General features: G+C 44.5%; 3 protein-coding genes across 5 annotated transcripts; 1 reads left to right on the top strand and 2 right to left on the bottom strand.

Annotated features, from left to right (window-relative positions):
• Window positions 1-79,063: 79,063 nt before the first annotated feature.
• CCNG2 (cyclin G2) lies at window positions 79,064-88,171 on the bottom strand. The gene is made up of 8 exons (XM_084625808.1): window positions 87,868-88,171; window positions 85,949-86,086; window positions 84,239-84,376; window positions 83,017-83,267; window positions 82,775-82,853; window positions 82,592-82,690; window positions 81,322-81,527; window positions 79,064-80,079 (listed from the first exon to the last, which is right to left on the bottom strand). Exons 2-8 carry the CDS (start codon window positions 86,084-86,086, stop codon window positions 79,974-79,976), a joined length of 1,017 nt encoding a protein of 338 aa, XP_084481934.1. The 5' UTR covers window positions 87,868-88,171; the 3' UTR covers window positions 79,064-79,973.
• Window positions 88,172-120,755: 32,584 nt separating this feature from the next.
• CCNI (cyclin I) lies at window positions 120,756-172,121 on the top strand. Of its 2 annotated transcripts, XM_084626215.1 has the most exons (7): window positions 120,757-121,073; window positions 142,177-142,333; window positions 160,996-161,130; window positions 166,783-166,857; window positions 167,031-167,171; window positions 168,596-168,826; window positions 170,412-172,121. In XM_084626215.1, the coding sequence occupies exons 2-7, from the start codon at window positions 142,220-142,222 to the stop codon at window positions 170,871-170,873; spliced, it is 1,158 nt and encodes a 385-aa protein (XP_084482341.1). In that variant the 5' UTR covers window positions 120,757-121,073; window positions 142,177-142,219; the 3' UTR covers window positions 170,874-172,121. The 2 variants fall into 2 exon arrangements, with proteins under 2 accessions (XP_084482342.1, XP_084482341.1); XM_084626216.1 differs by lacking the exon at window positions 160,996-161,130 and having other exon boundaries at window positions 120,756-121,073.
• Window positions 172,122-182,360: 10,239 nt separating this feature from the next.
• On the bottom strand, window positions 182,361-261,238 carry SEPTIN11 (septin 11). Of its 2 annotated transcripts, none has more exons than XM_084626214.1 (10): window positions 261,073-261,238; window positions 217,926-218,040; window positions 210,944-211,139; window positions 206,920-207,106; window positions 204,623-204,784; window positions 201,440-201,536; window positions 199,554-199,722; window positions 194,018-194,150; window positions 191,890-192,077; window positions 182,361-183,401 (listed from the first exon to the last, which is right to left on the bottom strand). In XM_084626214.1, exons 1-10 carry the CDS (start codon window positions 261,097-261,099, stop codon window positions 183,386-183,388), a joined length of 1,290 nt encoding a protein of 429 aa, XP_084482340.1. In that variant the 5' UTR covers window positions 261,100-261,238; the 3' UTR covers window positions 182,361-183,385. The 2 variants fall into 2 exon arrangements, with proteins under 2 accessions (XP_084482340.1, XP_084482339.1); XM_084626213.1 differs by lacking the exon at window positions 182,361-183,401 and adding an exon at window positions 183,805-188,034.
• Between the last annotated feature and the right edge of the window lie 7,034 nt (window positions 261,239-268,272).

Raw genomic sequence — 268,272 nt, 5'->3', positions numbered from 1 at the left:
GCCAGCGGTGTCCAGTTTTGAATGGGTCCTGCTGAATCCCTCGGTGTTTCCCTTGAACCTTTAAAATTTGCAATATGACTAAATCAGGGATGATCTCTCTACTGCAGGAGCACACATAATTAAATTCTTGTCTCTGCCACGTGGGTGAGTTTCTCGTGTTTGCCCATCTTTAATAGCAGTCAGATGTAGACCCTTAACCCGCTATTGGAAGAACCTGAAATAGTCTGTTTTATTTTACGTCCTTCTTGCTTGTCTAATATCCCAGAAAATCAGCTTTAACTGTGCAAATGTTGAGAGCTGTCTTTCATTCCCTACAATTTGGGGTAAAGGGGGGGAAGCTTTAATACTGATTTCAACCTGTATATCATGCTGTCACTACTACATTGTTTCATGCTACATGCCTATCGGGAGCTAATGGCAAAGCGGTCTCACTGAACAGCAAAGCAGAGCTGTGCGAGTGATATATAACAATAGAAAGCAAAACTGGATTTTAACCAATCCTTACAACACTGTTGATCAACTATCACAGAGCTCTCAGTTGGCCAAGTTTGGAAACTAGCAGATTCTTGTCATCCTCACACAGATGGACTTCCCTCTACTACCATTTGGAGGTCTGTCTACACGAGATCTACAGGATTGGATTACAGTTAGCATATTTCACAGCTGGGTAACCCCAAACCAGTGTTCTGAATGGTCATCATCTCCCTCATCAGACTGGGAACACCCACACTGGAATCAGTGGCTCATGTGTTTTGGAGTAAAGAAGAGGTTGCAGGTCTGGAAGTGACACAACACTTCATGGTGCACAGCAGATGTATAGATTCCCAAATGCATAAGTGAGTGTTTGGTTTCTTGGCTGTGATGAAAGTGAATAACCAAAGAAATATCCACAAGATGGAGCAGATTAGTCTGACTCATGAAAAGACTGGGTCAGCATTGATCAGATTATGACGATGTTGCATTAGTAGCCTTAAAATGAACCCAAACTTTAGATAATGAAGAATTTATATTATTGTCTAAAATGAATAGGGACATGGGTTTCCCAAAAATATTTAATTAAATATTGAAATACAATATTTGTTAGCATTTCGATAGGTCTTTTAAAAATGTGATCTTAGCTCAGAGGACTTAAATTCAAACCCACTGTACATTTCATTAGCGAAAGTTGTCCTTTCCCAACTGTGTGTCACTGCTCACCACTTTCACTCAGCATCAGGGAAATATTTAAGTGTCCACCATTTAACTGAGATCTACACAGACATAAGTCTGAGAAGATGAACGCAGACTCAAGGCAGCCCCAGCTAAATGGTCAGCTATTGATGGACTCAAATGGAGACAAAAATCAGAACAAAACACAAACACTTGCTCAGAGAATTTTCAGACTAATAGTCTTATTAAAATGTTTGATGACTGTTAATGGCTGGTGTGGTTGGACCACGTGAGGAGGCCTCCGATTCCTGCAAGTTATCACATCACTGTACTAAAATCACTGCACTTAATTGGTTAATTTCTATGTGATTCACTACATTCTGCTGAATGGATTCAGAACCGTGCACTTGTGTCATAGGCCCCATCATGCTAACAAATTTGCCGCAGAAGGATCTGGGTTCAGACTACAAGCCCGCCTTGCTGTTCTGAATGGTGCTTCTGCAGAATCATCATGGTACTGCCCAAAGTCCGCAGATGAAGCGTGGGGCCTCATCGTACGGTCCCTGCCCTGAACAATTTAAATTTAAAGATGAGATGCAATAAGTGAGTAGACAGGGACAGGAAGGAAAAAGGGGGGTTACACTGATGAGATGACTGTAGAATGATGTGCAGAACAGAGTGGTTTCAAGTCATGTAAATGGGTTTGGTTTTTTTTTAAATTAATTTACCATTTAAATAAACCACAAAGCACTGTCATCTCCCACAATTCCCACCCCTCTCTTGCCAGAGAACGTGAGTGCTCAGCCATTGGTTTTGCATGCTAAAAGTTGGGACCTCAGACAATCTTCAAGCTTAACAGTTTTACCCCACTGTACATGACAGCACAAAATAGAATCTGATGAGGATTTACCTGAACAATTTCCCAGTTCCTTCAGAATTTAATAGTGAACGAGAGCCTCACGGTCGGTGCTTATATAGCACCCTATAGAATTTAACAATTATATCCCTGCCACGGGCTGCGGCAAAAGAACCTCTCACAAGGCTCTCGTGCACTATGAAATTCCATAGGGTTTCGGAGTAATTTGTATAGAACCACATAGGGCTCATTCTTAAATTGTCAGCCTTTTTTATATAAAGCAACTGTGACGTAGGGTTGAAGTAGAGGACATGGGTGTGCGTGTGAAGCTGCCCCCAATTTGGGAGGGAATTGAATTTGGTCTCCTCACCCCCCTGCGTTGGTTCCCCCAAAGCCTGTGTGCAGGGAGGGATGGGAGTTAGCCTATTCATCCTCTGAGCAGTCTCAGTATTTGGATTCACGCAGGGTTCAGAGCCTTCTCTTCTCTTCTTCTTCTTCTCAAGATTCTTCTCTTCAATGAGGGCCTAACTCTGTCTGCCTTTAATGAGCATAGTCAGTGAACATTAAACCCCCAGCGACTAGTCAAACCTTGAGCAATGGCCGAGGGGAGGCTACATTTGGAAAAGCCCCACCAGCAGTCAGCTTTCTTGGTTTAAAAATAGGGAGTAAGTGTGGTAAACTGAAACAGTACTTGCTCATTTCTCCCCCATTCTTATTTATATAAACACAGTATGTTGGCTTAAGAAAATCGCAACAAAGCCATCTGCTTCCTTTGTGTTGTGATAAGACTTTCTTTGGAATGTCCCCCCTGGCTGCAAAACTGCTATCTCTAAAAACCATGACCCTTGTGTGTGCATCAAAATTTCTCTTCCTCGATTTGCACTGCAAGCAGAAAAAGTCTGACATCAGCGTAACAGAAAGCTGTATCCTCACCATGTCACTTAAGGCTCTTAACATCTTCTTAGAATCTGAACTTAAAAGGAGTATTTAATATTGGTAAGTGTTAGAACAGTTTAGCTGCAGGAGATACAGTGGTGTTTTCAATGACGAGCCTGTTGTGTGTGATCAGGAGGAGATAGTTAGCATGTAAAGTGTTCAAAGCACTGTCCAGAGTTTAACTAAGCCTCACAACACTGCTGTGAAGGAGAGGAGTCTAAGTATTCCACCCATTTTACAGAGAGGTAAACAGACTGAAGTGGCTTGCCCAATGCCATACAGCAAGTCAGTGACAAAGACCAGTTTGGCTCACAGGTGTGGGAGACAGAAGGTCCCGTGCTTTTTCCTCCACAGTCCTTTTACCTGGAGAAGTAGCACACCGGTCTCGTAAGACCAAAATTAGAAATAGATATGTTCTTTCCTTGGAAGGATTTAAAGTTAGTGAATAATCCACCTCTTAAAAATTGATTCCCTGAGAGAAGAGTTTGGAACATTTAAAAAAATGAGCAAGCAACTGTGCCCCCCACTGGAAGGCTCAATAAATAAGTTACTGTGAGCATTGAATTGGGCGCAAGATACCAACCCTCGTATTTGCTTGCTCTAGGATAGATTGAAGAGATACAGCGTATCAGCATATGAGAAAACACTAGACACAGGGTTTCCTTGTGTTTAAGCACATACCCTGGAATTCAACACTTCTATCCTTTAGACCTTTGCTATGAAGGACTTCGAATGACTGTTAAAAGTGATTGCTAGATATTGGTCTTTATGCATCTTTTCACCCATGTGTCTGTTGCTCTGATGGGCCCAAAATATTAGCTTTCCTCTCCAGTATCATTCTTGGGCCAGCCATGCTTCTGTCTGGCCTCTTCCCTCCTTTCCATCCTAGCTTCGCTGTAGGTTGGATATTAGGAAAAACTTTTTCACTAGGAGGGTGGTGAAACACTGGAATGCGTTACCTAGGGAGGTGGTGGAATCTCCTTCCTTAGATATTTTTAAGGTCAGGCTTGACAAAGCCCTGGCTGGGATGATTTAGTTGGGGATTGGTCCTGCTTTGAGCAGGGGGTTGGACTAGATGGCCTCCTGAGGTCCCTTCCAACCCTGATATTCTATGATTTTACCTTTCATGGATAGTTTAACCTTTCACCCTGTATTAGGGAACCACAGCAGGTAGTGCTCACTAAAGTTAATTCCCCTCGGTGACCCGGTGGTACATAGGGCAGCCCTCACTGGAAATGCCAAGGTCAGGGCAAGCTGCAAGGGAGAGCAGATACTCCCAAGACTGGTGAGTAATACTGAAATTAAACTCCCGAACCAGGTCACAAACTGTGCTTCTGATCCCCCAACCTCGTTATCAAGAAGCAAAAAGAAATCACACCGCCTCCTTTATTGCATTCCAGCTCTCTGGCTCTCAATCCGCACCTAGGTCCAGTGCAGGGAGAAGTTATTTTAAACACTGCTCACATATACAAAGTGTTCTTCTGACCCCAAAGGGTCAGCCATGTTACTGGGACAGCATAGATTTGGATCTTACCCAAAATACCACACTGCCAGCCAATCCTTTAGTATCTAAAATTAAAGGTTTATTATAAAGAAGAATAAAAAGAAAAAGAACAAGAGAGTTGTTAAATGAAAAAGCAATCAAATACATACAGAGACCTCAATGTCCATATATCAGGTTCTTAGCAGTTTAGATGAGTTTGCTGGTTTGAAAGTCCCTTTGGAACTCATCCACAGCTTGGATGGGTCATTCAGTCCTTTGTTCAGAGCTTCAGTTTGTAGCAAAGTTTGGAAATACAGATATATCCTACATATCTATGAATCATCATAGAAAGGTGATATAAACAAGATCATATTTAGCAAATTATAAATTTTCCACTGATACCTTACACTGTATATCTGGAAAGAGTGATTGCGCTTTTATAATATTGGGATCAACAATGTCATAAAATGTCTCCCATACGCCATACAGTGTCACACCTTCCGACGAAATTCAGACAGAGACAGAGAGTGTGTGAGATCAGCATAACCAGAACATTTTGAGGTAAGGCTGAAACTGGTTTAATCCTCTGTCCCCCTTCCTTCTGCCCAGACAGACAGACAGACAGCAGTTTTGAGGTGTACAGGGGAAGGAAGAGGAATCAGTCATGGCTCCAATTTCAGCCCAGGGTCTGGAATACAGATTGTGGAGCTGTTTTGTGTTCTGCCAGTGGTTCAGAGGAAACTCCCAGGCCTTCCAACCTCTGCATAGTTCCTCACACAGCCGCTTTAGTGGTCTCTGCGCGGGCAGGGAGCTGAGCTGATGGTGCACACTCAATTTCCTTGCTGACATGAATGCGGTGGACAAGAACTTTGTACTTCAGTTTCAGTGGCAAGCGAACTGGAGTTTGATGATGACTGCAATAAGAAAGGCCCCTGCTACAAATGTCATCTTGTTTTCAAACAGTCGCCACCACACGCCCCATACACACAGAGTGGAACATGTCTACATGTATCATTTACCGAGGTACCATTTGCTCTTTAAACCACACTGAACCCTCTGCGCCACAGCTGGAAAAGTTTGTGTTCTCAGGGTTTGTTTGGTTTTTTAATTTGTTTGAGTTATGTTTGCTCTAAAAAAAATTTAAAAAAAAATTCAGCCTCCTGCTCATAAATGTAAAGCAACATAGGTATGGCAGCATGGGATTTTCAAAAGTACCTAGAGGAGTTAGGTGCCCAACTTCTATGAGGCTTGCATTCCTCAGTTGCCTTTGAGCATCCTTCCCCCAGCTGCTGGTGGATTTCACATGCCTTCTGGTGATGTTAATTTAGATTTGTGTCTGCATTTCTTGAAAGCTATCAGGCGTGAGGCTAGGGTGACCAGATAGCAAATGTGAAAAATTGGGACAAGGGCGGGGGGGTGGGTAATAGGCGCCAATATAAGAAAAAGCCCTGAATATTGGGACAGTCCCTATAAAATCGGGACATCTGGTCACCCTTTGGGAGTCCCTGATAATTAAAACTCTTATCAGAGATCTCCTCTGCTAGGGAAGGAAGAAGGTGGCAAACCCATAATTCCACTAAGTTCTACATTGGCCACCCTCCCACCTAGTGCATCATGTTGCAGAAATAGAGGATATTTTGTCAAAATGAGGCAATGTTGCAGAAACATAATATCACAAACTCCTCACCACAGGAGGTTAATGGGTTTTGAACCAGGCACCTTCCTGAACTGAAACACAGGCCTCTACCACTTGAAGGAGTAACTGTTAGCTGGCAGCAGGAGTAGGAGGTTATCATAATGAAAGTCTGAATGGCACAGAGGGTAACACACACGGTTGTATTTTCAATCATTGGTGGGTTTCCTGTATACCAGCAAATACACACAGGAAAACTTGTTTTCACAGTTTGGCTACTTATCAGCTCTCCATTTCCTACAGACGCTACAGTACTGCCTCTCTCATGCCTAACTAACAGCTACCTGGCAGCCTCCCGTTGTCACCTTCAGATGCTAGATTCACTCTCCCTTCAGCTGCCTCATGGGATTATCTTGATCAGCTCGAGTTGGCCAAACAACGTGTAAGACATTTGCTGTCAGAGAGAGGGCTAAAGACTAAGGGATAGATTCACAGAGGCACTTCAGCCCCTAAATCATTTAGGCACCTGCACAAAAGACAGCCAGGAAACAGGGTGAGCAGGAGCAAGAGACAGACCCTGTCAGGGAGACAGCAGGCAGACTAGATAGAGAGAGAAGTGGTAGGTTGACTGGTCAGGGATAGGGAGCGGGTTAGTGGGGCAGAGTGGAGGTCAGAGACAGCTGAGATAGCCCAAACAGGTGGGGAAGGGGAACCACAGATAGTCAGGGCTGGGAGGTGGGGTAGCAGTGGGGGCTTGACCGCTGGGAAGGGAGAGGCTGGAGAACAGGCTACAGTAAATATGAATCAATGTCTTTGTGGTGCAGCAGCTCCTATTGTTGCAGGTGGAGGACCAGCAGTGGAAGGCTCCAGGGGGAGCCACATGCCCACCCCCATGCCTCAGTTTCCTGGGGACTCTCAGAGTGGATCTGCATGCTGCACCATTATGTAGGCAAGAAACAGAGAAAGCAAGAGGGCAAACTCCAGCTGATGGCCCACTATGGCTGAACCTCTGACACACCTGCATCCTCCTCCAGGGGATGCCAGGAGCAGGGGCCACCGTGGGGCAGTTTCCAAGGCAGCAGTATGTTCGGAAAGAGTCAGCTGCCGTAGGGGGCGACAGTTATTTCAACCAAGACTTCTTGAGCAAGTTTCATCCTATAGCCAGGTGTAGCAGGGTCCCCTTTGCTCCTGTCTCTGCTCTGCTCCAAAAACCACTTAGAGACCCTCAGTTTCAGCAGTCACCGGTACAGTTTATTTACAGGGTGCAATCCCACCACCTTCTCACCCCATGGAGCTTGGGGTTCTCAGCCTTGAGAACTCCTTAGTCTCTGCATCCAGAAGGGAAGAGCTACCCCCTCCTTCCCTTCTCTGGCTTCCCCCCTGCTTCCTTCCTCTGGGCCTGTATATAGCCCCAGGCTAATTGGGCTGGCAGCTGTTTCCCCTTTGCTAATCAGGTACAGGTGTCTCTAGCCAGCTCCAGTTTACCTTTTTGAATTGGAGTTAGTGTGACAGAGGGCTGACTCAGGAGTCTCTGCCCAGCACCCTGTCACACAGCCCTGTTCTTGGGCAGCCAATCGGGGGCCCAAGAACGAGCATCCTTTGCCAGCCCGCACTGGCTTCATTATCCATCTGGATAAGCAAAACCATTCCCTTCTGTGTGCACCTGTCGAGCAGACCCAGATCTGGACACCTCTTTGACAAAGGGTCCAGCAGAGCAGATGCTGGACAGCAGTAGCTCACTCCCAAAGAGCAGATCTCAGGGTGTAGTCTCTGCCTGTGTGGCTTTTGGGGTGAGGACATACCTGGTACAGGCAGGGTCTAACATCTACAGGTTCAACTAGGATGCCATCCACAACCCATGCTTCATCACTCAGGAGGACCTCTGTGCCAGAGCCCACAGGAGCCACACTATACCAGTGCAGTATGGATCAGTGCTGGCCACATTGACCACCAGCTCTTTCCAGAGGATCACCCCCCAGACCACTCAGCATCAGCCAGGCCACTGCCTCCAGGGTCTTAGACCAGTTCCTGGGGGGCCATCATAAAAAAGACAACAACATGGACTACATCCAGTTCCTTACCAACCCAGCCACCCAAAGGAGGAACGTGCTGGAGGTCTACTGTGCCTCACGCTGCCCATCGGTACTGGGAGAGGTTGATGGCACAGGCAGGGTACCCATTCATACACCAACAGGCACCAAACCTGTGATGAACATGATGGCAGTGCGACAGTTGGATAAAATTCATTATCCTTGTGGGCAGATTCCCAGGGTCCCAGTCCAGCCTCGGTAACTGCTTTGTCCAAGGGGAAGTCCCCTCTCCATCACTCATATCACCAATCCCACCTTATGGCCTGGCACATCCCCACTTCTCCCCATCCACAGCCCACCACCATCCATCACAGTGCAACCTTACCACAACAACTATAATATATAATGGAGCTGAATGAGCTTTTCTGCCACAGGTCCCAGCAAAAGACCTTCTGACCCCAGCCAGTAGGCGAGTGCTTAGAATGGTGTAGGTCCTAATGCTGTGTGGACACCTTGATTCATAACTGAATCTGAGCTTTAGAAAATGCTGCAAAAACTTTCCTAATAACGAGAGACACCCTAGCACTCCTTTTTGCCTCCATACCCCACCCTAAGCAAAAGCATAACCTTAGCCCCCCCACCCCAAAAGGGAGAAGAGCTAGGGACTTTGCTATTGTTAATTTGTTTTATGTGGAAGATGCTCAAATATTATGGTGATGGGTGTTGGTATAAGATTGCCAGCACTATGGTTTTTCCAGTACTGATGACATTTGCCCATATTCACAGATGCTCAGCGGTTAAGCCTCACTTTCAAATTGAGAGGTGGGAGCATGTAAGGAAGAGCTAGATTCTAAAATATTTTTTTGGAATTGTGTACCAAGAACCGAACCTCTAGACCAACCCTCTTTCTATTTCAAGAGGTGAGGGTCAACTCCCGTATGGTTACGGTTCTAAATCCTAGCCAGAGTAGGTCTAGTTTGCTAGTTTCAATTCAGATGTATCCAAAGTCTGGGACATTTAGGGCCAGATTTTCAATAGAACTCCACTCTCATTTAGATACTTAAGTGATGTGGTCAGATTTTCAAGAGAGCTCAGCATATTGGATGCTGAGCTCTGTTGAAAATGTAGCCCCAAGCTCTTGAAAAGTTGACCCAGAGACTAGAGAAGACAGCTAATAGATCGGGGTCCTAATAGATAAAGGCTGAGGAACAAGGGTGCATCAGTGTGTGAAGAACTTGCAGAGATAAATAAATAAAACAGGCTAAAGTGGCCTGTTTTTCACTTTTGTCAACACAAAGCACACAGAAAAAATTTACATCTCTATGATTAACACATGTTGTATCAATATACAACAGGATTCTGAAAAGGGAAAAGTGTGTGTGGGGTTTTCTGGGGAAGGAACAGGTTACCCAGCACAAGCTTTCAGTAACTAAACCTTGAATGTTTGACACTTCTTTAAGTATATTCTCAGATAAGAGCCTCACCACGCTAACCGCTTCCTGGATGCCAGTAAATCAGAAGCACGGTTCTGATCTATTCAATAGAAACAACCGTTGATGGGACAGATGAGTCCACAAGTTATTAATCTTGATAATATTTTGCATACCTTCAGCAGCCGCTAAATCTGCCATGAGAGGCAAGGTGTCAAAGTTTGCTATTGACGGTTGTGCGCCTCCTTCTACCCACTCACTGAATCTGTGGATGTGTCAACAGCTCAGACTTGGAGCTGGCCAAAAGTGGCATCTGAGTCAAGTAACTGACAGGATGGCTTGTTTCGGGGCTGAATTTTCCACTTGGCTAGACAAGAACTACTCAGCCCTGGCAGCCTACAGGCAAAGCCTGATTACACAATCGAGGCTGATTTCAACGGGGCTCCACAGGGAGGATATTGTGTGGCCTCTGAGCCAAGGGAAGGGAGGGTGGCAGAGTCCATGGTTCATGGCTTCTATTTCAACCCAAGGTGTGGAACTGGCCTGTGTCCTGCCAGTGGGTTGGGAGAAGAATGGGATAGGGTCTCACCCTTTCCAAACACAGACACTTTACTAGAACGGCATCCGCCTGATGGCGTGCATTGAAGGATCAGCACGTGACAGGTTCCGTAGGTTTCTGAGGCTAGACCTAAGCTGCATAATGCACAGTTTTCTGTGAATTTCAGGCACCTTCTTTGTTCGTTTCCCATGAAAGTTTTAGCAAACAAGTTTGCCAGCAAAAATGCTCCTCACAACAGGCAGCTTTAAATGCATCCTTCTCAGAAAGTGGATTTGGAAGTATCGTAACGATGAGGGCTCACGCCAGGAACCTGCTTGTAAGAGTTAATGCAAGTCAGTCCAGGGACAGTCACAACAGCTCAGATTTTGAATTCCAAGTTCATGAAGCAAACTGCTTGTGAAATGAGCTCCAGATCAAAAGTGATTTGCTCAAAAGCTTGTGAATATTTTCAGATAACTAGGAGAATAAAATCATCTGTTAATGTGAATCAGTGGAAGACCAGAAGTTTTCCTAACCAATTATTTATTCGGAATTATTTTCTCAGACTAGCCTCATGCTTCCTAGGAACTGAATCATAATGCCATAAGTCAAAGGGTTAAGATACTGCTAGTGGAGTGAACTGGATAATGGATCTGGAGTAAGGGTATCAGCCTGACCCAGAGCTATTGCTATTGAGGATTAACTGCGGGATCTCTATTATAGAACAACAAGACTACTAAACCCTCTGAAGAGTGGTAGCATTTTTGTGGACTTTTGTTATCAGGGTTCAGCTGTGGAGATAATAGTTAGATAGATAGTAGCTGTGGAGAGCATAGTTGTTTGGAGATCTAAGCACAATTGTGAAATAGACTCCCAGTCCAGCGTAGTGCAGAAATTTATGGTCTGTAAGCTCTCCCTTTTGCGTCTGTCTCTGCCTGTCCCTCCCGACAATGTGGGTGCCTGGGGTCACAGCCTGACCTTACAATGGCCTCGCTCTCAAACCAAACAGCGAGTTCCCCGCTGAATCCAAAAGACGCCCGCATTCGTTGACCTCAGCACCTCTTCGTTAGCAACGGTGCAACTTTTTTTCCAAAAAGAATTAGCAGCGTTCCAAGGCGCCGGGCCTGAAACGGAGAAAGGGGGATTTCACATGCGGATGACAACGTCCAGAGAAGCGATATAGTTCGTTCAGCCTAAGAATGACACTACCCATGGGTCATTGAACAAGTGGTAGACAAGCCACTGATTAAAAGTGACAAAACCTCACAGGCCCACGTGGAGCCCCTGTTGACGCTGATGCTCCTTGCAGGATTGACATTTAAGGGGTGTGAAGGGGGTTGGTCAGTAAATGCTTGCAGCATCAACAGTTTTAATGATGGGCTGCCCCTGCCTCATTACTCCCCATTGTACATGGCCACCAGGCATGGGGGCCGGGGGTTGAAGCAGCCTGCATGTCTGGCACCAGCCCGGTCACAGGTGCTGAATTAATGGGAACCAGGAGAGCAAAACATGGCTGAAGTCAGAGACTCTGGCCCAGAGTTTCATTAGCTCCTGTGTAGGCCTCAGCAAAGCAATGTAAGAATATCCCAGGCTTGCTGATTAGTTTAGTGGGAGAAAGGAGCAAATAGGCCAGTGAATAGCCAGGAGGCTGTGCAGCAATTGCAGACAAGTGAAGAAGAAAATGGCAAGCGAGCACTGTGAGGGGCAAGGGAAGAAAAGCAGCTTTTCCATAGAGGAGGCAGAGATCATCATAAGGCCTCGTCTACAGGCTGGGGGCTTCAGCAGCACAGATCCAGCACCGGAGCTGTGCCACTGTGGCACCATAGCGTAGATGCTTCCTACAGTGATAGAAGGAGGTTTCTCGTTGCAGTAGGTAATCCGCCTCCCCGAGCTAGGGCAATGGAAATATTCTTCCATCGACCTACACCGAGGGTTAGGTCAGCATGGCTACGGGGGCTCAGGGGTGGGAATCTTTTCACACCCCTGAATGCTCTAGCAATGTTGACCTAACTTTTAAGTGCAGATCAGACCTAAGGCAGATACGTGCCTTATACGCCTGAGCCCACGCCAAAGGATCGGCTAGGCAGCGTCGTCACGGAGCAGGGGTAGATGGCATTCACTCCCTAAATAGCCATCAGCAGTCAACGTCAGAGAGCAGGAGGAGAAGTGGCAACAACAACAACGCGTCTCTGCACACTCAAGCTCCACGGTAAGCCCAGCTTCACCGCCTAAAGCCCTCCTGCCCTGAGACCAAGCCCATGAGAAGCCTGCGTCGCTCCATGTAGGTATGCCGGCATGCACAGTAGAATTGCTCCCTGATCACAATGCTGGTTAAGGATTCAAATCAGTCTAGTACCACAAGGAGTTAAAATGTGTATGTCTTGCTGTAAGTTAACTTAAGTGATGCATTAGGTACAGGGCACTGAATTCAGAAGAAGCCACTGAGCCATTTCAAAACTGCAAAGCTTGTCCAACTTTGCAGCCTACAATGCATGCTGTACATGCAAGTGAATTTTAAGGAGGTTCAGTTCCCCCTTTCCCTGTTTTTCATACACTATTGTGTAGTTTGCCCTTTCCCTCTTACCCAGTGTTCCTTTGGCCATCACTGAAAATTACAGTATTTTTCTACTGCATTGTTTGCTAAGAGACGTGTTTTGACCTGTTAGCGAATTGTCATTGCTGTGGTTTGTGGTGCACCAGCTGCTTCATAGACAGGGACAAAGAGATACTCCTTTTGTATCCACATCAGATGGTAAGCCACACACACCTGGCTTTCAAACTCAGTCTGAGTCAAACTGGATGAGAATCATTCCCCTCTCACTTGGCAAATTCCACAAGGGCAGGTACAATAAGCGAAGAGGAAGTTAGTTAGCACTTTATTCACAGATGTTTCATGGCCATGAGGGTGCAGCTGATGTGTTTGGAAGAACTAGGGCTGATGTTCACAGGGAACCTCAGAGCTGCGTGAAAACAAGCTGCTGGATCAGTAGTGTAGGTACTTACATAGCTCCTGTCCCGACTGTATCAGAGCACCTCAAATTGTAACAGATTTCTCCTCCCCGTTACAAGCCCTATTTTACAGGTGTGGAACCAAGGCAGCAAGATTAAGAGCCAGATTGTTAAAGGTGCTTAGCAGCTGCCCTGCCAGCGCTGCACGGCCAAACTGCCTAAGCGGCTCGCTGCCTAGTGGAATTTCTAGGACTGAGGAGGCGTATACCCTCCCAGTTGCTGCATGGGGACTGTTTAAGCACCTATATATGGGGGTTTCAGAAAGCCAGCATAAGCACTGCGCCACCTTACTGGACATTTTCCCCAAGCAAGGCAGGCTTGAAAAGTAACGCAAGACTGGTCAGCCCCTACAGGCGGCTATCTGAAACAGTCACTGTACAGTCCATCACCGTCTGACTGCTACACCTTTACACTTCACTGGGACATCTCCCTCTCTAATCCAATGCTGCATCGGAGGAAGACAGACGTGTCCTCCCTTCCCTCTGGAGTCCTCCCACAACACCTAAAACCCCAGGCTACCGGTAGGACATGCCCCACTCCCCTGATCCCTGATGCAGCTTTAAAACAGGCGCCGGACAGATGGGATGGTTCGTCACATTCCCCACCATGCCATGACGTCTGTACATGTTGTCATTCCAGGAGTGCTGAGGAAGGAGTGAATGGAGGCCTCCATGCAAAGCAATCATACTAGTCCCAGCTCCTCTGTCCCTAGCTCAAAGACTTCCCAGACCTACAAAGGCAATCCCTGGGGGAAGTCAGTCTCTGTAACATCCCCAAGTGCAGAGAGGATAGTTTACACAGTCTAGCTAGGAGGCATCCTGGATCAGGGTCCCATACGTCTCCTTTTGGCTGGTACAGTCCCCATTTGAAGCTCTGTTCTGGATGTCATGACTTTTGGCAAAACGGGGCATTTGTCCCATTTGATGACTAGTATGCTATTCAGAATAGACTATTCTACTTGTAATAAAACCGTTATTATTCAGACCATCCAGGATATACTTTTTTAAAAAACTATTTGGCTCAATTAAGAGGAGACTTACCTCAACACCGTAACCTCTACCCTTCAGGCTAGCATTCACTCAGTTCATTAACTCATAGCTCAAATCTCCAGGGAAGTGATGAAAGATACAAGAATCATCACGTGATGCTTTCGGCTATTTTGGGGGGGCTTGTGCGTATTTGTGTAATTAGAAGAATCAATACTTTGTGGTCATTTATTGCTGTAAAAAGTCTCAAACATCTCTGTAATTTTGATGAAGACCTCCAAAAACAGTTCAAGTTTTTTTTTTTTGAAAGACACTTCAACATCAGACAACAGCAAAGTTGTATACGAGACATGTGGAGCATATTTCTCCATCGTCCCCATCCTCCGTAGAGCACGGGAGACCTGCCTTTGAGTGCACTGAAAAGTTGGAGTGGGCTCTGCAGAGGAAAATTTCTGCACGATGCTGGACTGGGAGTCTATTTCAGAATTGTGCTTAGATCTCCAAACAACTATGCTCTCTAATCTACTATCTCAATAGTTGAATCCTGATAACAAAAGTCACAAAAATGCTACCACTCTTCAAGGGTTGAGTAGACAGCCTCACTGCATGCCGCACCAGAATTCCCACCTTGAATATGTTGGATGAGACTCATCTCTTCAAGTAGTGGTCCAGTGCAAAGTCCATGGTCTCCAGTTGTCTTTCCAACTGGAGCCGTCAGAGAACACCCATCCGGTGGCGGAAGATTTTTCACGAGATGGTCAGTAATGCAGTACAATACATAGATCTAGCCAAGGCTGGGGAATTTGTGCTGCATCTGCCTGCTATTACAGTGCCCGTTGAACGTGTCTTTTTAATGATGAATGTGTGCCCTCCTGAAAAATTACGTTTGAATGTCTCCACCCTGCAGGCTGTCTTGTGTGTGCGTGAGTTAACTTTTCTCTGAACTGCACTGCATTCTACAACGAGTTGCTGGAAGATGAGCAAACCCTCAGAAAAATAGCATAGCCAGAGAAATCCAGCTGGTATCAAGCCGCTTCATGCTGTGGAGAACAGCAGCAAGACAAGGAACAATGCCAGTAACTACTGAATTGTAAGTAAAATATATGAAACTATAAAATAAATCAACATGTGTATAAAAATCTGTGAAGCTGCCCTATCTTTTCTGCATACTGTAAGTAAGCGGTGACCATCTCTTACTGGGTGTCCTGTTTTCAGTATAGGGAAATATGGTCACCCTATACTGGATGTATTCAAGTGTCTCGTGGAGCCAGTGGTTCTATCAGAATGGAAGGGGGCAGTATCCTATGATGAGAGAAGAAACAGGAGATTGTCACTGGTGACAGCCGTAGAAGATGAGATAATGGGAAAGGACAGGAGAATCGCCTGCCAATGGAAGATACTGAAAACAACAAGTTCCTAAAGTGAACCAGAAGAATCCCAGTGTCCTCACCCCACCCAGCTACCGATCCACTGGAACCTTCACACGCAGCCAGATCTGCAACAGCCAGCCATGGGGCTTGGACTGCCAGCCTCACTCATCCTCACTCCACAGTGCAGTTATGAGACAGAGCTGTACCCCAGCTCAGCTCTCCCAGTTCACTGGGTCACTGAGGGATGGACTGGCGTAACTCCCCTCCCACTGGATAAGGCATAGCAGTAGCTCCTCACCCCCCAACATCTGGACTCTTACATGTGTACAGATCAAAAAAGATAGGAAAAGCTATGGTTCCCCCAGGTTGTCTAAGTAAAGGCTGGGTAAAAAGTTCAGAGGAAACTCTTACATTTCATTTCTGTTTTCAAACCCCGAACTTACTGTAGTAGGAGTCCAGATTTAGAAATGAAACTTTCACTTCAAACAACCATCTGTCCTCCCACAGTGGGTATACTCCCTTGGGGGCACAGCGGTCTCTAAATTGTGGCAAAAGGGGGAGCAACTGCATCAGCGTGAGCCTGGAGGAGATCATAACCCACCATAGTTTGTCCAGGTATACACGTACTCGTCTAACAGGTAATTAAATGCCGTGTACAGTGGAGGTGAGTTGCTATGACAGACTTAACCGTAGTTTCCTGACTTTTGTGCATTTAAATTACTAACCTGAACTTTGTATAAGATTAGTTTACATTCAGCATTTTTAACGCATGTTACAAAGGGTCTAAAGGTATAAATACCCTTATTCCTCCGGAGCACCTTGGAAAAGTAGGACACGATTTGTATCCCAAGAACATGCCCATACAAAAGTTCAGCAGGGGTCATTAAAAAAAAAAAAGTCAAGAATTAGCAAAAGAGCTTTTCTCAGAACAATTGGGCTGCAGCTACTTAATCTCACCACACAGTTGTCCGCAAGTACACCCTAAAAAAAGCCAGTCTAAACATAACCGGCGCCTAAAAGTACCGTTATTTATTTGCATATTACATCAGTCTGATGTTATGTCAGCCGTCTGGGGTCAGCAGCCGCTGACACCAAGTACAAGCTGAGTAAACCTTTTACAGAGAAGCCCAGTTTATAATACAGTTGGGAATTGCCCACTAAATTGCTGATGCATTAGTTGTGGAAGAGTCGATCACTTAACATTTAAACCTTTTGGAAGTTAAATATTGCTGGTGCAATACACATTGAATAAACCAGCAGAACACACGATCTAAAGTCTCATATGTCACTGGTGTGAATGAGATGGCTTGAAGCCCAAATCAGATTTGGTTTTAAAAGCATAAACTGAAACAGGTGCAGATTTGTTTTTCTCCTTTGGCCTCAAGCTAGGTCTTAGTCTGCCCTTCACCAGAGTGTCTGAGCAGCTTCCATAAATATTAAGTATAAAAACCTCTTCTTACCTAAACTGGCATGAAGGCACTAGTTTCAAGTTATGGATAGCTGTCAAGGGGAGGATGTGCAAGTGTTGGAGAAGGCCATCATGGGACAGCAAAGTGAAAAATGTTGGTTTAGTCTTAACCAGTGCTGCTGTAGGACTGGTGAGACAGGTGCTGTAGTACCTGAGAATTTTGCATGGCACCTCAAAAGCAACGCTCAGATAAACCTTTTATCTGGAAACTGCCACTAAATTCTCTGTATCAAAGGAGTCAACCCAGCCAGAAGCAACCTTATATTGGTATGTTCACTTCCATGCCCCCCAGCTGCAATCCATTTCAATGATGACTCACTTTCCCCCCCAAGCCAAGTTTCTGATTCATCTAGAAAAACCACATTGCAGTGTATGTCCACACGCCCCTGCCATATCCCTTTTTCATAGGCTCAGTGACCTGCCAGATATCGGCCAAAACATCTCCAAGAAGTCACCCTCAGTCATATCCCAGAGACGATCAGAAATGGCCTGGATCTCACGGCAGCAGAGTCCCCACGGGCCTACACTCTAGCGTTGCCCAAGTGCTTGATCTCCCCTGACTTCGTTGACGTATGGAGGGGAACAGCCTCATAATACAGGAGCCCAGGCAGGGCTGCCCTGCTCGCGTGGGTCCTTTTAACCCTAGAAGACCTGGTACTCCAGAAACCACCTCACACCGCCTGCCCCCACCCCCCGCACCCAAAATGCTTCCCTCGCCCAAGACATAGGCCTGGCACGGCACGGAACCGACACCACTGCCCCAGACAGGGAGACGCAGAGTAGCCTCACATCCTTCACTAGTAGCAGCAGCCCAACAAAGAGGCCCAGGATATGTACTGTCCAATCCTCCCACTATCTCCCTGGCTAGCAAGCTGCCTCACCCTGGGTCCAGGAAAGCGGCTATCCACCAGGCAATAAGCTGGGGCTCAGGTGTGCCCCTGACCTCAGAGGTAGGCTTCTGTCTTCCCACGCAGGCCGCAGCTACGTAGGTGCCTACGGCCAAGTGTGACCCACAAACGCAAAGGGGCGGAGCTGGAATTAGGTGCCGATGTGGTAACCCTGCCCCGCGCGGGGATTGAGGGGCAGGTGTGCACAGGCCCATGTCTCTATGAGGTCACAGGGCAGCGGCATGTTTGAGCAATGGCTAAAAGCTGAAACCCGGGTCCCCCTGGGCCTGTGCCCCAGCACCGTCACGCCAAGTACTGGGCCCGGGCGTGAGAGAGCAGATGTAGGGGGTGGCGTGGGAAGCCCAGGGCCAACTTCACTGAGCCAGAGATCAAGGCCATTAACACTTTCATGTATGCTCATGCCTCAGAAATGAGCGTGGCAGCAAGGGACAGCCTATCGGGGGAGCTCAGGCCTGGGAGGGCTCAGGTGGGGAACGGGGGACATCAGAGATGTGGAGGCTGATGAGTGAGTACGCGCCACCCTCACATCGTTCCCAGTGATGGAGTCGAGGAACTGGATATCCTGAGGAAGTGTCACTGGCTGCACTGTGCGAGCAGCAGGGCAGCTGCAAGGGGCCACTGCAGTGCATGAACTGGACACGGGCACTTTACGTGCGAGCAATCGCTGTAGCCAGACAGCGCGTCCACTGGCACATGCCCCCTAGTCCAGGCATGGACCCCAGCCCCAACACAGCGTCCTGATTCCGTTTCCCATAACCCTCTGTGCGCACAAACCCCTGGCAAGGGGAGAGGCCAAGGAGAGCAGGTCGAGGAAGGCCTCAGTCTGCTGCATAGCCAACTGCCACCCCTGTGTGGGTCTTCAGGTTGCGCCCTGCTGGGTGCCGGGAACTAGCGAGGTTTCAAGGCTAGAGACCTTGAGCAGGTGCTGGAGTGCTGGGATGTACAGATCCCCAGAGCCTTGCACGGGCAGTGCTATCCAAGGTGGGGTGCAAGATGCCAACTCAGCAAAGAATTTGAAACTGTCCAGCCAGATTGTGGCAGTGACTCAGACGGCCAATGCACTTCTGCTGATGGTCAGCCAGAACCAGGAGGCTTGTGTTGTCCCCAAGGGGCAACCCACACCAGCGTAGTCTCAGGACCCTACACTTGGCTCTGCTGGAGACCAACACCCACCACTGGCTCCCTGCCCCTTCAACATCCGCCCACAGAGCTGGGCCAAGCTGATCATCTCCCCCCACAGAATGTTCTTCTGCTCCTCACATCCCCTTTGAAATACCTCTCCCCACCCAAGTCAGCCCATCTTCCCTCTCAACTCTGCACCAAGAAGGTGCCTCTTTGACAACCCCCTGCCCCCATGGACCTCCCCATCTCTGCCATCAACATTATCCCCATTCCCCAGCTCCAAACCCTGGGCCAGGCCCATCTTACTGCCCTGATGCCACCCTCTTGCCCTGCTGCTCTTCCAGAAGAGGCGGGGCTCCCTGGTCTCAGCACGCCTCCCCAAACCAGCCCTACATCACAGCAGAGTGCCCAGAAAATATGGAGGACAGCCACTACCTGGCTTGGGCTCTCCAGCCTCTCCACCAAGAACACCTGGAAGCAGTGACGGGTTTTCCCCTCGTGTCACCTTCCTCCTGATGACAGCTGCACTCCTCCTTGATAGCCTGCCCTCAGGGAATCAAGGACATCAAGAGGCAGAGGCTACCGAGGGAGCAGACAATGGTGGACTTGCAGAGGATTGTAAGAAGAGAGCAGGGGAGCGGGGAGGGAGAGGAAGCCTGGTGTCCCAGGTCCCTGAACTCTTGAGAGAGTGGCGAGAGCGATGGGCATAGGGGAATTGGACACACCATGGACTTCGCCAGCCACGCTGTGAGCATGAGCAGTAGGACAAATGCAAAGGGGCACTGCAATGCATGGGCTGGTCATGTTCACAGTATGGGTGACTGGTGGCACAGCCAGAGAGCCTCCACTCCCCATCCCAGGGGGGCAGGTGGAGGAAGGACTCTGTCTTCTGCATAGGCATATGTCACTCCCAGGTGCGTCTGGAGGCTGTGCACAGAGGGATGTCTGGTGGAGGGCCACACCACTGACAGGAAGCATGTGCAGAGGCTATTGGCTTTTAGAATCCATGCAGCACATCCCCACGTGACCCCTTCCCCCGGATACGGACTCCATTCCCCCAAACCACTGACACCCTCCTTTCACCGTACCTGCATTGACCACCGCCAACCTCAGCTGGATCCCCCTCTTTACCTACAGGAATCCCGTCTGCACACGAGTGTGAAGGATTGTCCTGGTCTTGCAGCCAGAGTTCCAGGCATCATCTTTAGCCATTTCCCTTGCAAGCCCACCATCCACAAGCTTCCTCTATCCTCCCCCTTGCCCCATCTGCTACCCTCCTCTAAACCAGTAAGTAGTCAGTCACCAGCAGGGGATCCTTGAAATGGGCCCCCCACCTCCCAACCCAGCATAACTTCAAGGCCGGCTGGCCTGTCCCCCAAGCTCCAAGTGGCCCTGGGAAACTATTCAGATGTGGGCGGCTCTGCTTTCACTAAGTCTCCCCAGGCTGGCCCTGCACCACTCTGGGGTGCCAGTCCAGCCACCCTGAGAAAATGCGGCAGGAGGCAACGTTAAGCTGTAGTGGGTTGGTGGATGAGATTTGTTTTGGAAGAATTGCTGTTTCGATGGCCACCATCTGTGTTCTAAAGTGGTTTCATTTTGAGTGCAAGTAAAAGTGATATGTGCAGAGATAATAGGTTGTTGTGGGTGTAGCGTCAGCGATGTCTGTTTTCGGTATAGCCACCCCTGGGTTTGACTTACCATTGGTTAAGTCAAAACGCTATATAGGTAGCTTCAGAAGAGAGACTTGCCATTCACTTTCAGGTGTGATATAACCTTTCCCCAACCACAACATATGCAGGTATAGTGTGTCTTCACTTTCCGTGTGTGTCACTGACTCCTTTGTGTACAATTGTCACGTCTTTCCAGAGGAACCTATGTTGATTTTGATAGACTGACCTTTGTCTCTGCTGTTTCCACCAATTTTATATTTCCAGATGATGTGCTTGCAATTACAGTGTCAGTAGCGTGACATTTCCAGTCTGATCAAATACTTTTTCATCGAATATTTGAAGTGCTTGTAAAAAACTCTTAGATTACAAGATCCGGGCCTCCAAATGATACAATATTGTCTGCTGTAAAATAAGCTGGGAATTCTGTGCTAGAGACCCCAGATGTGTTTGAATAACTCTGACCCCTTACTCTTAAGCTACCTGGGAACAAAACAGTGCCAGCCACCAGGCAAATTCACAGGGTAGTATTTAAAGCCAGCAAAAAACTGATCGCCCTTGACTGATAATACTGTAAGAAGGGGAAAACCAGCAACTCCACAGAAAAGGAACCATGCTGTTGCAATGCAAATGTCTCTGAGGGGGATCCGGCAATCTCAGCTCATTTGGAAACTCCCTTCAAAACACAGTTTTCACTGTCCCAGGCAGCACTGATTGGCATGTTACCAGATTTGCCCATTACTTTGGGGTACGCTCATTTATTAGGGTCACTCTTCTGGGGGGAGGATGTTCTGTAATTCTATCAATGTCCTGCTTGTGTTCTCATACGGAGCTCTACTTCTCCCTGCTGCAAGTTCCCTCCCAATGGAGCATCCTGCAGGACCTAGGTTCCTCCAGCCCCAGAATCAGATGAACACACACATTCATTCACAGGGTGCATCTGAGCAGACCGAGTAAATCAGCACTCACAAGCTGACCCCTTATATGTCCCTGGACTCAGCAGGCTGGGTCAAGCAGCACTTCCAAGCTGCCACCCTCCTACGCCCCAGGTTCAGCACATCCCTATCCCCACTTTCATGTTACAATTGTTCCGTTAATAACCCACTTGCTGAGCAAACTCCACAGGATTTTTGGGCGCTACAGGGATCGTTAGCTTAGGTAAGAGGAGCGTTGCTGCAGAGCAAATGGGGAAGCCAAAAACACGATGACTTGTGGTGGCGGGGAGAGCAACCAGCTTAATCATAAAAGTTATTTATTGCCAGGTAATAACCATAGGGGAGCCAAACTAACAAAACAGTCACAATATTAAAATCTAGCTTAAATTTGATTACAAAAGTCAGGTTTAGAAAATGAGATCTGATCACACAAGTCAGCGTTAGAAAGCTATACCTAGAGTAGAGAGAGAGAGAGAGAGAGAGAGAGGTTGACCTCTTGCAGGCCATTTTGCCTGATATTTACCACTGCTGATATGCTCAGGTTAGAGCTACAGGCCCAGGAGTTCACATGATACCTTGCACCCTTTCCCCAGTACTAGTGTAGAACAGAATGGTTTGTTAGATCAGGGGCTTCACTTAGGTGAAGGATTTGTAGATCTTCAATCTCACCTCCCAAAGAAAGGAGGCAGGAGAAGTCATTTTCATAGATGCAGAATATGATTTGGGGTGGGTATGTCATAGGGTGAGCTGGTATTTGAAGGGGTTCCAGGCCCAGCTTGGCTGCATCCCTGGTTTCACGCCAGACAAGAGGTCATGTTAACATCTGAGCAACCTGGATTGGCACATGGCCATTTCAACAGTGGCCTGCTGTAGGGGATGTGGGCTTTGTGGAGTCCTTCCAGGAGGACTTCTTCCTGGCCTGGGGAGGACAGACTTACCCTTTCCTCTCCGTGTGGAGATGGTGGGAAGTGGGGAAGAGGTCATAGCAGGAACTCCACAACACACCCCTAGGGCCAGTCAGTAGAGGAAGGCTGTGATGGACCAGCTGAAGCAGGAGGTGATGGAGCTGGAGGGGCACCCGGCAACCATCCCTGAAATTCCATCCTTCCATGTAAAGGAGCTGAAGAAGTGGGGTGCGCTCAGGGCCCTTGATGAGCACTAGGCCTGGGGCACTTTGTCCAACAGCACAGCTAGCTTCCACTTCCTATGCTCTGAAGCAGAGAGACAACACCTGCCTCCTGATGGAGGACAGCACTCTTCCTGTAGAGCCAGGAATGGCGTTCTCTCTCTGGATCCAACCAATGCTGCTGCTTGCAGAGTCCTGGGGCATAAACTCCTGACAGTCAGGGCAGGTGACTGGGGCTACCTGGAACGTCCTCTCACTCTGGCTGCATTCTCAGCAGACAGTGCAGACCTCCACCTGATGGCCACTGTTAAACTCTCAGGCATAGACAGGCTGATTGTGGAAACCTACAGTGCATTCTGGGACATATTGGGCTCAGACTCTGTCATTGTCTGGGCACAGTGCCTGAGGAGCAGGGGGTTCCCTTTCATGCAGGTAGGTGATGCTCACCTTGCAATCCTGCCCATTCTCTGGCACTGGTTCAACACCTTAGGTCTCCCCCACAGCCTGGCTAGTACCTAGAGAAAGCTTTTTTTCCCTGGCTAAAGCAGCACTGGGTCCCAATGTCCTGACCCTCCATCTGGGAGAGGGCAGACAGGGCCCAGCCTGTCTGTGCCAACAAGTCACACATTGCACCATCAGGCCCGGCAGGGATTTCTTTTACTGCTTGTAGTCTGGCATGGAGATTCCTAGTACATATCTTCCTCCATGGGCTTCAGTGTGACCAGCAGTTCTTCTACATCCATCTGAAAGATACCCCAGAGATCCCTCTGAGTGGCCAGCCTTCTACCAGGATCACTTCAGGACCTGGAGGTTGGTCTCCACATCCACACCCATTGGGACCACCCAAGGTGAGAACTATTCCCGATAAATCCTGCTGCACAATGTGCATCTTTGTGTCCGGCGGGGTGGAGTGACCCTCAGTGCACTGCAAGTTGGCCCTGGCTGGTGTTGCCCAAGCCTGAGACATCCTGATCTGTGGCTGATGGGCCTAGACGGATCCCACGGAGCTTGTTCAGTAGATGGAGCTACCCACCCTTCCTGTCCACCGCTGTGCCCTGTCTCCTACTGCTCTCTTGTCTTGAGCAAGCCCTCTGAGAAGGTGCTCCCTGTTTGCCCACATCTCCTGGCCTTCTGGAGCTTCATGTCAGACCCTTCGTGATGGGGCAAACCCCCATCACCTCCTAGCAAAGGCAAAAACCCCAAATAGAGAGATGTTTCACAGGTAGAGGGTGATTGAGTGACTGCCTCCCAGCCAGAATGGGGTGGAGCTAGACACCTGGGCCTGGCTGAGGAAGAAACAGGACAGGATATTCCTGGGGAGACACCTGCAAGGTGAGGGAAGAGAGATCCTTGTTGGAGGGGGCTCAGGCAGAGATTGCTAAAGGAAGCGAAGAGCCAGCAAGCCCACCTGGGAGTTGGGAAGAACTTGCTGCAACTAATGGCCAGGAGCTGTTGCAGAACCTTGAGTTAAAGGGACACATTTGTATTGAAGCTAGCTGCCAGAGGAACTGTTGCAAAACCCTGAGTTAAAGGGGCAAACCTGTAGCCTTGGGAAGCCAGGATTTACAAGGACACAACGTTAAATAAATGAGACCCCCGGGGAGGGGTGGGGGAGGGGAAGAATAACATTCGAGAGATTTTTGCTGGTGTGTAGCCTTCTCCAGGGAAACTGAGGCTGAGGCCATGCAAAGCCAACCCAGTCTGCAGGGGAAGCCTGAGAGGCAGCAGCACCTCCCTGACACCCTGTTTCAGGAGCCTCCTCAGCTTTGTTCCTTCTGGGCCATTTCCCGCTGTCCGCCTCCAAACCGGGCCCAGGGAACAGCTATATATGCTTGCTCTCCACAGTAACATCTACTACTTCGCTGTGTCCCTGGATACATCCAAGTTCAAAAGTGACAGATCAGCGGCAGGGCACCACTAGGAGGAAGCAGCTTGCTTAGCACGAGACAAATTTTGGCTGAAGTAGGTGTTATTAATGATTATGTTACTCAATGGGGGGAGAACAACAGAAAATGTGGAAATGGCCGAAGCGTTTTACCAAAAAGCTTAGCAGCAATTGGATGTTTAACCTAGTGAATGCCAGTGAAAGTGAGGTAGGATCAGAGGCTAAAATAGGGAAAGAACAAGCCAAAAATTACTTAGACAAGTTAGATGTCCTTAAGTCGGGCAGGGCCTGTTGAAATACATCCTAGAATACTCAAGGAGCTGACTAAGGAGATATCTGAGCTATTACCAATGATCTTCAAAAAGTCATGGAAGATGGAAGAGATTCCAGAGGACTGGAAGAGAGCAAATATAGTGCAAATCTATAACAAGGGGAATAAGGACAACCCAGGGAATTACAGCTTAACTTCAGTCCCCGGGGAAGATAATGGAGTAAATAATCAAGCAATCAATTTGCAAATACCTAGGGGATAAGTAACAGTCAGCATGGATTTGTCAAGAACAAATCATGTCAAACCAGCTTAATAGCTTTCTTTGACAGGGTAACACATCTTGTGGATAGGAGGAAAGTGGTAGATGTGGTATATCTGACTTTAGTCAGGCTTTGGATACTGTCTCACATGACCTCATAAACTAGGGAAATACAACCTAGGTGGAGCTACTATAGGGTGGGTGCATAACTGGTTGGAAAACCGTTCCCAGAGAGGAATTAACTGCCACCAGCACCTATGTATACCCATGTAATATCACTCTTTTACAGCAAGCATGAGCTACTTTTCCACCCCTCGTGACCCCTATAGTAGATCTCTAGAGTGCTTCCAGAAGTAGCTATAGTAGTTCTGAGAACACCTTAAAGTGGAGTCAGATGCCTTCATCAGGGAGGACATTATATAGCCCTGAAGGTCTGTACATCACTGTGATGGGTGTTTATCCCACACAGGACAGGAAGGGGTTAAGGTGGCCAAGTAGGCCTATTAACTCTACAGCCTGCACCGGGAGGAAGAGCCAGGAAGCAGAGATCGATTGTAAACAGGCTCAGCTGGGAAGGAAGAGGCAGGGGCTACAAAGCCTGGCAGCAGGCAGGGGCTGGGCTGCTGCGAAAGGGCAGTCACTCTCTGGGAAGAGGGAGGAGTGTTTGGAGGCTGAAGAGACCTTAGGCTGTAGTCACTCCCTGGGAGGAGGGTTTGGAGCTAGTACTCGCAGCGTAAGAGGGAAACCAGGAGTTGTAGGAAGCAGCCCAGGGAAGGAGCAATGAGAGTAAAGCCCACAACTGCCGGGTTGAGGGCCCCTGGACTGGAACCCGGAGTAAAGGGCAGGCCTGCCTTCCCCTACCCACCACTGAAGGAGGGACACCTGTGGCAGTGAATGGGAAGACCCATGCTGAAGGAAGTTTGGTATACCCTGGAAAGGGGGGACGCCGAGTGACCTTGCTGGAGGGCTGAGTCATGACGAGGACGCTGCAATTCCTGGAGTGAGAGGTGCTGCAGAGCAGCAAAAGAGATGGACTGATGGTCTGCAACCATGGGAGGGAGTATTGACCTGATGAGCTAAATATGTAGAAGGTTTTTTTTGTTGTTGGGTTTTTTGGTTTGTTTTTTTGGAAGAGGACACTTATACCTCTCAGGCTGGACTCTAGAGTCCCTGTCCCTGCAGGGACAGATATGGGCCCTGCTGAGACAAATGCTTAAGAACCAGCAGAGACTGGGACGTCAGGTGTATCCACAAAACTCTTTGGCACAGCTGGCTGAACAGCAACCTTACTTATTTAAGCTCCTGTGGGAGAAAGTTAATAGAGGCCACAGGGAGTGAGATTGGAAAACTGGGACCAGGGCCAGGACGAACAGGCAGGGTCTATATAAGCCAGGATGCTGGCAACACAGAGAGGGGCTGCAGTCACTTCCTCAGAGGAGGGTTTGGAGCTGGTACACCCAGAGAAAAGTGGTGGGGGGGGAGACCAGAAATTGTAGGAAGCCGTCCAGGGAAGAAGCAGTGAGGGCTGGGAGAGGAAAGCCCAGAACTGCTGGGTTGAGGGTCCCTGGACTGGAACCCAGAGTAGTGGGCAGGCCCGGGATCCCCTGCTGACCCCTGGAGAAGCGGCACCATAAGGGCAGTGCTGGAGATGTCTGTCTGAGACTGTGCGGAAGGACTTTGGGGCTGGAGGGCCAAGTCACGAAGAGGTTTCTGGAACGAGGGGGGCCCCAGGGCAAGATGATAGGAGGGACACTGCTGGAGGAGGGTGCAACACCTAGACAGCTAATCCCAGGATGGCCAGGAGGAGGTGCCACCTGCAGTGAGAATGTTGTCCTGCAAACCAATCAGAAATACAGCCTTGGCTTAGAGATTCTCCTCTGCAGCTCTCCCCAAAGCAGCTGGGGTCATAAAAGTCTTGAGGACTTAAAGGCTATAGCAGGAAGCCTATTGTCCAATGTCAGACCCAGCTGACTGAGGCCACCTTGAGTTTGTAACACTGCAAGTAGCCATTGGTGTGGTTTTATATTTTCTGAATGTTTGTTTTTGTTCTAACACACACACACACCAGTTCAGTCCAAGGCATTGATGAAGCTCTTTTCTGGTGTGTAGTTTAGGGTAAGATTTCTTCTACGTATAATGGAATGTGGCTCCTAAGTTTCAGAGGTGGGGTCTGTATTATGTTTACCTTACTTTAGAATTAAAGGCTTAAATTCAACCTTTTATTCACAAATATACAAGCTGGCCCCTGGAACGACAGACATGGGTCCAATGAGAGTTTATACAAAATCCGACCTTGCTCAGGCTGAATTCTGGTTTAGAGCATTTACTACGAGTGCTTGGGTTCCTTGCAAACCCCATATAATGATACGGCCACTCCTGCTCAGACGAGTTGCCCAGGGAAGGAAAATAAAAGCCATTTCCAGAGACTCACAGGAGCTACTTGAAAAGATTTTGCTCCTGGCTCCAAGAAGTTTTTTCTTTCATAGCCAGCCAATGACCCAGAAATCTGAACACACACAAGCAACATCTGACAGGGCTGGCTGACGACTGCCTAGTGGATGATCCATGCTCATGAATCTTTAACTCTGTAGTTAAATTGAAGATTGAATTCAAATTGAAGATTTTCATGATTATCTAGAGAGCAGCGCGTGATGGCATTTGAATCTGCTGAGCAACATAAACCCCAATGGTAGGTTCATTTTGTGTGCACTTCACTTAAAGCTATTTTAAAAGCACTTTTCAGCTGCGGGCAAGAGAATTTCTTCCCTCTTCCCAGGAGCCTGTTTCTGAACAGACTACCATTTGTTTCCTGCCTGGAAGTTTAAGTAATAGGTGCCTATTTATAAGCCTAAAGTAAAACATGCTAACTCAATACAGCAAGAAAAAGTGTCCAAAATGGAAAACCATACATCTATACAGTAGGCCCTTTCCATGGGACAACATTTAATTAAAGTTGCCTCAGAACAAGCTGGCATCTTCTATGCCAAGTAGTTCAGATTAGATGCCAATAGGGACAGAAAGACCATGCATTTCTGAGGCAGAAATATCTGTAGTCGTGTTTCATCTGTAGATCTGGAAGCACTTTATAAAAGGAGGGCAAGTATTAACATCCCCACTTTACAGAGGGGGAAAATGGAGGCCTCTGGCTATGATGCAATTTGTCCAAGATCACAAGTCAACAATTGAGTTATTTGCACAGTATATTCTACTCCAATTTAGAGGTTTCCCTTTGACTTTGAAGGGAGACTGATGCACAATGAAATCACTCATTGCTGGAGGACCACATCAATGTGCCAAGCGTGGAAAAGTCTCCATTCGGATCTGGATAAGTTAGTATTTTCAACTGAGAAAGGGGGCATCAGAAGTAAGACCTCTTCCGTACCAGGGAGAGTCCTAACAAGATGTGTGATGTCAGTGGATGAATGGAGTATAATGGATCTGTGTTCTATACACTACCATCAAGGCAGTCATGCTGAGCAGCATCTGGAACAGAAGCCAGATTGGGTCAAAATTACAATTATACTATGGTCAGATCTACGCTATAGTCTTTTGCTGTTGGGTCAGTTTGGGGATGGGATGATTTCCCCCCCTCCCATTCCTATATCAGCAAAACCCTAGTGTAGATGCAGTTATACCAGCAAAAAAGTGCTTCCCCCCGTATAGTTTATTTCATTCAAGGAACGAGATATACCAGCAAAAGCATAACTAGTCTTTTCTAGCTTAAATTGCAAAGATGTGACCAGAACTTTGTTTAAACTTGTTAAAAAATGACTTGATGTTTGACCCAAAGAAAACCAAAGTTTAATTCAAACTCAGATTTCCCAAAAATCAAAGTGACATGAGTTTCTAGTTTGGGGTGAAAATTTACTCTAGCCTGCCTTTATGAAATTAGATTTTTCCGTGGGTAGAGAGTCTGTCTTGTTTCTCTAAGTAGATGTCAGTTTTTTTAGGCCCCAAAGGCTATGAAATAGGTGCAAAGTTTTTGTACGTGCTTTGACTACATGTCTACCAAATTTAGAACTATAAAGAATATTCTTTACAGAATGTTCTGGTTGTTACAAGCCGGCAATATGAAATGTATGGCACAATATATTAAAGGTACAAGTAGCTAAGCTGCATAACTTTGGAATATGAAGAGCAACTGCTTAGAAAGAAGGAATTCTCATTCACCAACATTACAAGAATTTTGTAAACAAATGAAACTTGTCCTTGGACAAGGAAAGAAATCATGGACATTTGACACTAGCGCCATCTACTGGATAACAAGAGTACATAAACTGGAGGTGCAGAAAAAAGCCTTTGCAAGCATCCAATAGGAAGGTAGTCCCCTCCAGCAAACCTTGAAAGGGTATTAGGTGGCAGGGAAGAATCTCAGTTTGCTGAGCCCACCAAGTGCAGCTGGACCCTCCATGAAGCTTTGGATCAGCGAATGCTGACACCCTTTCCCCTCACCCAAGAGTTACCAGGCATAAGAAGTGGGGAGTTCATTTCAGAGATTGTATTTCTCCATTTCACTAAGTATCTGAAACTCACCTGGCTAGACCTTTGCGCTCTCCCGTGAGATTCCAAGGAACTGTATTTTGGGGTTCTATCAACTAGTGTCAAAGTACAAGTTTCTTCTTTGTAAGTCTAAGTAGGTTTGCAAAAGCAAAACCTTTAAATACTTATGCAATTGCTTTTGATGTTTTAAACTAGCCCTTCCTAAACGAAGTTCTAGAAAATGACAGGAATATACTGTCCACACAGTACATGAGGACAGAGTGCAATTTTTTATTCCTTTGAGTTATTTATGTGCTTAGCGTATTCGAAGAAAGTGATAACTGGTGATTACAAAAAGAGATGCATTTTGATTGATATGGTGTATGTCTCCCCACAGATCTACTTAAGTCTTTTGCAGACTGCTGGTTGCGTTTTATCTGCCTGACATGGGTTCATTTACATTTTTATAGACTTTTCAACAGTTAACTCTCCTTTCCTATCTCACTTTTTATGGTAAGTGGTATCGTTCTGCTACTTTAAACAAAAATTGGATGTAAGCTATTTTTAAAATCTGTAACATTTAATGGATTATGTACAAAAAGTAGAATAGTGCACCACTGGAACTAGCCTGAAGTATGATTTATGATAGCTATTGGGGGTTGGGGAGCGAGCTGAAAGATGCAATTTGTCCCATTCTTCAAGAAGGCCTGCTAGATTTCTGCATTTTCAGAGCGTTCCTCTTCTGTGTATGACCTCTCGTATTTTTTTCCATCCAGCTTGTTTTTTTTGTTTTGTTTTTTAACTCGAGAGAACACATCCTTGATGCACCCTGGGAGCGTTTCGGATCCTCTCAACTCTTCACTCTGTCGCACTGCGATGCAAGAGGGCAATGCCAGATGTGGAGAACCATCACCGTGTTGGAAAAAGCTTTTGCTCAGGCTAACAGCAGATACGCTGGGCCCAAGTGCAGACTGAAGTTTGGCCACAGACTAAGGAACAAGTCCTGATAAAGATCTTAGTGAGGTGGAGGGGAATGGTAGACTACAGTCTGGTCTATGCTATATGGTTAAGTCGCCGTAAGCTACTTTGCATCGATCTACCTATGGAAGTCTCTTCACTTAAATTTGGCTCCCACCAACATAAGTGCCTCTTTAGTAACTCCATCTCCCCCAGTGGCATAGAGCCACAGTCACTAATTAAGTTTACGCTGACACTGCATCAACGCTGCGTTGCTTATGTTGACTGTTACTGGCCTCCAGGAGCCGTCCCACACTGACAATACAATTGAGAGATGTGCTCCTGGCGAGGATGCACACTGCCGATACAAGAAGACAAGTGTGTGCGCACACATGCAATTTAACAACACTGGTGGCTATAGGCAGATGTAGAATCATAGAATATCAGGGTTGGAAGGGACCCCAGAAGGTCATCTAGTCCAACTCCCTGCTCGAAGCAGGACCAATTCCCAGTTAAATCATCCCAGCCAGGGCTTTGTCAAGCCTGACCTTAAAAACCTCTAAGGAAGGAGATTCCACCACCTCCCTAGGTAACGCATTCCAGTGTTTCACCACCCTCTTAGTGAAAAAGTTTTTCCTAATATCCAATCTAAACCTCCCCCACTGCAACTTGAGACCATTACTCCTCGTTCTGTCATCTGCTACCATTGAGAACAGTTTAGAGCCATCCTCTTTGGAACCCCCTTTCAGGTAGTTGAAAGCAGCTATCAAATCCCCCCTCATTCTTCTCTTCTGCAGGCTAAACAATCCCCGCTCCCTCAGCCTCTCCTCATAAGTCATGTGTTCTAGACCCCTAATCATTTTTGTTGCCCTTCGCTGGACTCTCTCCAATTTATCCACATCCTTCTTGTAGTGTGGGGCCCAAAACTGGACACAGTACTCCAGATGAGGCCTCACCAATGTCGAATAGAGGGGAACGATCACGTCCCTCGATCTGCTCGCTATGCCCCTACTTATACATCCCAAAATGCCATTGGCCTTCTTGGCAACAAGGGCACACTGCTGACTCATATCCAGCTTCTCGTCTACTGTCACCCCTAGGTCCTTTTCCGCGGAACTGCTGCCTAGCCATTCGGTCCCTAGTCTGTAGCGGTGCATTGGATTCTTCCGTCCTAAGTGCAGGACCCTGCACTTATCCTTATTGAACCTCATCAGATAAGTTAGGTTGAGATAATTTTGTCTTGAAGACATGGCCTAAAAAGGTAAAAAGTTTAAGTGTAACCCCACCACTGTGACCTGAGTCACTAACCTCATCCCTGAGACCACCAACCCTCTGCACCTCTTAATTACAGGATAGTTTAGTCTCTCCCTACTGCGTCAGGAGACTAACTCCCTCTTATAGTGGCCTACATGCCACCAGAGAACAGATTCAGCTGTCTGGAAAAAGCTGTTTCTCCATGTCCCTACAAGCAGCAGATGAAGGCTATCATTGATTATTATCCTTGAGTATTGGTGTTTATAATGACACTGTTCATGGAGACTGTCAGGGGCCACTTTTACTCAATCCCACATCAATCTCCCGAAGGAGCTAGATTGCGGTTCCTGTGTCTATGCCCTGGAGAAAGAGGGGTCCCAAAAAGCATATCACCTGTCTCCTGGTGGAGAACAGCACCCATCTCTTGGATCTGATTGAGATGTGGGAAGAGGCTTGGGTCTTCTATGCCAGCCTCTTCTCCCCAGACCTGACTGATGCTGATGTCTGCAGGGTCCTGTGGGATGAACTGCCTATGGTCAGTGTGGGTGAGGAGACCAGTTAGAGCACCTGCTCCATGGGAGCAACAAACCTCCAGGTACCAATGGGCTGACTGAGTTCTACCGTGCATTCAGGGATGTCCTCAACCTCGCCACCATCTGAGCCAAGTCCTTGGGGAGTGGGGTGCTTCTCCTGTCATGCAGGCAGGCTGGGGCTGGCCATGCAGCCCAAAAAGGAGACTTCCATGACATAAGGAACTGGCACCTAGTATCGTTCCTCAGCAGCCTGTAACGTTGTAAGCAAAGGCCATCTCACTGCAGCTGAAGTCCATGCTGGGGGACAGGATCGACACTGACCAGATGCCGGACCATCTTTGGTCCGGTCTCCAAGACTGTCTCCACCTAGCATGTAGGGATGGTCTGTGCACCCTCCTGTCCCTCAGTCAGGAGAAGGCATTTGAGAGGGTAGATCAGTCTTCGGGGGAGGGTGCTGGTGCTCAGTAATGTAGTCCTGTCTATGCTCTGGCACCAGCTCAACACCCTGGCTGGGGATCATGGCCCGGCTCCAGAAGGTAGCTCTGGAGTTCTTCTGGCCAGGACTGTACTGGGTCTCTGCAGGGTCCTGAGTCTTCCCCTGGAGGAGGGAGGATAGGGCCTGGTCTGCCACCGCAGCCAGGTCCATGTCTTGCACCTCCAGGCCCTGCAGAGACTCCTTTATGGTGCAGGTAGTCCGGCTTGGAGCACATTGGTGCATGCCTTCCTCGGCCACCTCCGAAGGCTCTGATACGACTGGCAGCTCCTTCTCCATCCAAGGTGCCTTCCGCAAGACCTCTCCGAGTTGCCGGTCTTCTACCAGGGCCTCCTCCAGACCTGCAAGCTGTTCTCAGCCACCAGGTTTGTTGTGGCCACCGAGGGGGCGGACCTCCTTGCGGAGCTGCTGCTCCACAACCCCTGCCTTTGTGAGCAGGTGGCAGAGTCCCCCTCGGTGCTCTGGAGGCTGGTCCTGGCAGAAACCACCAGAATTGGAGACCTGCTGGACTACAATAGGGGAGACGTGGTGGATCCCCAAGCGCTTGGTTGGCACATGGGGCTCTCCACTCTTCTGACCCCCCTGTGCGTACTCCAGGACAAGGAGGCAGCCTTGTTGCCCACCTCTCGGGTTTTCCTTGAGAGGGTGCTGTCTGCTCACCGCAGGCCCTCCCGACCCTTTCAGTGAGCTCCTGTCCTGTGAGCCCTCCTGGCTCCCTCCCTTCCACAATCCAAGCTGGCTGCGTGCCCTGCAGCTGGTTCGCTTCTGAACTGTGCCAAGGAAGCTGTACACACTCGTGCTCCACACGTTTCACATCCTCACCCTCATGTCCTACCCTGATATCAAATGGGGGGACTATGTCCTGCCTGTGGAAGGTGAGGAGCCCTGGTAGGCAGCCTCTATTCAACCCTGGTCCCATAGCCCACTGGGGATATCTATTGGCAGCTCCTCCATAGAGCTGTGAGCATGGGCATGTACCTGGTGCGGTTCCCCCCCAGTGCTGACGCCTGCCCCTTTTGCAGTGTGAGGGAGAACCTGGCGCATGCTTATCTCGAAGGTGCCAGGTTGCAGCCCCTATTCCAGCTCCTCCAGAACCTCCTGTTGTGCACTTTTCCCCACACCTGTTTATATTCACATACCCTGTCTGTGGCCCCATCAAGTTGCAAGACCTCCTTGCAACTGGCCCTGGCGAAAGTAGCCATCTACAACACCAGGAGGAGGATGCTGAATGAGGGAGTGCTCTGCGACTGTGGGGCCTATTTTCACTCCTCTCTGGTCTCATGCATCTGGGCAGAGTTCCTCTGGGCGGCATCTGCTGGCTCCCTAGACAGCTTTGAGGAGCAGTGGGCGCTGTCCGGGGTTCTTCTGCTCGGTGTCCCCCTCTGGATCCCTAGTTTTGAACCGGTGACCTTCACTCCTGACCCTATTATTCTTTAGTTTCTCCCATTTTCAGTTAGTCCCTGAGTCCAGTGGGAGAGGGGCCTTTAGACGTGGGTGGGCTTGCGCCTGCCCACCTCCCAGGATTTGCAATAAGGCCTTCCTGTCCCTCAATCAGGAGAATGCATTTGAGAGGGTGGATCCATCTTCAGAGGAAGGTGCTGATGCTCTGGAATGTAGTCCTGTCCATGCTCTGGCACCAGCTCAACACCCTGCACTCGCCCCCAGGAATCTTGGCCAGCCGCCAGAATAAGATCTTGGAGATTTTCTGGCCAGGGATGAATGAGGTGTCTGTGGGTGTCCTGAGCTGCCTCGTGAGAGAGGGCAGACAGGCCCTGGTCTGTAATCACAGCTAGGTCCACACATGCCACCTTCAGGCTCTGCAAAGACTGTTTGAGTGTGCTAGTCACATGGCATGGAGCATGCTGGCCCATGCTTTCCTCTTCCCCCTCTGATATGACCAGAGGCTCTTCTGTCTCCACCTGAGATGTCTTCCCGAGACCTCTGAGTTGCTGGTCTTCTACCAGGACCTCCTTGGGACCTGGCAGCTACTAGGTCTGCAGCAGTTAGTGAGGGGAAGATCTCCTAGCAGAACTCTGGCTACCCAACCCACACCTCTGTGTACAACTAGTGGAGTCCCCTCAGTGCACCAGCGGATGGTCCTGGCTGGTGCCACCAGAATTGGAGACCTCTAGGATTACAGCCAGAGAGACCAGGGGGACCCTGTGGAGCTTGGCTAGAGGATAGGGCTGCCCCACTCTATTCATCCTATTGCGCGCTTCAGGAGGGGTGAGGACGGCCTTGCCCCTTCCTTCTCTTGAGCAGGTCCCATGGGAGGGAGCTCCCTGCTCACTTCTGACCCCTAGCCCCCCTCCAGAACTAGTCCTCGCTCCCTTACCCTGTAAACCTCCCCAGCCACCTGACATGCCGCTGGAGTTGGCAGAGTGACATCCGCACTGACACCAGAGAACATCTGAACCTGCTCATGCTCCATACCATCCATTTCCTTGCCCTCGTGTCCTGCCCCTACTCCAAGTGGGGGGGATTCGCAGAAGGCAGGGAGCCCCGGTGGGCCAGCTCATATTCCACCTTGGTCCCATGGCCTGCTGGGGGGTATTAAGTGGCAGCTCCTCCATGGAGCCATGAGCATGGGTGTGTGTCTGGCATGGTTCACACCATCCCGACACCTGTCCCTTCTACAGCAAGAGGGAGACCCTGGTGCACGGTTTTTGTAGAGTACACCAGGCTGCAGCCCCTCCTCCAGAACCTCTTTCTGAGGGTCTGGCTGCCCTCTCCTCACACACATACACACACCCCATTCATGGCCCCACACAGTCATGAGACCGCCTCTTCCAGGCTCTGGCCGAGACAACCACCATCACACCAGGAGGAGGAAGCTGGACAGGGAGTAGGGGGGAAGGAAGGGGTGTTCTACAACCGTGTGGCCTATTTCCAATCCCTTGCCCATTTGTGCCTCTGAGCAGCATCCACTGACTCCTTAGCTGCCTTTGAGGTTTTGAGGAGCAGTGGGTGAGGTTTGGGGGTGGGGGGTGTCTGTGGTGGGTATTCCCTTCTGGTTCCCTGATTTAACCTTTGAACCTTATTCCCATTTCTTTGTTGTCCCAAGAATTCCCGTGTAGCCGGAGTTCAGTGGTTCCTCCCCCTTGGCTGAGGGACATGACCTTTCATGCTGCCCGCCTGTTCCAGTATCTGGACTAGGCACACTGGGAGAGGTCCCTTTTAGGCGATACAGAATGGGTAGTTTAAGTGGATGATCAGATATAGAAATTTTTATGTACAGTGCTGCTTGGATGTTCTGTACCAGGGTATACCATTGAGGAAAAAAAGGGGTATATGAAGTTTAATAGGAACTAGGTTCACCCGTGCCTCTAAGAATGTATAGTAGATAAAGGTACATACATGACAAAGTACTGTGAAGACAGCTTTGCATCTGAAGTGTCATGACATTGGAGGTAGCATAAATTCAGGTACAGCCACCCCTCAATACCCACTCCCTTAAATCCAGGTACCAGTCAGTTTAATGAATCCACATTACAGACAGACTGTTCACAAAGGGAGCCAAGACAAGAACCCTTCTATTCCAGTAGCACCAGCCTCTATCACTTGAGCAAAAGGAAAAACCTCTTGCTGGTAGCTCTAGAAGCAGGTGTTTGCTCCTGGTTCAGACAGCAGAGGGCATCCATCACATTCATATGAATAGGGCTAATTCATTTTGGCAGTTCAGTAAGGCGAAGAAAAGGCAATTCCTCTGCCCAGGAGTTAGATACTGAGTGACTGTATGCAATCTCTTCGATAGGTTTGCCCTTTATTTTCCAAAAATTATAATAAGTGATAGAGAGCAAGTGGTTTAATGAAGGTCTAAGGTTAAGTTTAAGCCACAGTGTTATTAGCTTAAGCACCTTTTTCTATCTTGCATAAGTGAGTGAACAGGACCATTTAAGCCTCCCACATATATAATTATAGTCATTCAAAACAGGTGATGCCTAGAACTTCTGTCAATACCCTTAAGCCCTAAATGTACAGGTTGGGAGAACCAGTGATGTATTGAAAGCCATCGTGACAGGACGTGAGTCACGCAGCTAATGTTTACATTAGCTTACACTGGGATCATTATGAAACTTGCCTCTCCCAAGGTGTTTTCCATACTGCAAGTTAAGAGACCTGCAGACGTGTCGGCAGAAGGTCATGGTGCTCAACTGGCACTGGAGTTTACCATCCAAAATGTTCCTTTATATCTGCTTAGCCATATATTTATCCAGATTTGTCTTTGCCAAGTGTACTTCAGTGGTACGATCCAAAGGGTAGTGATGATTGGCAAAAACAGATCACTCGACAGTGTCATGTTCAACAAAGAGCCTTACTTGCCTCTCCCCGCATGGCATAGTGCCTAAGCCCTGGTCAGTAAGATGTTTCAGCTAGAGCCAGTCTGAAGAGAAGAGGCTGGGGCAGAGAGTCTGATGGGCTGTCAGCTGTAGAACCAGCTTCTGCACATGGTCCAAAACGGTTCAGGATTGTTGAGCCTCAGGGCACGCTGCAAAGTTCATCATTCTGGTGAGTGGCAGAAGCATTTGGTACCCAATGGGGAGAATTGTTGGGGGAAAGTCTTGCCTCGTGAGAGTCGTGATGGTGTTTCCTACTGGTTTCCTAAAGGCCTGTTTTGGTGCAAATGCGGCGGCAGAACTGAGGACAAGGAGATACCTGGGAACATCTCCCTCACAAGGGGAGTTGGTCATCAAGAGTGTGCTTGAGGGCAAAACCATTCTTGATCATGTTAATCACTTCCTGGGGTTTCCTTCAACAAGCCAGTTCAGTAAGGAAGTAAGTAGAGACAGCCAGTGAACTGCCATTCTATTCAGCAACCTGAGCTGATGTAACTGTTGTGAGTAAACTGTTTTGTGGCTCTTTAGACAGGGGACAGGTTGAGATCTGAGGTGAAGATTATGTACAATTCATGGCTACACCTATTTGTATCATACCCATCTGGTGTGTCAGAGGATTGCAGTCTATTTCATAATAGAACCATTTCCATCTGTTTTACAAGAGATAGGAATTTGTCACACCCAGTTTCTTTCTGACCCTCTGTCTAACCAGTATGTTAAGATTATGGATTTTATTAGCCAGCTTTTAAACAGCAATCAAGGTGTTCCCAAAGCCAGCATACAGCCCCACTGTTGCTGTTAACGTCTAAGAGAAGAGGAGACACAACAATGGGAAGAAATGGGAGCCAGAAGTTAAGCTCTAGAGGGCATGTTTATATAGCCCAGATATTCCTGAGCAGTTGTTTCGGTGCTACTTGTAATTATCTGAATAATTGTTAGCATTTTACAGTCTATATGAAGGACAAAAGCCCATCCCAAGAACAATGTCCATGTAATAAAGCCTGCCCAATCTAGCAGGTTTGCTGTAAGAATGCATGGCAATTTGTAAGATAGATGTGGTTTCTCTCATTATTCTTGTCCTTCCCTCCCTCCCCAACTCTCGAGAGAAGCCATATTCAATAAGGAGGCATTTAACCATTGAGAAAGTTAGGGGTGAACACACAATGAACACCTGGTCCTATATAAATACTCTAGCCTATGGAAAAAACAGTAATTTCAGTCGTAAAATGCAGTCATGGTGGGTACATGCCAAGCAGCTGTTGAAGACAGCTCAGGTTATTAGACACATCCATCCTTTCCTGTATTCTAGTGGTAAAACCCAAGTCCATTTCAGACTTCAGAAGGAAGATGATAGCATGCTAGACTTGAACACTGAACCTGTCTACTTATCATTCTGAACAGGTGAAGGACAGAAATAGGTGTGCTTCACCCATACCCTCCTCCCAAGTCGTCCTCCATCTGTTCCTACTGGCTGCTGCTTCTCTCCCAGAAGCAACCATTTTCCCAGAGTCTCCCCTCCAGACAGGAGGACTAGATACTGATTGAGGGGGATCATTGACACCATCTGGAAGTACAGCTGTTTGGCTGGCTACAGCAGGGGTATCAGTAGAAAAGAAAATCTGAGGTTGGTTGCCTTAGAGACTTGGTCATGTTTCCTAGGATCTCCATCAGCCACATGGCTACCTCTTGCAGTAGGAGATAAGGTGATGAATGCCCCAACGCTAGCACTGGGGTCTCTACCGCCTAATTCTCTGCTCCACATACTCTCACTGCAATTCCAACCATGCACTATTGCCCCTGAGGTGTCTAGGCAGGACACCGGGCAGGGCAGGGCCTAGATTGCCATGACTACTGGCCTGCAAGTTATGTGGTGTTGGCAACCAGAATGCAGTATGATTTTAAAGTGGAACCAGTACACAGTTGAATTGTCAGCTGTAGCCAAGTCTCCGTTCAAGCTTAGGCACCAACAGCTACAAGCTTGTTGAATATGGAAAGTTTGGAAATACAGTATTTAACTGTACAACTAAGAACTCAGCAGGAGATGAGGGGAGGATTGAGGAAAGGTTAGCAGTTAGCAACTAAAGAAATTGGGCTGAAAGTGTAAGAGGTGCCTTTAACCTATAGATGACCAGAGTAGTCTTAAAGATAGCAAACTTCAGTGAATCCTACCTCCAAATGTCAAGTGGTCCAGCCATAATTAGTAATAATGCTTTAAACATACAGGGCTCAAAAGCAAACCCTTTATTAAAGCCTGGTGTGCAACCTGTGCTCCTTATACTGGCCCTGCAGTGTTCTGAATTCCATCCTATGGCATCTCCAGGCTTTGTGGCAGAGGAGCTGATGGTACCACAATGTGTCCTTCCGGACCAGCTCCATAGCTGCAGGTTCGTGTGCCATGCTAAAGTAGGTGAGGCACCTAGGAGATCTTCCACTAAGACAGCAGAGAGGCAAACCTCTGAGGCCTCACCCTCAGACAGGAGTCTGGCTCCAGAGCCTGCTCTATGTAGCTTAGCAGGGTGTCTGCTATTTGGGCCACTAATGCCCTAAAACACCAAATACGGCTAATGAATTGGCCTGCCCAAGTTGTGCTGTGTGGGCTAAAAGAAGTCCTAGCTATGATCCACCAGGTGCAGGTCAGCCAAGTATTCTGCTGCAGTGCAGATTTCTATGGTGGAGCCACTCAGATGGCTACTCAAAGCCAGCAACCAACGGCACTGGAACCGGGGGGGGCGGGCATGCAAAAAAGATACTGTTAGAGTATACGGGACAGGAGAAAAGACATTTTAATTTTGAGTGGTACAAAACCCAAGAGTGGCTGGTTTTCTGCAAAACTGGAAAGAGACCTTATTGTGAAGTTTGTGGTTTTGCAGTAGCAAAAGAGCTCGTTACATCCCCTATGTGTGGAGACGATGGATATGTGAAAGTCAATATAAGTAACTGGAAAAATTTGTCCTGCAAATCTGGATTTGCATGAAAACAAAAATTGCATTTTCCCAGGGAGTGTTTGCTAAAACGCGGTGCTTACTTGAAACGCAGTGCCTGTCAGTGTTTATCAAAAGACTGCTGATCAGGAAGAGAACAGCAATACCTTCTAGAAACCTGTGCTGTTTGCAATGTCTTGTAAGGCAGGGTATCACTCTTAGACAGCACACCGATGAAAAAAGTAACTTCCAAAAGTTAGTCAAGCTACTGTCGCATAATTACATAACCCTTATGATGAATGGGAAGTATGCATCATATGATATTATCAATGAACTGTTCAAGGAAATGTATAGTGTGTCTCAACAATCTTGTCTCACTGAATAAGGCTGCAGAAATTTACTTCACTACAGTTGACAAAACATGAAAAGTAGCTGGACATGTGCAGATATCTTTTTTCAGTGCGTTGGGTGTCGCAGGATTACCTTGTGCATGAAGACTTCATTGGAATGCACAACTGCCCCAAAACAGACTCAGAATCAATCTTCTTGACAATACAGGATATATTAAAATATGTTGCGGATTGAATATGGATTGCATGAGGGGAAAATTTACAATGGTGCATCAGTCCCTCCAGGGCCAGATGTTGGGCGTAGCTAAACTAATCAAAGACATTAATCCAAAGTCAGTTCCAGTTCACTGTATGAACCACAGTTTGACTCTTATTCTGCAGGAAGCTGGTAGCAAGTGTGCCATGATTTGAAGTGCTTTGAACTTGCTGTACGAACTTCATGACATTATTGATTCATCATCACCAGAAAAAGACTTGCCCTTTTTGAGAAGATCCAAGTGTCCTACTCCTCCCAATCTGATGGCTTTCATTCATTGAAGCCTCTCTGTCCCACGTGCTGGAGAGCAAGTCGTCAGGCAATTGAATCAGTATTGTATAATAACGAAGCTCTTTAGAGGAGCTAATTGCTGCTGGGGGTGACACAGAAGCAGCAAAGAAAGCACCTGGACGTCAAGTTCTGAGGTTGCGCTTTGATCCGTTTCTTGGTCTTAAAGCATCTTTCAAAATTTTCTCAGCAGCGGAAGTGGCGGCTCAGGTGCTTCAGACACTAGATATCACGTCCGAGACGCAATTCTGCTGTTGAAATGCTGCACGTTCATCTGACCAGTTCTTTGAGCGGATAGACATGCTCACCACTGTAATTAACTGGCCCACTTTGTTGCTTCTTATGAGCATCAAAAAAAATGCTCATAACCACTATCGATGGTCAGCCATGTAGCCAAATACCAAGAAAGATTGTGGATACATACTCTGGTGACATTGTGTTTGATAGACTTCATACAGCTTGTAATGCTGCCAGATCTCTTGAAAACTCACGATCAAATGACATGCATCAAGAACATGACAAAAATTGGCTGGCACCATAATGGAAATCTTGACAGAAAAATCCGAGATGTGCTGTTTTCACAAGTCAGTATCCTTTCAAGGATCTATCTTACATCCCCAATGTGTAATGCTACTTCTGAGTACAGCTGTGTTTAGTCATGGATGGTAGGTATGTTTTCATCCATGGGGAGACAAAGCGTCTAATCCACCTGCTCTTTGTCCACATTCATAAACATCTGATGGAGTCTATGGATCTCAAACATGTTTTACACAACTTTTGTTTTGCTGAAAGAACAGGAGGACTTGTGGCACCTTAGAGACTAACCAATTTATTTGAGCATAAGCTTTCGTGAGCTACAGCTCACTTCATCAGATGCATTTGTTTTGCCGGTGATAGATGCAGTCAGTATACTAGAAACATCTGAAAAAGGTAAAAAATAAAATTACATTAAGTTTACATTTTTTGCTTATCAGAAGGAATACAATATCTATCTGCTACAGGCTGTTGATGGTGTTTGTTAGATTTTCAAAAAATATATTTTTTTTTTATAAAACATTCCAAAAATCATTTTATGTTCGCTCTTATGGGGACACATTTACCTCCCTTCAAAGTTGTTCACTATTATTTTTTATTTTGCTGACACCTTTTTCCAAGGAGATTTACAATTTAGGGTTACCATTGTTAAACTATGCATTATATGTAAACAAGGATGATTCAATTGTAATGTTACAGAATTGCAAGTTACAGTTCAATGAAAGTAGTGCAGTATTTGTAGTGGAGTATACACTGTAAAATGATAAATGCAAGTGTATATGAAGTACAAAAATAAAATGCAGTCCTGATTCTAGAAAAGTTGTCTTTTCCCCGTTTGTTCATACTATAATTATACGTTAAAAATTATGTGGTTATTATGGTACTCTGGTTCTCTATGTTGTACTCTACAGGGTATTTAAGTAGCATTTTAATTCTGCCACCACTCCGGCCCTTCCAGATCTGCAAAGGTTCCAGTACCCTTGCTAGTGACTAAATGTTCTTAAGAGCAGTTGAGATTCTGGACACTTTTTTCCAGGAATTCAAGCTGAGCTCCTTACTGTAGAGCTGAAAGGATTGTGGCACTTTGCGCCTCGGACTACACAGTCGATATGCCAAAAGAGTTTTTTCTGAATAACCAGATCTTTTACTTTTTAAGATGCATCTGCCATCTTGGAAAAGAGCGTCTGGCACTTCTGCACTCCAATGGAGAGCCTACTATTGGAGGCAGGAGCTGATAGGCCAGCAACGTAAGTCTCAGTGTTCAAGCTTCATGTCCGGAGAATTATGATAATTTGTCTTCACTTGACCATTTATGCTTCTGGTAAGAAGAGGGTAGCCAAGTCCCATTTGAGGCTCCAAACCTACTACTGCAGGTATCAAGTGCTCTCTCCCATACGCAGCATTGCACAAGTGAATTATGAGGGTTTTCACCTTCCTCTGAAGCATCATGTATTGGCTACTGCCTGAAGCAGGACGTGGACCAAGACTGGCCTGGTAAATTGCAAAAGAAACAGGATTTCAGCTGGCTGGAAGATAGCCACAGCTGTAAAAGGTGTGTTGAAGCCTTATAAAAGAAAGAAAGTGGCATTTGGGCCTGTATGAATTTAGTTATGATTAACATGTGTTCCTCAGGATCACTTCGCTAGCTAGTTAAAGTGAATCCATTACATTCTGCTGAGTCTGTGGCCACCTGTTGTATTCTAAAGATAATAACCCCTTGGGATTCATTTGTATTTCCAGGGCGAATAAAGGAGGAGAGTTGTCTGCTAGAGTCAGTGACAAAACTAGCTGAGCCATTAGTCATTGTAACCCTCGTCTCTCACGCTACCCCATTCACACACGAAGAAGCCTTCGAAAGTAGTTTAGGTCTACACTATGGGTCTTTACAAGAAACATTACTGCTGACAATTATAGATCGCATTCTGAGGACTTACGTGAGGTAGACACATTTACTAGGAATTCATACGAGAGAGTTTGGGAAGTGAGCTGGGACCAGGTTTTTAAAGGTACTTTGTGCTATCCCACTAAGCGTCCCCCCCACCTAGCAGAGTTTTCAGAACTGTGGAAGTGATGTAAGTACTGATCTCCCCATTCACCTCATGGGGGCCTTGTAAGTCCCTACCTGTGGGATTTTTAGAAAGGGAAGATAAGCCTATCAAGGCAGGGACTGGCTGGTAGAGCTGATGTCATTAGCACACGGTGCGAAATTCCAAACAGATGCATTTATAAACCAGCCTCGCCAGATATACGCCCCCAGCACAAAGTGAACATTTGAGTCAGAGGGACAGGTCAGCCACCGGGCAGCAGCAGCCCGCACGCTGAAGGGCCAGGTTTTCAGACAGAGTTGGAAGCAATAAATGTTTGCATGTCAATGCATGCCCTGACCTTAGCTGGCACCCAGACAACAGCAACCTCAGTGAGAAGAATTAAGGGACAGGGTAAACACTGTGGGACTCCACAATCTGTGGGAGAGAACTAGAGTGAAGAAAGAGAGAGAGAAAGAGAAAAGGCAGCTGCTCCTGGAGCAGGCCACGGGGGCCCTCCATGAGATCATTAAAGAGAAAGGCTTAGTATACAAAAGACTTATGAGCAGACTAACAGCAATGCCAAATGAGTCTGAAGGGAGTGCGAGGTTTTCTGGTATATTTACCTAGTATTCAAGCTCACTGAATATTGATTAAACCCTGTGGAAAGCTGGGACGTCTCTTCCATTTACCACACTGTACCACCAACGGACCAATCTGTTCTAGGACTCAGGATGTGGGTCTTGCCCATCCTAAGTTCACCATTCAAGTACTCAATACGTTGGTTAGAATATGAGGACAGTTTCACTAGATAGTTGGGTTTGCTGTCTCCTACATTTACGCTGGTGAGGATTTGGTGCAGAAAGTTGGGGGGGGCTTTTTCAAATCCTGGCATTTCTAGACTAGTACAACGTGAATCGGAGTCAAGTTTGACCTACAGATGACAAACACTATTTCTAGGAAGCTGTAAAAGTCTTGTGACATACCCTTTCCCCCTCCATCTTGTACAAGATGACAAAGAAGCATCAGAAAGCCTTTCCAAATGTAGGCAAGAACAAGCATCTGTCAAAAACAAGGAGTCTGGTTGTTGGATCATATTAAAGAAGTTCTGTATTAAAATCACAAATGAGTTTGATTCCCCATAGTTTAAATTCCAGGGTATTAGTAATTAAGAGGTCTCTTGGTTTTTGGTACTGCTTCTCTCCCTCTGTGTGAAACTTGCAAGCTGCTAATTGTGTTAGTACATTCTAAGACAGAGTCTGTTCTCAAAGCAATTCTTTTTAACAACTACTCACAGAGAGAGACTCAAAGCAATACTCTGTAACAACAGAAACAGCACCCAGAGACTCCCCATCCTTTTGTTGTATTCATCTCGCCTTAACAATTGTGATTAAAATAGAGATAGAGGAGGTATGTGGATGGATGCTTGGTGCAGATAATAACTGAATGATCAGGGAGGTGCCAGCCTAAGAATCCAGTGTCCATCGGCTGAAGAAGGCGTCAAGTGGAAATAACGAGAGGACCCCCCCGGAGGGCAGACTGGAATCCACCCAACAGCCTCAAGAATGGGAGAACAAGATAACATTTGGCAGCATGGAGCCATCAGGAATGTGCCATCTGCTGATTGATTCAGCAACAGCATGATGAAGCAATTCCCATAGACTGGCATAGGAATAAATTCCTATAAAAATGGACTCTAGAAACTGAGAACTTTGGGGTCTGATTCTGCAAACCAACTTCCAGGAGCATCAGATGAGCATCTGACAAGCCCTGCTCCCTCCTCATGGCCAGTGGCTTGGCATGAGCAACTCTAAGGCTGGTAACTATGATAACAACCTTGCAGAACCTGTGTGTGTGTGTGTGTGTGAATAAATATGAAATTGAATGGAATGTTATAGCTATAAGTGCTTACTATGATTCTTTCCGTATTCACAATAAATGTGGTATTTTGCCTTTCCCCCTTTAATAAGATCCTGCTGGTTTTTATTTTATTGATATAACATGGTGGCACCTTTAAGACTAATTTATTTGGGCATAAAAGTTTTCGCGGGTAAAAAACCCACTTCTTCAGATGCTGTCAAAGTACCTAAACTCTTTCCCAGGCATTAAATGCTGGCATCAGTCTGTGTAGCCGTGCACAGGGCTTAAAACTCATTTTACGAACAAATGCTGTTAACTTCCCTAAATATCTAGGTGCCAGGTATTTTTTAACACTTCCAGAATCTCTTTAGATTCCCAGTGTATTCCAAGAGGTACTCATGCTACCAGTTCATGTGGAGACTATTCTCCCTGTGCCTTGTAAGAAAACCAAGCCACAGGTATACTGCGCACACAAATAGACAAGAGCATCAGCTATGTGGCACTCAATGGAATTGAGTCCGACCACAGAGAATGGGTACCAGATGGCAAAGCTAGCCAAATCTAGCATTTTCCCAAAGCCTAACAGACTGAAGTTACTTCAGTCAGAGAAACAAGGAGTCATCTCAGCTGCTGTGCAGAGGAGTTAATTTTACTTGAAAAAGCAGAATTTATGCCCAGCGCAAATTGGACTCAATATATTTGAAAGAGCAAGTTTCCATTCCAAAGCCCCCTTTCTAAAAATCGGGGGGGGGGGGGAAGGGGGAGGGGGAGGAGGAAAGAGGCAGAACAAGCCAGCCTAATGCCAGTATTAAGTAGTCAGTGGTTCTGTTAGTAACTTTTATCCTCTTAAAGGGTCTTCCTGTGGGTTTATCAGGTAGCACAAAGCCTGTGTTGGAAGTAAAAAAAAAAAGGGTGTTGAAAGGATACAATATTTTCTCTAGCCCATTTCAGCTTGGATAGGGCTACACAGTTTGTTGGACCAGTTGCAAGAACAGTGCCTGTACCATGACGCACTGGGTCAGGAAGGAAGAGGGATTGGGTTGGGCTACAGTTGTTGGCAGCCTTTATATGAGGAGATTTGATATTTGACTGATCAAGTTTATAGAGGACACCCCAAAAAGAGAGTTTGGGACTGTTTTGATATCAGTAAAGAAAAGAGAAGTGGTAGTGGATTTGCTTTGGCCTGCTTGCAGAAAAGCAGTGAAACTAAGAATGCCTGTGTGAAATATTAGAGACAAGATGGGTGAGGTAATATCTTTTATTGGACCAGCTTCTGTTGGGGAGAGAGAGAGAGAGAAACAAGCTTTTGGGTTTACACAGAGCTCTTCTTCAGGTCTGGGAAGCACTCAGTGTGTCACAGCTAACACCAGGTCACCTGTGGGGGATCACTTTTCACAAGTTACCTCACCCTCCTTGTCTCTAATATCCTGGGACCGACACGGCTACAACAACATGGCATACGACCATTTGTGAAGTATCTGCCTTCAGGCAGGTTTCCATGCTGCTCCGTCTGAACTGGAGTTCATAAAAAGCTGCAGGCATTTGTCCATTGTGGGGCATGTTTGGTAGGTACTTAGGCACAAGGATTTGACATCACAAGTCAAAGCGGAGTGCAGGTCTGAAATCTTGTGCAATAGCTGCCACCATGATGAACATAAAGCCTAAAAAAAAATAAGGGCTACATTTTTCGTAGTGTGGTGGTTGTACTGAGGGCATTCACCACCGCCAGCCTCCCTTGAAAGTGTATGAATGAGAGATGTGCCAAGTCATATCTTGCAATGATTAGTTAGGCAAGATCATCTTTTGGAGTGTAATTGTATCGCTGTTCCAAGTTTAGGACCTTGGTTGAGAGCCTTGTTCTCACAGGCATCACTTCGTAGCATGCAGTTTCAAAAAGGGTTCTGACTTCATTAAGCAATTGCTGGAGGAAGATGCAGGACACATTACTTCAGGATGAAGCTCCCAAGTGTTATGAAGACTGCAAAAATCCACTTAAAAATCTTACTCATGAAATTCAGCCACAAGTCAGTATTCTTAACATGCCAAAAAGTTCCTCACTTTCATCAAATCTAACCAGAATCACCTAGTTCCAGGCCGAGGCTGCAAAACTCTGTGGAGCTGGTTACATGGTTCTCTGGGAGACAGCCACGTTTTTAGCCTGCTTCCAGACTAAAAACAAGTTTGACCTACAGAAAGAACTGATATTTCTACCAAGAGGAAGAACCGACAAGCCAGGAATCCTGTACAGAAATACTATGGAAATAGCTTTTTTAGAATCTGGAAGATAAGCGCATAGGGTCTCCAACACACTATCAGTCTGCAAGGTTTCATACCAGCCTAAAGTCATTTGAGATTTGTACCATGGCACTCTTCTCTGCAAAGAGTTGCAAGAACAAAAAAAAATATATATATATATATATATATATATATATATATATATATATATATATATAGAGAGAGAGAGAGAGAGAGAGAGAGAGAGAGAGAGAGAGAGAGAGAGAGAGAGAGAGAGAGAGAGAGAGAGAGAGAGAGAGAGAGAGAGAGAGAGAGAGAGAGACACACACACACACTGCCCCTACTGTTGTGCAACTAGCGTCTACAGCCTATAAAACCCACCTTCAACATGTTTTATGAAGTAGAGCGTTTCTAGCAGACCTCATCTCTAGGAGCGCAGGGCATTGGCTGACAGGGACCCTGCTCAACAGTTCATGATGTTTAATACAAGGTCAATGGCTAATGTTATCATGACATTTCAGAGGGAAAATGCAAAAGGTTAGGTTTGCTCTGCACAGCCTGTATAGTAGGTCTTCCTTGTAATCCATGCACACAATTTAGATCCCCTGGAGCACTCTTGCTGCATGTTGGTAGACTAGGGAGTAAGGTTTCATGGCACAGGACTCTGGATCCCCTACATTTCTTTCCATTCTGGGCCCAAGGTGGAGTCTGAACGCCCACACAACACACTGTAAGGTCACCTTTTGGTTTATTTTCATTACAAAGGCAGGTATATTAGAATTGTGAAGTATTAGCTAGATATAAGAATTGAGGGGAAATTTCAACTGACCACCCTCTCACTGAATACATTTGAAGTACATAGACTGGAGAAAGCATAAATAATGTGCCAGGACAGGATTGTCTGATGGAGACCAGTTGGGTGATCTATTCTCTATCTGACATCTATTATACGTAGTCTCAAAATGCAGCTGGGCACCATGACTAGCAATCGGTGAAATCTAGTCCAACAACATCCATATTGTATTAGCTGTGAGCCAAAGCTTGTATGATGTATTCAGCATTTGTTTTTGATACCTGTAACAAGTGGCTAGATGGCATGAGACAGCTAGAAATTTGGGTTACTGTACTTTGTGTCACTGGGTATGTCTTCACTGCAATTAAAAACCCACAGCTGGCCTGTGCCAGCTGACTCAGGCTCATGGGGCTTGGGCTGTGGGGCGTTTCATTGCAGTGCAGACTTCCAGGCTTGTGCAGCACAAACTCTAGGACTCTCCCTCTTTGCAGGGTCCTGCTTGAGCTTGGAAGTCTGCACTGCAATGAAACCGCCCCGCAGCCCAAACCCCCCAAGCCTGAGTCAGCTGGCACAGGCCAGCCACAGGTGTTTAATGGCACCGTAGACGTACACCCAGCGAGGGCAAGGTTGGTTTAGAAGTTCCTGAAAATGACGTTTGTCGTTTGAGAACAGCTACTTATTGACAACCCTCAGGAAAAGAACAGACTCAGTCCAACACCCATGTGTAGTTCTGAACAGGTTTTCTCCTCTATGGGGGAAGGGCCTGGAGATAAAGGCAAGTGGGAAATCTACATGACAGGCACTGGAAAAGCAGAATCGCATATCTGACTTTCAGCATAATTTGTTAATATGAAAGGAAAAATCCTTTGATGCTACAAGTCTCCTACCCCTTCTTCATAAAGTCCATCCTGAAGCCCCACCCTCGGCCAGGGTGTCTAGTGAAAGGGTGTAGAAGAGGAGAAGTGTGGCAAATTTGGAAACAGGCTATACATAAACGTGTGAATAGGAAATCTGGTTCCTCTACCTCCTACCTCTCCCTACAGTCTCCAGGCTGAAAGGGCCTCGGAGCAGGGTTCATGCTGTGTTTGGCTAATGCCCATTACTGGAAGTTATTCGAGCAAGGACTCTCCCCCTCTAAGTTTAGAAAGAGAACACTGAATACTTTGACATGCTAATTGCAGAGATCCGCACTCAGGTTTCTAAACTTTTGTAGGGAAATCCAGCCAGCGTCACAGGGTTTTAACCACCATCTGTCCCTCAGTTCTAGTAATGAAGTTCTGACTCCACTCATGCAGCTCAGTTCCTTTCCTCACTTCCTCATTCTCCTTTCCCCAGTGAGACATGGCCAGCTCCGACACTTGGTGGAGAAAGAATACATACAAATACACACAGAGCTTTCCAAGGGTGAAGCCTGCATCTGCACAGCCACCTAGCTACGGCAGAACTTCCACCTCTATTTGAATTTATCTACAGAGAAGATTTTCCTGGTCTGGTTCTCACTTTGCAGGGACAGTCTGCGTTAAGTGATACAGATAATCAGTGTTTTTACGCAAGCGTATTGCTTCCTTTGGTGCAGAAGCTGGTACTCCAAGTTATTCAAGGTAATTCCATCTCAGCCGGCTACATGAAGTTATTGCAAGTCAGCAAGAGCTGAGAGATTGGTACAAACTGGAATGTTTCAGTTAAAGAAACTGATGAGGGGTCCTCGAGGCTCCTTGTAAGGTTGGCATGTCTGGAAGAAAGACACCAAGAATGGGAAGAAAAGTTTCTAGTTGAACTCATGAAAGTATTTTGATGGATTTTAATGGGTTAGGTTGCCCCCTTCTTTGCTGTTGCTCCCATCTAAACAGTGAAATGAGACACTGAACGGAGTGAGCTTTACCATCATGACTGCCACCCTGGGGGTCCCACCGGGACATTGTGTTGGCAAGATGTCTTTCAGGAGCAGGACTATGAAGGCAAAAGTAGCCATAGGGGAAATTGACACCACCTCCTCCACAGACTTCAGCTAAATCCTGACTATCCCCTGGAATGTGAGCCTTAGGCCCCAACTGTTACCGCTCCCTCGTGAGTCACTTTTCTCCCACTTTATTTCTCCTCTTTCCCAAGTCTGGCTCTGCTTTTGCCTCTAAGGGGCATCTGGCTTCACTGCCAAGACACCCTTTGCAACATTGCTGTGAGCCTGTGACCAGAGAAGCAGCTGAAAGCAACCCCTCCAGCCACCCAATGCTGGCACAAGTTTGCCAGGAATGTGCGCTGGGCCTGTTTCTCCAGCAGCGAAGCTGCAAGAGTCAGCTCCAAAGACAAAAAGAAAAGGAGTACTTGTGGCACCTTAGAGACTAACCAATTTATTTGAGCATGAGCTTTTGTGAGCTACAGCTCACTTCAGAAGCTGTTTCTTTCTTTCCTTATGTGCACACAGCTGGATTGGTCTGAAAGGATGACAGAGCGGACTTCTACAGCTCCAGACCATCTAAGCACCCCTTTTTTTCCCCTTTCCCCCACAAAGGCCAGGAATACCATCTAAAAATGTCTGACATTGAGTTCCCCTTTAAGAGACTATACAGTTGAGAAAGGGAATAAGTTAAAATGAAAGCTTTCATACATTCATATTTCAAATGCGTTCTCTGTTTTTCCTTCTTTCTGTATCATTAGTAAGAGGTTAACATGTTTTAATGGTGGTTGTTACTCCCCTTGTAAGCCAGCCATAATTTGACATGAAACCCCAAGCCACATTTAAATTTTTAATGTTATAACAATGAACAAGGATCTCATTAACATCTTGTCTCTTGTTGGGCCTGAGACTTAATTAATAAGCCCCTTGTAGCTTCCTATAGATGCTGCTTCTGGACCCCCAAGGAAGACCCTCCTTGAAGCGTTATCCAATTCTGTATACAGATAAATTAAATCCAACCTTTCTGATCATTGGTCATAGGCAACACTGACCACCACTGGTCTGATGCATCTATTAGAGTAGGTTGCAGCCTGTCTGATCCTAACACACAGCATTAAACATGCAACAGTTGCAATGGCAAATTGAGAGGTTGCATAGTAGGTAGGTGGAAATTTCCACATCCAACCCCAGATGGAGGCAGAGCTATGATGAACTAAGCTAATTCCCTATTCAAACCAGACACTACCCCTTACTGGAAGAGGTTCGTGCTTTCCATCTATAAAGCCACCCCTCTGGGCAGGCCAGTCTTTGCCAGCAAGATACTGGTGAGGAGAAATGTGTGTTTCCCCTATCCTAGGCACCACACTGATTTTGCAGCTTTCCCCCTTCAGATGCTTCAGAATTTTAGCTGCCAGTTTTACTTGATTAGCATGGAGCTTCATTGTGGGGAAGGGCCTGCACCTGGTCTCAAGAGCCAGTGAGCTGACAAGAGCTTTAACACAGCTGTGGCAAACAGGACCAATTATCTATATGCCTCAGCAATCTGGGTGATCGGCAACGGGTAGAGGAATGCTAAATTTAATTCAGGGGAGAAATCAACTCTAGAAGTTGCATCTATTTCCCCACTTCCCTCCAGGGTCCTCAGTATTAGCTTTTAAGTCTGAATTTTATAGCCCCTCTGTAAGTGCAGAAGTCTAAGCAGTCTGCATGAGAAACCTGTGGTTTTTGCTTTATAATCCTTTACACCGATCCATAATTCTGGACTGGGGGGTGGTCTGTGTCGATAAATACGGACAACTGTTTTGGTCTTTTAATACATTCCCCTTACATTTGAAGGGGAAGATAAACATCTAGTTTGTAGCCCTAAACCCTCTCTCAATGATGCAGGAGAACCTTGAAGAAACATCTCCTATCTACATCTAACACACAATTGATCTGTTTATCTTATATAAGTGCCAAAACCTGTTCCAACTCACTTTCTAAAGGGGATGCCCATGGGAGTGTTCTCCTAATGAGTATATGTAGGCAACAAAAAACCTTTTAAGTTAGGTGGCCCTTCCCCCAGCAGATAAAAATCATTTAATATTAAACTTGTGCTCTAGGTACTAAAAAAAAATTGGATCTCCTTTACCATCTTGTTTGCTGAAGAATTTAGATGCAGGACAAGTTATGACCAGCTCTCACTGTATTTCCAATCAGCCCCCTTTAAGGGTTGAAAATTAGAGGGGATTGTGCAACCAGCCAGAGAATATTTCAGTTTTTACATACAATAGTTAAATTACAGTCTTTAGGCTGCTTTCTACTATGTTGTAATAAGACGCCTGGTAGATTTGCCACATGCAAGAGAATAATCATAGTGCCTCAGTTGTTCTTTAAAGTACTGCTCAAGCAGAGTTGCTCTGTGCTGTAAAACAGGAATAAGGAGGAATAAAGTCAAGTAAGCTGGTTAACATAAGTCACATTCAGGAATCTAAGTGACTTTAGGATACAACTAGCTTAGTATGTTTGTTAGGTCTCAGGAAACTAACACACACTAGCTTTTAATTTAAAGTGTAATTTCAAAGCAAGTGTTTTTCTCCCTAGTCCAGGATCATGGTTAGGGAGCTTCGGGTTTTTTGGTAGTAGGAACAATGTTTATCCTTAACCAAAAGTTTTCATAAAGCTCTTGAGATTGCCAGGGGTTTATCTGTTAGATAAGGACTAAGGCCTTCTTTCCTTGTATTCATTTGCATGTTCTTCTCTCAGCCTATAAGTGTTTGTGGAAGCTCTAATTCCGCTAGAATCAGTGAAGTTAGTCTGTGTAGTGAGAGATGGCCATTAGAGACTGTTCCCCCTGCAGCCCCCACTTAAGAGATTGCTCTACTGAAGTTCTTCTGTTATTTCCCTACAGCCCCTTTTCTGATAAGTTTCCTCACATTAAAAAGTTCCCCCAAAATCTCCTGTCAACTGCACAGAGTTAAAGAGAAGCTAACAGCTTTCTTCCTTCCTCAAACCCATCTTAGCTTTCACCTAAGAGCATAAATCCTTTAAGGGGGACTGCTAGCTGCACTTTCCTTTTTATGCACTAAGGCCCACCTCCTTTGGAATCTAAACTAATGAGAATGCTTAGGGTCCCATCAGGCTCCCTCCTATTCGTTTTTGGTGACTGTCACTCAGTACATAACAGAAGGGTGGTCCTCTGAAAGCTGCACTCCCAGGCTTCTGCTGCTTAAAGGTGTCCTGTCCCCTTTTTAGTATGCCCTGCTCTGCTGACTGTGAAAGGAACACTGTCAATGTGGTAACCAAATGGTTGAAACAAACTGCGGTGAAACACTTCAGAAATGTGCTTGGTGTGTGACTTTGGTTCTAGTGCAAGGTCTGGGGTTGAGAGCGCTGGAAATGGCTGTTTATCTACAGAACAGGGCATGCTTCCCCCACATTGCCCCATTAGCGTGCCACAACTACAGGGCAGGCTGGCTAGATCACAGGTCAGGGTGCTGTGCTCCATGCATCACTCCCAGCAGACGCCCACGGAGACCACAACAGTCCTTCCTCCCCAGTGCAGGCCCAAGGCAAATGCCTCCCCTAAATCTAATCCTCCAGCACAGAATCCCTAAAGAACGATCCAGATTCTGATCTCAGTTACGCCCACATCCAGATTTCCAGATTTCACATGAGGTACTTGGGATCTATCCTGATGTAGCTGAGATCACGATCTGGCCCAATAACAACCCAGGGGGGGAATTTACAGCATGGGCAAGGAGACCTGTAGGCTCAGAGCAGGGTATGTGCATTGAATGGAAATAGTTAAAACCTTCAGTGCTGCAAAGGAGAGGGGGGCCGAGGTGGATCTAAGCCACCTGTTGCTCCCTCAGCAGGCTGGCAGAACAGTCACTGTGATCCATGCCTTTGTCACCTTGAGACTAGAAGACTGTAGCACACTCTACATGGGGCTACACATTAAATCCACATGGAAGCTAAAGCTAGAGCAGAATGCAACTATATGCTTAGCTAATTGAGTGCTCAATATGAACATATAGTAGTAATAATACACATCAAATACCTGGTTTCCATCATCAGCACCCCCACCCCCCCATAAACATTGTCCCAGCACCCCAGGGGAAGCGTTTAAGGTGTTGCTTTTGACATATAAAGCCTAGATGGCTCAGATCCTTCCTACCTGAGAGATCTGCAGAGGTGCTCGGGCTGGATCCGCCTCACCGGAAAAGGGGGTGCTGGTAAGATGTTCTCTGGGAGGACCCCACACCTTTGACTTGTGCTGTCCCCTCCCCCAGTTTGAAATAGCCCAGATCTGCATGCTGAAAGGCACATCTTGTTCCGAGGGTGGTGGAGGAAGTGAATGTTGTTGGGTTGGGAGGTGTTTAAAGACAAATGAGGGATTTGGCTTATTATTACACTGCTGCTTTTTCGGTGCTGCTATGTGACCTGGGGGGGTCTCTTCCTTTCTGTGATTTGTTGTGATTTTAAGTACGTGTCCGAACTAGCTAGAGGGTTTAGATAGCCAGGCGCCTCTTGTTAATGTTAGTTTATACAGCTAAGGAATGAATACGTATAAATACAGGCTGTGTGCTCCAGCCCTGCCCTGCCACGGCCCCCCGCTACCCAACAGAGAGGGGTGAGGAGAGTATGGCATAGAGCCTGCTATACTGGCTTTGTGCCAGCTGGGGATTCCCTGTCCCCGGGCGGCATAGATACCCTGGTGGTGAAGGTGATATAAGAACCAGGGGCATCAATTAATCACAATTAAATCAAGCAATTAACACTAAACAAATTAAAAAAATAGTCGTGGTTAATCGCACTGTTAAACAATAATAGAATACCACTTTAAATGTATTATAAACATTTTTGGATGCTTTTCTACCTTTTCAAATATATTTTGGTTTCAGTTACAACACAGAACACAAAGTGTACAGAGCTCACTTTGTATTATTATATTTCATTACAAATATTTGCACTGTAAAAAAAATAAACGAAAGAGATAGCATTTTTTAATTCATCTCATACAAGTACGGTAGTGCAATCTCTTTACAGTGAATGTGCAACTTACAAATGTAGAATTTTTTTTCCGCATAACTGCACTCAACAACACAACAAAGAGCCTACGAGTCCTCTCAGTCCTACTTCTTATTCGGTCAATCGCTAAGACAAGTTTGTTTATATTTACAGGAGATAATTCTGCCCACTTCTTATTTACAGCGTCACCAGAAAGTGAGACTGGGCATTCACATGGCACTGTGGTAGCCGGTGGTGCAAGGTGTTTATGTGCCAGATATGCTAAACATTTGTATGCCCCTTCGTGCTTCGACTTGTAGATTTTTTACAGTGCAAATATTTGTAATAAAAATAATATAAAGTGAGCACTATATACTTTTTATTCTGTGTTGTAATTGAAATCAATATATTTGAAAAGGTAGAAAAACATTCAGAAATATTTATAATATATTTAAATTGGTATTCTATTATTGTTTAACAGTGCGATTAAAACTGCAACTAATTGCAACTTTTTTTTTAATCTCGCAATTAATTGTAATTTATTTTAAACATTTGACAGCCCTAATAAGAACCCATTTTGAATAGCTACCCCTTTAGAGCAGTCTTTCCACCTGGAAAGCAGTCAGCACACAGGCTAAGAATGTAGTCAAAAGGGCCTAACCGTATTTCCACTTCAGACAATGGGAACCTTGCAAATGACTGAAACGGGAGCACGGTTGGATGAATATTTTTGTTGCAGTCAAGGGAATCTGAATTCTTCTTCCTTCAGGAATTACTGTCCTCTGTGTTTCATCTGTATACATCTCGGGAAATGACAGATGTAAAGTCTGCCAGCCTTACAAATCGTACTTACTTGGGACATGATAATTTCTAAAAATGTGTTGTCCCAGCATGACATACCTGGGCTTGCTGCACTTTGCCAAGTGGGCAGAAGGAGCTTCTTTGCAGCCAGCACTTTACATCCTGATGCTAAGGAACAATAATCTTTCATTGTTTTTTTTGTTTGTGTTTGTTTGTTTTAAATTCAAGTGGCTGGTGTCTCCAAGTACGACAACCTCAAGGTGACACTGGAAATCTTGCTGCAGGGCTAGGTTAATTCTTATGATAACTTCCTTCCAAAATAGACTGTCCTTAGAGCATTCCTATGAGTAATGGTGCCTTTGCTAGCACGACATTGCCAGAAGCCATCTCTTGGAAAAAAATCTGTGGAAAAAAATTGTTTGTGATCATGTAGTTAAAGACTGTATCGATTATGCATACACACAAGGGGCCGAATTAAGATTGCACGGGCAGCCTTCATACCGGCATTTCCTATGTGTTGAGTGTGTAACATTGCCACCTTAATAATGTTATGAGTGTCATTGTTTAATATAGAATTATTTTTAGATTGATTCAAAATCCCCGTTCCATAAATAACATGAATGGGCTGAAGAGTTGAGCACTGGTGATATTTTGGGGCAGAAAGTCTTGTTAGAAACATGTACATTGTCCTGGTATCAGAAATTCAAGATCTGATCCCTGAAGTTTCCTCTTGGCAAATTCTCTTTGCCAATGTCTGACAGCCAGTTTTTCTTACATAATCCCTTTGCCCAGGCAAGGCTCTATTATTAGGGTAAAAAAGTAAATTTCTTGCCCAAATTGTTGTCACTGGCTAGGGGAGATTATGGGGACCATTGGTTTTGGGGACTGTTGGATAAGGGTGGTAATGTGGCCGTTAGATATGGGAGGCGACTCCTGGGCGGATGGAGAGGTTTGTGTACAGTTTCCATTAACAAAGATGCTACTTACAATGTGGGCCACAGCAGATGATACAGTAAGACAGTTCTGAACAGCTACAGTGCCACTGGGGCGAGACTGGGGAGAAGGTACGAGGACAGCCGCACTCCAGCTGGGAGGACGATGCCCGTACGTGGCTATTGCCTCTGGTGTCTCTGAAAGTGGGGGGCAAAGATGGACCCAGGGTCTGCCGTCCCCACCAGCCATTGGAATTGGCCTGGCATGTAGGGGAGAAGGCGCTGCTAGGATAGCACAGCTTCTGCTCCCGCCTTTGCGTCCCGGAGGAATTCCAGCCAAGTCATCCGGAACGGTTCCCGCGGGCTCCCGCCACAGTGGGGCACCTCCGATCCGCCCCTCTACAGCAAGCCATGTCTGTATATCGCACTCACGCCCCAATGGTCTCAACTACCGTATTCCTGATCAAGGTGCTTGGTCGTTTTTCTGAAGCTGTAGCTATCCCTTGCTGCATCCAGCACAGCCCTGCTCCCGCAGCAGTCAATGGCAAATATCCCACTGATTCCCGTGGTGCAGGACTACACCCTGACTGAATTTCAGCTTGTTGCAATATCCTCTTGGCAATAGAATAGCAATGTCCTGTGTGGTTCGCACGTGCCCCCTGACATCCGCCGGCTACACACAATCAGTAGCAAGTGAGTCTGTGATTAGTTATTTTGTTCATTAACTTGACACTTCACATTATGTTCTTTTGCATTTTTGTCTATTAACAGATTCTGAAAATCCATACAATAGCTCCTCTCGGATGGTCCTCATATATACTCCTCCAGAACCATAACCCTCACTCTTCTGCCGGCCAATGTAGTATAGAATAATGACCATGTAAATGACATAAGACAAGCAAAGCAAATAGTGAAAATCTTTTAATGAGATGCTTTCTGATGGTTTGTTATCAGCTGAGTGGGCATTTGTTCCCCATCATTTTCAAAACTCTTTTGGGAGGTGAAAAAATGATTATTTCTTTCCAGTGTCCTTAGTGTTTTTGTCTTGTTTCATTTGGCAAGAATCACTTCCACTTTCTAAATTTTTTATAGAGCACAACCTCTATAAATTTATAATTTATAATTATATATTATATATATATATATATATAATTATATATAATTTATAATTCTTGTGAGTCTACTAGCATCACGAATGAAGTCAGCAGCACTGCTTTGGGCATTGGGTGTGTTCCTTAACCGGCAGCTGGTTCTGCAGCAGAAAAGCACAGAATATTGGAGGTGATCGCTGCTCCTTATTAATTTCACAAAATTAACAATCTATCCATGGTTTCAGAGCAGCAGCCGTGTTAGTCTGTATTTGCAAAAAGAAAAGGAGTACTTGTGGCACCTTAGAGACTAACCAATTTATTTGAGCATAAGCTTTCATGAGCTACAGCTCACTTCATCGGATGCATTCAGTGGAAAATACAGCCAATCTATCCCTGGTCACTGGGCAACTCAGGCCCCATTATGGAGAATCGTTTCCTGCTATCCCAGGTTGGTAGTAATCAGAAATAATTTCAGTTCTAAATGCTGTGAAAGAGTTGTTCCCCTCAGACTAATTCATAAGGGACAAATGTCTACCAGAGATATGGCCAGAACCACCTTAAATGACCTTAACTGGCCTCCTTGTTAGCAGTTCTGACTGAATAGACATAAAGACTGAACGAATCTCTCACTCCTCGAGGTCATTCAGCTCAGGGCATAGCACACTGACGGGGAAGTCTCCACCACCAGTGCCCATGCTGTATCTTTTCCCTGAAGGACTTCATTCTCTCGTGTCGTCTCTTCACATCTTTGAGCCCCACTGCATTCACTCATACAACAGACGTTAGTCGCATCGCTTCGTTCATGTCTCGAAGGCACTCAGATGTCACAGTGATGAGGGCAATATAAAGCCTGACCAGAATAGAAGAGAACTCAGAAAAACCCTTACGCCCATTCCTCGCTATACACCCCGTCCCACTGATTTCAATAGGGCTACTCCTAGAGTGAGATGCTATTCACTGCATGCTAAGCACAATTGGGCCCTTAAAAATAGGTTTAATTACAATTAATTAGCTCTCTTGGGAAATGGTAGAAGAAAGACAGAGCTTCTTTAAAAAAATAAAAAAACCAAAAAACCCCCAGATTTTGACATCACTGTTTTACACCAGTGTGAGTAAGTGGTCTTCAGTGGCTTTACTCCTGATTTACACTGATTTTAGTGAGATCAGAATCAGATTCAAGTATAGCGGATTAATAGTGGCATTATATTGTTAGATGTCCGTTTTAGGATGTCTGGTTTACAGGCATTTAAAAGAAACCCAGTTTAAATATACATTAGATTTCATTCAAAATGCTATGGCATCCTTTGTCTCCTTGGAAGTGGGACAAAGCAGGAACTCTGACCCATCAAAGCAAGCTCGTTAGCGCATGCTTGACTATAAGTGCAATAAGGAACAAAGGGAAAATCTTGCTAATGTTGTTGTCCCCAGTCCTTTCAAAGGCAAGAGGTTGTAAACTGGCTGGCTCTAAAACAAGATGTAATGTGAGTCTATTTCCATAAAGCTGTAAAAACGACATCAAGCAGTCAGGTAATAAGAACAGGAGTACTTGTGGCACCTTAGAGACTAACAAATGCCATCAAAGCCATAGGAATTCATTTTTTTCAGATATTTACAAATTTCCAATGGCTCTAAAGCTTTCCAACATCATTTATGTTAGCTGGGGACACTGATAAAAAGAAAACATATGAACACATTTATGGTATTTTACAACCAAGATTTTCATCTATATTGCCTTTCTGTTCATTATATATGGCTCTCTACACAAGGCTTTCCAGTAAATCCATAATGGAAGGCTGCTGATAAATAAGAACTTAGATAATGAGGACCAATAAAAGCAATAGATTTTAGGACAGATTTAAAATGGGACGGGGAAGAAATATTTATATCAGATTCAACAATAAGTACAAGATCCAAGCAGGAGACACTAACAGTCAAGGTGGAAGGGAAGAGAGATGAAAGTAAAGAATATTAACACTACAGTAGCACATTGTAGGGTTTGCAGAGGTAAAGAATGAGTGGCCCCCACAAAAAAGCCACAGTAGCTTTGCAAAGAAAGGAATAATGGGCAAGATCTTCAGCACTGTAAAGCCGTGTTGAATTGTGCATGTGATTTGCTGGATTGTGGCTTTGAAAACAAGATTGTAACACGATTAACACACACAAATTGAGCATGCCCAGTTGACATCTAAGGCCAGATACTCAGCTGGTGTGTATTAACATACCTCCACAGAAGTCAATGGCGTTAGGCTGATTTACACCACCTGAGAATCTGGCCTAAAATGGTTCCTTCCACTATCCACAGGAGCACTGGAGGGTCAGCCTGATTACATGGCAGGTTCCATGCTGTTGAATTTTGGATGAGTTGAAATCTGGCAACATTTTTCAATCCAGCTAGCAGGCTTTAGCAATAACTTATCCAAGATGTAAAGAATGATAGACCAGATTCTTTCTCATCAAGGGACGGTTACAAACAAGGGCATATTGTTTCAGAGATATTTATGGACCTCACATACCAATATCCTTCCAAATACCATGTAGTTTTGCTCTCCAAAATACAATTTGAGAGTCCTGCTATAGAAGTTCCTCAGTTGGGACCCAAAATGACCATCTGCTGAGCACTAGGCCTCTGAACCTCAGGCCCCTTTATGATGTCTTAGCTTGGGCACCCAAAAATGGAGGCAGCCAGACTCAGTAGTCGCTTCTGAAAATGTAGGCCACTAGAAATAAAGTTTAGAATACACATATTTATCGGTATTTTTCTAGGTTGTTCACTTAGATCTGTCCATTAAAATACTCTGGATACAAACTGTCACTTCTGGCTTAACACACACTATAGTGTTTTGCCTGACTTGAGCTGGAAACTGAAAGATGGCCCCAGTCTCAAAGTCCAGATCTGAATTTCAAACTCCCTAAAGTCCAGGGGCATTCAATCCTAGCTGTAGGTTTGGTCCCTTATAAAAATAGGGGTTGTTATAGAGATAGGGACTATTTGCAAAGTTTGGCTCCGGATTAGGTGCTTCATATCCAGGGTTTTCATTGTGGCCTATCTCCAATACACACAAGGCCTGGCTTTCCGAGATGGTAAGCATCTGTGACTCCCATGGCAGGAAATGGGAGCTGCAGGGGCTCAACAACACTGAAAATCAAGCCCACCGTACATAGATTGAAACGCTGTCAGCATCTAGCTTCCCGCTGGCTTCCATTGACATCCTTTGCTGAAGCATGATGTTCACATTTCCACTCTCAGCAAGAGAAGAAGAACACTGTCCCAATGCTGTGCTAGATCAAGACTTGGATACTGTCACAGGGCAAGCTGGGTCCTTAAGGGAGTTCAAACTCAGCTGTGCCAGGCTTTAGCCCCAATCCCGAGGTGAAGGGAGTGAGTCCAGGGGTGATGGGAGCATGGGACTCAGAACCAAGCCTGCTGGGGATATAAGGGCAGGGTGCATTCAGACAGGAAGGTTGCTGGGAAAAGGGTAGGTGGATACTTTCTAGAGCAGTCAAGTAGAAGGCCTGGGAAAGAGACCTGTCAGGAGCCTTTTGGGTGAGTAGGCCTAGCTAGCAGGACTACAGACGACTGTGAGCCTGGAGAGAGGAATATAAGGGAGGAGAAGCCATGATATAGCACTGGAAAAGGTTTTGAGCCAGGACGGAGGGTTGTATGGCCTCTCAAGACCATTATAAACTGCAAAGGACTAACTGAGCTTACGGAAGAGGGCTTGGGAGGCCTTGGGTGTTTTATGGTAACAAACCACACCCAGAAAAGCAGTACTGTGAAGACATGAGATCTGGTCACTTCCTTGTGAGTTAGAAGACAAACAGAGGAAAGCAGATGGGCCCAAAGACAGGTAGGGTAAGTCGCTGATACCACTAGGTTCTATATATTACTGCCTAGAGCTAAAAAATTATGACTCATGCTGCTACTAACTCATGCTGCTACGGGAGGAATGGTCGAGCACATGGAAGCTCTGGCTTTAGAAATCAACCTGCAGTTCAAACAGCTCGAGTCTCTTAGCAGCAGGAACGAATCTAAGATAACAAAGTTGTACTGAGTCCAAAGATGATGTGGGTTGATTACCTGCTGGATGCAACCAGAATGGCACCTGTACATGCAACACAACAATCTGTGGGACTCTTAGAAGCAATATACTCGCTATCGTTAAAAGTAAAGGATTATGCGCAAAAATACCATTACCATTGGCGTATAGGAGAACTCCTCCTGTGTTAGCTAATCAAGCCTACTTGATTATTTTTACCCACAAGCAATATTGTCTGTGAGTGGAAACCTTTCCTAACAGAGGGCGCATGGCTTAAAGGATCGTAGTAATGGGGAAACATCCTCTAACAGCTAGGTCACCAGTTTGAACCCAGCCCGTGTTAGTAGAGAGGGGAAGCTATTACCATCTGTCAGCCTAACTGGCTTATATAAACTGAACGAGCTGAATCAGTAGTTGAAGTAGAAGTATCTATGCTAGCCCTGCTGAGTGGAGTTAAGAACCCTTGTACGTTGTCCATACTAACACTGTTCTAAACCATTTCAATTGCCATGTCCTCTGGCCATCTATTGCTCCGCTCCTAGAAGCAGCATGTTCTGGGACACTTTGAAAGGCCACTGGTTAACTGTGGGACGACTAGTTGAATTGTTTCAGCCAGTCTGTACCCAGATTCTCATTAAAAATTATACTGAAACAATGTCCAAATGGTCTTTAGCCCTGCTGAAGCATCATCTGCTTCAAATGCTACTGTTCCCCCTGCAAACTGTTTGGAGCACTTCTCTGTGCAGATGTGAGGTGCTTTAGGATTGTAGGAGGGGGAACAAACTTGACTTAGCATGATACGCTTCCACAGTGTAGACCAGCCGTTAGATGTGCAGTCTCACCAGGTTCGAGGCACGCGGCGGCGGAGAAAGCGTGGAGAAATGCCTACCATAGCTGTTCTGTGGTTAAAAAAAGAGACTTTGATCTCTAGGCCTGGCACTCTTACACCTTTGACATGCGCTATATTTTACAGAGCTTTTTATTTGCCTTTTATATTATGCCAGGCACCTGAGGCATTAGCTGATGGCTAGATGCCAGATACACGTAATTATCATTATTACTATTTATTCACAAAGGAGTTATTTTCTTGTTGACGGCTGAAGAAACATTGCCCAGGGCACAGACTGATCACAGGACAGCCACAACGTGAAGCCACTGCTAATCAGGGATAAAAATTCCACCCAGCCTGAAGTTCCATGATTTACCAGGGAATGGTTAGAGCTAAAGAAACCAGCTACGTCAACGCTGAATCGTAGCTGACTTATGACTCGAACACTGAGGACTCAGCCTCCCGATACATTCAGCTGGACTTGTAATGGATGAATTCAATGGGGTTTTGAGAAAACAAATAGAATTCTATAGAAATTATTGTAAAAAAATCTATATTTAATGGAGAATGAGGGCTAGAGGGCATTTACACCAAGGCCCTTTTACATCACTCTGGCAGTTTAAAAGGACCTTAAAATAACTAAACATTACCAATGTGGTGTAAAGAGGACGGAGAATCAGGCCCTGAGCCTCTATGTGTAGCATTCTTTAAAGCACCCAGCGGAATACAGAATTCTATCCTTATGGACTGGCTTCTGTGATGAACTGGGGCTTTGTCTGTACAACTGGTTAATTCTGGTTGATATTGTGGAGTCGTATTAAAAAAATTGCTGTGTCATAAATGCCTACATGTATATGGATCCACCATTGCTGATGGGTCCTGTAGCATCAACGCACCAGGCAGATACAATGGGGTGATGCTTAGGACTCAGTGAAGCTATTCAGGGGAGAATACCTGGACAATGGGTGAGCTGCTTCCCCAGAAAACCAGTTTTAACTTAACTCCCTGAAGGGAGCAATGGAAAGTTACCCGAAGACAGAATGAAGGAAGCTGGGGGGTTGAAATAGCAAACCAAAGAAGAAACCTGGGGCAGGAGAAAGCAAAGTCACAGTAGCTGGGTAACAGAGTAACAGCCGTGTTAGTCTGTATTCGCAAAAAGAAAAGGAGTACTTGTGGCACCTTAGAGACTAACCAATTTATTTGAGCATAAGCTTTCGTGAGCTACAGCTCACTTCATCAGATGCATACTGTGGAAACTGCAGAAGACATTATATACACAGAGACCATGAAACAATACCTCCTCCCACCCCACTCGCCTGCTGGTAATAGCTTATCTAAAGTGATCACTCTCCTTACAATGTGTATGAAAATCAAGGTGGGCCATTTCCAGCACAAATCCAGGTTTTCTCACCCTCCGCCCCCCCCCACACAAACTCACTCTCCTGCTGGTAATAGCCCATCCAAAGTGACCACTCTCTTTACAATGTGCATGATAATCAAGGTGGGCCATTTCCAGCACAAATCCAGGTTTTCTCACCCCCCCCTTTCCTACTCCCCCCCCCCGCTTTTTCCAAAAAGCAGCTGGGTAAGGGGCTCTAGGAGGGAGAGATCACCGCAGTGCGTAACAGCTTGCATTGGGCAGGGGACAGTCTACCTGCCTTCCTGGATCCCGACGATCCCGAAGGATTTCCAAGGGAAAAATGAAATAGAAAGTGATGTGTGTAATCTTTGTTTCTGTATGATCTGTACTTCACATGATTAAGTATGAGAACATAAAGGTGTTAGAGACTCTGTTCAGTGTGTGGGGGTGTGTGTGTGAGAAAGAGAGAATTGACTCCTGCCTGCCCCTGAGGTTTAAATGGTAAACCAGAAGCTTCACACCTTTAGGGTGGAGTTCTGGGAGAGAGAGAGTGTGTTTATGTAACTGTAGTGGCTTGGAGGTCTGTGCTTCATATGGCTTTTCTGTAAAGGGGAAGCAGACTGCGAGTCAGAGCTCAAAGTGAACCAGAGATGTGAAGAGAGAAGCCAGGGCTGCAACAGAAGCTTGAAACACGGGCAGAGGGGGAGTCCAGAACAACAGAGACTCACTCACAGCAGTCCTAGTGGGTGGCCAGCAGCGGGCTGCTTGCTAGACTCTGTGACCATTTCTCTAGCCTGATTAAAAATAAAATAGAAAAATTACTGTGGTCTCTTAATAGGCTTGGCAGAACTTGAGGCGTATCATTTTGATGCATCATGTGTTTTAAGTGTTTTTTAATTTTTTTGGACTTATGGAGGGATGTCAGACCATAGTTAAACGACAGATGTTGAGATTCAAAAAGTTAAACTTTTTAAAGCCATTAAAACAAACACCACGTGTCAAAATACACAAAGTAAGTATCCTTAAATCAAACTAAGTTCTCAAGCAGGTGGAGTAAGAAAAATGCTATCTGTTAATTTCAGTTATCAGTGGAAATATTGATTGTCAGCTTGTGTGTATGGTGAAAATTGATTTTTACCAATAGGCTTGGAAGGGTTAGATTTCTATCACATTTTAAAGCCTGGTCTCCCTCTTTATGCCTACAGTTTGTGTGCAGTGATGTCATTTAGCAGTTAAATTATGGTATTTAGGCAGTCGAATAATTAAGGGTGGGGTTTTCAAAAGTGCTCAACATTGGCCTGAAGGCTCCCAGTGACTTCAGTGAAAGCAGAGTTTGCTCAACACTGAGTACTTCTGCAAATCCACTCTAGGTGTTCAATTGTATCAGCTGGACCCATAAATATCTGGAGTCACAACCAGGGGAGGTGGAGGGGATAGGTCAGGAGGGAAGGTAGTGAGTCAGCTGGGGAGTAACTGGCTCCAGGTTGGGAAGGTTGGGGTGTATAAGTAGGGGCATTGCCAGCAGATCGAGGGATGTGATCGTTCCCCTCTATTTGACATTGGTGAGGCCTCATCTGGAGTACTGTGTCCAGTTTTGGGCCCCACACTACAAGAAGGATGTGGAAAAATTGGAGAGAGTCCAGCGAAGGGCAACAAAAATGATTAGGGGACTGGAACACATGAGTTATGAGGAGAGGCTGAGGCAACTGGGATTGTTTAGTCTACGGAAGAGAAGAATGAGGGGGGATTTGATAGCTGCTTTCAACTACCTGAAAGGTGGATCCAAAGAGGATGGATCTAGACTATTCTCAGTGATAGCAGATGACAGAACAAGGAGTAATGGTCTCAAGTTGCAGTGGGGGAGGTTTAGGTTGGATATTTGGAAAAACTTTTTCACTAGGAGGGTGGTGAAACACTTGAATGCGTTACCTAGGGAGGTAGTGGAATCCCCTTCCTTAGAAGTTTTTAAGATCAGGCTTGACAAAGCCCTGGCTGGAATGATTTAATTGGGATTGGTCCTGCTCTGGGCAGGGGATTGGACTAGATGGCCTCCAGAGGTCCCTTCCAACTCTGTTATTCTATGATTCTATGATTCTAAGGAGGGTTCCAGGGCTTCCTACCTTCTCCCTGTCTGAGTCCCAGACTTTACAGCAGCCACACCACTCCCTCTGGGTGCCACTCTCCCCTCAGCCCTCCCCCAACCATGTGAGCTGGCCAGAATATTTCTGTTACAGGGGTGTGACCCACCCCTTCCACCTGGTTCTGCTCTCCCTGGTCACAACTGCAATTATCTGCAAAACTGTGGGCACTAAAAGGGAGACTGGGTTGAGGCTATGCTGAAAATTGGACCCAGTGTAGTCAGAAAATGAATCCTGGGAAAGGTGTAGTTGAACCTCTGTTGATTCAACTCATTCCAGACTTGGAAAAGAGAAATATAAGAGAATAAAAGGATCAAGAGTGGTATCAGACATAAAATGCCAGAGTAATCAAGAAAGGGAACATTACCCACAATCGGTAAAGCAAACTTATACCCTGTAAGGCACAACTAATTTTCCGTAGGAAGGAAACAGAACTGACCCCTCATCTTCCTATGGCCAATCCACTGTAAAGCCAGCCAGTTTGCAAGGCTCTCTTTCCAAGGGAATCCTGGTCACTGATCATTGCTGAAGTTACTCAGGATCATCGGCCTACAAAGGCAATATCTGAAAGGCTTTCAGAAGCCTATTTCTATTTCAGAAACGCTGACCCTGTAATTTCTGTGAGCTGGTCCTGAGCCAAAGTACTGGTCCTGTTACTTCACCCACTGGTCCTGAACCTAGCTTGTGAGACTGCAATTTCATGGTCTTCAAGCTACCTCCTCTTTAAGTCTGCCATTCAATTCTGATAGCTGAGTTACTCGCAAAAAAAGGGGTTGTATTAAAAACAGCTATTTTTATATCACAGCAGTACCTAAAATGCTAGCTGAAATCAGGGAGGGTCCTATTGTGCTAGCTGTTATACACAGCTGTAGTAGGACAGTCTTTTCCCTCACTAAATCACAGTCTAAATAGACGAGACAAAGGGAGAGAACAGGTATTTTCCTTAGTTTACAGATTACTTGGATTTATCCAAAACAGGGCACTTGCCAGCCTGAGATTATACGGGATGTCTGTGGCAAAGCAGTGACTTGAATCCCCATGACCAGAATACCAATGTGTTGCCTTAAGCAGAAAATCTTCCTTTTCCCTGATGCTGGAAGCTGCTCAACACCCTTAATGCCCGTTCACTTCAAGGTAAAGCTGCTCAGTACCTTTTCAAGAGGCAGTGAGCCCTTTGTAGAACTGTACTTTTAAAATGTCAGACCACAGCCTCAGGAGGCATGGCTGCAGGTAGCTCACATGCAGGAGCAGATTAGGGGTTTGTGGGGCCCTGGGCTAGAGCACGCGGGGGGTCTCCTCCCCACCTCTTTCACTTGCAGTCCCCTTGTCCCCCCTCCCCCTTGTGCTCCTGCCGGGGAAATGGGGTTGGGATGCAGGGGCTTGCCCTGCCCCCCCCCCCCCGCCCGGCACTCCTGTTGGGAAGCTGGCTCAGGGCATGGGGGCTTCCCCTGCTCCCCAGCAGGAGTGCCGGGCAGAGCAGGTTGGGGCATGGGAGCGCCCATTTTCTGGGGCCCCCCCAGTTGGCCAGAGACCCTGGGCATGGGCCCCTTTGGCCCAGTGGCTAATCCACTAAATGTCAGTGGTGTATAAACCTAGCTGTCTGACAATGATCTCAATCTCCAATCCTTTGCATCATGGACTCTTCTGGCTGTCATGGTTAGCAGCAACAGGCCAGGGTAAAACTCAGTTTTCTACATCAGTGGTTCTCAACCAGGGGTTTGGGTACATCAGCTCATCTAGATATTTGCCTAGTTTTACAACAGGCTACATAAAAAGCACTCGCGAAGTCAGTACAGACTACAATTTCATACCGACAATGACTTGTTTATACTGCTCTGTGTACCATACACTGAAATGTAAGTACAAGATTTATATTACATGGTAAAAATGGGAAAATAAGCAATGTTTCAGTAATAGTGTGCTGTGACACATTTGTCTGTTTGTCTGATTTTGTAAGCAAGTCCTTTTCAAGTCAGTTAAAACGTGGGGCAACCCCAGACAAATCAGACTCCTGAAAGGGGGGCAGTGGTCTGGAAAAGTTGAGAGCCGCTGGGCTACATCTTATAAAAGCAATTTTTTAGCTAACTAAAATGATGATCTTACAGGTAAAACTGTAGTAGTCGCGTACTCCTTAAATCACAACAGCAGGATGTGTGTATGGGAGGGTAATGGTAGTAACAGGCTGACATCACATAAAAGTGTTATGAATAGAATGAATAGTAACTCGCCCTAATATAGACACATTTGGTTTCCTGAACACCGTTAAAAGCTGCCTAATGCTGTAACTCAAGACTTGAGAGGATGCTGCTCATGCAGAGCACAGGACACAGACGGCAGGATTACATTTCATGGTGTAATAAAAGCAGGGGGAGATTAAGACTGTGGGTTTTAAGTAATTGTGACCACCGCATATTGTCCTTTGAGGGGAAACGTGCTACCGCGAGTGTGCTCGGCCTTCCTTAGAATAAACCAGTCCCTAGAACATGGCGTTTGGAGCTGCTGGAGCCCAAGGTTGCTCTTCATTTTCACTGGCTGCGCTGCTGAGCTGGGTGGAGGTCAGTCAGTGAGGATGAGGGTTTTCTTACTGCAGCATCTCCATCTCTACCTCTTCCAGCCTTTCTTTGGGAAATAAACCCTCTCTCCCGTTGTTTTACTTTTCTCTGAGTAGCATGAGTGGCACTTCATCAGCAGAGTGGCTGCTGAATGTTCAAGGGGGATTTTGGGGTGGAGGGGATCACTTTGGCTATTGGGTTCCTGAGCCATCTGTCTAAGGCGCGCGTCAGATGAGGCTGCGACTTTACAACCTACCTTGTCAAAGGGGCAGCAGGGAGCTGCATGGCCCCAGGAGAAGCTCAGCACTTTCTTCCCCGGTCTCCCCTTTTGCTGATGGTGAAGTTCTGTACTCCTCTTGTCCTGGAGCAGCTCACTTCACCGCGCAGCCTGCCAGCTACTCTGCCCAATGAGTGGGGGAGGGGGTGGGGAGGAGCTTGCACGTGCCCTTCCACCTCTGTTCACTCACAGCAGGCAATATTGGATGAGTAGCTTTTGCTTTTCGCACTACAGCCAGTCATAACCTGAGCAGGGATGGGGGTGGGGGGCAAGTCCCCTCACTCTCTCATGCTTCCCTGGGCAGCTGAGTACGGTGTGTGGCGATTTAGTCCTGAATGAGGCAGTGCTTCCTCAAGCTGTGGGCTCAGTCACTGCCTATTAAAGTGCACACAGAGGCCCCAGTCCAGCATTTTTCAAAAGCAGCCGGGGGACTTAAAATCCTAAGTCACTTGCTGAGGTGCTGGAACTAGGGGCGCTCCCGTACCCCCGGCTTGAAATGGTTTCCACCCTACAGAGGGTTTGCAGTTCGGTGCAATGCCTCTCCGTTCCCCCACTATACAAATTGTTCCAGCACTGGTGATCACTTGTCCACATCTGAAAATCTTACTCGTAAGCTTGAAGTCAGTGGAATTACTAACGTATCATGGTTAAAGTTAAGCAGATACGTCCAGCTTTGCTGGCTTGGTGCCTTAATACAGCCCTGCCTCATTCGCTGCACGTTGCCTTGGAAAGCAGAAAACTCTGTGCACTTAGCACAAAGTGTTCCATGATAACTTTATAGGCCCAGCACCTGGAGTTTTCAGTTGCACAGTGTCGGCACTCACTCAGGGCAGACCTTGTGTAGGAGATAAGGCTGGGGTGGTGTCTAAGCAAACTGTTCTAGGTTCTGGCATCTTTTTCTTTTAAAGGAACCTAGGAAAGTTCATTACCAAATCGACACTAAGACCGTGAGAAATGTCCATGTGAAGTGTGCACTTACATTTCGAACCCTGCCACCAGGTATGGATTACGGCCCAGTCCTACATACATGATCACGTACTGCTCAAATATGGCAAACGCTCTTTTTGCCCCTGCAACACTGCAAGATGAACGGTGAATGAGGCTACAGAGCGCCATTTGATCCACCTCTCCTTTCTAGAAGTTACATTTGTTATCTTGGACCAGGGTACAAAATGTATCACACGGGTGCAGAAGATTCTGCATGTGCCTAACCAGTTGCAGGGGGAAAAGTATTAACATTACATTGTATCTGTGTGAGGAACAGCATGTAGCTGTGCCCTTGAAAATGGTAATCTCTTGCCTGTTCCTGCTACATGCCAATCTGCTCTTGAGAACTGCTGAGCACTTTCAGAGCTCAGGGAAATCACTGGGACTTGTGATAAAGCACCAGAGATGGGGTATATAATGTAGACACAAAGGGGCCGCATTTAAGTTACACCTGCATTCCTAAGCAGGAATTTCCTGACATTTGAGCGCTTCGCTGCAACGCTGGAGTGCAAAAAACACTGAGCGTTGCCCTAACTTTGAAGTTGGGGTAAAACAGTCTTCTCTTAGGCATTTGGGATGGGATCCACAAAGGGGCTTTCGTTGGCATTGCAACAGTGATGGTCCCAGGACTTAGCTTTTACTCACAGTAACAACCGTGCAATGCACCGAAGCCAGTTTAAGTGCCTAAGCTCCCTGTACAAGGAATGGGGAGGCGCCTTAGAGTGTGGTCCACAAAAGGTAGCTGCCTAAACTAGCCATTGGGCAATGCTGACAGGAGAGGGGTGTTAGAGGTGCCCCTTTCACAGCAACCAGCGGCGTGGAGTGAGGCAGCTTAGGCACCTCTGATGGGAATGAGTTAGGTGCCTGCCTTGCTCTACACAAAGACATCTGGAGGTGACGGAAGCTGCTGCTGCCAAACTTACAACTATTAGCCTAGTTAGAGCACTTGCCTGGACTGTGGGAGACCCAGATTCAACCCCCATCCCCTTTCTGCTAGTGGGTGAGAAAGGATTTGAACAGGTGTCTCCCACCACTCAGAGGGCTCTAACCACTGAGCTATGGGATATTCTGATGTGGGGCTTCTTCCATCTCTCCTGCTGAAGCTGTTCCATTGTGGATAAATAGGGAGAGTGACTGGATCTGGGGGACTGGACCTTGGGTCTCTCACCTCACTTAACCACTGGACTATGGAGTCATTTACCCCTGCCCCGAGCCCAATGACTAGATAAGTATTTATACATAGGGAATGGATCCAATCCAATAGATGGCTTCTGGATTGGGCCCTGCATGTAACTTGGGTGGCCAAACACCTGTCTTCCCCCAGTTTAGAATCGCTCGGGGGCTTAGGCGGCAGAGAGACATCTGAATACCTGAAGGGAGACAGCAGCATGCATGCCCAGAGGCAGAAACATAGGCACCACAGGAATTTTTGCCCTGAAAACATAGGCACTGACTGAGTTTAGGGGCCTACAGGGTTTGGTGGGAGTTTTGTGGATCATAGTGGAGCCAAAACTGAGTGTTAAGCACTTCATGTACATGTGTCCTCTGCTCCTATAGTATCAGAGCCCCATACAATTTTCAATTTGTTTATCCTTGGTAGCTCTGAGGGGCAGGGGAGTATGACTATGATCCCCCCCTTAACTGATGTGAAACTGAGGCAGAGTAAAACTAAGTGACATGCCAAAGGTTACCCAAGAAGCACATGACAGAACATGGAATTGAACCTGCTCTTCCGGGCCCCAGTCACTGGACAGTGAGGCCAGTGCTGAGTGCTCTTGAAAATGCCATTTACTATTGACTCCGCGTGGCCTCTTTTGTAGTGCTTTTAATATGTCTTCCCGATGAAGACATGCTAATAGCAGCAAAACAAAACAACACCTCTCTTTAAAGGGGAACTGACATGCTGTCTAAAATGTACTTGGTTTAAAAAACGGTTAGAGATTTCAAATCATGAACAGAACATACATGTCTAGGGCAAAATTACACATAAATTAAGCAAAATGCTGCATTTATGCAACATTAAGGATGAGATTTTAATTGCTTATAACTTTAATAGATTTAATTCAGTTGCCGTGGAATAAGAATTTTAATTGCTTATTTTAATTGATTTCATTCAGATACTATTGTAACCTGCTCCTTTCAGTATATGCCTTGTAATAGGATCTTATGGGCTCACAAAATGAGGCAATGTGACATACCAGGCGTACAATATATAACACTAGATATAATATAGTGTGTGTGTTATAGGGGAAGTAATGGATTAAGTCTGCCTAACATTCTCCATTATGTAGCCTACAGAGATGATACTTGCTTACGTTAAATAGAAATGTTCTGAAATATAAATAGAGAAGAGGTTTTTGGGCTAAGGCCTAATAAGATACCAGTGAAGTGAGACAATTCAGAGATAAGTTAGGCATAACCCCAGGTCATGTTGTAAGCATGTTTTTGGTTTTAACAAGGGTTTTAGACCCACTGTGAATGTTATCTGTATTGATAGTTATTGGAATGACATGTACGCAGATGTTAATTAAGAAGACATTTAATGTTAAATAGCCAAGGAGAAAATAGTGGTAGTGGAAATATAGAGATGGTAAAAGGTAGGCTAAATGCTAAATAATTAAGGGGTGTTATAAGGGGTTATAAAAAGGGTAATATGCTAATTTTTGATTAGCGCACTCATCCATGATCAACATACTGTTAGAGAAAGGATTATATGCCCATTTTTCTCATCCAGGGACAGAATACCCCTGCATGCACCATTTCATCTTAGAATGTGAGTATCAATGCAGTGTATGGTTATATTGTAATGTGTGTTTGCTTTAACTTATTATATTTAAAACCAAGTCTTTAACACTCGTGCCATTCGCAGTCCTTCACTAAATTAAATTGTCTCTAACTAATCTGCAGGCTCCAACCTTAAAGAGTTCAGTTAGGTTCTGTTCCTTATCTTTAAACTATTAATTGGGAACACAAAAATCAAGGCTAGAATTACAAGGCTCTATTTTCATTTGCTGACAACTGATCAAACACATGATTTTTATGCTTTGCCTCTAGGTTAGGTCAGGGTTTGGGTCTTTCGTGACTTTCTTTTAAGACTGAATGGGGGTTTTTTTTGGACAACCAAGTTTTGAGAATGAAATTAGTTACGGTAATCTTACAAGTGTGTTTTAAATAAATACAACTATATAGTCTGAACATTTTCTTGAATAGCTTTTTTCTCATCAGGGGCTTGGAGTAGCCACTTGAAATTTAGTAGGCAAGAGACTGGGGTCAGAGAGATGCCCTTTGCTGTTTTTGAAAACTTATTCAGATTTGGCTAAATATAAAACACTGAAAATACCATTTGCACATGCTCAGTAGGGTTTGCTTTTAATTTGCTGAATGTTCCACCTACATTGCCTAGTCTCTTGCATTACAATCATATAAAACACACAAGACAAACTCAAGTGGTCACAAGCCAAACCGATCATTCCCCTTATTTCATTTAAATGTCACCTGTCCTAGACAGACATTTTCCTGGCCCTTTGAGTGGTTGCTTAAAATCGGTTACCGTCAGCTCTCAAGTGCACTGGATTTTATGGAATGTTACACATCTGTGGTGAATCTGAGTAAGATCATATTCATCTGTCTCAGAAGGTGGTCAAATATTAGTGCTCCCCTCTTACAAATATCTTAACAGAGACGGGTGAAGATCACTGCAGACAGAGTAGAGATTATATAACCAAAGTCTTAGTCATGCTGCCTTTGAAACTGAACGTGCAAAATGTATCCGCAAAAAGAAAAGGAGAACTTGGGGCATCTAAGAGATTACCACCTTTATTTGAGCATAAGCTTTCGTGAGTGAGCTGTAGCTCACGAAAGCTTATGCTCAAAAAAATTTGTTAGTCCCTAAGGTGCCACAAGTTCTCCTTTTCTTTTTGCAGATACAGACTAACATGGCTCCTACTCTGAAACATGCAAAATGTATGTACTTCAGTGTGTGCTCACCCCCCTGCAGTGACTGGTCTACATAAAAAGCTGGCAGTTAGTCCAGTAGCTGACAGGGTAGAACCACAAAACCATCTGCTCTTAATCAGAACAGGTCTGGTTGTCCCCACCATTGCTGGAGTGGCCATGATGTACCATAAAGTTCCTAAGGAGCCATTATACTGTTTAGAGGTGTTAAGATTGATCAAAGGTTGAATGATGAACAGTACTAAGTGTTTATTATAGGGATGAATGTAATTTTTACTGGTGTATAATTGTTATGGCAGAGATCAGCTTTTGAATTTCTTTGGAAGAAGTTTCCTCGGGAACGTCAGCTAAATAGGCCTGCACTGTTGTACGGCTCCAAACGCTTGGCCCCGAGGAAGAGACAGGACCAGAGCTTGGAGCTCCGTTGTAAAGCTTGGAGTTACAGCGATAGACCATGTTTGGAATGAATGAATTAGGGGAAGCGTGATGGTGGTACCAATTATAGTACAGCACAAGGAATCCAGTCTTAAATGGTTTGGGCAGGTGAAAAGATTGGAAGAATATATAGGCAATGGGGTGTTAAACTGAGAAGTGAAGGATAAGAGAAGAGTTGGAAAACCCAAAACTAGATGGATGTCATACAAAAGGATTCGATTAGCTAGAGTTTCCGAGGAATGGCTTCAAGACAGACTGGAACGGAGCAAGAAGGATGCGAATAGCTGACCTGCCCCATAAACAGGCCTAAGACTAGAAGAGAAGGAAGTGTTGATCTTTGTTTTTCTAACACTTACCTATGTTCTATGTTTATAATAGCTGTGAGGCCCTGGCCTAGAAAACTCTGAAAACTGGAAGTTACTAAAAATCACAAGATTGTCCTCACAGCAACATTGACTTCACTTTGCCAACCAAACTAAGAGCACTTGTTTTCATGTCACCTTGGGAGACTTGGCCTTTTTTGTCATACTTTGGCTTGTAATTACACTGTAAGACCTTTGGGGCTGGCCAGCATTTTCTATTTGGTTACACAGTCCCTACGACAACAGGGCTCTGATCCCTGATGGGGGTTACTGCTATTTCCACAGTACAAGTAAATTATTAGCATTATTTGTAGAACAGCAGAAGCTAGAAGCCCTAGCTGAGAGCAGGACGCTACTGTGCTAGGCCTTGTACATACACACAGAAGTGATAGTCTTAGCCCAAAACAGCTTTTTTTCTGAACGGACGAGAGCAGGGCTAGGAGAAAGGAAGAAGGAAAACTACAGGCTGTGTTTCTGCCGGGGGCCGAGAAAATGGCTGTTCTGTTCCTAATACAATCACACTAACGTGTCTCTGCCAGGAGCTGAATTGGCATGGGGACTGTACTGCCTTCTCTTGATCCTTAGATATGCTTACTATGAAGTGGGTTAAAGCAGATTGTTTAAAGCAGCACCCTCAGACATTTGACAAATAGAACTTTACTTTCCAGAACTACCACTATCCTATGTTTAAGAAAAGTGCCTTCACTTTCCATGAGTTTTTTTTAGTAAGGCAAAGCTACACTAAAACATTAACCTACACCCTACCTTACGTATTCAGAATCAGTTTAATATTAAACAAACCTGGCTAAAGCTTCTGGCTTGCAGGCTGGGAAGGCTGCCTCCTCCGAGTACACTAAAAGAGTAAATTTCTAAATACTTATCTTCTTTTTTGGCACTTGTGTCCACACTGTGACAAAGCCACACCTGACCCCGAGAAGAGTGGTGGAATGCTGCTATATCAGCCTTAGAGTAGTAAAGGCCCTTTCCACCCCCATGAGCTGAAAAGGTTACTTCATGTTAACAAGGCCCACCTGAGTCCAATTAAGGCCTGTTTGTGACCTTTACAAACCCCTCTCCTGGTGAGAGGGGGAGGAGAAATGAGAAAGAAGCTGCAGCAGGGAGAAAAGGCTGGTCTCTTTCCCATAGGAGAAGCAACCAAGCTAACTGCTGTTTGGCACCCAGAAGCCAGCATAATAAGTCAACACCCCAGAGAATGGGCAGGGAAAGGTATTCCCTCCGAGTATTTCTCAGCTAAACAAAAGAAACAACTTGGGCCTAACGTGAGGCCCACTTTGTAAATACTGAAAAATAAACCAGAGAGGAATTAAACACACAAAATACCCCACCAACAACCCTCTCCAGAGTCAAACTGATTTACTCCAGGCCCACACTGCCAAAGGGAGAAATGTTGATGCCAATGAGGTGCCTGGGTGTGAAAGCTTTTCCATTACAAGAACAGTCCATATATTATTAACCGCAACTCCATAAGAGAAGTCACATTTTTCCAAGGTGAAAGTCTTGCTGCTAACAATAAAATCAATCATTCTACTTAAAACGTAGATCCTTCACTGCAGCATTAAGTAAGGCAGTCGGGGATCTTAAGGAAGTTGCTATTTTGTCATAAAATGAACCTCTAATTTCCTCCCAAAACTGTAATTCCTGACCACAACTACCACATGTGTAAGTATGTTCCCCTTTGACATGTTTCTCAAAAATTCTAAAAATGTCATTTCTTCCGTACAAAGCTCTCTCCCTTGGGTGGTAGAAACAGCAGTAGACGCAGCCTTCTCAACACTGGAGAAGTCTTGCAAACAGATGCAACTATGGATTTGAGCATCTCAAAACAGTTGTTTACCACTACTTCACTCCTGTGACATCAGGAAGCATAATCACTGCTCATGCTGTAATTTTTTTACTATTTAACTATTCCTTTTTGCATGTACATATACTCAGAACATTATCGAATGAGGGCACAGCAAACTTAAAATCCATTTTTGTTGAAATTCCAAGAACTTGAGGCTACAGAATGTAGCCACTTGGGGGTGGTTTTTTCACAGCTTACATGAATGAATAAGCTTACTTCATGGGTCAGACATCCGATGAAGTGAGCTGTAGTTCACGAAAGCTTATGCTCAAATAAATTTGTTAGTCTCCAAGGTGCCTCAAGTACTCCTTTTCTTTTTGCGAATACAGACTAAACACGGCTGCTACTCTGAAACCTGTTCAAAGACAATAAGTCTAGCTGCCTCTGGTTGAAGGCCAGTGGACTAGTTGTCTTCAATGCCAAGGCTTGGGTTTGAGCTAAACTTATCTTGAGCTTTAGGACATGTGTTTAAGAGTTGAAGGTTATTGAAAACCAAGATCTTAATTTTTTTTAATGTAGAAAATGAGAGCCAGTCATATGCAATAATGCTACCATATTCTGAATAATTTGGTTGAGGCACATAGGCTAGCAGACATCTCATGCAATTCACGCTAGAGCCATCTAAAATCACTGTTCAGAAGACAGGCTAAGTGACATGTGGTGTGAATATACAACACACTGCTGAGGGAAAAGGGAATTTATGGTAGAAGTCAAGCCCCCCAGTAGCCTAGCACAGAGCAGTAATCACAACCTAATACTGTTAACTGACAAACTATAGTAAAGTTGATAGTTACAGTGCTAGGGAAGAATGCCCAACTCCATCCAGAACATGTAATAGTGTCAGTTCCAGGACTCTGAGATGCAGTGGAGTTAGTGGTAGGCTGACGGCAACTAGAATTAGATAAATTCATGGAGAATAGGTCCATCACTGACTACTAGCCAAGATGGCCAAGGATGCAACCCCATGCTCAGGCATCCCTAAGCCTCCAACAGCCAGAAGCTGGGACTGAACAACAGGGAATGGATCAATTAATAATTGCCCAGTTCTATTCATTCCTTCTGAAGCACATGGCACCGGCCACTGTCAGAAGACAGGCTACTAGGCTAGGTAGATCATTGGTCTGACCCCATCTGACTTATGTAATGGCATACAAAGTCTAAACACATTAAGGAAAGACTGAGCAAAAGTGTATAATTAGCTGATCTTATTTTCTTTGGCAAAGGAGAAGCCAATCTGTGATAGGAATTTTCTTAGTTGGAGGCAACAGAAAATTTTGCCTAGATAGGTTAGGTTTTCTCCTGTGATTAAATCAGAACTTAGTTAAGCAAAATCACTATGTAGAGCCATTTTAGAAATCTTTTAAACAATTATCTAGTATGTTACAATTCATGAATCAAAAACAGTATCAAAGTCTAGTTAGCTAGGCTCTTACTGGAGACCCAATCTATAAAAATCTAGCATATAAAGGACACCATTTTCCTTTAAATTTTTCAGAAAAGCCTTAAATAGTCCCGGTAGAAAAGTTTCAGACAAAGCCAGTTTTCAGTATATAGAGCAGCTGATATAACTTTACTGAGAAGTCTTAGGTTGCAGTAGATTTACACAAACAGAAATACAACTGCTTTATTTTTATTCTGAACTGAAGCAAAACAGTAGGTTTAATAACCTTTATCAGAGGTTGGGTTCAGAAAATATCTTGTTGGATGTTAAGGCCTGCTGTAGAAAAAGCAAGACTTCAATAGACAGTATTTGTATCATAGAGAATACACAATAAATTAATATCCACATGCATGCTACCTACAGAAAGTTACATACACAATGTAAAAAAATACAGTCCTTTTTTGTTCATTTAAAGTTAAGATTTTTCTGTACATTTTTAAAATTTACATTTTTTTACACATTTTGTAAACTTTTGTATAAGTTTATAAAACTGAAAGCATAACACATTTAGGAACTTACGTCCCCATTCACATCTGCGCACCATACTAGAAAGATGTTTACTTCTACAAACGTTAAACTTTAGCTTGTCATTTTTTTGCCCCTTCATTTTTACATTGGCACTACCATGCATTTACCGTTATTCTACAGAGTGAATTTCCTCATTTGCTAGCTGTCCATACTCGAGTGAAATGCAATCATACTAATCGGTGTGCTTGAACAAAAATGCAAAAAAATTACCAAGTTTCTGCCATTATATCAACCACTTTATCAACTTCACATTTACCTGACATTTCTGCATAATACCAACTCTTCTTGCACTAACAGCTTTCACATAAGCATGCAAACCAGTCTGATTATGGATTTAGTCATTTGACAGTGGAAGAATACTGAAATCAACTACAAGGGTTAAATATTTAGAGGAATGTAAATTTACCAAATTTAACATGTTAATACTTCTAGTCTAATAGTATGAATTGACATGTTCACACTAAGTTTTTAAACATTGAAGTTCATATTATGAAATTCAGCATAAGCTTATCTGCATTAGTTTAAAATGAAAATGCTAAAATAAACCCTGGCACATACATACTAGACTATCATTCATATGAATGGGTTTAAAGGTATTTAAGTCTATATTCCTCCCAAAATAGATCATGCATACTCCTGATTAAAATCTTTGCTTTTTAAACTTAAGGAATCCTTGTTTAAAATCCTTAGAGTACACCATTAAAATATATAATTTTGGTTAAAATACTTCCTGCCCCAAAAGAAATGAGTACAATAGAGCACATACAAGCTCTTTTCTTGAAGATTGTGTGCGCACTCTAAAGCGGTTTTACCATTTGAAATACTAGCCCATTATGCTGTGAGACCGAATTCAGCAAGGTACTTTTCCACATGCATCATTTTACTCACACGAGTAGTCCACTTCAGGACCGTGGCTGCGTTTAAGTATTTTGCTGAACGGGCACCTAAATGGCTGTTTAAATCAGAATTCTAAAAAAGGCAGGCCTTATAAGCACTTATGTATTCCACAGCAACTCTTGCCTGGATACCACCTACTCATTTATTATTGCCAAGAAAACCTATGGTACATTTAAAAATTGTACTCTAGTGCAATCAAATTGCTAAGACTGACAGTTGAGAGCTTTTCATGTAGATTTAGGTTTGAGGTCAAAGAAGAAGTTGCCTTCTAGATCACTAGGAGAACTGCTAAGACTTTCTTCTCCACAGCTCATGTCTTCACAGGAGTCTTCGCTAAAAGAGAAGGAAGAGTTATTTGTAATTTACTCAAGTAATGACGACTACACAAGCAGCCATGAAGATAGCAACCTTTATTTTTTTTTGATCCCACGTTTTCTCATTAAATATTTTGTTCCTATAGACGTATTGAGTTGCTGTGGAATGTCAGGTGCCAATGAAATTCAAAAGCTCTTCATACTTTTAGTTCTACAGAATTTCATTCCACTGGCAAAGAGATTTCAAAAATATTAGAAAAAAAAAGCTTGTATTACTAGTTACTGTGCTCCCAATGCTCAAATCACAGCATATTCGCGAGCGTTGGACCTAGTTTTTAAATCCACTAGCATGATTATGCTACCGCTTATTAACTAACACGAACAGGCACTGTACGTCTTATTACTATATTTATACTGTTGTGTGAAATGGCACTGCTACTAGTTTCTTTAAAATGTTTAGTATCGACAACCATCCAAGTTACTAAAGGTTTTATACGACTGCCATTTAAGTCAACAGATGTAGGATCAGACTGCTGTGCAAAGAACTCATCTAGTTAGGGACTACTGCATATTGTAAAATGGGGCCCAGCAGGGGCAATCACTTCCACAAGCAATTACATGGACCCAAAACTATGCAGGGGAACCCCACAAACTCTGGGGGCACAAGGACACAGGTGGTGCCTCATCAGCATCTGGCCTTGGAGCCAAACTGCTCCAGAGACTCCAGCCAGTAGGAGCAGCCAAACACCTTTCTACAATTTTGACTGGACTTCCTTTGCCCTGTGTTGATTGGCTGTTTGCTCCAGCACTGTCCCTTCCTCTCCTTCTGCTGTCCCTCACCTTCCCTTAAATTTGATTCCAAAACATGCTAACTTTTTAGCTACAGTCCTTTAAGAAACTGTTGAAACAAAAATTAACATGGACTAAAGTGACAAAAAGCCAACAATAAAACTATTTGTTTATGGAACATTTGGGTTGCAGTCCTTAAAATTAAATTTCTGGGAGCTGCTAAGTCAGATCATGCCACATGACTTCAACTGCTTGGGAAAACTGAGGTGATTTTCTAGTTACCCAAGCAATATATAGTTTTGGAGATTTAAGTCAGTTTGGACGGCAACCAGAAAGACTACACTTCCTTAAGCAACTGTTCATGCAAATAAGAACTACTGAATCAAATCTATTTTTATGACTACATGTCACCACAATGCTTGCAGAAACTAACAAATCAGTGAAAACCAGCAACTTAGGAAATGTTACTTACCTCTCACTTTCATTGAAACATCCAACCTCTGGTATAGTTGGCAACTCAGGAACACTGCAGTAACTATTTTGTAGATTCTGGGCTGTACGTCTTGAAACAATCCAAACTAACTTCTTATGATCTGGTTTGCAACATTCAGGAGAAGAATAATCTGCTAGGCATTTGGAAACCAACTCTCGCCAGTAGAGTAAGTCACTATCACTTATCTTAAAGAAAAAAAAAAAGTGAGAAAAACATCTAATTAGTTATACTGCAGACAGTCTAGAATGAGGCCCCCTCACCTTTACAAACATGCTGGCATGTAAATCAAGTGATATGCTGCTGAAGTAATGGACTAAAAAGTCAGTCTTTCACTTTTCAAATTCAGCTCCTTTAGCATGGCCTAAGACAATCTTGTGCGATATAGCGTGAAGCTGACAGTTCAAATAAAATTCATGTTGCCTTTAAGTTAAAGACAGGTTTAAGCAAACGAGCCAGTTAGTCCCTGCCTCATAACACACAACGCATGCCAGTATAACTCAGGACCCTGAATCTTAGGATTTTCACACAGTAACAAAACAGTAGAGTTATCTGTTATACTATTTAATGTCTATTAAGAACATTAAAATTGTATAGTGACAATGATTTTATGAAGGATGTCAGACAAAACTATTCAGAGCTAGGAAATATGAAATAATTTCTCCAGGGCTGGGATCACCACCATAATCATCATTTCAGGTTAAATAAATCTGGGTAGATTTGTTTGTTGTAAAGTCTTGGTTTTATTGTACACTTAAAGTTAAGACAAAAGCACTCAGCTATACTAGTTTCACTAATGCTTTTAAGACAATACCTTTCACTTTTTCTATATATTTAACATCTTTAGTGTGAGAAGAAAAAAATCAACAGGTACATTTACTTAGACCACACTTTAAGTGTCATGTTTAAGCCCCTTTCCATGTAAGAAGCAGGACGACAGGGGAGCTTCCTCGGATCCACATATTTAAGTAGACTGGGTAAGATGAAGAACTTAACGGGTTCTTAATCATATAAGCATCCAATAAGACCCTGCTATCAGATTGCTTCTTGGTAAAGAAGAGAGCGCAAAGTGTATTCATGTAATTTTGTCTTAGTGGTATGGTATGTTTTACACCTCAAGATGGTAAGGGGAAGGGTGCTGGTATTATCCAACATCTTATGGTTGTGTTCAGGATGCCCATGGTTAGGAAAGTGGTACTTCATTATTCAGTGCTAAAGCCAACAGGTAAACAAGCCATTTAAAATAGTTTACCTTTGAATGCTTTTGAACACGCAGAACAATTTCAAACAGCTCAATGGATTTTAAAGTCTGAACTTCCAGAGTGAGAAGACACAAGGCCAATATGGATGGCTGGAAGTACAAAAAACACACTTAGCATACACAAATCAAAATCCAGTTATGAATTACTAAGCAAAACAATTTAAATGTACATACTTTTGCTTTAGAGAAGACTAATCGGCAGTTGCAAGCTTTCAGCTGTGCTTCCAATTTGTCAAGGTTCAGGATTTCTTTCCTACAAATAATAAAAGAGAACAACATTTGTACTCAAGTAAAAACTAAGATTAAAAGATGGCGATTTTTAAGCTAAAGTCAGAATTTAATGAGACTTCTAAAAGGGGGGAAAAGGGTCTTATAACCATGACAGATCATTGGATAGGATATATAACTACACTTACCTTTCTGAGGTATGACAGAGTACAATAGTATGGTACAAGTGCAAAAAGGTTAAGGCAGTAGTAGCTTTAAATTCAAAGTGCAGTTTTTCCGAAATTATTTTTTCCATCCGTTTCAGGTCGGAAACAGTGCATTTACATTGGCTAATCCGGATGACATCATGAGTGGACGGAATATTGCATTCCTCTTCAATGACTTGGGAAGCCAGTTGAAAACAACAGACTCCAATGCAAGATAAATGCTTAGGTTTCACCTGAAAAAAAACCAAAAAAACAAACAAACCACACATTTATCAATTGTTACACTTGTGACAACCTAGTGACCCACATGATGTTACTATGGAAGTACCATGTTTAAAAGCCACACAACCTTTACAGTTAAACACGAAGCATTTCATGTTTTAGGCTGCAAATTCTTTTGGGTAGGACTGTCATGTATGTTTGTACAACACCCAGCTAAACAGAGATTTAGCCTGGTTGAGACCTCTAGGCACTACTACAATATAAACATTAAGTAAAAGATTTAGACTGCATTTACTGGTACATGATGCCTGTCTAACCAAATCCTATATATAAAATGCACTTTGTCAAGGTAGTTTCACTAGAAAGGTACCTGCAAAGTGATATCAGTATAACAGAAAAATAAGGAAGAAAATTAGGAAGAAAAAAAAGAGTTCACTAATGCAAATCCTGAAATGCACAACTTCCAGAGGCCATGAGGGGAACCACTTCCATATCTGAGCCCCCTCTACTGAGAATAGTCCAGCAATGCATTCTTGAAGCAGTTCCACTGGACTATACATTAATACCACATATAGGTTGGCCATAGTTATACAGATTGCTCAATACTCCAAGATTAGTTTGCAAAATATTGTGACTCATCTTATTTCATGATTATAGGCTTTTAAAGGCAAGAACCAGAACCATATTTTTTGTTTACCTACGTAGAGTTATGTGCAAAGTTATGATAACATATAAATATCGGATAGTCACTCTAAGAATCTTATCTGTCGTGAAGTGACCTACCCACTTCTGATCTAGGAAGTAGGAGCTATCATAGGATGTTGCTAACCAGGACACAGGAATTACAATTGTTTATTAAAGAATCTCGATTGTTTTTTACCTTCGTTCAAAGCAAACCTCATGAATGTAAAACTAAACGGAAGTATGCATATTCAACACAAGGATCTTTGCCATAGTAGTACTTCTTCCCCATTCAAGATACCTTCATAAGAGCCAAGAATCTGTCCAGAATGTTGACAGCCAGGACAAACGTTTCAGTTGTAAATCCAAAAAAACTGGTCAGACTCCACAGATCTTCAACCTTGGCATTCCTTAGTCTTGGACATAAAGTGTTTTCATTCTGCAATGAAATGAGCAAAATCAGCATTTACCAACACTATATAATGCAGTGTCATCTGTTTTAGAAGTAGGCAAGCAGATGGCAAATAGTCTCTTAAAAGAAGTACACTGTGAAAACAGTGGATTTTTTAATTTACTGAACAGGGGGTAAGTTATCCTACAGAGCCTCACAACAAACCCACGGTGTTTGGACTGAAGGCCAAACCTTCTAAGTCAATTTAGTACAAAATCCAGTATAAATCCAGTATATTATAATCCATTTATAATATGCATTTGTTTTTAAAAGACAATTGTTACCAAAATATATATAAACAGAACAAGCCCTGACCTCAGGGTGTGGGCAAAGGCTGCAGAAAAATTCCTGTATTAAATGGAGTTCCTTCTACACTCCACCAGAATGCAAAAATTAAACCCATTATGAGCCCTGCTTGTATTGAGGGACCACTGTAGACATATGATTTGTAGGCATCTAGATAGGGGTGCCCCTGGAGCTACCTGTGGGATAATACAGATTACTCATCAAAATTCCTCTTTATAGTATCCAATTAAAGTATTCCATATTCAGCTGAAATTCAGAAAAGCTCATTGGGTCACTTCTACGGAGATCATTAAAATATTAAATTACATGGGATGACACTTCACATGTCTTTGGTTAAATGTATTTTTGAAGCCCATTACCCTTAATTATCTGTCTCCACTGCCTAATTTGTCAAGATACCCCAGTAGTTTACAACCCCAAGAACTGTTCTAGTTGTTTGTACAGTGCTTTGAAGACATAAAGCACTACAACGTAAGCATATCATTAAAATCTACAAGAATCCAACAATAGCTTCTGTACCTGAAGGCACACAAGATAGAAACATTAATATTAAAATAAGTTTCTTTACCTAAGCTATTAACTTCGTATTGAAATCAGTGGGGCTCTGTACCTGCTGACTGAGTTCAGCGGGAGTCTGCCCAGTAGGATTAGGGCATTAGACCCCAACTCAGGAAAGCATCCCTAGAGCCTTGCAAATCTGCAGCTATCCACGGACCATTTTTGTGGATTACGGACGGATGCAGATCCAAATTTTATATACTAGAGCCCTGCAAATCTACAGCTATCCACAGACCATTTTTGCATATCACAGATCAGATGCAGATACAAAACTCACCTTATTTTTTTAACTAGTTCTTCTATTAATGAAGATATCTAGTGGATTTAAGTGTTGGAATTTAAAGACAGTTCACGGCACATAATATATACATTTATTTTAAATTAAAATACCTCCACAAACACATAAAAAGGATGTTTATATAGAAAAAAAATGATAATGGGATTTTTAAAGACATGTGTTTCTACTGGTATTCAGTTTCCTACAAGTTTGTTTCTATAAAACCCAAGTTGTGTATTAAATCTGAACTAACAGCATCGCTTTGCTTTACTATTTATCTTCGTGTACTGCAATTCCCTAGTGTAAAACTACAGCAGAGCTTTTGATAGTTACACAGCTAGTTCTCATTGCAATGGATCAACCTCATGAATGATTAACTCTTCCACCCCTAGAGTCAAAGCTCTCCTCCTGCTCCTCACCTCAGCAGTGCGCTCAATCAGGCTCAGCCCCTTCTCCCGAGGTTGAAACTTCAATTCTTGCTCCAAATGTAGATTTAACTGCTTGAACAGCCAGAAAGCTTCATTGCTCATTTGTTCTTCAGCCCCCAAATCCTTCATCTTAATAGGAAAACAAATCTCAGTGTTAGGTAGCTTGCCACTGAATGAAAATTAGACAATGGAGTCAGACAGGATCTACAGACTCAAATACCAGTGTGAAACATTCCAAGTCCAACTTTTGCAACACTTATTCCCCTTGTCTTGCCAATGAAACATTCTGTCTTCACTTGAGAAAAAGCTTAGGGTGGTGTACTTAGTCCTACCCTTCTATGGGGAAAGGAGACTGGGATGAATTGGGAGAAGATGGTGATATACACTTCCCACCCTGAAGAGGGAGGGGAGAGAAGAGAGTCGCGGCTCCTGTGACAGTGTGGGTGGGTTTGGCAATTGCTGTTGGGTTTGGGGTGTTGTCTCCTATACTGACCCAGGGAGATCTCTGACCTGATTTGTTATTAAACAAAACAATAATACAGGAGAGGGACGTTCAGCAGCAACAGTTCAATGCCTTACAGAAATTAATCACACTGCATTTCAGTTAGGTGGTTGGACACACACAATGGCTTCTGGCCACTCTCTACTCAAAAAAAAAACAAAAAAACCCAAAAAAACAGCAGTACTTGTGGCACCTTAGAGACTAAAAATTTAATTGGGCATAAGTCGGAGAACACTTCAACCTCCCTGGTCACTCAATTTCAGACCTAAAAGTTGCAATTCTCCTACAAAAAAACTTCAAAAACAGACTCCAACGAGAAACTGCAAAATTGGAATTAATTTGCAAACTGGACACCATTAAATTAGGCTTGAATAAAGACTGGGAGTGGATGGGTCATTACACAAAGCAAAAACTATTTCCCCATGCTAATTTTTCCTCTACTGTTACTCACACCTTCTTGTCAACTGTTTGAAATGGGCCATCCTCATTATCACTACAAAAGTTTTTTTTCTCCTGCTGACAATAGCCCACCTTAATGGATTAGTCTCCTTACAGCTGGTATGGCAACACCCATTGTTTCATGTTCTCTGTGTATAGATATCTTCCGACTGTATTTTCCACTGCACACATCCGATGAAGTGGGTTTTAGCCCATGAAAGCTTATGCCCAAATAAATTTGTCAGTCTCTAAGGTGCCACAAGTACGCCTTGGTTTTTTTGCCAGTACAGACGAACACTGCTGCCGCTCTGAAACCTCTCTACTCGAACCATCTCAAGGTTTAATTTTTGCCAGGCTCTCCCCATCTAATCTAGGTATGTTTTAGAAATCACTGAACCAGTACATTGAAATGATCAGGCTCTTTATACACTTAAATTACCAGTCACCCACCATGGCGTGCGGGGGAGGGGAGGGGGGGGCGCCTTTGTTCAATAACTGAAACTTATCACAAGGAGAGAGGAGGAGAGGGAAAGAGAAACAAAACAAAGGGAGGTGGCTCAGCAGCCCTAAGAAAGCCAGAGCCACTACGGGGCAGGAGGCACTGGGGCAGACAGCTCTGCCTTCGCACAGTGCCCCGCACAAAGGGGTCCCGACTAGGGTGCCACCAGTTCTCAGACACATAAGTAGCCCCCTCCCCCTCTTCCCAGCCCCCTCCCCCCCACTCCCCCTCTTCCCAGCCCCCTCCCCCCCAAGCCGCAACGGCTCCCCCTTCCTGCCAGCGACTGCCCCAACCCCCCCTTTCCTTTTCCAGCCCCCTTCCCCCAGCACCAACGGCTCCCCCTTTCTCCCGCCCCCCGCGACTGCTCCCAGCCCCCCCTTGCTCCCCACCACCAACGGCTCGCTCCTCCCCCCCCCCAGCCGCAGCCCCTCCCCCCGGCCCCCCCACCGCTCCCGGGGCGGCCCCGAATACCTCTCCGCAGCGCTGTTCCCCCCCCCGGCCGGAGAAGCGGGGCCGGGGGCGGGGGGGTGAAGCGGAGCTCGGGGCGGGGGGCGATTCCAGCCTCTTGTCACCGCAGAATCGCGCAGCGGCCCCGATCCCGGCCCCGCATCCAGGCGGCGACCGTCACCCGCGAGCGGCCCGCCCCGCCCCGCCCTCACTGCACGGGCGGCGGCGGCAGCAGCCGCACCATCGCCGCCGCCTTCCCCGCGGGCGCCGAGCGAGAGGCAGCTGAGGCCACAGCAAAATGGAGGCGGCTGGGCTGGCCGGCTGGCTCTCCGTCCCCTCCGCTCAGCCCCGTCACGTGACCCGCCCCGCCCCCTTGTTTTTGTTTCTCCCGAGTCGCAGATGTTCCCGGGCGGAGTGATCTCGGGCAGGTCCGGCCGGTGAAATGTCAGGCAGGGGGAAGGGAGGTGAAAGAGTCCCCCTGAGGGAGTGGTAGACAAAGAGGCCGAGAGGGCAACCGCCGCGCTCAGTGAGGCTGTCAGCTGTCCCCAGGCAGCGCCCGGGTGCACGCCACTCCCTCCCTGGCAGGGAGCTTTCTCCGGGTGTTTACCCAGGTGGGGACGCGGAAGGAGACGGAAACTAAATCGAATCACACTTTTAAAGGGATCGGAGATTTTTTTTTTCCGTTTTGAAAAGTCCGCCCAAATCATCCTGCGCGCTGATTGGTCCGTGAATCCTGCTCACTGATTGGATAGAGCCGTCCCCCTCCTTCCTTCTCGATGTTGTTGTTGTTCCGAGTCTGAGATTGGTCGGCGGTGACGACAGCTGCCTCCGATTGGCCGGCCGGGGACACACACGGACACACCTCCAGTTCCAGGCCTTAGCAACTGCTGCGCGCAGCCGCGAGGCGGGGGCGCGCTGCGACGAGGGCTTTAGCTCGTGCAGGGCCCGATCCTGCGCCCTGCGAGGGCACTGGCTGTTGTGCCGTTGGCTTCCATGGGCCCGATCCTGAAACGGGGCCCAGCTCCCACTGAACTGCGGCGGGGGAGCCCCACTGGGGCCCGGGCCTGACAGGTGCAGAGTGAACCCCAGCTCCCCAGCTCCCGCCTTTGCAGGATCAGGCCCAGTGGGGCAGGTCCCTCCTGAGTCCTGGTCCCAGGTGCAGCTGAGGGACTGGGGGTGGGGGGCCACAATGGCCATAATGGCCATCAGGCAGCTCGGGGCTGGTGCTACAAACGACTGAGACCAGGCTACGCTGCCTGCCGCAGCCCTGCCGCCGTCGCACGTACACACACCCCCAGTGGCAACATGCCCAGTGTAGATGCAGCTGTGCCAGCAACATCCCTAATGTAGGCGCTGCCATGCCAACAGGAGGGTGCCCCCATCGCATAGCTAGCCTTGCTCGGGGAGATGGTGTTACTCTACCAGCAGGAAAAACTCCATATGCTGGCATAGGCTGTGTCTATACTAGGGGGAATCTGCTGGTATAGCTATACTGGTAAAGCATGTGTAGTGTAGGTAAGGCCTGAGTGGCACAGGATTCACTGTCACCCATCCCTACGTGCACACCCGTCGGGGTAAAGTCAGAGGCAGCACTCACATTTCCTCCCAAATAACACTGCAGGACAGCACCATTAACCCACAGTCCTTTGAGGAAACTTACCTCCCCCCCCAAAAAACATCTCTCCCCATAGGTGCTGGAACTAGGGGTGCTGGAGCACCCCCTGACTTGAAGAGGTTTCCACCATATACAGGGTTTACAGTTTGGTTCAATGGCTCTCAGAACCCCCACTATACAAATTGTTCCAGCACCCCTGTCTCTCCCTCAACACAGCTGCAGGACATTTATGACTTATCCACCCCCCTGTGTTGTTATTCTATGTGGGTCAATAACACCAATGCCACATGTTCAAAAATCATGAGTCAGGCCCAGAAAATCAAAAGATTGGTTGAAAAATAACATTTTTGTTTGTCTTCCAGTGTTGGAGCCATTCAGGTTTGTGTTTTCAAGCTTTTCTGTGCCACCACAAGGGCTGGAAAAAAAAATTAAATGAAAATTGAGATGTCGTAGTCACATATATTCAGGAGCTGGGGCTTTAAGACAAACCTAATATCACGAGCATTGGCATCAGTGTACCTATGCATCTTTCCATAGCATGTTATTTACAGGCACTGCCAAAGACCTCAGTGTACAGCTTTCATATATAACACTTCGGGGCAGAGGTGGCAGGGTGGAGACAAGATTCGCAAACAGAAAGGAAATGGTTTTAACCAATAGCTAAAATTATGCTAGTGTTTATGAAGTTTCCCAGGTTCAGAAAACAAAGCCTTCTACTCCATAAGACAGTTAGCTGCACTGCAAACTTCCCCATATTGCTCTCTGCCAATGTGTCTATCTAAGTACTTATATCGTCCTTATCACTGTGGTATCTGAACATCTCCCAAGCCTTATCCTCACAGCACTCCTGCAAAGTGGGATATGTGGAATGACTACTGACTATATTATAACTAGGGCCGGTACTTTAAGGATTAAACCCAATTTCAGCCTCTAAAGTGATCTCACCTCCAATGATCAGCCTCTTCTAAGGGCAGTGCTTACTGTTAGCTACATTGAAATGAACTACGCACAGTACCAAACACTGCTTACACTAGTGAACGTTTGCAGAATAAGGCTCTTGACTCCAATTTCTATTCAAATTATTAATGGCATCAATGCTCTTTACTTGGTGAAGTGCATCTTGCAATGTCAACATACAATACAGATATAAACACGCTTTCAGGCCCCTGAATGAAATAGCATAACAGGCCATGCATATCAACTGCTTCCGGTAATAAACCTAAGTAATTGCAGTAATTCATTTTTTTTAAACGATTAAACCCAAACATTTCATTTTTAAAAAATACGGGTTTGCTTTCCACCTGAACATAGAAGTTGCTTTTGTTTCACCCAATGATTTAAACCTAATTAAAAACTCCCCAAATATCATTCATATATATGTAACTAACTAAATAATTTGAAGAAGAAAACCGGTTAAAAGAGCATGGACCACTTGTGTTTCTCCTATGCAATGTTGCATGAGAAGGGCTCCTTCTCATCAGTGCGGCAGAAGAGGATCACAAACTGTATCTGCAAAAAGAAAAGGAGTACTTGTGGCACCTTAGAGACTAACCAATTTATCTGAGCATAAGCTTTCGTGAGCTACAGCTCACTTCATCGGATGCATACTGTGGAAAATACAGAAGATGCTTTTATACATACAAACCATGAAAAAATGGGTGTTTACCACTACAAAAGGTTTTCTCTCCCCCCACCCCACTCTCCTGCTGGTAATAGCTTATCTAAAGTGATCACTCTCCTTACAATGTGTATGATAATCAAGGTGGGCCATTTCCAGCACAAATCCAGGTTTTCTCCCCCCCGCCCCCCCCCGCTTTTTCACACACACAAACCCACTCTCCTGTTGGTAATAGCTTATCTAAAGTGATCACTCTCCTTACAATGTGTACGATAATCAAGGTGGGCCATTTCCAGCACAAATCCAGTGTTTAACAAGAACGTCGGGGGGGGAGGGGTAGGAAAAAACAAGGGGAAATAGGTTACCTTGCATAATGACTTAGCCACTCCCAGTCTCTATTCAAGCCTAAGTTAATTGTATCCAATTTGCAAATGAATTCTAATTCAACAGTTTCTTGCTGGAGTCTGGTTTTGAAGTTTTTCTGTTGTAATATCGCAACTTTCATGTCTGTAATCGCGGGACCAGAGAGATTGAAGTATTCTCCGACTGGTTTATGAATGTTATAATTCTTGACATCTGATTTTGTGTCCATTTATTCTTTTACGTAGAGACTGTCCAGTTTGACCAATGTACATGGCAGAGGGGCATTGCTGGCACATGATGGCATATATTACATTGGTGGATGTACAGGTGAACGAGCCTCTGATAGTGTGGCTGATGTTATTAGGCGCTTTGATGGTGTCCCCTGAATAGATATGTGGGCACAGTTGGCAACGGGCTTTGTTGCAAGGATAGGTTCCTGGGTTAGTAGTTCTGTTGTGTGGTATGTGGTTGCTGGTGAGTATTCGCTTCAGGTTGGGGGGCTGTCTGTAGGCAAGGACTGGCCTGTCTCCTAAGATTTGTGAGAGTGTTGGGTCATCCTTCAGGATAGGTTGTAGATCCTTAATAATGCATTGGAGGGGTTTTAGTTGGGGCTGAAGGTGACGGCTAGTGGCGTTCTGTTATTTTCTTTGTTAGGCCTGTCCTGTAGTAGGTGACTTCTGGGAACTCTTCTGGCTCTATCAATCTTTTTCTTCACTTCCGCAGGTGCGTATTGTAGTTGTAAGAATGCTTGATAGAGATCTTGTAGGGGTTTGTCTCTGTCTGAGGGGTTGGAGCAAATGCGGTTGTATCGCAGAGCTTGGCTGTAGACAATGGATCGTGTGGTGTGGTCAGGGTGAAAGCTGGAGGCGTGTAGGTAGGAATAGCGGTCAGTAGGTTTCCGGGATAGGGTGGTGTTTATGTGACCATCATTTATTAGCACTGTAGTGTCCAGGAAGTGGATCTCTTGTGTGGACTGGTCCAGGCTGAGGTTGATGGTGGGATGGAAATTGTTGAAATCATGGTGGAATTCCTCAAGTGCTTCTTTTCCATGGGTCCAGATGATGAAGATCTCATCAATATAGCGCAAGTAGAGCAGGGGCGTTAGGGGACGAGAGCTGAGGAAGCGTTGTTCTAAGTCAGCCATAAAAATGTTGGCATACTGTGGGGCCATGCGGGTACCCATAGCAGTGCCGCTGATTTGAAAGTATACATTGTCCCCAAATGTAAAATAGTTATGGGTAAGGACAAAGTCACAAAGTTCAGCCACCAGGTTAGCTATGACATTATCGGGGATAGTGTTCTTGACGGCTTGTAGTCCATCTTTGTGTGGAATGTTGGTGTAGAGGGCTTCTACATCCATAGTGGCCAGGATGGTGTTATCAGGAAGATCACCGATGGATTGTAGTTTCCTCAGGAAGTCAGTGGTGTCTCGAAGGTAGCTGGGAGTGCTGGTAGCGTAGGGCCTGAGGAGGGAGTCTACATAGCCAGACAATCCTGCTGTCAGGGTGCCAATGCCTGAGATGATGGGGCGCCCAGGATTTCCAGGTTTATGGATCTTGGGTAGTAGATAGTAGAATATCCCAGGTCAGGGTTCCAGGGGTGTGTCTGTGCGGATTTGATGTTGTGCTTTTTCAGGGAGTTTCTTGAGCAAATGCTGTAGTTTCTTTTGGTAACTCTCAGTTGCTCCTCCCTAATTGACTGAGACCCTGCAAATGGTGGAGCAAGGTTGCAAGAGCAACTGCTCCTCAGCAACATAAATGACCTACTCTTCAACGTTGGAATTGTAATGAGGGAAAACTCAAAATCTTGGTTAGCTCCCCAGGCAGACAGGAGCTGTCAGTGCACTTATACAGTAACACAGTTCAGTAACAACAGTTTTTTCAAAGAGCAACTGCTGCTCTTTTACTCTGAGTGACTTATTTTGGATGAAAGGATGCAACAGAAAAGAATATAACATAGTTCAGATCCTGTAGGAAACCATAGTTTATCTCCTCTGTAACATGCTGTGCCTAATAGAACAGCAGCTGCTCCTGGAGATGGATATTCCTTGGAAATTGAAAGGCTCAGTACAGTGAAATAAAGTTATAACAGTTTCTTAGCTACACACATTATGTGCACTGTGTGGGAGAAACAGAATGTGTCTTGGGCTTTCAAGGACTGCTTGCACTATGTGGGATAACAAACCAACTCCAAGTCAAGGTAATTTTGGATGGAAGAGAACTTATGTTGGAATCTTTGAGGAGAAAGGGAGACAATAAGCCTACCAGCTGCAAGGGCACACTCAGGGGAATGATGATATGCCCTCATCCTACCAGAGGGTCCAGTTTGAGGAAGCACTCTAGTGTGTGCTTATCTTTAAGCTTGTGAGTATGCTAGTCCCATTGAAGTCGATATGTCAAAAAAGGATGGAGCTTCCATTAGGCTTTATAAGGGGGAAAACCTTAGCTTGTGCAGAAACTTTCAATGCTTGTTATCTTTGCTTAAAAGACTAGAATGGTAGTAGACCTCACTGAGTACTGTGTCCTTGCCAAGCTTCAAACTCCAATTGCTTTTATTATTATAGCCACTTTTGAAGTATGGATATATTTTACCACTCTCCCATCACTTTTAAAAGATGGGAGATTCACTTTTGTGCAGAGGCCAAGGATGGAAAATTTCAGTCTCAAGGATAAATGTGGAAAGTTATGATGAAGACAGAAACGGCTTATCAACATTAGCTTTAACAGGTTTTACCAGGTTCCCTCATGTTTTTGGTGTAAGCAAACTGTGTTTGCACAAAGCAGTACAGTATTTATTTGGCATACTGTGATTATAACTTATTCTCAACCTTGGCCTATTACAGCAGCCACCAAGCACAGGTAGATGTCCCATAATTCTATGCTTTGCCATATGTTATTGCTCCGGGTTGTATACTTTGAAAGGTGTTGGCTGAGTGCTACATTGCTGGTTACCAATTTAGCTACATTATTGCCCTTTGATCACCGAACAGTGTTCTTGCATAATAAGAGAAGTTGTCCAATGTGAAATCTTTATACATATGTAACTCTTATCCAACAATCTCTAGACACTTTATGAACATTAATTAACCCTGTCGACGATGCCACGCTGCTTCCCTTTTTATATTTAGGAAGCTAATGTTTGGTTTTGGAAAAACTATGCATTAGTTTGAAAACACCCTTTATTTCTATGATGATCGAGCAGAGAACAGCTCATCTGTTAATCAGTATTTTCTCCAAATGTAATTCAAGTTGAGCTGAAAAATGTGGGTAAAGTATCCAATACAAAGAGAGTCTGTCTGTTGTATGATAAGAGCCCCTGACTGAATTTCCATTTCCTGTGTTTGTGTAATAATGCAGAAAACTTCTTCTTCCTCTTTTTATAATCAGTAAGCAGACTTCATACGAAAAGTGTTTCTAGCAGGCACCATTTAAAGAGGTGCCTTGCCTGTGTAGGTTAGGCTCCATATTTCAGTTTGTTAATTTTGTTCCAAACCTGATGTGAATAAAAATGTTTCATTAAACTCATTTACATATAAAATACGGTGTGTTTTTATTGGAGAACTCTACTGTAGTATTTGCAACTTGTAACGGGAGAGGGCCAGGACCAGGCAGTGCTGCCAGCAAAGGACATGATCCAATCCCACTGAATTCAATGGGAATCTTTGCGTAACTTCAGTGGGCTTTAGGCCCTTTGGTGGAGCGGGATCATGGCAGGGGCACCCGGAAAATGCACTAATTCAGATCCCTGCTGGCATATAAAGCTCCCTCCCTTGGCTGAACTCGCAAAGGAGGGTAGCAGTGAATCCGGTGTCCTCTTCTTTGAGTTAAATGTCCCTGCTGGTGCATCTATCACAGAGGTCTGTAACGTGCACTCCCTTGTGCTAGTGGAGGTGAATCAAGCTCAGGGTGTTACTGAAAAGTATGTGCCTGTCTCTGTAAATTCAGGATCGACAGAGGATGTATGACGAATTGCTTCAAGTAGAACCCTGAGACAGGTCCATGAAAGCCTAATCGGCATTCTAAAAGCTCTCTTCCAGGAAGGACAGGTATATCTGGGGTGGGAGTGGAAAAGGGGTTTAGTTTTGGCTGGACAAGAATAGATCTAGAGGTGGCCTTTCCTCTGAGCCAAGATTAAGCAATGACCATGGAATGTGTGGCTCAGTGACTCTAGTCTGAGTTCAGTATAGCTTTTGAAATTAAAGTGGGAAGGTAGAGGAGAAGGAAAACAAGATATACTTATCTTGGGGCAGTAACCTGTGTTTGGATCCTATATGCACAACCTAATAATGACATAATCAGAATGGAAAGGCAGGCTAGCACTGACTATAAGATCTTTGGGGCAGAGATTGTCTTTTTGTTATGTTTGCACAGTGCCTAGCACAAGGGGCTTGGCCTCTAAGTGCTACTGTAATAAAACTAATGTTTTAAAATACTTGTTGATATACCAGGGAAGTCTCTCTGACAAAAGGAAGCTATTGGCACTTTCTACAATAGGGGGACGCAGGCCTGGTGGACACTAGAAAAGTGATACTGGTGTGGCGATGTCAGTAAAGTATGTGTGTTTTTAACTGTATCAGTAATACCACTACAAACCCTAATGTGGGTGCAATTATACTGGTATAATGGTGTCCGTCAGTGGGCTCTCTGAAGGGGTCAGGGGCCCAGCCCATCTCTGACAGGCTCCACAAGGGGGAATGAGGTAGTTCAGGTTCTCCTGGGAGTCATTAACTCACTGAGTCACTAGGAGGCAGTTAATTAGGCAGGAAAGCACCTTTGTCTGATAAAAGGCTAAGGACCTCTGTTAGAGGGGGACTCTTGAGGAGAATAGAAGCGGTCAGAGAGGAGTCTTTGCAGCTGCGTGAGGAGAAGCTGAGGGACAAGCCAACACTCCAAAGAGGGAGGCCTACAGAGGAGGAAAGGTAGGAAGTAGCTCAGGGAGCAGAAAGGGGCTGAGAAGGATTAGTTCTGGCAGCTCCCAACAGGGGCCCTGAGCTGGAACCCAGTGGAGAGAGTGGGACTGGGCTCCCCTGTCAGCTCTAGCCAAGGACTCTGGAGAAGAAGGCACTAACCCCAGGAGACCTGGGGCTGACTAGCCCCCACTACAGTCATGGGACTTCTGACCCTCCATCACCTTGAAAGGGGCAGAGACCATTAATGACCCAGTTAGAGGGCTGGGTCATAACAGGGCCTTGACAAACCCAGAATTGGGTGTGGTGGCATGGATTTAGATTGGTGTAGGTCCCCATTCCCCTGCAAGGGGACACTGACAGACAAAGGCACCCCCTCCTGACATTACGTGCCTCATACTGTATAGCTTATTTTGCTCCCCAGGCTGGAATAAGTTATACCAGTATACTATTTTATATTGATATAATTGCATCCACATTAGAGGAGGGGAATTTGCCACTTGAACTATACCACTATAGTTCAAGCAGTGAAGCTTTTTAGTAGAGCCATGCTTGAGACTGATGTGCTGAATGGTAGCTTATTAGCAAGGAAGCTGTGGCCAAACTTTAGTAGATCATGACCTGCTGATACAACATGCTATTTCTAACTTCTCTTTTCATACCAGTAAGTCTCCAGCTGTCTAGATTAATATTTGAATTAAGGCTAAATCTGCTTCCATATTATGTTTTAATACAATTGTCCCTTTTTCTAAGCTGGCTTTAACAGAGATTCTTATTGTGCAAGACTGTTTGTGTTCTTTTGTGAAATTCACACAGTCTTTTCCAGGATAGGTCAACTAACCTTTGTCCTGAAAGAAGAGAGCTCTTTACATCTACCCCTGCTTGGGATCCTCTGTCCAAAGGCAAGAACGACTTCTTGCCAGAACTATCTAGCACAGCACATGATAAACCAGTAAAGACCAAAGCTAAGAGTCAAGTTGCCTGGGCCAAGGACCTAGTCTCAAGGTCCTGGCTCAGGCAGAAGTCCATCCCATTGTCTTTAATAGGAATTTCCATTGATACAATGGGATTTTGCTTAAGTAAAGACTTCAGGCTTAGACCCATAGTTATTATTTTTTGTGACTCAGAATGTGCCTAGACAACATGCTGAAAAAACACTGATGGCTTACCTAGCACTCCTACCAGTGAGAGACTTCCTGAAAAGTGCTAATGTAGGCTGTCACCTCTATTTCCCCATTGTGGTCCAGGAAGGCTGTCCACTCTAGGCTCCAGGCTCCTCAGTCATCATGTCTCTTGGGTGGAGATTTGTGTCTCTTTCCCTACTGAGCGGCGTCCTTCCAGGCTCATGGTTCTCTGCCTATGCTGTGAATTCCTCCAGCAAGTCAGACTGCCTAAACAGGCCAGCTTTGCATTCCCTTCAGAGGCTACAAACAGCATAATTGCTCACAATTATAAGGTACCACACAGCTTTTCCTAAGCAAGCACACTTATTCATAAGGTTAATGCATTACAGAGGAAAAAATAAGAGCCTCCATGCATACTAAAAAGCTTATCCGTAATCACCCCTACTCCAACAAGGGCTTGGCTCGGAGTCAGTCCTTCAAACCTCACCAAGGGTTTTCTATGAGGTTACAAAGTTCATAACTGCCTTGGCTCAGACCCAGCACACCTTTAATTGTTCATTGGGCCTCTAACTGCATCTTCATGTACCAGGTGATCAGCAGTCAAAGGTCCCCACCTTAAGGTGAAGCTTCAAAAGGGTGAGTTGTTGCATTAGTGGTGGGGGTACATTTACATACAATTCCTAAAGATTTCCTGAGGAAATCCATTCAACTTTAAAGTGCATTCTTGTCTGGCATGCTATTTGCAATAGTCTTTTGAACCTCCTAATGCTTTCCAGGGCTTACATTTGCCATGTCTCCACCCCTGGAAACATTACATAAAATTCCACAATAATACATAAACATTTCTTTTTGATACAATGAACTCCTAAGATACTTTTAATTCAGTAAGGTTTGTCCAGTATGTTGCAGGAAAGTGCCATATTTGTCACATAGATAGACACACTGTATGACTCTGAGCGTCCCCTCTGCACGCACTTTAACTACATATCTTTAACCGCAACTGCTAGAAAGGACTTAACACCTTTAAAAAAGTGTTAGCTGGTCAACGTCAATCCTGGCAAGCATGGTTTTAAACAAAACCCACTTTCCAATTTGTGACATTCCCCAAGGTACAATCTGGACTGCTGAAGAGCAGTGTCACCTCAATTCTCCAACCTTGGGTGCCTTTCACACTGCTGTGCTCTGAGAACAACTGCTCAAACATGGCCTCTAGCATGTCAGTTACTCCCAGCTGAGTTATACTAGTGCTGTAGGTCAGCCAGTCCTGAATTATATTGCAGAGTGAAACCAGCAAATTCCCAGCCTCAGATTTGTCCGAAGAAATGTGCTTCTTGTACTACTCAGTTCTTTCCTTCTGGACAAGACAAGCTCATAGAAAGCCTGTCATTTTATTAATAGAAATTTATATGCACAAGCCCTGTTCTCTCAAATGGAGGTTCCAAACGCTTCAGTCCAAACACACACTGATTTAGCTAAAACAAGCTTATTAACTACAGAAAGATAGATTTTAAGTGATTACAAGTAATGAGTCATAAGTCAGAATAGGTTCCATAGAAATAAAAGGTAAAATGCAAACTAATACTTAACTTAACAAGCTAAGTGAACTTATGGTGGGAGAAACCCCTTTGTTTTATGCTTATGGCAGTATGGCTGGACTTCTTAGCCAGGACTCCTCCTCCAGTTCAAATATGCTTTCTTTATCTTTCAAATATTGTTGATGCTGTGAGTAGAGATGAGGGGAGAGAGGTGATCTGTGTCCTCTGTTTCCCTTCTTATAGCGTTTCTCTCCTTTGAGAATCTTTTCCAATGGGGGTTCAGGTGACAGCAAGTCTGTCTGGCAATATGTAAATGTCTCGCTGAGACCCTTATTCCTGCCAAAGAATGGCCACTTAACCAAGTAATAGTCCATTTGATTTTGTAGACACCTGGCTGAGGTGCTAGCTAGCCTTTTGTCTCTGGGGAACTGGTTTGAAGTTCTTTCCCCAGACTTGGAATATGTCTTAAACAGTAGAATTTTATAACTTTACATACAGTGTTTCCACACACATTTTACCAGGACACTAATGTTCAGCAGATTATGAGTTTTTCAAATGATATCTCACAAGGCATACTTTGTACAAAAGTTATCACAGTATTGTAAAAATGGTGAACATAAGGATACACCCTGTCATGCTAATGAATGCAGGACCCTAGTGATCAGTTGGGGCTGAGGTTTCTGGAGGCCATGGCTGAGCTCTGTTTCCTTCTCCAGCAATGGCCCTGGAAGAGGAGGAAAAAAATTCAGCACCAGTCTACTCACGTCCTCCCCACAACAGGACTGGAAGAGGAGGCAATTTATGGTCTGATTTCCTCTGATGCCCTTTCTCCCCCCGACAAACAAACTCTTCTCCTGGAACTCACACCGTTTGTAAGGCTGGCCCTACTGTTTTTATTGAGTAAGCTTGCTGGCAGGGCAAATAGCTTACTCTGGTTCTACTTTCATACTAAGAAAGATGAGGGGACCAGGAAACTAGTACATGCTGGTCTTAATATGTGGCATATTGAGTATGGCTATTGTTTGTGATTTACTGCTTTTGTTTGAGGATTTTATGTGCTCTTTGTACTAGAATTCTGTAGTACAATTTCAGCTCAGCTGTGAGTGGGCTCAACTCCACTGATGTTGATATAGCTACTGTATAAGAACGGCCATACTGGGTCAGACCAAGGATCCATCTAGCCCAGTATCCTGTCTTCTGGCAGTGGCCAGTACCAGGTGCCCCAGAGGGAATGAACAGAACAGGTAATCAAGTGATCCATCCCCTGTCACCCATTCCCAGCTTCTGGCAAACAGAGGCTAGGGACATCATTCCTGCCCATCCTGGCTCATAGCCATTGATGCACCTATCCTCCATGAATTTATCTAGTTCTTTTTGAACTCTGTTATGGTCTTGGCCTTCACAACATCCTCTGGCAAGGAGTTCCACAGGTTGTGTGAAGAAATACTTCCTTTTATTTGTTTTAAACCTGCTGCCTATTAATTTCATTTGGTGACCCCTATTTCTTGTGTTGTGAGAAGTAGTAAACAACACTTCCTTATCTACTTTCTCTACACGATTCATGATTTTATAGACTTCCATCATATCTCCCTGTAGCTGTCTCTTTTCCAAGCTGAATAGTCCCAGTCTTATTATTCTGTCCTCATCCAGAAGCCGTTCTATACCCCTAGTAATTTTTGTTGCCCTTTTCTGAACCTTTTCCAATTCCAATATCTTTTTTGAGATGGGGTGACCACATCTGCACTAGTATTAAAGATGTGGGTGTACCATGGATTTATATAGAGGCAACAGGATATTTTCTGTCCTAGTATCAGAAATCTATTTTGCATCTACAACCTTTTTGCAAATCTACTTCCTTTCCTCCCTTAAATTGACAAAGTAAACCCCTCTCTAGCTATGTTCTAGGTATCATTTGAAAATACCTTGGAATGTGTAGCATGGAATTGTGCTGAGTTGAGTGTCTCTTTTGCAGTTTATAATATTAGCAATTAAAGATCATGAAGTCTGATTTTCTCATTTTCACTGGTGTGAAACAGGACTAACCCTATAAAATGAATAGAATTATGCCAGTGTAAAAGGCAGCACAATCAGCCTCAGTGCTTTCCTGGCAATGATTTCCCTTCACTGCAAGTTAAATTGTCTGAGACTGAGCTGTATGTTTCAATGGTCATATACTTGTCTGATCATAGCCATGTAAGTAGCAGTTTGCATGAAGTTCTCCGTTTCTCTTTTAATAACGGCTTGTCACTTGAAGGTATCTTTCATCCACTGTGCATTTTTGACACTTTATTTCAAAATGATTTGCTCATTTAATTGACAAGATAATTCTAGGCAGTGCTGTACTTGTGTTTTTTAAAGTATGTTTAAAGGGGGGAGAGGGGGAAACTTCTGTGCATTCTTTCAAAGCCGCTTTCAAAATCATATGGAATCTAAATAAAATGGAGTTTAAATTATAGTCATTAAGCAGTTAAATAAGTCTGAAGACAAAAGAGTAACCAGTCACCTTTCTGACTACAACCAGGCAACTGCTGAGTAAAATGATCTTCTGGAAGACATTCAACTGTAGAGAACCTAAATTAAGAGATTTTTATTTGTGTAGATTTAACAACCATCTACAATTTCAGTCCATTACATACAACTCTCACCCCAGAAACTAAAAGCATCAAGAGCCTAATCCAAAGCGCACTGAAGTCAATGGAAAGTCACCTTCCCTTGCTGACTTCACTAGCCTTTGGATCAAGCCACCAGAAAACATATTGATTAAATTTATAGGAGAATTCAGGCATTATTGTAGAGCTAAACTGTATAGCACAAAAGTATCGCACGGAGATTTCGTGCATTCAGTCATGTAAATCATCCCATAGTACACCACAATACATCATTTAGACTTGGCAGAATTTGATTTTTACTTTTTTTTTATAATTTTGATGGATCATATAGATTTTTGTTAAGCATTTTCCCCCTAATATCTATTTAGCTTTTCACAGTTGTGGGAAATTATGCGGGGGTGGAACAATAACTACTTAATGACCGGAGATGGTGCAATTCAAAAAGTTAAAGCTCTCTAACCATTAAAACACATATTGTTAACGTCACATGTCAAAATATAAAGTAAATATCTTTAAAACAAACTCTAGCAAGCAGGCAAAGTCAGAAAAATGTGATGTTTATCAATGAAAATTTTTTTTGTCGGTTTGTGTCCAGTTCATGCCTTCATGAACAACGAAAGAAAATAGAAGTAAGGAAACAGAGGTTAACGGTGGACTAAGCACGAATTCATAAGTGGCCTTGTAAATAACATGTATTTAGTAAATAAAGAAATAGTAAGAAGAATAATGTGTGATAAGTTTGCAGCGGCAGTTTTGTTTACTAGAATATTTTGTAGCTTGTGGACTGTTCAGAATTTGTTTATATGCAGGCATGTGCATTATATAGACTATCTATTTTTGAAGTTGTGGTAAACCCCTATACCCACTCCACTGCATTTACACTTAATCACCTCAGCGTAGTGGTGCTGTATGCCAATAACAAATCTGGATTTGAGCTAATTTCTTGGGAAGCAAGTGGAAAAGGTCCTGGAAAAGAAATCCCAATATCCAGTGACATTGGCTGATAAAAATATAATCCTTCCAGACCCACAGATATGGGACGAAATCTTGCCCCTGCAGCAGTCAATGGCAAAGCACTCATTGTGTCAGAGGGGCTGGGATTTCTTCTCTTCTCTTGCCATTTTCCTCTCTGCTAATAATACCATTCTCAATTCCCCATTCATCTGTTTTGTTTTGTTTTTCATAGATGCACAGATCATCTAATTCAATCATCAGTGAATCTCAGGCCATTACATTTCATGTACTTACCCTTGTAATGAGCCCAGTATCTTGTGTCTTGACTAAAACATAACTTCCAGAAAGGCATCCAGTCTTGATCTGAAGACATTAGGAGATGGAGACTCCCACAGCCATTTCTGTACTTTCTTTGTACTTTCACGGACAGCCATTCCTGAGCTGTTCGACAAAGATTTTAACAAGGATTTGAAGGGAGAAAGGGCAAAAACTTATGAAAAGTGAGTCAACAATATATCTTATAAACAAAAACTACGGTGTGCTTCCATCTGGATTTCTTCACCTCACCTATTTGTATCTACCTTGTTTCAATGAAGTCTTTGGGGCAGAGACATTCTGTTTTGTACTGGGACAACCACGTTGGTTGGCATTTAATAATAAATAACAAGTTATCATATCCCACATACTCTTGCCTTTATCAGGATGTACAGACATAGATGTTAACAAATCATCAGTAATTCCAAAGGGAGACAGGTCTACTATACTGTAAGATTGAAAGAGCAGTTCCCCAACAGTGACTGACAAACATTCTAGTGTTCACAGGGAGTCGCTTCATCCAACACTGAAATGTGGCTGTTTTTAGCCCTTTTGTTCCTGTTGATTTCAACAGTAGTATGATCAGGAGCTTTGGGACAGGAAGTGAAGAATACCTTCCCCAATCCTAACTTCAAGGGGAATGTTAGGAAAGTGAAAAGTAACTGCCTAACTAAAATTTGGGACCCTCAATCTGTCCAAGTGCCATGGGAACTTTTATTAAAGTGATCAAGATTTCTATCTGACATTCTCACCTGAAAGAAGAAAAGGAGTACTTGTGGCACCTTAGAGACTAACCAATTTATTTGAGCATGAGCTTTCGTGAGCTTACCAATGGATCTACACCATTTGTACAGTTAAGCATATGGGAAAGTCTTTACAGAGTCAGGGCCTTACATTGCATACATGGTACTGAACCCAAGACCTATTATTATACATATGCTTCTCCATTTCCTAGATTCATGTAGCTTTTACATCCATTCAGTCTAGCATGGAGTTCACCAGTTTTATTTTATTTGTGTGTGGCTACTGCAGGTCACACACAACTAAGCATTATAACAAGCAGTTTCAACTTTGCTGTAAGAAGCCCCCAAGGCATTTGGTATAAAAGTGAACGACAATGTTCTGGCTTCTGTAACTAACTCTAATTAAAAGAACTTGTTTTGGAGAACTATCAAGAAGAACATAAGAACGGCCTTACTATGTCAAACCAATGGTCCATCTTGCCTAGTATCCTGTCTTCCAACAGTGGCCAGTACCAGATGCTTCAGAGGGAGTGAATAGAGCAAGGCAATTTATTGGGTGATCCATCCCTTGTCGTCCAATCCCAGTTTCTAGCCATCAGAGGGTTAGGGATACCTGGAGCATGGGGTTGTGTCACTGACCATCTTGGCTAGTAGCCATTGATAGACCTATCCATCATAAACTTATCTAATTCTTTTAAAAACCCAGTTATACTTTTGGCCTTGACAGCAACCCCTGGCAATGAACTCCAAAGGTTGACTGTGCGTTGTGTGAAGAAGTTCTTCCTTATGTTAGTTTTAAACCTGCCACCAATTAATTTCATTGTGTGATCCCTTCTTCATGTGTTACGTGAAGGGGTAATTAACACTTCCTCATTCGCTTTCTCTATACGATTTGTGATTATTTTTTTTTAATGGCCCTTTATCATATTCCCCTCTCTCTCTAGTCATCTATCTTTTTCCAAGCTCAACAGTCCCAGTCTATTTAATCTCTCCTCACAGAGTAGCTGTTTCATACCCCTAATAATTTTTGTTGCCCTTCTCTGTACTTTTTTCCACTTCTAATATATAATTTTAAGATGAGGGAACCATAATTGCACAAAGTATTCAAGGTGAGTGAATCATGGATTTATATAGTGGCATTTTGATACTTTCTCTTAACATGGAATACCAGACACTCCTGCATCTGGCTTGGGAACATCATCATATGTTTTGCACTTTGATGCATGTTTTTATAGACCCTCTCATAACATCTGTGTAACTGCAGTGAATTAAGAATAGCTTGTGTGAGAAGTGGACACAACTCATCCTGTGGTTGGAGGTAATGCTAAACTGTTTTGTCACAGCAAGCTTTTGCTTCCATTTACTGCTTGTTTTTTTTTTATACACTATCTAATTGGATGTAAAGAAACAATAACAAAGTTGAACAGTTTGAAAAGAAATGAACATCAAGTTCAAATCCGTGGAAGCTCAACTCATGTCTTCTTCCTTCTGAGTTAGGAAACCTGAAGTCCATGCAGTTTATCTATGTCCTATATGCTTTGAATGCCATTAGAGTCTATGGTACTTAAGAATGGGTTTGCCTCAATAGGTTATTGTGATAAAACTCCTCCCAACCCCACCCTAGAGTTGATGTCCTATGCCCCAGAGTTGTCTGCATTTCAGTGATAGTATAGCTATAGAGTTGAAAAGCATTTTCTGATTGTGGAAATTGTCGAAACAGCTTCCATTTGCACTTATGAGGTCAGATTTTTTGAAAGCGCACATCACCTACAATTGGTGACAGATTTTCAAATGTGCTTGGCACACAGGAATTCCTGTTGAGAACAGTGGGAACTTCTGGGTGCTGAGATCTTTTGAAAATGTTGCCTATGGTGTTTAATTGTATTTGCAGTATTGAAACTGTTGCTCTGTCAAGTACTAAAACATCTGGTCCATCTATCAACCTGGAAAAATCCTGTGACACACAAGTGTATTTGAAAGCAAATTACCCCTTCTAAAGTCCTGTTTGACCAGACATACACAGTAGCCAGGTGTTGCAGAAATACAGTATGTTAGGGGGCTTATTCCTTCACCCACTTACTTCCCTGGTCCTTCTCGCATGAACAGAGAGCAACAATACCCAAAGTCCAAAGGTGCAAACAATTTGATGTTTGTTGGGGTGAACTTCCAGCGAGCATGATTCCAGTTTCCTTTCTTAAAAAAAAAAAAAAGTTTCAAAGTGCAAAATGGCAGGGTTTGCCGGAGCAGGTAACAACCCCCACTCTTCCCCCAGAGCCGGAATGAGAACCTGGGGATAAGGGTTTTCAACTGTTTCAACCCAGGGAGCCTACTCTTGGCTCAGAGCTAACTATATCATTTTCTTCTTTTCCTCGGTTTACTTAATTGGCTGCTGGTAGCCTATACTTCAAACTGACCTGACAGGCTTACTTGGTTTCTTTACACCTCTCCCCCTGCCTTTCCACACGCTTTTGTTTTTCTGAAGTTTTAATGGAGGGTACTTTTGGATACTTATGTGAGATGTTTTTGTTTGTTTTTTGGACAAAGTATGATGGAGGTCTGCTGTATTCCACTGGAATTTTTGGAGTAAAAGACCCATGGAGACAAAAGTTTTACTGCCTCTTGGAACAGTCTCCAGGTAAAGACAGCACAGGTTAAGGCAGCTGTGTGGCAATAATTGTACTTGGTGGCTAAGTTGTTAGACAAATTGCACTACCTTAAAGAACTAAATGTAGGAGTAAGTAACAGCCGTGTTAGTCTGTATTTGCAAAAAGAAAAGGAGAACTTGTGGCACCTAGAAGTGAGTGAAAAGTTATAAATAGCTTCTGCAAAAATTGATACAGGGTTTGCAGGAAAGTAAACATTTGGGAGTTGTGGAAATGGTAAAAGAGTAACAGTTGTGGTGTTACAAGAAGAAAGTTGTTTAATGATAAAACCCAGTTATATAAATGTAACTCTATGTGCAACTCTGTGCAGTCACATTGGATGGAAGCTTGGTAATTAATTTTATCCAAGGTGGTTAGGTAGAGTGGCTACTACCACCACTATGCTTCTGTCTCCAGAAACCTTTACAGCTATTCTGAAGGAAAATGGGCCCTTTCCCCACAGAAATAATCTATAAGGGACTGCTGCAGGCAGCAGGAGGAGAGAGAATCTGATCAAAATTATTTAACTATTGGGTAATCAAAATTACTAAAGGATATAAGGGGTTTCTATTGGAACTTAACTTGGCTGCCCCTGGTTGTCTAGTTGTACAAGATGGAAGTGTAATCGGGGTACAGTTGTGTGAAAGAGTAATCACGGTGAAAGGGATGTTGGGCAAAAGAGAATTTTGTGTGTGCACAGGAAAAAGAAAAGGAGGAATGATGGGAACACTGAGACTTGGGGTGGCTCTGGGGGATCAGATTGTTGCTTTGGTGGGTGTGCATGAAAACTCTGTGGGCATGGGGGAGGCAGGTACACCTTGTGTAAAATTAATATGGCTAATGTTACGGAGATTAAACTATGGAAGGAATGTGCATTTTCCCAGAATGTGTACAGTACTAAAATCTGAAGTTGTGTCTCAGCTATTACCTGAGAATAAACTTAAAGCTTGGTACAGCAGAGAAACTATTGCAAACATGGCCTGTTGTACAAGAGGGGAAACTGAGGTATACCACCTCATGAATTTCATAAATGATCAGTGACGGGGGTAATTCACTAGCCTGACCATAGAACAAAATAAGGACAGCCTGGAGATGGTAATTCTGTTTTTCCTGCAATTAGCAAGGAAATTTGTAAAAGAAAGTGATATTATTATTAAGCAATAATCTGTCCCCACCAGGGGGGTGAAAATTGTTTTTTGTTTTTCAGACACTCTACAAGCAAGCTGGCGCCAGCGGGGAAAAATAACCCAGAATACCATGGATCTGTGTTTTGTGTTTTTCTGTGGTGTTTGTCTTGTTGCGAGCATTGTTGTGTTTTAATGAACAGAAAACCTCATGACATGGGTGGGGGATGGCTTCAAAAGGCTGACCGAGGGAGGTGGGGGAAGAGATGCTCAACTAGGAAGCCAGCACCTGTGTAATAGCTACCATAGTACCTGGAAATGGGGGCACAATTACACCAGCCCATAACCAAACTACACACATCTACATGCTGCTATCTGGACTTTGGTGCACAAATGGATCTGTGAATCTTATTGGTGTGAATAATCAAACCAGGGCATACTGCCTGATTCCATACCAAGTGGTCAAGCTGGTTTGGACAATCCCATTTCTCTGTGAACATTCAATGGACTTATGATATGGACAAAAGCAAGCAAAACCTGCAGGGGCAGCTTGTTGCAACTGCCAGCCACTGGACACATAAGATCGTGATCCTGTCGAAGGAGGAGAGGCAGTGTTTTGGGGGTGTCTTGGATGTTGGACCATACTGCAGTGGTCAGGAATCAGTGTTGCTGTGGATTTTGTATTGTTAACTGTACTTGTGTTGCATTGCATATGGAGATAACCTATAAGTAATGTAGTAATCCCTCCAAACCCTACAGTGTGCTAGACAACCCAGACCCAACCTTCTCAGGCCCACTCTAATGGGAAGTCTGGAACACTAATTGGAATAGGTGTGGTATGCCCATACAAGAGAAGGTGCAGGGCACTATACTACACAAGGGGCAGTGGGACAAATGGAATATCGACACCTTCCACCTTGATGCCTGGCCCTATCAGGAAATGTGTGGCCATATGTCCTATGCTTTTCCAGGGATATCTGGGCAGGAGGATCCCAGAAGAGAGAGGAAAGGAGAGTTATAGAGGTATAAAAGAGAGAATCAAAATCACTCTCTGCCAGCGTAAGGGCCTTCTCTTACAGTAACAGCCTAAGAACAGGGCCTCAGACTAAGGCCTTTGGCTAAGCAGCAGAGGCAGCCATAAGCTGGGAGGCAAATGGTCAGATCCTCACATTCCAAACTAGTCACATTGAAATAAGGTGTTATTGGGCTGTTAAGCATTATCAGGACATTATTGTATTCCTATCACTTACATTTTCTAGGCACTTCCCTTTCTCTGGAACGGGAAACTTAGTTTGATAGCATCCTGTCTGGTAAGAACTCACTTATCAATAGCTGGGATGTAAAATCCTCACTTCTGTATTGTTTTGTCATTATAGTTCCCACTTTGCTATTGTTTGTCTCTATAATCTCTGTCTAGTTCTGTGATTGTTCCTGTCTGCTGTACAATTAATTTTGCTGGGTGTAAACTAATTAAGGTGGTGGGATATAATTGGTTAAATCATGTTAGGATTGGTTAGTTAAATTTCAGTAAAATGATTGGTTAAGGTATAGCTAAGCAGAACTCAAGTTTGACTACAGACTAGATAGTAAATCAGGAAGGGGGTGAGTGGGTGGAATGGGGGTGGGGAAATTGGAATCATGTTTGGCTAAGGGCAGGAATGGGAACAGGGACACAGGTGTAAGGCTCTATGGTGTCAGAGCTGGGAAGGGGGACACGAAGGAAACTGGAATCATGTTTGCTGGAAGTTCACCTCAATAAACATCGAATTGTTTGCACCTTTGGACTTCAGGTATTGTTGCTCTCTGCTCATGTGAGAAGGACCAGGGAAGTAAGTGGGTGAAGGAATAAGCCCCTGAACGCAGTAAACTTCATGAGACTGATTGCCCAAGCAAAACTATCAAGAAAGTCAAGTCAAACATTACAGATAATGGTTTCTGGTAAAACCAGTCCAGGGGAAACCAAGACATTGGTAATTAATTTGAACTCCTCCTCTTCAGTATGAAAATAGAGGAACAAAAGGGATTTTTGAGGTGTCTAGGGAAGGAAATAACATAATCAAGAAAGGCTGCATCAAGTGAAACTTCAATACAAGTATGCAGTTTGGAGGAATTATCTCTCACCCTTTTCTCTTCTCCCCCCTCTCCCCCCCCCCCCCAAAGGAAAATGGAAAAAAGCAACTGGCACCTAAAACCATGATGCTACTACTTAACTACAGACTCCTTCAGGGCAGATCTTGTCAGAAAGAGGCAGCTTTTGCTGTCTGAGGAGCTGAGAGTTTTTTTTTTTTAACTGTGCTCTAAGGCAGATCCTAGTATTCTTTGATTTCATGTTCATAGATTCCAAGACCAGAAGGGACCACTGTGACCATTTGGTCTGACCTCCCGTATAACATAGACCATAGAACTTCCCCCAAAATAATCCCTAGAGCAGATATTTTAGAAAAACATCCAATCTTGATTTTAAAATTGTCAGTGATGGAGACTAACCATTGGAACAATTTACCAAGGGTTATGGTGGAATTACTCACACAGTTAAAAAATTATGCCTGATTTCTGAATTGGTCTAGTTTCAACTTCCAGCCACTGAGTCATATTACACCTTTCACTCCTAGACTGAAGAGCCCATTATTAAATATTTGTTCCATATGTAGATACTTAGTCTTAAATGGATGACTTGATTAACCTTTTCTTTGTTCAAGCAAAATAGATTAGACTCAAAGAGCTCATCAGTATAAGACACTTTTTCTAATCTTTCAAAAAGAAAAGGAGTACTTGTGGCACCTTAAAGACTAACCAATTTATTTGAGCATAAGCTTTCGTGAGCTACAGCTCACTTCATCGGATTTGCGAATACAGACTAACATGGCTGTTACTCTGAAATCTAATCTTTCAGTCATTCTCATGGATCTTTTCTGAACCTTCTCCAAATTTCAACATCCTTCTTGAATTGTGGACATCAGAACTGAATACAATATTCCAGCACCTCTCTTTCTACTCAAGATTCCCACATTGATGCATCCCAGGATCACATTAGTTCTTTTGGCTATGGCGTCACATTGAGAGCTCATGTTCCGCTAATTATCCACCATGACTCCAAAATCTTTTACAGAGTCTGTGCTTCTTAGTTTAGAATCCCACATCATGTAAGTATGGCCTACATGCTCTGTTCCTAGATGAATGTGTTTACATTTAGCCATATTGCTCTGAATCAGTGTCCTCTCCTCTTCATTATTTACCAATCCCTTAACTTTGTGTCATCTACAAACTGTACCAGCGATTTTATATTTTCTTCCATGTCATTGTAGTAATATTAAATAATGTAAGAACAGTTCCCTGAAGGATCCCACTGGAAAACACACCCGCTCAATGACAAATCCTATTTACAATTACATTTTGAGACCTATCAATTAGCCATTTTAGTCCATTTAATGTGTGCTGTGTTAATTTTATATCATTTAAATTTTTTTAATCAAAATGTCATGAAGTACCAAGTCAAACTTCTTAAAGAAGTCTACATAAATTACATCAACACTATTACCTTTATTGGCCAAACTTGTAATTTCATTAAAAAAAAAGTTATCAAGTTAGTTTGACAGAATCTATTTTCCATAAGCCCATTTGATTGGCATTAATTATGTTTCTCTGCTTTTAATACTTTATTTATTGAGTCCCATATCAGCCACTCCATTATCTTGCTCTGGATTGATGTTAGGCTGCCAGGCCTATTACCCAGGTCATCCCATTTACCCTTTTTAAAAATAGCACATTAGCTTTCTTCCAATTTTCTGGAATGTCTCAAGTGATCTAAGACTTACTGAAAATCAACATTAACACTCCAGCAAGCTCCTCAGCCAGCTTTTTACAACTCTTGGATGCAAGTTATCTGGACCTGCTGATTTGAAAATATCTGACTTTAATAGCTCCTGTTTAATATCCTCCAGAAATATTAGTGGAATGGAAAGAGTATTATCAACATATGATGAGACTATATCACCTGTTTCCCCCCCAAATATAGAACACTAATATTTATCAAACAGTTTTGCCTCTTCTGCATTATTATTGATGATTCTACCATTTCCATCTAGTAATGGACCAATATAATTTTCAGGGTTCTGTTAGATCCTAATATACTTTTAAAAAAAACCCAACTTCTTATTGTCCTTAACTCTGCTGGCCATAGAGTTCTTCTTGTGTCCTTTTGCTTCCCTTACCAACTTTCTACAATTCCTATCAATTTCTCCTTTCTTCCATTTTTGTTGTTTTTATAGTTGCCTTCACTTCTCTCAACGAGGTAAGTTTTTTTAACCAACACTGCCTTCTTCCTCAGTGGTGGGATTGTGGCTTTTGGGGCATCTTGTAAAGTGATTTCCCGATGTTCTATAACTAAGATTTGGTACAGTACTACCAGACTGCTGTATACATTAAAAAAAAATTTTTTTTTAAAAAGCTCCAGAGGCAATCCTGGCAATTACAGGCCAGTAAGCCTAACTTCAGTACCAGGCAAATTGCTTGAAACTATAGTAAAGAACAGAATTATCAGACACATAGACTAACATGATTTGTTGGGCAAGTCAACATGGTTATTATAAGGGAAATCATGCCTTACCAATCTAGTAGAATTCTTTGAGGGGGGTCAACAAGCATGTGGAAAAGGGTGATCCGGTGGATATAGTGTACTTATATTTTCAGAAAGTCTTTGTCAAAGTGCCTCACCAAAGGGTCTTAACAGAGTTAAGTAGTTATGGGATAAGAGGGAAGGTCCTCTCATAGATAGGAAACAAAGGGTAGGGAAAAAAGGTCCATTTTCAAAATGGAGAGAGGTGAACAGTGGTGTCCCCCAGGGGTCTGTACTGGGACCAGTGCTGTTCAACATATTCATAAAGTATCTGATTATTTTGTGTTGACATGTCACTATGGACTCTTTTTAATCCAAGAAATTAGTCTAAAATATGTTTGGATGCTGATCATTAAACTAATGTTGAAGTCTTCCAAAACTATTTAGATCTAAGTATGTAGAGCAGTGGTTCTCAATCTTTCCAGACTACTGGACCCCTTTCAGGAGTCTGATTTGTCTTGTGTACCCCAAGTTTCACCTCACTTAAACTACTTGCTTACAAAATCAGACCTAAAAATACAAGTGCCACAGCACACCAAGACTGGAAAAATTGCGTACTTTCTCATTTTTACCATATAATTATAAAATCATTTAGAATATAAATATTGTACTTAATTTCTGTGTAAAGTATATAGAGCAGTATAATCAAGTAATTGTCTATATGAAATTTTAGTTGTACTGACTTTGCGAGTGCTTTTTATGTAGCCTCTAGTAAAACTAGGCAAATATCTAGATGAGTTGTTGTACCCCCTGCAGAAAACCTCTGCATACTGCCAGCGGTACATGTACCTCTGGTTGAGAACCACTGATCTAGAGCATGTGCATGAGACCTAATTAGATAAAGTCTATAAAATATGAATGTCAACTAACAGCTCCAATATATAATTCATTGTAACAGCACTAAGAACATAAAATGAAAAATATTGTGGACAAAAAGACATGTTCTCATCTGCTGTTTGCCTTCCTCAGGTGTTACAACATACATTTTTGACTCTGTTTTTGAAAGAGAATCCGTGATTTACTGGTGGAATTACTAGGATGAGGGATGCCAGGTAAGAGTATCAACACTTACAGACCAAGTTGGAGTGTTGAAAAATACTTTGCTAACAATAAGGCAAATCATAGGAAAATTATTTTGGAGGGGAATATTGTTCTCTGGGGCTGGCAATTTAGTGAACAAATCAGGTAAAAGATAATTGAGTGTAGCAGTGCACCTTCATACCCTCTGGACACTGGTGGAGGGTCAGGTATTCCAAGAGCAAGAAGGCAAGCACCATAGGTGTGTCAGATGCTTTGCCTGATAGGCTCAGCTACCTACATTGTCATTCTAGGACCCTGTCTACATTAAGGAAACTGTCACCAGTGTGACTACATCACCATGGTTACACCCATCCAGATTCAGCAGACATGCTGCACTGGGACAATGCTGGGGCAATTTACGTTGGTGCCTTACCAAATTAATCTGCAGCAGTGTAAGTCCTGCTTCGTGTCCGTGCACCGTGTCTCCACTATGTGGTAACTAAACAGATGTAGTGATACCACTGTGAATCTCTTTAAAATAGAGAGGGCCTCAGTCTGTCCCTCTCGGGGAAGTCTAAGCATTTTGACTCTAGTCCTCTTAAGCCAATGATTCAACCTCTGTCTCTGGACCAGTGGGGTTCTATGCTGTCTCCCTGTCACCTAGCTGCACGAATAGCCTGATGTCCTGCACTTAGTGCAGCTCTACACTTAAAACACTGCAGTGACGCAGTGCAACGGCACCACTTTAATGCTTCGGGGAATACACTAACATGAGCTTCTCCCATCAGAGTAGTTAATCCACCTCCAGCCTTCCTGTCAACATAACGCTGTCTACACCGGGGGTTAGGACAGTAGAATGGCGTTGCTCAGGGTTGTGAATTTTTCACTCACCTGAGCAACGTAGTTATACCAATGTAAGTTTAGAATGTAGACCTGGCCTTGGTGTCCCTTATTCCTGTGGATGACAGACTACAACCTCTCCCCACGTCTAGTAGTGACATTCCTGTGTGATTGTTCTCCCGCAACCTTGTTCCCCACAGCTATCACCATTGGTTTGATTCTAGCTCTACAGTTCCTCAGCTGCCATGGTCCCAAAATGCCCTGAAAGAGGATAAAGGCCATCAGCCTTTTTTGATTCCTACTCTTTGAGAAAGGAGCCCCCTTTGTCCTACAGAACAGATTTGACACATCAATTCTTTCCCAAGCTGGTTCCCTATGTGCTGAAGGCCTGGTCTGGAGGGAGGCCATTAAAGCCCTCTCCACTACAATTGCTGGGCTTCTCATCTCCAGGCCCTTGGTGGCTCCATGTTGCCTCTTGTGCTTCCTCTCTGGGCTGCAAGCCTCTACTGGCTAGTTTGCTGCTGGGCTTCTCTGCCGCTTGCTCAGTGATCTCTTAATCCCATGCTCTCTGGCAGGGATGCCCAGAGTATTCAGGGGCCCTGGGGTCTTCGGCAGCAGGCCCTTCACTCTGGGTGTGTTCACCAGCACTGAAGGACCTGCTGCCGAAGTGCCACTGAAAACTCTTGTGGGGCCCAGGGTCTGGGGCAAATTGCCCCACTTGCGTGTGCCCTCCCCCCAGCAGCCCTGCTCTCTGGCAGTCTCTTGTTTATGGGAGCCTGCCAGCCATAATCCCGATCTGGTCTGGGGACACAGTGCATCCGTCTCTCTCTCTCTTGCATGCCCTTCTATTCCATGCAGAACATAGGGCCTTCACATTACTTTCCATCCTTGCTGGTCTCCTGCAGCAGTCTTAGCTTCTTCCCATGTTATTTTAATAACTTTCAATTAGCTACTTTCCATGTTATCCTTGGTTTAACCAAATTGGCTCTTGTCATGGGGGGTGATTCTAGTCCAACACCGATATTATGATGTTCAGCTCTTTCCTCCATGTGTATCCTAGCCATCTCCATTTTCATTCTGTAATTTCCTGTCCTGTCAGTTTCTGTTTTGTTGTCATCCAGAGTTCTTTGTGTTCTCCCCACTTCCCCTGGCCATCTGATTTTGAAGATTTGTCTAAGGCAGCTATTTATGAAAATCTGGAGTTTAGCTGGTAAGGTGTTAAGTCTCCAAGTTTCAGCACCCTATAGGAAGACCAAGTTTACAATGGTGTTAAATATTCCATGTTTAGTTTTGAGGGCAAGATTTCTGTTTTTGCAAATTGGCTTTAGAGTAGAAAGGCATGCCTGGCTTTTGCTATTCTGGCTTCCATGTCTTCATCTGTTCCACCTGTTGTACTTACAATGCTGTCAAAATATATGAAATATTGGACCTCTTCTATGTCACTCTCAGAAAGTATGACTGGTGTTTCTTTTTAGTTTTTTGTTTTCTTGGGTGCTTTGATGCCTTCATTAAGTTACCTTTGGGATCTTGAACGTCAGTAGGTATTTGCTTTTGGTTTTTCCTGACAACTGATTAATGATGACATACAGTTCCTACATGTCATTTTGTGCTGCTGTGATCTAGGCATCTGTTGCCATTTAGTCTATAAAGTCTCTTTCCTACACTTTTTTGGTCTTCTTTGTTCTTTATGGCATATTTCTCCTGGAGTCACTATGTCTGTGCTCTTTCTTGCTTAAATTAGTCTGTCTACTTTTACATCTTTCTGCTATTTTTGGCCATGCATACTCAGAAAACCATTTATTGTGATGTTTCTTTCTGAATCCCAGCCACTTCAGAAATTTTAATGAGAGCTTCTATTTTGCCTTCCCAACTGGAAATAGTAGTTGAATTATTTACAGCTGATTCCTGCTAGTTCTAGTTGGAAAAATAGATTTTTGGGAAAGCGCACTAGATTTACTGTTCTACAGGTTCCTGTGATGCTGATCCTCTAGCAGGAGCCAAAAGTGATCAGTAGGAACAAAAGAGACCAGATGTAAGATTCCAATAGAGTCTACTGAAATTTCCATTAGGGCCCCTGATGCTCCCCTTCCCCCCCCCCCCCCAACCCCGCTTTCTAAAAATTAAACTTCCATTTTAAAAAGGGAAACAAAAAACTATTCAAGAACACGTCTGGCTCTGCTGCTGGATTGCTGTAGAGGAAGGGTCCCTTTAAAGTCATAGGAGTGAAAGACAGACTGAGAGCGCAGTGCAGTGATCAGAATTCATCTTGCAGAGAGCAGGTGCCAAATTGAGATTCCCCATCATGAAAGTCTGAAACTGCACAGTTACCCTTTCTGATTTAAGAGTTTTTACTTACAGTCCTACAGAGACAGAATGTCCACCCTGTTCGTTTGATCTAAAATATTGTACTTCAGCCAATCAGTGGAAGAAATTCTGAGTTAAGGTTCCCCTATTCTTGACTTACTGGTATTCAGTGTTCATAGAGAATTTACCCTATTGAGTGAACTACATAGCTGAGACTATTTGCTCTAATCCCTACATGTAGGGGAGAGATCTTGAAGAAGAGGGGCTACCTTCACTCTGAACTTCCTTGCATTTTGTCAGATAATCTCAGACCCTTATTATTATAAAGTTGTTTGTGCTAAAGAAACACTGTCAAATCTGGCAGCTCTAACACCTTTCTTTTTGGTTCATGAGCACGTTACATCACATTTATGCTTAGATGATTGCTTAGTTTTAAGAGCAAACATGATATGTAAGTGTAAGCATTTTGAAAAGTAATACCCTGTTTTACTCCCAAGAATAGAGCATGCAGGAAGGGTGTAGACAGACCTGCCCTTATTGCAGATGAAGTCTAGCCCTGAACAGTTGTCCTGCTGCAATTTGATCTCTATCCATTTCCCTATCTGTGTAAGAGGCATAATAGTATGTGTCTCCCTCGCCTCATGTAATGAATGAGCATATCATAATACATACACACAAGGGGGCAGAATTAAGGTTGCACAGGCAGCCTTTACCGAGATGGCAAAACACAGTAGGGGGAGGGAGGACATGGAGAAGAGTTATACACACATGAGAACAGACTGCTGAAGGCTATTCCTCTCCCAAGGTCTGTTTCAGTGTGTGAAATTTTCCTGCGACATGCCCCTTTCCCCTCCTGCCCCCAAGTTCTTCACTGCAGGATATGTACAGAAAATCAAACGATGAGAAAATCTTAACTAGGTTTCCACTCTAGTATGGAATATTGGCCAATAGTGATGCTCTTCAACCTCCAAGAATCTCTCTCTAGTGAAATTCTCATGAGTGGGACTACAGGATGGAGGACATGACCTCTCTGGTAACTGCTGGGCTGTGGTGAAGGAAGAGGAGAGGTCTTTGAGCTAGTAGGGAGGATCAGGGCCACAAGAGGGAAAAACTCCTGCTTACCACTTGCACTCAGCTGGGGAGGGAAGTGAAGCCATGACAGAGCTTCCCTAAGTCTTTGCTCCCATGTAGGTGGTAGTAAGAAAGCTGACTGTGAGAGGCTGTCTTCTACCACTGCTGTATGCGTGCATATATAGTGACAAGAAGGAATAAATACACATTCTTCACCAAGAGCCTGCATTGTTTTAATCTGCACCTTACACAATACCCACACCCATATTACAGATGGGGGCAAACTAAATTTTTCCTCAGTGCTGGAACTGTTTCTATTAGCATAGGCAAGCACATGCTATGTATGCCAATAGTGTAACATTTCCTAGAGGGAACCTTTGAGTAACTGCAGGTGCTTTCTGTACTGCATCAGGTAGGCCTTTTATTAACACACTACAAGAGATCTCTTGCTAATTGAGGGTTGCCAATTTTGGTTGGACATATTCTTGGAGATTTCATCACATGACATAGTCTTTAATTAAAAAGATTAATCTCTAATTCCTGGAGAAGCCAGGATAATCCTGGAGGGTTGGCAACCCTAGTCTAACCGCATGAGTTGCATTAGTGAACCCATCAGGTCAAATTCATCCTGTGTAACTCTGCTGCCTTTGATGGAATTTGGTCCATTGACTAGCTCGGAAGATGACTGCAATACTGGGCAAGGAGTGGATGGGGGCTGAGGGTGGGAAATGAACTAACCAGTGCATACAAATCACTAGCTACACTCCTGGATTATTCCTATAACCATAGTCAGACTTTCACTGCATAGGTCTCATTGAAAGAAATGTGGTGTGTTTCTGCTATTCCTGGTGGTGGTTTTTTTTTTTTAAGACAAAAATCCTAAAGCTTAAACATGTGATTTTAAAACGTGGTAGGAGGGGAGTTATACTAAGAAAGAGGATGGTGGAGAGGGGACTGTTGTCACACATTTCCCAAGCAGAAAAAAGAGACCAAATTGGCTAAAGTAGGGAAGGTAGTGCCAAGGGCCTCTTTCCTCAGTGAGTCTCCGCCATCTCCTCCCTTATGTTCCCTCACCCTTATGCTCCAGTCCCACCACTTCCACACCTCCTGCTCACTTGGCCCTCCCTGTTTCCTAACCCATCTGCCACCTGCTCTCCCACTCTCCTCCCATCCCTGCTCTCTGCTGTTTTCTTTCCCTGCCTCCTCCAGCTGGCCACTGGGGTGCATGTGCAGTCAGGCCACTCCAGAATGGAGAAGGGCACAGAGGGAAGGATGAGGAACATCACAACACAGAGGTCTGATGCTTCCGCCAAGCAGTGAAAGGAAAACCAAGTCCCTTTTTAACAACATATCCATGAAAGATTGGAATAGAAAAAGCACTCAGTGCTCATAACTCACTTTGTTCACCCTCCCACACAGTACGCATGACATATATTGCAGCTATAGCTATAAGGTTAGGTAGGATTTAAATATTAAAATCAATCTTTTAATCATCCACTCAACTTTAAGTAATATTTTTTGAGATGCTGATAAAATATCATTTGTTTTTAAATTATTATCTGCATTATTGTAAGGGTGAGTAAGTAGATTTCATGTTTGGGCTGGTAAATTTATATCCACTGTATACAGAATGTTCTGCACATCCATCAGTATGTTTCCACTATTTATCTCCTGTATAAATACATATATTCTCTGGGCATATAGCCCTCTTGTAAGGTATATTATTCCCTATACCCATAGGCATACGTGTCTCCTTGGTAGACATTTATTGATATATCTGTATTCCTCAGGTCCACAGGTAGGGTTTTAGAGCAACAAAGTGGGTGAGATAATATTTTATTGGACGAAAATCCCTCAGTGAGAGAGAAAAACTTTCGATCTTACAGAGAGCTCTTCTTCAGACCTGGGCCATTAACTCACAGTGGCACAGCTAAATACAAGGTGGAACAGATGGATGAGCCTAAGGAGCTAACATGTATTTCAAGGGACCATTCAAGGTGAAGTGGCCTGTTGCAGCTACAACAACACTGCATACATAGGTAGGGTTGGCACGTACAGCACATACATGCTGGTTTACATTTTTCAAAAGTGACTTGTGATTTTGGATGCCAACCTGAGACACCTTAAATGAGCCTGATTTTAAGGGGGCAAGCGCTTGTTACTTTCTGAAAATACCCCCCCCCCTTATTATTGGTTATTATTTGTATCGCAGTAGCACCTAGGAGTCTTGGCCTATGACCCCATTGTACTCGGTGCTAAATTGGGTGGTGTGTAGATATATAATATACACACTGTATGTATGACCTACATTCCCTTCCCCACCATCTGTGATGTGGCACATGCAAGATGCATGTGTGCCCAATATACCAGGAATACAGGCCTCTCTTTATTGACGTAAATAACACACAACTCCACTATGTACAGCAGCCTATGCTTTCGAAAGTGACTAATGATTTTGGGTGCCCAAAGTGGGGCATCCTGATGGGACCTGGTTTTCATAGCATGGTTCTTGTAAGGTATCTCAAATCACTAGTTTCTTTTGGAAAAAATTAGGGGTGCGCAGTTGGTGTGTGTGTGGGTATATATATAGGATACATTATGTTAGGGACACATGCATGCATTATATAGATGTCTGTAGGGCATAAATATGTACATATATAGTGTGTATATAGGGGCTACACAGTGTAAAGAACATATGTATGCATTATATAGATGACTAGTGGGCATGTATATATAATGGCATATATCCCTATGGCCGTGGTTCTCAACCTGTGGCCAAATCAGCACCCAGCTACAGCCCATGTGCCACCCTCAGGGCCATACAGGTAATATATATTAGGGTGATCAGCTGTCCCAATTATATAGGGACAGTGCTGATAGTCAGGGCTTTGTCTGATATAGGCGCCTATGACCTCTCACCCCATCACGATTTTTCACACTTGCAATCAGGTCGCCCTACTGATATCTATTGTGTGGCTGTGGCCCACGTCACACAGAAAGAGCGGCATACGTGGCCCACAATGGTCAGGGGGGGAGAACCTGCCACCTGTGGGGGACACAGTGCTAGGGACAGATGCGTGCCCCCCTCTCTAGGGCATAACTAAGTACGGGTCTGCATGGGACCCAGCATAAGGGCCACGTCCATGACACCGGCGTCTCAGAGCGGCAGCCGGCTTCGTCTGCACCAGTAAACACAAGGCAGGGGCCCTCGTGGCACCTGAGCGACTAGCCCCCGTGTATCTGGGCACCCCGAGAGCGGATGCCTGACACAGCTGCCCCGGGGGCACAGATACGCTCTCGCACACGCGGCTCTGGAGGTGGCACACCCGGCCTGAGGGCCGCAGGGCCGCGCTACGCAGCCGGCTACCGGCCGCTGTATTTACCTCCCCCCCCCAGCGCCGCGGCCCGGGCGGGAGGGAGGCGCGCCTCAGGCGGGCTGCGCGGGGCGGGGCAGCGCGCGGAGGCGGCGGCAGCGGCAGCGGCCGGCCCTTCTTTCCCCGCCCTGCGGCCCGGGCCGCGGCTCGCCCCCCGCCTTGTTCCCGCCCCTCCCCAGCACGACGCGCGTCGCAGGCCGGGGGCGGCGGCAGCAGCGGCAGCAGCAGCAGCAGGCGGGCCGGCCGGCCGGGCTCCCCTCCCGCTCACCCCGCACAGCGAGCCGCCCGCCATGGAGACGTGAGCCCCGCGCCGCCGCCGCTGCCGGCCGCCGCCGCCGCCGCCGAGATGGCCCGGCCGGGAAACTAGCCGCGTGCAGCGCCCGCGCCGCCGGCATGGGGTTCTGATGGGCCGGAGGCTGGCCCGCCCCGACCGGGAACCCGACAGCTCCGCGGGGGAGGTGAGCGCGCGCGCGCGCGCGTGGCACGCCCCGGGGTCCGTCGTGCCCGCGCGCCCGCCCGCGCGGCATGTGCCGCCTTTGTTGGGGCGGGGGCTGGGGGGGGGGGTCTCCTGCGCTGCGAATAGCACCGGGGGTTGGTGTGAGGCGGGGTGCGTTGCATGGTGCAAGGGATACTAGGGCAACGGCCCTTACGGGACACAAACACACACCCCTGTGTGCCTGCGGGGTTGAAATAGCTCAGTCACCTTGTGGGGCTTCGTGTGCGCCTTTGTTTGGCTAAGTAACGCGCGCTGCTGCAAACAACTGTGTGTGTGCGTACGTGCAAATTCTGCCGCGTATAACGTGCCTACCGTACTTGCACAATCCGTACACCCCGTAATGCACGTTTGTGTATACAGCAGCCTTCTTTATGCTGCAGATGTCCTGGTTTCAGCGGCTACAGATGTATAAAATACGCTTCTTAATCAGTGTTTGCCAGTGTTATTGTTTACATACACAATACATGCAGTGTGTGTGTGTGGTTTAGTATAGAATAGGTGCTGATATACTTGTAGATGCTCCTTCTGCAATATATAGCATTGTTTGCAGATATACACACAGTGCTGTTTTATATCTTAAACTTTAGTGATACATTTTGTTTTTACTTCCATGTGTAAAATATGGGAACTGTTACATGGAAGTGACTGCATATGTAGATATGTTTTTTCAATAATCATAGATACATTAATTTTTGTTTATGGCATGTCAAATACAATAAGGAAAAAAACTGTGTGTATTTCAGTTTGGTGCAAGTGTTCACACTTCTATCCTCTGTTTTGGGGAGTAATATTTCTAAATACTGTGTTAGCCCAGTCCTGCAAGCTCCTCCTGCAAGGCGCTTAGAGTTCTCAACTCCTGGAAAAGACTGAGGACACCCAGCACCTGGAATGTACTCTTTATTTGTAGGTCCTCAATCCTGCAACAAGCTCTGCTTTGGAGCACTCCTGCAGCTGCATGGTGCTCCATTGAAGTCATTAGGGCACCTTCGGGGTTCAGGGGGCTACCAGAGCAGAAGTCATTTCAGGATTTGGGGCCTTAGATGTTCTAAATATTGCTGTCCAAAGGGGCATAATTCCACTTGAATATTTGTTCCCAGTCCTGTAATTTTGCTGCAAATAGTGTATCCAGTGTCTCTTGTACTTTAGCTCCTGTTTTATGGCCATATGGTCAGTTGTCCATAATTCTGTCTGCCGCTTTGGGTTATTGTTGATTATTCTGTATCAAAAGTATGCTTTAAAAAAAACTGCCACTGTGCTTCATTTCAGACTCTTCTGATCTGACTGCTAAACTTGTGCATGTAGCTCTCTTGGATGTTTTTGTTCTTGTTTTGTTATATCTGTTGCATCGATAGAATGGACCCCTCCTGCCCCATGGAGAGAGTTTTCTTGACAGAAGACTGAATTGCTGATGTTTTTTCATGTAAAACTGTCCCAGAAGGGATGATATAAACAGATAATGTTATCTTAGGTTATTTCGTGCAACTGGTAAAAGAAGTCTTTGCAAAAATTCTCATGAAAATTTGCCACCTTGGGCAAAAAAATCCATTCCCCCACTTTTACCCTAATGATGAAAAAATTAATGATGCTTTATTTGCTTGCTTTAAAAAATAATAATTACTTGCCCTAGGCAGGCAGAATTTTGGAAGGCTGATTTAAACAATTGCTTTTTCAGCCGCTGTAGAGTTCATAATGTCCCGTTCCCTGGGTTTCAGAGGGGTAGCCGTGTTAGTCTGTATCCCTGGGGTGACAGGCGGCTGCATCTCTGACATAGGCACAGAGTTTTGATTTTTTTTTTTAAACCCCTTTATCATATTTAAATTGTACAAAGTCTCTCCGGCTACTTGTGGTTTTAGTTTTTCCCTTTTAAGCTTGGCTAATGTTTTCACTGTCATGGTGATGAGTCTGTAGGCTTTTGCAACCTTTAGGTTGATTGCAGTGCTTTGTTTATCATCACCTCTGGGATGTATATATGTGGCACCAAGTTTTGCAACATAGGACTGGTAGAAGTTTAGCTCTCTGAAAGCAGCCCCAAATAAGCCACACCTTATTCCAGATTTGGGGGATTTACTTTGGATCCCTGCTAACAATTAGATTTGCTTTTAAAATTGTTCAGATGCTTTGTGAAGGTAGGTTTCAGAGTAACAGCCGTGTTAGTCTGTATTCGCAAAAAGAAAAGGAGTACTCGTGGCACCTTAGAGACTAACCAATTTATTTGAGCATAAGCTTTTGTGAAGGTAGCACACAGTTCTGTGCCTTGCTCCGACATGCTGTGTCTGAATGAGCGTGGGGTTAGAACTCTGCAAAGCTAATCTATTGGCTTTTCCCAGTAGGAGTTCAACATTCTGGGGTGTGTGCTTTTAATTGCCCTGCACCCCAAATTTGGAACTTTCTCTTAGCTGGGGTTTGAAAGGCTCCATTAAGAGACTGATCTTAATCTGGCCCTTATATATTCATACAGATTCTTGCCTTTTGTGTGTTCGGGATCTAATTTTAAACACCTGAGACATTTGCATGAAATGTTTCTCTGCTAGTATAAATCCATTGGGTCACTTAAATGCCCTTTCCAAAAATATATTGCACTGTAGCTATTTGAAGGCGTATAGATTGCACTATCTGGGGCTAAATACTCTCCTGTGTCTGTTCCAGCTGCTGCTGGAGGGCACCCTGGTGAAGGCCTTCAAGATGGAAAGTCAGAGGGAGGGGAAATGGCACTACAAAACCCCTAGGATTTCCCTTGTATCCAGGTGGGGTTAATGCTGGCCCCCTGCATAGCAGTGCTGTCTGGGATGGGGTCTGGCCAGGATGGCTTCAGGATATGCATACAAGTGTCTCCCAGCTGTGGCTCCTGCTCATGGAGTTTGGGGTGGGCATTAAAATTTAAAGCAATATCCACCTCCTGACACCTGGTGGGAACCATGAATGGGGGCTTGTTGCAATAACACCCCCTCTCTTCTTTTGGGGTGAATCCCCATGGGGCCTTGCTGGCAGCTAGAGATTTAATATTGTAAATACTTAGGGGTAGCAAATGGCTTTTTGGTCTGTGTTTGGACAGCGCCTAGTACTATAGGTTCCTGGTCCATGGCCCTTAGTACTATTGCAATTCACATTGTTAATAACTATGTCTCCATTGCAAATATCCACATATCTGGCCTTTGGTTACAAAAGGGCTTTCTGAGGGATAGGGAAGGGTGGAAGTGTAGGGATGGGTTGGTTTGGGTCAGAGTGGCAATGGCTGACAGACTTGGTATATAAGAATCCAGCCCAGATTGGAAGGGACTGAAAGATATTACTAATGGTTGTTAAGTGGCCAAGGTGAAATGAGTTTGGTGGTCACAGTTCAGCTCACAGCAGACAAGTCTGATTTGAAGTAGGTGCTCAGATCCTATGTTGATGAGCATGGTGCAGATGTCTAAGTAGAGCCAGGTCTGGTGGTGGTGTCTTTTGCATTCTCACTGTCCCTTTTGCTAGCAGTATCTGAAGAGGCTAGGGCTGAAATGTGACCTACACAGCAGGGCTATACTCGGGAAAGTTAAGGCAAGTGAATTAAAGGTGTAAAGTCAGTGCGCATTAAACACTGTGTGGATGCTTTTATTCAGGAATACAGGGATCTTAATTATCTTTAACTTAATCCTCCTTTGGGACTACTTCATTATGGCTTGTGCAGAATGCAGCTGCCCTCTTGTGAAGTGGTGGCTCTCATCCAGAGTTTGTCACACCTGTGATCTGTACTGCTTAACCATTGATTCCAAATGCTATTTAAGGTGCAGGTTTTAACCTGTATATCCTTAAATGGGTTGTGTCCTGGCTACCTCAGAGACTCTCTCTCCTTGTTTGATCGCAGCACTCAGCAGCCACGGTATTATCTTCTGAAGTCATTGATGGGGCTGGCAGCTGGGCTGTTTCTGTGAGGGGCTATGACTTTGGAATTCCCAAGTCCAAATGTATTGATCTTAAGCTGTTTCTCTGGGCTTGAGTGTTGGGGAAAGTCTTGGGTGTTTTCGTTTGGCATTGTATAGTTCTTAATGATCTATTTTGTACATGTTCCCAGAAGTCTGGATTTGATAGTTGGATCTTTATGGTCCATTTATCTTTTCGCTTCTCAGGGAGCGTTGTGTGAGTATGGGTTGAGGCAATAGAGGAAAACATACAGGTACAAGTGCTGTATCTGTTCTATGAACAAATAACTGGCTTCGGTCTCCAGAGCTGGCAATCTGGCATCTTTAACTAGGACTGCAATGCAATTTGCCTGCACGTTTTAATAATAATTTTCATAGCTACTAAAATAACTCAAACTATACAAATAATCTCTTTAAAAAGATATGTTTTAGATACATTTCAGAACTCTAAACATGCTTTGAGTTTTGGTGCCACTAATTTTGTCTAGGCTTTTTATTTATTTATTTTAATTATAGGATAAACTTTCAAAGGTGTTAATGGCAATGGGGTACCTAACTTCCCTTCATGCCTTTTGGAAAATCTCCCACGTAATTGTTTTCTTCCCTGTCATCCTTCTGTCCTTGAGGGCTGGGTCTTCCAGTGTCCTTTGATTGCCTGGTTTCCTTGTGTAGTGGCAGTGATGAGAAACAAAAAATGTACTTACTCCCACAACGGAGAAATGCTCAGTCAGTGGAACTCAGCAGCTCAGAATCCCCCGTGGGAGATTTCCTTCCACGGAAGAATCCTTCTCTTTGCATCTCTGCACCTAACAGTTCACTGTGGCTCTGGTTACTAATCCTGACCTGGTACCAGACTGGAGTCCTTAAAAGCATGTATCTTTGCAGGTTTAATCCTTTTGGTTTATACTGTATTCAGCTGCTTTTAGAAGCAGAATATTGTGGTGCATAGAGCACTGGAGTGCAACTCAGAAGATGAGGATGCTATTTCTGGGTCTGTCGCTGGCCTGCTGTATTACCTTGGGCAAGTCACTTCACCTCTGCCTGCCTCAGTATTTGTACAGTCTTTGTAAAGTGTTTTGAGGTCTCCTGATGAAGCACTATGCAGGAATTGGGTAGTGGTATTATTTATTAAAGATATTTGACCTGATTTACCTGGCACTTACACGTGTGTAACTCAGGAGTTCATCTGATTAGAGGAGAATCAGGCCCATGTATTGATTTCTTTTCTTTTACCTTTGATTTTTAATTCTTGTAGGGAAAGTTCAGTTTCTCCCTTATTCTCTGAAACTTCAGATGCTGCACTGCTTGGATAGAAGGTATTTCAAATAACCCAAACAAACCTAAAACATATAAACCATTTTGCATCGAAGCTGCTACTATTCTGAAGTTCCAAAAAGCTGATGAATATTTTGTCAGAGGTGCTGATCATGAAAACTTCTCTGCTAGATAGCATTTTTACACAAGAAAGTCTTATATTGAAGAAGAAAGTTGGGTACTTTAGAAGTGCACCTTTTATTGGTGGCCTTATTTAGATTTTTTTTCCCCAAAGCCGTGTGTAAACAGTAGCTAATTAGTAAAATGGAGTTAACAATACTGAAAGAGGAGATGGAAGGTTTTAATGATTTTTCACGAGATCACACACAGCACTGGCAGAGCTGGGATTAGCCCTCAGGAGTTTCTGGCTCTGCTCAGGTCACTAGCTCATGCTTCCCCTTCTGCTCATTGTCAAATTCTGAAGGGCAGCAGAACTGACCAGATGCTTGTAAATTTCACTGGGGGTCTTGGAAGGAAAGAGCAGGGGTAGGAAATGAATTGTGGAGGGCAGCCCTGTTCTTTCTCCCCATTGTCCACCAACCTCAGCAGTGGAGGACTGAGGCTCTGATCCTAAATACCTTTGAGGATCTGGGCCCGAGTCCCTGTTGCTACTGTCATTGGCAAGTAGATTTTTTTTTAAGGCCTTGATTATGACCTAATCATCATTCAGTTTATAGTAATGTTGAGGTGCTTGTACTGTTCTTAAACTGCTTTTAGTCCCGTGCAAGGATTGTTTTGGGGAGATTGAATACATTTTTCCAGTTGTCAAGGTTTTGGATGTGGTGCTCTCTCCTAACATTTCCACTGTACTAAGTGTTCAACCCGTTGCTAAAAATTCTACAGAGGGGGAAACGTCAGTGTCAGTTTAGGGTTTGCAAAGATAGGTGTGGCTTTTTTTATAAATACACGGAAAAGGGAAATTCGTGGTAAGTTTACAAAATTCTTATATGATGTCAGAATAATTCCCGTAGGTGGAGATCTACAAAATGAATTTTTCAGGGGCAAAAGTAATTGATACCAGGTTTAAACTTTGCTGATTCCTAATAGCTATCCATATCATACTATTTTCTCTGGCTAGAGAATTTACATACTGATGTTTGAATCGTAAAAGTCGTTGCTGAGCATTTGCATTCTGTAGTTTGTTGGGAAGTGCATCATGGGCATGAAGCCTGCTGCAGATTATTAATGGTTGTGCTGTAAGCCAGCGTTTCTCGCATGCGGCCACCAGGGGGCTTTTCTTGCGGCCACAGCCTGCTGGACTGTGATGAGGGGGAAAAACCAGTGGTCCCTCTCCCATGGCTGCTAGCAGGGGTTGGGCTTGGCCCCCCTCCAGAGAGACGGAAGCTGGTGGAGCAGGCAGCTGGTAAATGCCTCACTTTCCTGGGTGGATCGCAGGCTTTGGCTGCAAGACTTTGGGCTCCGTCCATGCAGTGGCAGGCTCTGGTTCCAGGCTTCAGCCACAGGCCTTACTCTCTTTCCCCCCCTTCCCCATCATCTCTGGCCCCTGAAGCCTCCCTGCCCACCTCCCTGTCTAGGGTTTGATTTGCCCTCAGGCTTACTGGGGCTTAGTAAGTCTGCTGTGAAGAGTGATATTAACAAACATACATAATATCACTTTTTACAGCAACAGACTTACTAGCTAGCAAGCCTTAAACAAAAACCCAAAAAAGCAAAAGAAACAACAACAAAGAGAAGAATGTGCAAAGCGTCTTATTTGTGTTTCTATTCTGTTTAGGTCCAGTAAAGAAAAGACAACTGTACATTATTTTTATTGAGTCTGCAAAAACAAATTCCTATGTGAATAAATTACAATGTCTTGGACATGTGTATGTGCATGTTTATTTGTTTTTCCTAAAGTTAATTAAATATTTTAGGAAAAATTGTCAGCACGGCCACCAGTAAGACTTTGTGGCCAGACTCTGAGGCCACCAAAATTTTTGTTGAGAACCCTCATGGTTGGAAAAACTTAATAGTTTTACCTGTAAGTGCTAAACTTTGTGATCTCTGTCCCACCATTCAAATTCCAGAAGAATAATACTAGTCTTTTATATTCTAGGATTTATAAATACAATCTGGTTGGATGAAACATGGTCGCATGTTCTAAAAGTCCCCTTGAATTGATCGTTGCAGACAATTTAGCTTTGTAATACTGGGTTGTCTTTGGTTGAAGGCAAAATAATGAGTGTCTAGGCCACACCTGTCTGCTTACAGGGTTTGAAGGATTTTTTAGGCCCTCCCTCAGGAGTTTCGGTGGGGCCAGAGATGTCAGAGCCATAAGTGCTGTAACCATGTAACTGGCTCTGAATGGAATAGAGGGTGAATTGAAAATTCAGGCAGGCCACAAAGAAGGTATGCTTGAGCTCCACAGACATCTAGTTTCACTGAAGTTAAGAGAGGTTTTTTCAAATACCAATTAAAAATGTCTGTTTTTTCAAATGATAAAACCTGTGGGTTAGAGGTGGATCAGATGGGAAGAAAATCTCAGGCTTCTCAAGTCTCTTGTTTTCCTGTTTGTTCACTAACTGCAGATGTTATTGATGTGCTGTCTTACTAACCATAATGGAAAGCTGCAGTTGGTAACAGTATGCAATAAACTGGTCTAAAAGCTCACTCATGAGTAACATGTTACGGCAAATAGTCAGTTTTGCTCATCAGTCTAGAGATCAGATGTTTCTTTTCTTTAACTTGATAAGGGAGGTGCTGAATTAAACCATTTGCCAGAGGTTCTGTGCCATGGTGACATTATTTTTGCCTTTGTATCACAAGCCAAATTCTCTGCTGATGTAACTGTTGACTTCAGTGGAGTTACACCAGCTGAGAACTTGGTCCCAAGAATCTTGAGGCTTTACTTTCATAATACAGTTTGAATTTTAAGTGCTCAGATTGTTCTCTATAAGTACTACTGTCCAGCTGATGGTCGCTGTTCTTGAAGGATCAAACTACTATAAACAAGTTCACCATCAGCTGTAGCTTGTTCTTTATTGGTGAAACAAAACGGGAAGCACGCAAACATTTGGAACAGAGAACTGCACGTACTGCTGTAACCGAGTGTATGGGAACAAATGGCGACTTCAGACTAAACATTTGCAAAGCAAGCAGAAGGGGAACTCCAAGACGCAAAGGCTGGCACTCCCCAAATCTGCAGAGTTTACCTCCTCTGAGCTGTGGCGTGGGCATTCTGGGGATAGAATAGTCCATGTGTTTTAATACTTACTCTGATCCATTGGTGGCTTCATGAGACCTTCTCAGCTTGAGTTACTTGCGCTTCTGACATGAGTAACCTGTGCAGATGCCCCAGGACCAACCAGCACAGGAGGGCCATCTTAACACTGAAATTTGCACCAATTTGGCAGGTGTTTGCAGAGAAGAGCCAGAACTGTGCTTGTACAGTCCTGTATTAGTGGACACTTGGAATTGTATAATTTACATTCTCTAATTGGCATCTTGGAGAGAAGGGGCTCTTAAATTGGGGGTCGGAACCTATCAGGGGGTCACAAGGTTGTTACATGGAGGGTTGTGAGCTGTCAACCTCCACCCCAACCCCGCTTTGCCTCCAGCATTTATAATGGTGTTAAATATGTAAAAAAGTATTCTTAATTTGTAAGGGGGGTTGCACTCAGAGGCTTGCTATGTGAAAGAGATCACCCGTTTTTTAAAAAAAAAAAGGTTTGAGAACCACTGGTCTAGACAGAGAACACATGATCCTTGCAGACGATTTAACTTTGCAATACTGGGTTGTCTTTAGTTAATGATGAGGAGGGCATGGTACCCTCAGAGCCTAAGAATGCTGTTCTACATCTTCTGTACCTTATCTCCTACTTGATCTGTTGTTCCAAAAGTGGCTTATTTCTCATTTCCTTATAATTGTCTCCTCTTAGTGCCTTAAACTGCACCCACAAGTTAGCAGTAATCTCTGATAGCTATCTCTGAAGGTGTTCTGAGTGTGCACTGTGAAATATCGGACTCACTACATGTTTAGTTTTGTTTTTAATAAATGGCTGGTGGTGATTGCTTTCTCTTAGCATCCTGTTCGCAGTTGTCAAGGGGAACCAAATTATTGTAATTGCTCTGTGTGCACGTGTGGGTGTTAGAGAAACAACATAATTGGTCAGAAATAAGACTTAAGAACAGTAATTTTTTTACCCAATTTTGTTTTGTCGCTGTTCAATTATATTAATGACTGGCTAGAGCTGCAAAAAAATGGAGCTGTTCCTCAATCTGTTCCATGTGTATCTAGCTGCAGCTGTATTGCACTCCTCTTGTTTGGATGGTTGTATTGTAAAGCAGTGCAGAGTATTTTTGTTTCTGAATGTGTAACAAGCAAACATCAAAAACTAGCATTTTATGAATGTGAAAGCCAGTGATCCTTATTCTAAATATACTACCCAATCTTTGTGGGTTTGATTCTCCTTACATCTACATCAGTGTAAATCAGAAGTAACGTAAGTGAAGTCAGTGAGTTAGATTGGTGTCACTGAGAGGTGACTTGGACTCTGCATCTGCTGCATTAGCATGTTTGTAATGAGGGGAGCAAAGAGCCATTTCATAATGCTGTGTGGTGATGTTTTAACTTAGGCACTCTGTGCTTTAGCATGTACAGAAGGTGTATGCTGTCCCTAGTCGTAATGAGCCACATGTTAAACCGGTGCAGCTGTTGTCTTGAGACTGAAGAGAATGGGTTGTGTTGGTGTAAGGGTGTATACAATTTGCTCAGTATGGTGCAGTTGCTGCCTCATATTTGCCTTTCATTTTGACTAGTACCGGAATAAAAAGTGTTTTTTATATGTCACAACAGTTTTATTTCCTAGGGTTCCCTGTCTGTATCCACATTTTATCTATAGTCCTGTGCGTAAATGGTAAGCTCATCAGGGCAGGGATCGTATCTTTGTTATGTTCGTACAGTGCCTGGCACAGTAGGTGCTACCGCAATAATAAATGTACATAATCCTGACTTTGTAGTCCGTGGCATGCACTGAAGTCAGGCTAACTAGTGTATGAGATTTGAGTGCCCACAATTGCAGGATTGGGCCCAGTAAACGGGCACAGTCTAATGTCATAAAAGTTTACATCTCAAACAGCATCTTGTATGTGTAACAACGTATAGACATATAAAATAAGGGCAGTGTAAAGCTCAACGGTGCAGTGTAAAATTCAACCGTGTTTTGGTTTGTAGCAGTTCATGCAAAGCTTGGGGGGGGGGGAATTGCTTAACTTGTGAGTGGAAGGAGGTGGTGGTTTTGCTTTGAATGTGGGTACAAATAAACCAAAACCTAAAAGCAAAACTCGTCAAAAAATGAGCATCGGGGGCATAAATTTTGCAGCTGCAGCTAATCTCAACGGTGAGTTACATGTTGCCCACAGTAAGCGGGGGTGTTTGTACTGACTTAGAAGCAGTGCAGGAGAAGGAATTGTGACTAAATTTGCCACTGGTTTATACCATTATCAAATTATTTCCTGTCTCTACAGGCCAGCCTGTAGAAAGAGGGTGAGCAGAACAAAGGCAACTTTTTACTACTGTCCTCAGCAGTCCTGCCTTGAATACGTGTGGGTGGACCTGGGATTCAACATTCTTCCTCATCTCTAAAAATGGCTGATGCTTTGTTCCTAAAAGTCTAGGGCTACTGCCAACCATGCCTGTCTTCTTTTTAATTATTTGTAAGACTTCTTATCCCGAAGCTTGTTACCCTGAAGACCCTTGTTACCCTGTTACACTGTTCTGTTTTGCCTTCTTGAAAAGTTTTGCAGCATGGATATTCTCCCCCCCCCCACCGCACAGTCCCCCTTTTCATAAGGGAACTCTTTTGTAAACAGAAGATGTTTTAATAGTTGATTAATCAATTGTTTTAGAGTCCAACAGTTGTCATAGGTTGTTAGTCTAACTGGTTGCTTGTAATCTTGATTTATGACCATCTAGAACATTATCTATCAATGTGCTTATCGCATTCTACTCATGTCTGTAAAATACTTACAACTAGGCTTGAAAGGATTTGATTTTTAGGTAATGTCAGTAAATGTTGTTTTTCACTGTACACACACAAACCGGACAAAAATATTTCCATTGCTGGTTGGAATTTACAGACTGGCACAGTAAGAAGAATACTGCTTGAGAGCTTACTAGTTTGGTTTAAGGATATTTACTTTGTATAGTTTGTCCGTTACATATCAATTTATGTTGTAATGGTCATAAAGCCAGAAGATAAGAGACAAGTGAAGAGCCAGAGATAAGTGAAACTGTTGGATCATATTAAAGAAGTTCTGTATTAAAATCACAAATGAGTTTGATTCCCCAGAGTTTAAATTCCAGGATATTACTAATTAAGAGGTCTCTTGGTTTTTGGTACTGTTTCTCTCCCTCTATGTGTGAAACTTGCAAGCTGCTAATTGTGTTAGTACATTCTAAGACAGAGTCTGTTCTCAAAGCAATTCACAAGAGAGAGAGACTCAAAGCAAAACTCTAACAACAGAAAGAGCACCCAGAGACTCCCCACCCTTTTGTTGTATTAACAATTGTGATTAAAATAGAGATAGAGGATGTATGTGGATGGATGCTTGGTGTGGATAATAACTGAATGATCAGGGAGGTGCCAGCCTAAGAATCCAGTGTCCATCGGCTGAAGAAGGCGTCAAGTGGAAATAACCAGACGACCCCCCCCCCCCCGGAGGGCAGACTGGAATCCACCCAACAGCCTCAAGGATGGGAGAACCAAAGAACAAGATAACATCTTGGAGTCGTCAGGAATGTGCTATCTGCTGATTGATTCAGCAACAGCATGATGAAGCAATTCCCATAGACTGGCATAGGAAGAAATTCCTATAAAAATAGACTCTAAAAAGTGAGAACTTTGGGGTCTGATTCTGCAAACCAACTTCCAGGAGCATCAGATGAGCATCTGACAAGGCCCTGCTCCCTCCTCATGTCCAGGCCACCTGGCCAGTGACTTGGCATGAGCAACTCTAAGGCTGGTAACTATGATAACAACCTTGCAGAACCTGTGTGTGTGTGTATGTGTATGTGTATGTGTATGTGTATGAATGAATGTGAGAATAAATATGAGATTGAATGGAATGTTATAGCTATAACTAACTGCTTACTATGATTCTTTCTGTATTCACAATAAATGTGGTATTTTGCCTTTTTCCCTTTAATAAGATCCTGCTGGTTTTTATTTTATTGGTACAACAAAACCCTTCAGGTTCAGGAAAGGACTTTATTCTGTGGACATGAAGGACTCTTTGGAACTGCGTGTGATCATTATTCAGCCCCGGGTGGAGGGCGATGGTGCTCATGAGAGAGACTGTGTGGAATCTGTAACGGGCCCTGAAGAGGGAGGATGTGGCAGAGGGACATGTGGCCATGAGGGAACACATGGAGAAGGCATCACCTCTAAAAGACTTGAACCTCTAATTTCAGGGCAAGAATCACCAACTTATGACCTTGTTTGGAAGAAAGCAGCCTTCAGAACAAAACTGAAGGTTTCACACAGCTGACTTTCCCCCTTTCCAACTTGCCAGCAATTCCTCAAGAAATATGACTGTGGCCAGTTGAGCCTATGCTGAATGGATTAAGAAGCTGCTAGATGTTTGAGCAGTAATTAAAAAACTTCCAAGATTTGGTGGGGGTAGAGGAGGAGGAAGGAGAGAAATCAGTCTAGTTGTTAAAGGAGCCATTTTATTCTAACGCTACGAAAGCGGAGGCCAAAATTAATCTGGAGTTGAATGCTTTACAGTGGTCCAATCCACCCTGATCCAAGTTTATTGAATTTCTATGGTGATTGTGGTGACAGATATCCAACTGCCTACAAAGGCTGACATTTTGGGCAAGCCAGTTTGTCCGCTCTAGGTTCCCATTCCTTCGCGCCCCCCCCAATTGCCATAATAGTTCCTCAGGTGCATGCATGCACACATTTAATTGGATGTGGTACAGATAGTATTACCACTGGTGGGACCTTGGAAAGTGTCTTTTGTGGAGGGAGCTTGTCTGTTACGAATCTGAGCACATAAAAACAACAGGGTTGCCTAATGGGCTCCAGCCCGACTTTTTTATAAAGCTGGATTCAAAGAAGCAGTTCCACTCTTCCCGTTTGTTTCCTTCCCGTACAGCCCTTTCATGTGTATTTGGTCTGTGTGCTTTGTAAGGCATAGTATATGCTTGCAATGCTCTATAATTTTTTCTTTAAGTGAGAATGTATCTGGTTAAAATCTATGTTAATTTATATGCAAGTTAGTTTCAGCCTTCAGGCTCCTTGGCAAGTTGCCCATGGTGCTCTGAGTGCTGCAAAGGTTATGTTTCAGAGTAACAGCCGTGTTAGTCTGTATTCGCAAAAAGAAAAGGAGTACTTGTGGCACCTTAGAGACTAACCAATTTATTTGAGCATGAGCTTTCGTGAGCTACAGCTCACTTCATTGGTATGCATCCGATGAAGTGAGCTGTAGCTCACGAAAGCTCATGTTCAAATAAATTGGTTAGTCTCTAAGGTGCCACAAGTACTCCTTTTCTTTTTGCAAAGGTTATGTGCCACTTTGGCTTACAGGGACACTTTCAAGGGCTTAATTTTATTGTAGTTTTTTTTTCCTGTCCCATTTCCAGTTTATTTACCTCCTGAGTTTGGAAACGAAATGTCTCTCTTCCATTTGGCAAATTTTGACTTTCCACCCCCCTTCTCTTAGTCCCAGTGGTGGCTCTAGATTCAACATTCTCAGAGGTATTTAACCCTTCTTCGCTGCACCTGTGTTATTAATTCAGGGCACTTTTGAAAGTGTCCCTCAGTCCTTTGCTGTCAAGCTATTCAGTGAGGTACAGGTGCTCTCTCTGTTCACCTGGTGCTTCTGTGCAATGGAGCAGCTGCCTCTGTATAAATCGTTAACCTCTTGCTCCTCCTCACTCCTGCTGGTAAATTGTATTGTCAAGGGCTTGGTCACACTTTGGTTCATAATTAAATATTCTCAAGAGACCAGATAACCCGTATCAGTGAGGTTTATTGCTAAAAGTCAATAATGGAATAGTACAGGAAAAGTTCAATATGATGCCAGTTTCCAGGAACCTATCCTGTGTAGCATTGTTGAATTCAGCTTACCAAGAAGGTTTGCTTCTGAAGTGACACATTTCAGCTAATGCTTTTTAGAGGATGATTTTACAAGTTACAAAACTCTTTACACATCACTCAAATCCACCCCACCAGTTCCTACCAGCTCCTTAACCTGTTCTGTATCTTCCTTATCTTTGTTTTGGCGACTAGCATTTCACGCTCTGGTCCATGAATGTACCTCCCTGGCTTGTACCAGGGTAGGACATTAATGTACTTTTGCCTTTGATGAGTTACCTATTTTCTAATGCCAAAGCTGACTTCAGTTTTGTAAAGTGTTATTGGATACTTAGCATAAGTGAACAGGATTATAAAAAGGCATAGGCTGATTCAGGTCATGTAACAGCTAGAAATATATACACAGTATAATGTTATATTGATATTGTGGGCTTAATGCATAGTAGTTATATGCAATGTGAATAAAGTATAACCCCAGCATGTATTGGTCAACCCTCCCTCCCTCCCTCCCTCAGGTGTAGGTGCCCACTCAGCTGGGGGAAGAGATTCAAATTGCCCCTCCTCTACACTCTTGGGGATGAGTCAACCCTCTAGGGTGGGTTTATGACTTTCCCTTGAAGTCTGGGTTTATAAAATGACCAATAGATCTTTTTCGTTCATGTATGTAGTTTGTTCATCCATCAAAGACACAGCATGGATATTAATTGTTGTAATTGTCTCTATTGGATAAGTCATCTAAGTATCACTACATTACAAGCCCACAATAGAATTATGAAAATAGTCTTCATACTGACATTTTGTCGCATTCTCTTGTATACAGTGGAAAAAGGCAATACAAAAAGTGAATCATGATCAAGTGGGTGTATGATAGCATACAATATATTAGTGCCTTTTGTGTAACTGTGTGTAAAATATATCTATAAAAATATACCTAGCCTACATTCCATTACATATTGACTGTTGTAGTCAAAGAGAAATGAAGGCATGTATGATATAACCTGGTCATGTTTGCGCTAAGCTGTTAAGACTCTCCTGGTTCAATAGAAGGAGGTTTTAATGCTCAGCCCACTGCTAATCTTGTCTGCTACATTTATTAAAGACGTGGGTCAGACACCTCTCTTTGGGCAGCCAGAATTGTGCTTTTTTTTTTTTTTTTTTAAACACTGCAGTGTGACTCTTGCATTGCATCAGTTGATTTCTTATGAGGAGAGGCAGTGATTGGCCTGCCCTGCGTTGCCCTAGGACCAGTACTACTCTCAAAATCTTATGCGATACACTCCCTCGCTGACTGCTTCCTTCTGTTGCAAGAGCTGGACCTTTTTTCACCAACCAGGCGTCACTGTTGGGAGAAAAGGGGGCTGAAAGGAAGAAACGTTCTCTTCTGAGTCCATTGCTTTCTTCTCTTGCATCAGTTACTTCCTCACTCTTTTATCTGTAGTGCCCATAGAAACATCTCTTGCCGGGAGTGGGAAGACCAGTGGGAGCACTGACTGTCTCAGAAGAATCCCTGTGTAGAGTGCCTCATGAGAGGAACGAGGAGATACTGGCTCAGGGTTTCTTTGTGCAAAGGGGTTGGGAGCACACTTTAAAGCGTGACCTTTGAAAGAAGAGGTTAGGCAAGAGTGAGTGACTGGACTAGAGTGCAGTGAAATCCATTTGTGCTGTAAACATTGTTGGAGTGGGTGTTTTGGTCATGATATAGGAAAAACAATTGACAACTGCTGGTATAAACTAACTTTTTTTCAAAACTCAGCCTAGAAAAGAGTATAGATTTTGCTTTCCTTAGAATCCAAAGATTTGCCAAAGTGTGTGCTCCTTTTCTTCTGAAGGATGGAATCCAGCCTTGAGTGGAAAAAAATCTGTAAGCATTCCAGACCTTCCGCCATTAGAGACAATGGGAGGCTTGCCATTAACTGTGATGGGAACAGAATCGAGCCCTGTGTTATCAAAGCTGACTGTTATGGCCTGAATTGTGTATATTAAACAAAATAACTGGAGGAGTAAAATCGTGAAAGATTGACTTTTGCTTGAAATCTGTAGCCCCTTTTGATATTTTAGGTCTGGAGTTTAAGGCCTGGCTAATTATGTTTTCTGTGCTAGGAAATCAAGGTATGATATTCACAAATATTTTAAATAAAGGGACATGATGTTCAGGGTAACGTTCACTCATGCTTCTTGTGAAGCATGAGGAGAAAGGACCTCTGTGCTTCCAAAACAGCCCTTGAATTTTGTTCCCAGGACTCACGCCTTTGATGCTGCTGGTTTGAGGTATAAGAACAGAGTTTAGGCAGTGCTTTAGGGGGCTGATCTAAAACCAATGGAAGACGGTGAAGTTTTTCCATTGGCTTTCGTGGGCTTTGGATCAGATCCTAAAAGCACTGCTTGTCCCGTCCCCCGCTGCCTCGTTCATTCTCTTTTTTTTCCCCGTGTACTTATTTTATCTCCTATAAAGTTAAGTGTTCACATAAGCCTTTAATTACAGTCTTTTCCAATTCTGTACCCTACAGTGCAGTCTGACAGGCTGCAGTTGATATCCTGTTGGATGTTACCCAGCTAGGATTACCTGTGTAAAGAATGTTTCATTACTTAGCAGTTACATAGCAACTGAACTCCTAAGGGTCTAATTGAATTTGAAAATAAGTTATGTCCAGCTGCTGTGCTGTGGAGTCCCTGAAAAAAATCCAATTTTATTTAGGAGGTGTGGAAGAATGATTTCTGTGACGTGGGAGCTAGTGTTATGTTTTATCTAAATCTGTTCGTAAGGACCAAATCCAACGGGTGTTGAAATTAAAGGGAGTATTTCCATTGGCTTGTTCTAATTGCAGTTGGATCAGGTCCTAAATTATTGTAACGTGCTTCCTAAATGTAGTCATCAGCCACCAATATAGGAAGCTAGATTCTCCCCTGCCTGGACCCTTGTCTTGTCACACACACACCTGTGCAAAGTGAGTGTCGAAGACCATTATTGTGACTTGCTGGTGTTATACACCCAATCTGTGCAGGTGTGAATGACTGTGAAAGGCAAGGGTGGATCAGGCCCCAGGTCTATATTTTTGGAACCAGCAGTTCCAATTCTGCAAACCTTGAAGTCGGAGGGAGTTTTGCCAGTGGGTGTGGGATTGAACCCCATCCGTGTGAATTAAGTCTACAGGCCTGATTCGATCTCTCACTAGTTTTACAGCTGGGTAACTCTAGTGGAATTACTCCTGACTTATCCTGGTGTTAGTGAGGTTTGTTGTTGTCTCCCCCTGAGAAGAGGTACTTGTGAAAAAGCAATAAATGAGAAGTACAGCAGTTACCCACATGGAACAAACCCAGAGAATGTAACAGGGCAACTTCCCTTCTGCTTTTAAAAGGAAACTTTCCCCTGTGAAAATGGTAAAAGGGTACTGCACTTAAATAAAGATTTATTCTGTGTAAATCCTCAGCTGATCCATTAGAAGCCAATATCAGGTATTTTTCATAAATTTTAAAGTATTTTGAATTCGTTTAGAACAGGGGTCGGCAACCTTTCAGAAGTGGTGTGCTGAGTCTTCATTTACTCACTCTAATTTAAAGTTTCACATGCGGTAACACATTTTAATGTTTTTTAGAAGCGCGCTCTCTCTCTCTCTCTCTCTCTCTCTAAGTCTATATATTATTATAACTAAACTATTGTAGTATTGTAAAATAAACAAGGTTTTCAAAATTGTTTAAGAAGCTTCATTTAAAATTAAATTAAAATGTTGATCTTACGCCGCCAGCCCACTGCTAGTCTGGGGTTCTGTTCACCTAGGCCGGCAGCGGGCTGAGCGGGGCCTGCGGCCGGGACCCTGGCTGGCAAGGGGCTGGCAGCCAGAACCCCAGACTGGCAGTGGCCTGAGCGGCTCAGCCCGCTGCCGCTCAGGGGTTCCATCTGTTGGCTCCTGCCAGCCGGGATCCTGGCTGCCGGACCCGCTCAGCCCGCTGCCGGTCTGGGGTCCCAGCCCTGCCCACATACAGTGGGTACCTACCTTCTCCCTGGTTCTGGCCATTCTCTTCCTCTCTCTCTCTGCACTGAGCTGAGGGTGGGAGTGCACTGAGCACAGGGCTGGGGGTGAAGGAGCAGGCTGGGGGTTGGGGTGTAGGGTCTGGCCTGGAGCTAGAATGAGGGGGGGCTCAGGGTTGGGGCAGGAGGTTTGGGTGTGGAGTGCTTACCTGGGCAGTTCCCATTTGGTGGGAGGGTTGCAGGTGGGAATGTGTGTGTGGGGGAAGGTGCAGGAGCTCCCGTTTGGTGCTCAGGGTGGGGGTGGGTGCAAGAGTCAGGGCTGGGGCCATGTGTGGGGGATCCAGAGTCAGGGCTGGGGTCTTGGGGGGGTGAAGGAGTCAAGCAGAGGGCTGGGTGTGTGTGAGGGGGATACAGGGCTCAGGGCAGGGGCCTTGAGGGTGTGCAGGGCTCAGGGCAGAGGACTTTGTGTGTGTGTGTGTGGGGGGGGGGTGGGTCAGGGCAGAGGGCTGGGGTCGTGGGCTGCTCACGGCACGGGGCTGGAGGGGATATGCCCTGCTTCCCCAAGGCCCTGCCCCTGCTTCTTCTCTGCCCCCCCCCACCTCCCCCCAGCATGCTGACTCAGCTCATCAGCTGATCGGAGAGGAGGAGGGGTAGGAACGCAGCACACTGCAGGAAGAGGCTGGGGAGCCGGCAGGACCAAGCTTCTGCCCCTTGCCCCCGCGGGAGAGGGCAGGGAGCGGAGAAGAGCGGGCTGGGCCAGGCTGGATTTTTAATGGCACGCTGCTGCCTGCCGGGACCCTGACAGGCAGCAGCGTGCCATTAAAAATGGGCTTGCGTCATAGGTTGCCAACCCCTGGTTTAGAATATTCACTGAGAACTTGAATCTGGAAATCGCTCCATCCATTGTCACTCTGGTTCGTTACTCTAGTATTAGGCTGGCATAGGGTTGGCTAACAAGCTGGGGGTTTAGTTTGTTCGCTTCACTTTGAAGCGCTTGTTTTGGAAGAATCTCAGAAGAGGTGAAATTCAACCTATGCACAGAGATCACACAAGGTGTATACATCACTTAAACTGTACTTGAGGGCTTAAGTGGGATTGAAGAGATGTTTAGGCCTTGTGCATAAGTCCGAGTGGGGTGAATGGCACCTATTAAGAACTGCAGGAATCTTAGCAACAGATAAAAAACTTGGTTTAGTCTCCCTTAAATTTATGATACAGCGTACTGAATCTGCCTTTTTAAAACAAACAAACAAAAAACCAACAAAACCATTTTTGGTCTGGGAGAATCAATTTTCTCTTGTCGTTGCTACCTGTGCTGTTACGTTGACGGAAATAGTAGCAGGGTATCTTATTTACTGTACAATTTGACAGAAGCATGAACTACATTATATTCATAAATCTAAGAACTGCAGTCTTTGTAAACAGCCTGGCCAGCCTCCTCCGTATCATGTTTCAGATTTCACAAGAGAGCACACAAATAGTTCAAAGTTTAAATACTTTCCCATGGACTTACATTTACAGCATGAATCGTTTTGCCTAACTGCCTTAGTACAATCAAGAAATCTGTGCTCACAAAAAGTGGCAGGTGATATCTATATTGACTTAAATAACAAACTTAAATCTTTTTCTCTTGAAAACATCTTTTCTCTGATTCAACTATATTAGAGGGTCCATTTAAAAAACAATTTTTTTTGCTTAAAATTGTAACAAATAACATCTAAGTTTTAGTTCTGAAAGCTATTGAAGGAGAGGGCATGCTTCTGTGCCCCCCCCCCCCCAACCCCTTTTCATTTATTTACTTGGTGCATTTGTGGGAAGATTTTACAGGTAAATGGGACTTGTGCTCCTAAATTCTGTAGGCTTCTGTGGGAAAATTTTCCTCCTTGATTATCTAGATTGCAGGGCATTTATGCCTTTTCTGTGCTAATGAGTTTTGTATAGATTCCCACTAATGCTCCAGCTGAATTGGAATTAGTGATGGGTGGCTTCAGGTTAGAGGAGCCTGGTCTGCAGTAGGGGTAACGCAGGTTCAGCTGCCTTGGAATAAACACTGGTTGGGTTTTTTGTATTTTAAAAATGTTCCCTAGTGTAGATATGGCCTTAAAAATTGACATGTTCAGTCAAGTTCCCCTCCACAGTTGTTGACTCTAACCTACTTTAATTACATCCAAGAATAGCTTTCCTGTCCTCCTAGGTATCATTGCAGGGTATGTGAAGCCAGTTTCAATTTCTGTGAATTATAAACCACGTTATGGGTAAAACTTTCAAAAGTGCTGAAGTGACTTAGGAATCCAGCTGACGTTGGGTGTTTTGCCCTTGTGGATCAGCTTTCAGGATCTGTTCCTAAATTCAGTAGTGCATTATTTACACAATAGACCATGTCTATGGAGCAGTGTGTAAGCATCAAGAATTCCTGACAATGGATCTCAGATAGATACGATTTTTCTTGATGGGAGTACTGATTGGTTAAAGCAGTTTGATTATCATGTTAACCGCTTTAGGAAGATCCTAGTGTCTGGGTGTAGTGCCTCACAGTGGTGCCCAGACTTTAATCTACTTTATGATCTATCTATAAAATGTTTTTAATAATCATCCAAAGTATTTGGTAGACAGAATTGCATTTAATGGTCACTGCTGTTTGTCCTCTCATTTTCACCATATATATAATTTTTAAAGCATTCATTTCAAATATTTGTCGGGGGCTGAATGGTAAATTGTTCTTGTCTTTATCCTTGATGTGTACGTAGTTCCATTCTGTGCAACTCTTGAGCTGTAGCGGTCTTCATTCTTGATTTAAATACGTAGGCCCGACACAGTTGTGTCACTGGTTTGTATTTGCTTTTGCAGGTAGCTGCATCCAGTTGGGTGGTAGGCGGATCCAAGGATTATCATGAAGTTTTCGGGGTCCCTGGAGAGCCAGAGATTGTCTCTCCTCTTGGAGACGGCAATCTCTAGAGAAGCTCAGATGTGGAAAGTGCATATGCCCAAAATTCAGCCCAATCAGGTAAAGTCTCTTATGTACATTTTTTTACTCGATGGGAATATTTTCTGGCATATTTTTCAGTGAATAACTGAACCCGTTACATGAGAAGTGATCCTACTGCCTGGGGGAGGGAGGTTAACCTTTAATTCAATGTAGTGACTAATGCTTTGTTTCAGGAACATACCCACAGTCTGAGGTACAGAACGTGGTGTACGGAATACAGTGTTAAATCACTGCTATTTCTTCTAGAAGTACTCACACACATTTGGTTTTATTAAACTGACACTGTGAATTGCCCTGATAATTAATACACGTTTGCTGCTATACAGTCAGTTTGAAAGGCAACTCAATTGTGTTAGGTTAAGTTTGACTTACAATATATTGTTGTTGAAATCCTGGGCAATTTTCTACGTGAAGCATCCTATTGCTGCTCTGTGTGTTACTGCTGACATTAGCTTGGTGTGCGGTCACTCCCTTCTGAATTTTCTTCTTCAAACGTAGGGCCTTTTCTGCCACCCTTACTCATATTGGGCCAGATTTTCCGATAGCGTATATTGGTGTTACTCCATTGACTTAAATGGAGTCACTCCAGTTTACCCTACCTGAGGATCTGGCATCGTGAATAATACCCTACTCCACGAGTAGTCCCACTGATTTCAGAGTAGTGTATTACTTAGTGTAACTAAAGATGGCAGAACTGGGCACAGAATTGGCATTGGTAAACAGTGAGTTCCCGCTTGTGTTCTGTGTATCGAAAAACCCCACGTAGCATATTTGTTTATGAATGGCCTGCGTGCTACGTACCGGCGTAGTTTGATTTAAAACAAAATATCCCAGTGTCAGGGTGAGGGATTGGACCTTCCCATTCTTTACTCCTAGAGGCTGGGAGCGCATCAAGTCCTACTCTTGGGCCTCTTTGTGGCTGACACAGAGAGAGAACAGTATTGATGGGCTCTGGAAGGGAAAAAGGTCCATCCTTGCTTAGCTTGGTACACAGAAAACACAGGAGTGCGGGCACTCAGTAGCTTCCATTGACTTCAAATATTTACCGGAAACCAGTATTGTAGCCACAGATCTGTATCTCTGTGCAGACAATATCCAGGGCACTTAATTACAGATGTACCCAAGAATTGGTTATTTGCATTCAAAGCATCAGTCGTTCTTTGTAACAACTATTGCATTGTAAAATTGGTTTAGTACCCACTGAAGTACAGGTTCTCCAACCATGGTATGTTTAGGTGGTAGTGGTTGTTTGAATTCAGTCTTTACACCTTGCTATGGCTGCAGTCTTGCTCTGGGTCGTCTTTGGAACTTTTCTGTGTTAGTCAGTGGATATTTCAGGACCTTGTCCTGTGAGGTTGACTTCAGTGGGGCGAAGGGTACTCAGCTACCCACAGGATAGGTACGTAGTCAGTGACATTAATTTGACGTTGTAATGTGTCTGGCCATCTGCAGATATGAAAACGGGGAGGCAGCGTTACCAGATTCTGTGAAAGGTCAGAGTGGTATAAAGTCATGGAAACAGTCTTGATTAATATTTGTGGTATCTGCAAAAATCCTACAGTGTTACTTTTCAGTAGAAAGTCTAGTTTCAGAATTGACTGATTCAGGTTTGGGATTCTACTATGCTATAATGCCATTACACATAAGGTTGACTTTTTTCATTCTGATTGCTGAGTTAGGATTCATGCTTGGAAAAGTTTACTGGCCTTGAAAGGGTTTTTGTACTGGTCCATCCAAGCACTTCCAATCTTGGTAGGTCATTAAAATCACATCATTTTAATGATTATCTTGCATCTTTCCATACTTCAATTCACACATGATTCTATCAGCTGGAATGCCAGACTGCTTTGACACAATATGAAATGTTGTTTTCTAGCATTAGCGACTCCAGAGAAAATAATTACTAAATCAGGTTGAAATTTAAGCATGTGGGGGTAAAAATACATGGTAATTAGATTTAAATGAATAAAAAGAGAGCGAGCACATGCTGACATGTAAAACTACACAATTTTTATAGGTACTCGGTAACTGATAACCAGCTTTGTAGTGGTATAAAATATTCTTTTCTAGTGCTTATTGTTCATGAGACACTGGACTTCAGACTGTCACAGATCATTTCATTTTATCAGTGCTCATTTTGGCACTGTTTCATGTCATAAAGTTCAACCCATATTATTACCCTAACCCCCCTGTTATCTGAAACAGGGATATTATTCCTTAGCATCTATTCACTTCATTGAAAATGTTCTCAATAGCCTGAAACATCCAATAACACAAAATCATTTGTCTCCCTTGACCTTCAGAAAATCTAAGATGTACTGGATAGCCAATCCTGGGACTCTGTGAGCACTTAATTTTCATTGCCTGTTATAAGTATAAACTCTATTTTGACGTGGTACTCTGGTTTCCAAATGAAGAAACACACAAGGAAAATCTAATGATCAAAACTGAAAGTATATTTCTCGTTTTTTTCCTACTAATGAAAGTTCAGCTAGGTTCTTGGCTGTTTTTTAAATTCTAAAGGGGGAAAACACACACACACACACACACACACACTTTCTAGACCTTATTGTGCTCTAGTTTAGATCAGAGGTGGGCAAACTATGGCCCACGGGCCACATCCGGCTCGCAGGCCCCTCCTGCCCGGCCCTTGAGCTCCTGGCCGGGGAGGCTAGCCCCCGGCCCTTCCCCTGCTGCCCCCTCTCCTCCACAGCCTCACCTCACCGCCGGCGCCATGCTCGGGGCGGCGGGGCTGTGAGCTCCTGGGGCAGTGCGGCTGCAGTGCCCGGCCTGACCCGGTGCTCTGTGCTGCATGGTGATGGCGGCGTGGCCTGGCTCCCGCCGGGCAGCGCAGCTGTTGCACCGCCAGCCCCTGGTGCTCCAGGCAGTGTGGTAAGGGGGCACGGAGCAGAGTGGGTTGGACAGAGGGCAGGGGAGTTTGGGGTGGTGGGCAGAGGGCAGGGATGTGGATGGGGTCGGGGCAGGAACAGGGGTTGAATGGGTGCGGGGGTCCCGGGAGGGGCAGTCAGGAAGGAGGGGGGGTTGGATGGGGCGGCAGGGGGCAGTCAGGTTCAGGGGTTCCAGGGGCGGTCCTGGGACATGGAGAGGGGTGTGTGTGGATGGGGCACGGTTTCGGGGGGGGGCTGTCAGGGAACTGGGGGGTTGGATGGGGCAGGAGTCTGGGGGAAGAGGGGCAGGCCAGATAGGAGGTGGGGGCTGGGCCACGACCCCCTCCCCTAACCGGTCCTCCATACAATTTCCAAAACCTGATGTGGCCCTCAGGCCAAAAATCCCCCCCCGTTTAGATCCTTGAAAATAGTGTATGATAAAGGTGTAACATATGTGTACTGCAGTCTGCCGCAGTTTGGTGGGAATTTCTGTCCGGGTATGTTTTGGAAAGCCCCAGTCCCTGACAATGTGTATTGCTTTCAGTTTTCCTTTTTCTGACTTGTGACACACTGACTCTGCCTGTGTTTGATAGCTCTAAACCAAAGGTTAAAGGGGTTTTTCAGTCTTGAAGAGTCATCTGGCTTGTGTGTTTAGGACCACTTTGCATTTTGTTAGCACTATTAAGTTGTTTGTTCACATAAATTATACATATATACACACACACAGTAAAATAGTGTATGTATATTGCTTATGATGGTTAGGTGAAAGTTTAGTCAGGTGAAAGTTCAGAGGTTAGTTTTCTCGTTAACAAGTAACCCTCTCTGTGGCAGTTACGTTCATGGGCCAGGAAAATTTTTTTTTAGAAACTTGATGCCATTTCATCTTCCTTTTTCCTTTCCCTGCTTGTTCTGTTTTCTTTTTCCATTCCTCATGACAATGGGAATCAGGAGTCTTCAGTTCATTCCCATTTTTTCCCCACTGCCTTGTCATGTCACCTTGGACAAGACAAAATGGAGATTATCATCTTTACCCAACTTTGTAAAGCCCTGAGAGATTTCTGGATGGAATGCTCTAAGTGCAAAATAGTACTTTTTGCCTCTCCAGATGTCTGTTTCCAAATGTGGCCATGCACAAAAAGGAAATTGTACTGCTTATGAATTTTGTAGCTTTCACTAAACTGGAACTAAACATAAATTAGCACTGTTGGAGACTTCAGAGAGATGCCTGCATCCGATTTCACGTTGGTGCAATTGAGAAACAACCCCACTGAAATCAGTGGAGTTACACCAGTGTAAAACCAGTGTACCCGAGGTTGGATATTGGTCCTAATTCCGCAGTGCTGTAGCTGCCCTTTAAGTATGCCAGTCCTGATAAAGGTTACTGCTTCTCGCAGAAGAGCCTGGAAAGAGAAGAAGAAAAATCAAATGGGGAAAGAACAAAACCCAGGAATTCACTGACTAAATTTCAACCAGTAAAATTTACCTGAATTTGAGACATAAAAATTTAATAGCATTGAGTTTGCCCAGAATGTAATACGATGGGTGTTCAAAGGCACCTAAGGAGTGTTCAGTGGGGTTCTATTTATTATTTGTGTTGCAGTCGGCACCTACGATCCCCAGGCCCCATTGTGCTTGGCACTGTACAAACACAGAACAAGACAGTCCTAGTTCCAAGGGGCTTACTATCGAAGTGTAGGACTGGAGACGACAGTCGGGGAACACAAGGAAACAATGAGGCAATACTGATCAGCATGTGGTCCTGGCACATCAGCAGCCTAACCATGGGCAAGCTTTTGGGTGGGGAGTTGGTCCAGAGATTTGGGCACCTGACTCCCCTCAGTTCCTGTGAGGCCCCAGCTGTAAAGTGTGTATTTGTGAGGTTGGAGTGAGGGAGGATGGCAAAAAGTCCACGTAGCTAGCAATAGCATGACTCCGCTCTAGAGGAGATCCAGGTTTGAGAGCAGGTAGGGAATGGGCCTCTGCTGGTGCTGGCTAAGATCTGGGGACATGGAGGGAAGGGTAACTGTTTTTTTTTTTTTTTTTTTTTTATTTTTAATCTAGCTTTAGATTTAAACAATAGTATAAAAAAATAACCACCCATACAAGTTCTAGGCATTTTAGCAGTTAATCTTACATCTGTTAATAACCACCTACAAACCTGAAAAACCCAGCCTGCCGGAAGCATTAAGCAGTTGGATACAGTAATAAGTCAGTTCAGCCGGTCAGTATCAAAGCAGTAGAAAAAGCCCCTTTCCGCCCTCGCCATTTCCAAGCCAATAACTTCAGGCCTCCCCGGGTGTCATGTAAATGGCTTTTTGGTTAAATTGGAAATCAGAATAACAACTTCTTAATTCACACCAACACCTGAATGTCTAAGTAGGACCTGTGACGTAGCCAGTAGCTAACGGTCATAACTGGTGCTGCTCTTCCCTGTCTTAAGGATACTTACTTTCCTCTGCTGTTTCTCATTTTGAGGCGATAGAATCGTGCCATCAGAGGCAGCACTTCCACCAACACGTTGTAGCATATCAGCCGTGCAGTTGAGTTTATTTTGTATTCTGCTATCCAGTAAGTTAAAATGTCTAGTCTTAAACCTTTCAGAGGAACATCCAGTTCTTCAGATGTACACCCCTTGAAAGAGCATCTAAGAATCCGCAACTGCGAGAGTTTCCTACATGGAGTTAGATAAGTATTCGCAGGAAAAAATATTGTGGGATGTGCATGAGATGACCCCCTTCTGAGCCAGCCTCTTTCCTAAAACGTGCCAAGTTCAGTTCTGCAATTCCAGTAAGATCCCTGTTTTTATACACCTCTGATATGCGGCTGGTGATCAGTTCACTATCTCGCTGCACTTGGGGAAACTCGTAACTAGAGCAGCATTTCCACTTGGAGTAGAAAATACAGCCACAGTAATTGCATGGACCTTGGATTATATTAATAGATTTTAAGGTAAGAAAGGACCATTATCATCTAGTTTTACCTCCTAATACTCGTCTCTTGATTCCCAGTACAGTGCCCTCTCCATTGAACCACTGTGCTCCTTTGATAGAGGGGACTGCTTACTCTTCAGAGGAGGGATGGGGAAAGGGTAAGCATGTATTATTATTATGTTTTTTTTTTAAAGGCCTCTCCCCATTGGTTCCATAGAATCTATTAGTAGAGGTGCATTGTTAATGTTCTAGAAGCAGGAGCATTGTAGTGGCCTCTTCCTGTAGGACTGGTGTGCAGAGGTGCCAAACAGGAGTGAGCAGGTTCTAGTGGGAGGAATTAAGGCTTTTAAATAGCAGTGTTAATCTTAGTGCCATGTTACATGTCATCACAGCTGTGTGCACGTCCAGGAAATTAGTGGCTAGACAGCTATTCTCTATGGGTTTTCATACTGCTCTGAACTCCTGTCAACATATGGCCGTGTTGCTAACTGTAGTTCTCTGTGGACCGTTTAAAAAAGGCACCGACAACTGTTTTAGCGGGAGAATGTAAAAATTCTTTAAATGCATCTCTGCCAGTGTTGGTAAACCCCTGTTGCATCTCTGCCAGTGTTGGTAAACCCCTGTGAGAAGCTGGTAAGGAGCATTTCTGCCCTCTTCACGCTTTCCATGTAGCAAGCTGTTTTGAGGTCTGTTGAGCCCCACAGATGCCTTCTGGCTTTTTGCAGCCTGTGCCAATATCTGCCTTGGCCCTGATCTGCGTCATAGGGCTTGATCCTGCAGGATATTTGAGCACTCTGGCTCCAAGACAGTGAAGCACTAAAGCACATGCATAACTTCAGCATGTGAGTAGTCTCATGGAATCCAGTGCTCACATGCCTACAGTTGAGAGCGTATTTAAGTGCTTGGGTGTGTCAGGGCCAGACTGCTCAGCGCCTTGCAGGGTACGCTGTTTGTACACAGCCCCATTCCCCACATTGGGCTCCTCGTGCTAGCCCTGTGCTACACAAGGAGGGGAGTGCATGTGGCTCTGTGTATGGCCCCTCAGTCATTGGCCGTCATGGGGAGGAATAGTTACTTTTGCAGGAGGTATGCATCCGAGGCAGCCAGCCATAACCGGGATGGTTATAATGGCTTGGTCAGTTGCTTGATCCTGCCAGTGCTTTTGGTGAGGGGTGGAGAGCGCCCCCAGCTCTCACTGACTTCAGTCGTGGCACGTTTCCATAGATCATTGGTCTAGGGCAGGCCTGTAGAGACATACAGCTGATTCCTCTGCTGGTTGTAAGTCATGTTGCCCAGCTGAGAATCTGGCCCATGGACTCCTCCTTTTTAACATGAAAAATGTCCCTTTGAAAATCATGGGGCAAGCCGAACTGTGCCTTAATCTTGAAGCCCATTGTTAGTGTTGCTTGAGCGCAGAATGCAGTAGGGCTGCTTCAGTTTGCTGTTGCTGTGTAGGAAATTAAAGTGAACCCTGCGAGTGCCATGCCTCCTGTCATTTTCCCTGGCATGGGGGGGCTGTAATTAAAGCAGTGACACTGGACTGTTACGTAAGTGTCCAACTGGCATGTGGCAACAAAACAAACAAAACCCTGACATGTGATGGGCTTGTGGTGTGAGAAAATGTCTAAGGGAAAGCCCTTTGGAGTCTAGGAAGGAACTTTACTGTTGCAACTGAAAGGGACTTTTTAGTCTAAGGAACAAAAATACCTTGCTTTGCTTTCAATTTAACTCACATAGCTCAAGAAATTATGACCCTGCTGTTTGTTTAGTTTTATAGCTTCCTACTTATTGCGTGTGCCGTTGGGATTATGTGAAATGCAAACCTCCTTGGGCATTTCACAAACACAAACCGTGCGGCAGTCTGATCGGCCACTCCTCTACAAGTGGGTCCCTGCCCTATTTGAGAGCCTGGGCATCTTCTCCGGTGATGGGAGTGTTGCTTTCTCTGTGGAAAATAGTGAATTTTCCCCATCTCAATATGAAGAGGCATGAACTGCCGGCAGGTGGATTTTATTGAAATCATGATTTAAATCACTCGTCAGGAAGACTCGATTTAATCATGGCTTTCTACATAAAAGTGGTTGTTATAACCTTAATACATGTTCTTCACAACTCAGCGATAGATGTAGGTTTCATTTTTAGGAGGTACACACTATGCATTTTTTTAAGTGATTTAATTTGAAAACTTTTCAGATTAGTTTTACAGCTATATCAGAAAATGAATGATTGTTTGGTTATTTCATTTACCAAAGGTAACTGAAGCCGATATTTATGAAGTCATTGGGAGTTGAACTATCTCCAGTTCAACTGGTTAATCATTAATATTTGGAGGATTTTCTTGCCATGCTGTATTAGGAGGAGAACATCACCAGACAGATATTTAAATTGTTTTATTTAACTAAAATAACAACATGATGTGTTCCGGATTTTTTTCTTCAAAAGCAAACAATAATATTTTAACAAAACAAGCATATGAATTTAGTTAAACATTCAAGTTTTTTAAAATCCGGTTTGTTTTTGTTAAAATTGTTTTTAGTGAAATGAAATATTTTAAAAAAAAACAACCAAAAATTAAATCAACTTTGTCAGCCAGGTCAACATGAGAAACTTAAAATATTGGCTTCTGCAGCTAACTCAGTCGTCTTCACCTTCATTTTCCTCTTTGTTCATAATCTGGAAAAGAAAAACAAGCTTTCCTGCTTTTTCAGGTCCCAAACCATTTCTCAATTTGGAATGAATTAGTCCAAAGGAAGAAAATATTCTTTCTACACTGGCAGAAGAAGCTACTGCTGTTGAAAGTGAGATTATCACTTAAGCACTTGGATTCCGAGACTGATGAAGTGACTTCCACCAGTTCACTGGTGTGACTTTTTTTTGAAACATCAGCAAACATATAGTTCTTGAAGGGTTCACCCTTAGCTCTGAAGTGTATTATAGTTGGCATTATGGAGGGATGATTGCTGGATGGCCATATCATAGCCAACTCCTCTTCTTCAGCACTTAAAGTTTGACTCTGGTACCGAGTATTGAGAATATTTGCAAGAAAATGAGCTGGAGATAGTGCTTGTCCCATTTGTTTTTTTTAATGCTTGTAATTTAACTCTGTTATTGCATATTTCTCTTTTTAAGATCTCACTCAATTCCTTCCAAACTTCAACAGCGTCAGCAATAAACCAGCTATTTCCCTGCATTCTGTTCAAGGCTACATAAGGTACTCGGCATGTGTTCAACATTTCTCTTAAGCCCAGTGTTGAGCACTTTGGCTGTGACAGGGCCATCTATTTTTTTCCACCATTTGGTTCACAAACTGTCATCAGATTAGGCCAGTTCTTGATACAGTGCTCAAAACAGTCCACTACTGAGTTCCACCACACGTCTTGTGGGAGAGTTAGCCTGGTTCCTCCCACTTTTTTCAGAGCAGCTGCTGCGAAGTGGTTGTCATGGAAGTATTTTGCAATTTCAACAACTAGCCTTTATTTCTAGAGCACTGAAGTCTTTGGCTAGGAAGTGCATCAAACGAGCACAGCAACTGTATGTTGTTAGCTTGGGACACTCTTCTAAATAATTTCTTCTCATCTTGGATACATTTGCAGCATTGTCTGTGACCAAGCTGTGTACTAGACATTTGAAATTTTTTTTTCCAGTTTGTTATAGCTTTTACTGCTGCTACTTGTAAGTATTCTACTGTGTGTGCATTTCCTGATGTATCAGTTGTTTCTGTAAGGAAGACATTCCTCCTTCTGTTATCACACAAGCACATACAACCTGATCATTGTGGACATTGTTCCACCCATTAGGACTCAGGTTAACAATTTCACCCTCTAGATCTTTTGCCCACTGCTCAATTTCTCTTTCATACACTTTATCCAGCAACTTGCCTGTGACATCTGCTCTGTTGGATGGACTGTATCCTGATTTTAATGACATGTGGGTTCTCAATCATACGGAAAGGAGAGTTCGTTGCATAAACAAACCGGGCAAATTTTTCATCCATTACATCTTTTTGTAATCTGCTGGTTCTTATCACAGACTTATCTGTGGTAGTTTCTGGATGATGGAGATTTTTTTTTTCTTTTTGCTACAGGTGCTATACTGTGGCTATGTGACATACATGATGTGACTGAAACACTATCATTGGCAGATAACTCTGAAACTATAGAAAATGATGGTGATCTTGAAAGTGGATATTCTTCAGAATCCTGTATGTTGAGGATGGATTCTCCCAAACAAAATAAGTCAATGCGGTTATTTTAATTATTATTACTATACTGCTCATTTAGTATTACTCATTGCATTCACTGTCACTCAGTACTACTTTAAAGGTGAAATTGTAAAAGGAAGATCTGCCTGTTTCAGCTATTTAATTTTTATCACAACTGCGTCTAAAATGCTAATACCATAGAGTAACAACTATATTTTTTGCAAACATGAGAATTCAGGAATAGTCCAGAAGGAAGACCGTCAGTCCTTAAGAAAGAAGTATGAAATAAAAAAATTTACCAACCTGAAGATCCTGCATGTTCAGACATGTTCCTTTCATCATCTTCAACGCAGCTTCCTCCCAAGAAGGAACACTTCTCATGATGTTGTTTCATTCGGGTAACAAGGCCTTGCATTTCTTTGTTGCACTGTTTGCAGTTTGCACGCATGCCGGTCTTACCCACAGGTAGAGGAACTGAGTGCTGGAATGGGTGCTTTCTTTGCTCTTAGTTGAAGGGGAGAGAGTGAGTCTCTAAACAGGTGAGAGGAAAAAAATCTCCTTTTTTAAAGTTAAAACTACTAATGAAACCCAAAGAGGAGTTAACATTTTGACTAAAAATCCCTTCCCCTCTGTTTCTTGGGTTTCATTTCTTAAGTGCCTGTGATGTCGCACACCTGATGTCTGGAGTCTCCAAGGGAAAATGAGACCTGACTTGAATTTCAGATGTAAAAAATCAAACCGGGGAGGGGGGGAATAAATAAAAACCCTCACATTTTCTGTGTAGAGCATTTAAAAAAAAAAAACAAAAGCCCAAACCCAATTTGCTTTCCTCTGCAGGTCACTTTTAACCTTTGAATGGGGGTGAGTGAGAAATGGGAAATAAAAAACACTTCTTCAAATTTTAGAGTAGGAAATTTCAAGATTCCAAACGTTTCTCCCAGCACAGCCTTCCTGTACTGACCTCACCTTTTTCCGCCCCTCAAGAACACCTCACAAAACAAATGTTCGGTCTAATAACCTCTGCCCATTCCTGAGGTTTAACAAGAAACAGCGTCCACAAAGTGCAGCCCTTTTGCTTCCTATTACTTTAAGACTGAATATGTGACTTCCTAGCCTCCTGTCCGGTTGAAGGCCTGGGACTGTCACTCTGAGGTCTGTCAGAAGTCCCCTTAGCAGCCTGAGGGGTTTAGAGGCCGAATCCCAGCTTGGGAAGTGTGCTCTTCCCCTGCCACATGATATGGACCCAGCTTTTGGGAGGGATGTGGCCAGAGACCTATAGCTTAGGGGATGGTTCAGGGAAGTATTGCAAAACTGCAGAAGCAGATACAGACACATAAGCTCCAGGCTACTGCCTGCTCCTTTAGGGACCTAGCTGGAACGGAGACCTCTTCCCCAACGGAAGAATTCAGTGGAGGAGGCAGATGAGACCCTGCTCAGTTGTACAGGGTTGGGGTCGGAGAATGGCAGGGAAGGTGCTGTCTTCTGAGCATTTTCCTGGCCAACTGCCAGGAGATGCCGCCTCCTGTCAGCAACGGTTGCAAGAGCCTCCACTTCCTCCCTCCTTCCCTTGTACACAGACGCACACAGCAAGAGGAAATGCTTCAGAAAGTGACACTGCTGTTCTATTTTCAGTAGTATCTATTTTTAATCTTTCCTTTTGCCTGTAAAAGCCCCAGGCCTGTTGCCATTGGAGTCACTGGCAAAACTCCTGCTGACAGGACCGGCTTAATATTCCGGCAATGATTGGGGATCAGGTTTTTAAAAGTGTTTGGTTTGTCTGAAGAAGCAGTTTGGTTCAGCGTTGATGCATTTTACATCTGGAGCTTAGCTTCCAGATTCGCCCAGATACCACATGTTCAAACTAAGCTTTTAAGCTACTTGAAACCATCTAAGTCGACAATACTGTCCAAACCTGGTTGTGTTTGTCTCCCTTTGTGTATTTTGCCTTGTTGTATTAAAATTAGCACCAGATAAAAGGATAGTGAAGTTCATTCTGTCACTTTTCACCTTGGGGTATTGTTTAGAAGTAGGTGGATTTATAATATTTTATTTGGTGTACAGTTTCATCTGTCACATTAACAATGTGATATATGTTCCTTATAATATCACCCAATATTAATATCTTGTTTCCCATTTTTCTCCCCAGATAAACTTTGTTCCCTACACCATTACCAAAACTCTTCATTATTTTTTAGCAGAGTTACTAAATACTTTATATTACATGACAACTGGCATTTCCAGAGTGAGTGAAATTCTGACCCCATATGAAGTCAATGGGAGTTCTGCTGTTGATTTCAGTGGGGCCAGGATTTCACTCACACAGCATAATGACACTTGCTAAAATTATATAATGTTCTAGAAATAAATCTATTTACTTTCTCTCCATAAAGCAGATTTATTTTTAAAACGGTACTGTTATTAGTATGTTTTATTTGTATTACAGAAGTGCACAGAGGTCTCAACTGAGATCAGGGCCCTGTTTATGCCAGATGCTGTACATATACATAGTAAGAAATATTCCCAGCCCCAAAGATCTTGCAAAGACTTAAGCGTGTGTTTAGCTTCATGCCCAGTGAAATGGATCTTTTGAGTTCATTGTAAAGTTAAGCTCATGCAAAGTTTTTGCAAGATTGGGGCCTAAATAAACAGGACAGAGTGGCAAAATGGAAGTATTGAACAAAACGAGTAAGCATGTGGTTAAATACATTGAGAAGATTGACAAGTTAAGGATCATTTGACTTCAGTGGGACTTGGGTACATGCATAAAATTAAGCAGGTGACTTACCAAGGATACACCCAAAAGCTGTGGCAGAGCCAAACATTGAACCCATGCCTCTCACTGTTTTCTTAAACTTTTGTAAAATGTAGGAAATGTGTCTCAAAGCCAATAACTGGTTTAACCCGCAGTTTAAAACAGTCTTTGGAAAGTTAACATGAGTTTAAAAGTAATTTGCATTTTTTTTTGTCAGCACTGCAGCTACTTCTGCGGAGGAGTCTCAGACATGGTTCTGACTTCTAGGTGGCTCAGCTTGTTCTGACCCTGCCAGCTGTTGGGGTGGGTAGGTTAACTGACTTTTGCATTTGAATTTGAATTTGAACTGAGCTGAGTTCTTCTGAAGACTTGGCTTCTATTCTGGGTGCTGGAGTGTTGGTGATTCTGGCCACTGCCTGTGGGGAGGCACGGGCCGTGGGTGACCTGCCGGCTCAGGGAGGCTAGCCCCCCAAGCGCTGGGTGGGCAGTCTCCCCGAAGCATGGGCAGGCAGTGCTGGCAGCCGCTCCACGCCTGGGCGGTGCGGCCCCAGCACCCCGGGGCCTCCCCCCAGTATTAGGCAGCCCCAGCATGCTTCTCTGAGGGGGCCTTCTGGGCAGAGCGTGGGTGGGGCCATGCTGGGCTGTTCGGGAAGGCACAGTCTCCCCCAGCCTATGATATGCACCGCCCATGTGGGGAGGTATCCAAAGGGCTAGTCTACACTCAGTTCAGTGGTGCTCACCCTTATTACACAGGAGGGCCACACTAACCTAAACACAACCCTGTGTGGGCCAAACAGATACTGCATATTTTAGTAAGATTTAAAGTCACCCTTATTGATTTATATTTTAAGTTCAGCTTATTTCGTATGTGTTTAGATAGAAACAACCTATGTACAGTATTGTTTATTTACACAGTGGTGTTAACTAAAATGATGTAAACCTGACAAAACACTAATGAATCGACCGTTAATATATTGTGTTGAAACAGGCTTTATGAAATGCTGTGGTAGGCTGTATACAGCCCGCGCGGGCCGTAGGTTGGTCACCCCTTCACTATATCTATTTGAAACTGGAATAGTTAAATCGGTACAACCCCAGCATTGACAGTGATACTGGCATAAATGTGATATGATGGTATGTATTGATTTAACTGTTTCAGTGTAAATATCTCTCCCTCTCCCATGAAATAGTTAAATCAGTACAAAAACTGTGTAGACCCAGACCTAAGGCAGGAGGCTGCATAATCAGGTTGGTCCCTTGTATACATTAATCCCTTTTGAAGGCCTTGTTGGTTAATGGAACAGATCTCTAAACTAGGTATTGCATCAGTGGTGGGTATTTATTTTTATTTTATTTTTGAATTGGTTTTCTTCTTCGGTCTTCTGCTGAAAAGGAAAGCAACCCACAACAACTCAGAGCAGCGTGGTGTTTTGTTGTGCAAGCTGTTAGCTCTCTCTTGCCCCACAGTGCCTTGGCAGCCATCATTCGATTCCACATTTTGAAACCACATTAGCAGCAGCACTGAGGGGTGAAGGGCTGTCAAGGACAGAACAAGCACACCTGATGGCTGCTTCCCTTCTAGCTCAGCAAGTTGCAGTGACTAGAGTTGAAGTGGGAACAGCCACATGCCTCCAAATGTTAGGCAGACGTACTGTAAATATTGCAGAAGAGGAAATGAGGCTCCGCATACAAGCAGAACAGAATGTTTTAATGGTAATGCGGGTGACTACTGTAGTTAAGGTTGATGTGTAACTTCAGCCATAAACCCTCATTTTCAGTTACTTGTAACTTCAGCCAACAAGCTCTTTTGAGGCTGACTCTTTCAATTCTTGGGCGGGGGCCATAGGTAATTTGGTTGTTGAAATCTTCAGTGAAATGTGTTTTTGACTTCAGTAAGTGTATGTTGAATTTAAAAACAAAACAAAACCCTCGTCCCATGCGTGCTGCTAGCAAAATTGTGTGCATGCCTAGTCCCAGTGTTTTAATCCGTTTTGTTCAGACCTGGTTTGTTTGTGTTAGTGATATCTTTGAAAAAACTGGAGCCAGGCTTGAAGGCAATTGGATCAGTACCTTGTAAGTTAAGAATGCTGAGTTTTCCCCTCACCCATGTGCTGTAAGATTTTTGGTTGGTTAGTGGCTAGGTCAGGAGTGCTGCAGAGAGCTCTAGTTCCATCCAGACTTGTAAGGGGTTTTTTCCCTGCAAAGGCAGACTTTCAATGGGAATCAGCTGTCTAACTCCCTTTGTCACTCTTCGAAACTCCCACCCAGAAAGTGCAGAAAACTTGACAAACACAGGGAAGCTACGACGACGACAACGTTGTGGGAGTGCTGGTTCCAGGAGCCCTTGTGGGCTAGAGAAAAAGCACTGGGGTTGGGGCTTAGCACTCCTGAGCACTATTGCTACCTGCCTCATGTTGATGAGAGTGCTTCCCTACCTCACAGATGTGCTCATACCCCTCCTCATGGACCCCTTGCTTAATGCAAAGCTCCTCCTTGATCTGCTGACAGTTCTCTTTGGGTATCTTGGGTAGATGGGGGGGAGAAAATTCATCCCCCCAGAAGTTGTGGTGGACCAGTTGTTCAGACTGGAACTACAGAATCATAGAAATACAGGGCTGGAAGGGACCTTAAAAGGACATCTAGTTCATTCACCTGCGCTGAGGCAGAACCAAGTGAACCTAGACTATCCGTGACAGGTATTTGTTTAATCTGTTCTTAAAAACCTCCAGTAATGGGGATTTCATATGTATGAGTGCAACTGCTGGATCACCTCTGGGAAAGTAAACTTGGACTGGGAGGTTCAGTACTGCAGTAAGATGCCACACTCTGCTGATTCCCTTTCCAGAAGTCCAGATACTGCTCGCAATCTGTTGCACAAACTGATGTATAAATGACTATCCAGCTGCCCCTCTCACCCTGGGCTCAGGGCCTCAGACAATTGGGATCTGTGGGTATTCAATGCCTCTGAAAATCAGGCCCCACTATTGCTGGGTTTGAATTTGGAGAAGTAGATTGAGGGTGGCGGGGTGGGGAGGGGCGGAGAAACAGCATGGATGTACCTTATAACACCTGCTGTGGTTAGTCCAAAAATAAGATTTCATTGATTCTTAGGACATCTGCCAGATGTTGATTAGGGCAATGTATATTAGAGTAAATATTACAGGAGTGGATTATTATACCTTAAACTTGTGGCCATATATTTACCTAATGCCTTCAGTTTGCTGGTGCTCTGGAAAACACCAGGGATCTACGGGTTAACACTGTGGTTGATCTCATGTTGCGGTATGAACACAATGAACTGTAGATGGCTGATGCCCAAGGGGTTGGTGCTTCACCGCTACAGCCAAAAGACATAGTGTTTCAGGTTTTCCAGAATTCACATGACCAGGGATGGCAAGGGATTGGTCTCTTAATAGGTTTGTTTTTGTTTTTTTTTTTTAAATCCACACAGCTCAGTAATTGGTAAGTTCATTCAAAGGGGGAGACTTGCTTGCTAAGCCTTAAAATGCCTTTCCAAGTCTCCCCCTCCTCAGAGATAATTACACCTGACATGTTACCAAATCCTGCATTCACTTAGATACTGTAAGATGTAAAATACCAAAGTCTTAGTAATTAGAGATGGAAAAGACCAGCTTGATCATAAAATTCACCCCTCTTGCCAGCACAGGCTGCAGCAGCATGGCAACTATCCGGAGCATATTTTAAAATGAGGCCAGGAGTATCTGACAGTTCCCAAGGAACCACTGTTGCAACAAGAACACAACTGTGAATTACATAGTTATTTTAGCTCTCCTGGGACACTTCCAGCGAGGCTGAACAATAATAGTTCTTTTTAGTTACGGTCACATCTGTCATCTGCCTGGAAAGGAGGGATCAAATTATTTCAGACAATAAACAGTGCAGATAATAGGAAATGAATATGTATCAGAGGGCATGGCCTCCTTTTTTATATGCAAGAGGTTTTTGGAAAATCAGGCTTTGACTGTGTTCTCCAAGTTGGTGGAACTTCAGTAACTTTCACGGGAGCACACTTTGTCATCTTTTTCACAGTGGGAGCTGCACAGAGCGTCTCTTGAGCTTCCAAATCACGTTTCAGTGACACACAGAAGGTTGTGTGTGTTCAGTTTTGGGTTTTCTTTGTTTAAGCCTAAACTAAGCTAGAGGAGGTATTACTGTTTAGATCAGTCATAAAAGGCTGTTCCCTAGACCAGTGGTTCCTAAACTGGGGTTTGCAAAATGTTACAGGGGGTTCTCGGGGGGGGGGGGGGAATTCCCTAATGGCAGACAGAGTTGTCCCTAGGGACCCTGGGTAGCACGGGGCCAGCAGCCTGGAGCCCTTGGACTTTGAAGAGCTAAGCAGATCAAAGCAAGCATATCATATTGGGGGAGGGATAACTCAGTGGTTTGAGCATTGGCCTGCTAAACTCTGGGTTGTGAGTTCACTGCTTGAGGGGGCCATTTAGGGATCTGGGGCAAAAATTGGGGATTGGTCCTGCTTTGAGCAGGGGGTTGGACTAGATGATCTCCTGAGGTCCCTTCCAACCTGATATTCTATGATTCTATTACACAGAGGAGATTTAAACTTCAAGAATTCTTATAAGAAATGGAAAGGGAGGTGGATATTTTTTGCTGTTTTTAAAATTAAATAGGCAGCTCGTATTGTTTTTAAAATTATTATGAAGAACAAGTTTTAAGCTTTGTTGTACCATGCGTTGTTTGCCTGGACTGCTCAAGACCTGAATGCTGGTGTAGGAGGAACTCTTTGATTTAGCTTCTTAAATACTTTCATGCTGTTTCACATCTGATACTCCTTGATGAAACCGAGGAGCCTTGTCTTATAACAGGCTTATTCAAAGTGATACAAGCTACAAAAGTGAGATCTTGGAAGTGTGTTGCCGTTTTCATAATGTAATAAAAATACTGTAATGATAAATAATTAATAATAGTGTGTAATAAGCATGTCATAAAACCAAATTTTATATTTCCAAGATCATTGCTTTTATAATTTTATAAAGGAGAAAGGAGAAAATCCCTGGAAATATTCATTTTTAGGAGAGGGTTTGCGAGACTTGACATTTCAGTGAAAGGGGTTCACAGGTTGTTAAAATGTGGGAACCACTGCCCTAGACACACTAAAACCACAAGCCCCACAAACAAGATCGTACAGAGTTTATGGTTGGTGGTGGAAATATTCTCTTGGAACTTAAATAGGACTGAATCCTAAGCTCCTTATGGGGGGACCCCTGTTGTAGTTGAGGGGGTCACTGCAGGCATAGGTGTCTCTCATAGGTCAGCTTGGATAAGGGCCGAGGGCTTGATCCTGCAAGTTTCTGAATGTTCTTGATTCCTACTGACGCAGGTCAGCGCAGAGGGTGCTCAGTATTATACAGGATGTAGCCTGTGGTTACCATAAAGAACAGGTTTCATATTGAATTGCATCTTCACTTGGATAGTGCGTTCTTCGTTCTGTAATATTTTTTGTTGAACATGAGACTAGCATCATCTATCGTAGCCTTTTCATCCATAACACTATCTGGCTGGAGCTTTCCAATTTTCATACGCCTACGTTTAGACAGCAGTGTTATGGGGCCACATTCTAAAAGTAGATCCTACATTTTTGCAGGCATGCCGCAGCTTCAGCCTGCTAGACTTCTAACTCCATGGGTGCACCCACAAATCAGGTCAGGAGAAGTCAATATGACCACGAAGAACTCCAGGTGCAAACATAGAAAGTGGCTTCAGTCTGTGTTAAAAGCATCCCCTTGGTCCCCCTTCCCTTGAACAGCCACAGAGGGCTTTGTTTCTGCATATGTTAATATTTTGCCTTCTCTCAATTCTCTCAGCCTTCAGGTTCTGGGTGTGAGTACAGCTTGTTTTTTTTGTTTTTTTTTTTCCCCCCCCTCCAACAGGATGTAGCCATTTCTCCAGCGCAGCGGGATGAGGTGATTCAGTGGCTGGCCAAACTCAAGTACCAGTTCCACCTTTATCCAGAAACACTCGCCCTGGCCGTCAGTCTCTTGGACCGGTTTTTAGCCACGGTAAAGGTAAATAATTTCAGGATCTGTATCCTGCAGTGGATTTATACCACCAGCTCATGGCTTTAGAAGTGACTCTTCTTGCTGCTGGGCCAAACCCAATCAGGCTCAGTGTATGAGAGTGTGTACTTCCGCTTTACACACTGCATGATGCCTTAGATTTCAGCTGCTGAACGAGATTAGTGTCTTCAGTATATCCCTTCCTGACTATGCCTGAACAGTGCAGCTGGGTCTGTGGAAACCCCCTGTTATCATGAGAGCACTGTGGGCCTGGTCTCTGACTAGGGCACCTAGGTGCTACAGTAATACAAATAATAGATGGGCTTTCTGGAACAGTTTTATTTTTTAGTTAATGGGTCAGATATTCACCTGATGCAAATCAACATAGTTGCATTGATTGCAGTGGAGACATGCCAACTTACCTGAGCTGAGAATCTGGCCCAGTGCATGTCCATGTCGGGAATACTTGCTCTCTTCCCTGTTCTGCCAGCTTCCATTGACATGCTGCAGCTCATCAGTTTAACCGAAGAGAGGAGATAATCACTCCACCTACCTAGAAGCTGTCCATGTTCATGCTGTCTCTGCTAACCTGGTGTAAATGTTGAATTAGCCTCACCTAGCCATTTGTCTTCCAAACTGTATCCAAATATTGCTCCTGGCAAGTCCGGGGCGGGGGGCGGAGGATCTACATAGAAATCTGACATCTCTAGCTTAAAATATACAAAAAAGCTTGTTAAACTAAATAGATTCTGAAATGCAACTGCCTTTGTGGTAAGCCCTTTCCATACTCGTATGTCCTATGGCATGACACGGAGGATCTGTGTTTCTATAATATTTAATTCAGACATTGGGTAGGTCTGCGTTTGTCTTGTTTGTATCACCTGAAATTGCTGTTGCCCAAGGGCTAGGGACGTAGGAGTAGTGGGATGGCCATGGCTTAGCCTGAAGTATGGCAAGGAACAGGATTCATAGATTCCGAGGCAGCATTGTGATCGTTTAGTCTGACCTCCTGTATTACACAGGCCAGAGAACCTTCCCAAAATAATTCCTGGAGTCTGAGGTGATAGAAGAATGTTTGGGAAGGCTGGAGCCAGGCTAGGAAAAGAAAGCAGTATGACAGAAAGGGCTTCAGGAGCAGGGTGACACAGGTAGGAGGGAGGGAGGGAAGTGTAGAGACTTTCAATGCCAGGAGTCTGATCGAAGTCAATGGGCCGAGCATCAAGGGGTGGGTCTGGAAGGGAGGGCTATATGAAGATGGTAGGGCAAAAGACAGCACCTAATTCAGGTGGGTCCTGGCCCACAGCTAGGGCTCCAAGACTGCTGCAATAATATAAATAATTATAATAATAAAAAGAAATCCAGGAGATTATCAGTGAAGACCATAAAGGGAGGAGTGGCAGTCCAAACAGGCCTACCGTATTGTCTATTGGAGTGGAGCTGTGCGTGTGCTCATAAGAGTATGGTGAACACAGTGGCTTAAGGAATAAAATTCCACACGACTGATTAAAATATTTTAAATATCAGCCTTTGGGGCATACATGGTACCATGACTCTTGGCCTCCGAGTCTGTGCTGTCCTTCCCAACCCTGGTGCAGTCACTTACAGCTTGCAGAGTAAGCGGGTCTAAAACGCCACCAAATTGAAATGGTAGTGCTCTGCGGAGGCTTTGCACCCTCTGTAAGTAACTGCACAAGGTGCAGGGTAGTGGAAAAACATGTCCCCCTGGCCTTGAGTTCTAGAATCTGGCAGTCTTGCCTTTGGCTAACATAATCCTTTATTCTGTTTGCTCTGTTAAGCTCAGGTCTCATTAAATGGTCAGTCTCCTCTGTTTGTGAGGTTTTTAATCCTATTACAAACATTGCTAAAACAGAGGTCAGAGGAGTTTAAAATTTTACCCCCGTGGTTACATCATTAACGTAGCTTGCCTCACTAAAGTACAAATTGGATCTTCCAGTAAGGCCTTGTCTACGCTGCCATTTTACAGCGCGGAAACTTTCTTCGCTCCGGGGTGTGAAAAAACACCCCCCTGAGCGCGGCAAGTTTCAGCATTGTAAAATGGCAGTGTAGACAGTGCTCCAGTGCTGGGAGCCCTTCCCCTTGCCCAACGCTGGAGCCGCAACTACACAGCCACCTTAAAGTGCTGCCATGGCAACATTTTAACGTGGGCTGTCTGGACGTACTGTAAGTCTTGGATATGTGGTGAATTATTGCTAGTGCTTAAACTGCAAGACACTGAAAAGTTTTGTTTTTAAAGAAATCCTGACCTCTAACCATTATGACATCTTAGTGATGGGGTCAGATGTTGAAGGGATAGAAAATGTGTGATTGAAACCCCTAAATAGCTAATGCCCTTAGGAAATGGTGATTGTTTCAGTATTTCTGTAGCAGTCAAAGGCTCTGACTGTTCTACAGAGGCTACTACTGTGAAATGAAGTGGCACAGACTAGGACTAAAAGAAACTCCATTCTGTACTTCAAGGAATGGTGATAATAGAAAACACTGAAAGCAGTTTGGGGAGGAGTTTCAGGTAACGTGCCCCCCGCCCGGTATAGCATTGTTCATTTAAACATGTCCTTTTTCTCTCCCTGCTGCAAATAAACTGGGCCTTATTCTCCCTGCCTTTAAACCGGATTTACAAAAGGGTAACTCCATTGACACGATGTACCGTAGTGTGAAGGGAGAATCTTAGCCACAGCCTGGGATTGTTTGACTAATAGCTTCCCTTGAATTCGAATGTGCCTTGAAATAGTTCAGACTGTTCTGTGTCCCGTCCTATTGCCCTGCCATGCTCTGGTTCATTCACATACCAGCAGTGGCTTTTGCTGTAGGTCACTTCACTAAATAATTAATCCTCAACATAATTACAGTCTTGGTTTAACTGTGTGGCAGTTGCCAATAAAGAGGGAGCACAGAGGGGGTGGTGTGGGAGCCAAAGCAGTGTGACTGTATTTTAATACTATCTCACAAACGGACTCAGATGATGTCAGGGGTGAGGACGGGAGGGTGAGCAGGGGGACAATTTCTGTTACAATAATGCAGGACGTTATGGGGGAATTTTTCAATAAACATTGAAACTCTCCTACAAGCTGTCTTCAGTGGCTCCTTTTCCATTTTCTGTATGCAGGGATTTGTCTTTAGCCCAGCTAATTAAATTTACTGTTTCTCACACATCCTTTCCTCTTGCTCCACTGCGCCCTTCTCCAGCCCCTTCCATCCAGAGATGTCCAAGCACTTCACATCTTTAACTAAGCCTTGCCACATCCCTGTAATGCAATAAAATTTTGTCCCTATTGTATAGATGGGGAAACTGAGGCATGAATTGTCAGCCTGATCCAAAGCCCGTTGAAGTCAGTGGCCCTAGGTGATTTGGCCAAGGTCTTGCAGTGAATCTCTAGCCAAGATGGGAGTAGAACCTGGTTTCCTATTGAAGATGGCAGTTGTTAGGTAGGTTTTCCAGGAGATTAGCTATTGGTCTTTTACAGAGCTGGCTGACTGATGTGGGATAAAGGCTTTGGGTTCTTCTCTCCATTTTAGTAAGTTAATATTAGTTGAAGAGGATTTGCCTGCCTACCATGAAAGGGACCTAGGTTTGTAGTAGAAATGAATAGATTTTATCTCTGTCCTGGCTGCATTTACTAGTGTAACTGACTGAAGTCGTGTCAGGTGACAGTCGGTGCTGTACAGTGTGTGGATGGATGTTGTGGATTTAGGGGATACTCACTGAGCGCTCTCAGGAGGGAGTTACCCAGGGCCCTGACTAAGGGGCAGCATGTCATTGTGATGCCCCTGGAACAGACCAGGGAACTCTGGGATCCTCTCTGCTGCCTGGTTTTTTCCACACTTGCACCAAGGGAAAATTATTGGTGCTAGCCCTTTACCTTGTGCAGATTACTTCCTGCTCTGTGCCAGCTGAGCTGTGCTGTGTGGGAGAGGGGCTGAATCAAGACTCCTCCCACTTGTGGGCCCGGGGAGGCCGCTCCTTCCTCCTGCATGGTCACCTGTGGAGAGGGTACTTCCACCCCGCCTTATTTCCTTGTGTGGGCATGTAGCACAAACCACAGATTCACCCTCGGGGACATTGTTCTCCTTACTGTCAGCAGTACCTGGACACGTTGAAACAGCTATTTTATACAGCTATTTAATTCAAACCTCCCGGTGCCTCGCCAGTAGAAGTCAAAGTCCCTGGGGATCAGCGATTCCTTTTGTGTAACAGGAACTGGAACCTGTTAGAGGCCGTGTTTGTCCTTGATCCTGCACCCCTTCCCCCTCGCTCCCTGCTGGGAGGAGTCATGTTGACTGTTAAGGACCTAGAGTGTGGATTCCAGGATCGGGCCTTGGAACTGCCCTGTAGCTCCATTCTGTCTGCTGGAATTAATCCGCCTGGAATTAATCATGGAAGTGCTCTAGGTTAAAAACTGATTTTGTGTTCTCAGCAGGGCAGTTATTTATTTACTTACTTATTTATCTCTCTTCCTTGCCCTGCGGCTTCTTTCGGTTCCATGTTCCACAAGGATATTTAAATTTTTGTCAGTACAGACAGCGTGAGAGAAATTGTCAGCTAGCTGTTTGGAAGTGGTTGGGGGGGAAAGGACATCATTGCGCTGCTCAGTTTGTGCACAGACATTGCTCCTGGTTTTCACAGGACTGAATACTGTACTCTGTGCATACAGAATAGAGGGACGCATCTTCCTTTCTTGCTCTCCTACTTCACTGGCACGGGAAACAAAGTCCTGAATCACGTTAATAGAGCCACTAAGGTCCCGATTCAGCCAAACTCTTAAGCATGTGCTTAGCTTGAAGCACACCCATGAGTTCTGTTGATTTTAATTGACTACCTATGTGCCTAAAGTTCAGCACATGCTTAAGTGCATTTGCAGAATTGGGGCCCATAACAAGGTTCTTCGTTGTTGTCACTCTGCAAGAGAGGTTCTCTTAGGGTGACTGGATGTCCCGATATTATCGGGGACTGTCTCAATATTAGGGGCTTTGTCTTATATAAACAACTATTAACGCTCCCTCTCCCGATTTTTTTTTTTCACACTTGCTGTTTGGTCACCCTACGGTCACTCCTAGTCACCACCTCTCCCTGCACTCCACTGCTCGCTTAACCCCAAAACATTTCACCGGAAAGGGCTCGGCTACCCTCGTTTGAGAGCTGTTGCCGTAAAACATAATTCTCTCTTGGTGTTTGTTTCTAACTAGATACAGTGTCAACGCCTCAGCTTTATCTTCTTCCTTGCGTCACATCTAACCCGTGTTGTTCTCTGGGCCTGATCCGCAGCTGGTGGAAATCGGCCTGACTCCATTGAAGTAGGTGGAGCTGTGCTGAGTTTTGCCAACGGAGGATCCAGCCTCCTGTTTTTTCTCCTTCCAAGTACCACTGCTCCCACTAAAAACAAGCTCCTGTTCCTCTCCAGTGATGCGCATCACTGGATGCCAGTTAGGACGCTGGGGCTGACTAACTTCCATTCTGCCTCATGTAATGGAGTATGGATTTTTCCTTTCTGTGGCTCACAATAGTAGCAGTGGAGTTGGAGGTCGGCCCATTGATCCTGTCTGCATTGTTTTGGCATCCTGAGATCACAGGGCAAGGGAGTTAGAGCCAAAGGGTCACAAATCCGTTTCTGCATTGTACTCTGTGACTTTTTTTCTGTTTCCTAGGCCCGTCCAAAATACTTGAATTGTATTGCGATCAGCTGCTTCTTCCTTGCTGCCAAAACCGTTGAGGAAGATGAGGTAATACTTTCTCCAAAGGCCTAGCATCTGCTTTAAATTTTATGCTCATCTAATTCTTTGGTCGCTTGAGCAGGGGGGTTGGCACTTGCCAGGACAGGAAGGAAACGGCTTTTGTGACTGATGATTGTTCTTGCTTTTCTTTTCTTTTTGTTTTTTATCATCTGTTTCTGCAGAGGGTTCCAGTACTGAAGGTGTTGGCCAGAGACAGCTTTTGCGGCTGTTCTCCAGCTGAAATTCGCAGAATGGAAAAGATTATTCTGGATAAACTGCACTGGGATCTTCACATGGCTACGCCACTGGATTTCCTTCACATTGTAAATATGTTGCTAGTTACCTTCTTTCCGGTGCTCGTCCTTGTTTGTTTTTTCGGTTCATTGGTATTAATGTGAGTATGTGCCAAATCTTGAGGGACTTATTCAGATTTTACTTGGGCAAAAATCCCTACTGCTGGGGTGGGTAAGGATTCCAGGATTTGGTCGTATGTTCATAAACTTGGCCTAAACAAAAATCGAGACAAAGACTTTCAAAAGTGACTCGTGATTTTTTGCGGACCAACTTTAGACACTTTAAAGTTGCCTGATTTTCAAAACGTGCTGAGCTCGCATCCTCTGAAAATCAGGCCCCTTTAAGATATAAACTGCCCATGTATAAATTCAGGCTGGAAATTAGAAGGCTTCTAACCATCAGAAGAGTGTGTTCCTGGAACAGCCTTCCAAAAAAGGAGTAGTGGGGGCAAACATCCTCCAACTAGTTTTAAGATGGAGCTTGATAAGTTTATGAACAGGATTATCTGATGGGTTTGCCTGTGGTAGCACAAGACTGGACTTGGTGACACAGAGGGTCCCTTCCAGTTCTGTCCCTATGTCTTGAGTTGAGCACCCAAAACCATTAGTCCCTCTTGAAAATCTTGGCCCTAAATGTTAACTGCCAGTATATCTGCTCCAGGATCAAAGACAGACAACAATAGAACACAAAGGCATTGAGGAGTGGCTGGGGGAGGGGAGGGGCCACATAATTGGTGGATGTGAAACGTGCTTCAGTGTGTCCTTAACTGACCCAAGTTTTGGTTTACCTGTTAACAACTGGGGCCAGAGAGCCCTTTCGTGTGGTGAAATCCATGGCAGGGGGATAGTGGCAAGGAAAACTTTGTGTCCCCTCACAGAATCTCTCCTCAGTGGTTTCATCCCAGGAGAGAGCCCTGTTTGTCCAGGGCCAATTGAACCTTTGAGCCTGCAGTTCAGGAAGAAGGCAGGATCATCCATACAGGGGCTTCGTGCCCCTCCCTGGCAGCACTGCACCTGTAGAACTGCTCTATCCAGGACTCCCCCTGGCCATGGCTGCCCTGGGACCCTGCTCCCCCATCCCTTACAAGGCAGTCTCCACCATAGACAGGGCTCCCCTGGCTGTGTCACCTTTCCTGGGGTATCGCCGAAGGGCCAACGAGGGGACAGTGTGCATCCCCTGGCCCTATCTCAACCCAGCAAGAGGCTTCCCACTCCTCGCAGAGCTGTCTGCCTTAGGGGACAGTGCCTGGCTGGGGTGAAGCAGAGCATGAGATGGGAAATCTCTGTGGGGGGAGAGAATCTCACTCCATGTGAGCTGTTTGGAATAACATAGCCCACTTGAACCCCCCAGGCACAGGAACGAATGGCTGCTCGTGCCTTTGCATGTGCTCATGAAGCAGTGTGCTAAACTCTGTCAGTAACATACCGACTGGTTTGCTTGTCTTTTTCCTCAGTTCCATGCAGTTGCTGTGTCAACCAGGCCTCAGTTACTGACCGTCCTGCCCAAGATGAACCCATCTCAGCATGTGGCTGTTCTCACCAAGCAGTTACTGCACTGTATGGCCTGTTACCAGCTGCTGCAGTTCAAGGGCTCCATGCTGGCACTGGCCATCATCAGTCTGGAACTGGAGAAGCTGATTCCTGATTGGCTCTCGCTCATCATTGAATTGCTCCAGAAAGCACAGGTGAGGCCTGGGCAGAGGTCTTCTGGACATCCCAGCTAACTGGCATTCTGGGTAGGAGAAAGGTCCCGTGTTTCTGGGACGGCCACTGAAAGGAGGAGGAGGAGGAGGAGAAGCTGATGGTCTGCACTAAACAGCCAGCTGTGGTTATGAAACCACTCTCTCGTCTTGTGACCATTACTCTGGCAGCTGGCAATTGATAGATAATCACCTGGGTTAGCCATAGGCCAGGAAGTGAATTATCAAGCTAATGGAGAGAGCTGAATAGGTTGAAATTCAGCAGGACAGGCGGTTTTTCCTCCCCCTTCATGTCTCTTGCACACCATCTCTCCCCACTTTACTGAAGATGAACATAGACCTACTTCTTGTTCATTCAAGTTGATTTGTATCCCTAGGCTCCAGGAAATCTTTGACGCCGGTGGAGTAGTTGTTGCTGCAGTCAGCGTAACACACCCATCCAATAAAAGCTGAGTCAAGTAATAAGCAAGTTACAAGAAGATACATGTACCTTTAATGATATATGTCCATAGCACAGAGACAGACTGAGGGGCTGATTGCTCTCTTGCTTATGCTGGTATAAATCAAAGGAATATCCCCCATAGTGTCAAATGGGCTTGAATAGAACTGAGCCCCCAGATTAGAAAGTGGAAATAAGCCTAGACTTTGGCTGATCTGATTTTACGGCACAAATCTTTAGCTGGTTGTAACTGTGTCAACCTCAGTGGAGCTATGCTCTGGATCTATATCTGAAATAGGATTGAAAATAGCATTTTTTCTGTGAGCACAGTGGTGTGGATAAGGCCTCGAGAGCTGTCTGATTCCCAGCCTCTGAGTTTTGGATGCAAGGTTTTGTGGTTGGGATTTTTTGTTTTCTCTCTTTTTGGCAAGGTGGGGAGGGTGGTGGTGGGGTGGTGTTTCTATGTTTTGCAAAGATGCTCAGGCTACAGCCTTAAGGGTTGAGTCTTTGAGACATATCTCTGCAAATACTTTGCATTGTTTGACGATCAGTATGCTCGCTTCTTGATAGAGGGAGCCTAATGCATGAGCTAATGTACAAATCAAAAGTGTTTTCAGCAGAGAATGCCCAACTGGCCTGGCCACAAGGGGTTAAACTAATCAGAAGGATGCAATCATTGTTGCCAGCGTAACAAGGGAAGGTATGAAATATTCCCTTGATAGGCCGGAGATTAAAGTGGTTATAGCACACTTAAATACGTTAAGTGTCCTAACTAGGAAGGCTCTGTGGAAGGGTTAATTTTTTTTTCTGCTGCATATGGATAGATATGTAAGAGGTAGGAACACATAGGCCATTGATAAACATTTTGGATGACATTTGCAAAGCCACGTAGGGGATTTGGACACCCAATTTCCATGAGTTGTAATGGGAACCAGGTGTCCAAATCTCTTGGCAGTTATGAAAAATCTTGGCCTTTAAGCAGAATAATTTTCACCCCTAAAGTGATCACTTCCCCCACATTCAGCAGAAAAACAAGAAGCAGCTAGGTATGGGGACAATAGACGTGTCGGGAGCCAGAATTGCAGTGACTCACCTTGTTTTGCAATGCCTGTGTCTGTTTCTTCCATCTAGATGGACAGCTCCCAGCTGATCCACTGTCGGGAGCTTGTGGCCCGTCACCTTTCCACTCTGCAGTCTGCTCTGCCACCCAATTCTGTATACGTCTACAGTCCCCTCAAGCGTACCCTTGTGACCTGTAACAGAGGAGCATTCAGATTCAACCCCTCCTCTGTCCCAGGGCCAGAATTCTCCAAGGACAACAGCCGACCAGAAGTGCCAATCAAAGGTACAGCCGGGGGGTTCTACCATTGTCTGCCAGCTCCCCCCGGGTGCAAGCAAGCCTCCGCCAAGCGCAAAGTGGAAGAGATGGAAGTGGATGACTTCTACGATGGAATCAAGCGGCTCTATAATGAAGACAGTGCTTCAGAGGCGGTGGCACTAGAAAACGTGGGGTCTGTTTGTGGTGCTGATGTGTCGAGGCAAGAGGGCAAGAGTTCCCCTTGCCCACCTTTACAGCCGGTCTCTGTTATGTAGCTACCGCCTGCGCAAGCATTCAGAGGAAAGCTACTTTTTAAACCATGCAAAATCAGGCTATGATGTGGGAGGGGGCTGTGAAAGAAGCTGTATCTCATCAGGCTGAACTGAAGAGAGCCAAGAAAACCTTTATTTTTTTTTTTTGAAGATTTTTTTCCCCCCTTTGTGTGGCTAATTATAGTTCAACTATTATTTAAGCACTTAAAAACACAAAAAAGTATAAAAAATTTACAAAAGACCCAAAAAACCAACAAAAAAAGTAGCAAAATTTTTTTTTCTTTCTAGTGTCATTGGTTCCCCTGTTTTTCTGCTACTGTGTATTATAATCTATCATCCATGTCCAAGAGCTCACATTGATTGTGCAAAATTGTTCCAGGTTTTTCAGCCATCCCATTTCTTTCTGTTCCGATTTCCTCTTCCTGCTTGCTCTTCCTTTAACACTCTGCAAGTCTTGTGTGTGATTCTCTGTATTCTGACCTTCACCACAGATATTTTTTTTTCCTTAACCAAAAATCCTTCTTTATTTCATTAGCCACTTTGGTGTCTTAATGTAAGAATATTTCAAACTGGCTTTAAATAAGATTTGGAAAAAATAATCCTACGGTGTTTGCAAACTGCCCTGCATTTAAAAAGCCAAAGCAGTGTGAATATGCTATCGAAAAGCATTCAGGTAGCAAGAGGGAGACTGTGTTTAGAGTCTTGCATAAGTAAGAAGTCATTGTGATTAGAAACTAAGTGATTGTGGTTTTGATTTTAAAAAGTGAAAGCAGTCAAATGATTAGGCCAATTTAACTAAAATATTGGGTTTTTTTCACACCCACACAAGGATTTTTGCAGTCAATCAGCTCTCTGGTAGGTGCTCACAAAAGTTTAAATTAATGTGTGCGTCAAATGCAAACCGTAAATTCTGCAATTGATTTTGATTCATATGTTCGTAAATTTTAGCATGAGATCAATGCTGCTCATTTAGGTGCTGGGACAGTTCTGTGATTCTGAGTTTTGGAACGTGTGTAATTATAAGCCACAAAATACCCCAAGTTTTGTGTTTATGTAACTTTTAACCAAAAGTTTAAAAAAAACAAAAAAAACCTTTAAAAGCTTGTCTTTTTAAATGTTTAATACCTATTTCTCAGAACGACCTGTCCTGGATCTTTAGCTCTCTCTGCAGCCCTGAAGAACGCATGGTGTTCAGAGCCATTGTACTGATGATAGCCTTCTGGTAGCAATAAAAAAAATGTTGTCCTTTAATTTGTGAGTTGTGTTTTGCTTTCACTTTTTGCACTGGACAAAGGTGAGTGTTATGCTGGGGCTGCAGCAATGCTGACAAGCCACTGCCAGGTGGACTCTTCCAAGCAGAGCACCTGAGAGAAAAGGAAGCGTATGTTTTAATACACTATAGTCCCGATTTTTTTCAGAGTTGCCAAGGATCCAGGATGCCAACTGCAGCCACATGCCACCTGGATTTTATTCCATCCATTCCTCCTTCATCTTTACTCCTCAGACCATCCCTCTTGTTACTCCTTACCCTCCCACCCTCTGGTTCCTCTCTCTCCAAATACAGGTGCAATTCTGTCTCTTCCATTATCAATGTCTCTCTCCCAACCACATCTGCCCCTCCAACTACCGTCTTCCTTCTTCTCTTCCCCTCCAAACTCATTGAACAAGCTGTTTACAGCTATTGACTCAAGTTTCTCTGTATCAGATCCAATCTGGATTCCCCTTCCTCCTCTCCATTGAAAATGAGGTTTCTAATAACCTACTCTTGGGCCACATCTCAAGGTCTTTAGTCCATCCTTGCTCTCCTGGACTTCTCAGCTGCTTTGGAACTAATGCGCTCCTTCTGGACACGTGCCCTCTCTGAGCAGGCCTTGCTGGGACAGAGGTAAGAATGCCGGTGGCCAGTTGACATGAATGCTCGCATTGGTGCAGCTGCAGTTGTGAGTGAGTTCCCAAAGCTGGCCAGTGTGGATAAGCCCTTACCTAGCTGGATGTAATTGTCTTGAGAACCACCAAAAGTATCTTGCTGAGGCTTCCAAAGGAAGTTGCTAGAGAGAAACACGACGTGCTCTCACTGTGTCATGGATTGTCCCTTAAATGCAAGGCTGAAGGTGTCTCACATCTTTCCAAGAGGCTGAGTAGGAGCAGATTCCGTATCGGCACACCTGTCGATACAGCCTTTGGGATTGGGCCTTAGGACACCCCTTCTCTCGATTTCTTAGCCACCTCGTTCTCTTCTCGTGACCTTTTACTGATTTGTGGAGCCTTGGGGAAATGTTTTTCAGAGCCAATAGATGGAGGACGTGAAGGGGCCGAAAAAACACGTGTTACTCTTTCTCGATGCTGCCGGACACTTGACAAACACCCAACAACCTGGAAAAGGTGATGTGAGGTCCAGAAACCAAATTGACAAGCTAAAGAGGCAGAGTGGTGAGAGAGTGCCACCTGGGAGGGCGCCAGGTTCTGTGCAGAGCAGGGAGGGGGAATGCATCTTGCTAGCTGCCATGGTTACTGTGTGGTTGAGACTCCTATAGATACAAATTGTTCAGAGCCAGCCAGGGCACTATGTGATTACAAAGTAAGTTAAATATTGACAGTGTAGAGAGTGCTTCAGTATAGACTTCGTCTACATTGGCGGCACCATGTAGGGTGTGTGTCGCTCCGTGCCACAGTGAAAAGCAAAGTAAAAGTAAATGAAAAGAAAAGTACAAATTGCAATGTAGATTTGGCAGGCGTTGCTTGAGAGCTGTCGTTCTGGTGTGTCTTTACTTGCCTAAGCAATGCCTCACCGTCTACACTGCTCTTTATACTGGTGCTGGGGGGTATGCAGTGGCTGTCCTCTCCATGTCGCTGTAAGTGTAGACGTAGTCATAGACTCAGCCCCATTGAGCTTCTCCCAATCCCCCTGCACCCAGTTGTTCCCCACTGGCTCTTCCGTGTGTGTTAGAATACTGGTAATAAGCAATGCTTATTTGAAGCCCGGTGAATCTTTCTGTCGTTCTGCAGCAATACGATTCAGGCTTTTTCAGTCTGTGTCTTTTATGGCCAAGATTTTCAAAAATGGGGGCTTAAAATCTAGTGTGGCCTCAGGAGAGCTGGGTTTGGTTCCCGGCTCTGCCACTGGCCTATTGGGTGACCCTGCGTAAGTCATTGCCTCGTTCTGTGCCTTTATTTCCCCATATGTAAAATAGGGCTGATGGCATTGACGTCCTTTAAGTGCTTTAAGATCTACTGATGGAAAAATGCTATCAATGAGCTAAACTTTAGTATTATTGAAGCTACTCAGTGGCCTGATTTTCAAAGGTTCAGCGCACCCAGCAGCTCCAGCCAGAGACCATTGGGAACTGGGGGTGCTCGGCACTTTCTGAAAAACAGGGCAGTGCCTTGCTGAGCAGCCAAACTTTAGGTTACAATGGCTGGGACTGTTGGAGGAACCTAAGGGAGTTAGGGACATCACTGGGAGTTGGACACCTAATTCTTCTAAACACCTTTGCAAATCCCAGCCCAAACAGCCACAATGGTAGATGCTTTTCCAGTTTATCTCCTTAGGGCTGGTCCTTTCATGGCACTATTTTTCAGGATGGTATAATTTTGTTGGAGGGGTGGCAAGTGAAGCATTGTGTGTTGAAATTTCATCACTTGAACACATTGTTTTATCAAATCTATATGAAAATCCCCGTCAGTTCAGTGATGAGGCTATGGGCCGTGTGCTCGGATTGGATAAATTGGCAATGCCCAGAATACTTAAGAATTCTAAAAATGTTGGTGATTATTTAAGTAAAAGATCCGCTGATATTTTTTTCCTTACAAAGCATGTTGCCTTAGGCGTTTCTGCTTTTGGGTGACGGAGAACAGAGTTCTCAATATGTAAAAATAAGTCTACTCAAGCCAGAAAGTCAATTTTCACTGTAAGGAAGGCAGAATTAAATGTAGTGATTAGCAGGCGCCGTCGTAGAGTTCTCTGGTTTGCACGTGGAAACCAGTTCTATGCCTATTGGGCAGGGCAATTCGGGACCAGCTAGTGTGAATGGCACGATATTCTGAAAAGACCTACGTTCGTGTAACTCAACAGCAGGGAAACGCAGAACTAGTGACCCTCCAGTATCCGTGCACAGAGCTGTGTTCGATATTAACTCCTGAATTAAACTGCCTTGCTTTCGTGGGCTGAGTGCAGATCCCTGTTCTTTGGCTCAAGAGTTTAATGGCCCTGATTCAGTGAAGCAGCTGGGCTGTGACTTCTGAGAAGCACCTGACTTAGGAGTACAAAGCCCAATGGTTGCCAAGGGGACGTGCTCTTTTGAAAAGCCCATCTGGAAACACATGCTTAAATAAAGCCCATGGACTTCACCAGGCCTTTTACCTGCTGCAAGTTAAGCAAATGCTGAAGTGTTTTAGTGATGTGTAGCCTCTGCTCTTCTGGCTGAACACAGGGAATTATAAGGACAGGATGTCAGTGTTTCACACGGTTGGACTGTGCCCCTATTGGGCCCACCGGCATAGGGGTCAGGAAACTCCATGAGATTCCCCTGCTCTCAGGACTCTGGCCCACAAGGGCTGCTGGGGTCAGGGCCAGCTCCATGGAGGCCCAGTGCCTGTGTGTCTGCTCAGAGTCCTCCGCAGCTTGGCCGCCGGCTCCCTGCCAGCATGGCTGTAGTGAGCTGCTCCCAGCGTTGAGCCAGATCCTGCAATCCTTCCTCCCATGAAGTGTCCTGTTTTTCCCCCCTTCCCGGGACCGGCCAGCTGCAGGAGGAAGTGCAGGGCTGCGGGTACGTCTCCAGGGCAGTCAGAGGGGTGATTGTAGCTCAGGTAGTCATACCCACAGGAGCCTTAATCTAGCTAGCAAGCTAAGACTAGTAGCGATGATGCAGAGGTGTGGGCTAAAGTCCAGGGTCTGGGCACGCTTGGACAGCCCACACCACTGCATCTTTACTGCTAGGGCTAGCAGAACGAGCTCAGTCAGTCAGCATGGGCCTGCCTACCTGCATTGGAGTCATACCGCCAATTGCCATGTTTGACATACCCTGACCCTAGACCAGTGGTTCCCAAAATGAAGTTCACGAAATGTTACAGGGGGTTCTTGGAGCGGGGGGGGGGGAAGAATTCGCTAATGGCCCACAGAGCTGTCCCTCGGGACCCAGGGCAGCATGGGGCCAGCAGCCCGGAGCCTTGGGGACTTCCAAGAACTAAGTAGATCAAAGCAAGGATTATCTATCACACTGGGGAGATTTAAACTTAGACTTGTACAAAATGGAAAGGGAGGTGGATATTTTTTGCTGTTTTTAAAATTAAATAGGCGGCTAGTGTTTTTAAAATTATGATCAAGTTTTAAGCTTTTTTGTACTGTGTGTTGTTTGCCTGGACTGCTCAAGATCTGAATGCTCATGTAGGAGGAGCTCTTTGAGTTGGCTTCTTAAATACCTTCATGCTGTTCCACATCAGATACTCCTTAGGAGCCAGAAGCGCCAGTGTGTGTGTGGGGGGGGGGGGGGGGGGATGAGGGTCAAGTCCTGTCCCTGCATCGGTGACCCCCCCCACGGGTACCTTCCCTTTTTTTCCAGTGGCCCCTGCGGGGGCCCCTCCACTTTTCCAGCAATGCCCCCTCCCTGGGGGGGGCATGGGGGCTTTGCCCTTGCACCCCTTTCTTCTACTAGCGCATCTGATAGGAGCCTTGTCTTATAATGGGCTTAATCAACAGTGATACCAACTATAAAAGTGAGATCTTGGAAGAGTGTCGTTTTTGTAATGTAATAAAAATACTGTAATGATAAATAATAATTAATATATAATAAGCATGTCATAAAAACAGATTTTATATTTCCAAGATCACTGCTTTTATAATTTATGCTGAGGTAAGGGAGAAAATCCCTGGAAATACTCATTTTTAGGAGGGGGTTCACAAGACTTGACATTTTAGTGAAAGGGGTTCGTGGGTTGTTAAAGTTTGGGAACCACTGCCCTAGAGTACACAAGCAGTCACTGAGTCATGGAAGAAAAGGAGTACTTGTGGCACCTTAGAGACTAACCAATTTATTTGAGCATAAGCTTTCGTGAGCTACAGCTCACTTCATCGGATGCATACTGTGGAAAGTGTAGAAGATCTTATTATATACACGCAAAGCATGAAACAATACCTCCTCCCACCCCACTCTCCTGCTGGTAATAGCTTATCTAAAGTGGATCACTTTAGATAAGCTATTACCAGCAGGAGAGTGGGGTGGGAGGAGGTATTGTTTCATGCTTTGCGTGTATATAATAAGATCTTCTACACTTTCCACAGTATGCATCCGATGAAGTGAGCTGTAGCTCACGAAAGCTTATGCTCAAATAAATTGGTTAGTCGCTCAGCTGCCACAAGTACTCCTTTTCTTTTTGCGAATACAGACTAACAGGGCTGTTACTCTGAAATGAGTCATGGAAGGTGTCTTTTGCAGCCTCTGCCTCCCTCTTGTGGCTGATGTAGCTGTTAGTACTCTGTTTTGGATTTTTTGGGGGCGTGAAAGCTGCAGATTATTTTGACTTGACGTGAATGCTTGTTGTCCAGAGGGCAAAATGGTGCGGTGCCACTTTAACCATAATTATATGGCAGCCCTGCGAGTTTACAAAGCCAAATGCTTCAGGCTGCAAAAGGTGCCTTGGAGCTGTCTGAAGAATGAAAAGGACAGCTGCTCTCATGCCAAGGAACCGTCTTGCTAGGATTGTGCAGCAGGACTGAACAGGGCTACAGTTGAGTCTGGCGCTGAACATGCAGGTGGAGAGGGAACAGACAATGGTGTGTAGAATTATAGGTCCTGATTCATTGGTGCCTTGTGCTTCCTGTAGGCAAGTCCCTGCTGATGTGCACAACCATATGTGTATATGGCAACGGTGAGCTGTGTGCATAAAGTAGGCTCTGCCTTTAGGTGATTTGAATCCTAATATTTTAAAAAATTTCCTCCAGATGTTTCCCAATTTCTGTCTTCACATATCCAGCCTGCCCCAGGTTCTCAGTCTTGTAGAGGCAGCAGAGGAAACGGATGTAAGGGGAAAGCAATTATCCTCTAGTCCTTTGCCACTTCTCCAAGGTCTCTAGGGAAATGATCTTTGCTTCTCTCTACTTGGATACTTGCCTTTTATTTATTGTGTTAACAGTATAAATCCTTCATTTAAAAACCAAATTCCCCTCCCTTCATGAAGTTTATTGTCTCCCACAGTGCAGTGTTGTGGTGATGTCACACACACTGATGTCAATCAAATTGTGTTATGGACATGGTTGCTTAGTGAATGATTCACCATCTACTTCCTCCAGCAGACAGGCGTGTCAGCTCTGAACCACACTGGATGGGCACGGGCCCAACTTGCTTTTCCTGTGGCCATTTAATTCTTTTTTGGGGGTGGGGGGGTATTTTCTTCCTCATCTGGGGCCTGACTCAAAATCTACTGCAGTCAATGGGAGTCTTTTCACTGGGCTCAAGGGTTTTTTGACTGAGGCCTTAGTGCGGCTGAAAAGTACATTTTTATGCCCTAAAAGTTAGCCAAATCCAAGCTCGTGTTTGTCACGCCGACCAGCACGCGTCCAACAGAGGGACCGTGCCAAATGTCTCAGTACCATCTGCGTCTACTAATGTGCTGCAGCAGCTCCAAGAAAGTAATAACTCTTTTAACGGGCAACGATGCATCGCTTTTTGGTCCCGTCTTCCTCCAGCTCCGTCCCCACAACGTGTGAGCAATGAAGTCCTTGCGTGCCTGTGACCCCCTGCTAAACCCAGGGGAGGCAGGGCAGCCCACTGGAAGGCAGGTGCTGCTAATGTGTGAGGCCCAACTTCATCTTTTACGTTCTGGGTGGTGGCCTGGCCGCACTTTACCACTGTGCATGGGAAAATGGAGCATTTAAAAGACCACATGAGACCAAGAACACATTTTTATTATTTAAATGTTATGCCTGAATATCACACAGGAGGAGGTGCCTTGTGGACACGGATACAAATGCCCAGAGGAACCTGCACGTTGCTTGGAGCTCCAGCCTTGCCAAGCCAGTCACTGAATGGAGTCACAACCTCATGGCAGCCTGTTGCACTGTTCACCATGTTCCCATGAGGCTACTACATTCAGCTCCCATTACAACATCAAACCGTCATGCCATGATTGTTCAGTGCCTGGCCCTATTCTTGGTTGGTCCTTAGCCACTACTGTGATTAACATTAACATTAGTAATAATGGACAACAAATTAATCATCATTCCACTTCTTCCTTGCCTCAGGTTTTTTGGCTGCTGAGCTCATCAAGCCTAGGGACTCCAATACAGCAGAGCATGAGATGGTGGTTACTCTGGAAGAGAACAGGTGAGCATCTCCTATCACTGACCCTGTACAGGCTGCTTCACTAGATGGGCTGGCTATGTGTCCTGCGCAAACTAAAGGGTGGGAAGGGGTACTCAAAATGGGTACAAGTCCCACCCTGGGAGGCTTTTAAATTTAGACATTTAAATCCATTGTTTTTCCCAAAGGCGCTGAGAACCTGCAGCACTGACTGGTTGCGGACCACTGCAGCTAACCCCAGAGAGCACAATGTGTCTCTCCCTTAGGCGTTGTTCCACTGAGGTCAGTGGAGTTACACTGCTTATAAAACCACGGCAAGCAGAGAATCCAGCAGAATCCGCTCTTAGATACTGGGGTAAGACTGGTTTCCCAGTGTTAAGTTCTCTCTCCTTGGTTGTGTTACAGCAGTGCTTAGGAAGCCTGGTCACAGAGCAGGGCCCCATTGTGTTAGGTGCTGTACAAACGCAGAACAAAAAGACGGTCCCTAAGAGCTTACATGTGATGTTGTGAAGGAGTTGTGCTTTCTCTCATCACTGCATTCTACATTCCCTCCCCTACACCGCACTCTGTGAATGGGAATTGTGGGAGCTACAAGGAGCTGGCCTGGAGGCAGATGGGGCTCAAGTACTGTACCCCAAAATACAAATTGATCTACAGCATGTAAGGGGAGGGGTTCCTAATCCCAGACCACACTACTTCATGAGATGTAAGGGTGAAGATTGGAGCATCTCAGCAGCTGTAAATCTCCACAGCTCAAGGAGAGTTGACAGAACTACCTCATGTTGAGCCAGTTCAGTCTGTCCCCAAGTCTCCCTTTTACTCTGTGAAGCGCAGCTGGCAGCAGTGACTGGAGGAGGAGGAATCCTCCATAGCTGTGAAGATGTGTTAATTACCATTGGTATGACACTGTTCTTCACATGGACTGACTCTCCTCTCTTTTCTTGCAGGCATAGTAACAAGTCAGACTTGTTTTATTCTGGGGAACAGGCTCTTATCTGAACAGTAGGTGATGTGCAAGGAAAACTTCAGGAGACTTAGCTGGCAAGGCAAGGCAGGCTAGCTGTAGAAGGGACACACCCGTGAAGGGCACTAACTCAGGGAAAACCAAGCTGGATACAGGTAGGCACTATTATTTAGCTCTTTGGATAGAGACGCTATTGTGTGGCAGCACCTCAGTGTAGGTCAATGGAGTTGTAGTGATATGCAGCAGCTGGGGATCTGGCCCATGGCCCTCTAATGCATTTACCTCATTTCTGGAACTGATCCTGTTTTGCTTTTTCTCTTACACCAAAGTGTTCAGTACCTTTAAATTAATAGATCGCTTCCATAATCTATGGGGAAGAGCACCCTGCCTGGTGAGGAATATGTAACTGCTTTGGATGACTTATGTTGTCATCTCTCCCTGTGGTATCTATTACTTTTCTTAACAGCTGGGTGTGAGGGGGAAAGTGAGTCAACACTATCCTTCCCTTTTCAAAATTCCTTGACAAAAACAAGTGGGGAAACTTTGAAACAGAAACCCAACCACTTTCTTGTTAAACACCTTTAAACAGAAGAGCCCCTCTCTCTAGGCATATGGCCAACATAAGTAATTCAAAGGCTTGCACTTCATATAAAGAACCCAAATAAGTGTGTGCCCCTTACCAAACAGCAGCTCCTCAGCTGTATCATATCTTCTTCCCTAAGGGGCTGCTAATAGGTTTGTAACACAGGTGCTCAGCCTTTTGTGTGCATTACATAACACTTGCAAGGCAATCAAGTGAAAATAAAACACCACAGGCCCCACCTCATGAAGCACTCATGTTTCTGTGATAGTCTAAGCCAGGGCAGGCAACCTATGGTGCACACAAGCTTATTTTCAGCAGCACCCATGCTGCCTGGGTCCTGGCCACTGGTTGGGGGTTCTGCATTTTAATTTAATTTTAAATGAAGAGTTATTTACAATACTCATTTAGTTAACATTTTTAGAAGGTCTCTAAAATATATATTTTTTTACTGGCATGTGCCTAAATGAAGACTAGACCCACCACTTCTGAAAGATTGCCAACCCTTGGTCTAAGCTCATCTAGCTGCCTGAGCAGGGTGCAGGAGCCTGGCTGTATAACCATGTATACAAACTTAATTGAATCTCAACTCCTTGTGCACAGGACAGCAGTGAACTCACTGTGCCTTAGGCAGACTGTAGGCTTCAGGACTATGCAGGCAGGGAAGCAGTTCTGACCATACATTTTCAGAAGCCAAAGTTGGGTTCCTAACTACTATTTGATTTTAAAAATACTCACACCTGATTAACCCATCAGAGGGATTCAGAGCATGCAGCAGTGCATTAAGGAATGAGGCACAAATGGATTGGGGGCTAAGTAGCTTAACTTGTTTGGAAGGCATGGCCCTTATAAACTCCCTGGGTGAGACATCATCCAGTGGTGGCAGGGCCTTGATGCTTAAGCACATGCATAAATTTTATTCTCAAATGAGGGCTTGAGAGGGAGTTAAGTAAGGCCTAAGCCTCTAGCTGACCACCTGCCCAGAGGTGACTTTCAGCTGGGGTCACCTACTTCTACTGAAGTCACAGAGGCCATGATCCTGTTCCCATTGAAGTGAGGGCAAGGTGTGGCATCAGCAGCACAATGAGAATCTCTCATCCTATGCTTCATATAGATCACAGCCTGACCACACAGTGCTAGAAAATTGGGTTCATCTCTGCTAATCAGTAACAGTCACGTTTTACTAAAGTGGTAACAAAAATCTGTGGAAGAAATTAAATATTAATGGAGTCAGGCCTTAATCCAGCAATGGACTAACCCTGTGTTTAAACACTTCCTGGATTGAGGCCTGGTGTTCTAAACTTAATATATTTCAAATGTTTTCTATAGGTGGTTGCTTCTGAGCAAGTCTGTTCCAGGTACAGGGCTTTAACTCCACCCTCGGGTTCTCTCCCCATCTTCTACCACTCCTTCAGTAGGAGGAGAGTACAATTTCAGCCAGCTAAACTTAATACCAGGACTGGTAAACATTCATGACAATTTTGTACAGCTGATTTAAATATTTCCTTGATGTATAAGCACAAATCTACTTAATCAGATTGAAGAAAGGGTTGTTTTGTCACTCTAAATCCAGCCCTCTCTCTTGCAGCAGGAGTCCAAATCCTCTACTACTGCCAAAAAAACCTGTACTTCCGAAAAAGCACGTAAGCAAGTTTAGGAACGACAGTGGCTTTTATTCTTTAAACAAGAAAGGAGGCAATGTAAAATACTCTGCATTCCCTTTGTCACTCCACACTGAAATACGGCATTGATTTGTGGTCAGGAGCAATGAACAGCCACAGTTTGGCAGCAAGTGATTAAAAAAACCTCCCCACAATACACCTAAAACAACAATCATAATGAACAGAGCCACTGACACTAGAGGGCACTTGACTTACATGTGTAAACTAAGTTACAAGTTTACTTTTTGGCACTTTTCAAGCTCTTCGCTGTTGAATCTGCTTCTGAAGTAGACAAGTGAAAAAGTTTATGCACATGTCCCACAGCAAGACTACATAAAGCATGTAAAAACAGTTACTGGATGGGCTTCACATACTTAAATAGTCTTCTCCTCAAGCAGCAATCTGCGTGGCTGGACTTCATAGGAAAAGATCTCATTTTGCACACGAAGAGGCAGAAGATCAGCTGAAAACAACTGAACAAATTCCATCAACCTGACAGTATCAAATAGCAGCTCTCTCTGCTCATGCCACTTCATACTTAAAAATAGTGATCCCTGTCCAAGGAACTGGTTTAAAATGCACAGGAGCGCACAGCTTTCAGAGTAGCCAGATCAGGATGTTTGTCAGCATTAAAGTCAGTTCTAGCTTAAGTCTACTACTCAGCAATCCTTTATTATTGCACACTCATTCTGTCCATAATCCATAAGCTTCTTATTTATCAAGAGCAGCGTGCAGGTGAAGGCAAAAGAAAAGTTCCCAATGTAATATCTGTGATAGCATCTAAGTTCTCTGTTCCACTTATTCTGTCTCTTTGTGGTAATGAAAATCCTGTAGAAGACATACTGGGAAGCAAACAGACCCTTAGAGCTACGCACTTCCCTGACCCACGCTTTAAAGAGCAAGGTGGAGATGATGGAAGAATGAGGTAACTCTTCTCCCAACAGGTGTGTACATGTCCCGCTGGCTCTTCTAATGCCCATTAGGAGAAAGGGAGTGGGGGCTTGGCAAGGTGACCATTACATAAAGAAGAAGCTACAGAAGGAAGAAGAAGAAAAAGTTCAGAATTCAACCGCAAAGGAAAAGAGAAAATGAAACATTTTAAAAGGAAGTAAGCTGTGAAGGGGAGAGAGCGTGCATATGTGTAGGGTTTAATATGCAGCAGGAGCGGTGCAAGGGGCTTGGCCTACCAAGCCCCTGTTTAGTGAACAGGGGAAGAGGAGCAAGGAATGGGGTTTTTAAAAAAGGTAAAAAGAACGCTCCCATTGTGAACCGCCTTAGCACAGCCCAAAAGCAATCAACCAAAGAACAAGAAATGTCTATGTCAACATCAAGCAAGTATAAAAACGTCACCCTTGGCATTCACACACGTCCACTTCTTTTTCACCCAACATCCAACAACCACAACAAAAGAAAATTACAAAGGCCACACAAAAACTAGAGTGTTTGGGTAAAAATATATTTCCCCTTTCCCGCTTTGTGTTGGCATTATTTCACATTTGCACCCCAGAGCACATACAAAAAAAGGAACTGAACTATAGTGGAAGGCTATGATTCATTTTGACATCAATAAGACATCTAAGAGGCATACATACATAATTCTGCATTAACACTGGCTGAAGGTATACAGTCATTTGGACAAAAACATGGGTTATTTTCAAAGAGCAAGGTAACAATGTTCTACACCTCTAGTTTAAGGCCATCAGCATATATTTAAAAATAAGTACACAAAATATTCCTACTGCTGTTCACAGCTTTATTTTCAGTTAGTTTAAAAAAAACAGCCTTCATATTTGTATAATCCCATACTGTCACACCCTGGCCCTTAGGGCCTCATAGATGATAGATACTGTAAATGCAGTTGGGCTCCTTGGAGAAAGGATGTGACAGGAATAAGCTGTTTCTGACACCTTGAGAATGGCAAATCAGAACATGATTCAAATGGACAGATTTGATAACACACACAAGACATTGCTGTATTCCGTCACAACAGTTTAAAAGTAGAATGAGAACTACTTGAAAAAAACCCATTGATTGTGTTAAATAAAATAAGGCTTTTTTTTAAGACACAAATACAAAAGTCTTCTTGACAGGGTTATAATATACAAGGCAGCAAAAGGATAAGTAATCTTGTATTTAGGAAATCTCCCAGTAGCTAGGAACACAGAGTCTGGCTTGGCAGCTGAGAGGATGCATTCTGCAGATCAGTACCTTGGCCAGTTTTCAGTAGCTGGTTCAAATTCCAGCTTGGAGACACCACTGAGTGGAATACCTTGTAATTCCCCCTTTCCCATCAGCCACAAAGATGACATGTCACCCCATACTGAAAGATGACATGGATTTTGGTCCAATGGTAACCTTTGGTTTTGTTTTACAACTCTGGGCATGATTGGATATACTCAGGTCGCCATAGTTACTACTGAGGATAAGCACAGTCAAGGTTCTTATATAACAGAGTGGGATTTTCCAGAGCCCTCAGTGTTGGCCTAACTCTGCTCCTTAAAGCATGAAGGGGAGTTTCCCCATGGATTTAAAGAGGAGCAGTGACGCCAATATTGAGCACTCTTGAACAAACCCCTTTATAACCAAGGAGATGTTAAGTCAGTGGGAATCACGTGCCTAATCTGTGCTTTTGAAAGTCAACCCCCAATACTCACAACAGTGCATTTTGGAACAAGTATCACCCTTCCCAGGTGGCCAGTATGTCATTCAGACTTCGCCTATGGGTTTTACTCCACATCCAGGGAGTGCTTTAATGTGCAGATCTGCACTCTCCATTGTTTGTTCCTGCTCATTTATAACATCCTAAAAATGGACATCCCAGCACCTCTGGGAAATGCAGCATTATCAGTGACTAGTCATTGCTGTTTAAACATCGTACCATTTGCAGATCCTCACAAGCAAGATTTAGGGTTACGTAGCTGTCATCAAAAGCTAACGCTACCTTAAGCTGGAATTTTCAAATGAGTTAGGGGTCCCTAATAGCCAGTAGGAGCTGGTGCTTAACTCCCTTTGGCTCCTTTGAAAATCCCAGCTGAAGATGGTTATTGTTTAATAAAGTTTTTAAAAACCCCTCAGCATTGCCACTTGAATGAAAGTTGAGTTTTCTACATTTCAAAAGTGGGCAGAGAGGTCTCTTGCTGCTGTACTTACATGCAAAGGTGAAAGAAAGCACATCCAACTAGATTTGAGGGTATCACTTACTCCATGCAGAGCCAGGGACTACTGTGAAAAAAGGCATAGATACAGAAAGGAAAGAAGTGCAGCAGTAACAAGCTAAACATGGCCCAGGGATTTTTAAAAGTTAGTGTGCTATTGGGCAAAAAAAAAAAAAAAAAAATTAAATTTAAAATTTTATTCCCAGCTTCTCCAAAACGATGGTTTTTATTTTGTTTTTTGCTAAAAAGAGAAACAAACCAATCCCTCCCCCCAGCATTTAATACATTTGGCAACAGCTTTGTGTCCAAAATAAAAATACCTAGTCTCAGCTAATTTTCTCTGCCAAGCTTCCCTTGAAAGGGTTTTTAAACTGAATAGGAAAAACTAATGTTAAAATTAAGTTCTCTTACTTGGCACAAAAAACCCCACCTGTGTTAATTAAAAATAGGACACGCACAGACACAGCTGATGGAAACACACTACACAAGCTTTAAACTTGAGCATATTGCATGATCAAATGCAGCCCATGGTTAGGAAACTGGTTTCATGTGTTCAATACCAAGTGAGTTTATAAGGTTAAGCTGAAGCAAAACTGCAAGGATCTCTGATTTTTACTGCTATTTAACCTGGCTACTGCAACTGTCAGTCCTTCCAGTGATTGTGTTCACATGACAACTTAGCTTGAATTTCAAAAGTTTCTTCCCTGCTTTTCCTCTGCTTAAATTTATGCAGTTTGTCCAGTCACCCTTTCCCCTCCCTAAGGGCCATGTTTACGCCGGGGGGGGGGAGGGGAAGAGAACAAAACAACCCCCCACAAACCTGCCTTTGTGACTGTAGTTACATGACCCCTGTGCTTGGGTAGAAACAAGCAAAGTTGGAATGAGTGGGATCAGGTGAAGAGGGTTAATTTCAAGAGTGCTTTAAAGAAAAACAGGAGACTACCTAGCTAGGAGCAGAGGGAAAGCTGGCAGATCAGCAGCAGCAGAGAAAGAAATCCAGAAGTCAGAGAGTAAACATGGGTCGCCACTTCTTGGAATGTATCAGAAAGGAAAAGACTCTGTCCAAAAAGGAATGGCATAGAAAATACAAATTAAACAGTTAGGTCAATTTTCACACCAAGGACGCCCTAAAAAAAGGCCTGGCTTATGCTAGACGTTCAGTCACCGTTTTTTAATGCAAACTATTGTTTGCATCCCAAGCCTCAGCCGGCTGCGCAGAGCTGATCAGTGCATTGAGGTTGCCTTTGTCAAGCAAGATAGCTATATCTTAGCCCGGTAAAGAGAGCGAACAGCCTTATTCTCCACTTTAGGAGCCCAGAGAAACTGAAGTTAATGGAGTTTTAATTAACTCCTTTAATGGTTCACTGGCACTTACCAACAGAAGACACTATGTTCCAAGACTGATCCTGCAACCACATAAGCATGTGCAAAAATTTACTCCTATAAGGAGTCCTACTAAAGTCAATTGAACTATATTGCATGAGTAAAGTTACTTTTGTGCTTATGCATTTGCTGGATGGGGCCCTGCAGGAATCAACGAAGTGTGGAGGGGTGACACTTTTACTCAGGCAATCTGTGGAAAAAGTGTATTCAAGTTTTGGGATGGGATTCAGTCACCTGGTTAGTTTTTGATGGGGGACTCTTGATTTCAAAGCAATAGGGGAGGGGGAACCTCCTGTCTTGGGAATTTGCAGCTCCTTTTGATGCATACTGTACAGCTTTTAGTGATTAGCCACAACACTTAATAGAGAAGAGTTATTACAAAAATATTTAACCTGTTGGGTGAATTACAAAAAGCCAGGCCAAAAGTCATTATCCATAAGGTAAAAAAGTCATGCAAGAATAAAAGCATGCAAGGTCAGTTGCTCTTTTGTTACCTACACACACAAAAACCTAACAATGGGATTTCTAGTCTTACAAGTCAAGCTATCAAAGAAACACTCATTTAAGTGGACTTCTGGGTTTAGCAATACACTGGGGAGACTCTGGCTAAGTCTGCATTGATTTTATTCGCACTGAATAGTAACTCACTCATAACTTAGCCCCCAGACTTCCATGGGAGTACTCGTGCTATTCAGTGTGAGTAAAGGGAATCACAGTTTGGCCTGTTGAGAGCAGTGTGTGCAAACGAGTAACAGCAGCATTTAAGGCCTGATCCTGAAACCCTTCCAATGTATTTAAGTGCCCTTGGATCAAGCCAATGACGCACAAGTCTTGCTCTCAATTCAAAGCCAAGTGGCAGGTCTGATCTATTGCTGCTGTCCTTACCAAAGAGAGAAATGGCATCAACTTTTCAAACAAGAACACACCTCTCCCCCCGCACACACTCAATTTCCAGATGCTCACTGCTTCACCCACCTTTCTCCCACCCACTCCATTATTAAATGAGTTAATAGTTATTTGTGTTTAAAACAAAAACAAAAACCAAACAGATGGCAGACACACGTTACTGCAAAAGCAGGTGAATGCAGGAACATCCTTGGCTTGCCAGGCTTTATGTGAAGCTTGCACTGCAAGTTAAAAAAACAAAAACAAAAAACATTAGAAATAATAGAAACCCAAAAGAAAAGAAAGAAAGATGGGAGAGCTGACACCAGCATTCTGCTTCGGTGGACGCCCATGCAAATGGATTATGAAATTAAAAAGGAGTGAAACAAACCTTAAAATTGGAGTCAATTCTATTCTATATGACAAGCAAAAGCAAAGAAAAACTGAGTGGAGAAAAACAAACCAACCACATAGTTAGTCCAAACTAGGTTACTGTTTGATAGTGACTTAGGCCAATATTTTCAGAAGTGGCTAGTGATTTTGCATGCCCAACCTAAGACATCTTAAAAGGGATTCTGAGAGCGGATGCTTCACATTTTCTGAAAACCAGGCCCCTTTAAGGCATCTCAAGTTGGGCACTTTAAGGTCAATCATCACTTTTGAAAATGTAGCCGACCGGTCTGATCCCGATCCCACTGAAATCAGCTAGAGTCTCTCTTCAGTGGGTGTCGTCCCAGGCCCCCATTGAACACCCTGCATGGTGTAGTTTAAGGACTTCTACCATGACTGAATACGGCCTAGTATATTTGCACCTGTTTGAAAATTCCTTTCATTAAAGGAAGAGAAGTTTCTTGTACTGTTTTACAAAGTGACTTTACATTAAAGAAGCCAAACAAAAGAGTTCCAACTCCTGTGCCTGTCTGAGAAATGGCAGGTAATACAATGCACACATCTAGGTACGCAGCTGACGACCTATTCAATGGAACAGGCAAGAGCCAAGAAGCATTTCACTGATCTTATTAAAAAGGACCCACTCTGGTTAGACATGTGCCATGACCACACTCGTTGCCAGCAAATGCCTCTGGAACATTTAGGTATGAAGAAATGCCAAGGCCACAACTAAGATTATGGGATCAGGATGGGATTTAGGCAAGCACTTAAGCACATGGCTGTACAGCACCTAGCACAGTGGGGCCTGGTCTACAAATAGGGCCCCTAGGTGCTGTGGTAATGAAAAAGTTAATATACCTCGAACTCCAAGGGGACTTATGCCCATGCTTAAGTGCTGTCCCCACTCAAAATTCTTTCCTCAATCAGGGCTATCAACATCAACAAAAGTTAGAAAAATGTCTGTGAACTGTAGATGTTCAATTCCACTCATGAATCCATCAGAAAAACCACAGTAAAAAGGAAGTAATAAGGACAGTGGTTTAGTCTCATGGGATGGGACCAAATTCTCTCCAGTGGAGTTAGGCCAGCAGAGAATTTGGCCCTGTTTCATCATTCTGGCTTGTGCAGAATTCTGATAAGTTCTCAGCGGTCCAAGTTACAGATGTGTAATTCCACCTTTAAAAAGAAGCAGTCCAATAAATTGCATTCTGGGGAAGCTACAAGGGAAATCCAGCAGAGAGCATTTCAGGAATTAGCCTGACTTCCACTGGTAATTGTATAAAACATCACAGTCATGCCACCACAGCTCAACGATAAGAATAAAAAACCTTACCTATTAAAACTGTAGCATTTCATTAGAGTGCAAGAGGAAATTTAAAGGTTTTAGGAACCAAGATATGCTACAATGCAGATGCATCCGCATTTTCCTTTCCAGCTTCTGTTACCAATTTGATCATCATAAAACAATTTGAGCAACTCCCAACAGCTGGTGTGGAATGATACGGAGAGCCGAGACTATTTTAAACATATTTACAAAGCAAAAGTGCATGTTCCTCATGACTGGATTTCTGTGGCGGAATAGAAACCATGTGATTTGTAATGGCAACTAGAAACATGATGTATATAATACACCAATTCCATGCAGGTGCCCGAAAAATTCACAGGAATAACTAGTAGCGAACATCTACTATTAAAAGTTACAAAACCAAACCTCACTGTGTATAGCTTCAGTCTGATACAGAAGAGATGAAGAAGCCTATTGCAGATTTTATATAAATATTAAGTTAGCAGCGCCATTTCAAAGATTTCCGAGTAGGAAAAGGTCATCAAAAGTTCCAAGTTACTTAGAAAAAAGACCATACTAGGGGAACACAATGTGGGAACAGCCATGCCAGGCAGGACCCTTGTTCCAGTCTATCCTATTTACTGAAAACGCACAAGGGAGAAATCTCAGCATTCTAGGAAGGTTACTGCCAGATATTATTAGTTCTGTGCTGATCTGCTTTTTGAATTATTTTAATTAAATGAGTTTCCAGTACACATGAAAATGCTGTATTTTCTCTATGGTCTTTGCGTAAGCTTTTAGAGACAGATTCTCAGCTAGAGTAAGCCAGCATGGCTCCATAGGAGCTACATTGATTTACATCAGGTGAGGAACTGGCCCTTCATTATTTTAAATGTCTTCATTGGGCATGACTTTCAGAGCACTGATCCAGCAGCAGAAACCAGAGACAGACACTCTGGCTTCTGCTGGTACAAGGACGAGAGCACGGTGCCGCTGCCCATTGTAGAAAAATATACTAGTGTACATGAAATAAAGTAGAAGCTCACTAGCTCGCTCTAGTCCTCTTATGAATAGTTGAAGTTAGTCAATTAGCAAGTAAGGTCTTACCCACACTTGAGAGTTAATTCAGATTAAGGTAGGATGGGAATTTAAAGCACACCAGCCATTCCTGAATAACTCCACATGCAGACAAGCCCTAGGTGACCAAATAAAAAGCAAAAACTGCCACATCATTAATTGCACTTCAACCATTTTTCTTTTGTCAATGACAGCTCAGTGTTAGTTATTTATGACCGTATTTCATAGAATACCAGGAAATGCCCTATGCCATATGTATAATGCAAGACCTTGCTGGATCATTGGCTATTAAACGTTTGCTGAGGTCTGGAGACAACAAAGTTTTGTGTGTGTTACTCAGCTTCTACAGTATCACTCTCTTTATAGAGTATATGATTTCAGTAAAATGAATGTGTGTTTTTATCTCAGGCAACCTGGGAAGAAATCCCAGGGGAACCCTGCCCTATCTGAGAATGGCAGAGAGGAACTATGGGTACTTTCTACCCAAGACTGCCCTCAGAATAGGTTGTCCCATTCTGCTATACAGACAATCCATTCTTATTCTACTTCAGCTCTGTCAAACTTGTTTGGTTTCATTGCAAGTCCCCAGTCCCGAGACCGTTTGGGGTTTTTTAAAGCCAATAAAGGGAAAAATTCTGCCCTTGGATACATTCTGCCATTCGGAAGCCCCATAAGTATTTGAGAGTAGAATTTGCCTCACAAGTGTAAATACATAATAGTAGAAAATATAATGCCATTTATCTTTTGCTAGATGTATCAGTTGTGCTATCTTATGATGTTGAATTGATACTACGTGAATTAAATTAACCTGTAATTATAGGTACCATAGTTTAAAAAACAAAAAAAAACCCTTCCAAGTGTTCACTTTTTGGCACTAGGATGTTCCATGTCAAAATGACATGGCTGTTAAGCTTTTGGTTTTAAAGGTGTTTACAGCTATAACCGCAACCCTAAAGTATTTAGACTTAGGAACTATAGTTAAAGTATAAATGGGGAAGGGAAGTACAATTAGAGACACTCTTATTGGGCTCAGGAGAATAAGTCTGTGACCCGAGTGTCCCAAAGCTGGATCAGAATATACTTGAAAAAATCACAGATTAGACCTCTACTTTCTGACTGCTCTCTCAAACCAGCCAGAGGGATAAATTAAACTTTACGGTACCCTTTTAATGAAACATTAAAATCATCTCCCTGGCCCGCCCCTTGGAGATATTTTATTTGATCAGTCTGGTAAAAAGCCCAGTTTCCAGTCTGATGATGGGGAAAAGCAAATACAGACATGCAACAGAAAAAAACCACACACACTGGAATAAGGCCACAAGGTTGTAGTGCGACAGCCCCTTACTTTTTCTTGTCCTTGTCTTTCTTGGTTTGTTGGGAACCAGCCTGTTGAGCCTGTGACTGTAGTAGCTGAGTGGCTGCCTTCTTCTTCTGGAAGTTGCTCAGCTCCTCCTCAAGCTCCTTCTTTTTGTCTTCCACTTTTTTCTTCTCTTCTTGGTGTGTCCGCTTGAGATGATCGAACTTTTCGTGGAGCTGCCCAGACAGGGAGGGGATGATGGAGTTGGAGGAGAGGGGGAGAGAATATTGCTTTTTGTTATTTGTGTGAATTACAGCACTTCCTACAGGGTTCCCACAGCTCTAGATGCTCTCCACAGACATAAAGCAGAACTATAGCAAAACTGCAGTGCCTGCCCTGAAGAGCTCCCAATCTAAGCCGGCACGCCGGCCAAAGGAAGTAGTCTATAACTGAAGTAGAGAAAGAAATAAGGGTCAGATTGAAAATCAGTGGGACTTACGAGCCTAAGTCCTGTTTCTAATGCATGAAGAAGCCTAAGTCATTGAGGCACTTTTGAAAATTTTGCCTGAGGTCACACAAGACAGCTGTGGTAGAGTTGGGAATTGAAGGCAGATCTTCCCAGTCCAGGGCCTTCACCACAAAACCAAGCTTTACTGATCTCAAAAAGAAATTTTCCTAAAGGGATTTTAAACAATCCTGGTATTCTACAAGGAGGAGCAAAGTATGGAGAGGTATCGCTGGGTGCTTATGTACTAGTTATTCTGCCAACGGGCTTCAGGGAAAGTTAGGATTTCACCTTTCGCTGCAGGAAAGCTACGTGTGAAGAGAACTGCCTTAAACATCTATTTCATTCACGTATTGACATGAATTTGAGATGACTGCACAAAAGACCCAAGCCAGCTAGCATTTCTCCTCCACCATATCTTCTGCCTTCCTGGGGACTGCTAGATAACTCATTCCCAATTCCAAGCACTGGGAAGGTTACAATGATGTGTCTTGTTCACTTTAATGAACAGACTCATACAATTTGTGTTTTCGTTTGTGTAGTGACAAACTGTTGTACATTGGTGACCAGCAAAACTGCTACGTGACCACCTGATGAAAAGCCCTCCAGAAACACTCTCATGCTCTCGGAACATTCACAGGTGTCTGAGCACTTACATGCTCAGGGCTTGATTCTCCTCTGCCCAGCACCATGTTGGGACAGCTACATTTGCACAAAGCGAGTAGACAGTGGGTGCAAAACGCTACCACTCTGACCCGGTGGCATGTTACACCCCCTTTGCAGAGATATAATGGGACGACAAGGTGCAGGGAGGCAGGAAATCGGTCTTAGAGCAACTCCTGTTGAAATGGCCCTCTTGGAATTATGACAGTTCAGCTGTGCCCTTTGGGGCTGCACTCTGAAAAACCCCGACTCTGCAGTGGGGGGTGGCAGTCCAGAGAACAGTGCTGAGCTGCTGAAAGGCTCTATGCAGCAGCCAGGTTTCAAAGAACTGTAATGGTTGAAACGTGGCCCCTTCAAAGACAGATAGTCTGTAGCGCTGGGTGCCATCCTGCAAAGCCATCAGCTCCCCAGACTGCAGCTGTCCCCAGTATTTTGGGCGAAGGGGAACCACTGAGCTGTATGACCTAGCAAGTATGCGCCTTTCATTGGGCAGGAAGGATTCCCATCTGCAGAGCCAGCATGACGTGGTGGCTGGGGTTTTATCAAGAAGCCTGAGGGAGTTCTCTGTGCCTATGGTATTTATCTGCTGCCCCCCTTCCCCTCATCTGAACCCCTCACAATCTTCAATGTCTGTATCTTCATAACACCCCTGAGAAGCCGGGAAGCGCTATTATCCCCACTGTCCAAATGGGGGAACTGAGGCACAGGGACCTTAGGTCAGGTGTTTAAAAAAGTGTTTAGGTATCTAACTCCCATTGAAAATCAATGTAGGTGCCTGGACACCTTTAAAAATCTGGTCCTAAGGGACTTGCCCTAGGTCCCACAGGAAGTCTACGGCAGAGCAAGGACTTGAACCCAGGTCTCCCAACACCTAGGCACATGTCCTAACAAGTGGGCCATCCTTTCTCTCAGACTACCAGTGGGATCCAAATGTCAGAATCCTTTAGACCCCTTTCAAGCTCCCAGCGTAAACCCCCGCACTAATCCTTTTGGTTAGAAATCACTCACATCTTTCTCCGCTTCTTTCAACTCTGCTTCTTTCTCCTTCACTCTCATGACAAACATCTGTCTCATTTCTTCCTCCTTCTTCTGCAGCTCACCCAGGAATTCATTCCTCTTCGCTTCATAGGTCTCTTGGAGACTATTAAAAATACACAAGGGAAAACACAGTCAAGATTACGCTTCGTGCATGGACCAGAGATATTCACCCAGGCTTTGGGCCTCTTGGCATGTCACCCCTCACTCAGCATCGCCATGGAATTTCAGAGAAGAGACCTGATCGCATTGTCCGGATCTCCATTCCCGTTTTCTGGAAGGCCGCAGTTTGGGAAGTTATATAAAAGGCTTTCAGAGTCTGCAAGTCACTTAACAGGCAGCAAGAGTGACTCCGCTTCAAAACCAGCTACTGCATATGCATTTACTGCAATTCAGCAGCTAACACAGCCTTCCACGCCTGATCAGTTATACATTTCTGTCTGCTCCCAATCTGCTTGCCTCATCTTCTGTTTGTCCTGCATCTAGCCTACATAGGATCCAGGGTTAACAGAACACAGATTCTGGGCTGGTATGTTTGGTAAAACACTATTATTCTTCCTCTGAATCACCATCTTTTACAGCTTTAATTTCTTCATTCCTCCATCAACACAAAGGAATCTGTTTCTTGACACTGATTTACTACCCAACGAGGAGATGCTGCAGCAGACCTCTGGGGGATAAAATGGGCCAACACACACGTACACAAAGAGCTGCGATTTTTAGAGTCGCTCAGGGGATTTGGAAGCCAAATTCCCATTTATTTTATTCCTTTGGTGGCTTTGAAAATCTCAGTCAAAAGGATAGCTGGAGTTTGCCAGCAACTCTTTTCCCAGGTTGCATTCCTGAGAACAAACAATCCCAATTAAAGCTCCATTGATATGGATTTTGTGTTTACACCCAGGCTACTTTCTATGCGTAGGCACAATGAGGATAATTAAAACTGACAGGTTTCAGAGTAACAGCCGTGTTAGTCTGTATTCGCAAAAAGAAAAGGAGTACTTGTGGCACCTTAGAGACTAACCAATTTATTAGAGCATAAGCTTTCGTGAGCTACAGCTCACTTCCTCAGATGCATATCGTGGAAACTGCAGCAGGCTTTATATATACACAGAGAATATGAAACAATACCTCCTCCCACCCCACTGTCCTGCTGGTAATAGCTTATCTAAAGTGATCATCAGGTGGGCCATTTCCAGCACAAATCCAGGTTTTCTCACCCTCCACCCCCCCACACAAATTCACTCTCCTGCTGGTGATAGCCCATCCAAAGTGACAACTCTTTACACAATGTGCATGACAATCAAGTTGGGCTATTTCCTGCACAAATCCAGGTTCTCTCACATCCCCCCCCACCCCCATACACACACAAACTCACTCTCCTGCTGGTAATAGCTCATCCAAACTGACCACTCTTCAAGTTTAAATCCAAGTTAAACCAGAACATCTGGGGGAGGGGGTAGGAAAAAACAAGAGGAAACAGGCTACCTTGCATAATGACTTAGCCACTCCCAGTCTCTATTTAAGCCTAAATTAATAGTATCCAATTTGCAAATGAATTCCAATTCAGCAGTTTCTCGCTGGAGTCTGGATTTGAAGTTTTTTTGTTTTAAGATAGCGACCTTCAGGTCTGTGATTGCGTGACCAGAGAGATTGAAGTGTTCTCCGACTGGTTTATGAATGTTATAATTCTTGACATCTGATTTGTGTCCATTTATTCTTTTACGTAGAGACTGTCCAGTTTGACCAATGTATATGGCAGAGGGGCATTGCTGGCACATGATGGCATATATCACATTGGTGGATGTGCAGGTGAACGAGCCTCTGATAGTGTGGCTGATGTTATTAGGCCCTGTGATGGTGTCCCCTGAATAGATATGTGGGCACAATTGGCAACGGGCTTTGTTGCAAGGATAAGTTCCTGGGTTAGTGGTTCTGTTGTGTGGTATGTGGTTGTTGGTGAGTATTTGCTTCAGGTTGCGGGGCTGTCCATAGGCAAGGACTGGCCTGTCTCCCAAGATTTGTGAGAGTGTTGGGTCATCCTTTAGGATAGGTTGTAGATCCTTAATAATGCGTTGGAGGGGTTTTAGTTGGGGGCTGAAGGTGACGGCTAGTGGCGTTCTGTTATTTTCTTTGTTAGGCTATTACCAGCAGGACAGTGGGGTGGGAGGAGGTATTGTTTCATATTCTCTGTGTATATATAAAGCCTGCTGCAGTTTCCACGATATGCATCTGAGGAAGTGAGCTGTAGCTCACGAAAGCTTATGCTCTAATAAATTGGTTAGTCTCTAAGGTGCCACAAGTACTCCTTTTCTTTTTTTAATTAAAACTGAGTTAGTGAAACATTTGCCCCTGCTTCGGGCCAGTGCTTTATTCTTCATTGCGTGCAGTGATTTTCTTTGTTAGTTCCTCCTGCAATCCCAATCAAACAGCCTTCAGATTGCTACATCTCAGGCTTAATCTTGCACACAGTGCTCAGTAACCCCAGCTCCCACCAATTTCCCCATAGCCCCTTGCAGGAATGGGTCTCTCATGAGCTGCTCTTCTGCACTATCAACCACAGACAGAGACAGTCTCATGATGCCAGCTAACCTAGCTGGGTTCCCAGCACTTGAATGGTGGAAGTCTCATAGGGTTCAGTTCTCGTGAGATTCTCACCATCTGAGAATGGGAAAATGAAAATGAGCTTCTTTTGGATCTGGACTGGAAACAGTCCCAGACTGGTGGTAATAGGTAAAGATCCAGACAAACGAATCAGAATCTACCTGAAACTCAATTTTCGATGGAAGGTTCTGTTTGTGGCCCATATCTAATCGAAATCCTGTAAATGTCCAAGTATAGGCTCTGGATACACTACCTTCTTCATCAACAGAGCTGCTAGCACCCTGTGCGTGCTTTCAGTTTTATCTGTTCGTTTGAGTGAAGATTAGAAACTGCAGTTGCAATATAGTATCCTAGAGAGCAGCAGAGCCTTACGAAACCAAACTGAAAGCACTCCATACTCAGTTAATCATATCCTGCCTTGCAACCCACATCTTGGTCACAAACAAAAGAGCAGGGTGATGTGGAAGGCGGAAGGCTGGCCAGCTGATGCAGGATTTTTTCCGGCGACAGACAAAATTACTCATTTTTACTGATATCACCTTATTATTTTAGCCTGGCATTTGCAGAAGAGCCTACCAAAGTTAGGCCCTCAACTACAGTTGGAAATCCCACCCTTCGTGTGAAACTTTCAAATACGTGAAAGCCAGCAAGCTACATTGTTTGTTGATGTAATACCACTGACTTTCTTGGAATTCGTCTGGGCCAAATTCTCTGCTGGTAGAATTCCATGACTTCCCTAGAATTCGTCTGGGTCAAATTCTTTCTTGGGGCAACACCGCTGACCTCTCGGCCGTTATGCCAGCAGAGAATTTGGCCCAGGAATTCAAAATGACATATGGAAAACTCACTGGAGGCGTATAAAAGCAAGGCCATTTGGGATTTCAGGAACTTCTTACAGTTGCAGCACTCTAGAGATGCTGTTACTTCAGCTATCAAACGAAGAGGCATAAACCTACATTCCAGAGAAAACTCCCAGAATCTGAACATTTACATCCAATTAAGGAAAACACGTTTCCAAATTACTGTCAATTAAAAAAAAACAAACGTTCTAGCTTTTATTTTAAAAATCGATAGGCCAGTTAACAACCCAAGCGACGGAGAAAGGATTCCACAAAGAGGAGGAAAATGCATGGGAAGCAAGGAGAGTACAACAGTAAAGAGACGCTGTCTGTTTTTTGTGGGGTACAACCCACCTCTTCTCAAACAAAAAGACAAAACCAAAAACCTTCTGTTAGGAACACAGACACTTCCTCCTGTTTTAGCACCTCTTTGAGCCTGCACGAGCAGTGGCCTGCATTCTTGCAACGAGCTTAATTTCACTGACACTGGCCTCTCATTTACATGCTTCCTTTCTGCAATATCCTGTTTAGTGTAAACAGTTTGCTGCGGTCTTATCCAGCTTGCTTAAGATTAATAGAATACTTACTGCTCCTGACAGAGTAATGTAAACCAGCTGAGGAGCTGGGATTGCTGCGGACATGCTCTCTGTAGACCACGACTCAGACTCAAGGGAATGCATATTTGCTTGCTTGTCTTGGGAGAAATAATGGATACCCTCCCTACACGACCGTTTCCCTCATTTTGGGAATACAACTACTGCAGGAAAAGGGGGTGGGGGTACTTTAAACTACTAGCATCCACCCGATGTATAAAATTAGGTACTTTCCCCATTTCCTTTCTACTTATAAACTTGAGCAAAAGTGGCCTCAAGTACACAGGAAGCAATGGAAATTCCTTGGATTCCTGAATGGGAAGGGCTGAGCCCATCTTAAGTCAAAAGAAAAGGAGTACTTGTGGCACCTTAGAGACTAACCAGTTTATTTGAGCATAAACTTTCGTGAGCTACAGCTCACTTCATTGGATGCATACTGTGGAAACTGCAGAAGACATTATACACACAGAGACCATGAAACAATACCTCCTCCCACCCCACTCTCCTGCTGGTAATAGCTTATCTAAAGTGATCACTCTCCTTACAATGTGTATGATAATCAAGTTGGGCCATTTCCAGCACAAAGAGACTAACCAATTTATTGGATTTGTGCTGGAAATGGCCCAACTTGATTATCATACACATTGTAAGGAGAGTGATCACTTTAGATAAGCTATTACCAGCAGGAGAGTGGGGTGGGAGGAGGTATTGTTTCATGGTCTCTGTGTGTATAATGTCTTCTGCAGTTTCCACAGTATGCATCCAATGAAGTGAGCTGTAGCTCACGAAAGTTTATGCTCAAATAAACTGGTTAGTCTCTAAGGTGCCACAAGTCCTCCTTTTCTTTTTGCGAATACAGACTAACAGGGCTGTTACTCCGAAACCTGTCATCTTAAGTCATTGCTCTCTGGAAAGGAAATCAAACTTCAGCTGGTTAGAGAGCAGGGGACCGACGCCCCTCTCACTCATGCCGGTGGAACTTCGCCTAGTCATTGAAGCTTAATACTGGTGTCAGTCTGGCCTAAGCGAGAGGGATGCAAACTTGACCTTCCATACCGGGGTTATATGAGCATTGGTGTGAGGAGAACAAGGCCGTATCTTTACCTCAAGCTATGGAACACACCTGGGTTTAATGTTGCCAAGGATCAGAAAGAAATCCTGTTTGCAGTGATTGGTGCCAGCAGACAATCTGCAATTTCAAGGATTGCACATGCACACCCCCCCCCACAGATTTAGGCACAGGCTGACTTAGTGGCATAATAGTGGCAATGCAATCAGAGTCTAATTTTGGATCTAACTCACTCCAGCCAGGAAAGACTTGGGGTGCTGAAGGGGCAACATGTTTGGCTGTTTGGATGAGGGAAAACAAAAAAACCCCAAGGAGAATGTAGGAGGGTAGAGAAGGAAAAACAAGTGCTGTCACTCACTAGTGACTCACACCAGCAAAGGAATATGGGCTTTGTTATGCTTTCATACCTGAATGGTTTACTATCAGGGTCAGTGTCTTTGAATCCCATTTCTTCTAGCTTACAGCGCCTGTACAATTCATAGTGCCGGGTGTGCGTCTGCTCTCTCAAGTCCTCCATGTTCACTCGGATCAACATCTCACGCAGCTTCACAAAGTCACAATGGTTTTCGTTTTCAACTGCAAAAGAAACGAAAAGAAAAACAGCCCATCAAGAAAGAAAAAAGAAAGTTACATCCAGCGGGTTTTCACCATTCCTCTTTCTTCATGGTTAGTATTTACTGTGCACAGATGCATGTCTATGCAGCTTGTGTATTAGTCTGGAGTTCCACACGTCAGGCAGTGTTAGAAATTAGGGGCCCATGTTACAGCAGTGTAAACTGGGTTCACTGTAAATCGGAATAAAGCACTAGGTTTCCTGGGAATGAGGGGAAACTGACACGGCACATGACTAGTATGAGATTTCCAAATGTTGCTAGCTTATTTCCTAACCCTAATTCACTCAGAGATGTTGCTCTGATTTGTGTTGTATGATGAAACTCGCCAGGCGCTCTAAGTTGCTCAGTGAGAAAACTGCTGAAAAATATTCGAACAGCTGAAGAATTATTTTGCAAACACTCTTGCAGTTTGTTGCACTGAGTCTCTGACATGCTGCTTTCCAGTCAGGTACCTCTACGTCCCCTGCCTGAATGCGAACCAAGAGCAGGGCATCAGCACTATCTGTGCTGGCAGGATTAGACAATACAGTGGTAAAAATAACTAGGCCCTCTCCATTTCACCTCATCCACCGTTGCTACCACTTGGGGAGCTGCAGTGGGGGTGAATTGCAGGGCCTAGGCTTTGCCAGTGTCTATACATTCTGGGTTGGTTTTTCAAACATGAAGGGTATGTCTATACTGCACACTAACACAGGGGTCTGACTCAGGTTTGAGTCCAAGCCCCCCTTCTGTCCACACACAATTCAGTCTACCTCACATCAGCAAGAACTCAGGACCTGGGTCCCTTAAACCTGGCTAGGGAGGTGGGTCAGAGCCCAATTCCTGCTGAGACTTGGGTCCAAGCCCCTGTTATTTTGCAGTGTGAATGCAGCTTAAGCTGCAGATCTGAGACAGAAGGTCTGAGTAGTGCAGCACGGACGCACTACCACAGCCGTGAGACCAGGGGCCAGCAGTTGTAAGCCCAGGTTTACAATGCAGTGTGGACACAAGTATGGGCATGGAGGCAACAAATCCACAAGCCCTGCTCCCACACACCCAGGCTTAGCATGCAATGTAGACATGCCCTCAGAGACAAGTTCTAGTCGCAGGTAGATGCAGGGCTTCCATTGACTTCCAGAGGAACCAGCACATCCAAGGGAAGAATTTGGCCTTCATTGGCATTTTGTTAGAATTTCAGGATGAGATTTTCACAAGCACTCAGCATTTGCCCAACTCTGATCCCATTTCAATCAATGAGAAAACTCCCATTGACTTTCATCAGAGATGAGTAAGGCACGTGCTGCATATTCCTTGAAAATAAAGCAAACCATTCACCTGTCTGACCATTCCCTGTTATCAGAGTTAGTTTACTGGCACAGAAATGTCAGGAACACAAAAAGAAAAAAGTTACAAATGAAATATTTGCCAACGTCTCTGAATTCTAACCTGCTCTTCCCCAGATCAGAGAGTCAGGTTGTGGATTCACGCCTTTCACAAGTGACCAAGAGACCAATCTCAAGGTTAAGAAGTGCTTACGAAGCCCTGTTTTGTTTTGCTTTTTAAATGGCCTTTTTGCCCCTGACCACTGCAAAGTTCTTCCCGCCCAACGCCAGAAATTGGCAGACAGCCTCAACAGATCAGCAATTTTTTAAAAACTGGATGGCATAAAACAAGGAGTTTTTGTTTGTCTTTGGACATACCCTGCACAACCCCCCATGGATACTGCCTGGCCTTGCTCATCTTATTGCCAATCTTCACTTCTTCAGTACTGCCAACAACAGCAAATGGAAGATGGACCTACAAAAGCAAAGAGACAAAGAGATTAGGGATTTCCTGTGTTGCTTTGCCAGGGAGTGTTTTCGAAGAAAGCTCTATTTACTATAGCAGCTGTGATTTTTTATTTAAAGTTACTAAAATGCCTTTGCAATCCAGCTGGTGTCTTTGGATGATCAATGGAGGCTCTAGATCAGAGGCATGCTCGGACTTCAGAAAGGAAAAATCTAAAGCAGATGAGCCACCTCCTACAAAAATGTCTTAGTCAACTACAGCACTTGCATTTCATTACAACATGGACTTTAAATATAAAGGTCAGTGCACTTCACTGCAGCTTAATGCCCAACACATTCATTTTCAGAACAAATTTAACCCCCCTGTTTTTTGAGATGGGATAGAGATGAAATCCTGCAAATGGGAGAGTAATGAGTTTTCTTCTATATCTGTCTCTATCGGATGACCGTACAAATGTTAAACCCGGAACCGGTGTCTTTTGCACAAGGCAATCAAAATGGAAACGGATTTGAATGTTAAAAAATCAAATGTCACACAGTAAAAACAACTATGCTTCTCAAAAGAAGGGGCCATTTAAAAAAAAAATTAAAAATTAAATATTTGCCAAAGCTTTTTAATCCAGCCATTTGCAGTAGCTAGAAGTAACTGTTCGATCTCCCAGGAAAGGGCCAGGCCATGACTGCAGACACAGCCCTAAGCAAGAGGTGGTGTGTAAACTGCACCACCACCGGAGGCAGCCTTCCTCACAACTCATCCCTGGCTTCCTACTGGGTGGGTATTAATTTGCAGTTGGCCCACACCAGCAGCACACTTGGGACCCACTATGGCCAGTTGTGCTAGCCAGTAAGGAGAGAGCCTGAGTATGAGTGGGGAGAAGGTAGGGAGAAGAGATGGAGTGAAGCTCCACCCATTTTCCACCGCCCAGCTGCTCTGGGAGAACGGAGCAGAGAGACCAGGACGAAGGCAGCTGATCAAAGCCCTGCAAGGGGATTTGAGACAGTCCCAGCAGCTGGAAGAGATGCTCAGAACCCCTGCCAAGAGGAAGCTAGGCCTGCACGCCAGCCTCTGGAGAGCTTGGCCAGGTGGTATTTTCATAGCCTGTCCTTTGAAAGGGCTGGTATGGACCAATGCCCAGCCTGGGCAGCCAAGCCAAGAATGGGGCAGATGGATGGGAGGAGAAATCATCCCCGCCTGGCCATGGAGCAGCTGCAGCTCCCTCACTAAAACAAACTTCCACTGGCCCTTCCACTCAGCCCCAAAAGGGTGCAAGTCAGAGAAGCAGGATGTGCTTCTCCTCCCCTAGCCCACCCCACGCGCCTGCCTCTCCCTCCCTCACTGCCATGCGGGTTGATTGCAGGGCTGAGCTCTGCATTGTGCCAGGCACGCACCCACTGGAATTTTGCCCGCCTTCCCTCTCGGAGTTCTGCTACCCCAGAGACATAGGGGCTGGATTTCATGCTGCTCACCCACTCCTGCTTTCCTGGAGCATCCAAACTCTCAGGCTACATCCACACTGCAGCCACGAGTGTGCTTCCCAGCATGGACAGACGGACATACGCTAGCTCTGCGAGCCACCCGAGTACCTACCCAGGGGTGCGGGCTCATACGTCCTTGGCCAGCTAGCCCGAGTGGCTGCCTGTGCTCCCCCTGAGCTTGTGCATGTTGCTCTACCCTGTGCTGGGATGCTTGCTGCCAGCTGCAGAGCAGACAGCCTCAGGTCACGTCTCTGTGCAACCACATGACCAGAGCTCCAGGATGGACCCTCAGAGGACAACTCACAGTTTAGTGCTGGCACCACAGACAGCAGGGACAGCCTTCTGTTTAAGGCACTGCCTGGGTTCAGCTTGTGCCTCTGGGAAGGCAGCTAGACACAACATGGTCCTTCATGTTTGTGAGGTGCTGTTAAGACAGCAGCAGGCACCAGAGAGATTCCCAAGAAACAAACTTCAATATATATTTTTTAAAAATAGAACAAAATAGAAAGAGTTTTCTTGCACTAAGTGTGGCGAGAAATATACTCTCCTCTCAACCAAGCACAGCTAATGTGATTCTAGGTGGCCCAAGTCGTAACCATGAGCTAAGTTGTTAGAATGGCAAAAATGGCTGATCTCCTCAATTCAATGGTTCGAATGACCAAAAACGAGAACAAATAAAATCTGTGTTCCAGGTTCTGTGTTCCAAGCAGCCAGTCAGCCCGGGACTTCACCTGGGGAAGAGCAGTGGGGGAGTGTTGAACCTTTGCTTTCACCAAAGAGAACAAAGAATAACTGGGTTCAAAAAAGAACTAGATAAATTCATGGGGGGTAGGTCCATCAATGGCTATTAGCCAAGATAGGCAGGGATGCAACCCCCGGCTCCAGGTGTCCCTACCCTTGGACAGCCGGAAGCTCTGGACTGGATAGATGGATCACTATATGCATGTACAGCTCCTAGCACAATGGGGCCCTGATCTTGGTTGGGGACCTCTATGTGCTACTGTAATACAGTTAGAGGCAAAGGGCTTAGATTCCTCCTCTGCTTTTTCAAACAAGCCTCCCGGGGTGCAATTCATCTCTCCCTGCGTAACCCTTGTGTAAAGACCTGCCTACACTAGCTTTATTTCCCTAAAAATCTCTCTTATTGCTACCACTGGTGCAGTTTGTGCTAGCAGAGGTCAGTTGCCAGCAGTCCCCACCACTTTAACCACCGCACTACCCAGAACTGCTCCACACGGGACCAGAGCACCAGCTGCCTGATTCTAGCCCTCCCCCAGAAACTTAATCAAAGGAAGGTGAAGTGGATCACCCAGCAACAAGCAATGAGTGGGAACAGGAGGCCTTGCTCCAAGTCCTCTGCCCTGATCACTCTGCCCTCCGGGGATATGAATATTTAGTAAGGGGGAAAGCACATGGGAAAGGACACGCTCAGCAGAGAAGAAATATTTTCAAGCCCAAGCCCACCCCGTTTTATTAAGTCCTGCTGACCAGAGCGGAGGGGGGCTTCCATCAAACTCTATTTATTGGCTCATGTTTGAGTTTCAGTTGGAAAAGCAAAAGGATGCAGCATCCCCCTGCCCTGGGGGTGGGGATGGATGGGTTCAGAAAAACAATACTTACACTCATTGTAGCATTTATCTCAGCCACTGTCTCTTCATCTGTGGGGAACTGATAGATCTGGACACCATTGCTGACCAGCTCACTCATGATTTTACTCTTGAATTTATGCAACTCGTTTTTTGCAATCGTATCAGCTTTGGCTATTATAGGGATAATGTTAACCTGCAAGGCAAAGAGAGCGCTGTCATTTTACTTTGCCAATGGCCTCATAAAGGACACCTCCCTCAATATATTCAACCAGAAGAGGACAAAGAACATGGCACATAAAAACAGTGATGCAATACAAACTTTCTACTAGAACAGAAATTGCCGGTCCATCCACTGCATTTGATATTTTTGGGGGGGTGGTGAAGCAAGCAACGTTGGCTGAGACAGGATTGCGCCAATCGCTTTTCATGTGTAGAGAAGGGCTCCATTAAAAGTCAAATGCAATTTGGCAACATGTTATTTCCTCTTCTGTAGCAGTTGTTTACTTTTTTAACTAGGGCGGAGAGGAAATGCTGTCAGACAGACTATCCAAACAGTTCCAAAGGAAATTACCATCTAGGCACTCATCCTCTTCAGACGTGTAGCATGCTTAACTACTCTAGAGCTCACCTTCAGAAAACAGCCTAGAGATTTATCCTTGAGCACCTCTACAGCCTAGTATTAAAAGGAAACGTTCATATAAGATGAACAAAGTGTAGGGATTGGACAGAGATGAATTGTCCCTTTATTGCATTGGCCTGAAATGAGCAACCTTGTCCTCCCCCATTAAAGAAGCTTGCATCCCCCCTATACTGCTTAGGGGAGTCGCACTAAATTTGGCAAACTTCAAGTACATACAGGAAGAAACTGGACGCAGAGCCAGATCCTCAGATGGAGCTACACTAATTTACATTGGCTGAGGACCATGGGGCGATAGGGATCAGGGAGCTTCATGCAGGCCACAGCTCTGCTGTGACAAATGAAGATCTGTGTATCCTTTCTTGGTCTCTCTCTCGCCCTAGATTGCTGGCTGTTGTAACTTGCTTATGGTCCCCAAGGGTCTGGCCTATCCAGCTCACCACAGCCATAGGTTAATGTAGCTCTTGCTCAACAGTGCCTTTTAAACCAACTCTGAAAAGACCAGACTGCGAGGTGTGATCTAGGGTTGATTAGTAGCCTTCCTTCATTTATTCTGCCCTGTGGCAATATAAAATGCTGCTACAGTAAGGAAGACGTTAATATGGACCTATATGGAGACATTTTAACTACAGTACTTGAAAATCCTCTTAAATTATATAGACTAATTCCTTTCTGAGGATGGCCCTGTAACAGCAACTAATCCCTGTCCAGGGAGAAGTTAAGACTAGTGCCAATTACAGGCAAATTCTCAGCAAATCTCTGCAACTACAGAACAAGACGACTCGAAGCTTTACCCACATCATCATCATCATCATCAGGAAACCTGTTACGAATTCTTCATGGCTCTTGGGCTCCAGAGTCACTCAATAGACGTGGAACGTTCTACGCATATGAAATGAAGAGCTCCAGCTGCCCGCTTTCCTGTCCTGCACGTATTTCAAACCAGAATGCAAGCAGCTGACCATGTCACAGTGCTGGTGGGCAGAGGGCATTTAAGTATTTAGGAATACCAGCTTCCTTTCAAGGGGCTTGGGTTTTCAGCTAACTTTTCTCTGCTAAAAGATGCTCTTGAACATGAAACATTTGAACAGGAGCTTCTCTTTACCCATCTGAGGGCTAAATCAGCGCCCCACCCACTGCTAGATCTACTGGCTATATCATCAGTAAGGATAGTTTTGCCTGCAGTGCAGAATTGCTGATCAACTATATCAAATAGTGTTTGGCTGTGAGGGGGGCATTTGCAGCAAAGCACAGAGGAGTTTTGACCCCCAAATGCCAAAAATGGGGCTCTATTGGTATGAAACGAGGGCCATCCGTGTGAGCACACACTATAGTTTCATTTGCAGCAGCCTGTTTCAGCATTGCTGCTCATTTGGGGCTGGTGTGGAGTAAAGTGGGTGATGTTATCATTCTAACTGGACATGGTGGACCAGTTTGGATGAAAAAGAACCCAGATTTTTGCCCAAATCCCAGTTAATGGGGAGAGCCTTTGGAAATTCATTAGTGCTAACCTGCTCTTGCTGTCGAGAAATCTGATAAGCTCTTTTAAGCCTTCTCTGCACTCCTATCCATTCACAGCTGCTAGAGAGAATGGGTATTTTCCTTCCACCTTCTGCTAGATCCTTGGCACGGTCACCAAATTAAGTGGCAGCAGGAGAGAATCACAGGGGCATGACATGGGTAGTGCATACCTTACTGTCGAGCTTCTTCATGGTGACTAGGTCAAGAGACTTCAGTGAGTGTCCCGTAGGTGCGATGAAATATAGGCAGGCGTGAATCCTTGTGTCATGGTAATTAAACAGGGAACGCTTGATCTTCAGTTCCTCCTGCAGATAGGCTTCAAACTGAGTGTCGATATATTCAACTATGGGCTTATAGCTGAAAATTTGGAAGGAACAGTTCTTTTCAGATCAGGGCATTCGCTATTGGTAAGTTACAGTCTAACTGGCAGACACGCATGACGTCTCATTGCCTTTTTTGGGGGTGGGGGCATGTCTAATTTTAAGACACTGCCATTGACCACCTTCATGTTCACCATGAGATTTTCTACTTCTGGAGCCAAGCCCCGTCCCCAGCCCATACGCCTTTCTGAATGACCATGTGTTTTATCTTAGACCAGAAGAAAACGCATCATACAAGATTTCAGCTATGGTGGATGGAAGAGAGCCTAGGCTTTCAAATCACGGAGGCCACAACAGCCTCGACACACACTACAGCACAAACCATTTGCTTGTCTGTATCATCAAGAGCGACCAGATACGTGTGATGCAAAAAAAATACCAGCTGTTCCAAACTCCGGGCTGTTATTTTAAAGGGAAGAGAGACTTACCTGGGATAACCAGTTCTCAGGAGTTTAGATTGCAGAGCAAAGCTGCTAATTTTTTTTTTTTTTTTTTGACAGCTTTACTGGAGATGCGATCTGATTCATTAATTGACTCTGCCTTCAGAGAAGGGTGTCATGGTCCCAGCTTTGTAGTTCGTGCCGTTCAAACTGTTTGTTGCTGGGCGCTAGCCACCATCCACCGAAAGCTGAGCTCAATGCAAGCCTATTGCCGATAGGTTTCTAAGTTGGGGACTGATCCTTTGAGGTTCTGAGCACCCCTAGTTCCCAATAAAGCCAAAAAAAGTTGGTAACCCACAGCATATGCAGGGTCAGGCCCTCGAACAGCAGGCATTCATTGGATTCCCCCTCTCCACCCACAACACAGTGCATGCTGAGAGCGCAATTGTCCAAATTCTTATCCCCTGGTTAGAAAACTTTAAATGAAGTCAACTAAACAATCTTTCCTGCAGCTAATGTGCACTCAGTCCGTTGGACACAGTGGAGTAAATCCCGAGCTGCTGTAAATCTGCGACTTCAACAGAATGAGGCCAGTTTACACCAGCTGAGATTCTGGGCCTCATTTGCCAGACCCCAGCAAAAATAATGCCTCAGCCTATTTTCCCACCCTCCCCCTACCCTGGTTGGCTCCCTCCCGGGCTTTAAAAGCTGTGGCTCATTAGCAGGTCCCCTGTTCGAACCCACTGACATTCATTCACAGGAAATACAGCTTCAAAATCCCAGCTTTATATTCACATTTTAGAGCTCCTTCGAGACTGAAATTAGAGTCAGCTATTTAGAAGACACTGCCCAGATTAAACAAAGGACAAGGGTCTGCTCCATTTAATGTTCTGCTGTTTAACCTGCCCCGGGGCCAGAGAGCAATGCAAGGAGTGGGTATTAGTTCTGTTAAGTGGAGTTACATTGAAATTCTGCTGCTTTCCTGCCATCTCCTCATCCCACTGCACTCTTGGGCACAAGAAAAAACACTCAGAGAAGCGACAGGAGCATAAAGCCATGAGATGTTCCCGACACTTCAGGTCTCACAGCAGCCTCATGGTGATAAGAGCGGACAGGATGAAGATGAGCCCGTTAGGGGTCACAGGTGGAGGAGCTGAGAACATTCCCTGTGCAGGTAGCCAGAAATGCATCCAGTATCTGAATCCAGAGCAGGGAACCAAGTCCGGCTCCAGACTGCAGGGCAGCTATTTGAAGGCTGTATGCAGCAGCGCATGATTGGGTGTGTGATCCACCACATTCCTCCCTGGTTTAGCTCTTGGGAGTGTAGATTGGTGCGGAATACGGCCCAGATCTAACAACCACCTGTGCAGGGCACACGGTGGTCAGCACTGTTAACCACATGGCTTACAAAACAGCGGTCAAACACCTCACGGTGAGTGCTCAGAACACAGTCCTCCCTCCAGTCTCCAACCCCTGAGTAACACTGTCTGATCTGACACAGATGATCCAAGGAGGCCTCAGACAATAGTGTATTGTAGAAGAGGCTGTGGCTGTCTGCTTGGGACCTGTCGTGGTCTGAAATTAGAGAAGATGCTGTACAAAAGGGTCACCAAAATGGTCTGGAAAGCCCTAGTCTGGTAGCCCCCGTTGCTGCAGTCACAGGTGACAAGTCTCGGACTGTTCTGCGGCAGAGTTGGAATAATGGCTTTCCTGTGCCCGTCACGCTGTGGCTGCCTCTCTAAAGGAGCTCTGGAGAGTGAAGTCTGAGGGACTCCAATAACAATACTGCCTGCTCTTGCTGTCTGTTGAATGAATCAAACGCAAAGTGACCCAGCAGTAACAAGCTGCCATGTTCCCATGCTGAACACCTGCTCCTTCTCTGACTTGCCTTCCTTCTAGCTTGAGAGCATATGGCATCGCTCAAAGCACAGAGCTGCCTACGGTCAACACACACTTCACTTTTCATTTCTCCTTTGCGGGAAGGCACACGGTGCGTTAGTTAAAAGCTGCTGCAGAGCAGGAGGAGCGAAGCTTGGATAGTTCACAACACACACAGCATTTTGGTGCAATCGCAGCCAATGGGGATGCTTTTTAAAACAGCAATGACTGTCCAAAAACAAGAACAACCAACCAATGCCATGAATCTCGAGAAGTTTTCCATCAAGGGATAGAAATATTAAGACAAGCCCAACAATCTTAAAATACTGTCTGGGATTAGGCGATCCCAGGGGAAGGCAGACTTGTTGTTTAAGTGTAAGAATGTCTATTCGGACAGCGCAGTTGGGCATCCTAGAAATATTAAACAACAGTCTACATAGTATGTTGGAACGTACATGCAGAACGTTTACTTCTAGTCTGAAATGGGAAAATCTGCATCCAGACTAAAACCCATCCACATCCCAACATCACCTTAAGAACAAGGTGATCAGTGAGTTCTCTCTTGCTGAGGTCTGGAGGAATGAACGCCGAGTCAGGAATGCCTAAATTCTAGTCCCAACTTTGTCACGGATTTGAATGACCTTTCCGCAAGTCACTTCACTCACCATATCAGGTTCCCATTCATCAAAGAGTGATAGTATCTATCTGCTTTACACGTGTTGATTCCCTAGTTGATGACGAAACAGTGCTTTCAGCATGCAAAGCATTATCTAATTAAGTAATATTATTTAATACAAATTAAAAACCTACACAATTTAATAAGCTCATCTGTCAAACCAACAGTTTTCAGAAGCAACTTGACTTTTGCTTGGCATAATAAATCTCCACAATCCACTGCATTATTATTCTGCATTATTATTTCTATTATAGCAGTGCCTAGAGGCCCCCAATCAAAATCAGGGCTTCATTACACTTGGCACTACACATGCACATAAGAAGATACAGTCTCCACTTTGAAGAGCTTACATTCTAAATAGACAAGACTGACAAAGGATGAGAGGAGAAAAAAGCTTAGGGTAGGTCTACACAGCAACTAGACACCCAGGGCTGGCCTGTGCCAGCTGACTTGGGCTCACGGGGCTGTTTCTTTGCTCCCACCTTGTAGGGTCCCAGAGCCCAGGCTCCAGCCTGAGCATACAAGTCTACAAAGCAATTAAACAGCCCCACAGCCTGAGTCAGCTGGTAGGGGCTAGCTGTAGGTTTTTCTTTGCTGTGTAGCCATACCCAGAGAGAGCTGACGGGACCTATGCATGGTCACACAGCAGGTCAGGGAATAGAACCAAGGTCTCCCAAGTCCCAGTCCAGTGTTCTATCTGCTGGACTATGCGGTTTCCTTAATCAGAGTGCCACTAAACCCAACTGCTACAGCAGCACCAGGTTTGATGCTGCAGTCCTTGAGGACATTGGATACTGAATATTCCTGTAGTACGTTCAAGCCCTTCCAGCCTGAGGAGGAATCAATGCAAGACCCCCTTCCTATGCAGAAGGGACTTTACCTGTCATCTTTATTAATCTGATCTCCAAATCCAACTGTGTCAACAATGGTCAGCTTCAGACGGACGTTGCTCTCCTGGAGTTCATAGCTTCTTGCTTTCAACCTCACACCGGGCTCATTGTGGGTGGCTGGGTCACTTTCAAACTTTGTGTTAAACAGAGTGTCCATTAAGGTTGACTTGCCAATGCCGGTTTCACCTAAGCAGGCAAAAAATGGGTTAGAGCTAGAGACCACCTCGCCCCCCTACCATTCTGTCCAAAGCTCTCTTTAGAGCAGAGAGAGAGAGAGAGAGACATTGTTACTTCTGTCGCACCAAAAACACAGTGGATGGTTCTCAGACAGTGAGATAAGCTCTTCAGGCCTAGATGCCTTATAAGATGGCGGACATCTTGGTCAGCCACCGGGTTTTGAACTGGGGACTTTCAGAGTTCTGCAACAGCTTGAGCTGGGGTTGTAACAGACTCATTTCCCCTGCAGATCAGGCAGTGAGGGGGATCTGTAAGACATGCTCATCATTGGACTACCTACATCTTCTGATCAAAGGAAACTCAGCCCAAGTGAGCGCCCCAATCCATTATGTGATGGCTGCCAGTTTGGCAGACACCAGGTACCTCTAGAGCTATACGCATGAATTTCTACCGCTTCAGCCACGCTCTGTGGCTGAGAGCTGTAACTGACTCCCATTCTGTATGGATCGGGTCCAGAAGGGAGCACCACACACACACACACACACACACACACCCCGCCTACCTATCAACCACTGGGTTACATTTACAGTTATAGACGATGTATAGACAACAGATGGGATACCGCAAATACATAAGTAACCGGCACAATTATGTTTCATCATTTTTAGGAGGAGCAAAGGGTTAATAAATATACTTTCCTGACAACAATTTTGTTAACACCCCTCTTGGGGAGGGGGTGAATTAGGCTTTATAGGTCTCCTGGACTAGGTCTTCTTAGAGAAGAGATTCGAAGTGTTGTGGGCTGGGTAGGAAGCTGAAATGTGCAGCACTGGTCAACAGACCAGGTGAGTTTTCTAGATGGGGGAAAACAAGAGTTGCCTTCCGCTGAAGGAGCGGGAATCAGCCATTGCTGGAAGCAGGTTATTAGACTTGTTAGACCCAAGATGTAAATATGGCAAATCCTACATTCCTAAGTACACTTTTCCTTCGTGTTTTCTTCCGCCATTGCTGATTATTTTCACACTAGACTGATTGTTTATGTAATATCCTCTCTACAAACTCATGAAGAAGTTAATTCTTTGCCCAGACACTCCTCACACACTGTTTATAGGACATGTGCGTCCCAAATACTCCTAACTTGTACATAACCCTGGTACAGTATTCAGAATGCTGTCTCGAGAAATAACCATGCTCAAATTCCCTCTTATTATGAGCTAGACACTAATCTTAACAGCATTTTTCTTACAAAGAAACGGGACCCTCCAAACTCAGATTTATAGACTTTTACATTTTTTAAAAATTCCAATGGAAGCTGTTGCATTAGTCAAACATACAGTAAATTCAATTCTCCTGCAATATTTTTCAAACTAAATCACTGTAGAATCAAAAACCCAATAATGAAAAAAAATCAATAAAAATTAGATGACTTGATTTTCACAGTCTCAGCTGAGAGAAAGGCAAAAAAGTAAAGAATCCAAATGTGCGGCATAAATATTGACTTTTAAAAGTCTTTCAATTTTATTAATTTGAGATGTAATTAGTAACACAGGTAAATGAATGTTTAAAACAGGATTAAGTGGAAGGATCTGTTCAAATGTACAAGCTCCAAGACTTTATCATCATTCCACACAAGATAGTAAATGGAGGGAGGTGTATATCGCTGGTCTAGGTCCTGTTGTGGCAATCAAATCAAAGCAGGCAAACCCCCGCATCCACGTAGATCCCCACAGAAATCAGTAATTATATTGTTTGAAGTCAATGGGACTCTGCATAGGTTCAAGGTCTGGATTTAGATCTAACTGCAGGATTGAGGCCTTAATGAGGAAGCCAGGATATAGATACATAGAAATGCAAGTTATTTCTTAAAGGCAACTTAAAAGGCAAAGGATTATAAATATTAAAAATCAGGTTTGTGCAGTTTTAGCTAATTTATGGTTAGGCCTGGCAGAATTCAATGTTTTGTATATAATAATTTTGATGGATAATAGAAATGTTTATTTAAGCATCGTTTTCCATCTATTTTAATTTTTACAGTTCTCCAAAGTTATGGGAGGGGGGCGGACAACAATTATTTAACGACAGCAAACGTTAAGATTCAAAAAATTAAAAAGTTTTGCACCTATTAAACACACAAATTGCCTACACTGCATGTCAAAATATACAAAGTAAATAGCCTTAAATCAAACTAAGTTCTGAAGCAGCATTTCTCTTACTTTGCCTATCTGTAAATATCAATGGTTATCCATGGAAATATTTTTTGACCAGTTTGTGTACAGTGAAATTGACATTCACCAGTAAAAATCTAATTCTTCCAAGCCTGATGTGTACAGAAGGATGGGAAGGTTGGGGTTTTTTTGTTTGTTTGTTTTTTGTTCTTGAAACTGCTTTTCTACTTGCTTTTTAAACTTAAAGGGGACAAGAATAGCAAAACTTGGTCTTCTTTAGTTTTGCTGGAGGGCTTCAAAGTCTGCTCATTGTGAGCACTAACACATTGGTAAAGAATCAGCACTCCCTTCCATTAAAGAATTCCTTTAACCAAAATGTTAGTCATGGAAGTTAACAGTAAGTAGGTATTGACAAAACAAAACTAAAAACAAACCACAGAAACCAAGAATTTAAAAGAGTGACTACCAATCTCTTTTCTCAAACGCTCAACTTGCACTCTTGTGACCTCATCATTGCACTGGTTATCACAGAGCATTCCAGGGCAGACTAGACATGAATTTCTAATGTAAAAACACAAGCAGGAAAGGGAGAAAAATTGTTAAAAGCAAAACCATTTTAAATATATTAAGCAAGCAAAAAGGGAATCTATGGGCCCAATTTGTTTTCAAGTCACCACTAAGATACCTTGAGGGAAGGCAGTACTGAGGAATGGGGTCTTTCTGAAAGTAAAGGTGGTAATGTGAGAGACCTCCTTGTAAGAGGCCAGCAGCAAAGAGTAACCCGTCTGCGATGGCTGTTTCCATTTAATAACCAAAGATGATCAGCCTATTTTTAAGTTAAGGACCGGTTTATTCGCCAGGGTCCACTCCGTTCACATGTAGTAATACAGTGTCCCCTTTAAATAACAAAAGATCACTGTCTCTATTTGGCATGGACTATGGAAAGAAAGATTGGGTTCCACGAGAACAGCATGCGTTGAACCGACACTGCGTCACAGGGGGGGCGTCCAGACTACAATCACTGACTGTAACTGCAGCTGCGGCCAACATACCTGAACCAGATTTCATCTGGCTGGCTCGGGTACTGGAGCAGTGATGCCACGAGCGTGTGGGCTAACCCCACATGTAATTACCCAGCGACCCAGACGGGTCTGTACAGTCTGCACTGAGCCAGGCCATAGCTTCACAGCTCTGGGTGCCGAGCGAGCTAGATTAAAGCTAGCTTGGATTTGCTGGCTCCGGTGGCAATCACCCCCAGCTGTTGCAGGCTAGACATACCCAGGGTCTCTGCCCATTCAGCGCTAGCACTGGACAGCCCGCATTCCAGCAACCTGCCCAACGCTAATACTCGAGAGCCCACTCTCAAAGCAGCTGATCCTTCCCTTCTCACTGTGCTCTAAGGAAGGGTCCCAAATTGCAGAGCTGCTCCAGGTCAGAATCACACCACCCCGCTGAACCCAGACTTGTACACCTTTGGTTTCATTCCATCCCTCACAGGGCTGGTTTGGCATGCTCAGCTTTCTAGCGGAACCGTTTTCTCCTAGCCGTAATCCTTCCACCAAGGGAGCCTAAGATATCTATACCTATTCATTATTGTTTTCTCATTGGAACAATACCACAGCTCCTGCTTTTCTTGCATTGATTCACACGCCACATGAATAAGTCTTGATGCTTGCAAACATATACAGGCAGGGAATGAAACATTGGTTTGGGGCCTAAAACTAACAATATTTAAACGTGGACCAGTGTCCAAAAGCCCACTCCTAGCCTGTGGGATCAATGATCATCTTAAGGGGCCAGTAACCATGGAGGCTAGAAATGCTGGGATTTACAGATTTTCAAGGCGCTCCTATCCTGGAAAGTTGCACGATATACAGGGAGCCTTAAAATCATGTCATTCTCATAGCCATCTGGCTTTCCCTTTTGCTTCACTTCCCGCCTGGTTTTAGCTGCCAGTCTCTCAAACTGTTACAGCTGGAAAGCAATACTTTCTCCAAACCAAGAGCAGCTTGAATCCCAGCTCGCAAAGCTCAAAGCAATAAGGCTTTTAAAAATATGTATCTATATCATAGCCACAGACCAGCTCAATGTGGTCCCCATGAGGAATGCACTGTGCATGGAATTACTATTATTAAACAGTTCTACTGTAAATCACTAGAGCAGTGTTTGATGGCGAGCTGCTAAAGCAAACATAGCCATCATTGCATACTGTTCTCTGTGGCTCAAGACATGCTACATTTAGAAGCATTACGTCACCATGCAAGAGCCAATTGTGTGCTTTCCCTCAAAGAGATGCCAGGTTTTTTTCTCCTTCCTTTGGACAATAGCAGCAACGTGTGTGTGAAATTTCTATTTGGAGCTTAACAAAAGTTGACCGGCACACTTTGAAAAAGAAAAAACGTGGAGCAAATTGCCACGTTAATGAAGACAAATTGAGTCACGCTAGGCTAGGAATGGTTTACCGCAGGAGGAAAAAAAAGCAACCAATTTATGCCATTTTGATCATCCAACTGCTTGCTAATCGGGAAGCTCCCTGCTGAATTTTAAACAGCTTCATGCTGCTAAGAGATGGTCAGTCGCTCTGGTCATATTTCTCCATGCTCATTCTCCTGTCTAGCTCCTGAACACTTAATGCTGCGAGTGCAGTCTAGTCTGGTTCGCCAGATGTGGATTCAGATAGCTGAAACTGCACTGTGGACAATATTCTAAACATGACATGAAAATCCAGTCAAAGCATTTTAAAAAAAAATAAACCTCAAGTCCTTAATCAGAAAAAAAGAGAAAACATTTTGCTTCAACACATGAGCAATGGAAATAGATAGTTTCTGGAACGTTCTGCCAAGCTAAGTGTTTTGTTTGCACACAGAAGTGCATTCAATGTTTGAGCAATTTTAGATGATATCTTGAAGACAACCAAGATGTTAAAACTGTTTTGACACATGGTTCCCCGAGTTTGAGCCATATACTTTTTTTTTTTTTTATTTGGTATAGCTTGAAAGTACTAATCACTGGAGGACGGGTGGGGGATGGGAGGGGGAAGAGGCAAGGTTGTTTTCCAACCCACAGATGTGTGTCTCCCCTAGACAATAAGATTTGGGATTTCAGCTCTGAATAATTGGGAGAAACAAAGTAACTAAGGCAAGTGAACAGATGCTGTACCTGCAGTACCCCGATTAAATACGATATAAACGAGGTGGTAGGCCTGATTCTCATTCACACCCACCTTAAGGCCCCCCGGCATTGTCAGAGCGAGGGAAGCAGTGGGGGCAAAAGACCTATCTGGCTTCAAGATTAAACTTGATAAGTTTATGGAGGAGATCGTATGATGGGATAACATAATTTGGGCAATTAATTGATCTTGACTATTAGTGGTAAATAGGCCCAATGGCCTGTGATGGGATGTTAGATGGGGTGGGATCTGAGTTACTACAGAGAATTCTTTCCTGGGTGTCTGGCTGGTGAGTCTTGCCCACATGCTCAGGGTTTAGCTGATCGCCACACTTGGGGTCAGGAAGGAATTTTCCTCCAGGGCAGATTGGCAGAAGCCCTGGGGGTTTTTCGCCTTCCCCTGCAGCGTGAGGCACGGGTCACTTGCTGGAGGATTCTCTGCACCTTAACGTCTTTAAACCACAATTTGAGGACTTCAATAGCTCAGACATAGGTGAGAGGTTTATTGCAGGAGTGGGTGGGGGAGATTCTGTGGCCTGCGTTGTGCAGGTGGTCAGACTAGAGGATCATGATGGTCCATTCTGACCTTCGAGTCTATAATAGGGCCTTATTATAACACAGAATCAGGCCCAAGCCCACCCTGTTCCAACACAGACACATGAGAAATCTCTTGGCCTTACTCTCAAGCGTAAAGTGACTCATATATTAAAATGTGGACAGGAGCAGGCCTGAAGTCTGTACGTACAGCCTACGGTCAACCTCACCCCCGGGGGAGGGGAAAAGCAATTTATATCATCATTTAAAAAAAACAAGCTTGTTTAAAATGAAATCTGGGTTTAATACAAAATATATTAAGGCCCAAACATATTCCCTCTTCAAATACCAAAAATAAACGCGTGTTTTCATTAAATTCCAGTTATCTTAATATACCTTGACACAAATCATGAGCAAAAAGTTAATCATCTAGTGAATAAGCAATATATAGCACTCACCATTTTCTAACATACTAAAATGTACAAGAAAGAATCAGTGAATATTAAAGCTATATGTTGCTGAAATAAATGTATATAGTGATAGCATGCCCTCCTAGGTAAGGAAAAGACGTACCAACACTAGTGTAAAGGCTCTATTTAGTTGTAAATCAACTTGTTTTAATGATTATGTCAACCAATGAGAATGCACCTTTCCTTAGAAAATAACTGAAGCACAAATGGAAAAGTTGATTAAAATCAAGGCTTTCCACTTAGTGATTTAAATCAGTCCCTCCCTGGGTCCTGATACTTTTATAATGCTCACCCTATTGGTTTATATCTTATCCATGTTATTGAATGGAAGGGTTTTTTTGTTTTTATTTATTCACAAACATACCCACCCCACCCCTCTTTGTTTAAATTAATAATTTTCTTGTCACATGATGTCTTGATGTGAAAAGCCATTTTCTCAGCAGTGCAGCATCACTTACCAACACAAAGAATGTTGAAGCAGAACCCTTGAGAGGTTGATTTGTTGACCAGCTGATCTGGAAGACTGTCAAAGCCAACATGACCAGAGAGGGACAGGTTTCGAAGCTCGTCATTCTGAAAATCCCAAACAGAAATATTTGTAACAAAGATGTAGAACAACAACGTATGCAGGTGAAAGATATAGGAGTACCCACCACTCTCAAAGGAGAGGAGAATAATCTCTCACTGGGACCCATTTTAGTCAAGGTGGTTGAGGGCAGGAGGGAAAGAATAGACAGAGTAGATTCTCAACCACTTATTCTGGACCATTTTCCTCCCCAACCCTCAATGTCTTCCTTGTGTGTGATCTATCCAACTCTCCTGGGGGGGTAGCTATCTACAATGCCCCCAAACCACAGGAAGTAGGTAGTTCCGTGCCAGTGACTGGCAGATCAGCAAGCATTAGCAAATTGCAGAAGATGAAACTGAAATTCTGTGCCCCAGTTTCCACCATTCCTGTGGCCATAGAAGAAAAAAGTTAGGAAGCGACATACACAGTCAGACAACTAGGTACTGCAGGACTTCACTCAGAGTAGTAATGATGTGACCACACCCGACCACGCTTCAATTTTAGCTGTGATCAGACGAGCCCCCACTACGGTGCACCTGGCGAGACAGATTCTCTGCCTTGCTTTGTTACCATTGGGCAGCTCCGGTGGTGCAGAGGCGATGGAAGCTGGTTACCTCTCCCTTGTTGAGGATTTCCTGTCTGGTGCAGAATGATAGGCAGCTTCTCCACCACTGCCCCTGCAATAGGGGATGTGTTGGGCTGAGAAGGGGCTGTGGCTGGATCATGCTGACATCTGGCTAGCCCCAGCTGGCCCCTTGGGATTTTGACTTCAATGTCGGGAGTCCTGATTTAAATAAGTGGAGAACCCAGCTCGCTATTCCGTTACATTTGTCATGGAAAAAGGAACTTCCCAGAACTCTACTAATCAGCACAGCAACATAGCAGAAAGGGGACACTTTGTGCTTCAGTGCTGACTATTGTTTTACGACAGCAGCAGGGCATTGTTCGCATTGTTCAGATAATGCCGCTAAAGCCAGCTAAACCCCTGGCTTTGAAAGGCTTTGGATGCCGCGTTCTGACAAGGACCATGTGCGCGCTGCTCTATGGGTGGTTTGGTTTACACATAACATCGTTGTAAGGTGAGAAAGCAGGGCAATCATCCCTTGGCTTTTTAACGTGATGCACAATTTCCCGTACAGAGCACATCTCATATTCCATAGCCTTGAAGGATCAGTACAGTCACCCGAATCAGATGCATTCTAGTCCTCATTCAGGGTCACTTTAAGCACCTGGGAAGGTTTAACCAGTAGTTCCCTCCCCATCCATTTGCCTCTGCTGTCTTGGTCGGGCACCCTGAACTGAAAGACACACCAACAGATATTTCCATGGGGTTTATTGTACCAGCAAAGACCTCGCAGGATGAAGAGTTGGAGCAAGTCCAATGTTCTATTTAGAGAGTTTTCCACAACAGCTGTGTAATAACTTACATTTTAGTCTAGAAAAAAGCAGCCACACTAGTTAGCTCTTCTGCCAAATCACATCGACACAAATACCTTGAAAACAGATTACAGGACTCCATGAAACAGAAAAAGAGGTCATTCCCTGCAGCTTGTGTTGGGTGCCCCAGACTTCGGACCTTTAAATGTTTTCCAATGCCAGACATTTGCACAGAAGCTACTCAATGTATGTTGTATGTTTGCAACTAAATTATAATCCTGTATAGCCTGGGCCTGATCCAAAACCCACTGAACTCAGTGGGAGTCTTTCCCTTGACTCCAACTGGGTTTGGATCAAGTCCTTAGAGAAATGGTGTTTAATCTAGTTCTTAGGGATCATCCTTGTTTGCTGCTTTGTGTTCTGTTCTCCCATTTGCCAGTGATTTGCTGCTCAACAAGGGGCAAGTCATTGACCTTTCCCGTGCCCATTTCCCATCCAGAAAAACAGCAGCCCTATTGCTCAGGGACTGTGAGACCAGGGCCTCATCTACACTTCCAAGGGTTTGCTGGCACAGATATACTGGCGGAGGTATACCGGCAAACCCTGTTACCATACACTTGAAAGGGTTTGCCAGTGAAACTTAAGCCAGTTTTCTGAAGAGAGTAAGGTCTTGTCTACACTTAACTCACACCCTGACCAACGCAGTTAAACGGACTTAATTTTCTAGTGTAAACCAGGCCCAAGATTTACCAGCAAAAGGACTTTTTTGCCAGTATTACTGTATTTGCCAGCACAGATACATCCACTGGGGATGGAGAGAGAGAAAGTCACTCCCTTGACTGATGTAGCTATGCCAGCAAACCTGCTACACGCAGGCCAGGTCTAATGGTGGGTTTTTCAAAGGAGCTCAGCACTGACCTACTCCCACTGAAGCAAGGGGGAGTTTTACCATTGACGCCAATAGGAGCAGAGTTAGGTGAAGGCTGAGTGCTTCTGAAAACCCTTCCCTTAATGTTTATGGAGAGCTGCGGCGGAAAGCACTATAGATGTAAAAACTGTCATTTCCATTAGAAGCCTGGTATCTAGGGGCTCTCTTGGCCATCCCCAAATTAGGTTGACACATGGTACACACAGGCAATGACTGCCTTTTCTTTCTTTGCATGCTGACAGGCTTTAGGCCCCCTCCCCCCGCAACCCAAATACCAGAATGCAGGTATCTGTCAATCACCCTTCACTCTAGTACCTCAGCAGCAGAGAATCATTAATGCCTTTTATCCTCACCACACCCCTGTCCTCTGGACATCTCCCGTTAGGAGGTGCACTTCGGGGGTAACTACTGGCAGGAATGTCCCTATCAGCGAAAGAACAGGGAAAATCAGCATCGGGGCATGGACACAGGGCCTCCACACTCAATTCTGACCTCATGTAGATCCCAAGAGCTAGATGCGTCTTCAAGTGCTAGATCTGGACGCTGACCCCCTGCCTTCTTCTGTGGATAGCCAAGTACACTGACAACCTGAAGGAAGAATCCCTAAGACATTCAATTAACTGCAGGTCACAGGAATCTCCTACCGATACTTATGCAAGTATAATTCAAAGCGGGACTGGAGCCCTGAGCATTTACCGGAACACGAATGGGGTGACTAACATTCTGTGGATGCTAGACATTTTTTAAGTGTCCATTGAATTAAGTATTTAATGAAGCAGTGGAAGCTAAGGCCTGACCCACCAAGAAAGGTGGGTGTTAAGTACTCCTCAAGAACAGGCCCTTAGCTCTTTCAGTGGAGTATTTTAGGAAAGTGATTGTTTGTTTGTAAATGAGTTATTCAGCAGATCCAGGAGATAAGAATTTCATAACAGAGTCATGCTGCACAACTGGTTTATTCTACTGCAAATTGTATGTGTGTGCTGGAAATGGCAATCACCAGAGTTGAACGCCATAGTAATCCAAACATTTGTCATAACTCATGCTACATCTTAGCCTGAAGGAAGCCCAAGGCAGAGCCAGCCTGGAACACACTAGAACCTTCAGGTCGTACTGCAGGGCTGGGCCAAGATCCCAGAGCCACTGCCTCCCTGCAACAGCAAGGAGAGGACAAAGCCAATCAGCGGCCACTCTTTGCAGCTGGTGCTCTCCGCAGGGCCAGCTAATTCTACTCAACACCATGGGAGACCTACATTAAAAATCTCCGCTTTTCTCTGCATTAGATGCCAACGGGGTCACTGGTCTGCAGAGTCTGAACCCCTCCTGGACAAACGGGACCATACCGCATGGAAACGCGACCGATTCTGCTGTGCACCGGGAATCCTACAGGGGGCTGGTCTGTGCAATGAGACATTAGTTGCCATTTATATTTGGGGAAAGCCAACGACAACAGCAATTAGTCTTCCAGGGGCGGAGAAAAGAGAAAGGGAGGAGTAAATACTGGCCCGATGTCTAATGCTGAAGCCTATGCATTAAGCTTAAACAAAGAAGAAGCTGGGGACAGCAGAGCAGCACACAGCAGGAGTTTGCCTGGGACTGGTAAGTATCCGAGTCTGTGTTTGTTTGCTTGCTGAGGAAGTATCCGAGCGTGTGTTTGCTGGGGGGGCAGTGTGAGAGCCTGAGTGAGTGTCTGATTGGCTGCTAGCCTGCAGGGGGCGGGCAGTAGGGTGTCTGTTTGTTTGCGACAGGGAAGCCTGGCTGTTTAAAAATAGCCAGAGCTTCGCGAACCAGCTGAGCGGCGGAGAACCAGCTGAGCAGCGGGGACAGCAGAGCAGCACACAGCAGGAGTTTGCCTGGGAGTTCGCCTGGAGGGAGCCCAGTGAGGCTTACGTCTTGCAAACTGCTCTGAGGAAGCTCATAGTAGGAAGGTGATATGGAAGGGGGGGGTTCAGCTGTTGTGACCTGCACTGGATGTGCCATGTTTGTCTTTCTTCCACAGGACAGAAGCGACTTTGTCTGTACAAAGTGCAAGCTGGTCTCCATATTGGAAGAGAAGATTGAAGGTCTGGAGCAACAGATAACAACCCTGCGTTGCATACGGGAAACTGAGGATTTCCTGGACGAAACTCAGGATAGGCTTCTAGGGGCACAAAGCTCTACAGATATAGAGCAGGTTGCACAGAGGAGCCAAGAGACCAGTGAAGAAGCTTGGCAACATGTGACCTCCAGAAGAGGTAAGCGGAATGTCCGGGTTCCAGTAACACAGACACAGGTAACTAACCGCTTTCATGTTCTCTCCACAGGTATCGTTGCGGAGAGTGGACCAGATGATATGTCTGGGGCGAGAAAGCAGAAGGAGACTCCGCTGGTTGGAAGGCATGAGATGCGCTGTCCTGAGGTTGGGGGTTCCACGACCACCACCCCCAAGAGGAGAAGGCGGGTGGTGGTGGTCGGGGACTCTCTCCTCCGGGGGACTGAGTCATCTATCTGCCGCCCTGACCGGGAAAACCGAGAAGTCTGCTGCTTGCCAGGGGCTAAGATTCGTGATGTGACGGAGAGACTGCCGAGACTCATCAAGCCCTCGGATCGCTACCCCTTCCTGCTTCTCCACGTGGGCACCAATGATACTGCCAAGAATGACCTTGAGCGGATCACTGCGGACTATGTGGCTCTAGGAAGAAGAATAAAGGAGTTGGAGGCGCAAGTGGTGTTCTCGTCCATCCTCCCCGTGGAAGGAAAAGGCCTAGGTAGGGAGCGTCGAATCGTGGAAGTCAACGAATGGCTACGCAGATGGTGTCGGAGAGAAGGCTTTGGTTTCTTTGACCATGGGATGGTGTTCCATGAAGGAGGAGTGCTGGGTAGAGACGGGCTCCATCTTACGAAGAGAGGGAAGAGCATCTTTGCCAGCAGGCTGGCTAACCTAGTGAGGAGGGCTTTAAACTAGGTTCACCGGGGGAAGGAGACCAAAGCCCTGAGGTAAGTGGGAAAGCGGGATACCAGGAGGAAGCACAGGCAGGAATGTCTGTGAGGGGAGGGCTCCTGCCTCATACTGGCAATGAGGGGCGATCAACAGGTTATCTCAAGTGCTTATATACAAATGCACAAAGCCTTGGAAACAAGCAGGGAGAACTGGAGGTCCTGGTGATGTCAAGGAACTATGACGTGATCGGAATAACAGAGACTTGGTGGGATAACTCACATGACTGGAGTACTGTCATGGATGGATCTAAACTGTTCAGGAAGGACAGGCAGGGCAGAAAAGGTGGGGGAGTAGCACTGTATGTAAGGGAGCAGTATGACTGCTCAGAGCTCCGGTACGAAACTGCAGAAAAACCTGAGTGTCTCTGGATTAAGTTTAGAAGTGTGTGCAACAAGAGTGATGTAGTGGTGGGAGTCTGCTATAGACCACCGGACCAGGGGGATGAGGTGGATGAGGCTTTCTTCCGGCAGCTCACGGAAGCTACTAGATCGCATGCCCTGATTCTCATGGGTGACTTTAATTTTCCTGATATCTGCTGGGGGAGCAATACAGCGGTGCATAGACAATCCAGGAAGTTTTTGGAAAGCGTAGGGGACAATTTCCTGGCGCAAGTGCTAGAGGAGCCAACTAGGGGGGGTGCTTTTCTTGACCTGCTGCTCACAAACCGGGTAGAATTAGTGGGGGAAGCAAAAGTGGATGGGAATCTGGGAGGTAGTGACCATGAGTTGGTTGAGTTCAGGATCCTGACGCAGGGAACAAAGGTAAGCAGCAGGATACGGACCCTGGACTTCAGGAAAGCAGACTTCGACTCCCTCAGGGAATGGATGGCCAGGATCCCCTGGGGGACTAACTTGAAGGGGAAAGGAGTCCAGGAGAGCTGGCTGTATTTCAAGGAATCCCTGTTGAGGTTACAGGGACAAACCATCCCGATGAGTCAAAAGAATAGTAAATATGGCAGGCGACCAACTTGGCTTAATGGTGAAATCCTAGCGGATCTTAAACATAAAAAAGAAGCTTACAAGAAGTGGAAGGTTGGACATATGACCAGGGAAGAGTATAAAAATATTGCTCGGGCATGTAGGAATGTTATCAGGAGGGCCAAATCGCACCTGGAGCTGCAGCTAGCGAGAGATGTCAAGAGTAACAAGAAGGGTTTCTTCAGGTATGTTGGCAACAAGAAGAAAGCCAAGGAATGTGTGGGCCCCTTACTGAATGAGGGAGGCAACCTAGTGACACAGGATGTGGAAAAAGCTAATGTACTCAATGCTTTTTTTGCCTCTGTTTTCACTAACAAGGTCAGCTCCCAGACTGCTGCGCTGGGCATCACAAAATGCGGAAGAGATGGCCAGCCCTCTGTGGAGATAGAGGCGGTTAGGGACTATTTAGAAAAGCTGGACGTGCACAAGTCCATGGGGCCGGACGAGTTGCATCCGAGAGTGCTGAAGGAATTGGCGGCTGTGATTGCAGAGCCACTGGCCATTATCTTTGAAAACTCGTGGCGAACCGGGGAAGTCCCGGATGACTGGAAAAAGGCTAATGTAGTGCCAATCTTTAAAAAAGGGAAGAAGGAAGATCCTGGGAACTACAGGCCAGTCAGCCTCACCTCAGTCCCTGGAAAAATCATGGAGCAGGTCCTCAAAGAATCAATCCTGAAGCACTTGCATGAGAGGAAAGTGATCAGGAACAGCCAGCATGGATTCACCAAGGGAAGGTCATGCCTGACTAATCTAATCGCCTTTTATGATGAGATTACTGGTTCTGTGGATGAAGGGAAAGCAGTGGATGTATTGTTTCTTGACTTTAGCAAAGCTTTTGACACGGTCTCCCATAGTATTCTTGTCAGCAAGTTAAGGAAGTATGGGCTGGATGAATGCACTATAAGGTGGGTAGAAAGCTGGCTAAATTGTCGGGCTCAACGGGTAGTGATCAATGGCTCCATGTCTAGTTGGCAGCCGGTATCAAGTGGAGTGCCCCAAGGGTCGGTCCTGGGGCCGGTTTTATTCAATATCTTCATAAATGATCTGGAGGATGGTGTGGATTGCACTCTCAGCAAATTTGCGGATGATACTAAACTGGGAGGAGTGGTAGATACGCTGGAGGGGAGGGATAGGATACAGAAGGACCTAGACCAATTGGAAGATTGGGCCAAAAGGAATCTGATGAGGTTCAATAAGGATAAGTGCAGGGTCCTGCACTTAGGACGGAAGAACCCAATGCACAGCTACAGACTAGGGACCGAATGGCTAGGCAGCAGTTCTGCGGAAAAGGACCTAGGGGTGACAGTGGACGAGAAGCTGGATATGAGTCAGCAGTGTGCCCTTGTTGCCAAGAAGGCCAATGGCATTTTGGGATGTATAAGTAGGGGCATAGCGAGCAGATCGAGGGACGTGATCGTTCCCCTCTATTCGACATTGGTGAGGCCTCATCTGGAGTACTGTGTCCAGTTTTGGGCCCCACACTTCAAGAAGGATGTGGATAAATTGGAGAGAGTCCAGCGAAGGGCAACAAAAATGATTAGGGGACTGGAACACATGAGTTATGAGGAGAGGCTGAGGGAGCTGGGATTGTTTAGCCTGCAGAAGAGAAGAATGAGGGGGGATTTGATAGCTGCTTTCAACTACCTGAAAGGGGGTTCCAAAGAGGATGGCTCTAGACTGTTCTCAATGGTAGCAGATGACAGAACGAGGAGTAATGGTCTCAAGTTGCAGTGGGGGAGGTTTAGATTGGATATTAGGAAAAACTTTTTCACTAAGAGGGTGGTGAAACACTGGAATGCGTTACCTAGGGAGGTGGTAGAATCTCCTTCCTTAGAGGTTTTTAAGGTCAGGCTTGACAAAGCCCTGGCTGGGATGATTTAACTGGGAATTGGTCCTGCTTTGAGCAGGGGGTTGGACTAGATGACCTTCTGGGGTCCCTTCCAACCCTGATATTCTATGATTCTATGATTCTATTTTCCTCTCTATATTGGGCCAGACTGTTCCTGTGTGCTTTAAATGGGACAGGATAGAGGCGAAGGGGGAAGACGCATAGACCTGAGAGCAGGGTGAGGGTACAGTCTGGGCCAATACCATTCATTATAGTGAAAGAGGTTGGGAAGGTGGGATGGGGAGGGGAAGAGCCTTGAAATGGTTTTGTGGTCCTTTTTCAGGCACTTTACCACTTAAATTCTGGCACTGGGTAGCCACTGAGCCAGATCCTCAGCTAGGTAAATCAGCACAGGTTGCCAATGGAGCTACAACAGCTTACACCAGCTGAGGATCTGGCTCTGAACGTTAAACCCCAGGGTGGTCCCTTGTGTTTGCATATGGCTCCCCCTATCAGTATCCAGTAGTCCCAATTACTGACCCTTAGGAATCCCAGGTACACAGGCAGGGAGCTTTGGATTATTAGTACAGACCAATATCAGCAGAGAAGGGAATGATTACTCCAGTGTGAAGACAAACTCCACCCCAAAGCCAGGCCAGGGAAGAGCTGCTCTCTGCAGAATGATCCAGACCAACAGCATGAGATCTGTCTTGGGGCCGAAAACCATGTCTGGAATTACTCTCCCCACTTTTCCTGCTATTTAGAAACCAAACCAAGCTGCATTAACTGGAGCGAATACACTGAAACTACACAACTGTGCTTTAGTCACTGGCCCTTGCCTCCACTCTGAAGAAGGGGCTGGGGTAGGCAAAAACTGCTGAAAAACTCCTCTAGCACAAAATAGTTTATGGCCGCAGATTTTATCTGGAGCCTGGAAAGGAAGCCACTGCAGTGGAGCAGTAAGTGTGACTATTTCAGTACATAATTACAAGACTGGGAGGATGATTCACTCATTCAGTGGGGTGCGGCACAAATATTTTAAACACAAAGATGCCAACTCAGATGGCCTCACTTATCTTGTAATTAGCTGTCGTGATGTGTGCCACACTGGAGTCAGTAGGCTAGATTCTGCTCTCAGGTACACTTATGTAAAACCTGTTCAAGGAACATAGGAAAGACTCCTGCCTTTGGGAGGGAAAACTGTCAATGTGACCTATTGTGATAGGTTTTTCCATCTAGAAAGAAATCCCGGCATTCTGATCCCCGTTATCCTGGTGTAAACATGTTTTCTCTGTTAAAGTTCCTGGAGTTAGTCAAGTTTAATGCTGGTGCGACTCGGATCAAAATCTGGATCATTCTTTTTTCTTATGTAATGAGAGTCTTTCAAAGGGTGAAAAGACATCACTGAACCACTGCAGTGCAGGGGTTTGTTCCTAGATGGAAAGGCCCCTCTCTCCCGGTGCAGGATTCTCCCCTACATCAGATGCACCAGTACTTCATCCAAGCCAAGGAATGCGTCTTCCCACCATTTCCATTAGGTGATATAGAGATCTCAGCACAAGGAAACTTAATGAGTTTCAGCCTAAGTTTTCCCTTTCATCACCACCACAGCAAATCCCAAAGCGACATGACCTCTTTGCAAATCATGCGCCACCCAGATCCATCCCTGGCAAGATGCTGAAGGTAGTCTGGATGCACGTTCAGTTTTTTCCTTGCTCAACATCATCGCTAGTATTACCTCCCCACCCTGATTCAAAACAATGCCTCTAACATCACTAATGCTGATGACTCAGAGGAGTATGACGACCTGGAATTAAGGGATGGTCCTATTACTACACAGCCATTTGCAAAAGTTATTCTCATTCTTATGGCACGAGGCTAAGGGAATGGCATCTACCTGGCTCCTTCCCCAAGTGTATCATTAGGCCAAATCCTCAGCTGGTCTAAATCAATGGAGCTCCTCTGATTTCAGTAGTTACACCAGCTTACACAAGCTGAAGTTCTCACCTCTAACATCTAGAAAATCTCATGTGTTGTAGGCTTTTTAAGTCATCTGAAGAGCAGGTAAAGGGGATTTTCATTTTTAGACTGGTCCTTCCTGTAGGTTTGGGACAGAGTCACTGCTTAAACATTCTATTGTTCGCCATCTTGAGTTGTTTTTGTGTAAGCTTTTCCCTCCCATATGGGGTATACATTTGTATGATGCAATTTGTAGGCCATTATTTTGTCTTATCCATTAACAGTTGTAGAGTAGAGTGAGAGAGATACATAAATATTGAGACAAAATTCAAAATGCTTAATATTATTGGGAAGGTGGAATGTGATGTAGCTACAATGGATGACAGCTAGAAACTTTGATGAGTGATGATCTTCCTGGCTTCGGTACTGTAACTTTCAGTGTTTCTTTTGGCAGGCTGAAGCTAAGTGGGGCAGACACACACAAACCTTCAGAGGCTGTAAGACATTCAATCTAACCAGGGCAGAAAGCAAGGCTCCATTCTATATAGCACTTAAACCAAAACCAAATGAAAAGTTGTGTTTGTAACAACCAGGAGAACAGCATGGTGACTTGCCTGGTGGGTGCAAAGGTTGAAGACCTCTTGAGACTTATGTGCAGTGCTGGAGAGAAGCTGGTGTTTATGGTACAAATAGGTAACAATGGACATAGGGAAAGGAAGGAGAGAGGTCCCGGAGGCCAAATTGAGGATGCTAAGTCCAGGACCTGCATGGTAGCATTCTCTGAAATGCTTTCAGTTACACACACAGAGCCAGTTAGAGAGGCAGAACTGCAGGGTGTCAGTGAGTGGATGACTGCATGGAAACTATTTAAAAACACCGTAATAGAGGCTCAAATTAAACGTATATCCCAAATTTTAAAAAAAGTAGTGAGAGAACCATATTATATATATATATATATATATATATATATATATATATATATATATATATATATATATATATATATATATATATATATATATATATATATATATATATATATATATTATATAGCCATGACTAACCAGCAGAACAAAAGAGGAGGTTAGAGGCAAAAAGGCATCCTTTAAAAATTGGAAGACAATAGAAAAGAGCATACACTCTGGCAAGTCAAGTGTAGAAGTATAATTAGGCAGGTCAAAAAAAGAATTTGAAGGGCAACTAGCCAAAGACAAAAAAAAGTTTGCTGTTAATTTTTGTAAGTACATCAGAAGCAGGAAGTCTGCCAAACAATCAGGGGGCCACTGGATGATGATCGAGGTACTAAAGGAGCACTCAGAGAAGATCAGGCTGTTGCAGAGAAGCTCAATTAATTCTTCGCATCGGTCTTCACTGCACAGGAGGTGAGGGAGATTCCCACACCTGAGCCATTATTTTTGGGTGACAAATCTGAGGAACTGTCCCAGACTGAGATGTTGGTAGAGGAGGTTTGGGAACAAATTGATAAATTTAACAGTACCACCAGGACAAGATGGTATTCACCCAAGAGTTCTGAAGGAACTCAAATATGAAATTACAGAATTAACTGTAATATCAGCCTCTGTACCAGATGACTGGAGGGTAGCTAATATAATATCTATTTTTAAAAGAGGCTCCAGAGGCGATCCCGGCAATTACAGGCCACTAAGCCTAACTTCAGTACTAGGCAAAATGGTTGAAACTATAGTAAAGAACAGAAAGAGAAGGAGTACTTGTGGCACCTTAGAGACTAACCAATTTATTTGAGCATAAACTTTTGTGAGCTACAGCTCACTTCATCGGATCCGATAAGCTGTAGCTCACGAAAGCTTATGCTCAAATAAATTGGTTAGTCTCTAAGGTGCCACAAGTACTCCTTTTCTTTTTACGAATACAGACTAACACGGCTGTTACTCTGAAATCAGTAAAGAACAGAAGTATCAGATGCACAGATAATCACGATACATTAGGGAAAAGTCAACACGACTTTTGTAAAGGGAGATCATGCCTCACCAATCTATCAGAATTTTTTGAGGGAACGAACAAGGATGTGGACAAGGGTGATCCAGCTGATCTAGTGTAATAGGACTTTCAGGGCACATCTACACTGCAATTAAAAACCCACACCTGACCCCTAACAGCTGATTTGAGCTCGCAGGGCTTGGGCTGCAGGGCTGTTTAACTGCAGTGTAGATGTTCATGCTTGGGCTGCATCCTGGGCTCGAGGACCACGCAAGTTGTCCCAGAGCTCGGCTGCAGTCTGAGCAGGAACATCTACACTGCAGTTAAACAGCCCCGCAGCCCAAGCCCTGCTGGGCAACTGGGCAACAAAATGGCAGATGAAATTCAAGGTTGATAAATGCAAAGTAATGCACATTGGAAAACATAATCCCAACTATACATATAAAGTGATGGGATCCAAATTAGCTGTTACCACTCAAGAAAGATCTTGGAATCATCGTGAATAGTTCTCTGAAAACATCCCCTCCACGTGCAGCGACAGTCAAAAAAGCGAACAGAACGTTAGGAACCATTAGGTAAAAATGAGATGATAAAACAGAAAATATCAAAATGCCACTGTATCAATCCATGGTGCACCCCCACCTTGAATACTGAGTACCGTCCTGGTCGCCAATCTCAAAAAAGCTGTATTAGAAGTGGAAAAGTTATAGAGAAGGGCAACAAAAATGATCTGGAGTATGGAACAGCTTAGAATCATAGAATAAGGGATAGCTCAGTGGTTTGAGCATTGGCCTGCTAAACCCAGGGTTGTGAGTTCAATCCTCGAGGGGGCCATTTAGGGATCTAGGGCAAAAATTGGGGATTGGTCCTGCTTTGAGCAGGGGGTTGGACTAGATGACCCCCTGAGGTCCCTTCCAACACTAATAGTCTATGATTCTATGAATAATAGGGTTGGAAAAGACCTCAGGAGGTCATGTAGTCCAACTCCCTGCTCAAAGCAGGACCAATCCCCAACTAAATCAAAGCCAGGGCTTTGTCAAGGACTTCTACAAAAAGCAGAGATTAAAAAGACTGAGTTTGTGCAGTTTAGAGTAGAGACGACTGGGGGGGGGGGGGAATATGCTAGAGGTCAATGACATCATGAATGATGGAGAAAAAGTGTTATGTACCCCTTAACATAACACAAGAACCAAGGGTCACCCAATGAAATGAATAGGCAGCAGGTTTAAGAACAAACAAAAGGAAGTATTTTTTCACAAAATGCAGTCAATGTGTGGATCTCCTTACCAGTGGACACCATGAAGACCAAAAATATAAACTGGGTTCAAAAAAAGAATTCAATACGTTCCTGGACGGTAGGTCCGTCAATGGCTATTAGCCATGATGGTCAGGGATGCAACCCCATGCTCAGAGTGTCTCTAAACCTCCGACTGCCAGAAGCTGGGACTGGACAACAAGGGATGGATTACTTGATAATTGTCCCATTCTGTTCATTCCCTCTGAAACATCTGGTACTGGCCACTGTTAGAAGGCAGGATACTGGGCTAAGTGGACCACTGGTCTGACCCAGCATGGCCGTTCTTATGTTCTTAAGTTTATGGTCTCTGTTCCCGTCACAACCTTTCAATTTCAAGATCCCATGTGTTCAATTTACAAGTAAAAAGTCAGGGCAGCGTCTGTGACTGCTAGCCCTGAAAACTCAACCAGGGTTCTTCTCTTATACATCAAGCATGACATCGATTCTGCAGATCAAACAATACCCTCAGTGACCTCTCGTTGTTGCCAAGGGGCTTGCATGGGTAAAATTCATTGGAACTTAGTAAAACTGTTTGGTTGCTGAGATGAGTGAAGGAAGGGGCCCTAGTTCACTCCCTCTGAGCCGCGCTGGCTCTCCGGGGCTAACAGGAATAAAAAGCAATACAAACTTATTTTCCCGATTACAGCAGGTATGATTCTCCATGCAGACGGGGGGAAAAAAATCTGACCTGAGGATTGAGAAGGTGGCATTTTTTCTCATCACTTCATTGAATAAGGTAATGAGGAAGAACTTATTTTAGCAGAGTATATTGTTCTCTTCCCACATGCAGTGGAGCCCTGCCTCCAATGTGCGGCTGAATCCGAGGCCCTGTGGATAATTTATAGATTCATAGAGATGAAGGCCAGAAGGGACCATTAGATCATCCAGTCTGACCTCCTGTCTATGACAGGGCAATAATTGCATTAGTTACCCCTGTTCTGAGCCCAATGACTTGTGTCTGACTAAGCCTGCTGCTGCCCCTTTTCCATCCGAGCGGCTAGTCAAATTTCAGGACCAGGGGAAGTAGATGGAGTCTGCTGTTTTCTTTGATGCGGTTTATTTATTTACAGAGAATGTAGAATGCCCTGGGTCTCTGAATGCAGAGAGAATCAGATAGCAGGAAACAGCTTCTTTTGCTCACAGCACCAAAAGCCTTCTTTTCAGCCTGCACCCCTGACCCAAAAACCTCTTCTCAGGCTTCTTCCAGAGTCAGCCACCATTTTCAGAGGCTCCTTCAGGCTGTCTGTCTCTCCCATGTGTGTTCTCTTCCCCCCGCGCCACACACCCCTTCCAACACCCACGCCGGTTCACTATACCCAGTCGAACCCTCCACCCCAGCGCGCTCTCATTTCTGGGCAGAATCTATTAGGCTCTCTTTTAGGTGTGGCCCCTTACAACTGCCTTAAATGGGGGACTCATTCACTTATCTGTTTGACTGAAATTTCACATGCCTTTTAAGAGTTAAAAAAAGACAAATGAGCTGCAAATTCAAGGGGAGGGGAAAACTGCCAGCACGTAAAATACTGAGATAAACCACAAATACGAAGCAAGGGTTTAGTTATTTGAGGCCACACATTTTAGGAGTAACTTCAAAAATATTCTTAGGCTTTTATCAGTGTCAACATTTCAAGCAGGCTACATTTTTGCATGATGACTGGAAGCACATTTCCCAAATTCTGATGTGACTTAGGATGCTGGATCCAAAGCTGGGAACCTTGCACAGGCAGAAAGTGCATTGAGGTGTCTGGAGAGAGAGCTGTGGGAACGGAGGCGAGGAATAGAGGGTGAAATCCACCACCACCTGTCACCCAGCACTTGGGTCAAGTGGGAATGCTCCAGAACACTGCTCTGGCACTTTTGGGGCAAGCTGGGACAGTACTTACATCCTGGCACTCTTTATTTGTTTATTTTTTTTTAAGGACTGGAGCACTGCTCTCATCCGCCGCTACATAAAACCAGAGTACTCAGGGACTATACACGTGGAGTGTGGAGGAATCCACAACCATCCCTAACACAGGGACAGTTAGCCAGGCTGCTGTGCATGTTTGGAATAGGACCCACTGATGATCCCCACTGGTTCCCAATGCAGACTTAAGTGATGCTGAAAGCCTTGCACCATGAGGGTATTCCATACAAGAGAACCCATGCATAATACTATGGAGAAAACATCCAATAGACTACTATTCCTTCTTTCTAGAAACTCTCAGTTCTCCAACTTGGGCTTAAATCCACCCATGCCATCTGAAAAACTAATCAGTTATGCATTCATTAACAATGACAAGAAAAGCATCTTCATTAAGGATTTGGAGTCAACATCTCATAAAGACTAATGGCGGCTGAGAAGTTTGTGCTGCTAAGAGCTGTTGTTGCAGGCTGTCTGCAGACTCATGCAGACATCTCTGCATGGTTACACTTACTTTCTGTTTGGAAGGTTCTCTGTGAAACCAGGAGGGCTACAAACACCATTTAAAAAAAAAGAAAAAACTTAACATTCTGCAGTTTGGGATTATGCCACATGGGCCATACAGACGTACGAAGCAGGTATACCAGCCAGACATTCAGCATCTCCGCCGTACGACAATCCCATGCAGCGATTTGCTATAAACAGGTCTTTTCCCCCTAGAACTTCTGTGGCCATCTCCTGTCTTTGCCAAGACAGTGCTCATCAGTTGTACACCCCTCAGCTGGCCCATGCTGCTGCTGCTGCCGCTGCCCTACAAGCATGTAACAATAGGGTGAGCCTCCCCTGGAGACAGCCCCACTACCGCTTTCTAAGCTGAAAGGGAGGAAAGAGGTCTCAGCCACTTCAGTGAGAATTAAGGCTCCCAAACAGGAGGATTGCAAAATATTAAGCTACGGTTGGCTCCATCTCAACACAGCCGCTGAGCCCTCGGGGGATGGGAGACATTTCTCCTTGAATATAGTTACTGTTTCCTCTGTTTATCCTGGAGCACTTGGACAGTAAAAATTTGTTATTTTGTGGAAGAGAGGCAGGAAGGGAGCTGGCCGATAGCCAGACCCGAGCACACACAGTGTATAGTTAGATAGTGTGACCAACAAGAGCCGTGGGGACGAAGAGACAAAACTGGTCTCGGCTGCAGACAGAATTGCTCACCAATTCCATCAGCTTAAACTGGAGCAGCCTTTGGCCCTAGGAGGCTGCAAACAGGCAAAACAAGCAACTCTGCTGCAGAGATGTTACTCTTCGAATAATTCCACAAACGGGTCATTTCAGAGACGTGTTTTAAGAAACAACGCTTGGAGGCTCCAAGACCTTGGACAAGCAGGTAGGCCAACAACTACATGACCAGGGAGTGATTGTTAGAGCTGGACAGATTGCGCTTGCGATTGGTGGAGAGGCTCTTTTTACCCTAGCAAGGCGTGATTCTCTTTTTGTTTGGATTATGAACTCCTGAGGGCAGGGATCTTTACTTCCTCAGTGTCTGTCCAATGCTGACTATACTAGTGATATTCTAATGAGAATATGGCTGCAGTTTTGCACTGGGATCAGCCTAAGATAACAGATATTCGCCGAAGAGTATCTATGGAAGCCGGGGGTAGGACACAAAATGGGAGGGTTCCCTCATGCAAGTTACAAGCACAATTAGACATTCAACATCCTGCCTCCTGGAAGAGAAAGTCTCAGCAACTTTGGAGCTGGCTGGAGACCCCAGGTTACTAGTCTTAGTTATCTTTACCACAGCATCCATCAGCAAATCCTGCTTTTCCCTCTCTGATGCACTGACTATCCCAAGGCTGCAATGCCTCCATTTTTCTCCAGAAGTCTCCCCCACTGTTTCCTTGTTAGCAAAGAGTCTCATTTTCCTGAACATAAATGGCAAGGTACAGCTGGAGTGTGCTTGGGGCAGAACCCAGGGAGCAGGAAATAGGTCCCTTTCCACCGCCCTCTTCCGCCCTCTGGCACAAGTTAAAACACCTTCAGGGCTGCCTGAGCAGGTGCCCAGCTATGTACGGTCTCAGGAGGACATAGTGGCAGCCAGAAACAGCCAGAGTTCAATGGGGCTGTGTGTGGGGCAGAGGTCAGGGACTTCTTTCACATACAAAAATTCTCCAGTGGCTGGATCAGCCCCTTTGCACTACCAGAGCTGGCTGACACGAGACCTAGTGCAACAACCTATCAGGCCCATCAATGGTTCAGCTCGTCTTTGGAATCAGGCTACAAATATCCAATGTAATCTCGTGTCGATTTTAAAAGCTAGGAGTATTTGGACTTTTGAATGCTAGCGCAGTGTGATAATGTATTTCTCCCCCAAAATCTCTCCCCGTGCATACTGACGGATGGTTACAATTCATGCACCATGTTCTGCTCGCTGTTACAGTCCAGTGGCGTTATTCCAGATGGACGCTGCTACGAGAGAGCACAATTGGGCCCAGTATCCATCCTCTCTGCAGTAGCCATTCCTAAAGGGCCCCCCTCGTGGTTCATCCTGTTACATGCGTCAGACTGCTCTTCCCTCTACACTCCCATTCTGGCTCACTCTTCAGTTAATACTCATTTTAAATGTTACTGCAAGTTGCCACATAGACAAAACGTACAAAGGCAGCCACAACAGGAAAACCCAGCAGGGTGGGGCCTTTATTCTAATTTTCAAGTTCTTCACCTCCTCTTTCCACTGAAACCCATTATTCTCCCTACCACCTTCCCCAAAGAAAATAAGAACCAAGAGGCATTTATCTCTCTCCCTAATAGCCCAGCATCAAGAGGCTTGTTCATTTGTATTTGGTGAGAGTGAATTCTGAGCCAATCGGGGCTGCTGAGGACCGAACCACAGCCTGCGAGACGCGCACACGCCCATCTGCAGTTGATAGAGCCCATGTTGCTACTATCTCAGACAGCGGCCTACAGCATAAAGGCACTTGGGAGGGGAATAGATTACCATGGCATCCTGTAAAAACTGAGCGAGGGGGGCTGAGAAAAGAGTACAGTTCACATGAGCTGTAGGAGAAGAGTCAGCAAAATGTGACAATTCACAAGTGGCTGTAGAGTGGGAACAAACATTTATCTTCAAGGCAAATGGTTTAGCTTAAAGGTCAGTGCAAACTCGGAGCAGTAACATCTCCCTTTACGCCAAGAACGGACATAAAGTATTTTCCTCCTTAGGTTTCCAAAAACCACGAACATTTCTATTTGGAGTAAGTGTGACTAATGCCTCTAACAGCCCTAATGTCACAAATTGCTAACCAGCAGAAAGCTGAAGTTTGGGAATTGATAAGGACCATATGTGCATTCCGGCGAGTCTTGTAAACTTACTGAAGGGAACGAGAGAGAAAGAGACAGTAATGTGACAAACAAGCATGAGGAATTTCCAAAGACAAAGTCCAATAAGAAACAGATGCTGTTCCCCTCACTGGCCCAGGGTCTGTAGTGTCAGGCAGATAATGTGCAACACTACCATTCTGAATGGCTGCATTAAGTTGATGAGACAGAACAGAAGTCAGTCAATTCCAAGCTTCCCAGGTTTTTTTGTTTTTGTTTTTTTTTGGGGGGGGGGGCGGGGGGGGAGAATGCTAAATTACTTTGTTCCACAACAGCCTACAGTTTGTTTTTAAAAATTAATTTCCCCCCGACTTCCAAAGTGTCATAAGAGGAGAAAACAAGTACACCTCCTCTCGGATTATGTCCCACACCCATCCTTCCCCCCCAACACAAAACACAGAAGAAAGCTGTGGGACCATTCATTCAAATACTTTTTACGAGGATATGCACAGTTTGGGCCAGATCCTCCGCTGGTGCACATCAGCATAGTGCAGCTACACCAATTTACACCAGCTAAAGATCTGGCCCTTAGAGTTCAATAACAAATTAGAAGGAAAGAAGCATAATCAGGGGGGAAAGCAAGTTTTCAGAACAGGAGCTTTGGAAAACCATTTATTTTCAGTTATTCGGTCACCATTCACGTTTCTAGTCCTTCCTGTACTTCAGCCCATGTAATCAGAGGAGCAGACTTCAGCCAGCAAGTCAGTGGCAAGAAAAATATGAACCATTTCCTCCTAAACACCGCTGCCACCCACCCAAAAGGGCTACATTACATACTCGCAAATAAATGGAGGTAGCCTCTGTTAAAAAAGAAAAACCAAAAAACCCAGAGGTGGAGTCAGAACACCATGAGAAATTAACCCACAGAGGAAAGTTTGATCTCTGCAGCTGCAAATCTGGTTTGTTTCAAAGACTTTGGATTTTGCAGTTCGCCCCGATACGATAGTCATGTGTGTTGGTGTAGAATTCCCAGTGATATTTCGAAAGCGGTGTCTGAATCTTGGCCAGCTTTCCACAACACCACATACATCAGTCATGGGTGAAACACAACCAGGGTGAAATGCTGGAGGGAGGGAGGGAGAGATTGAGAGAGAGATTGAGATTGATTTAGGAAGTCTTGTGGCTCATATGGATCTCTTGTAAATCTGTGGGCACCTCTACACTACAAACTTTTGCCGACACAAGTTACCTCGGCATAAAGTGTTCATTTTCTAGAATTAAAGTTGTAAGCTACCTTAACAAGATATAATATTCTCAGCCAGTCTTGAATTTTCTAATTTTTGTATACTTATATTTTCCTTGGAATATTCTTTTAAAAGTTTTTAGTTATGAGATCATGGTGTGAAGGAGTGAGGTGCTAACCTTAGACTATTTTTTTTTTTGTGGGCGTGCTAATTATGATTTCAGTGGTTGCCTTTAAAATTGGATGGATAACTCTGTCAATTTGACAGGTTTCAGAGTAACAGCCGTGTTAGTCTGTATTTGCAAAAAGAAAAGGAGGACTTGTGGCACCTTAGAGACTAACCAATTTATTTGAGCATAAGCTTTCGTGAGCTACAGCTCACTTCATCGGATGCATACCGTGGAAACTGCAGCAGACTTTATATATACACAGAGAATATGAAACAATACCTCCTCCCACCCCACTGTCCTGCTGGTAATAGCTTATCTAAATTTGAAAATGTTAATGGCACATCAACAAGAGATCTTCCTGTGGCATAGTCATAACATTGGTGTATTTAGAAAAAGTCAGAAGCAAGAGGCCATATTATAACATTCTTCCTCATCTCCAATTTTACTGTGCTGATAGATTGTTACAGATATTTAACATTTCTGGACTTCGCCAGCAGCAGAAGACAAAACATTCTTTTCAGATACAAACTGCACAAAAGGAATGTTCCCACAGCACTCCCCACATTTGTCACTTGCAAAGGAAGCATTTGATCAGCACTCTAATCATGTTGATATTCCAACTTTTGAATGGGGCACTAGGGAAAGCTTACCAGACACTGTAAAATGTTAAATTCCTATTACATCTTATAATGAGACTGATAATCAAACCTCCACAGGAAGAAAAATAAATACTTTCATCACCAGGCAATGCAGACACTGCAAACAGTCTCATTTTGGGATTGCTGGAGGCATTGTCCTTAGATAGCATGGTGCTAAAATAACCATGATCAGGTAGATTTTCTCTTTCCAGTCTTTCCATTTTATTTATTTGGATTTGTACTGGGCAATATAAAAGAAGGCCCGTCCTAGACTACAGGTGATGTCAATTAAAACAATATATAAATCATTGCAGAACCACAATAGCTGTACACTTCTCTCCTAGCCTGCTCCACCACATACCAGCCACCAGAACATCTTACAAACCAGCAGAATTGCCTTCACATTCCACCCTCTCTCTCTAAAAAAAAAAAAAAAACCCAGTCTTCAGCCTTCCCCAGAAGCCCTCTCAGATACACAGGCTACAAGAAGTCAAGACATTCTAATGCATTCACAGAATCATAGAAGATTAGAGTTGGAAGAGACCTCAGGAGGTCATCTAGTCCAACCCCCTGCTCAAAGCAGGACCAACTCCAACTAAATCATCCCAGCCAGGGCTTTGTCACACCAGACCTTAAAAACCTCTAAGGATGGAGATTCCACCTCCTTCCTAGGTAACCTATTCCAGTGCTTCACCACCTTCCTGGTGAAATAGTTTTTCCTAATATCCAGCCTAGACCTCCCACACTGCAACTTGAAACCATTGCTCCTTGTTCTGTCATCTGCCACCACTGAGAACAGCTTAGCTCCATCCTCTTTGGAACCCCCCCTTCAGGTAGTTGACGGCTGCTATCAAATCCCCCCTCGCTCGTCTCTTCTACAGACTAAATAAGCCCAGTTCTCTCAGCCTCTCCTCATAAATCATGTGCCTCAGCCCCCTGATCATTTTTGTTGCCCTCTGCTGGACTCTCTCCAATTTGTCCACATCCTTTCTGTAGTGGGGGGCCCAAAACTGGACACAATACTCCAGATGTGGCCTCACCAGTGCCGAATAGAGGGGAATGATCACTTCCCTCAATCTGCTGGCAATGCTCCTACTAATGCAGCCCAATATGCCATTGGCCTTCTTGGCAAGAAGGGCACATTGCTGACTCATATCCAGCTTCTCATCCACCGTAATCCTCAGGTCCTTTTCTGCAGAACTGCTGCTCAGCCAGTCGGTCCCCAGCCTGTAGCAGTGCACTGGCGGGGGAAAAGAGTAAACTGCAGTCATAGGGCCCACACAGAGGATGCCCTGCCTACTGGACAGCCCCAACCAGGAAATAAAGAGGATCGAGAGCAGATATTCTCCCTGACCAGCCAGAATTATCAGATGTGACACTGGCTGACATCCACACAGAGAAGACCTAGTGTTTTTCCTCTTTAGAGACTCACCCACCTCCATGGCTGCAGACAGTTAAGTCTGGCTATGATCGGTTTTATCTGCAAATTAACTCACAACGGGAGGAGCACACATGAGCAACCAAGTGAAGACAGCCTAGATTAACCAGACTACCTACCACCTGGAACAAATCAGCTGAGTGATGCTAGGCAGATACTATGGCGGAGGCAAAGAAACATTTCACTGTCTCCCACACAGCCAGGGCAGAAGAATTCTAAAGAATCTTTACAGTGCAACTGATCAGCCTCAGCATGAAACTTCTGCCACAGGGTCTGGGTCTTCTCTCATGCTTGATATGGGACAGGTCATCCATAAACGGCGGTGAACCGAGGACGGAGCTGGGGAAGAGGGCGTGAGGGAGGCACATTATAGGTCATAGATAACAAAAGGGCACTGTAAAATCCTACTAAGCCGTTCACAGAGTGAATCAGCAATACATTATTGCCCTTAAATAACACAGACCATTTATATTTAGCCAAATCAAAACCCAAACCCTCCACAACAAATGTTGCCCCCTACCTCCCCCAAACAGGTCAGACAGAACCTGCATTTTGCAGTGATCAGGGCAGCAACACGACTATTTGACCCCAGTGGGACGTGCAGGCCCAATCATGACTAAGAGCAGGTTTAGTTTAGTGCAGTAGTTGTGGCCATAGCTAAGGCCAGAAGCTGTTTCTGACAGCTGTCTGCCTTTCTTTGCTCTCCCTCTCTTTTGCTAGGCATTGACAAGCTTCCTGCCAGACCGTCAGCCCAGAGGCTAAAGATTTCTGAATCATCTGTGGCAAAATGGAGGCCCCACAAGTCATTCTCAGATTTACCCCAGGATACTTATGTGGTCTCCAAACTTATGCACGCACAGGTTTGGACAGCCTAAAATTTTGACCAATTTCCATTTTAAAAAAAGCCATATAATGGCACGTCTTTAGAAGCTGAAAGGTGCTGGCTTGCCATGGTAAGTAGGGCTCTTTTGGTAACAGCAAAAAGGGATTTAACCAATTCTATACCTAACTATCAACCATTTATATTTTCAGCTCTGACACTTGATTCCTGCCCCGAAGGGCCTACGATCTAGGCATGACAGACACAGGGCACATCACCACTGCCATCTTACAGAGGCACCAAGTTAATTCAATTCAGACTCCCTACTCTTGTCAATGAGCGATCACACGCACCACCCAAAAATCCCCCTCCCGAGTAACGGGAACAGTACAATGGAGATAATGAATTGTTACAGGCTGAAGCAAGAGCAGAGGGATCGCCAGGGTGTCTTGGAGTGGCAGCAATATGGTGTGCAGTCCAGGGAAGCTCAGTCCAGGGAACCTCTGCAGTAAGGTTATACATCGAGCATGTTTATTTTTGCAACAACATTCTGATCTGCACACGGAGAAAACAAGTCCTGTTAAAATAATGCACTTTACAGCATGGTCTGTACTTTACATGTGCTGTAAAAATCCCCAGTGCCTATTATCAAGGCAAATGTCAGTCTTGAAATAAATGCTAACCCGTGGATGAGGACCCATCAGAAAAACAAAACATTAGCACAGAGCAGAAGCTTTACAGTCTGCCCCACTCATTGGAGAAATTCTCTTCTCTGGAGTGGATGAGTAGAAACGGCAGTTTTTCTATGCTAAAAGCTTCATGCAAAGACCAAAATGTTTTATGACACAAGGTGCAAAGCTTTAATATTTACGGCCTCAACAAAGCCAGTTCTGAGAATGCAAGGGCTGATTCTCAGCTAGGGCAGATCAGCGTTGCTCTGATTTATACCAGCTGAGTGAATCTGGTTCCAGGATTTTTAAATGGTTTCGCAACACACAGAGGGCCACCTCCTATAGCCTCTGTTTGGCGGATACTGACTTAACCCAAAAGGCCCCCTACATTTTCCCTCTCCATCACCCAATGGCCTCAGCTAGGGATTCTGAGCTGCAGAGAACATCAGAGTCAGTAACACTGAGGGGGGACCAGCTACTATTTCATAATTGGGAGAATTAAAAATATGGACGTTTCGTGTAGCAGGAAGTCGAATCACTGATTAAGGTGCTAAAAAGGAAACACCACCTCAGTCAGCAGTTACAGTCCTATAATAAAAGCTAGATCTGCAAAGAGCAACGGTCTGCTGAAACAAGAGAAGCGTTGCTCTCAGTGGCTCGGTGAACATGAGCTTTTTTGCTTATTTAGTAGAAATCGGGCACAATCCTGCTCAAACTTGCACCAGTTTTACCCTGATGTAACTCTGTTGGGCCAGATCCTCGGCTGGTGTAGGTCAGCATAGGTCCAGGGAAGTCAAGGGAACTGCACTGATTTCCACCAGCTATAGCTCTGACTCACTGACATTGATGAAGTTAAGCGTCAGGAAGAGGTGAGTGACAGCCTGCCCTCCTTGCCCTGCGGCTGCACAAGGATCAATCCAGCACTGTGGGTTTTCTGAACAACATAATTACATTTAATGCTCTGTCTGTAACATGTGACTGCCCTCTGGGCTACTATTCCGCAGTAGCCGAGTGCTAGGCGGCAGTACTAGATCACTACAGATAGTGGACGTAAGGTTCATTTCGGCTTTTCTTGTACTTAAAGGGTCCACATCCCACTTGCAGTTCTACCATGCCTTTTCCTGCAGCTGTGCAGTTCGAGTGGCCTCCTCGTGATGCTCAGAACTTTACCTAGGATTCAAAGAGGAGAAGCCTTTTTCAACGCTTAAGGCTCACCAAATTCTTGAACTCTGCTTCAACCGCTGACAAAATCCAGCACCTATATGCCAGCATTCTTTAGAACAATCAGCCACGCTAAATACATTCTTAACTATGACACCAACTTGAAATCTAATTCTTTTTTTAACAAGTAAATTAAAAATCGTTTCAGATGCTATGCATACCCCTGGAATTCCCAAGCAGTTTTTGTGGTTGTTACAACCAGATCTTCCTATTTTGTTAAATATTTTTCTCTCTATTGTTAATGCCTGCAAAGGGAAACTGACCGAGAGCGTGGGAGACCCAATGAAACTGACTATACACCAAGAGCATTCAAATGTAGTGTACCTGAACTGGGAAGAGGAAAAAAAAAAAAAAGATAAATAGGGTTTTTTCCTCCATTTTTGTTCAGTGGGAGTAACCTTAAGTGTTATTTGAACAATTGCAGGTAAAAAAAGTTTCAAACGTGAAGTCTGATTTCCACTTGACAGCATCAGGAAAATTAACCCCGAATTAATGGATATATTCCAAAAGCTAATGAGATCAGTGGTCACACAGTTATGCAACCATATTCATATTGTTTAGTAAATAATGTTTAGAGCTTGATCTGAAGCACAGCATCAACTGCAAAGTGGCTGATCCTTCTTTCAGATATGCAGTAACTGTTGCACATGATCCCTAAGAAAACCAAAAAAAAAAAAAGTCCGCAAAACATAAAAATATCCCACAAACCAGGATGGGTAAAAATGGATGATTTAAATTATAATAAGTTTTTCTTTTAAAAAAATAAACCTGTTTCAAAATGAAATCTGAATTTAATACAAAATATGTTAAGGCCTAAATGTATTCTAATCTCTTAAAACATTTAAATAAAAAATAAAGATGCTGAATCCATGAATCTCTCTTAAAAAAAACTGAGTTAAAGGCTGTTTTTCTATATAAAGAAAGAATTGGGGAGGAAGACATCTAATTTTTGAGGTCAAGCTTTATAAATATGGCACAACAGGACAGCCTAAGTAACTTAAGCTCCAGTCACTTTCACTTAAGCACATTTGAAAATTTTCCCAGGCTGACCTGAAATAACCAGTCTAATTCACTGACTACAGTTGATCCCTCTGTTTAATAAACCATTTAGTTGTAAATATGAAACATGTTTTGAGAAAGAGAATTTTATGTATCCAAAACACACAAGGTTGTTTTGTTGAATAAAAATAAATTATGTGCTGTTGTGTGTGTTTACTTAAAGCTGAATTGAGATGGTAACTGGAATTGACACAAAACATGAGCAAAAAGTAAATTATCTAGTGAATAAGCAATATATCATTCACCATTTTCTCACACACTAAAAATGTACAATTAATAAGAACTGCAAAATATTATGCTATATAATAGCTTACATAAATATATATTTTTATAGCGTACATGCCTAGAGAGCAAAAAGATGTACCAAAGCTAGTGTAAAGGTTCTACTTAATTGTAAATGAACATGTCTTAATGATTATACTAACCAATGAGAATGCACCTTTCTTCAGAAAAACAACTAAAGTACAAATGGAAAAGTTGATTCAAATCGATAATTTACATGGAGGCTTTCCACTTGATGATTTTAATTAATCCACCCTGCAACCAACACAACAGGAAGGAAACAGCTTGCACAGAAATGTCACAAAATTCAAGGCTTTCCAGAATTGAGACTCATGCTCAGCAAGATTGCTATTCCCAGGGGATGAACCAATAATCAGAGGGCTGGAAAGAGAGATAGTATTGACTTCACGGGTGTTACTTACAGTCGTGTAAATCGGGAGCCAGAGACTCAAGCCCCCATCATGTTTCAATTCCATGTATCCCTCCAGATCACTACTGCATACAACCCAGGTGTTCCAGTGAGATGATAGATATACGGTTGAGGCATTTAGCTGGGACCCATCCCTGGTAGTAAGTTCATCGAGTTTGTATGTTCCATAAAGGACTATCAGGAACTACTAACATCACAAGTTATACTTAGAAAGTCTTTCATGGCATCTACTTGATCTGACAAACAGCTAGGCTTACGCTGCAGTCCCTTAGAATTTGCAGAGACTGTTCTGGTACCACTCAGACAGAACATTTAACGTTTCTATGCCCATGACAGACATATACAGCCATACTTAAAGTAATCAAGGCTATTCTGTGAATTATGTTTGAGGTTTAGTTCCATTGACCACCCTCTAAAACCCAAGAGGCTTGCTTCTTCATTGCTCTGCACCTTGTACTGATGTAAACAACTATGCAAAGTGAGTACAGAACACTGCCCCTCTCATTTGGTAGCACTTTGCACTAACATGATTGCACAAGTTGGAGGGGAGAATCAGGTCCAAACTCCCTTTCTTCAGTTATTAAATACAAGCTACATCTACAATTTGAAGCAGTTAATGAATAAAGTCAACATAAGATTTATGTGGGTTCCTTTAACACCCACACCCCCATCCCCTCTCTCTAAAAAAAGTTACTGGGTTGTTTCAATATGTCTTGCTACCACTACAGTTTTGTTCAAGCAGTTGTTACAGAAGTGGCCTCTTTAAGCATATTTGAAAGGCTCTTGGTTTTGCAATACACTTGATTAGAGTTATAAGTCTGGCCATCTCATGATGCATTTCAAAGCTCAAGAACCTTTCGGGGTTGCACTGCATTTTATCCCATCAAACACAGGTGGCTTTCTGCAACAGAAAGCAGTGCTATTTGTAACAAGCGTAGCAGCAGCAAATAATCACCTAGTAATAAATACTGGCCTATGAGGCCAACTGCTCTGACCCCCAAAACCCATTGAACCGTTCTCTCCTGACAGCTTCAAACTCACCCCTCACGCTGCAGGGCAGGGGCTGCTCTATTCGGTGGTTGTAGCCAACGTCAGTGGGCACATTGCACCATCTAATAAATGACAGCGAGTCCCCTAAAGGCCGCTGGCCACACGAGGTAATGCTAGTATTAATTATTCACACAGCTCAGTCACGTAGAAGGCACTTGGCAAAAAGCTGAATAAGACACATGGAAGCGTTGTGCGGACAGCTGCCACCTCTGGCACTCCTGAAGCAGCTAAGCAAGAGGACATGAAGGATGGCTTTGTGGGTAATGCACCAAGCCAGGAGCCTAAGGACCTGTGGTCTGTTTCTAGCAGGGTGGATACAAATAAAATAAAAAGATTTTGGGGGGATGGAGGAATCAATTTTTTATTGAATTAGATTTTTATGCTGTTATTAATTATGTTTTTCTTTTCTAAAGCAAACCTGTTTGCAACACAATCTGAATTTAATACAAAACATGTTAAGTCCTGAATTTATAATCTCTTAAAACTTCTAAATAAAAAATTTGCTGAATCCACGAATCCGTATCAAAAACTCTGTCTTAAAGGCTGCTTAGCCATGTAAAGAAAGAATTGGGGGGAAACATCAAACTTTTGAGGTCAAACTTTATAAATATGCAGCAATAGCTCAGCCTAAGTAACTTAGGAGACTCCCTCATTTTCAAGAGACTTAGGTGAGTAGAAACTTAAGCCCCAGTCACTTTTACTTGGGCATATTTGAAAATTTTCCCAGGCTGACCTGAAACAATCCATTTAGTTCACTGACTACAGTTAATCCCTCTGTTTCATAAATCATTTCACTGTAAATGTGAAACAAGTTTTGAAAAGAGAAGTTCATGTTTCCAAAAGATGTAAGGTTTTTTTGTTTCATAAAAATAAATTGTGTATGTTTTGTGTTTAATTAAATTCCAGTTACCATCCTAATGCAGCTTGACACAAATCATAAGCAAAAAGTTAATTATCTAGTAAATAAGCAATCATTCACCATTTTCTAACATATTAAAATTGTACAACTAATAAGAATTGAAAAATATTAAGCTATATAATTCCTTAAATAAATGCATAATTATAGTGTACCCTCCTAGGTAGCAAAAAGATGTACCAATTCTAGTGTAAAGGATCCATTTAGCTCTCAGTCAAGATGTTTTAATGGTTATGTCTACCAATGAGAATGCACCTTTCTTTAGAAAATAACTGATGCACAAAGGGAAAAGTTAATTACATTCAATTATTCAACTCAAGGCTTTCCACTTGGTGATTTATGCCATGATTTCAATCACAGATTTAAATCAACTTGATTTAAAAAAAATTTAAAAAAAAAATCAATCCACCCTGATGTCACAGATCCACAAGATCCCCCAGCTTGTCCACAGTCCATAGGAGGAACCCCTTCAGTGTACCAGACCCCCAAGGGATCTCACTTTTCCTCCAAGGCAAGGCATGCGGCATCACTGCCTCCTTAGACTGAACCTCTGGGGATCTAGCACTCTGGCTTCACACCGCCACTCAGCAACTCCAACAGAGAGCCGCCCGGCAGAGACTTGTACGCTCTCCACCAAACATTTGCAGTGACACTCAAACAGCATTGTCAAAACAGGCTTCTTTATTTATCAACTGGAACCCAGCAAAAGAAGTCCTTACGCTAGCAGAGAGAAAAATGCACAGCTCTAGTATTTTCTGCTTAGCCCAGAGCCCAGCCAAGCTGTAGTAAATCCCCCTGTTCAAGGGGTCTCTGTCTGACCTCTTTGATCAGATCCAAGGTGAGAGCTCTGACGCCTTCCAGCAGCCAACTCTTTTGTGCCCCACTCCCCCCTTCGCATCTCCCCTGTCCATTTTTCTCCAGCTGGGGGGATGCTGCTCAGCTTCCCTGCTGAGAGGTGGGAAAATCCTTCTCCCTTTGGGTCGCTGGTTGCTAAGTGTCAATGTCCTGGTGATTGTCTTCGAGGATATGAGATTGGCCTTGGCCAGTCCCTTTTAATGACCCATCCCAACTCAAATAACTAAGTGACATTCATACCTGTGGCTCCTTGGCCTGCCCTGAGAGCAAACAGTCCTTTTCCACCCACTGGGAAACAATTCCGCATATTGGGGAAACTGAGGCACATGTGGGGAATGGGGGGTCATAAAAGTATTGCCCAAAATTCCCACTGTCACGATTCCTAGGTCTGTTACTCTGAGTAACACTGGACAAGTCAATGGGCCCTTCTTAGGCATGTCTGAAAATCCCACTAGCCACCTATCTGCATCTTTAGCTGCCTCAACCCCTTTGTAAACCTGGCCCTTAACCCGTCTGTATTTCAGGCCTGCTCTACACCCAACACTGCACCAGTTGAAGGAACGGTGCGATGTTGACCAGGTGCACTTTTGTAGGTGGACACTCTTACATTGGTATAAACCTGGCTTAGACCAGTTCAGCTTGCACCTGTACTTCTGGGCGCGCAGATGAGCCCTCAGCCGACTCATCCCCATTTCACTGAGAACACGACTGACGTAACCTCAGCAGCGGCGAGACGAAGTGATTCAATGCCTGTGGGGCACTCAGAGCTGGAGATTTTCTGGACAGTGAACAATGTGGGGTCAGGAAGGCTGCGTGGGAGGGGCCAATAGCTGAAGTCTTTCCCTGCAAGCTACTCAGGCCTTTGCTTCCCACATCTTATGGCATGCAAAGGCTGCAAGGTTCTGAACACGCTTACTGTCCCTGCCACCCTCCAGCTGCAGAGCATTCTTTCCACAGCCTTTCACTGCTCTGCAAAAGGAACCAACCCCAGGCGTAGGGGTGTGACATTTGCAGATATTGCCGTCTTTCCCCTCTGACCGTTTCCCTGTCGTGCTCCCTGCTCTCACACAATAGTTTGCTGGGATTTGTAGCAGTTGTGCTACTCAAAGTGGTGGTCCGCAGACCAGTGTCAGTCCACGAGCCATCGCCTGCCGGTCTGCGCGCACACTGGAAAAAAAAACTGCCGGTCCCCCGCATCAGATACCTTGAGAAGCACAGTTGTACAGCACCTAACACTATGGGGTCCTGCTCCATGACTGGGCCTCCTACTCAGTGCGGGAGTAATGGGGGTTTGAACCACACGGAGGTGGGAAGATCTGGGCATCCGTCATTACACCCTCAGGGCTGCATCGTGCTCTGAAGGGGATGGGGAGCAGCTATGGATGGCACTGCCTTGGGCAGCGGAGCAGACTGGCCATTTGGAGGGTGTTGAGGAGCTCACTCTATCTGCACGCCAGGCATCTCCAGCAGCATTCTGTCCCTCTGAGTCACAGCGTGCCTGCCAGCCGCTGCTTAAGTGGCACCATCAAGCACTTTGATGTGATGATTATAACAACTAAACTACAGTAAATAATGAGTGCCATGAGTAGGGAAATGAGACTTTAGGATGTGGCTACTACAAGCACTCCTCCTGATTTCAGTGGGACTTACCTGCATAATAAAAAGCACAGCTGGATGTGGGGAAGGGGAACAGAATCAGGCCCTTAATAAGGAACTTGTGTGCCCTTCTAAATGCACAATAAGTGTCCAAAGTAACTCTGTACACTAGACCCAAGCAGTTATGGTCCAGCGTATAAGTAGTAAATCACATACATTTAAAATTATCTCCCATTACCTGCCTGTATGTAACCAATGGCTGGGGCTGCTGCCATCTCTTGCATAAATGTTTGAGACCCATTCGTAACTGGTTTGTATAGGTTTTTTTTTTTTTTTTTTAAAGAAATTTCTGAAATGAGAACAAAATACTCCCCTCCCCATCCCACCCCCCATTTAAAAATGGGGCTTGTTTCCCATGGGAATCAACGGGACCAGTCGCACTGTAGGGACTAGCCCTAGGAGTAGATGTTTTCAGATTGAGCTCAAACCCAGGAAACGTTACAATCAAGGCTGGTGCTCTGAGCATGATCTAGCTGAGATGAGTCTCCACAGCTGCTAGAGAACATGGTCCACAGTCCCCTATCTCGAGGGAAGAATGTCCATGCCTCTATCCTGACTGGAGATGCCATGGACCACCTAACATGGCATTCCACATTCCTAAGAGCATCATCTGGGAATCACCCTGCCCGTTGCCATATATGGTAATCTTTGGAGCTTTGTTCTTGGAAAGGACCATAGGAACCTACATTGACTTCCTGATGCTTAGCCAGGCTCTTCAGTCAGCTGATGAATCTGCAATTGAGTTTACTTGCCCTTGACTGTGCTAATACAGACGTGTGGACTTTATTTGCAAGTTTACTCATTTCCAAATAGTAAGAAACATTTAACTACAGATAATTTACTTTAGTAACATCTATATCTATCTTTAATAAGCCACGGTAAAGCTTGGGCCACACATGAGAATTGTGCCCTAGTTATGGGGGCAGAGAACTACTAAGCCTGTGACCATGGGATGCAGGGAGCTCATTTGTATGACTTCTACTGAGCTACTCTGCCCCTCTCCGTATCTTTCTGGAGCAAGCTGAACTTTCCGCTGGGTGGGTTTGTCTTCTAGGACCAGTATGGCTCATAAAGCTGTGGATTTATTGTGCCTCTTTATCAGGTCCTTTAATCCACCCTGTTGTGAGGAGATGAAACATAATAGACTAGTGTCTGCCCCTACTAACTTTGTGCATCTTGTCTTGTCTGACTCAGTCTCTGTGACAGCCTTTTGTGCTTGGTTTTTGGCTAGGCCACTACCCGCTTCACAATTATCTGCTTGAGCGGTCGATGGCCAAGCTAGAAAATGAATTGCCATGACCTGTTGTGTTGGTTACCTACTTTAGTATCTAATTTTTACAGAGCGAGGCCCAGGCTGGGCAGCTGGAGTCAGCTAGGAATATCTTGACACCTAGCTGGAGCCACATGGGACTCTGCCCAGGCACAAGGACCTGACTCTGTCCGTGTGGATGCAGTTTGCGGGACTGCGACCCGGCTTGGGCTGTCTGTCCCCAGCATCTCTACTGAAACGGTGGTGTTTGAGATTACAAGCTTATCCTGATAACATAGGTTGCATGCTGTAACGCTCACCACATGAAGCTGTCATTGTGTAAGAGTCCCTGAGGTTCTCAGCTAACCCCGCACCTAAGGAGGCCATGACCTCCTCACTGGAGGTTTAAAATACTAGGTTAGAGAGACAAACAGCTCCCAAGGCTGGTCTAGGTATATTTGGTCCTGTCTCAGCATGGGGGGGATGGACAGATGACCTCTCTAGGTCCCTTCCAGCCCTATATTTCTGTGATTCCATGACTTTACTCCATGCAAAGTGGGTATAATATACAAGACTTGCTTTGCACAGGAGCAGATGACTATAGACGCACAAAGCAATGGAGGATCAAGCACCCTGGGTTTTTTTGTTCTTGTTTGGCAGTAGAGCTGCAGTCTTTTCCATTTCATCCTTCGAAAAATCTCTCCTCCTTTTACAGCATATTTCAACGAAGTGAGGAGGTTTGGCCCTATTTTTGTCTCATAAATAAGGTCATAAGATTTCAGATGCTGGCAGGTATGTTTTTAGCTGAAGTATCCAGGAAGAGAATCCGAATAGCTGCTCTAGATTTTTCCTTCTGCATGTTGTGGTAGCTGGAATACGTGTTTGGAAGCATCTGAAAAATAACTTGAAAATTCTCTCTCTCTCGGGGATAAATCACAAAAAATGTTATATTAAAAATGGCGGAGTTTATTTTCATGTTTCCTTACTAAGAGCAGTGGTTACAGCCTGCGACCTCACAACAAGCCTTGGCAAAGGGACAATAATAAATAATTCGGTATAGAGACTTTTTTTTTTTTTTTTTAAAAGAAGCAAAGACAAGACTGGGTTGGGCATTCAAAGCAGAATTTGGTGGCAAGCTCTACAGTGCAGCTGCAGGGCTGGTCGCTGGCTCTCGTGTAACCTTTCTGCAGGGCTCCACTGACAGCTAATGGATGTTGCAGCAGACGGGGTGTGGAATAATTTATGTATTTAAAAGAATGCCCTTCCGTAGAGCGTGCAGATGAGTGCTCAAAGATTTGAAATGTTTTTCCAACAAAATGGTTGAAATGTTTGGCTAAATCCTGCCACCAGTTCCATTAGTGGAGTTACCTTGGATTTTCACAGAGCAGGTTTATTTATGCTATTCGCTAAAATCACTCATTTAGTCTTCTCAAAAAAGCAGTTGCACAATATATTAGTTTTGTGCCAGTATTAAGTAATCACTAGAATTAGGCTGATGAAACATTTGAGCGGCAAAACTCCCATTAAGTTCAATAGGGACTGGCTCAGGTTCTAAATAATTTATTATAGCACTTTTCATCCATAGATCTCAAAGCATTTTACAAAGGAGTTCAATTGTCTCCATTTTACAGATGGGGAAAACTGAGGCACAAGGAGGCAACATGACATTGTCCAAGGTCACCCAGTAAACCAGTGGCAGAGCTGGGACTAGAACCTAGGCCTTCTGAATCCCAGGTCAGTGCACTGTCCACTACGCCCCACTGCCTCTAATTACATAGGGAAGAGTAAATACATACTTCTTAACACATAGTACTATTACTAGATACTCCTGCTTCAAACAGGAAGGTATAAATTGCTTTGGGGGGAGGAGGGGACACACACATAGGCTCAAGAATATGAGAAACTCTAGATTTGTGAAGTCTGCTTAACCAGCATCCCTTGCCACTGTGACAATCAGTGCGTGTCCAGGAAGTATGGCACGTCTCTGAGAAACAGCTTGGTTTCATCTTTCAGTTCAGCTTCCTTGTAAATTCAAAGCATCAGGAGGGCTTTATTACTGCTTTGGCTCGGAGCCAAAGTTCAGATCCACACCTGAACTTTCCCCACAGGTAAGCCATAACCAGACCCACGTTTCCCCTCCATGGGATGTGAGTAACTCTCAATAAAGTCAGTGGTGGTTGTTCATGCCCACCAGCAACACAATGACAGCCCCCAGCTTCATTTCAGCCTGTTACAGAGACTGGGCCCACAGCTTGTGGGTGTTTGAAACTGGGGGTGTATTGAGGGCTCACCTCAAACTTTTAAATGAGCAACTCAACAGACAGTCACGAACCCGGAAAGCACGTTCTACCTGATGCAGGCAGTGGGGGTTCTTGCAGTTCTAATTTCTATCAGTGCGTCCATGTCAAGACATTTTCCACCCATCGAAATAAAAAGCTCATCCCGATCCCTGAGCTTGGCACACAGGGATGGAGATGGAGCTTCATGAGACCTTTGTGTCCTCTTATCTTAGGTCAGCTATGGACCACTTCAGCAAACTTAGCTCTGCACAGCTGCCGATTGCCCTTAGGGGCCCGTTACAACAGCCAAGTCTCCATGCCCCATGATATCCTCAGCGCTAGCCATATCAACTTCATACAAGACATACAGATCCGCTGGGTTCACACACCCCTTCATGCCAGTGCAGCTCTTTCCACCATTGCTTTGAGACTCCTTGTGAGAGTCAGCACTTGAACAGGAGTATACACGGCCGAATCAGGCCGTACTGGGGGTAGTATTCAAAAGTGCTGGGCCCCCTCAACTCTTTTGGACTTCAATGGGATCTGTGGGTGCTCAGCACCTTTGAAAATTGTGCCATAGGGTGGCAGACACTGAACACTTAGGCTCCTCGTGTCTGACTAATCCAGGGTTCCAAAAACAGGTTAAAAAGAGAATTGTAAATTAGGTCAAATGCTACTGGAAAGTGCAAATTATTTTATATATAGCAGATCGCACTAGGATGCCAGTTAATTCTCAGCTTGCAGTTGTCAGATAGTTGCTGAAATTCCTGCTTTGCCTCAGCTGCCATATTAAAGTGCCACGTACTCAATATTAATGAGACAGATGAAACACAGCAAGACTAGGTTTGCTCTTTCTGTAATAAAAGACACTTTGTGGCAGACATGAATTCCTTTAAATATTCAAAGCATGAAGGATTTCTCAGATTAGATACAGTATTACCTACAGAAGATTGGAAACATACTTGAAAAAAGCCATTGTCAGTACTAAACTGAAATCTAATGCCTTGAAAAAAAAAACCCTAAAACCATGGGATAAAGCTATCCCCACCCCCAATTTAGTAAAGTCCTTAACTTCATTATTTTGTTTGGACACAAGATGGGAAAATGTTCAAAACTGAAATTGTTAGCCTGGATTTTGAAGTGACTAGTGATTTCAGGTACTCAATTTAAGACACCCTTAAAGTACCTGCCCCAGATGAAGATCTGGAGGCCTCTTTAATCAAACAGAGAGATCCAATTGCCGAAAGCTGAGCTGAGCAAAGTTCAATCTGGAAATAAGTAGTAATGGTGGGCAGGGAAGAGGGGTGTTCTGTTTTTTTAACAGTACGTGTAATTAACCAATGGAACAGATCATCAAAGGATGTGGTAAAGTCTCCATCATTTAAAGCAGATCAGAGGTCTCTCTAAGATAGATAAATATATTACACCCGTACACACACTGCCCCTTCTACCCCAGGTTAGTGGGCTTAATGCAGAGGTCACTGGGTGAAATACGGCCTGTGTTACACAGCTGGCCAAATTAGAGGATTATTTTGGTATCTCAACTTTGAATCTATAGGGGCCCAATTTTCTGAAGGTGGGTGCTCACCACTTTCTGAATAAAATACGTCTCAGCTTGGGAACCAAAAAACTCTTAGACAAAAACAAAAACTAGCCACTTTTTAAAATCTTGACCCGAATTACTAATAAAGTTTCTTTTTAAACATGTGTGTTATAGATCAAATACTACCAATCGAAAAAAGACAAGAGACTCTCAAAGATATGAAGCAACAACAAACAAGAGAAAAGACAGTTCCAGTTTTGTGGAGCCTCAGTAGCTACCAGGTGACAACCTGTTTCCTGTACAAGTCTGAAGTATCTTGGGTAATCACTGTTATTACAATAGGGTGCCAAAAGGTGATAGCCAATTCAATGATAGCCAGATGCCAGTGCCTTTCCAGGTTGCAAGTCTCTCACTTGCCAAACCAGGCTGTTGCCTGCCAAATAGCATACTGGAAAAAAAGCCATAATTGTAACTATGGCATTCTTCATTCATGTGAGCTTGGCCCAAACAAAAAAACAAAAACACACACACCCCAAAAAAACCTAACAAAACCCAACCCATAATTTTTACGGCCTGATACTAACACTCAAATTCCAAGGGATGGGTGTTCAGATCAGTTAAGGAAGAGGATATGAAATGCAAAGACTAGGTTGTGGAGGAAGCAGTGTGTACAACCATCTAACAACGTAATAAGGGATTTTCAGTTCACTCTTCAGTGCAGCTTACGCTCTGCAATTTATCACTGCAAATAAAAAAAAAAGGTGGAAAGCTTCTTTGTAATTATCAAAGCAGTCTTCATAAGGCTGATCCCTGCCTCATCTTTATACTGTTTAAAAATATAAATGGATGATGCCATGGGTAGAGATCTTGGAAACCTGACTGGAATTATGTTCAACTGTTTGAGTCAAGCTTTTGATATACTCAGCCCAGACACTGAATCTCTTGTCAACTGCAAAAGGTAACTGCGGCCTGATCCTATTGTCATTGAACTCAATGGCAAAACTCCCATCAACTTCAATAGAGCTAGATCAGCCACCTAATGGGAAAAATATCAGCCTGGAACTAGTCAACCATTTCTGAAGACTCCCTTCAGGATTCAATACATGGATTCAGTGGAAGAATTAAAAAAAAAATAAATGGAACATTCTTATAAGAGCAATTACTGTTCCTCAGGAGTGCAAGGGACCAAATACAAACAGATTTACAAAAGGATTTTGCATCTGCTGTTCAGGAATCAGTTTTGAGTAACCAATTTCCAAAGAAGAGGATGTTTGGATCAAAAGGAAAAAAAAAAAAAACAGATTTCTAAAATGAGCTCTTTGCATATAACTGTTGAGGAGGGCACATGACCGGAACTGGTAAAGAAAATATTTATGATTTTGGAGCAAATGGACTGTTTCTTTAAAAAAAGATTTTACTAATAGATTTTAAATAGCAAATAGAATCAAACTAAAACAAGGAAGCAGAAACAGAAAGACGGTGAATTCACATGTACAAAAACACATACAGAGTTAAGGAAATAAGCAATCAGTTGAGAAAATCCCTGGAGTGCCCCCTGACATGATCTTATCAGTGATTACAGGAGATGAAAGCAGAAAATAGAAGGCCCAGTCCTGCAAACAGATCAACGTGCACTAGTCCTAACTCCCACTGAGTCCCATTGACTTCAACAGAGCTAGGATACACGTTCACAGAAAAGGACTCTCTTCTAAACAGAATGGGTTTAGATTTTTGGATAAGAAATCCCTAGGACATTAGGTCAGAGAGCTGCAAGATAATGTACTTTCAGTGAAATGGTGAGAATAGTCTCTTGGCTACTTGTCTGCTGTTGCAACAGTTGGTTTTTAGAATTCACTTTGGCACAGCTGAGGCAATTTCAATGGAAGTCCAAAGAGATGCTGTGGGGGTGCAGAGACACAAAAATTTACAGGAAAAACATGGTGATACTTGTAAAAAAATTGCAGGGAATTGATCCCCCTTCTGTGGAGATATATATATATTTTAAACACAGCACACCGCAGTGGTCAGTCAGACGTTGTCTATCCTAGAGTCCAAATGATGTTAACCCGAACTGTGTGTAAAACTCACTCTAGAATGATGCTAATCCTGGGCCACACGCTGCCCGGTGCTCTGGCGTGTCGAGGAGTGCAACATGGCTTAGAAGAGCCTCCAGACACTCAATGGAGCAGAGAAGAAACAGCATCTCAGTGGCATGGTCTCCCCTGAGCCAACAGGCCCCTTTGCACAAGAACCACATGCTCAGGGCCCGGACGATGGGCATAGGATGACTAGGGCAGATGGCAGAGCAGGGGCAGCAGTCATTCTCCACATCATGCTTTCCTATGCACCATTTGGGTTTCTGCTAGCCTATAGGCCTTCACCCTCCAGGAGCGGGGAATAAGGTGCAAGCAATGGAGGGAAGCCAATATCCCAGCAACCTTCTAATCTCCTTGGAAGAGTGCTCTGAAGAGTCATTGAGCTCTCCCCTCTGAGGAAGGCATACCCTGTCTGTTTCAAATCCCAGTGCACATTGGGCCATCAGCCATGTGATTGCACAGTCTATAGAACACTGTTGTAACTAGTGATCTGGGAATCTTTTTGCTATCACTTCGTTTATTGTGAGAACAAGGCTCCCTGCAACATGCTTGTCTGTGTGCGTTTCCCATCCAGTCAGGAGGGTGCTTCATTGGTATTAATTGTGAATGCTACTAGCACAGGCGAATTTAGATTGGATCATCATTATGCACTTCCAGGAGAGGGACCCATCTATGCTGGGACCTGAAATTGTTTTAGCACCTTTCCAGGAAGAACCATTGTGCTAACATGGTTCAGAACCGAGAGCAGATCCAACCAGAGAAGACAATGGATGTTGCAGAGGCAGACAAGTCTGCTGAGGGTCAGACGAAAGAGTAAGCCTGTCTCTTCCCAGCACCTCCCCCTGCTCTCTCCGCCCCTCCCCCCCACGACAGGATTTCTGCCACTAATTAAAAAAAACAAAACAAAACAAAACAGATAAAACCCTTGTGCCCATCCTGCATTTGCAATTGTTAGAGAAGCAAAGATTCCAAGGAGGAATGAGCAACAAAAACCCAGATTGCTTCCAGTGTGGACAATGAGCCAGAAAAGCAGAATCTGGGGGCGGGGGAGGGGACATTTCAAAATGCCTCCTGTCTAAGCAAACATTTGTTTCTCAGACTGAAGCTGCTTAATGAGCCTTGGCATTTCAATGGTCCTCCTTTGACTTTAAAGCCAACTGCTCTGTGGCAAGGGACATCTTCCAAGAGTTTCCCACAGTTGCTTCACCGAGCAACTAGCCCTAGGGAAGATGGCCTGCTGGGTGCCGGACATCACTCGCAGTTCAACCTGAGATAGCAATGGCAACAATGTCGGGGGGGGGCGGGGGGACGGACGACACGGGACACACTGTTCACACCAGGGCCCAGCTAGAAGAGTGGGAGCAACAAGGAGAAAGGTTTGAATGAATTTCCCTAAGAATTAAAAAAGAAGAAGATTGCAAGCAGGGAGAAGACTGATTTAGTGGTTAGGTGCTACTCCCTGGGGCTCGGGAGACCTGGGTTCAATTCCCTGCTCTGCCAGACCTGTTGTGTGATATTGGGCACTTAATCTCTTTTGGCCTCAGCTCCCCTCTGTAAAATGGGGATAACAACACTTCCCTACCTTACAGGGGTGCTAAGATTGCGAGGTGCTCAGCTATCACAGTAATGGGGCCATACAAGGACCTACGACAGAAGCAGAACACCCCACCCCATACAAAGGTGCAGGAGTGAACCACATTTGCTTCTGAACCCATCTCCCTACTCCCAGGTCTCCAAGCCATCCGCAACTCCACAACACCTTCCATAAACTACTCTTTCAGTTGTCCAAACAACTAAGATGCCACACAGGTACGAGCACCCTTCCACTAATTCACAAGGAGGCCTAGCTTTCCAAAGATGGTGAGCACCCACAATTCTGACTGATGTCAGTGGGTGCCAGGGGCACTCAGCACCTGGGGTCCACTCAATGGCTTTTTATTTTTTTTAAACGAAGTCTGACATTCTGCCAGCAACAACAAACACTCAAAGATCCTAAAAGAGGTCACAAATTCGAGTAGTCCATTAGCCGGGCTTTTGTTTTCTCTCTCATTTTTCTCCAATGGGTGTGATTGGTAGCCCTTTTCCTGTATATTTAATATATTGTCAAGGATAAAGATAATACCATTTTTAAAACTGTTCAGATTATATCATCATCTTCCAAAGCCCACGTGTAAAACTTGCACTCCAGCGCTTCATCCTGCGCAGTATTCTTGGATTTAAGCTATTGGTCTTCCTACAAAAGTCAAGTCACGATCCTGAAAACACTTAAGCACATGCATAATATTAAGCAGATGCAAAGTCCCACAGGAGTCCCTGACCCTAATCTTGCAAAAACATATGCCCGTGTTTAACTTTACACATTGTAATTAGTACCACCAAAGGCAATGCAGTGCATAAATTGAATTATCATTTGCTGGATCAGGGCCTTAAAATCTTTCATCTTTTCAGTACTCATAGCCAGCCTACTAGACTATCATTAAATATAGTTCCTTTGGAGTGGTTGGTTAGATATTTGTTCTAGTTATTTTTTTTAATGCATGTTTTACAAGTAACAAAGATCATATCCTGCATAGGCCATCTCAGCAGTAAAATGTTACGACTCAAGAATGCTATCTTGGCTCATTAAATCAGATTAAGTTGTTCTTAATTTCATTCCTTCTACTTTCATTCCCCCCCACCCCAAATACTTAAAAAACACACACACACACAAATTAGCCAAATTCAGAGTTTGAAAGGCAAACATTTAACAAGAGGAACTTCACCCTCTCCGCATGTATAATGTGTTAACAATTAACCATTTCTCCAGCTCTCCCTCCCACCAACCCAATACCCACACAGGAGTAAACGTAGGGAAGAGAAGATTAGATTAAAGGAGTTGCACATACAGAATGGTCCACCATGGCTATGAGACTTCAACTCTCTAGAGATGCTCTCAGGAGAGCAGAACTCTGTTCTTGTTCAGCAGCAGAGCCCAGAAACTGAGATTCTAGAGGAGTAGCAGAGTCTAGCAGTACAGCTGGTTAACAGACTGTGTGCTATATAGCAGGTTACCTAACTGGACACTGCCTTAGGCTTTGCACTTAGGCAACCTTAACTCTAAACCAAAGATTTTCCCCACTCTTCTCCCCTTGAGTAGGAATTTATTCTGCAAGCAGTCCCATTGAAATCAACGAGGGCTCCACGACACACACAGACTTGAAGCCAGTTTAACTGGTGCAAATTTTCACTGGGGCACTATTATTCTGGTTTAAGAAATGCTTATTTTGGTTTAGCTGACACCTGTTCCTCATGGACTTAAATTAAACCAACACAGGAATGCCCCCCACAGCTTTTTGCATCAGTTTAACTACATCAGTTCTATATATCACCTTACATTGAACTGGTGCAAGTCTGCATGTAGACAAGCTCTGAGCCTACTTAATGAGATGGCCCTGGAAGACTCTGATCTGTAGGCTCCCATTCAGCAACACATTTAGGCCTGCGCTTACGTCCCACTGATTTCAGTGGGATTTAAGCCTGTGCTGAAGTACAAGCTTAAATGTAAGTACCTGTTTAACGCCTTGCTGAACTGGGATCTTAGAGACCCATTTCACAGCCAGCTATGGCTCTCCAGTAGCTAGCATAAATTATAGTTGTTCTGTTATTAAACTTCAACTCTTGTTTTGTTTTCTTTAGCAGTGTAACTTCCCCTTCTACAGCAACACTGCTAAGGGACCATATACATTGACTCTGATGCACAGAATATGCAGTTTATTAGCCTGTTAGATCCATAATTACGTAATGAATGCTAACAGAAACTGTGTGATCCAGGTCACATCTTGAACACAGACACCATTTTCACATTATGAAAGTTACCACATTTAAAATCTTCAGCTCCATGTGCAACATCTGTTTTACTGGTAGGCACAGGAAAAAGTCAATCAAGTTTCTTTCCCTTCCCCCTCTCGACAGTGTATGAAAGCGCATTCATCTGGTCAACATTTCATTTCTCCCCCATTTCTGTGAGTTCGACACAGTAAAAGCTTTTTTTGTAAGATCACTTTTAATGCTTTTGTACTTCCCAACATGTATGAAAAACTCGGTGGGAACCAGAGATCAAAACAAACTGGTATACATCAAAACCTGCAAAAGCTATAAGCTCATCCTAAGAAATTATTTTCATTTATGGTTTCTAAACTCAGTGATAATCCATCAGCAAAGTATCAAAACAAACAAAAACCCCTAAAAAAAAAAAATCTGAAATCCTGGGCGTTTTTCCCTCCCTAGTTAATCCTAGACGCAATCTACAGTTGCTCTTAAATCCAGCAGCTGTAGGTTTTCTGACTGTGGGAAATTGCTGGGGAGAAGCTGTAGCTGCCAAATGACCACATGGAGTCACCATCACCATTTATTAATTTATTTTATTCTTTCGGGAATAGCTGGGGAGGAAGCAAAGAGGGCAGGTCACGGCCGTGCTAACCCAGATTCATTACACGGCTCTCCCCCAGCACCTCTGTTCTCCAGTTCAACGCTACCCTTTCTCGGGTCACGCAACACCACACGCTTTGTCCAGAGAATAAACTATTCGCCCAACTGTCGCAAGGGAGGAAGCCTTGAAGGCGTCTCCCTGCGGGGCTCAATTCACCGCCACTGCTGCTCGGACACAGGCGGCTTGAAAACCTCCCCAAGCATCTCCCACCCAGCAGGCGCCGCCCGCCCCGCTGGAAGCCCACGGCAGGCGCCAGGTCTGTGCCCTGGGCTGGGGAACCATCGCCCTGCTGGGGTGAATGCTCTCCCGGGGCTGGAAGCCCTCCGGGGCAGACCAGGACCCCGCCGTGCTCGGGGCTGTACAGACACAGACCCGACCCGGGCAAAGGAGGGCTCCAGGCGAAGCGCAAGGGCCCGATCCGGATCTCACTCACCGCGGGCCTCCCCACCGCCACGGCCATCCCCGCGCTGCGCCGCCGGGGCTCGGGCTCCGGCTCCGGCTCCAGCCTGCCCGGCTCCCAGCGCTCCAGCCGCCGCCACCGCTCCGGGTCCCGCTCGCGCTCTGCCCCCGCTGGGCTGCCGCCGCAACATGGCCACCCGGCTGGGCGGGCCCATGCGCGCCGGGGGCGGGGGAGGGGCCGCGCCGGGGGGGGAGCCGCCCCCGCCCCAGTCCCCGCGCAGGCCGCGCCCCCGGGGTCCGCTGCAGCCCGCGAGCCCCGGCGAGTGCCCGCGTCCGCCCGGCCTGCTGCAGCCGCCGCGCGGGGGAAGGCGAAGGGGCACCCCGGGAACCATGTGTGCAAGGGGGGGGGGGCACCCCGGGAACCATGTGTGCAAGGGGGGGGGGGGTCGCTGCCAGCCATTGAAACAAACTGTGACCCTGGCTGGGCTATCTGGGAACCACGTCCAGCCGGGGGCGGGGGGGTGCCCTGCACCCCCAGTTCCAGCACCTGTGGGGTTACCTGGTGACTAGGGTCACAAGGGCCAGTGGCCCCCCCACATGCCCCCTGGCCTCCGACACAGAGCTCTGCACTGGGAGCTGCCCCCCTTGCAGAGCTGATCGCTGGGAGCAGGGGGTTTAAACCCCAGCCAGGCTGCACAGCCCCCTCTTGGGCGGCTGCCATGAGTTCTGTTTCTGGTTCACATTTTCACACAGCATTTCCCAGGCCTGTAAAGGATTTACAGGAATTTTAAACAGTGTCTTCTGCACCTGGAATCTGTGTCCCTCCCTCCTGAGTGTTGCCAGACAAACATATGTGCCTGGGAAAGGACCAATTATCATTTGCCAGACTAACTGACACTGTAAGATCCTTGGGGCAGGGACTGTGTCTCTGTTTGGGTATGGACAGACCCAGCACTCACACTGTGCTTTATAAACAATCCTTCATAATCAAAGTGAATCCCAGCTTAAACCATTAGGGAAGGCTCTCACCCCAATTATTTATTTGGCAGTAGTACTTAGGAATCCCAGTCCTGGACCAGGCCTCTGCTATGCAAACACAGATCATTCCTGACCCCATGACCTGTAAGTAGCATTTATTTGGAAGTGGTCCTGTCATACCACTTTTAGAATTACTCATTACATTGGATACACTGTGGCACAGTCTCTTAAAACAGGAGATTACCTAACAGGGATGGTCTCTTGTACAGGTTTCCGTATAATTAAAGTGGGTAAGGAAAAGGGTGGAGATGTGAAAGAGAACTGTCATTACTCTCAGCTGGAAAAGAAATCCTCTTTATTTGGCACTCTCCTTTATAGGGTGAATGGCTTTGCGGTGTTCATAGATTCATAGCGTCCCGAGCCAGCAGGGACCATTGTGATCATCTAGTCTGATCTCTTCTTGTATAACACAGACCATAGAACTGCCCCTACATAATTCATGGAGCATATCTTTTAGATAAACATCCAATCATGATTTCAAATTTGTCAGTGATGGAGAATCCACCATGACCCTGTGTATATTGTTCCAATGGTTAATTAGCCTCATTGTGAAAAATTTACACCTTATTTGCAGTCTAAACTTGTCTTGCTTCAGCTGGAACATTCACAATATCACTCATCTGTTTTTTTTAAGATCACAAATGTGGAGATGAGAAAAGGATTTGAAAGTCGATGGACATACCACTGCAGAGCCTTTGCACAGTGAGGTCAACATCAGTGCCTGGATAATGAGGGGGGCACTGATTTCATAAAATATTAGAAAGCACATCAGAGCTGGAGCAGCTTGTGAATGGCAGCTAATGACATCTTTGCAGTCTAAAAGGTGAACTGTACAACAAGGAAAAATTGTGCAATTTGCTGCTCCTTTATGATGTGTAAAGATGGCCTCATCAAGATTTTTTTCCACTTTTAAGCAGTGTTACTAAATAATAACACTGCATTTGTGGCTTGCTGCTCCTGCCCAAGATTTCCAAACTCAGAGAAGAGGCACTGTTATTACCCTAGGCTCAGTCCTACGAAGTACTCCACAGTCTGCCCCCAATCAAGCAAAGCACTTAAGCACCAGTTTAAGCACATGAGCAGTACCAGTTACTTCAATGGGCCTACCCAGATGCTTGAAGTTTGCTGGACCAGGACCAAAGTACGCAGCATTTTGCAAAACTGAGCCCCTAAAGAGCTTACAGTGTAAGGGCCAGATCCTGAACACATTCACATTACACATGCAAGTAGTCACACTGAAATCGATTGCACTACAGCAGTACATAAAGTTACACAGTTGTGTGTTTCCAGGATGAAAGTCAAAATCACACACCAACAGAGGATAAGGGAAAAGGGCACAACAAATAAGCAAATTGGTCAGGGTGATAATTAACCATGTCTTGGTAACATAATGCTTAATAACACAAATGTTGTGTGTATATCTGTACATATGCACACTCCTTTAACTAAATATTTTATATCTTTATCCAGAAAGTTATCTACATACTACTGTGCAAGGAGATGCACACCACACATTGTAATGCACACACAATCTCTTACAAAAGGCTAGATCATAGACCAGACTGCATGCTCCAGGGGGAGTCAGCTCACATCTTGCTTGCCCTGTACAGGCCACTCAGGTCCAAGTGGTTCTGTATGCCTTCTTACTCTGCACTCAGAGCACAGAGGGAAAGGAGTGATATGGGAAGAGTTTTCTGCGCCCCCCCCCCCATGCTCTAGCCAGGAAAGCTGAGCCAGGAGCAGCAGGGGGGTGGGCAGGAAAGGGCAGTAGTTAGCTGTCAGCCTAGGCAAGCAGGAAATTACTATCCTGCTGGACCAAGAGGGGAGAAAGGAAAGGATCACGGCTCCCTGGAGGGGTGCAGCAACCTTACAGTATGCTGCAGCCTTGGTGCACATTTTAGCCCTAAGGCAGTCCCATGACGTGTAACTACAATGCTATTTGTCACTGTATTTTCCATTTATAGTCAGGATGTGTAATGATGGCCTTAAAGTTCTTGCACAAGTTTTTCTCCATTTGTGAGTGGGGGGGGGGGATCTGCCTTTTGTTAATTAGTATTAATTAATTAATTTATTTATTATTATTTTTAAAGGACTATCTGGGCCTGGCTGCTTTCTTTCCTCAAAGCTTTTCATCCCGCTTTAAGGGCCTGGGAACCCTTGACGTGAAAGGAAGCTGAAACTTAGGCTGTGGCTCTCCCAGAGGAAAAGTATTGTCAGTTTTCAGTTCAGTGGATGTCAAGTCTCAGGTCTGGCCTACGCTGGGGGAATGTAGCTGGACCAGCACAACCCCCTAGTGCAGACATGTTGCTGCGGTCTAAGTAGTGACTTGCTTCTGTGCAGCTTACCTCCTTTGTAACACCTGGGTCAGCTACACCAGCGGAAGCCTGATTTTAACACCTCTCTGAACTAGGACCTTCCACTGGGCTGCTACACTGTAGCTACACCAGTGCACAAATCCTTCATTTAGACAAGCCCTAGGATGACTCATCCCCTTCTTCCTCAACTATGAGAGCTGTGAATCAGGTTTCTCTCTTATAGTATCATGTAGATGACTTCCTGGATACAGTTGTTTAGGGTATAGAGGTTGACAAATAAATAAACCAACAATAAAAAAGATTTTCTAGAGTCCGTTTGGATTTGGGTTATTCTCGTGCAGTGCATGGTGTCCCTGATGCTCAGTTGGAAAGGGGGACCGCATATTTTTAAAGATTTCACACCTTCGTTTCATCAAATCTAAAATGACATTGGTGCAAAGAGAACTGCAAGTTATTCCTCCGAAAGCAGATCACTGCTCTAACAGAACTTTCCTAGCTCTATGATTTTGCAACTAAGGGGTCCCCTGGCCTAGTCCTTTAATCGTTTCATTGTAACTATGGGACTATTCTATTTTTCAGATGAAACTGAATGAGAAAATAGACATTTAAGATAAATTGAAATATTATTTGCCATTTGTTTAATCTTGGTGCTTTAAAATCTAGGAATATGGGTCCCTAAAGACAGCCCTGTTTGTATAGTACACGTGGAGGAGTCTGTATCATTAAAAGGGGAGTGTCTAGAAAGCCTGTGTCAAGGGCGAGAACTGTTAAATTAAAAAAAAAAAAGTCTATTTTTGAAATACTGATTCATCTTTTTTTCCATCATTTCTGACCAGCTCTACTAGGGGCTTTTTTCAAATTTCTCCAGAACCCTCAGAAATGACCTTTGGAGCTGTAGAGTTGCTCAGCAACCATGAAGAGCTAAACTTTATTAACTTCAAGGATCTAGAAGGGTATTACCAACAGGAGAGAGATCAAACAATTACAAACTGCCAAGGACAGACAATAGTATCTCTTTAAACCACTTAGCTTGGAATAGACAAAGGAAAAGATTATAGGTGACAAGACTGTACTAAGTGCTTGTCTACATGGCAACATAGCCACTTGTCTACATTCAATATGCAACATCGGCATGTTCCCTACTGTAGCACTTCACTACCTATGAAGAAGACAGGAGGGGTTCTCCCATCCCCATCGGTGTCGGTAATCTCACCTCCCCGAGAGTGGGCAGCTAGGCCAATGGAAGAATTCTTCTGTTGACCTAGCGCTGTCTACACCGGGGTTAGGTTGGCTTAACTACATCTCGCAGGGGTGTGGATTTTTCACACCCTTGAGCAACATATCAACATATAAACAGCAGTTGGTCAAAGTGCACTACAGACCTTTTTGTGGACCGTAGCAGGGTCCACACAGCAATTTAGTGCATGGCAAGCTAGAGAGCTGTAGATCCACACCCGGCTTGCTGTACACTGACTGTACCCAAGCCATGATCTTTGCCTGCCTGCAGCATTGCACCAGGTTAGTCTTAAAGTGTGATTTTAAACTGATTCAGTAAACCAGTGCAAAAGGTTGTGTGGACACTCCTGGTTTGGTATAAACCAGGCTTATTTTGAATCAGCTTGAATCGTTTTAAGCTGAATTGAATTTAGCCACTTTGAAACCAAAATAGAAGTGTGTCCGTGCAGGGGTTTGCACCAGATTAAGTAAACCAGTTTATCTAAAGCAGTGCAAATTTATACATATACCTGGCCTCATGATGCAATTCTGAGTATGACCCCCATCCTGAAAACACTTATGCAGCTGCTTTACTTGTATGAGCAGTTCCATTAACTTCAAGGACAGCATTTGCAAGATCAAGGACTATCTGTGTAGGAGGAGAGAGGGAAGTGATGCAGTGGTATAAAAAGAAGAAGTGGGTAAATTCCTGAACTAAACTAAACTAAGTCACCAAATGAGAAGCGGGTAAACTCCACTTACCCATGTTTATCCTTGGCTGTATTACTAATGGCAATGTTCTTTGCTGTTTTTGATCAATTCTAAGCTAGGAACAAGCCTGGCTGGGAATGTTCCAAGCTGAGAATGAACAGGATGTCTGAGTGCTGTGACAGACAATATATCAAGCAGGAAAATGCAGCCAGAAATTATTAAGGGGAACTACCACATCAGGAGTGGGGGGACTTTAGAAATATATCCTTCTTACACATAACTCCATTAAAACTGTCACCCTATCTTCAGAATCAAATATAGTTCTTTTAATTTTTTTTACCCTAATAATCTATCACTCTCTCCTATTTGATCCTGCAGTTATGAGATTAGGCAGCATTAGTCAGTCATTTCCTCAGCAATGCACTGATGTCATAAACACCGGATTACGACTTCAGTGCAGGATTCATCAGAAGGAAAAGCTGGTTGTGGAGGCAGAATGGGATTATTGGAGCTACTTCTTGAATAGTGAACAAGGGAATACAGAAAAGTTGCATCCAAATTAATTGAGGTTGATAAAAATATTAACTTTTCACAGTATTCCCATGGGGTACTCCCATTTTAACAGGTTTCAGAGTAACAGCCGTGTTAGTCTGTATTCGCAAAAAGAAAAGGAGGACTTGTGGCACCTTAGAGACTAACCAATTTATTTGAGCATGAGCTTTCGTGAGCTACAGCTCACTTCATCGGATGCATACTGTGGAAACTGCAGAAGACATTATATACACAGAGACCATGAAACAATACCTCCTCCCACCCCACTCTCCTGCTGGTAATAGCTTATCTAAAGTGATCACTCTCCTTACAATGTGTATGAAAATCAAGGTGGGCCATTTCCAGCACAAATCCAGGTTTTCTCACCCTCCGCCCCCCCCCCCCCCACAAACTCACTCTTCTGCTGGTAATAGCTTATCCAAAGTGACCACTCTCCTTACAATGTGTATGATAATCAAGGTGGGCCATTTCCAGCATAAATCCAAGTTTAACCAGAATCATAGAATATCAGGATTGGAAGGGACCTCAGGAGGTCATCTAGTCCAACCCCCTGCTCAAAGCAGGACCAATCCCCAATTTATGCCACAAATCCCTAAATGGCCCCCTCAGGGATTGAACTCACAACCCTGGGTTTAGCAGGCCAATGCTCAAACCACTGAGCTATCCCTCCCCCCTATGTCTGGGGGGGGGCGGTTGGAAAAAACAAGGGGAAATAGGCTACCTTGCATAATGACTTAGCCACTCCCAGTCTCTATTTAAGCCTAAATTAATAGTATCCAATTTGCAAATGAATTCCAATTCAGCAGTTTCTCGCTGGAGTCTGGATTTGAAGTTTTTTTTGTTGTGAGATAGCAACCTTCATGTCTGTAATTGCGTGACCAGAGAGATTGAAGTGTTCTCCGACTGGTTTATGAATGTTATAATTCTTGACATCTGATTTGTGTCCATTTATTCTTTTACGTAGAGACTGTCCAGTTTGACCAATGTACATGGCAGAGGGGCATTGCTGGCACATGATGGCATATATCACATTGGTGGATGTGCAGTTGAACGAGCCTCTGATAGTGTGGCTGATGTTATTAGGCGCTTTGATGGTGTCCCCTGAATAGATATGTGGGCACAGTTGGCAACGGGCTTTGTTGCAAGGATAGGTTCCTGGGTTAGTGGTTCTGTTGTGTGGTATGTGGTTGTTGGTGAGTATTTGCTTCAGGTTGGGGGGCTGTCTGTAGGCAAGGACTGGCCTGTCTCCCAAGATTTGTGAGAGTGTTGGGTCATCCTTCAGGATAGGTTGTAGATCCTTAATAATGTGTTGGAAGGGTTTTAGTTGGGGGCTGAAGGTGATGGCTAGTGGCGTTCTGTTATTTTCTTTGTTAGGCCTGTCCTGTAGTAGGTGACTTCTGGGA

Source organism: Lepidochelys olivacea, assembly GCF_965140295.1.
Source record: "Lepidochelys olivacea isolate rLepOli2 genome assembly, chromosome: 4".
Lineage (NCBI taxonomy): Eukaryota > Metazoa > Chordata > Testudines > Cheloniidae > Lepidochelys > Lepidochelys olivacea.
This window is presented reverse-complemented; position numbering and strand designations above follow the sequence as displayed.

Coding starts and splice junctions, on each gene's coding strand:
- CCNI (XM_084626215.1), top strand. CDS start 142,220: ATGAAGTTTTCGGGGTCCCTGGAGAGCCAGAGATTGTCTCTCCTCTTG. Junction 161,131..166,782: donor GGTTTTTAGCCACGGTAAAG/GTAAATAATTTC, acceptor TCTGTTTCCTAG/GCCCGTCCAAAATACTTGAA. Junction 168,827..170,411: donor AATTGCTCCAGAAAGCACAG/GTGAGGCCTGGG, acceptor TCTTCCATCTAG/ATGGACAGCTCCCAGCTGAT.
- SEPTIN11 (XM_084626214.1), bottom strand. CDS start 261,099: ATGGCCGTGGCGGTGGGGAGGCCCGCG. Junction 218,041..261,072: donor TGGCGGTGGGGAGGCCCGCG/GTGAGTGAGATC, acceptor TGGGATTTTCAG/AATGACGAGCTTCGAAACCT. Junction 207,107..210,943: donor CAGATTAATAAAGATGACAG/GTAAAGTCCCTT, acceptor CCAAATTTTCAG/CTATAAGCCCATAGTTGAAT.
- CCNG2 (XM_084625808.1), bottom strand. CDS start 86,086: ATGAAGGATTTGGGGGCTGAAGAACAAATGAGCAATGAAGCTTTCTGG. Junction 84,377..85,948: donor TGATTGAGCGCACTGCTGAG/GTGAGGAGCAGG, acceptor ATTTCATTGCAG/AATGAAAACACTTTATGTCC. Junction 81,528..82,591: donor GTGTTCAAAAGCATTCAAAG/GTAAACTATTTT, acceptor TTTTTCTTTAAG/ATAAGTGATAGTGACTTACT.